At 43.1% G+C, this 288,358-nt stretch overlaps 9 protein-coding genes and 2 pseudogenes across 16 annotated transcripts; 5 read left to right on the forward strand and 6 right to left on the reverse strand.

Moving 5' to 3' along the window:
* Window positions 1-2,655, reverse strand: part of LOC139563782 (nucleolar protein 10-like) — a 17,974-nt pseudogene extending 15,319 nt beyond the window's left edge.
* Window positions 2,656-26,306: 23,651 nt separating this feature from the next.
* LOC139563650 (voltage-gated potassium channel regulatory subunit KCNF1-like) lies at window positions 26,307-33,317 on the forward strand. Its single transcript, XM_071382495.1, has one exon. It carries the CDS (start codon window positions 26,526-26,528, stop codon window positions 27,981-27,983), a length of 1,458 nt encoding a protein of 485 aa, XP_071238596.1. The 5' UTR covers window positions 26,307-26,525; the 3' UTR covers window positions 27,984-33,317.
* Window positions 33,318-48,486: 15,169 nt separating this feature from the next.
* On the reverse strand, window positions 48,487-54,216 carry LOC139563643 (uncharacterized). Its single transcript, XM_071382486.1, has 2 exons — window positions 53,983-54,216; window positions 48,487-53,554 (listed from the first exon to the last, which is right to left on the reverse strand). Exon 2 carries the CDS (start codon window positions 53,332-53,334, stop codon window positions 49,366-49,368), a length of 3,969 nt encoding a protein of 1,322 aa, XP_071238587.1. The 5' UTR covers window positions 53,335-53,554; window positions 53,983-54,216; the 3' UTR covers window positions 48,487-49,365.
* A 29,937-nt stretch (window positions 54,217-84,153) lies between these two features.
* On the forward strand, window positions 84,154-87,366 carry slc66a3 (solute carrier family 66 member 3). Of its 2 annotated transcripts, none has more exons than XM_071382747.1 (7): window positions 84,154-84,460; window positions 85,488-85,570; window positions 85,903-85,972; window positions 86,084-86,141; window positions 86,378-86,498; window positions 86,682-86,723; window positions 86,854-87,366. In XM_071382747.1, the coding sequence occupies exons 1-7, from the start codon at window positions 84,315-84,317 to the stop codon at window positions 86,955-86,957; spliced, it is 624 nt and encodes a 207-aa protein (XP_071238848.1). In that variant the 5' UTR covers window positions 84,154-84,314; the 3' UTR covers window positions 86,958-87,366. The 2 variants fall into 2 exon arrangements, with proteins under 2 accessions (XP_071238848.1, XP_071238850.1); XM_071382749.1 differs by lacking the exon at window positions 84,154-84,460 and adding an exon at window positions 85,071-85,114.
* Window positions 87,367-87,510: 144 nt separating this feature from the next.
* Window positions 87,511-139,429, reverse strand: LOC139563821 (rho-associated protein kinase 2-like). Of its 2 annotated transcripts, none has more exons than XM_071382746.1 (32): window positions 138,348-139,429; window positions 109,842-109,923; window positions 109,671-109,771; window positions 109,404-109,541; window positions 102,263-102,523; window positions 101,922-102,066; window positions 101,551-101,689; window positions 101,285-101,376; window positions 100,962-101,121; window positions 100,717-100,780; window positions 100,435-100,446; window positions 100,186-100,274; window positions 100,047-100,095; window positions 99,783-99,918; window positions 99,621-99,712; window positions 99,224-99,470; window positions 99,016-99,122; window positions 98,769-98,925; window positions 98,296-98,641; window positions 98,093-98,162; window positions 97,842-97,945; window positions 97,465-97,651; window positions 94,943-95,036; window positions 94,740-94,834; window positions 94,413-94,604; window positions 94,027-94,195; window positions 92,376-92,446; window positions 92,197-92,285; window positions 92,001-92,079; window positions 91,612-91,876; window positions 89,766-89,979; window positions 87,511-88,853 (listed from the first exon to the last, which is right to left on the reverse strand). In XM_071382746.1, the coding sequence occupies exons 1-32, from the start codon at window positions 138,444-138,446 to the stop codon at window positions 88,850-88,852; spliced, it is 4,149 nt and encodes a 1,382-aa protein (XP_071238847.1). In that variant the 5' UTR covers window positions 138,447-139,429; the 3' UTR covers window positions 87,511-88,849. The 2 variants fall into 2 exon arrangements, with proteins under 2 accessions (XP_071238847.1, XP_071238846.1); XM_071382745.1 differs by lacking the exon at window positions 87,511-88,853 and adding an exon at window positions 88,971-89,162.
* A 1,022-nt stretch (window positions 139,430-140,451) lies between these two features.
* Window positions 140,452-211,814, reverse strand: LOC139563849 (sine oculis-binding protein homolog A-like). 6 transcript variants are annotated; one of them, XM_071382794.1, is made up of 9 exons: window positions 211,725-211,814; window positions 160,668-160,739; window positions 159,576-159,708; window positions 158,051-158,263; window positions 155,781-155,932; window positions 155,245-155,268; window positions 151,693-151,788; window positions 145,049-147,095; window positions 140,452-144,478 (listed from the first exon to the last, which is right to left on the reverse strand). In XM_071382794.1, exons 1-8 carry the CDS (start codon window positions 211,797-211,799, stop codon window positions 145,059-145,061), a joined length of 2,802 nt encoding a protein of 933 aa, XP_071238895.1. In that variant the 5' UTR covers window positions 211,800-211,814; the 3' UTR covers window positions 140,452-144,478; window positions 145,049-145,058. The 6 variants fall into 6 exon arrangements, with proteins under 6 accessions (XP_071238895.1, XP_071238899.1, XP_071238894.1 ...); XM_071382798.1 differs by lacking the exon at window positions 211,725-211,814 and adding an exon at window positions 166,270-166,608 and having other exon boundaries at window positions 145,334-147,095; XM_071382793.1 differs by lacking the exon at window positions 211,725-211,814 and adding an exon at window positions 166,270-166,608.
* LOC139563470 (all trans-polyprenyl-diphosphate synthase PDSS2-like) lies at window positions 176,129-201,217 on the forward strand. Its single transcript, XM_071382172.1, has 8 exons — window positions 176,129-176,875; window positions 182,686-182,823; window positions 195,201-195,399; window positions 198,035-198,109; window positions 199,200-199,373; window positions 199,585-199,716; window positions 199,833-199,868; window positions 200,865-201,217. The coding sequence occupies exons 1-8, from the start codon at window positions 176,631-176,633 to the stop codon at window positions 201,018-201,020; spliced, it is 1,155 nt and encodes a 384-aa protein (XP_071238273.1). The 5' UTR covers window positions 176,129-176,630; the 3' UTR covers window positions 201,021-201,217.
* On the forward strand, window positions 210,695-215,750 carry LOC139563851 (BEN domain-containing protein 3-like). The gene is made up of 4 exons (XM_071382799.1): window positions 210,695-211,188; window positions 212,411-212,465; window positions 212,605-212,801; window positions 212,980-215,750. The coding sequence occupies exons 2-4, from the start codon at window positions 212,414-212,416 to the stop codon at window positions 215,206-215,208; spliced, it is 2,478 nt and encodes an 825-aa protein (XP_071238900.1). The 5' UTR covers window positions 210,695-211,188; window positions 212,411-212,413; the 3' UTR covers window positions 215,209-215,750.
* Window positions 215,751-219,390: 3,640 nt separating this feature from the next.
* LOC139563634 (transmembrane protein 151B-like) lies at window positions 219,391-223,194 on the reverse strand. The gene is made up of 2 exons (XM_071382472.1): window positions 222,744-223,194; window positions 219,391-222,277 (listed from the first exon to the last, which is right to left on the reverse strand). The coding sequence occupies exons 1-2, from the start codon at window positions 222,819-222,821 to the stop codon at window positions 220,853-220,855; spliced, it is 1,503 nt and encodes a 500-aa protein (XP_071238573.1). The 5' UTR covers window positions 222,822-223,194; the 3' UTR covers window positions 219,391-220,852.
* A 3,959-nt stretch (window positions 223,195-227,153) lies between these two features.
* Window positions 227,154-235,952, forward strand: LOC139563635 (growth/differentiation factor 6-A-like). Its single transcript, XM_071382474.1, has 2 exons — window positions 227,154-227,557; window positions 230,425-235,952. Exons 1-2 carry the CDS (start codon window positions 227,230-227,232, stop codon window positions 231,429-231,431), a joined length of 1,335 nt encoding a protein of 444 aa, XP_071238575.1. The 5' UTR covers window positions 227,154-227,229; the 3' UTR covers window positions 231,432-235,952.
* Window positions 235,953-259,154: 23,202 nt separating this feature from the next.
* On the reverse strand, window positions 259,155-285,856 carry LOC139563742 (lipid droplet-associated hydrolase-like; annotated as a pseudogene).
* Between the last annotated feature and the right edge of the window lie 2,502 nt (window positions 285,857-288,358).

Raw genomic sequence — 288,358 nt, forward strand, 5'->3', positions numbered from 1 at the left:
TAAGGACTTGTTGATGAGGTCAATGGGCACCATCTAGTGGTAGTTGAGCATACTGGTAAATGACTACCCAAGAAAATAACAAGAGTGTCTGTTGGCCAACCCTCAGAGATAAACTTGGTACAGAAGCAATGTTTGATGTATCTAGCTCATTGCTAATAGAATGTATCTGGTGATCTCACCAGAATCAGGGTAGATGCACACATCATTGATGTTAGTCTGGGGCTCAATGGAGGAGAACACTTTCCCCTAGGGTGAAACAGACCAGAGGTATGGTTAGAATATCAATTCTAGCACTGTGATAGTTGATGAAGGACAGACCACTAATTAACTAAGTGTCCAATGACAAACACATTTTTACTATCAAAAATGCAAAGCTATTTCCCCAATATTACCACAACATTTATTGTAAATACTTAAAGCTGAATGTAACACTTTTTGGGCAACCTGACCAAATTCACATAGAAATTTGAGTTATAGATCCTTCTAAGAAAGTCTAAGAAGCAGTAGATCTGTTTTATGTGCGCCATTTTTACGTTTATTTTTGTGCCTTTTATTTTCGGTTTTGTACACCAGTTTCAAACATCAGAAAATAAAAAATGTTTGGTTATGGAAAATATATATCACAACGGTTTAGACTGTACAATGATTCTCTACACTATACATTTCTTGTTTGTCACAAACTGAAATTAGGCGACCATTAGAATTTTAGCAGGAAATGCAGGTGGGATTTCTGCATATTGCACATTTAATTCAAAGTGAGTTTGGAATAGCGCAGTTGGCAATACTTTCTAAACCAGCATAAATCATCTTTGCTGTTTTTGGAACATCCAAACAATAAAAACACTTAGGTTTTCAAATGTCCAATATGTCAAAATGTCTAGTTTAAAAAAAACAATCACATATTTTTTGCAACATTCATAAACATTTACCGTGTCTTTGTTCCAGATCTTGATGATCTTGGAGTCTGTGGTCAGAACCAGGTCTAGGTGGTCCTGAAAGTTGACAGACTTGATAGGAAGGCCGTAGTAATGGTATTTAACCAGCAGGGGGTGACTGGCGCGCAGGTCGTAGAGGAGGACCTACAGTACCCGGCAGACCGATCTTCAATAGGGAAACTTGTGGGGAGGACTACAGTTAGGCAATAAGTCAAATTCAACATCTATTCCAGAGTTTTCCGCAATATCCCCGCTATTACGACACCATCATTGTAAAAGTTCATACCTGACCAGTGCTGGTTCCCACAGCCATGGTGAGAGAGCCGTTAAACTTGAGTGCGCTGACCGACGGCAAGCCCTCCACTCTAAAGACAAACACATTCACATCATGGATTAGAACAATGGTGTTTTTCTAGATGCATCTAACTGTTCATGTTCTAATGGTGTACTTACTTTGTTCCCTCTGTGACACTGCTCAGGGCACAGTCTAGCATCCCCACCCGACTTCGTACACGAGGGTCCCAGCATTCCACTTTCCTTAACCACCGACAACACAGGGAACACAATTAGACACACACAGGCACACACACTCAAAATGTTCAATCCATTAACTCTTTGCGGCACATAGGAACCGCGGAGGTGGGTGGAGCCTGAGGCCAACACTTGATGGACAGGGTTGATGTCACACACATTGTGCTCCCTGTCAGTCATAGAAAGGGCAAAACGAGACATGATCACACTACATGCATACTGCCGAGTCTTGTAATGACTGTGTTTACAGTATTGTATTTTAATGTACAGCTGCATTCACAAATAAAGTATTGTACATGTATACTTACACAGCATCTGTCTAAAGGGAGTTGAGGAACCTGCCTTGCTCCAGATTGAGTCTGAATATCTCTGAGCTGAGAGACACGAAAAAGGTCTGTCTTACTGTAGTGTCAACAGTAACACAACTCCAACTTGTCAAGTTGAAGCCAAGTCTAATGATACATAGGAAATCAAGAAAGTGAATGATCCAGCTTCTTTTGGCTTTTAACCCTTACCTTGCCCCCAACAAAGTACAGGTCGCAGGAGGGGTAGTGGTAAGCAAAGTCTCTACCAAACTTGGGAATACGCGTCTTGTAGTAGTGTCCATGCTGCGAGTGGAACTCCACGTACCGGTTACAGTGGAGAAACACCAGCTACACACACAATATCAGGTCACATTTATTTATTGAAAAAATAAAAGTTAAGGTAACCCACACTGCAGGAAACAACCAAGGAAATCTGTCTTACCTTCGAGTAGTTGTCAGACAGAATATCAAAGGCCACAACTGTGAAGGGGAAAAAAACACTTTGAGAACTAGCTACAAGAAAAAAATAACATCTACAACATCGGCAAAGACTGTTGCACAATGCAAAAGCTGTATTTATTGGTGTCCATCACAGCATGGCAATTGTTGGGTGTGTGTTTACTGAGAATATGTGCCTGACTGTACCCTAGTTAAATATTAAATGTGAGACACCATCACTGAGATAGCTGGATCCTCTTCTTATGGACCAGCCACTCACTTCACAACAAAAGGAGGGACGGATACTTGCAGCGATTCCCATAGCACATCGAAGTTCCAGAGGACCATAAAAGCAAAATCGTTTTTTTTTTTAAATGCAACTAGTGGGTCTATCACTTACCGTCTGAATCCAGACAGCGCTCAAACTTCAAGGACAACTGATACATGTCATAGCATCGGATTCTGGGTTTTGTATGTGCCTGAAAGGATGTTAAAAGAAGTTGACAAATCCATACATAACAGTAATTACTTATAATACTGTCCACTCTAGTGATATATGCCAAATTTAATCTGAACGTGACAGCAAGCCAAATGCTCACCTGCTGCTAGAATGAACTGCCCATCCCTTGACACTTTGATAGAGGGGCACACTGTGGGCATTTCAAAGTCCTGGATGAGCTCGATCCTGCGTTGGATGTCTTAGAAAAAGCAGTTAGGGAGGTGAGGCGTGAAATAATAGCCTGGCCACTTTGCCAGCACACAAACACCTGTAAGCCATTAGTTAGTAAAGGAATACTCACCAACATCTTTATTTTGCAAGGCCCGTTTCTTGAAAGCCACTGGGAAACAAATATTGAGACGTGTGCTATCACATACTGTGGTTATTAGAAGCTACTGCATACTTTGTGACCTCAAACACAATTTTACAGCAATATATAAACTTGCTTGATGACCTGGATGCAGCGTTAACCAGCTGCCTGACTGGCTAGTTGCTTGCGCAATAACTAATGAAAGTGCGCAATAACTAATGAAAAAAGGACCTAACTACAAAATGTAATTGGTTCTCAATTGGTGATAAAATAATATTAGCAGTAGCTAACTTGCTTGCTTTTTATTGTAAGTTAGCTTGCTAAACTAGGTAGCTAACATTAGCTATTCATGCAACCGTGTTATAAATCAAGTTATAAATCTTCACATCATTCACACTGGATATCTGCATTGTCGAGGCTGTCAAAGACACTTTCCACTCATAACACCAATGTACAATATTTGTAAATTCTGAATATTAGTAAATATTCATGCCCCACGTTGCTACAAACAACAGGACGCGTTGGTCTGTACTTTTAGGTCCGCCTAGTATATAGGTCCTGGATGGCAGGAAGCTTGGCCCCAGTGATGTACTGGGCTGTACGCACTACCCTCTGTAGTTCCTTACGGTCAGATGCCGAGCAGTTGCCATACCAGGCGGTGATGCAACAAGTCAGGATGCTCTCGATGGTGCACCTGTAGAACTTTTTGAGGATCTGGGAACCAATGTCAAATCTTTTCAGTCTCCTGAGGGGGAAAAGGCGTTGTCGTGCCTTCTTCACAACTTTCTTGGTGTGTTTGGACCATGATAGTTTGTTGGTGATGTGGACACCAATGAACTTGAAACTCTCGACCTGCTCCACTACAGCCCTGACGATGTGAATGGGGGTGTGTTCGGCCCTCCTTTTCCTGTAGTCCACAATCATCTCCACGATCATGACCATGTACAACCTTGTGTTACAGTACAGTATGTTGATTAGGTGAATGTGTTAAGGGTCTAGCCTCATTGTCTACAGCTGGACAGCCATTCTCACCGATGTACCATAGCAGGAAAGTCCTCATTGAAAGTCCACTACACAACAGAAGGTTAGGTAATACCATGAGGGTCTAGCCTCCAAAGAATATTACAAACTAAAACAGCAATGTTTTGCTGTTTTCTTTCTTCACAATTTACAAATCACAATAAAGACTACCATAATGACAGTCACTTCATCCAAGTGTGTAGCTCACAACATGATGTATAAACAGTCATCAACCAGGGGAAGATAACATACAATTGAAGTCGGAAGTTTACATACACCTTAGCCAAATACATTTAAACTCAGTTTTTCACAATACCTGACATTTATTCCTAGTAAAACAATCCCTGTTTTAGGTCAGTTAGGATCACCACTTTTTTTTAAGAATGTTAAATGTCAGAATAATAGTAGAAAGAATGATTTATTTCAGCTTTTATTTCTTTCATCACATTCCCAGTGGGTCAGAAGTTTACATACACTCAATTAGTATTTGGTAGCATTGCCTTTAAATTGTTTAACTTGGGTCAAACGTTTTGGGTAGCCTTCCACAAGCTCCCCACAATAAGTTGGGTGAATTTTGGCCCATTCCTCCTGACAGAGATGGTGTAACTGAGTCAGGTTTGTAGGCCTCCTTGCTCGCACAAACTTTTTCAGTTCTGCTCACAAATTTTCTATAGGATTGAGATCAGGGCTTTTTGATGGACACTCCAATACCTTGACTTTGTTGTCCTTAAGCCATTTTGCCACAACTTTGGAAGTATGCTTGGGGTCTTTGTCCATTTGGAAGACCCATTTGCGGCCAAGCTTTAACTTCCTGACTGATGTCTTGAGGATGTTGCTTCAATATATCCACATAATTTTCCTACCTCATGGTGCCATCTATTTTGTGAAGTGCACCAGTCCCTCCTGCAGCAAAGCACTCCCACAACATGATGTTGCCACTCCCTTGCTTCAAGGTTGGGATGGTGTTCTTTCTTCGGCTTGCAAGCCTCCACCTTTTTCCTCCAACAGTTCTATTTTTGTTTCATCAGACCAGAGGACATTTCTCCAAAAAGTACAATCTTTGTCCCCATGTGCAGTTGAAAACCGTAGTTTGGCTTTTTTATGGCGGTTTTGGAGCAGTGGCTTCTTCCTTGCTGAGCGGCCTTTCAGGTTATGTCAATATAGGACTCATTTTACTGTGGATATAGATACTTTGGTACCTGTTTCCTCCATCATCTTCACAAAGTCCTCTGCTGTTGTTCTGGGATTGAGTTGCACTTTTCGCACCAAAGTAGGTTCATCTCTAGGAGACAGAACGCGTCTCCTTCCTGAGCGGTATGACGGCTGCGTGGTCCCATGGTGTTTATACTTGCATATTATTGTTTGTACAGATGAACGTGGTACCTTCAGGTGTTCGGAAATTGCTCCCAAGGATGAACCAGACTTGTGGAGGTCAACAATTGTTTTTCAAGCAGAGGCACTGAGTTTGAAGGTAGACCTTGAAATACATCCACAGCTACACCTCCAATTGACTCAAATGATGTCAATTAGCCTATCAGAAGCTTCTAAAGCCATGACATAATTTTCTGGAATTTTCCAAGCTGTTTAAAGGCACAGTCAACTTAGTGTATGTAAACGTCTGACCCACTGGAGTTGTGATACAGTGAATTATAAGAATTATACAGTGAATTATAAGGGAAATAATCTGTCTGTAAACAGTTGTTGAAAAAATTACTTGTGTCATGCACAAAGTAGATGTTCTAACCGACTTGCCAAAACTATAGTTTGTTAACAAGAAATTTGTGGAGTGGTTGAAAAACAAGTTTTAATGACTCCAACCTAAGTGTATGTATACTTCCGACTTGACCAGCTGGTGTGAGGAAGTAGTCCTTGAGGTTGTTGCGCTTGTCTATAGCAACTCTGGTTGCCCTGTATGTTGAGCTGTTTCTTGGGTCCAGGAAGCTGATGTTCCCTTGTACCAGCTGTCTCCACTCTCCAGTACGCAGGTCCCCAGTGGGTGTGAAGCTTTCAATAAACGTGAGATGGATGTATTGTGTTGATGACTGTGTGGTCAGTGTCTGTAGTGCAAAGGTAATTGTGGAGAGCCACATAGGCCTTCACAATGGTCTCAGCTTTCTCTGGGGCAACCTCAAGGGCTAATCCCAGGATCCTCCATCTTGCAGAAAGGATCTCAAAGCAGTTCTCTGAAATTCTTCTGGCTATTGAGTGGTGGTAGTTGTAGATCTTGTTGGAGTCATCAAGGCCAGAAGAACCATTGAATAAAATAAGTGTTTCCAGGCTCCTGAATTGCACAGCGGTCTAAGGCACTGCATCTCAGTGCTAGAGGCGTCACTACAGACCCTGGTTTGATCCCGGGCTGTATCACAACCGGCCCTGATCGGGAGTCCCATAGGGCGGCGCACAATTGACCCAGCGACGTCCGGGTTAGCGGAGGGTTTGGCCGGGGTAGGCCGTCATTGTAAAATAAGAATTTGTTCTTAACTGACTTGCCTAGTTAAATAAAGGTATAAAAACAGGAACATGAAGGCTATCAAATGTGTACTGTAACAACTGTGTAGCCCCGGGTTTCCCAAACTTGGAACCCATGGGGTGCACATTTTGTTTTTCCCCCCTAGCACTACAAAGCTGATTCAAATAAACAACTAATCATCAAGCTTTGATCATTTGAATCAGCTGTGAAGTGTTAGGGTAAAAACCAAAACGTGCACCCCTTAGGGTCCTGAGGACCAAGTTTGGGAAACGCTGGTGTAGCCTATGTTTCGGACATAGAGTCCATCTTACTGGGATGTCAGATCCCTTTTATGTGAGGCATATAATTACAACGTCTATATTGGTATAATTTTCACATCATATGTATAATCAAATGTATTTAGTATATCTTACATGGATATGGTCGCATCAGGTTTACCATCAGCGGGAATGCCTCGTCTCCCACAAAGACAAAAGAGCTCGTGTTTGGGTCCCCCGACAAGCACTCTGGCCTTGGTAGCAGCAGCTGGCCTGCAATGAGTTGGGAGCCGAAGTTGCTCCTGACTACGATCCCACTTCGATCATGGTGTAACGCAACGAAAAGAGTCAGCTACCCCCCAAAACCGACTCCACCTATGAACATGCAAACACGTAGATCTACGCACGTAAACTGTGTAGCCGCCTTAACTCCTAACCCTAACATCTAGCTGAGCTAATGTTAGCCAGCTAGCTAACGTTAGCCACCTAGCCACCTTTTGCATATTTGTAACATATAATACGAATTTTCATTTGTAACATACTGTATATAGGCCTAAGGCCGAGACAATAAAAAGACAGAGTGGAAGAATAAATTCAACCACACATCTGTTTTATTATAAAACCGGAGATCAACATCTGTCTGGTGAAGTCCACAAAACATATTGCACATAACAAACAGTTACATGACCCAAAGCATGTTCAAGCTAGGTAAGTCCAAATCCTTATCTCCATCGATGGCTAATTTAGGAAAGGGACGATTTTAGCTAGCTAGCTAGCCACTGGAGGATAACAACACAACGAGATGCAACAATTCAAGTTTTTTTCTGTCAATAATGACGTTTGGCTTGTGATGTGATTGGTCTGAAACCAAATCCAAACTGGCTTCCCATGTTTTTTTGTTTTTTTGTTGGTAATTTTTTGGGGGAAGCCTGGATTCCCTTGTCAGCCATAAATACACGCCACTGCATACAGAATAATACGAAATGCTCTGAGACCAGGTTGTTAAAATAAGTCAGTGCATAGATATGGGAAACTTGAGAGGATGCCTCTGAATAAGCAATGAGTCACTGGCTGTAGGTAAATGTTTGCGCATTTCCTGTTCGTTCTCAATAATGTAACAATGCTCATTTTAGCAGATGGCTGTCCTGTCTTCGCCCAGAGGTTCGGCGCGGGAAGCTGTGAAATTCTCTCTTCCCACGCCACCAATTTCTGATCACTGTGAGCGTACAGTAGCTCGGAATAGGGGATGGGCTCTCATAACTAACGATAAACTGATTTATATTTTTACAGTAGCCTTAGCTGTCAAATGTGTTTATTTTGACATGTCAATTATTCGTTTTTGTCAAACTATTAAAGTGCTCTTCATTACGGCGATGGACTCAATGATAACAATATAGGGAAGAAATCAGATTTTATTTTTCACGTAAAATCCACTAGCCTGTTAGATTAAGGTGTATGGTTCCTCATTATTTTATTAATGGCCATGATGACAAAACCATGTCCAGTAGCTACATGTTCTAAATTATTTAATAAATTGCAGTATTCTATGCTGTGTTATAAAGCTGCATTGTCCTATATAGCCTATTTTATATGGAATGGGGTCCACATAATAAATTACTATTTCATTTTCTATGTTTTTGGAGATTAGGGGGCGCCACATGGAAGGCAGAGAGAGGTGGCACCAGGGTGCACAAGTCATGACAGGCTTCTGGAGAAACTCAAGCACTCTGTAGCGAAAACCAAACTTGCCACCAGCTTCAAGTTCTCCATCCCAGAATTGAAGGTTAGGATTTGTGTCTCATAGCTACCAAGAGGCTCAAATAGACAAACAAAGTCACTTGGCTTGGAGCGTACCTCCTTCATCGACCTCCCAAGCATGACATAACATTAGCATTTTCTATGTACAGTAGCAACTCACATCTGACAACACAGCAGCTCTATGGTAATGAATGACAACACTGCAATCCACTAGAAATGAAGGTTTAACGAGACCACAGTTGGACAAGTATTTCCACCTCACAGTCAATATTCCACGCAATACATCTGCGATGACTGATGGTGTTCAGGTCAGCAGTGGTCAGACTCAAGAGTATTATATATTTACAGGACAAAGGTGTTCAGTTGCTTTCTCTGGTGAAGTGGTGGGCTTAGATTTCACTCTTCAAGTGGTGGTTTAGAGTCTTTCAGAAGGTTTTCCATTTGACCCATTTCACTCAACTTGATCGATAAGGTCTACTAGCTTGTCCTACGTTTCAATTGGGGGGAAAAGCTAACTGAAACGGGCTCCTTGTTTTGAGGCTAAGTGGAATGTTACAATGTAAACACCTGTTATACGTTTACACTTCAAGTGTTATGATTGTAATGTTTACACTTCTAATCTCCCAGGTTGGTACATTGGACGTCCTCCTGGGTGTGTCAGATGACCTCTCCAGACTGGACACTCACTCAAACTGAGAGGTAAAAGCCCTTTTCAGGGTCATGTTGGCGTATTTTGTGCTTGTGTGTTTCCTCACTATGTTATAGGCTAGTAGTAATTTACTCTACTAACTCAATACCTCTTTAAGTTCTTCTTTCATGATTCATTTATGCTAGGAGGATGCTGACCGTGGATTGACGGCAGCATTCGCGTGAAACTGAAAGCGCGAACCACTGCTTTTAACCAGGGCAAGGTGACCGGAAGCATGACCGAATACAAACAGTGTAGCTATTCTCTCCGCAAGGCAATCAAACAGGCTAAGTCCCAGTACAGAGACAAAATCGAGTCGCAATTCAACAGCTCAGACACAAGAGGTATGTGGCAGGGTCTACAGTCAATCACGGATTACAAAAAGAAAACCAGCCCCGTCGCGGACCAGGATGTCTTGCTCCCAGACAGGCTAAACAACTTTTTTGCCCGCTTTGAGGACAATACAGTGCCACTGACACGGCCCCCTACCAAAACCTGCGGGCTCTCCTTCACTGCAGCCGAGGTGAGTAAAACATTTAAACGTGTTAACCCTCGCAAGGCTGCAGGCCCAGACGGCATTCCCAGCCGCGTCCTCAGAGCATGCGCAGACCAGCTGGCTGGTGTGTTTACGGACATATTCAATCAATCCTTATCCCAGTCTGCTGTTCCCACATGCTTCAAGAGGGCCACCATTGTTCCTGTTCCCAAGAAAGCTAAGGTAACTGAGCTAAACGACTACCGCCCCGTAGCACTCACTTCCGTCATCATGAAGTGCTTTGAGAGACTAGTCAAGGACCATATCACCTCCACCCTACCGGACACCCTAGACCCACTCCAATTTGCTTACCGACCCAATAGGTCCACAGACGACGCAATCGCAACCACACTGCACACTGCCCTAACCCATCTGGACAAGAGGAATACCCATGTGAGAATGCTGTTCATCGATTACAGCTCAGCATTTAACACCATAGTACCCTCCAAACTCGTCATCAAGCTCGAGACCCTGGGTCTCGACCCCGCCCTGTGCAACTGGGTCCTGGACTTCCTGACGGGCCGCCCCCAGGTGGTGAGGGTAGGTAACAACATCTCCACCCCGCTGATCCTCAACACTGGGGCCCCACAAGGGTGCGTTCTGAGCCCTCTCCTGTACTCCCTGTTCACCCACGACTGCGTGGCCATGCACGCCTCCAACTCAATCATCAAGTTTGCGGATGACACTACAGTGGTAGGCTTGATTACCAACAACGACGAGACGGCCTACAGGGAGGAGGTGAGGGCCCTCGGAGTGTGGTGTCAGGAAAATAACCTCACACTCAACGTCAACAAAACAAAGGAGATGATTGTGGACTTCAGGAAACAGCAGAGGGAGCACCCCCCTATCCACATCGACGGGTCAGTAGTGGAGAAGGTGGAAAGTTTTAAGTTCCTCGGTGTACACATCACGGACAAACTGAATTGGTCCACCCACACAGACAGCGTTGTGAAGAAGGCGCAGCAGCGCCTCTTCAACCTCAGGAGGCTGAAGAAATTCGGCTTGTCACCAAAAGCACTCACAAACTTCTACAGATGCACAATCGAGAGCATCCTGTCGGGCTGTATCACCGCCTGGTACGGCAACTGCTCCGCCCACAACCGTAAGGCTCTCCAGAGGGTAGTGAGGTCTGCAGAACGCATCACCGGGGGCAAACTACCTGCCCTCCAGGACACCTACACCACCCGATGTCACAGGAAGGCCATAAAGATCATCAAGGACAACAACCACCCAAGCCACTGCCTGTTCACCCCGCTATCATCCAGAAGGCGAGGTCAGTACAGGTGCATCAAAGCAGGGACCGAGAGACTGAAAAACAGCTTCTATCTCAAGGCCATCAGACTGTTAAACAGCCACCACTAACATTTAGCGGCCGCTGCCAACATACTGACTCAACTCCAGCCACTTTAAAAATGGGAATTGATGGAAATTATGTAAAAATGTACCACTAGCCACTTTAAACAATGCCACTTAATATAATGTTACATACCCTACATTACCCATCTCATATGTATATACTGTACTCTATATCATCTACTGCATCTTGCCATCTTTATGTAATACATGTACCACTAGCCACTTTAAACTATGCCACTTTATGTTTACATACCCTACAGTACTCATCTCATATGTATATACCGTACTCTATACCATCTACTGCATCTTGCCACGCCGTTCTGTACCACCACTCATTCATATATCTTTATGTACATATTCTTTATCCCTTTACACTTGTGTGTGTGTATAAGGTAGTAGTTGTGGAATTGTTAGGTTAGATTACTTGTTGGTTATTACTGCATTGTCGGAACTAGAAGCACAAGCATTTCGCTACACTCGCATTAACATCTGCTAACCATGTGTATGTGACTAATAAAATTTGATTTGATTTGATTTGATTTGACATTTTGTTTCCTGCTTTTCCATTGGCTTGAATTAGATTTTGTCCACCAGATGGCAGCAGTGTGTGTATGCAAAGTTCACGACTAATCCAGTGAAGAATTACATTACTACACAATATGTTGTATCAAGTCTCCTCCCTGGCTACCCAGACTATATGCATAGTCACTTTAATAACTCTACCTACATGTACATATTACCTCAATTAACTCGACACCGGTGCCCCTGCACATTGACTCTGTACCGATATCCCCTGTATATAGCCCCGTTATTGTTATTTTACTGCCGCTCTTTAATTATTTGTTATCTTTATATAATACTTTTTTTTAGGTATTTTCTTAAAACTGCATTGATGGTTAAGGGCTTGTAAGTAAGCATTTCAGTGTAAGGTCTACACCTATTGTATTCGGCGCATGTGACAAATAACATTTTATTTAATTTAATCATAAAGTCTCCCAGTCACCCTCGAAAGCCTACTTCAAGGGCTTGCTGGGTATTTTGGCTTGTTTTGGGGATTTTATCTTCTTTGTTTGCAGGATTGTAATGGTGATGCAGAGTTTAGTTGGTTTGATGGATGTGTTTTGGATAGTTTTCTTAATTTAGTCTTTACTCTCATGCACATGTATACTGAACAAAAATATAAACGCAACATGCAACAATTTCAAAGAGTTACAGTTCTTATGAAGAAATCAGTCAATTTAAATAAATTAATTCAGCCCTAATCTATGGATTTCACATGACTGGGAATACGGATATGCATCTGTTGGTCACAGATACCTTAAAATAAAAGGGCCTCACAATGGACCTCAGCTTCTCATCACGGTATCTCTGTGCATTGAAATTGCCATCAATAAAATGCAATTGTGTTTGTTGTCTGTAGCTTAAGCCTGCCCATACCATAACCCCACCAACATCATGGGGCACTCTGTTTACAGCATTGACATCAGCAAACCGCTCGCCCACACAACGCCATGCACGCTGTCTGCCATCTGCCCGGTACAGTTGAAACCGGGATTCATCTGTGAAGAGCACATTTCTCCAGCGTGCCAGTGGCATTCGAAGATGAGCATTTGCCCACTGAAGTCAGTTACGACACCAAACTGCAGTCAGGTCAAAACCCTGGTGAGGTTGACGAGCACGCAGATGAGCTTCCATGATACGGTTTTTGACAGTTTGTGCAGAAATTATTCAGTTGTGCAAACCCACAGTTTCATCAGCTGTCCGGGTGGCTGGTCTCAGATGATCCCGCAGGTGAAGAAGCCAGATGTGGAGGTCCTGGGCTGGCGTGATTACATGCGGTCTGCGGTTGTGAAGCCGGTTGGACGTACAGTACTGCCAAATTCTCTAAAACAACGTTGGAGGTGGCTTTTGGTAGAGAAATTAACATAAAATTCTCTGGCAACAGCTCTGGTGGACATTCCTGATGTCAGCATGCCAATTGCATGCTCCCTCAAAACTTGCCATTGTGTTGTGTGACAAAACTGCACATTTTGGAGTGGCCATTTTATTTTCCCCAGCACAAGGTATAATTAATGATCATGCTCTTTAATCATCTCTTGATATTCCACACCTGTCAGGTGGATGGATTATCTTGTCAAAGGAGAAAGTCTCACTAACAGGGATGTAAACAAATTTGTGCACATTTTTTGTTGGTGCGTATGGAAGATTTCTGGGATCTTTTATTTCAGCTCATGAAACATGAGACCAACACTTTACATGTTGCGTTTATATTTTTGTTAAGTGTTAGTAGATTGTCCCTCCTATCACTGCGGAACACTGTTGAGATATTATGCTCTCTGTCTCCCTCTGTCTGCCAGGTGGCCCTTGAAATGACAGGATTGAGCGCTGTGTTTCCGCAGGACTACTACTCCTACATCTGTGTCCAGATCAGTGTCACGCTTCTGGATCATAGCTAGTAGCCAATGAGGAGTGAGCCCCAATCCCAAATTAAGTTCCCTGTTAACTTCAAAAGCCTAAATAAGTCTTAACAATATTGTGGGCCTCTACCTTGCCACCAGAGGGTTAAGATTGAGAGATGGTCTTATTGTTAATACATATCTAGTCCTTTCAGTTGGATGAAGGGAAGTCAAAAAGGCTCTAAGGTTAGGAAGGAGGGATTGGTTTGGGATTGGGTTGTCAATGCATCCTGAACTCCCCATGGACTAGAATAAACCCTGTAAAAATACCAAAACCCTTTAAATAAGTGGTTGATCTTAGCAAAGATTTTTTAAAGATTTAGATATTATTAATATCAAGATAGCCAGGAATTCAAATTTCAGTCGCCACTTTTTCAGCTTTGATGATTTTCAATGACTACAAGCAAGCAACCTTTTTCAGATGTTGATTCCAAGAACACAGGATGAGATGTTACTATCCTTTGTGCAAGCACTTCCAAGAGTTCATGAACAGTGAGCCTGGTGAAATTTGGGGAGCGCATCGTCAGTAGTGTACCTTTGGTTCCTAGGGTGTTTCGGCCTTTCACACTATACACCCTCCCCAAAGGCGGCCAGCGACAGGGTGATCAATCCTACGCTTGCGTCCCATTCCCAATTAGTCATAGGAGTTGCCTTGTTGTTGATAGCCAACATCCCATGGGACTATGCATGGCAGGGGTGTACTCCTCCCTGAGTCAAGCTTTGTTGACCGCATACCTCCTGGCCCTCTCACTTCGGGGCCCAGCTGGGGTCTTTCCTCTTCATCCAGAGCCATTGACTGCTGCCTTCTGCCGCCTCTGATACAGCTTTGATTGCCGAACGCTGGCTCTGGCCCTTAATTCCCAGGTCTCTAAGCAGTCTGGTTGTAGATGTTGCCACAAAACCTCTGCAGCCCACCTCCGCTGGTCGGACTTCTGTGTTCCAGCCATGATGCCGTGCTTCGGCAGCTAGATCGGCATAGCGCAGATGTTTTCGCTCATAAGCCTCATCTGAAGACCTTCTTGAGCGAACGGGACCAGAGCACCATGTCAGGTCTTAGGGTGGTGGATGCGATCTCCGGAGGAAACACAAGTTGCCGGCCAATGTCAGCTAGCATTTTCCAGTCGCGGGCCAAGCGCAGCTGGTCTCGCTCTAATGGTGTAGAGCCGCTCTTCGGTGGTTTAGCCCCTTCGCGGACAAAGGTCGTCCGTAAGGGGTGTGATGCTGCTGGGGGTGGTAGGGAGTTGGTGGCAGCTCGCTTGTCCTCCAGGGCGGACGCAAGGTTTTTAAGGACTTGGTTGTGACGCCAAGTGTAGCGTCCTTGGGTGAGGCTTGTTTTACACCCTGTGAGAATGTGCCTGAGGTTGGCTGGCATGGAACAGAGGGCACAGTCCGGATCTTCACCATACCATTGGTGAAGATTAACTGGTGTTGGAAGGACGTCATATGTTGCTCTGATGGAAAAGCTCAACCGCCTCGCTTCCATGGCCCACAGATCCTTCCAGCTGATCTTCCTCTTCTCCACACTGTCCCATCGAGTCCACTGTCCCTGTTTGGCAAGAGAGACTGCCTTGGCCCACCTTGCAGCCTCCTCCTGATGGCGTACTTCCTGCACTACCATCTTCCGCCGCTCTGGTGCAGTGGCCTTACTCCAAGCAGCACGGCTAGTTAGCCCAAGGCCTCCTCTCCCTTGCTGAACATGACCCACAATGTCAGCATGTCTGAGGGCTGCTGTTGCCTCCTGGACTGCTTTTCCTGGCCTCCATTTGCGCCCAGTTGCCAAGGTCGGCGTGTTGTTGCTCACCACTGGGTCTCGAGATTCATTCAGTGTCATCTGGAGCCTGGTTTTTGCACACTTGAATTCCTCTGTTAGACTGGTGAGGGGCAGCTTGAGGACACCATCTCCATAGAGGCCTATGGTGGTAAGGCATCGTGGAACTCCGAGCCACTTCTTTAAGTAGCCTGTGACTCCTCTTTCCATCTTCTCCACTGTTGAGATTGGAACCCCAATCCTGGGGTAGGAGACCAAACTGCAGACACCAGGCCTTTAACTTTCCAGGTAGCTGGGTGTTGTCGATGGACTGTAGGCTACTACTGATGTCTTTGCGCAGCTGTTGCACCTGGTCTTTGTCCTTCGGGCTTGCATCATACCACCTTCCAAGGCTTTTTACCGGCTGCTCAGACACTGTTGGGATTTGGTCATCTCCGATGAAGAATTTCAGGTCAGAGAGTACTCCCTTCACAATCGAGATGCTGCGTGACTTGGATGGTTTAATCTTCATACGGGCCCAGCTGATGTTCTCCTCGAGTTTTCTGAGCAGTCTCCTGGTGCATGGGACAGTGGTGGTCAATGTTGTAATGTCGTCCATGTAGGCTCTGAGTGGAGGGAGGCGGAAACCAGAGTCGACTCGCTGTCCACCAGCAACCCATTTTGAGGATCTGATGATAACCTCCATTGCCATTATGAATGCCAACGGAGAAATGGTACATCCCGCCATTATACCTACATTCAGGCACTGCCATGAGGTGGTGAACTCTGAGGTGGTGAAGCAGAACTGCAGATCCTGGAAGTACGACTTCACCAGGGTTGTGATGGTGTCCGGTATGTGGAAAAATCTGAAGGCAGACCACAGGAGTTCATGGGGCACAGAGCCAAATGCATTGGCAAGGTCGAGGAAGACTACATGGAGGTCCCTTTTCTCCACCTTGGCCATTTGGATCTGGTGCCAGATCATGCTGGAATGTTCCAAGCAGCCAGAGAACCCTGATATTCCTGCCTTCTGTACAGATGTATCGACGTACGCGTTCCTTTGCAGGTACTCGGCCATCCTCTGGGCAATGACCCTAAAGAAGATTTTACCCTCGACATTCAGTAAGGAGATTGGGCGGAATTGGCTGATGTTCACTGCATCCTTCTCCTTAGGGATCAGGACCCCGCCTGCCCTACGCCACACTTTGGGTATTATCTTCTTTTGCCAAGCTGTTCTCATAAGCCTCCAGAGGACCCTCAGGACGTCTGGTGCGTTCTTATACACTTTGTACGGGACTCCATTTGGCCCCGGGGCTGATGCTGTTCTTGCCCGTCGACCTGTGTTTTCCACCTCTTTCCATGTCGGAGGGCTGGTCTCAATATGATGTTCCGGGGGTTCAATGGGTGGGATATCTGATGGGATGGCCAGATGTTCATGTCGCTTTGAGTCAAAGTTTGTTGTTATCAGGTGCTCCTCTAGGTCTTTCTTTGTTGTTTTTAGAGCTCCACTTTTTTCCTTCGTGAAGAGACTTTTAAGGAACTTGAAGGGATCTTTATAGAATCGAGTTCTAGTTTGTTCTTTCTTCCTTCTGCGTTTCCGTAGGTTCTCTGCTCTACGGAGGGATGCCAACCGGGTTTTAATGTCAGCCTGAAGTACCTCTATGCCCTCCTTTTCCACTTCCGAGGCCTTCTTCCACTGTTTCTTAAGCTGTCTCCTTTCTTGAACGAGGCGCTTGATTTCTTGTTGCCTCCTGGAAACTGGTGGGGTTGGAACCTTTCTCCCGCCTTTTGCCTCTTGCACTCCAAAGCTTTCTGCCCCGTACTCATAGATGATGTCCCCCATCCTCTCCAACTTCTTCTCCACTGTGCCTCGAAGTTTCTCGAGGGTCAAGGTAAGGTCAGTATTCACTGCTTCCCACAACTTCTTGTCACTGGCGCCAGGCCACTTCACATATGGTCTGTGCCCTGGTAGTCTCCTCTCGACTGCAGGTCTGGGAGGCTGGGTGAGTTCCACTCCTGTTGTTGGTTCCACCTCAGTTGTTACTTCGGTGCTTGAGTTTACATCCTCCATGACAGTGGTACTGATGCACTGCAAACTATGGTTTGCGTCCAGTTGCTGTGCTTCATTCGACTGATTTGATCGCTTTCGCAGAAAGCGATCAATGCGAGGCCTCTGTCTCTCTTTACCCAAACACCCCTTCTTCCCCTGGTGGATTCTCAACCCATGGTGTGATGTAACTTTCCTCCAACCACAGACACATACCTGCATCTGTTTGTGGCCCGCTGTTGCAGCGGAACTTGTGACAGTTGCTGTGGTGTTCTCTTGTGCTGTGCTCTCATTACTCGTAGTCGTTTCCGGTCCAGTCGTTACCATGTTGTCAGCCGATGAGTCATCTTCCGCCCCCGCTCTCGCAGACTCTAGGGGTATTCTCGTATGTTGACTTTCTGTAGCTAAAGCGGGTGTTTCCAACATACTGCGAAGCATGGGAAACTACAGAAATGGGAAGCTACCCCATGACTGTCCCAGAGAGAATCCATTTCTAGATATGATCTACAGACCAAAGAAAATATATGTACTGCTGATCCTTGATTTGGCCCCACTTGGCCTACATGGTATTATGTGACCATATGAATGTATACAAAATCTATTGCAGGTCGGGACCAATGATATGCAACAGAAAATACATCCATGTTGTGCCTACAGAATTCACCCTAAAAGTGTGGACTAAACCACTAAGTCAACAGCAACAGTTCTATTTCTTGCGCCCAATCCGAAATCCACCCAGTTCTGGACTCGATCTGAGAGGATTGGTATGAAGCTAAATCCTCATGACACCAACTATCTTGTGTGTATATGTAACGATTGTTCTCCTCCACGTCTGAGGAGGAGCAGGGATCGGACCAAAACGCAGCTTGTGTGGAATACATGATGAATTTATTTAAACAAGACGAACACGAAGCACACTTGATAAATTACAAAATAACAAAACGACGTAGACCGACCTGAACATGAGAACTACAAAACACGAAGAACGCACGAACAGGAACAGACTAAACAAACGAAACAGTCCCGTGTGGTACATACACTGACACGGAAGACAATCACCCACAAACAAACGGTGTGAACAGCCTACATCCGGCGCCGAAAAGAGATGGCCGCCTCGCTTCGCGTTCCTTGGAAAATATGCAGTATTTTGTTTTTTTATGTGTTATTTCTTACATCGGTACCCCAGGTAATCTTAGGTTTCATTACATACAGTCGGGAGGAACTACTGAATATACGATTAACGTCAACTCATCATCGTTCCTACCAGGAATATGACTTTCCCGAAACGGATCCAGTGTTTTGCCTTCCACCCAATACAATGGATCTGATCCCAGCCGGCGACCCTGTGCGACGCCGTAAAAGGGGCAAACGAGGCGGTCTCCTGGTCAGGCTTCGGAGACGGGCACATCGCGCTCCACTCCCTAGCATACTACTCGCCAATGTCCAGTCTCTTGACAATAAGGTTGATGAAATCCGAGCACGGGTAGCATTCCAGAGAGACATCAGGAATTGCAACGTGCTCTGCTTCACGGAAACATGGCTAACTCAAGAGACGCTAACGGAGTCGGTGCAGCCAGCTGGTTTCTTCATGCATCGCGCCGACAGAAACAAACATCTTTCTGGTAAGAAGAGGGGCGGGGGGGTATGCCTTATGATTAACGAGACGTGGTGTGATCATCATAACAACACACAGGAACTCAAGTCATTCTGTTCACCTGATCTAGAACTCCTCACAATCAAATGTCGACCGCATTATCTACCAAGGGAATTCTCCTCGATCATAATCACAGCCGTATATATTCCCCCCCAAGCAGACACATCGATGGCCCTGAACGAACTTTATCTGACTCTTTGTAAACTGGAAACCACACACCCTGAGGCTGCATTCATCGTAGCTGGGGATTTTAACAAGGCTAATCTAAAAACAAAACTCCCTAAATTCTATCAGCATATCGATTGTGCTACCAGGGCTGGAAAAACCCTAGATCATTGTTATACTAATTTCCGCGACGCATATAAGGCCCTCCCCCGCCCCCCTTTCGGAAAAGCTGACCACGACTCCATTTTGTTGATTCCAGCCTACAAACAGAAACTAAAACAAGCTCCCGCGCTCAGGTCTGTTCAACGCTGGTCCGACCAATCTGATTCCACGCTTCAAGACTGCTTCGATCACGCGGATTGGAATATGTTCCGCATTGCGTCCAACAACAATATTGACGAATATGCTGATTCGGTGAGCGAGTTCATTAGGAAGTGCATTGACGATGTCGTACCCACAGCAACGATTAAAACATTCCCAAACCAGAAACCGTGGATTGACGGCAGCATTCGCGTGAAACTGAAAGCGCGAACCACTGCTTTTAACCAGGGCAAGGTGACCGGAAGCATGACCGAATACAAACAGTGTAGCTATTCTCTCCGCAAGGCAATCAAACAGGCTAAGTCCCAGTACAGAGACAAAATCGAGTCGCAATTCAACAGCTCAGACACAAGAGGTATGTGGCAGGGTCTACAGTCAATCACGGATTACAAAAAGAAAACCAGCCCCGTCGCGGACCAGGATGTCTTGCTCCCAGACAGGCTAAACAACTTTTTTGCCCGCTTTGAGGACAATACAGTGCCACTGACACGGCCCCCTACCAAAACCTGCGGGCTCTCCTTCACTGCAGCCGAGGTGAGTAAAACATTTAAACGTGTTAACCCTCGCAAGGCTGCAGGCCCAGACGGCATTCCCAGCCGCGTCCTCAGAGCATGCGCAGACCAGCTGGCTGGTGTGTTTACGGACATATTCAATCAATCCTTATCCCAGTCTGCTGTTCCCACATGCTTCAAGAGGGCCACCATTGTTCCTGTTCCCAAGAAAGCTAAGGTAACTGAGCTAAACGACTACCGCCCCGTAGCACTCACTTCCGTCATCATGAAGTGCTTTGAGAGACTAGTCAAGGACCATATCACCTCCACCCTACCGGACACCCTAGACCCACTCCAATTTGCTTACCGACCCAATAGGTCCACAGACGACGCAATCGCAACCACACTGCACACTGCCCTAACCCATCTGGACAAGAGGAATACCCATGTGAGAATGCTGTTCATCGATTACAGCTCAGCATTTAACACCATAGTACCCTCCAAACTCGTCATCAAGCTCGAGACCCTGGGTCTCGACCCCGCCCTGTGCAACTGGGTCCTGGACTTCCTGACGGGCCGCCCCCAGGTGGTGAGGGTAGGTAACAACATCTCCACCCCGCTGATCCTCAACACTGGGGCCCCACAAGGGTGCGTTCTGAGCCCTCTCCTGTACTCCCTGTTCACCCACGACTGCGTGGCCATGCACGCCTCCAACTCAATCATCAAGTTTGCGGATGACACTACAGTGGTAGGCTTGATTACCAACAACGACGAGACGGCCTACAGGGAGGAGGTGAGGGCCCTCGGAGTGTGGTGTCAGGAAAATAACCTCACACTCAACGTCAACAAAACAAAGGAGATGATTGTGGACTTCAGGAAACAGCAGAGGGAGCACCCCCCTATCCACATCGACGGGTCAGTAGTGGAGAAGGTGGAAAGTTTTAAGTTCCTCGGTGTACACATCACGGACAAACTGAATTGGTCCACCCACACAGACAGCGTTGTGAAGAAGGCGCAGCAGCGCCTCTTCAACCTCAGGAGGCTGAAGAAATTCGGCTTGTCACCAAAAGCACTCACAAACTTCTACAGATGCACAATCGAGAGCATCCTGTCGGGCTGTATCACCGCCTGGTACGGCAACTGCTCCGCCCACAACCGTAAGGCTCTCCAGAGGGTAGTGAGGTCTGCAGAACGCATCACCGGGGGCAAACTACCTGCCCTCCAGGACACCTACACCACCCGATGTCACAGGAAGGCCATAAAGATCATCAAGGACAACAACCACCCAAGCCACTGCCTGTTCACCCCGCTATCATCCAGAAGGCGAGGTCAGTACAGGTGCATCAAAGCAGGGACCGAGAGACTGAAAAACAGCTTCTATCTCAAGGCCATCAGACTGTTAAACAGCCACCACTAACATTTAGCGGCCGCTGCCAACATACTGACTCAACTCCAGCCACTTTAAAAATGGGAATTGATGGAAATTATGTAAAAATGTACCACTAGCCACTTTAAACAATGCCACTTAATATAATGTTTACATACCCTACATTACCCATCTCATATGTATATACTGTACTCTATATCATCTACTGCATCTTGCCATCTTTATGTAATACATGTACCACTAGCCACTTTAAACTATGCCACTTTATGTTTACATACCCTACAGTACTCATCTCATATGTATATACCGTACTCTATACCATCTACTGCATCTTGCCTATGCCGTTCTGTACCACCACTCATTCATATATCTTTATGTACATATTCTTTATCCCTTTACACTTGTGTGTGTATAAGGTAGTAGTTGTGGAATTGTTAGGTTAGATTACTTGTTGGTTATTACTGCATTGTCGGAACTAGAAGCACAAGCATTTCGCTACACTCGCATTAACATCTGCTAACCATGTGTATGTGACTAATAAAATTTGATTTGATTTGATTTGACCTTAATATGGTTCTCAATCAGAGGAAACGTCAAACACCTGCCCCTGATTGAGAACCATATAAGGCTAATTAACCAATGAACCTAAACAAGAAACAAATAACATAGACTGCCCACCCAGCTCACGTCCTGACCAACTAAACAAAGCTAAACAAAGGAAAAACAGGTCAGGAACGTGACAGTATATCAATTAGGGATGTGATTCTGAGGTATTGCTGATACATGACTGTGGATCTGTGATGTTGTGATACTGATCTTTTTGCCTCACAAAAACCATAACAGAAATGTCACATGTTTTTATACTTTGTGACTGCAATAGAGGTTTTTGTATGGTAAATGTGATGTCCTTGTGTTATCTATAATTGTTCATGCTGAACATGTACAGGTAACTAACAAAATAATGGAAACATGAGTAGGCCTAAATGAGGGACACAAAGTATATTGAAAGCAGGTGCTTCCACACAGCTGTGGTTCGAGTTAATTAAGCAGCTAAAATCCCATCATGCTTAGGGTCATGAATAAAAATTCTGGGCAGGCCATTTTTTGCCATTATTTTGGCTACAATGGCTATGGTAGGCAAAATGCCCCCATAGGATGACAATGCCCCCATCCACATAGCACAAATGAATGGTTTGATGAGCATGATGCCATGGCCGTCTCAGTCACCAGATCTCGGCTAAATTGACCACTTATGGGAGATTCTGGAGCAGCACCATCACCAACACACCATCAACCAAACACCATTTGTGGAAGAATGATGTCACATCCCTCCAATAGAGTTCCAGACACTTGTAGAATCTATGCCAAGGAGCGTTGAAGCTGTTCTGGCTCGCGGTGGCCCAATGCCCTATTAAGACACTTTATGTTGGTATATAGGAAAAGGCCCTTTGTCAGTTGTGGAAAGATGAGATAGGTTTAGCACCTGAGCACGAGATATCACTGTACATTTAATCTGACCCACTGGACTGGAATCTTACAGTATGTCAGAGCGTCTCAAATTCTGCAATTGTATCTGTTGTTAGCAGAGAGCGCCCTAACTCAGTTTTCTGGAGACGTGTGTAATTCCACAGCTGTCACGTTATCAAAAGTTATCAAAAGGGCAACAGCAGATAGTGATGTAATTTAGTGGTTACGCTTTGACATTACCTCTGACCATTACCATTACCCTTCGTATTAATTTCCCAGACTACGTTTTTTTATCTTCCTATGTGGTTCAAGACAGATATGTATTGTAGTGTGCCATGCACTCACCAACAAGTTCTGCATCAATTCCCACTCACACAGCGACGATTTTAGCATATAAATCTTGGTGGGGCAAAAAATAATAATAATAATATGCATGCCAGCAAAGCCACTACACAACACTAAACAATACATGAATTGTAACATAACGGTGACAAACGGTGCCCACAAACTGTTAGGGTCTACATAAAGCTGTCCCAACAGCAGTCCCAACACATTACCACTGCTACACCTGGCTATCAGCGGAGCCTCTTGCAGCGAAACAGTTCATTCAGCCTCATTTTCTGTCTTTAAAAAAAACATAGCTGGTATGGCTGACTTGCTTAAACAAATGTGGTTTCTACTGACAATTGAGATGTGGTGATTAATTTCTTTACCATCAAATGCAGAGAGACAAACTTATTACACAAGTCAGAGTTATACTAAACCTACATTTTTATTCACTTATTAATAAGGGTGCAGGTCAATACAACACACACAAATAAAGTGAATCGATTGAGTGCTCTACGATAATGAAGGCTGGTCGAAGAATCACCCTCAGATGATTCGTTGAGAGCCCCGAAACAAAAGTATTGTAATGAAACTGGCAAGAAGCAGGTCTCGAACCCTCGACCTTCTAGCCTGAAGTCCAGCGCGCTATCGACTGTGCCGCAAAAGCATGCTCGTGCGGCAGAGTAGATATCCACGCTTATAAACCCAGGGTCGTTACACTACTCCCTCCTTTCAAAGAGCGCGTCCTCGCGCTAGCTTGTAACGCAACGTCTTATAGGAACGCGCTCACCGGCCAAGCACACGCACTGTCGTGGATGCAAGGTCCGATCACTTCTGACACCAATGTAATGAAACAGGTAAGGAGCAGGTCTCGACCTTCTAGCCCAAAGTCCAGCACGCTATCGACTGGGCCGCAAAAGCATGCTCGTGCGGCAGAGTAGATTTCCGCGCTTATAAACCCAGGGTCGTTACAGTATAAAGGTATTTTATAGCCAAGATACACCGCTTTCAGTCTACATGACGAACAACAGATCCATGTATTGGGTGACAAGGTTACGATTTGTATGAAAGATACTAATAATTCTCAGCAGACAGTATCTGCTGTAAAAACAGTTATCTTTGTGTAGAGACCAAGGTCTGGCCCTGGGGTCATCTCTCCCGGGTACCCTATAGAACAGAAACATTAACTCATGCTCTGGAATGCGGCCTCTTTAGGTTTTATCACCCAAAAGACATCGTAAATCTCCTGTCAGTGTTATCTCACTTTCACTTTCAGTTCACACTGACACAAGCGTTATAAGAACCCTCTATTCTGTTGCATAAAACAACCACTTGATGCAATAAAAGTATTATAACATAATCTTGTAATTTCCACCATAATGTACAAACTACGGCATAAGGGGCGACGAGCGGATAAGAGGCAATCCGTAATTTCGATTAAGGCATTCATGAGCGAGCTAGGATGGACATAGTCAATATAACTATTTGTTCAGTACTTTTGAAATGTACAGCTACAGAATTCAGAACATGGGCCGTTCTTACAGTATTCTCTCTGTACACCAAGTCAGAATTGTAGGATAAATAAAGGGGGCATATAAGCAGATAATGAAAGCTCATACAATATTTGATTATGACATTTCTCTAAAACAGGCTATATGTGCACCACCAAGTCAGAACAGTAGGATAAGTTATGAGGGGAAAAGGGACCAAATTATTAGGGTGAGGCACATGGGCTACAAACAGCTTACTTCACAACAAACACTTAGTATTACTTTCTTAGCAATGGTGTACATATCTCCCTGGTATATTACATAATTTATGCAGCAGCATACAAGACATTTTTGGACTCACCTTGTTGTGCTGTGCTCACTTGAACAGGAAGGTGGCGCGGTGGTCCTTCATGGAAAACTTTGTCATCAAAGTCTGGCATTCTCTGGATTTATGTTGCTTTCAAGACAAATGGGAACTCAGAAAAAACAAGGTTGAATCATGATGTCAGTGATCTTCAGGTCGCAGCTCTAGAAAGAGGCCCGGGTTCCCGACTTGGAATTCTGAGTTGGATGTCCGTTCAAAACTTATTTCCCAGTTCTGAGTTTCCAGTTGTTTTGAAGGCGGCAAAAGTCATGCTGGATTGACAGCATGGCTAAATGTTGAATGTTTATCCTTTTAAGCTTGAAAAATAGACCCTTAAACCCAGACTTTGACCACACACCCACTCCAATGAATAGCAGGCTAGTGATTGCTTTACAATGCTTGCAGTTAGCTACTGATTCCTTCCAAACCACTCAATGTTGAATTTGGGATTTCCAACTTGTGTTATGTTTATGTTCAATGCACCGATATGTTTTATCTCTAATTTCTCTTCATAATTTCTCTTCATATAACAACGATTGAAAAGGATTTGTCAGTAGATTGTCGACTTGATTCGTGATGATGACTGCTAGCTTGCTAGCTAAGATTTTGAAAGTATGATTTTGACATGACCAGTCCATTCAAAGCTATGGTAGATATAACGTGATTTGACGTAATTTTATCTGTGGCCAATGACCTTGAGCCTTCTTGGATGGGCACTTCTAATGTAACTATATGGCAGCACCCATGGGGCTTGAATTTTCGAGCTCTCCCCGTAGATTTTGCGATGACATAGTGTCCCCATGAGTGACAGAACACTGAGCCAATCACGGCGCAACTAGCGAACATTACTAACCCCTATGTTCCGTATTTTCCGCTGGTTGCACCACCCCCACAGAAAGCACTGACCTAGGCTGAAACACCTGCATTTTCGAGCTGCCTTACTCCAGAAAACAAAGAGACCATGTTTGTATGTGGCTTTATTAACTAAATTATAATAAAAAAAATTACATTGTTTGCGAACTGATATGTGACACGTATTAATGTCAAAATAGCATGCAAAACAGGTAGCCCCAACTGCCCTGAATGACGGGTCGCCACTGTACTCACATCATATCACCTCACTACAACCATACGGAATAATTGTGTTAATTGCACATGCCGGTTTGGTAAATTCAAAACTTCAAGCAGAGTAATATCGCCCACAGAGGATATCCGCCCACAGAGCTCAGAGGCGCAGCAGCAGTGTGTGTCAGTGTGAGTGTGTGTGTGAGAGAGAGAAAGAGCGAGAGAGAGGAGAAAGGAGAGACAGAGAGAGAGATAACTTAATTGCTGCTTTGGTAATGGGAGAACACGTAGCGGTGTTTTGCGCAATGGCTTTCCTCCTTTTTAAAATTAGTATAATTTATAGGCTACCTGCACTTTAAACTGTTCATGCACATGAAACACAAGTCTGTTTATTGAATTTCGACATTTTCGACGCCAAAAATAGCCCACGACAGCAGGAAAGATGTGGACTATACCCAAACCCCGATATAAGAACTGCAACAGCTTGGACACGAGGGATGAAGCCGAGATAGCCGTGAACATTGGCGGGGTGAAGCTCGTTTTATACGGGGATGTACTTAACCGCTACCCGGAGAGTCGACTTGCAGAACTTATCAACTGCTCAACTCTGAGTTACGACATTATTTACTCACTTTGTGATGACTACGACCCCGGTAAAAGGGAGTTTTATTTTGACCGGGATCCTGACGCTTTCAGATGTATCATTGACGTGTATTACTTCGGTGAGATTCACATCAAACGAGGTATCTGTCCCATTTGTTTTATTAAAGAGATGGAATTCTGGAAAATTGACCAAAGCTATTTGGACGAGTGCTGTAAAAGTGACTTGACTGAAAAAGAGGAAGAGCTGGCTGAGATTGCCAACAAAGTGAAGCTTATCTTGGATGATCTAGATGTGGTCCCTTCTTTCAACCGCTCAGCGCGGTACCAAAAGTCCCTTTGGAAACTCATGGAGAAACCGGAGTCCTCATTGCCTGCGCGCATTATCGCCATTGCATCTTTCCTCTTCGTCCTTGTGTCATCCTTGGTGATGTGCGTGGGTACCATTCCAGAAGTCCAAATGGAGGACGACGAGGGGGACCTTGTGGAACACCCAACGCTGGAGGCCATCGAGACAGCCTGCATAGGCTGGTTCACCGTAGAATATCTGCTGCGTTTTATGTCCTCCCCAAACAAACTGCACTTTTTCCTATCCTTTATGAACATAATAGACTTCATGGCTATCATGCCCTTTTACGTGGTGCTGACCCTAACTTACCAGGGTACGGCCATGATGGATCTGGCCAAGGTCCAGCAAGCGGTCCAGGCGCTTCGCATCATGCGTATTGCCCGCATCTTCAAACTGGCGCGTCACTCCTCCGGGCTACAGACTCTCACCTATGCGCTGAAGAGGAGTTTCAAAGAGCTGGGGCTGCTCCTTATGTACATGGGCATAGGGATATTCGTGTTCTCAGCACTGGGCTACACCCTGGAGCAAAGCCACCCGGAGACCCTCTTCAGTAGCATCCCACAGTCCTTCTGGTGGGCTATTATCACCATGACGACCATAGGCTATGGAGACATTTACCCCAAAACCACGCTCGGAAAGTGCAACGCAGCCATCAGCTTCCTGTGTGGGGTGATAGCCATCGCGTTGCCCATTCACCCCATTATCAACAATTTCGTTATTTTTTACAACAAGCAGAGATTGCTCGAGACTGCGGCCAAGCACGAGCTGGAGCTCATGGAGTTGCAGTCTAGCGAGGACTCAATGGTGAAGGCCACGCGCAAGTCTGGCGCATTGGGTGCATTGGAGAGCTCTATGCGCACCTCTCGTAGTGATAATTCTATACCACTTATTGAGGAATCAACCAGGACTTTTAAGTCGAAAAAGTATTGCTCCGAAACAGAATCGTTTTAACTTGACATAGACATAGGCCTATTGTAGAGTAACGTGTTTCAGTTCGATGAGGTATTTCCTCCTGTAGCTTCTACACAGTAAATCAAGGATAGTTGAAATCAGTGTTAAAATCATTTGGGTTAAATTGACTCTACTGGGAGTTATTTTAACCCTCAAGAGAGTGATATGCTCTGTGGAGTTAGTGTTGATAACTGGAGTTGATTGGTACAGAGTGCTTTTAACTCCCTTAAGAGAAACCAGAGACAAGGAATTAAATATATGGAGTTGTCTACGATGTGGGAGGAGCATCATTGGCATATTTCCCAGCTTGCTCTGTTGAAGCTTGATTTTTGAAATTGTTTGTTTCAATATCTGTGTTTTTGCATGCACATTGGTTGTTTTTGATCTTATGCTACACAAAGATAAGAAACTTCGATTTTTCTAAACTAATCCAATCGGTAAATGGTTGGATTTCTAGCAACCAGTAGTGAGATAGTTGTTCCAGTTTACATGGTGTAGTTGGTAGTCCTGATGTACTGTGTATTTTCTTCCCTACTATGACAGGTATTCTATAAGCAAATTGTGGGGATGTAAAATTGTTGGATACCTTCCTGCAAGTTGGATTCCAGTAGAGATGTCATTTCACATTACAAACCACCATAATGTGAAACATTAAGAAATATTCATATATGTTCTTAACACCCTTATAACGTAAAGGAAGTTGTCACGCCCTGGCCTTAGTATTCTTTGTTTTCTTAATTATTTTAGTTAGGTCAGGGTGTGACATGGGGAATGTATGTGTTTTTTGTAGTGTCTAGGGTGGTTGTAAGGTTTAGGGGGTTTATTAGAGTAGTTGGGTTTATGTTTAGTATAGTAGTCTAGCTGTGTCTATGGTTGAGTGTAGGTATCTAGGAAAGTCTATGGTTGCCTGAATTGGGTCTCAATTAGAGACAGCTGGTTATTGTTGTCTCTGATTGGGAGCCATATTTAAGGCAACCATAGGCTTTAGCTGTTTGTGGGGAATTGTCTATGTTGAACGTAAGTAGCTTGTGTGTGCACTTTCGTTTGTAGCTTCACGGTCGTTTGTTGTTTGTATAAGTGTTTCGTGTTCATCTTCGTCGTTCAAATAAAAAGAAGATGGCTTATTTTCCACATGCTGCGTTTTGGTCCGTCTCTCCTCCACATGATCGTGACAGAATTCCCCACCAACCATGGATCAAGCAGCATGAGCGGAACCAACAACAGCGGCAAAGTAACCAGGACTCGTGGACATGGTAGGAAATATTGGACGGAAAAGGACCCTGGGCTCAACCAGGAGAATATCGCCGTCCCAAAGCTGAGCTGGAGGCAGCGAAAGAGGAGAGGCGGCGATATGAGGAGGCAGCAAGGAAACAAGGCTGGAAGCCCGTAAGTCAAACCCAAAAATTTCTTGGGGGGGGGCTCTCGGGTAGTTTAGTTGGGTCAGTCGGGAGACGTGAGCCAACTCCTGCTTACCGTAAGGAGCCGGTGAGGGTGGATTTGGAGGTGAGTGACGCAGAGACAGTAAAGGAGTTAATGGAGAAATTGGAGGAGAGAGTTATGAGGGATGTACTGGTTTGGTGCATGAGGCACGGCATTCGTCCGAATGAACGTGTTGGTGAGTTAATGTCACCGGGAACAGCTCTCCATACTCGTCCTGAGGAGCGTGCTAGCCGTCTGGTTAAGACAGTGCCTACAGCACGCACAAAGCCTCCTGTGCGTCTCCAGAGTCCTGTGCGTCCTGTTATTGTTCCCCGCACTAGCCTGAAGGTGCGTGTCCTTAGCCCGGTACCTCCAGTTCCGGCACCACGCACCAGGCCTACAGTGCGTCTCAGCCGGCCAGAGTCTGCCGTCTGCCCAACGGCGCCTGAACTGCCCGTCTGCCAAGCGGCGCCTGAACTGCCCGTCTGCCAAGCGGCGCCTGAACTGCCCGTCTGCCAAGCGGCGCCTGAACTGCCCGTCTGCCAAGCGGCGCCTGAACTGCCCGTCTGCCAAGCGGCGCCTGAACTGCCCGTCTGCCCAACGGCGCCTGAACTGCCCGTCTGCCCAACGCCGTCTGAACTGTCCGTCTGCCAAGCGCCGCATGAACTGCCCATCTGTATTGAGCCTTCAAAGCCGCCCGTCTGCCATGAGCCTGCAAAGCCGCCCGTCTGCCATGAGCCTACAGAGCCTTCCGCCAGACCGGATCAGCCAGAGCCTTCCGCCAGACCGGATCAGCCAGAGCCTTCCGCCAGACCGGATCAGCCAGAGCCTTCCGCCAGACCGGATCAGCCAGAGCCTTCCGCCAGACCGGATCCGCCAGAGCCGTCATCCAGACCGGATCCGCCAGAGCCGTCATCCAGCCAGGATCCGCCAGAGCCGTCATCCAGCCAGGATCCGCCAGAGCCGTCATCCAGCCAGGATCCGCCAGAGCCGTCATCCAGCCAGGATCCGCCAGAGCCGTCATCCAGCCAGGATCCGCCAGAGCCGTCATCCAGCCAGGATCCGCCAGAGCCGTCATCCAGCCAGGATCCGCCAGAGCCGTCATCCAGCCAGGATCCGCCAGCCAGCCAGGATCCGCCAGCCAGCCAGGATCCGCCAGCCAGCCAGGATCCGCCAGCCAGCCAGGATCCGCCCCTTATCCTGGTGCTGCCCCTTATCCTGGTGCTGCCCCTTATCCTGGTGCTGCCCCTTATCCTGGTGCTGCCCCTTATCCCGGTGCTGCCCATTAGTCCGGTGCTGCCCCTTAGTCCGGTGGGGTTAATTTGGAGGGTGGCCATTTGGAGGAGGCTACGTAAGCGGGTAGTGACTATGGTGGGGTGGGGACCACGACCAGTGCCGGAGCCGCCGCCGTGGATGGACGCCCACCCAGACCCTCCCCTAGACTATGTGCTGGTGCGCCCGGAGTTCGCACCTTAAGGGGGGGGGTTATGTCACGCCCTGGCCTTAGTATTCTTTGTTTTCTTAATTATTTTAGTTAGGTCAGGGTGTGACATGGGGAATGTATGTGTTTTTTGTAGTGTCTAGGGTGGTTGTAAGGTTTAGGGGGTTTATTAGAGTAGTTGGGTTTATGTTTAGTATAGTAGTCTAGCTGTGTCTATGGTTGAGTGTAGGTATCTAGGAAAGTCTATGGTTGCCTGAATTGGGTCTCAATTAGAGACAGCTGGTTATTGTTGTCTCTGATTGGGAGCCATATTTAAGGCAACCATAGGCTTTAGCTGTTTGTGGGGAATTGTCTATGTTGAACGTAAGTAGCTTGTGTGTGCACTTTCGTTTGTAGCTTCACGGTCGTTTGTTGTTTTGTATAGTTTGTATAAGTGTTTCGTGTTCATCTTCGTCTTCGTCGTTCAAATAAAAAGAAGATGGCTTATTTTCCACATGCTGCGTTTTGGTCCGTCTCTCCTCCACATGATCGTGACAGAAGTAAACTGAAAGAGAAATGTACTCTGCTGGAGGTGATTGTTAATTCAAAACAACACTGAAAATAGTAAAATGTCAATTGGTGTTAAATTTAAGCAACTCTCTGAGAGTTGGACATTTACTCCATTTTGTGCTGTTTTAAATCCCAAAATATCAACACCATGATCAGAGTAGTTTTAACACAAAATTGGGGTGGGACCATATAAACCCCCAAATAGTGTTACATTTCACTCCATAGGAGTTGAATTAACTCTTGTGATTTTACCATGTACATGTGGGTCTAGTGACTCTAGTCAGTCTACAGCAAACATCAAGAATGGAGTTTTTCGGGGAGAATTGTAATTGTATTTATTCAATTAGCATCGAATAAAGCGTTTGCATGAGAAACATTGAAATGGACCTGAGTATCCAAATCTGGAGACATAGGCGTACTAATGTGGAGCTTAACCACCCCATTCCCATTTCTTCTGAGGAAAGTTATTTTGAAATACAGTGCTCACTCCTATGTCTTTGATGTTTGTACAGGGGGATGCCTGTAATTATTATACCGGTGCACAGACCTTTTATGCACAGATAGCCTAATGGGTATTTTTTTAATCCTCAATGCAACTTAAACATTTTATACATTGGCTTGTCTTCTGGACCTGCAGGGGAAAGAATGGCATTTCGTTTTTTATCTGAGGTACATAAAATATTAGCCTCGTAATTACCAAACTGATTAACATTCATATAAGCTTGCAAGATCAGGCAGCTTGCGAGGCTAATGAATATATAGTGAACAAAAATATAAATGCAACGTGCAACAATTTCAAAGATTTTACTGAGTTACAGTTCATATAAGGAAATCAGTCAATTGAAATAGATTCATTAGGCCCTAATCTATGGATTTCACATGAATGAGAATACAGATATGCATATGTTGGTCAGAGATACCCCCCAAAAAGGTAGGGGAGTGGAAAAGAAAACCAGTTAGTTTCTGGTGGGACCACCATTTGCCTCATGCAGCACGACACATGTCCTTCGCACAAAGTTGATCAGGCTGTTGATTGTGGCCTGTGGAATGTTGTCCCATTCCTCTTCAAAGGCTGTGCGAAGTTCCTGGATATTGGCGGGAACTGGAACACGCTGTTGTATACGTTCATCGCCCACATGACGCCATACACATGGTCTGCAGTTGTGAGGCCGGTTGTAAGTACTGCCAAATTCTCTAAAACAAGATTGGAGGTGCCATATTACCATTAGTCATTACCATTGGTCGTCTACAAGACCCTGCTAGGTAAAGTCCCCCCTTATCTCAGCTCGCTGGTCACCATAGCAGCACCCATCTGTAGCACGCGCTCCAGCAGGTATATCTCTCTGGTCACACCCAAAACCAATTCCTCCTTTGGCCGCCTCTCCTTCCAGTTCTCTGCTGCCAATGACTGGAACAAACTACAAAAATCTCTGAAACTGGAAACACTTATCTCCCTCACTAGCTTTAAGCACCAGCTGTCAGAGCAGCTCACAGATTACTGCACCTGTACATAGCCCATCTATAATTTAGCCCAAACAACTACCTCTTCCCCGACTGTATTTATTTATTTATTTATTTTGCTCCTTTGCACCCCATTATTTCAATTTCTACTTTGCACATTCTTCCACTGCAAATCTACCATTCCAGTGTTTTACTTGCTATATTGTATTTACTTCGCCACCATGGCCTTTTTTGCCTTTACCTCCCTTATCTCACCTCATTTGCTCACATTGTATATAGACTTATTTTTCTACTGAATTACTGACTGTATGTTTGTTTTACTCCATGTGTAACTGTGTTGTTGTATGTGTCGAACTGCTTTGCTTTATCTTGGCCAGGTCGCAATTGTAAATGAGAACTTGTTCTCAACTTGCCTACCTGGTTAAATAAAGGTGAAATAAATAAAATAAAAAATTATAAATGAACATTCAATTGTCTGGCAACAGCTCTGGTGGACATTCCTGCAGGCAGCATGCCAATTGAACAGTCTCTTAAAACTTAAGACATCTGTGGCATTGTGTTGTGTGGCAAAACTGCACATTTTAGAGTGGCCTTTTATTGTCCCCAGCACAAGGTACACCTGTGTAATGATCATGCTGTTTAATCAGCTTCTTGATATGTCACACTTGTCAGGTGGATGGATTATCTTGGCAAAGGAGAAATGCTCACTAACAGGGATGTAAACAAATTTGTGCACAAAATCTGAGAGAAGTAAGCTTTTTGTGCGTATGGAACATTTCTGGGATCTTTTATTTCATGAGACATGGGACCAACACTTTACATGTTGCATTTATGTTTTTGTTCAGTGTGTTTACCAAGGACACAACGACCCTTCAACGACATCTAAGCGCCACTGAATTGACATGTGAATAAAACTATACATTTGGTTTTATAGGCCAATAATAACAATCATTATAGTCTCAATTACCCAACTTCTAATCACAAAATCATGACATTGATGTTTATATAACTGTTCTCTCTGATTTTCTGTCATGCAAGCTCCATATACTGCCACCTCCTCCTCAGCGCATCTGTTAGTGTCTGTCTGACTCTAACTGAAGCTCACTAATAAATGCCTCTACACATTCCCTTTCACAACACACTTTCCTAATCCCTGTTCCCATTTCTGTAAACAAAATGGCTGTACAGTGCCTTCAAAAAGTATTCACACCCCTTGACTTTTTCAACATTTTGTTGTTTCAACCTAAATTAATTTTTATTACATTGAGATGTTGTGTCACTGGCCTAAACACAATACCTCATAATGTCAAAGAGGAGTTATGTTTTCGAAATGTCTTGAGTCAATAAGTATTCAACCCTTTTGTTATGGCAAGCCTAAATAAGTTCAGGGGCTTGCTTAACAAGCCACACAATAAGTTGCATGGACTCACTCTGTGTGCAATAATAATACCTAATATGATTTTTGAGTGACTACCTCATTTCTGTGCCCCACAGATACAATTATCTGTAAGGTCCCTCAGTCGAGCAGTGAATTTCAAACACAGATTCAACCACGAAGACCAGGAAGGTTGTCCAATGCCTCGCAAAAAAGGGCACCTATTGGTAGATGGGTAAAAAAAAGAAAAAAAAAAGACATTGATTATCCCTTTGAGCATGGTGCAAACACCAACACAGTTAACCAATCTAGCAACGAACTAAGCTTGCCAGCAGAGTTCAGGGTGGACAATTTCAGTTGAAACTGGTCAGGGAGAGATTTGGGTTCTCTTCAAAATTACATTTATTGACTGCTAAATCATAACTTGTACGATAATTTGTATACATCTGCTGTTGTGCTAGTCTCTGTTCTGTCAACCCTGATTCGCGGGTTGAGCAGCGGAGCACTGAAAGCTGTGTTGACATGACAACTGGGTCAGAATTCCGAACCTTCGAATAGATAATGTGGCAAAAGTGTTTGTTTTGATTGGCTCTTTCTTGCAACTATCAACACAGTTGAAGCGTTTCAACTGGATGCAACCAAGTTGCAGATGAGTTGCTTAATAGTTGCATGGGGTGTTTCACAAAGCAATCAAGAAGCAACTCTGTTGCAAGCAACTAAAATTGTGTGCAAGTTGCATCGTGTAACGGCAGCCTAACATGTATTGACTCAGGGGATTGAATACTTATCTAATCAAAACATATGAGTGTTTATTTTTTGTGATTTTTTAAACAAATTTTGACATTAAAGAGTATTTTGTGTAGATCCTTGACAAAAAATGACAATTCAATCTATTCGAATCACACTTTGTAACACAACAAAATGTGTAAAAAGTAAAAAGGTGTGAATACTTTCTGAAGGCGCTATACATCACACTGACAAGACATTACTACATCTGTCAACCACATTGATTAGATGTTTTGATTAACTGAAAGGTTAACTACTGATATGCCAATTCTAAACTACCGCAAAGGTTACATTCACTGCTTTTGGTTCCATGTGTGAAGTTCTCCAACAATTGTCCCGTGTCAAACAATATTAGAATAATTTAAAACAGGCCTCCCGTGTGGCACAGTGTTCTAAGGCAGTGGTCCCCAACCTTTTTTTCACCACAGACCGGTCACGACATGACCGGAATATCGATTAGGCCTATAAATAAAATTTAGGTTTGAATGCAGCCAATTCATTTGCCAATTTAAAGACAGTCGTCATTCTCCTCTGAAGTGACAGATTGAGTTCGTTGAGCGGGTTGAATATGTCGCACAGGTAAACGAGTTTTGCGACCCATTCCTCGTCATTGAAATGTGCTGCCAGTGGTGACTTTTTTTCTAAAAGAAATCGCTGCAGCGGCTCTCGTAACTCAAACACTGGCAGGCGATCTCCCCCTGGATAGCCATCTTACTTCTGTGTATAAGAGAAGGTGTTTGTGCTCTGTGTCCATTTCCTCACAAAGCTGCCCAAACAGACGCGAGTTAAGGGCGTGTGCTTTGATGTGATTGCTAACTTGAATAACATCATTCAATACGACGTTAAATTCAGGTGAATTTTTTAAAAATCTCCTAAGAGTTCACGCAAATGTCCTTAGCAGCAGGTAGAATCAACTACTTGCCAATAGTGAAAGGCTTCTTGGCCTTAGCAATACTGCTAGCAACTAAGTATGACGCTCTCAGTGCAGCCACATTTGTTGATGCGTTGGCTTTCAAGACTTGCTTCTGTCCTTCTTGTTCACGTTTTCTTCGCTCAAAGAATTCAACAGGTTTGTCTTTAAGTGCAGGGTGCTTGGATTTGATGTGCCGAAGCAGTTTTGAGGGCTTCATTGCCTCGTTAGATAGCCTATCTCCACATACCACGCACAGGGGCATGCAAGTCACCTGTCGCGATAAAGCCATATTTTAGGTAGGACTCATCATATATTTTAGGTAGACTCATTCGGTAGGACTCATTATATTTTCACATTTTTGCAGTCTCGGGCTCTGCTGTCTCTGCATTATCGGCATTGTCATTGGGCCTTTAATCTCCCTTACCCCTTCCGAAGAAGCTCTCCAGCGACGTTTGTTTGTTTTTATTTATGTCAGCCAACGTAGCTAGCTAGTACAAAGTTGGTGGGCAACACAGCTCACGCAGACCGCGATGAACTCGCAGCGTTACTCAAGTTCAAAATCTGTAAACTGTTGTGGGCATGACAGAGATATTAGAGTGGTGAGAAAAGGACCAACAGACTGCACCAGGTTCAATGTAATTACTGCACAAATAGCCTATAATTGTATATAATTATTTTATTTTACAGATAAAAAGAAAATATATATTTATCCTTTCCGTGCGGCCCGGTAGCGAAATACTTATTTTCCACCATAATTTGCAAATAAATTCATAAACAATCCTACAATGTGATTTTCTGGATTTTTTTTCTCATTTTGTCTGTCATAGTTGAAGTGTACCTATGATGAAAATTACAGGTCTCTCTCATCTTTTTAAGTGGGAGAACTTGCACAATTGGTGGCTGACTAAATACTTTTTTACCCCACTGTAAATATCAGATCGAGCAATGTCGGAGTGGCATTGATTTGCCGAAGGGAGGGTGGGGAAGGGCCTTGTAGGCATTTCAAAAAATTGAGTAGCAGTGGTTCAGTGTTTTCCCAGCGTGAGTACTACAGTCAATGTGTTGTTATAACTTTGGTAGCGTTTTCCTCAGATTTGCTTTGTTAAAATCCCCAGCTACAATAAATGCGGTCTCAGGATATGTGGTTTCCAGTTTGAATAAAGTCCAGTGTAGTTCTTTAAGGGCTGTCTTGGTATCGGCTTGAGGGGGAATATACATGGCTGTGACTATAACCGAAGAAAATTCTCTTGGGAGGTAATACGGTCGGCATTTGATTGTGAGGTATTCTAGGTCTGGTGAACAAAAGGACTTGAGTTTCTGTATGTTATCACAATCACACCATGAGTAGTTAATCACGAAACATACACCCCGCTTTTCTTCTTCCCGGAGAGTTCTTTATTCCTGTCTGCGCGATGTACTGAGAACCCAGCAGGCTATATGGAAGAGGACAGTATATCCTAAGAGAGCCATGTTTCCATGAAACAGAGCATATTACAATCCCTGATGTCTCTCTGGAAGGAGATCCTCGTCCTGAGCTCGTCTACTTTATTACCCAGAGACCGAACATTAGCGAGTAATATACTCGGAAGCGGTGGATGGTGTGCACGCCTCCTGAGTCGGACTAGAAGTCGACTGCAAATACCTCTTCTCCGCCAGCGGTGTTTTGGAGCAGCCTTTGGAATAAGTTAAATTGCCGGCTGTATTTAATAACACAACCAATTTTCTGGGCCAATAATGTAGAACTAACACACAAAAAAACTAAATTGTGTAAAGTTTCTTAGGAGCTAGAAGCAGAGCTGCCATATCTGTCGGCGCCATCTCCTTGTGGCACCCAGCCCACCACAAGGAGTTTCTAGAGTGTGATGACCCAAGTAAAGCCCCCCCAGCCAAACCCTCCCCCTAGCTGGACGATGCTGGGCCAATTGTGTGCCGCCTGATGGGAGTCCCGAACACGACCCGTGGTGAAACAGCCTGGGATCGAACCCGGGTCTGTAGTGACGCCTCTAGCACTACGATACAGTGCCTTATACCGCTGCGCCACTCGGGAGGCCCCCAACTAATTAGTTCTAAAGGGAAATAAATACATAAATAAAAGTTGATATACACTGAGTGTACAAAACATTAGGAACACCTGCTCTTTCCATGACATAGACTGACCAGGTGAATCCAGGTGAAAGCTACTGTATGATCCCTTACTGATGTCACCTGTTAAATCCACTTAATCATTGGAGATGAAGGGGAGGAGATAAAGAAGGATGTTTAAGCCTTGAGACAATTGAGATATGGATTGTGTATGTGTACCATTCAGAGGGTGAATGGGCAAGACAAAGATTTAAGTGCTTTTGAATGGGGTACAGTAGAAGGTGCCAGGCGCACCGGTTTGAGTGTGTCACGAACTGCAACGCTGCTGGGTTTTTCACACTCAATAGTTTCCTGTGTGTATCAAGAATGGTCCACCACTCAAAGGACATCAAGCCAACTTGAAATAACTGTGGGAAGCAATGGAGTCAACATGGGCCAGCATCCCTGTGGAATGTTTTTGACACCTTGTAGAGTCCATCGCACAATGAGTTGAGGCTGAACTCAAGGGCAAAAGGGGGTGCAACTCAATATTACGAAGGTTTTCCTAATGTTTTGTACATTCAGTGTATATACAATGCATTCGGAAAGTATTCAGACTCCTTAAATTTTTCCAGATTTTGTTACGTTACAGCCTTATTTTAAAATGCATTAGAATTGTTTTTTTCACCTCATCAATCTACACACAATACCCCATAATGGCAAAGTAAAAACAGGTTTATAGAAATAAAAGAAACTGAAATATCACATTTAAATAAGTTTTCAGACCCTTTACTCAGTGCTTTGTTGAAGCACCGTTGTCAGCGATTACAGCCTTGAGTGTTCTTGGGTACGATGCTACAAGCTTGGTACAACTGTATTTGAGGAGTTTCTCTCCAGAGATGTTCGGTCTCTCCAGAGATGTTCGATTGGGTTCAAGTCCGGGTTCTGGCAGGGCCACTCAGTGACATTCGGAGACTGTATTGTCTTGGTTGTGTGCGTATGGTTGTTGTCCTGTTGGAAGTTGAACCTTCTCCCCAGTCAGAGGTCCTGAGCTCTTTAGAGCAGGTTTTCATCAAGTATCTCTCTGTACTTTGCTACGTTCATCTTTCCCGCGATCCTGACTAGTCTCTCAGTTCCTGCCACTGAAAAACATCCCCACAGCATGATACTGCCACCACCATGCTTCACCGAAGGGATGGTATTGTCAAGGTGATGAGCGGTGCCTGGTTTTCTCCAGACGTGACGCTTGGCATTCAGGCCAAAGAGTTCAATCTTGGTTTCATCAGACCAGAGAATCTTGTTTATCATGGTCAGAGAGTCCTTTAGGTGCCTTTTGGTAAACTCCAAGCGGGCTGTCAGGTGCCTTTTACTGAGGAGTGGCTTCCGTCTGGCCACTCTTCCATAATGTCCTGATTGGTGGAGTGCTGCAGAAATGGTTGTCCTTCTGGAAGGTTCTCCCATCTCCACAGAGGAACTCTAGAGCTCTGTCAGAGTGACCATGGGGTTCTTGGTCACCTCCCTGACCAAGGCCCTTCTCCCCCGATTGCTCAGTTTGGCCGGGTGGCAAGCTCTACGACGAGAGGTTCCAAACTTCTTCCATATAAGGATGATGGAAGCCACTGTGTTCTTGGGGACCTCCAATACTGCAGAAATGTTTTGGTACACTTCCCCAGATCTGTGCCTCGACACAATCCTGTTTTGGAGCTCTACGGACAATTCCTTCAACCTCATGGCTTGCTTTTTCCTCTGACATGCATTGTCAACTGGGGGACGTTATATAGACAGGTGTGTGCCTTTCCAAATAATGTCCAATCAATTGAATTTAGCAAAGGTTGACTAATCAAGTTGTAGAAACATCTCAAGGCCGATCAATGGAAACAGGATGCACCTGAGCTCAATTTAGAATCTCTCAGCAAAGGGTCTGAATACTTATGTAAATAAGGTATCTGTTTTTATTTTTAATACATTAGCAAAAATGTCTAAAAACCTGTTTTTGCTTTGTCATTATGGGGTATTGTGTGTAGATTGATGAGGAAAAGGCTGTAACAAAATGTGAAAAGCGTGAAGGGGTCTGAATACTTTCTGAATGCACTATATATGCAATTACCAGCCATGGTAAAGGGCACATCCACTTACAAAAATAAGAAATGTGCCAGTAACACGTCAAAGTGATACAAAGGCTTTGTTTACACAGGCAGCCCAATTCTAATCCTTTGCCCAATTATTAGTTGCTTGTGTAAATGCAGCCTAAGAACTTTTACAGATAACTTTTCTCTGATCCAATAATTTTGTTCTGAAGTTTTTGAATTTCAATTTCTGTAAATTATACAGCTACAACCAAGTCTCTGGAATGTCAAATGAGCTTCCTTTATCTGGACAGAGAAAGAGAAAGGAGTTGTGGAGCAGACAGTCCAAACTGAAGAAAGACAGATTGCTGCAGTCCAAGGTTTTAATTGGTTAATTACTTGGACCAGAGATGGCTACCATATTTCTCCCTATTGATTAATTAATAATTAATTAGCCTCCAAAGGACACTGTTACATATAATAACAGTGATATCAATATCACATAATTAAAGAGAAAGAGAAATGATCATGGTTTTATATTTTTATTTTCTACCTATGCTGTGTTTACACAGCCACCCTGAGAACCTACATTCATTTTTTACTGTCCAACCTGTTTTATATGTGACACATATCAGATTTGCCCATTCACTTTGACAGTGTTTACGTAGGCAGTCCAATTATGATATTTTGCCCAATTATTGGCAAAAGAGCTGATTCGATTGATGAAAAGATCAATTAATATCTGGAAAAAACTGAATTGGGCTGCAAGTCTAAATGCAGCCACTGATGTAGCCGCTGAAGTAGCACACACATACAATGCTCATTTTCTGTCACTGATCCTTTACCTTTTGGGTTAGTTGTCGGGGTAATGACAGATCATGTAATAAAATAGATTTAATTTATATTGCGCTTTTCATTATACAGATCATCTCAAAGACACAAAGAAATGTGTTTTTTGTGCTGGAAAATGGTCTACTACTTCAGAGCAAAAGAAAAACTGATCTGAGCGTCCAGACTGAGGTAACATGATATGGAGCATCTGAATAGTATCAGGAGGGAGATCCACATATGAATGTGGTATAAATCTGAAATCAAAAGATTTGATTCCATGTGATTTTTCAAAACTGTTTACACATTAGGGAAAAGATCAGATATGCCAAACAATTGGCAAAATATATGTAGTAGTCTTTTACTGTGAATTTCAGCTGTGTGTGAATTGAGCCCTGTGTCACATACTACTTGCATTCGTACAATACCACTATATTTGCGTACACACTCGAATAATTGCCATGTGTACACACTCTCCACCACACAATTGAGCCAGCAATAACTCATAAGGAGGAAAGACACGAGTAGAGAACTACCTCTTTACACAGACATTTTGTTATGGATTTACAGTACCATTCAAAGTTTGGACACACCTACTCATTCAAAGGGTTTTCTTTATTTTGACTATTTTCTACATTGTAGAATAATAGTGAAAACATCAAAACTATGAAATAACACATATGGAATTATGTAGCAACCAAAAAAAGTGTTAAACAAAACAAAAAAATATTAGATATTTGACATTCTTCAAAGTAGCCACCCTTTGCCTTGATGACAGCTTTGTACACTCTTGGCATTCTCTCAACCAGCTTCATGAGGTAGTCACCCTGAATGCATTTCAATTAACAGGTGTGCATTGTTAAAAGTTCATTTATGGAATTTCTTTCCTTCTTAATGCGTTTGAGCCAATCAGTTGTGTTGTGACAAGGTATGGGTGGTATACAGAAGATGGCCCTATTTGGTAAAAGACCAAGTCCATATTATGGCAAGAACAGCTCAAATAATCAAAGAGAAATGACAGTCCATCATTACCTTAAGAGATGAAAGTCAGTCAATACGAAAAATGTCAAGAACTTAATTCAAGTAACTGTAACGGCAGTCTAGCTCTTCCTCGGACGAGGAGAGGCGAGAAGGATCGGAGGACCAATGTGCAGCGTGGTAAGTTTCCATGATTTAATAACAAGAAAACTAGACAAGAATACAAAACAACAAACGTACTAACCGTCACAGTCCCGTGTGGCACAAACACTGACACAGGAGACAACCACCCACAAATCCCCAACACAAAACAAGCCACCTATATATGATTCTCAATCAGGGACAACGATTGACAGCTGCCTCTGATTGAGAACCATATTAGGCTGAACACAGAAACAGACACACTAGACACACAACATAGAATGCCCACCCAGCTCACGTCCTGACCAACACCAAAACAAGCAAAACACATAAGCACCATGGTCAGGACGTGACAGTAACAGACACATCTCAACATCAGCTGTTCAGAGGAGACTGCGTGAATCAGGCCTTCATGGTCAAATTGCTGAAAAGAAACAACTACTAAAGGACACCAATAAGAAGAAGAGACTTGCTTGGGCCAAGAAACATGCGCATTGGACATTAGTCTGGTGGAAATCTGTCCTTTGGTCTGATGAGTTCAAATTTGAGATTTTTGCTTCCAACCGCTGTGTCTTTGTGAGACGCAGAGTAGGTGAACGGATAATCTCTGCATGTGTGGTTCCCACCGTGAAGTATGGAGGAGGAGGTGTGATGGTGTGGGGGTGCTTTGCTGGTGACACTGTCTGTGATTTATTTAGAATTCAAGGCACACTTAACCAGCATGGCAACCACAGCATTCTGCAGCGATACGCCATCCCATCTGGTTTGCGCTTAGTGGTTCTATTATTTGTTTTTCAACAGGACAATGACCCAACACACCTCCAGGCTGTGTAAGGGCTATTTGACCAAGCCAAGAAGGAGTGCTGCATCAGATGACCTGGCATCCACAATCCCCCGACCTCAACCCAATTGAGATGGTTTGGGATGAGTTGGACTGTAGAGAGAAAGAAAAGCAGCAAACAAGTGCTCAGCATATGTGGGAACTCCTTCAAGACTGTTGGAAAAGCATTACAGGTGAAGCTGGTTGAGAGAATGCCAAGAGTCTGCAAAACTGTCATCAAGGCATCATTTGTTTAACACTTTTTTGGTTACTACATGATTCCATATGTGTTATTTGTTGTTTTGATGTCTTCACTATTACTCTACAATGTAGAAAATAGTAAAAAATAAAGAAAAACCCTTGAATGAGTAGATGTGTCCAAACTTTTGACTGTATGTCTCTTTAACCTGCAACCTTTACTGCTCTATTCACCTACCTTACCTTTATGTCAAGGACTAGGGCATATTTGAACACAGAGTATTTTCACTGATGTCCTTCAAAAAGCAAAGCACAGGTTATTTGTCCATTTCCTAGTGTTCCTAATCCATAATGTATTGAATTAGTGGACATTGTCTGCCACATAGCTAAGAGAGAATGGCCAAGACAGTCAATATGGAGTGAGGTCGGTGTAAGCTGGGTGTAAACAGAAACAATGGCTTGAATATGCAAGTGCACATCTTTCTGCACAGCATATGGAATGAGGTTATTTCTGTTTCAATGGAGAATGTACTCTGTCTCTGCAAGGAAAACAGCCTTTTGGTTATACTGAAAATCAATCAAATATAATCATGATGACCTTCTTATTAAAGGATGTAAGCCCAGGGGCTTAATTTATTAAATATTCTTAAACACAGATCAGATTGTAAGTACTTTGAAACCACGCCAATATAAACATTGAACTTGGTTATCCTGCAGCAACAATAAATGTGAGTTATTATGTGGATTATAATTAATGGACATTTTTGCAGGGGTTGATATATTTTTCATAAGGGGAAATCAAGTCATAAATCTCAAAGTGGAAATTGAAAACTTCTGAAGCCTACTAGCTCACTGACTCGTTGGGGTCTGTTTCTAGCTACAGCTTCAAATACACTACAAAGTTTGAAGTACAGAATCGTCTAGAATGTCATTGTATGCTGTAGCGTTAAGATTTCCATTCACTGGAACTAAGGGGCCTAGTCCGAACAATGAAAAACAGCCCCAGACCATTACTCCTCCTCCACCAAACTTTACAGTTGGCACTATGCATTGCGGCAGGTAGCGTTCTCCTGGTATCCGCCAAACCCAGATTCGTCTGTCAGACTACCATATGGTGAAGCGTGATTCATCACACCAGAGAACATGTTTCCACTGCTCCAGAGTCCAATGGCAGCGAGCTTTACACCACTCCAGCCGACGCTTGGCATTGCGCATGGTGATCTTAGGCTTGTGTGCGGCTGCTCGGCCATGGAAACTAATTTCATGAAGCTCCCGACGAACAGTTGTTGCACTGACATTGCTTCCAGAGGCAGTCTGGAACTCGGTAGTGAGTGTTGCAACCAAGGACAAAGGATTTTTACGCGGTCCAATTCTGTGAGCTTGTGTGGCCTACCACTTCACGGCCGTTGTTGCTCCTAGACCTTTCCCCTTTACAATAACAGCACTTACAGTTGACCGGGGCAGCTCTAGCAGGGCAGAAATTTGACAAACTGACCTGTTGGAAAGTTGGCATCCTATGATGGTGCCACGTTGAAAGTCACTGAGCTCTTCAGTAAGGCCATTCTACTGCCAATATTTGTATATGGAGATTGCATGGCTGTGTGCTCGATTTTACACACCTGTCAGCAACGGGTGTGGCTGTCATAGCCGAATCCACTAATTTGAAGGGGTATCCACATACTTTTGTAATTATAGTGTATTTGTTTACTGCGGCAGTTCGTTTGGAGAGAAAAGAAATGCAGTCTTAAAAACAAAAAGCCGCAAGTCAGTTATCCTTTTAGTTATTGTATTGGTGTTAAGATATTTACTCTACATATATGGATTGGAATAACATTTATGACAATCGTTTCAAGTGTTATAATCTATGTATGTAATTATGTTGCTGGAATTGATATGTGAGAGTATTTGAGTTGAGAAGGGGTCTTCTTATCACAGACACAAGTTTTACTCACGTAGTTCACTTAACTTCCAGTTGTGAAAAAATACTGCAAAGTGTGCAACCACTGCAGTCTAACACTATTTATTATTTTTATGCGGTGCACAGCAACTCTTCAACTGTTGAACTTTGAAGAAATATCAAATCATTGCCAAAAATGATATACAGAGTGACACACTGGCATACAAACTCACACACCAACACACATTCTCTCACTCTCTCTGCCAGGTGCCACATGGGGCCATCTCTCCCGTGAAGCATTAAGGGACGGACCAAGAAAGAGAAAAGTAATATAGAGGGAGGGAGCAAGAGAGAGTGTAAGAGGGAGCGAGAGAGGCAGAAAAGGGAAATTAATAGAGATGAGAGGGAGAGCGACCATCAGCTAACATACCGAAACTCTATTTAGCTGTGACATTAAACATGGTTTTAATTAGAGCAAACAAGCCTGTGGCTGCATTTACACTGCGTTTATTTTTGACCAATCACATCATATTTTTTCACATCAGATCTTTTTCAGAGCTGATCTGATTGGTCAAAATATAAATTAGTGAAAAAGAGATCAGAATTTTGCTGCCTGTGTGGGTCCAGAACATGTATTAATAGCCCAGAGGCCTGAGCTGTGCAGCGAAGGGGATGATGTGTGTAATTATCAGGGATGAGTATAGGATCTAAGCGAACTTCCTGCACATTAGACAGTGGCAGTCAATGTTTCATGCCCTTACTCCATCTTTTAAATAAAATACCCTTCTGAAATATTTAAGGGGAGGATTTACTGTAGGAGCAATCTCTTCATAGTACGGAGGTTAGTGATGTCTTAACATGTCGCCAAGGACAGGAAGAAGTGGAAGGTAGCCTTATGTCCCAAAGTGGATGAGGAGGATTAAATAAAGCAGTAACAAAGGTGATGTGTCATTTAATGTGAGGTGATGTGTGATCCATATAATTTAATGTTCCTTCTACCCATTTGCTACTGTACGTTTTGTAGAATGTTAGTTCTTGACCCAATTGCCATAACATTATTTGTAACTTGTGGTGTATTGAATACGTTAATATACTGCTGGAATCCCTTGCATTGCACAGAGATTTCAGTCATGCTTAAGGAAATATTGCAACTCTGGCACAACACAGCCATTGGGTCACAAAGTTACAGTAGCAACTTTAGTGTGGTTCCCCCAAATTGTAAATATTTATTGTAAAATCTTGAAAGTGAACACACAGTACGATTGCTTCACTTTGTCACTCACATGCCTGCATGCACAATGATGCACCCTACACATCAATATGAAAGCACACAGGTAAAATGCATGTGTTGCAATTGTATAAGCTTACGTAAGGCCTCTGCAGTTTGTGAACCCTAATGCCAAAGTGTGTAATCATGTCAGATTCTTTGCTGTTTGATCCATGGTTTCAGCTGAGGAAGCTGTGGACCTTTGCTCTGTGCAGTAAGCGTTGTCTAACATTTCCTAAAGATGTTTTATTTTGTAAATGCCACATACATAAGAGAATTAACAATAGTATGGCCAGGTCAGTCAGCCTTTTAATAATTTAGATGATAATGGGAGCTAAAACCTCTGGAAGGCAGATGGGAGAAACTCCATGAAGTCAATAGACAGGCCCCAAAAGGCTCAGGCAGTAAATGTTCAAGACTTTGATATCTTCAGGCACACTATTTGAACTCCATGGTAACATTACTTCATTCAATTGTGTTGTGTTTGTGTATGTCAGTCTAAATCTGTCAGTGTTAGTAGTTGAAAGAACCCAGAAATGGTCTAAAATGTGACAGGGGGAAATGCTAGTCTTGTCTCTCAACTGTTCCAGCTGTGATCTTCTCTTTTCTGGTAGGATGTGGAAGCAGATGCACAATATGTATTGGTGTGTTAAAGAATTACCCTAACATCACACTTACAGAACATGTGTTGAATAGCGTGGCTGTCATAGAGAGCTGAAGTACTCCCATCAAAAGGACTCAGTGCAGAGGGAGGCAGACTGATCAAGATATGATGGCCATCTGAGTCTCATGAGATACTGTTCTGTACTGAACTTGAACACACACAAAAAACTGGCCAAAAACTGAAAGCTAATGTAGCTTGTTAAACATTGTAAACAGTTTAGCCCACAAATCCAAGGTTGTATTATTGCGGTGTGAAGAGAATAATATGTTTTTATTCATCCCCAAAAATGGGTCACAGTGATTGAACAGGCCCCTCTCAACTGTTCCAGCTGTGATCTGTTTCAGAAAAAAAGAGGCAAAAGTTTGTTTTTACCAACTGAATCTACATTAGTCACTTGATTATAATAAGCGTGCTCCCTCTCACTGTTCAGCATTTGTCATTGTTAAACTCAGCTAAAAGATGAGAGAGATAGTTCATAGGAAACACTGAGTGCTAGTTCTAAGACAGAATATGACCCTAGCCTGATCATAACTGCACCATGCTGCATACTGATGAATTCTGTGACCTCATGGGACTAGTCCCTATAGTCCTTACTTGCAAGAAATCATATAGCAAAAGCGCCCATATTTAATCAGTGGATACTCTGCATTGACATTAACAGTCTACTCCTCCCCCTACATTTTAGAAAGTTGGATCTGATGGTGAATGTCTTGGGGGGGGGGGGGGGGGCAGTACGTGTTTCGTACAGAGGAATGGCTAATGTTGCATTGCAGCCAAGGTGTGTGTGAAACAGATGCTCCCTTCTCTGTTGTCATGGTTATTAAAACACAGACTGACAGGCACACATTTGCATCCACAATTAAGCATACACTTATGTAACGGTACTGTTCTCTCTCAGTGTGTGAATGCCAGAAGCAAATCATCATACTTTCCTTTATTCTGGGATTTTAAACGTTCTAAAAAGAAAAGTATCCTTGCCTACAGTTTCTTTTGCACACTCCCAGACATAATCTCTCTAATTCTCCCTCTTCCTCTCACTCCTTCTAGACTCTCTTCCAGCAACCAGAAGCAGTGGTCTGTTGTCATGACTTCAGTCTTTAAATAAGATTCTCCCCCTCATTATTTCACCTCATTAGAGCCCTTCTTTTGGAGATTGGTTCTTTTGGTTCCTATGATGATGAAAGCACTTCCTGTACTGTTCATGGTCAGAAAACAAAGAGCAGTTGCTTTTCCCTAACATACTCTGTGAGATTTTTTTATCACACTTTTGTTGCTGAGAATTGCAAACTTCTAGTCTATTTGAGTAAAAAGGCAGCTGAAGTTTGTAATTCCCACTTTGAAATGTGATTTGCCCTAATGAAAAATGTCTCAACCCCTACAGAAATGTTCATGAATTATAATCCACATTTCCTGTTTCTGCAGGAATGTTTAAAAAAGCTTTCATAGATTGGAAAAACCTTTTGAGATTGGGAATGGAGAGTGATAAAATAAACCTATTTATACATACAGAAATTACATTTCAAACATCTGTTGCGCACAATGAACCTTTTTCTACTCTCCTTCTTAAGCCGTTTTCATGTACATCTCCAAGAAAAAGTATCTACCCCACTGTAGAATTGTCAAGTTGGGTGACCACTATTCTGCCCTTGAGTTGCGTTCCCATGCAAAACTAGACAGATAGCTAACAACTAAATCTTCAATAAAACTCCCAAGGCGTGACTTTTCTTGAATGAATATATTGAAAACGTTTATGTTGTAAAACTGCAAAACACAGAAAAGAATATACTTTAGTATTCAATTCACACCAACATACTGTAGCTGTACATTATACATTTGAAGTTGCATGAATACAAAGCACGTGCTACGGTACCATGCATCTGGCATGATGCCAAACCATATAGCTAATTGCTTTCTCATATGGTAATTGACTAACTCCTTTCATTACTCTAATAATGTACAACCATCTATGTAGAATAACAAGGTATATTACACTAGAAACAGTAACAAAAATACAGTATTGTATATTTTACAATTCGTTTGCATGACGCACGAGCAAAGTAATACAGCTAACATCATACATGAAAGGCATTGCAATTTGTGAGTAAATGCAACCAACCAACATTGATATGTAAGAAACTCTATCAATAACAAGATTATCATCATTAGCTAAATGCTTGAATCGAACTTACAAACAAATATTTTCCAAGGCTGAAGCGTGACAAGAAATAACTACACTGAAAGACCTGCACCGTAGCGTTGTTTTTAGCTGCTTCTAAGCGTGCAGAACGAATTCTCTACTTCCTGTTTGCGTACAGTCTAAGTACCAGAAAGCTCCACTAGGGGGCAAATAACACCATGGAACACAATGAAAATCCATTTTAACTATTGTAATAAAATAATCTGTTACCTTCTAACAGGATGGCAGCACACTCCCCGCCTGGTATAATGAAATTGTGCCACTATGAAATAAAACATATCAAGAAACAAATAATGTCCTTTCTATTTTTATCTTTTGTCTCTAGGATGCTTCAGAAAGAAGAACAACAATCTCTGAGATTGGTCTCAGAAACACCTTAGCAGCTCCTTGCTTGACAATTTTTAGTTCTACTTTCCTAACCTTTTTGTCAGTACTGGGAAAGGTTTTGACCACAATCCCAACTGGCCAGTCATTTCTGTGTGCCTGACTGTCTTTCAATAAGACAACGTCTCCCACTTTTACATTTGGCTTTTCTGCTGTCCATTTTCTACGTCTCTGCAGCGTTGTCAGGTACTCCTGTCTCCACCTTTTCCAAAAGGTGTCAGCGAGACACTGGACTTGCTTCCACTGTTTTCCATGAAGGTCGTTCATGCTGAAGTATCCAGAAGGGGCTGAGGTAGCGCTGGTCTTTTGTGTCAGTAACATTGAGGGTGTGAGAATGGCAGGCATGTCAGGGTCGGTTGACACTGACACTAGGGGTCTCGCATTGATTATTGGAGCCACGAACCCAAGGGGGTCATAAAGACTATTCACTGTGGACAGGATGCCTCTCCGCGTAAAAGGCTTCTCATTGTGGGACACCTGGAATGAGAAGCTGTCTGTTTCCAGGTTCCAGGAAAGTCCCAGACTCCGTTGAAAGGGGAGAGGATCCACTCCTAGGTCCAGATCTTTTAAGTCTTTTGCACGGTCCTCCATAGGGAAGGCTTCCATAACTGTTTTGCTATTGGATGCAATCTTGTGTAGTTTCATGTTGGACTCCGCCAACATTGCTTGTGTTTTTCTTAGAATGTTGATAGCTTCTTCTGTAGTAGCTACTGATGTCAGCCCATCATCGACGTAGAAGTTCCTCACTACATATTGCTTGGGTTCTGATCCGTGTTCCTTCTCACCCTGTAGCGCTGCTCGTCTCATGCAGTAGATGGCTACGGCTGGTGAAGGGCTGTTCCCAAATACATGGACTTTCATCCTGTACTCAGTTATGTTTCTATCTGGATTGTTGTCTTCATACCAGAGAAACCTTAAGTAATCTCTGTGATCCTCACGTACACCAAAACAGTAAAACATTTGTTGCACATCTGCTGTTAGTGCAATGCAATCCTTGCGGAAGCGCATTAGGACACCCAAGAGTGTGTTGTTTAAGTCTGGACCACTGAGCAGAACATTGTTAAGTGACACGCCTTGACACTTAGCACTGGAGTCAAATACTACTCTTATTTGTTCAGGCTTTTGTGGATGGTAAACACCAAATATGGGTAGATACCAACATTCTTTGTCTCCCTCTAGTGGCGGTGAAGGTTCGGCTTGGTCGTTATCCAGCATCTTTTGCATGAAGTCAATAAAATGACGCTTCATGTCAGGCTTTTTGTCTAAAGTCCTGCGAAGTGATGTGAGACGGTTTATGGCCTGCTCCCTGTTATTAGGAAGGCGACGTCGAGTGGGGCGAAAGGGTAGTGGAGCCACCCAGTTGTTTCCATCATCCTGGAAAACCTGTTTGTCCATAATGTCCAAAAAGGCTTTGTCCTCCACTGATGGTGCTGGTTTATCATCGTCTTGTGTTTTGTCGAACACGGAACATCCCAGGTTGTCTGTGTTCACAGTTGTGCTTGGATCTCTCGAGTGCACTGTAGAGGGAGAGATGTGTTTCTGAGCTACGCTGTTGTAGTTCTCTTTTACCTGGATGATGTCAGGGCAAGGGCTCAGATAGGATGTGCGACCATTTTGAAGTATGTTTGTCCTGAACACGTTAACATTGGCTGGTCGGTGAGCCGTTCCCAGACAGACCTCACCCACGATGACCCACCCGAGGTCGAGTCGCTGTGCATAAGGAGTGTCGTGGGGCCCATTGATTTGCTCTCGTACCTTGTGTACCCTTAAGATGTCTCGTCCTAAGAGCAGGAGGATGGGAGCGTCTGGGTCCACAGCTGGAATTTTGTCCATAACTGGTTGCAGATGGGGATGATGATACGCAATGTCGGGGGAGGGAATCTCCGTCCTATCGTCTGGCATCATATCACAGTCTATCAGAGTAGGGAGAGATAGCTGCATGTGTCCGTCTATAGACTCCACCATGAAGTTGACGGCTCTCCTGCCTGAAGTCTCTGTTACCCCAGAACAGGTCTTCATGGTGTATGGAGCAGAGTTGTCATTGATGTTGAAGAGATTGAAAAACTCTGTCTTGGCCAGAGATTTGTTACTCTGTTCATCGAGCACTACATACATTTTGACAGCTTTCTCTCTTTTCCCAGCCGGATAAGCTTTAACTAGGCATATTTTTGAACATGATCTTGGATTAACTGCCTCACCACAGATCTCCGTACACTTTGAGGTGACAGATAGAAGAGCATCGTCACCTTGCTCCCCGCCATGCTCTTTCTCTGCTGTAGCAGTGTCTGTATTTGAAGGGGCTGGGCCTGGATGCAGAGCAGCAAGATGTCTGTCGCTGTCGCACTCAGAGCACTTGATTGACACCTTACAGTCTTTAGCTCTGTGCTGAGTTGACCCACAACATCGGAAACAAATTCCATTCTCTTTGAGATATGATTTGCGCTCATCTAGAGTTTTGTATCTAAACCCACAACACTTTTTAAGAGGATGAGGTTTGTTATGTATCGGGCAGTGATGGTCAGGGTTTTCTATCTTTGTCTTACTGGGTTTGGTTTGGTGGTCTGAGGGCTCAGATGACACATCGGTTTTGTATACAGTCACAGGTGTCTTGCTGCTGTACCTGGCAGGTTTCTCACTTTTCATAGACACCTGGTTAGTTGAGGTGTAGAGGGTGAAACTGGGGTCGTTTCTAGTTTTCGCCTGGTTCCTGATGAATCTCGAGAAGAACGAGAATGGTGGGAATGCTACCCGATAGTCCTCCTTGTATTTGGATCCCTGTGCAATCCATTTTTCTTGTAAACTGAATGGAAGTTTCTCTATAATAGGGTTTACCCCCCGAGATGTGTCCAGATAAGCGAGGCCTGGAAGGTACCCTTCTACTTTAGCACACTCCAGTTCGAGAAGAATGTCACCTAGTTCTCTTAGTTTGTGATTGTCTTTGTTAGCCAGTTTTGGAAAATCATCAATTTTCTTCAACAGTGCATTCTCGATCACTTCAGGTGTACCATAGCACTCTTCTAGTCGTTGCCAGACCATGTTAAGCCCTGCTGTTGCGTTGAAAATATGGACAGATCTAATTCTGTTTGCTTGCTCAGACGACTCTGCCCCTAGCCACTTGGTAATTAGATCTAACTCTTCCCTGGCTGATAAATTCAAGTCTCTAGTCGCATTGAGAAAGGATGCTTTCCATGCCCAATAATTTTCAGGGCGATCATCAAACTTCAGGAGTCCGGAACTCACCATCTCACGGCGTAGGAGGTACTTGATGAGGTCTGGTGCCACTTGTGACTCAGGGACGCTTTGTGTGTGTGACTGGAAGTGGGCTTGTTTTCCATTTACACCATGCTGCTGTTCATTTCTTTTGAACGGAGAGTCTCTGCTCATGTTCTGTTGTTTGCTACTTTCTGGATTATGGTATGTAGCTGGGTCAACACTAAGCTCTTGTTTCTCCACTTCAAATGGAAGTTCAGCAAAGTAGGGCCTAGCATGTTGTTGCACATACTCACAGGTACGCTGGACTGGACTTAAGGGCTGTGTCCCTGTGTCTAGCTCTTTGTAAAGTTCTCTGCGTTCTGATCCTACAGCTTCTTCAAAGGCTGCAGCTTCAGCCAATGCAGCAGCAGCTGTTCTCTCAAATTGGAGAACATATAAACTTGCCTCGAGGTCAGCTTTTTTCTTCATCACAGAAGCTTCCTTCTCAGCATAGGAGACTTGTGCACGCGCTGCGTCTGCCTTGGCGCGTGCTTTGATGGCTGCAGAACTCGCCGTTGAGGATCTGCTTGACTGTTTTGATGACCTTGATCTTGTAGATTGAGACTTGGTCCCAATGTGCTGAAGAGGCTCCTCCATCTCTCTCTGTCGAACTCTTGGCTCTGGTTGTTGTACCGTAGACTGCTGGTCTTCCATAGGAACAGAGGCTTTGTTGGCTGATGAATGTAGAAACAAACCACCGTGTGTGGTTATTCTTGAGCTTGAGCCCGCCGTGATGATGTTTTTTTTACTATTCTGCCCTTGAGTTGCGTTCCCATGCAAAACTAGACAGATAGCTAACAACTAAATCTTCAATAAAACTCCCAAGGCGTGACTTTTCTTGAATGAATATATTGAAAACGTTTATGTTGTAAAACTGCAAAACACAGAAAAGAATATACTTTAGTATTCAATTCACACCAACATACTGTAGCTGTACATTATACATTTGAAGTTGCATGAATACAAAGCACGTGCTACGGTACCATGCATCTGGCATGATGCCAAACCATATAGCTAATTGCTTTCTCATATGGTAATTGACTAACTCCTTTCATTACTCTAATAATGTACAACCATCTATGTAGAATAACAAGGTATATTACACTAGAAACAGTAACAAAAATACAGTATTGTATATTTTACAATTCGTTTGCATGACGCACGAGCAAAGTAATACAGCTAGCATCATACATGAAAGGCATTGCAATTTGTGAGTAAATGCAACCAACCAACATTGATATGTAAGAAACTCTATCAATAACAAGATTATCATCATTAGCTAAATGCTTGAATCGAACTTACAAACAAATATTTTCCAAGGCTGAAGCGTGACAAGAAATAACTACACTGAAAGACCTGCACCGTAGCGTTGTTTTTAGCTGCTTCTAAGCGTGCAGAACGAATTCTCTACTTCCTGTTTGCGTACAGTCTAAGTACCAGAAAGCTCCACTAGGGGGCAAATAACACCATGGAACACAATGAAAATCCATTTTAACTATTGTAATAAAATAATCTGTTACCTTCTAACAGGATGGCAGCACAACCACTATCAAGTTCAAGTAAGCTCTCATCTTGGCAGTGGATTGACAAGAGCAGATGCTGCATGGAAATTCAGTTGGTGCTTGGCTTTTGAGAATTTATTTAGAAGCCCAGTATATGAGAGAGGAGGGAAGAGAGCCAGAGAGGAGAGCTGTGGGCATCATTTCATGACCATCTGACTCCCCTCATACGATCCTCTAATTTATTAATGCAGCGTCTGTGAAGCAATGACTCAAGGGGAGCAGAGAAGATATGGTGAGTCTGCCTGGGGAAGATATAAAGATGCCATGGTGATGGTGTCTTCTGACATGTTGATTGTCTATGTGCATGTGTCACATAAGAAGCAATTGCTTCACATCACAGGATAATAAATGGAACTGTTTACGTAAGGCCAGCTCTACATTGTGTTTGTCTGTGGGTGGAGGTAACCAGGAAATAGATACTGGATGAGATCAAAGTTGCTTCTTTGTTGGTTTATTGACCTCAGGCTTACCCCAAAGGGACAGGTAGTAGGAGGAGGCCAAGTGTATGAACATAGACACACTATTCTATACAGTCCAGGGGAGAGTATACTATACATACACAAAGACTAATTCTAACCAGTGGTGGAAAAAGTACTCAATTGTCATACTTCAGGAAAAGTAAAGATTCCTTAATAGAAAATGACTCAAGTAAAAGTCACCCAGTAAAATACTACTTGAGTAAAAGTCTTAAAGTTTTTGATTTTAAATATACTTAAGTATCAAAAGTAAATGGAATTGCTATGTACTTAAGTATCAAAAGTAAAAGTATAAACTATTTCTAATTACTTAAATTAAGCAAAGGAGACGGCACCATTTTCTTGTTTTTTATTATTAACGGATAGCCAGGGGCACACTCCAACACTCAGACATAATTTGCAAACAAAGCATTTGTGTTTAGTGAGTCCGCCAGATCAGAGGCAGTAGAGATGACCAGGGAAGTTCTCTTGATAAGTGTGTGAATTGGACCATTTTCCTGTCAAAATGTAACAAGTACTTTTGGTTGTCAAAGAAAATGTATGAAGTAAAAAGTACATTATTTTCTTTAGGAATGTAGTGAAGTAAAAGTAAAAGGTGGGGTGGCAGGTAGCCTAGTGGTTAGGGTGTTGGGCCAGTAACTGAAAGGTTGCTGGATCAAATCCCCGAGCTGACAAGGCAGTTAACCTACTGTTCCCCAGTAGGCCATCATTGTAAATAAGAATTTGTTCTTAACTGACTTGCCTAGTTAAATAAAAGGTTAAAAAATTATTAAATAAATAAATATAATATGAATAGTAAAGTACAGATGCCCCCAAAAAATGACTTAAGTAAATATATTTTAAAGTACAACTTAAGTACTTTACACCATTTTATATGCGTAAATCTGTTGCACATTTTCTGAGATGAGCACAGCCCTGTGAAAATGTGAAACATGTTAATGAAAATGTGAAAACATGTTAATGCATTTAAAATTAACTAATTCACTTGTGGTACTTCATTCCCTTAAAACTAGTGACAAAAAACACAGAAATCACTTTGCAGTAGTCACTGGGGAGCGCTGCGTTAGAAGCGTTTCCAAAGCCTCACAGGAGATATCAGATATCAGATATATCACCACTGAGGAGACTCAACCATCCTCAAGGATATTTTTGGCATTGAGTCCAAATCTGGAAGGAGTGATAGTTATGCATGTAGGCTACTGAAAGCAAATGTTTTTTGTATACCGGTATACATTTCTTTCTACCTAGCCAGGTTTCCATTCATTTAGTGACAGTGTAATTTGAATATGCTAAAATCTGCATAAAGAAAATATTTGCATTTTCCCACCAGTTATGTTTCTGCAAAAATCAGTGTGTGGTGACAGTGCACACAAAATTTACTTTTTATCTAAATCTAAAGTTTAATGTGTTTCCATTGCATTTTCACACCTACCGTTTTGTCACAAAGATTATTGCATTAAAGTTGAAATATTTTACTTTTTGGGCGACCCAACAAAATTCACTTAGAAATGTGAGTATAGATCTGTAATTCTTATTAAAATCAAGTCTAAGAAGCTGTAGATCTGTTGTATGTGCACTATTTGTATGCTTCCCAATTTTAAGTTTAGTTTTTGCATCTTATATTTTAGGTTTTGTACACCAGCTTCAAATAGCGGAAAATACAATATTTTTGGTTATGGAAAATATATTTTACAGCGGTTTAGATGGTACAATGATGATCTACACTATCCTTGCTTGTTTTGTCACAAACTGAAATTAGGCAAACTATTCGAGTTTTAGCAGCCAGGAAATGGCGGAGCGATTTCTGTACAGTGCATCTTTAAATAGCAAATGTGCCAATTTTGGTCTTGGCACATGCGCTCTAGCCAACAGCTTGCAGATAATGTATGGGTAGGCTGTGCAGGTAGGCTAGTCTACATGATGAGATTATGGATAAGAGCAAGAATATTTGTATTTGTCAAAAGGCAGTCAAGCATTGATCATCATGTCACCAGAATAACACCCTCGATATCTATTGGAAAGGAGCATCAAGCTCATCACCGTGCACTTTAACCACCCTGTGAAATGTATTTCATCTGTAGCCTAACAAACTGCATGGTTTTGTAGTGGGAGGACCACACACACACACAATATCATCGGGTTGATTCCTAGTTTACTTCGATATGATAGTTAATACTGTATGTCAACATTTGTGCATAAAGGTGTTTCTACCACCATTTATGCATGATGCATTTTAACAACACAAAAAGATCCCACCATGTTGAACGAACAAATTATCTGTTGGCATTTATAAAATTGCACTGAAATTTCCTGTTTCCATCACAGCTGTCATATTTTTTGATATGCCTATGGTATGACTTTACTTGCATAAAAACTGGATGGAAACGTGGTTAAAGCTGTATAATGAAAAAAGCACCAGACAAAATACGTTTGAGTAATTTGGTAATGAAACTGTTGGTCAATATATTATTTTAAAAAAAATTGTATTCCATATTTTGTTAAACATTGAGAGATATAGTCGGACCAGAAAGCTATCACTCAGGTATTTCTGAATATATCAGCAGGTGGAAATGTGTGGGGTCAAATAACAGAGCCAGTAGCGGTGCGTGGGTAAAATCACTGTGGAAGCCAAGCTAGCAACCCCTGTCCAGTGAAGTCCATTAAGCATATTGCATGTACAGTTACAGACAGTTACATGACCTACAGCATGGTCAAGCAAGTTAATGTTTCTGACCTTTTCGGACCACTAAACAACTATTGATTTAGAACCATAGAGATTTACCGCAAGTCGCAAAGAAACAGGAGCTCCCTCCACTTTTCCAGCACCATTTCAACATCACCAAATCACCTCTGCTTAGTCTAATACAGTGACAACTAAAAGATAACAAAAACAATTTAGTCCAATCAACGTAAGCTAAATATGATGTGGCTGTCCATGGTTCTGATTTATGTGTATGTGTGTGTGTGTGTGTGCGCGCGTTCGTGCAAGTAGAAAAACATGTTGACTCGTCCTACTTCTAGAGAAACGCCAATGCCATTCTCCTCTCTTTCATGTTGACGACATGGTCTATCACTCCGTCATACAGTACACACTTTTCTTTGTTGTCCTAAGCTACCTGGCTAAAATGCTTGATCGCTAGCATAACTTCCATTCATGGGCAACGCTAGCAAGTTAACATTAGCCTTCTACATCTAGCTACATATTGAACTTCCATCCTTTCAGGCCAGGGGCACAATAATGAATGAATTAATGGTTGGATCAGAATTGCCGTTATAATCATTGGCCAGTACAGAGAATTAAGTAAAATCACAAGTCCAAATCCCTATCTCCATCCATGGCTAATTTTGGAAAGGGGCAATTTTAGAAAGTTAGCTAGTCAGTGCAGGACATCAACACAACGAGATGCAACAATTAAAGTTTTTCTGTCAATGACGTACGCTTTCAATGGGATTTGATAGGAGTGACGCCAAAATCCAAGCTGGCTTCCCATGACACTTTTTTTGGTTCGCCAGGAGCATTCATAGTTGAGCTCGCACAGTTTAGCTCAACACTGATTGGCTAATTTGTATACTTTTTTTGTCAAGGGAGGCCAAATTCTCGCTGGTTTCCCTTGCCTTCAATGCTACGGGCGGCAATAATGTCATACTCATTTGGACCAGACAGCATCAGATAGACAACTGACTAGCAGTGAGACAGAGGGGAGCTGTTTCGCTCACTTGGATTCTTTCTCCTGTGATATTCAGTGCACTCTTAAAGTATTCAGACCCCTCGACTTTTTCCAAATTTTGTTAAGTTATAGCCTTATTCTAAAATTGATTAAATCGTTTTCCCCCCTCATCAATCTAAACACAATACACCATAATGAAAAAGCAAAAACTCTTTTTTTTTTTTTTTTTTAAATGTTATCAAATGTATTAAATATAAAAAATGGAAATATCACATTTACTTAAGTATTCAGACCCTTTACTCAGTACTTTGTTGAAGCACCTTTGGCAGCAATTACAACCTTGAGTCTTCTTTGGTATGATGCCACAAGCTTGGCACACCTGTATTTGGGGAGTTTCTCCCATTCTTCTCTGCAGATTCTCTCAAGCTCTGTCAGGTTGGATGGGGAGCATCGCTGCACAGCTATTTCTAGGTCTCTCCAGAGATGTTCGATCGGGTTCAAGTCCGGGCTCTGGCTGGGCCATTCAAGGACATTCAGAGACTTGTCTTGAAGCTACTTCTGCATTGTCTTGTCTGTGTGTTTAGGGTTGTTGTCCTGTTGGAAGGTGCACCTTCATCCCAGTCAGAGGTCCTGAGCGCTCTGGAGCAAGTTTTCATCAAGGATCTCACTGTACTTTGCGCCATTCATATTACCCTCAATCCTTACTAGTCTCCCAGTTCCTGTCGCTGAAAAACATCCTCACAGAATGATGCTGCCACCACCATGCTTCACCATAGGGATGGTGCCAGGTTTCCTCCAGCTGTGACAATTGGCATTCACGCCAAAGAGTTCAATATTGGTTTCATCAGACCAGAGAATCTTGTTTCTCACATGGTCTGAGAGTCCTTTAGGTGAATTTTGGCAAGCTCCAAGCGTGCTGTCATGTGCCTTTTACTGAGGAGTGGCTTCAGTCTGGCCACTCTACCATAAAGGCCTGATTGGTGGAGTGCTGCAGAGATGGTTGTCCTTCTGCAATGTTCTCCCATCTCCACAGAAGAACTCTAGAGCTCTGTCAGAGTTACCATCCCCCGATTGCTCAGTTTGACCTGGCGACCAGCTCTAGGAAGAGTCTTGGTGGTTCCAAACTTCTTCCATTTAAGAATGATGGAGGCCACTGTGTTCTTGGGGACCTTCAATGCTGCAGAATTTTTTTGGTACCCTGCACCAGATCTGTGCCTCGACACAATCCTGTCTCGGAGCTCTATGGACAAGTCCTTCGACCTCATGGCTTGGATTTTGCTCTAACATGCACTGTCAACTGTGGGATGTTATATAGACAGGTGTTTGCCTTTCTAAATCATGTCCAATCAATTGAATTTACCACAGGTGGACTCCAATCAAGTTGTAGAAACATCTCAAGGATGATCAATGGAAACAGGATGCATCTGAGCTCAATTTCGAGTCTCATAGCAAAGGGTCTGAATACTTTTGTAAATAAGGTATCTGTTTATTATTTTTAATACATTTGCAAAAATGTCCAAAAATCTGTTTTAACTTTGTTATTAGTGTTATTGTGTGCAGATTGATGAGGAAAAACATTTAATCAATTTTTAGAAAAAGGCTGTAACGTAACAAAATGTGCAAAAAGGGGTCTGAATACTTTCCAAATTCACTATACATTCAGCCTATTGTACATTGAAGGGAAATTATGAAACACAGAGAGACACAATTGTTTAATTTTTGGGGTAAACTTGGCTTCCCTTGGCATCCATGAATACACGCCACTGCAAAAATCCAATAGTTGCAGTCTATCAGGCTAGACTCCTATTGTAAAATGAGCTTTTGAGAATCCTTTCTTGGGTTCGGGGACTTTCAGAAAGCACTCAACCTTGCAGTTGCATGAATGGATTTTCTTTCGCTCTTTCTTTATTGCGCCCACTCCCTCACAGTTGATCACCTCGTCTATTGGCATTTCAGATGGCCCTGCTGCGCTTTTCAGGTTGGAAGCACTTCGGAAAATGTATTTTTTGACGGGGAGATGTAAGTTTCATTTTGTTTCATATTTTTGGGAGGAGAAAGAGCTTTATAATCAATAATACATGTGTTGTGAAAAGGGCGCCTGCCAGTTGGAGATGTTACAGGTTGCTGACTTGAAACACGGACTGAAACACCACATTTCCATCCACAGTTTTTATGTGAGAAAAGTCATACCATTTAAAAAAAATCAAGACAGCTGTGATGGAAACAGGAAGTTTCGGTACAATTTTATACATGCCAACATGGGATCTTTTTGTGTTGGTAACATTAATTATGTGAGAAATGGCGGTGAAAAAGCCTTTATTCGCAAATATTGATATAATAACCATCATACCTAAGTAAACTTTGAGTCACGAGATGCTATGGTGTGTGTTCCTCCCATTATGATTCGGTAAACCATGCAGTTTATTAGGCTACAGATGAAATAACTTATGAACTTCACAGGGTGGTGAAATTGTACGCTGATCTTGATGCTCCTTTCCAATAAATATCGAGGGTGCCTTTTTCTAGTGACATGATGATCTATGCTTGACTTTTATTTGACAAATACACTCACTCTTATCCATAATAATCTCATCATGTATAATAGTGAACAGAAATATAAACCCAACATGTAAAATGCTGGTCTCATGTTTCATGATCTAATAGAAAAGATCACAAGCGTTTCATATGCACACAAAACGTATTTCTCTCAAATTATGTGCACACATTTGTTTAGACCCTTGTTAGTGGGCATTTATGCACAGATAATCCATTCACCTGACAGGTGTCGCATATTAAGAATTATCATCACACCTTGTGCTGGGGACAATAAAAGGCAACTCTAAAATGTGCAGTTTTGTCACAAAACACAATGCCACAAGTTTTGAGGGGGTGTGCAATTGGCATGCTGACTGCAGGAATGTCCACCAAAGCTGTTGCCAAATAATTTAATTTAATTTTGATTTCTCTATCATAAGTGGCCTCTAACGTTGTTTTAGAAAATTTGGCAGTACGTCCAACCAGCCTCTCAACCGCAGACCATATGTAACCACGCCATCCCAGGACCTCCACGTCCTGCTTCTTCACCTGCAGGATTGTCTGAGACCAGCCACCTGGACTGCTGAGGAAACTATGGGTTTGCACAACAGAAGAATTTCTGTACAAACTCTCAGAATCCGTCTCACGGAAGCTCATCTGCGGGCTCGTCATCCTAACCAGGGTCTTGACCTGACTGCATTTTGGCGTTGTAACTGACTTCAGTGGGCAAATGCTCACCTTCGATGGCCACTGGCACGCTGGAGAAGTGTGCTCTTCACAGATCAATCCCGGTTTCAACTTTACCGGGCAGATGGCAGACAGCGTGTATGGCGTCGTGTTGGAGAACGGTTTGCTGATTTCAACGTTGTGGCCAGAGTGCCCCATGGTGGTGGTGGGGTTACGGTATGGGCAGGCATAGGCTACAGACAATGAACACAATTGCATTTTGTTGATGGCAATTTGAATGCACAGTGATACCGTGATGAGATCCTGAAGTCCATTGTCGTGCCATTCATCCACTGCCATTGACGGCATTATAATGCACAGCCCCATGTTGCAAGGATCTGAAAACAATTCCTGGAAGATGAAAATGTCCCAGTTCTTCCATGGCATGCATACTCATCAAACATGTCACCCATTGAGCACGTTTGGGATACTCTGGATTGATGTGTATGACAGCGTGCTCCAGTTCCCACCAATATCAAGCAACTTCGCACACCCATTGAACAGGAGTGGGACAACATTCCACAGGCCACAATCAACAACCTGATCAACTCTATGTGATGGAGAGGTGTCGCGCTGCATGAGGCAAAAGGGGGTCACACCAGATACTGACTGGTTTTCTGATCCACACCCCTACCATTTTTGAAGGTATCTGTGACCAACAGATGCGTATCTGTGTTCCCAGTCATGTAAAATGCATAGATTAGGGCCTAATAAATGGATTTCAATCGACTGATTTCCTTATATGAACTGTAACGCTTTGAAATTGTTGCATGTTGCATTTATATTTTTGTTCAGTGTATTAACTAGCCTACCTGCACAACCTAACCCACACTGTATATGTGAGCTGTTGGCTAGAGCACACGTGCCAAGACCAGAGTAGGCACATTTTTTTTTCTATTTATCTAAAAAGTGTTTCTGACAAAACTATCGGTAGAGTTGAAAATGTGATGGAAACACATTGAACTTTTGATTTTTAACAGTACAGGGAAAAGGCTAGTAACATCATCCGGGAGATCAGGCAATAGGTTGATAACAGGAAATCCGATAGGCTAAAATACAGGCAGGGAATAGGCAAAAGGCGTCATTAGAGAGGTAGACCAGGATTAAATTACGGGAAAAACAGAACTCCGACTAGAAGTGTGTCACAAAACAAACAATACGTCACAATGATGGGGTGCAAAGAACTGAACAAAATACTGTGCGATAATGACATACAGGTGCGTGAACAGAGTGAGCTGCGTTCAGGGGATCTATGCGTTTGAGAGTGTGAGTTGGAAGCAGATGTTACACTACCTGGCATATTACATCATTTATACAACAGTATACAATACATTTTTGGACTCACCTTGTTGTGCTGTGCTCACTTGATCAGGAAGGTGGTGTGGGTAAATTTTGTCATAAAACTTTGTCATTAAAGTCTGGCATTATCTGGATTTATGGTGCTTTCAAGACAACTGGGAAAAAAACACGGTTGAATCATGACATCAGTGATCTTCAGGTCGGAGCTATGGAAATAGGCTCGAGTTCTCGACTTGGAATTCTGAGTTGGATGACCGTTCAAACATATTTTTTCAGAGTTCCCAGTTGTCTTGAACTAACTTAAGTCTGAGATTTCCCAGTTCCGAGTTTCCAGTTGTTTTGAACACAGCAGAAGTCATGCTGGATTGACAGCATGGCCAATGTTGAATGTTTATCCTTTTAAGCTTGGAAAATAGACCCTTAAACCCAGACTTGGACCACACACCCACTCCACTGAATAGCAGGCTAGTGATTGCTTTGTAATGCTTGCAGTTAGCTACTGATTCCTTACAAACCACTCATTGTTGAATTTACGATTTCCAACTTGTTCTGTAATGTTTATGTCCAATGGCCAATGAGAACCGATCCGTTTTATCTATAAATTCTCTTCCTATGTCAAGGATTGAAAAGGACTTGCCAGTAGATTGTCGACTTGATTCATGATGATGACTGCTAGCTTGCTATCTAATATTTTGAAAGTATGAAAGTATCAGTCCAATCAAAGCTACGGTAGACATACGGTACGTACTTTTATCTGTTGCCAATGACCTAGAGACTTCTTAATGCCAAAGTAGCATGCAAAACTGGCACAGGCTATGCCCCACCTCACCACTGTCATCAAGCACGGATATCAACAACAAGTCCATTTGGTGCAAACACACCACTGATGGGAAAAGGTGCATATTTTCTCTATGCGGATTTTTTAAAATCTGTCGCAAATTGGATGGAAACCTAGCTACTGTCTCTAACCAAGTTTCCATCAAACTTTTTTTATGCAAGTACAGTAGGCTACATGTCAAATAAAAACATGTCAAGACAAGCCTGATATAAACAGCAAATGTGTCTGTAAACTTTCCAAATGTCAACAAAACAAAATATGCTAGACAAGGTGAGGTGGGATCTTTTTATGTTGGTAAAATTAATTATGTGAGAAATGGCGGTGGAAACGCCTTTATGTGCAAATATTGATATAATAACCATCATATCGAAGTAAATTTGGAGTCATGGATGATATGTTGTGTGGTCCTCCTACTATGACTCGGGAAAGCATGCAGTTTATTAGGCTACAGTTGTGGACCACCCATCATAGTGGTGAAGGTGCACGGTGATGAGCTTGATGCTCCTTTTCAATAAATATCAAATGTCTTATTCTGGTGACTGTCACGATCGTCGTCTGGAGAAGGAGAGGAGGACCAAGGTGCAGCGTGGTAAGTGTTCATTATTTTAATTAAAATATGAAACACTTGACAAAAAACAATAAACGAACAGTCCTGTAAGGTGAACACACAAAACAGAAAACAACCATCCACAAACACAGGTGGGAACAGGCTACCTAAGTATGATTCTCAATCAGAGACAACGATAGACAGCTGCCTCTGATTGAGAACCATACCAGGCCAAACACATAGAAATACAAAACAAGGACAACATAGAACACCAGACATAGAGTGCCCACCCAAACTCACACCCTGACCAACCGAAAAGAGACATAAAAAGGATCTCTACGGTCAGGGCGTGACAGTGACATGATGATTGATGCTTGGCTGCCTTTTGACAAGTAAAAATAATCTCTCTTTTGTTCATATTAATCTCATAATGTATGCTATACCTACACTGTATCTGCAAGCCAAGACCAGAGTGAGCACATAACCTATAATGCACAATTTATTGTGACAAAACTGTTAATAGAGTTGATAATGGGATGGAAAGCCATTTAACTTGTATTTTCTATTCAGGAATTTAACCACAAAAGGTATTTTTATGTGCATTTTTATGTCATCACACACAGCCTTTTATCAACAACAAGTGAATTTGATGGAAACACATCTCAGGTGAAAAACGTCACATTTTTTTATGCAGATTTTAGAATATTCACACGAAAATCAGTCCTGAATATAATTTTTTTAACAAAATAAAACAACTCTTGCCATGTTTTAACAATTACACATTCAATGGTGTTAGAATAATGTGCATATTCTATGTGAATTGCCCACAAATATTTACCTGGTTCTTTCCTGAAGTTTCTGCAATCATAGGGCTCCATTCAAACCTGTATTGCAGCATTTATGCTGTTTTCTGTGGTCAAATAAAATCATAGACAAGTGCAAAAGTACCAAGAGCAGTCTCCTCACAGATGCTTCTGTTCTTAGAATAAATAATAAAATACTTGTATTGTACAGGCATAGTGTCTTGCGCCCTGACTCTAGTACGGGCAGGTTGTGTAAAGTAAAGATACTGCATAAACATTGCTAAGGCAGATGTGACTGAATCTGCCACCTAGTCTCCATGGGTACTAACTCAAAAAAAGCCACTTTAACAAGTAGCAGAAGAATCCGAATAAAATCCTATTCCTATCTCATTTTCATCATGTCTAGATGGTAATTACCACAAACCAGGAGGTGATCACTCTTATGTGGACATGACCTTTCGATTACTCAGCAAATACCCGTGCGGTAACAAATTAGTAGGCTACTGTGGCCTAATCAATGGCAATTGCCTGTTAAACAAAGTCTTACATTCTTGTGCTTCTTGCTTTCACAACAGCACTGCCCAACTTTGTACCATTTCATTGGGCAAAAACTTGTTGAATCAACGTTGTTTCCAAGTCATTTCATATATTTATTTAATGTGATGACATTGAATCAACTTGTTTTGTATTTGCTAAAATTGTATTTGCTAAAAGTCATAAATGTAAGGGAATGTAGTCTTTTTTCACCCAACTTTTCACCTAAATCCAATGACATGATACATGTTTTTGTTGATTTTATATTGAATTGACATTAATTGACAACTCAAAATGTAAATTCAAAATAGACGTGCCCAGTGGGATGTGTTGTGTGGAGGAAATGGGAAGACAGTGATACAACAGTAGCATGTGTGAGCTCCATTTTCCCGTTCCATTTCTCACAGACAGTCTAACTCCTCTTTAATGTCACTGACTGCAGAACTGTTTCCTCCATACCAACTGCTTGAGGGTAAGAGGAGGGAGAGAAGAGAAGTGCTTGGCCATGCTCATAATGCATTGAATGAGTATTCAGCAGCACAGGTATTATTCGAGACATGTTATGTGAATGTGGAGTTAATATGGCCATCCGTGAGGCTTGACATTTGCAGCCATTTCTTTATCGAATGTTCAGCAGTCTAATAATGAATGACGAGGACAGATATAAATTATTCACATCCCCACTACAGTACCTTTTCATTAATCTATGAGGACTCTTCCAGCACTTCACCTTCATCCTAGCTATTAATAGCTCCTTACAAGAAACGGGGTGGTGGTACAAAGGTCATGAAGAGAATGTATTTTATAGGTGAGGTTTTGGTTTCACTGAGTCTGTGGAGACTGTTCAACCTAGATAAGAGACTTCTGTTGAGAGTCCATTTGATTTGCACAACAGCATACCACAGAGGGATGGAGCTGACGCTTGACTTAGGTAGTCCTGATGTGACCCATTCTTCAGTATCGTTACACTTACTCCTGAAGTTTGGAAGTGCTTCCTCACTATCAAAGGTATAACTGAAAGCATACCTTTACACAAAGCAATCTGTTCCCCAGCAAGGTCTAGTCATTGTCTGTTTCTCTGTTCTTAGTGGACAGATGTTCCAGGGCCATTCAGCCTTTAGGAGGAAAGCTGGCCCACTTATTACGACATAGCAGTTCTATTTCAAAGATTGTAAATGGCTTCAGTTGCTTTACAAAAGGCAAATGGACTTCTTGTAATTAGGCATAAAATGTGCTTTATTAAAATAAGCAAATATTTGCGATTGAAGCATTAAATGTTTTTAACATGTCCCTTATTAGCATAATTGGTCATTTGTTACTAACACCAGAATGACAATGAAGAACCAAAATATAAAAAACACAAACTAATGCATCACACTATGTGCAGTTTGGTGATTACTTATGCAAATTAGACTTCAGTGAACTGGGCAAACAGGCATAGCAAATGATGCTTGTGAACTGTGGGTAGACTAGATACAGTCCCTTAAATACTGTCCCTTACTGATGTGATATGGAATGTTTACAGCTGAACAATGAATGAATCATGGTACTGCCAGGAACCCAGGTACTTAGACCTCTGTATTTGGCGCTGGTGACGAGGTGATGCTGGAGTGGAAGGAGGGACATGCTTGACAACAGCAGCGCTGTTTTTGCATGTTACCGCTGAAGTTTGTTCAAGTCAGTTATAATTAATGTTCTGTCAACACATCATTTAAAAAGGCCCGAGGCCCCCTCTCCTGTAAGATATATCATTTGAGGTTTAGGCTGGATTACTTTGCTGCTCTGCTTCTTTCATAACCACGCATTTCTTTGTTCTTTCGTTTCCTGAGCTGGCCAGAGCTCCCTCTTGGTTCGGGAGCTCTTCTCTAGGTTGACACTGTCCCTGGTGAAGGAGTGATAACACCATAATGATTAACTTCAGAGAAACACGAGAAGAGAATGGAGTGAGAACACATTCTCATTTACAGCAACAACCTGGGGAATAGTTACAGGGGAGAGAAGGGGGGATGAATGAGCCAATTGGAAGCTGTGGATGATTAGGTGGCCATGATGGTATGAGGGCCAGATTGGGAATTTAAACAGGACACCATGGTTAACAACCCGACTCTTACGATAAGTGCCATCGAATCTTTAGTGACCACAGAGAGTCAGGACATCCGTTTAACATCCCATCCGAAAGACGGCACCCTAGACATGGCAATTTCCACAATCACTGCCCTCGGACATTGAGATACACAGTGCCTTCGGAAAGTATTCAGACCCCTTGACTTTTTCCATATTTTGTTATGTTACAGCCTTATTCTAAAATTGATCAAATAAAAAGATTTCCTCACCAAACTACACACAATACCAGATTATGACAAAGTGAAAACAGGTTTTTAGAAATGTTTGCAAATTTAAAAATGAGAAATACGTTATATACATAAGTATTCAAACCCTTTGCTATGAGACTCTAAATTTGAGATGATGTGCATCCTGTTTCCATTTATCATCCTTGAGATGTTTCTACAACTTGATTGGAGTCCATCTGTGGTAAATTCAATTGATTGGACATGATTTGGCACACACATGTCAAATTTGTTTTTTTTTACCTTTATTTAACTAGGCAAGTCAGTAAAGAACAAATTCTTATTTATAATGACGGCTTACCCCGGCCAAACCTGGACGACGCTGGGCCAATTGTGCGCCGTCCTATGGGACTCCCAATCACGGCCGATTGTCATACAGCCTGAATTCAAACCAGGGACTGTAGTGACGCCTCTTGCATTGAGATGCAGTGCCTTAGACTGCTGCGCCACTCGGGAGCCTAAAACACCCGAGGTCCCACAGTTGACAGTGTATGTCAGAGCAAAAAGCAAGCCATGAGGTCGAAGGAATTGTCCGTAGAGCTCCGAGACAGGACTGTGTCGAGGCACAGATCTGGTGCAGGGTACCAAAAAATGTCTGCAGCATTGAAGGTTTCAAGAACACAGTGGCCTCCATCATTTTTAAATGGAACCACCAAGACTCTTCCTAGAGCTGGCTGCCCAGCCAAACTGAGCAAATCGGGGGAGAAGGGCCTTGGTCAGGGAGGTGACCAAGAACCCGATGGTCACTCTGACAGAGCTCTAGAGTTCCTCTGTGGAGATGGGAGAACCTTCCAGAAGGACAACCATCTCTGCAACACTCCATCAATCAGGCCTTTATGGTAGAGAGGCCAGATGGAAGCCACTCCTCAGGAAAAAGGCACATGACAGCCCGCTTGGAATTTGCCATACCGAATCTCATACCATAAGAAACAAGATTCTCTGGTGTGATGAAACTAATATTGAACTCTGAAGAATGGTGGTGGCAGCATCATGCTGTAGGGATGTTTTTCAGCAGCAGGAACTGAGAGACTAGTCAGCATCAAGGCAAAGATTAACAGAGCAAAGTACGGAGAGATCCTTGATGAAAACCTGCTACAGAGAGCTGAGGACCTCAGACTGGGGTGAAGGTTCAACTTCCTACAGGACAACGACCCCAAGCACACAGCGAAGACAACGCAGGAGTGGCTTCGGGACAAGTCTCTGAATGTGCTTAAGTGGCCCATCCAGAGCCCGGAATTGGATCCGATCGAACATCTCTGGAGAGTCCTGAAAATAGCTGTGCAGCGACGCTCTCCATCCAACCTGACAGAGGATCTTCAGAGAAGAATGGGAGAAACTCCACAAATACAGGTGTGCCAAGCTTGTAGGGTCATACCCAAGAAGAATCGAGGCTGTAATCGCTGCCAAAGGTGCTTCAAAAAAGAAAAGTACTGAGTAAAGGGTTTGAATACTTGTGTAAATGTGATATTTCAACAATCTATTGTGTGTAGATTGATGAGGAAAAAAACGATTTAATCAATTTTAGAATAAGTCTAACGTAACAAAATGTGGAAAAAGTCAAGGGGTCTGAATACATTCCGAATGCACTGTATATATATATATATACAGTGGGGAGAACAAGTATTTGATACACTGCCGATTTTGCAGGTTTTCTTAAAAATCATACAATGTGATTTTCTGGATTTTTGTTTTAGATTCCGTGTCTCACAGTTGAAGTGTACCTATGATAAAAATTACAGACCTCTACATGCTTTGTAAGTAGGAAAACCTGCAAAATCGGCAGTGAATCAAATACTTGTTCTCCCCACTGTATATATATATTTTTTTTTGACCACAGGAAAGAGTGCCTCCTACTGGGCCTCCAACACCACTTCCAGCAGCATCTGGTCTCCCACAATCAAGTTTACATGAAAATAGCTAAAAAGCAACACATTTGAAGTTTTGGAATGGCTAAGTGAAAGTCCAGATCTAATCCCAATTGAGATGTTGTGGCAGGACTTGAAACGAGCAGTTCACGCTTGAAAACCCACAAATGTCGCTGAGTTCCCATGGAATAGTGGGACAAAATTCCTCCACAGTGAAGTGAGAGGCTGATCAACAACTACAGGAAGCGTTTGGTTGGAGTCGTTGCAGCTAAAGGTGGCACAACCAGTTATGGAGTGTATGGGGGAAATTCATTTTTCACACAGAGGCATTGGGTGTTGCCTAACTTTGTTTATGAAATAAATGAAGTATGTCATAGTTGTATTATTTGTTCACTCAGGTTCCATTTATCTAATATTAGGTCCATAAAAATAACAAGACGTGGGTACAAAACCCGTCGCGCACCAGTCAACACGTGCACAAGCACTTACAATAAACAATCTCACACAAAGACATGGGGGGAACAGAGGGTTAAATACACAACAAGTAATTGAGGGATTTGAAACCAGGTGTGAGGAAAAACACGACAAAACACATAGAAAATGAAAAGTGGATCGATGATGGCTAGAAGACCGGCGACGCCGACCGCTGAGCACCGCCCGAACAAGGAGAGGACCCGACTTCGGCGGAAGTCGTGACAGTACCCCTCCCCCCCTTGACACACGGCTCCAGCAGCGCGACGACGCCCGGCCTCGGGGACGACCTGGGGGGCGGGGCGCAGGGCGTTTCGGACGGAGACGGTGGAACTCCCACAGCATTGAAGGGTCCAACACGTCCTCCACCGGGACCCAGCACCTCTCCTCCGGACCGTACCCCTCCCACTCCACGAGGTACTGAAGGCCCCTCGCCCAACGTCTCGAATCCAGTATAGAACGAACGGAGTACGCTGGGGCCACCTCGATGTCCAGAGGGGGCGGAGGAACCTCCCGCACCTCAGACTCCTGGAGCGGGCCAACCACCACCGGCCTGAGGAGAGACACATGGAACGAGGGGTTAATGTGATAATCAGGGGGGATTTGTAACCTATAACAAACCTCGTTCACTCTCCTCAGGACTTTAAATGGCCCCACAAACCGCGGACCCAGCTTCCGGCAGGGCAGGCGGAGGGGCAGGCGGAGGGTCGAGAGCCAGACCCGGTCCCTCGGTGCGAACACCAGGGCCTCACTGCGGTGAAGGTCTGCGCTGGTTTTCTGGCGCAGCACGGCCCGCTGGAACATGGGCGGCGTCCCATGTCTCCTCCGCGCGCCTGAACCAGTCGTCCACCGCAGGAGCCTCTGTCTGACTCTGATGCCAAGGCGCCAGAACCGGCTGGTACCCCAGTACGCACTGGAAGGGGGAGAGGTTAGTGGAGGAGTGGCGGAGCGAGTTCTGAGCCATCTTGGCCCAGGGCACGAATGCTGCCCACTCCCCCGGCCGATCCTGGCAATACGACCGCAAAAACCTGCCCACATCCTGGTTCACTCTCTCCACCTGCCCATTACTCTCGGGATGAAACCCCGAGGTAAGGCTGATCGAGACCCCCAGACGTTCCATGAACGCCTTCCAGACCCTCGAAGTGTACTGGGGACCTCGATCAGACACTATATCCTCAGGCACCCCATTGTGCCGGAAGACGTGCGTAAACAAGGCCTCCGCAGTCTTTTTTAGAGAATACTGGGTTCTGAGGACCAAAGGGGGAAAGTGATCCTGAATAGCCTGCCATATGAGGTAACAATGTCAAGACAGTCAGGGCTTTAAATACCTCTCTTCAATCGCTGTGTCATGGAAGGATAATTACCATCATCATCCCCACCATTTAAGAGGAGAAGAACAGACAAGGAAAAATACTGATTACATAAGTCTGCTGTTAACTGCGGCCATATTGATATAGCACGCAGTGAAAGGTATGCTGCTTGTAAGTAGGCAGACATTTGTGACATAAATTTTCATATAAATGATTCTCCATAATGTGTCATCTCCTCCAGCTTGGCTAGCACAATTAATTGTCCTATTTAGGACAGAGATGAGGAGGCATGAGCCATCACAGACATCTACATCAGCCTGTCAGTCAAAAGGAGATTTCCCTAAATGAATATAATTAAAGGTCCAATGCAGCCATTTTATCTCAATATCATATACTGTCTGGGTAACAATTGAGTACCTAAATGTGATTGTTTTCAATTAAAATGGTAAAAAAAAAATAGTAGAGCAAGCAATAATTTGTCTAGTACTGTATGGGTGTGATCTGAGTGGGGAGGAGAAAACTGAAAACTAGCTGTTATTGTCAGAGAGGTTTGGAACTCTCATTCTTATTGGGTCTATTAACTCATTTACAGCATGATCACCAAAACAGGCTGAAATTTCAAGCGGTCTTTTCAAACAGCTCTTACACTAAAAGGGCATTATCATAATGTTCACAATTTCACAGTATTATTCCAACCTTATGGTGTGGAAATATATACAAAAGACATGAAAATCATGTTTTTGACTGCCCTGGGCCTAGTCCCTTAGCACATACAACTGTCAACGGGGCTGCAACTGGTTTCTGGTTCGAATCCCTGAGCCAGCAAGGTGGAAAAATCTGCCGTTCTGCACTAGAGCAACAACAACTGCTCCCTGGGCGCCGTGGATGTCAATTAAGGCATTCCTCCACACCTCTCTGCGGAAGACACATTTCGGTTGAATACATTCAGTTGTGCAACTGACTAGGTGTCCCCTTCCCTCAATATGTAAAATGTATGCTCTTTAAATGTGTCTTTATATGATAGTATTTCTGAGTATCATATTTAGCAGTGCACAATTGTTACAATTCTCCAGCTTTCGGATGTAATATTTCCGTTTTCACTGAATAGTCTATTTTGATTTCTCCCTGTCTGCATGTCTGTGCTGTGTTATCCAATAGGACACATGCTGTGTCATGGGGTTACACAGCAGTCAGATATTATACCACAGTGTGATTCATCAACCTGACCTAGGAGTGTGAGATAGGCCCTAAGGGCACCTTAGCCATACTAAGCTCAGTGCAGTGAGCACATCTGTCTCTAAGCAACTCTGCTCTGTATTATGCAATGGTTTCTCTCTCTCTCACACACACACACACAGAAGTTTTCTGTTAACTGTTGTCTCCAGACCTGAACAACCTGTCCATCAAAAATGCTTAACTTAGAACCAGAGATGACAATATAGGGCTGATCCACAGCCAGTTCAAATGCCCACACAAGTGACCTAAAGTTACACTATGGTGCCATCTGGTGGATGTATTTTCCAATGCTCAATTCTCACATGGACAGTTATACAGGCCTTTTTGGCCCTGTATGGAGTGGCTGTGGATCCAACTTCTCTGGAACCCACTTCCTGACAGCAAAGGTACAAAGCTTCTGCACATGTGTGGGATGCTCTACTGTTCACACAGAGAGAATCTCAATTGCATACTTCTCACGTCCTTGCTCCTCGCCTTCTTCCCAAAACCAATTGGAGGAGAAGGCCAAAGGAGAGGGATCTGTGGCTTTCTCATCCAATGGGTTTTGAGAAGAAGGCGTGGAGAGAGGAGTATGCAATTGAGATTCTCCCACAGTCTCTGCTCTAGCCAACTGTTGGGCTGCCAAGAGAACAGGCTATTCTGACAAATGTTGCTTGTTTAATAAAGTTAGATCAAAGCTGAATCAATGTCAATGATAGTCTCCTACATACTGTAACAGAGCCTCGGCCTAAGGTCTGTACACGTGTCAGCAATTTCCTTATCCTGCAATCCTGGCTGATATCCTATTGAGGTGAATGGATATTTTGTAGGAATTTTTATCCTGTGTTAACGTTCTCAAAATCTACAGACCTACTACCTACTATGCAAATCTTGTGTTGGCAGATTTACTGTATCTTCCCAGTACACAACACAGGCCTAAATTGTTGCATTGACAGCATGGATTGATTATTGCTGTGCAAATACATTAATTATTTTCTTTATCTCGGAAAATCAGGTTTGAATAGGCATCTGTAGGTACTAAGCATTGTCTTCTGTCCAGTAGAGACTGCTCTGGTACAGTTGTGGAAAGCATGCAACCTGGACTCAGGGGTAGACTTAACATAGTTAACAAAAATCCAGGACATTCAAATTAGTATTATATGTTACATTTGGTATGGTATGTATTCATTTTGGGATGTCCATCATCCATTTCATATGATACACTATATATACAAACGTATGTGGACCCCCCTTCGAATTAGTGGATTCGGCTTTTTCAGCCATACCCGTTGCTCCAGCCATGCAATCTCCATAGTCAAACAGTGGCAGTAGAATGGCCTTACTGAAGAGCTTAGTGACTTTCAACATGGCACCATCATAGGATGCCACCTTTCCAACAAGTCAGTTTGCCAAATTTCTGCCGTGCTAGAGCTGCCCTGGTCAACTGTAAGTGTTGTTTTTGTGAAGTGCAAATGTCTAGGAGCAACAACAGCTCAGCCACAAAGTGGTAGGCAACACAAGCTCACAAAACGGGACCGCCGAGTGCTGAAGAGTGTAGCGCGTAAAAATCGTTTGTCCTTGGTTGCGACACTCACTGCCAAGTTCCAAACTGCCTCTGGAAGCAACGTCAGCACAAGAACTGTTCATTGGGAGCTTCAAGAAATGGGTTTCCATGGCCGAGCAGCTGCACACAAGCCTAAGATCACTATGCGCAATGCCAAGCATCGGCCGGAGTGGTGTATAGCTCGCCACCATTGGACCCTGGAGCAGTGGAAGCGCGTTCTCTGGAGTGATGACTCACCCTTCACCATCTGGCAGTCTGACGGACAAAGCTGGATTTGGCAGATGCCAGGAGAAAGCTACCTGCCCGAATGCATAGTGCCAACTGTAAAGTTTGGTGGAGGAGTAATAATGGTCTGGGGCTGTTTTTCATGGTTTTGGCTAGGTCCCTTAGTTCCAATGAAGGAAATCTTAACGCTACAGCATACAATTATATTATTGATAACTCTGTGCTTCTAACTTTGTGGCAAGTTTGAGGAAGGCCCTTTCCTGTTTTAGCATGACAATGCCCCCGTGCACAAAGCGAGGTCCATACAGAAATGGTTTGTCGAGTTCGGTGTGGAAGAACTTGACTGGCCTGCACAGAGCCCTGACCTCAACCCCATCGAACACCTTTGGGATAAATTGGAACCCCGACTGTGAGCCAGGCCTAATCACCCAACATCAGTGCCCGACCTCGCTAATGCTCTTGTGGCTGAATGGGAGCAAGTCCACGCAGCAATGTTCCAACACTCTAGTGGACTGCATTCCCAGAAGAGTGGAGGCTGTTATAGCAGCAAAGGGGGAATCAACTCCATATTAATGCCAATAATTGTGGAATGAGATGTTCGACAAGCGGTTGTCCACATACTTTAGGTCATGTATTGTATGTTACGAATTGCAATTCATACAATATGTTACGAATTTGTAATATGTTGGATATTTCTTGTGGCTAATGTTAACTAGCTGGCTTGGTGGCTAACGCTAATGTTAGCTAGGTGGCTAACATTAGTTAGACTAGGGGTTAAGGTTTGGGTTCAAGTTGGGTAAAGGTTAGTGGAAAAGTTAGCTAGCATGTTAAGTAGTTATAAAGTAGCTCAAAAGTAGTAAGTAGTTGCTAATTAGCTAAAATGCTAAAGTTGTCCGTGATGAGATTTAAACACACAATCTTTGGGTTGCTACCTGTTTGTGTTATACACAGTCCTTCCATTTTTGCCTTAAGTAACCTTCTGTCTTATATAACCATACCACTTCACTGTTGTTTAATGGGCATTTAATTTCTATTCATGATACTGCCCATCTTTTATATTTATTCTTCTGGAATGAAACACATGAATGCTAAGTCGCAGAGAAAGCTATTTGCTACTCATGCTACAACTGCATTTTATGAGTAAGCCTAGACAACCATAGGCCTATAAGCCTACAATCATCATTGTGTTTTGATCCACAGGCAGAAGAATTTGAGTATTCTCAAGAACTATGATCATCAGCTGGTAAATTATTAGCCAATTTGTTATCTCTTAAATAGTCAACTGTTTTATTTTAACACAATCTCTTATTGATATCAATGCTGCATTATTTCATGATGTGACCCTAGCACTTTGTGCCCACTTGTCCTCACAGGGTAACCTCAGGGCAGATAGCCCTTTCCCAACCTATGTGCCAGTGTTCTCTGACCATCTCCCCAATACCACCAACCAAATGTTTGGTTCTGGGCAGGGAGCTGTTGAGAATGGATTAGCTCTTAACTAGCAGCTATGTTAAGTGCAAGCAGGGTACAGATAAGCAGCCTTGCTACCATCAGCAGGACATAAGACTTTCCCAATATACTATCAGCCACACCTTCCTAAAGAGTGCATATCAGATGGCTATGTTCCTTGAATTGAGGTTTTACTCATATTCTTTGGATCCTTGCTTGACAGTAGGAGCACAACTTTTATTAATTTCTTCAATAAATCAATTCTAACTGATAAATGTGTTTCACCAGTGAATAGTTTGCAAATTGCCAATATATTTATTATAGACTCTATGTTGCTCAGAAAAGTATGCAATTTTTGTAACATTTCTGTTATATTCCTAAATAGATCAACCAGCCATATGCTTCAACCTGAAGATAATGTATAGGCAATATTTGTAATGAAATTAGATGGTGCTATTTTCCACATTCATTTGTGGACGCCGCAGCCCGTCTGGTGTTCAACTTTCCCAAGTTCTCTCACGTCACCCCGCTCCTCCGCTCTCTCCACTGGCTTCCAGTTGAAGCTCGCATCCGCTACAAGACCATGGTGCTTGCCTACGGAGCTGTGAGGGGAACGGCACCTCCGTACCTTCAGGCTCTGATCAGGCCCTACACCCAAACAAGGGCACTGCGTTCATCCACCTCTGGCCTGCTCGCCTCCCTACCTCTGAGGAAGTACAGTTCCCGCTCAGCCCAGTCAAAACTGTTCGCTGCTCTGGCACCCCAATGGTGGAACAAACTCCCTCACGACGCCAGGTCAGCGGAGTCAATCACCACCTTCCGGAGACACCTGAAACCCCACCTCTTTAAGGAATACCTAGGATAGGATAAAGTAATCCTTCTAACCCCCCCCCTTAAAAGAGTTAGATGCACTATTGTAAAGTGGTTGTTCCACTGGATATCATAAGGTGAATGCACCAATTTGTAAGTCGCTCTGGATAAGAGCGTCTGCTAAATGACTTAAATGTAAATGTAAATTTGGGATTGAGGCATACCTGGAGCTACACAACAGATGATGAACTGAATTATCAATGGGCTTGTAAATGATGAACACATCAAAGCTATGTGAACATGATGAACTATCTTGAGCAGCCATCTTCAGATACAGTAGAACATACGTCGTAGACTCATCTGACACTGCCTGGAGATAGCGGTCTGCAACTCAATAAACTGCCCCTGCATGTTGTTCAGCTGCCCCTGCATGTGGGTCATCGACTGGTTTAAAATGTTCAGCAGGACCTGAATCTCCGGCATAGATGAAATCAGGTGGCTCAACAGATTTAGATGAAGACAGAGGCTTAATGCCCATTTGACCATCTTTGGGATTCTTTCTCACTTTCTCACCAATCAATAATCTGGTGCCTCTGGCTGGTCCCAAATTTAAAAGTGGAACATGAATTGCATAATTCAAGTCAGGAGTGTGTCCCGAAGTTGATGGGTTTATTGAGCCCATCGCCACTCTCCGGAAGTCACCCTAGGAGTTTCGTTAGCAACATGTGAGAATGTTGGGCTCTCTGGGTTAGTTGGTAGGGGCAAGGAGGTGGTTTCGGATTCACCCAAGGGGCCAGGGTCAGTGTTGCCAACTAATTTTCAGGGTAAGTTGCTAGAGGCAGGTTGATTTGTTGCTAAAAGTTGCTAAATGACGTTGTGACGTCATTGCGTGATAACTTAAACTGCGTCATTACGTAGAATACACAATAACGTTACTCAAATTGACTGGCCATCTCAGCGAAAAATATGATCTGACATTTGTTCAGGTACAGACTCCCACTCTTTTCTGTACAATTTTGATTCAGCCATGTTGATTGATGTTGTAAGTTCTGTTCAAGATCAAACATTCGTGATCAACTATATTCATTGGGTTTGGCTCGTCGAACAGTACTGCTGCTGCAGTCAGCCAACAATGATTTGCAATTTGCTGAAATTGCTGCTGGCCTGCTGCTGCCTGTGCACGAGCTGAGCGCCTGCTGCTGACGTCACTCACAATGCACTTTTGCAGCATGGCACGTGTGTTGTGACTGAGTGTGACGGAGAAAATCGTTTTTTTTTTTATTTTTTTATTTTTTTATTTAACCTTTATTTAACCAGGTAGGCAAATTGAGAACACGTTCTCATTTACAATTGCGACCTGGCCAAGATAAAGCAAAGCAGTTCGACACATACAACAACACATAGTTACACATGGAGTAAAACAAACATATAGTCAATAATACAGTGAAAAAAAAATAAAAAAATAAAAAATAAGTCTATATACAATGTGAGCAAGTGAGGTGAGATAAGGGAGGTGAAGGCAAACAAATATATGTATAAATAAATAAAATAAATAAATAAAAATATAAAAGGCCATGGAGGTGAAGTGAATACAACACAGCAAGTAAAATAAAACTAAAAAAAAACCCTGGAATGGTTGGTTTGCAGCGGAAGAAAGTGCAAAGTAGAGACAGAAAATAATGGGGTGCAAAGGAGCAAAATAAATTAATAAAATAAATACAGTAGGTAAAGAGGTAGTCGTTTGGGCTAAATTGTAGATGGGTTATGTACAGGTGCAGTAATCTATGAGCTGCTCTGACAGCTGGTGCTTAAAGCTAGTGAGGGAGATAGGTGTTTCCAATTTCAGAGATTTTTGTAGTTCGTTCCAGTCATTGGCAGCAGAGAACTGGAAGGAGAGGCGTCCAAAGGAAGAATTGGTTTTGGGGGTGACTAGAGAGATATACCTGCTGGAGCGCGTGCTACAGATAGGTTTTTGTGTCATTTAGAAGGAAAATGTGTGCATTTTAGCGTTTGAGTCACTTTTCAAAAGTTGCTAAAAGTTCAAAATCCATTTTTAAAAGTAGCTAAATTTGTTGCTAGGTGCTGTTTGAAAAGAAAGTTGCCAGGGTAGTCTGAAAGCATCACTGGCCAGGTTTCAGTACTGGAAGCACGGTTCGGACTGCTCCTACAGTTTTGCTTCAGTACTGCATTTTAACTGACGCCAGGCCCAGAAAGACAATTTCCATAGACGGCCACATAGAGAAGTCAGATTAGAAAATTCCAAATAAGAATCTTTAGTCAACAGTTTTATGCACAAAACATTCATTGAATTATTAAAATAATCATCGCTGAGGCCGATTTTACTCCATCACACACCCGAAGATATTAATATTTTATATTCACCCAATGTCTGACATGTTTTTGGATGACGTGATGATGTAATTTCTGCTAGCGCTGCTGCCTGTGTGCACTGAGTGCTAGTGCGCATGTGATGTTGGTCCATATAAACCGGATGCAACCCGGATATGAATCAGTGTATGCGAACATGAGTAGATTACTTTCAAAACAACGGTCGGACATCTTGGACCCAGTCTCCACCCAGTCTCCAGTTCTTATCATATTGTACCTCAGGGGATTCACCGCTTGAGTACTCACAGGAAAGGTATCCATGATTCCATGATGTTCAGTCAATGAGCATTATGGGTAATGTAGTCAGATTAATGGAGTGACTGGCAAATGCTGATTTTGGACTGAGACCCAGCCAGGATTTATGCCAGGATGAGCCAAATAGATTATGCATAAACGCATTTCATCAATCAGTGTCTGTGTAAATATCTATCTCCGTGGTGGGAGACCAGTCAGGCCACCTATCCAGGTCGGAATATAACGTTGCAATTATGGTAAACTCAAGTTCACTGAATTGATTAATTACAGAGTTCGTTTTTTGACTGAGTGTTCCGAACTAAAAGCAAAAGTAGGCAATGGTTTGTCTTGACAAATCCCACTGGGCACAGACATCAGTTCAACTTCTAGTTTTGATTTACATTTGGTTGAGTTGTCAAATAACGTGAATTCAACGTGAAAGCAACAAAAAATGTCACCATGTCAATGGATTTAGGTTAAAAGTTGGGTGAAAAAAAGACAAAATACTATGTTGATTACTTTTTTGCAAATCCAATCAGTTCTCCATGTTGATTCAACGTCCTCACATAGTTTTTCTTGGTTGAAATGGCGTGGAAACAACAATGATTCAACCAGATTTTGCCCAGTGGAATGCTTACCTTGCCAACTCGCAGTGTTGGAAAAATCACTCAAGTGTCATCTTGATTAAAAGGAAAGATACCTTAATAGAAAATTACTCAAGTAAAAGTGAAATACTACTTGAGTAAAAGTTTAAAAAAGTTTTAAATGTAATTAAGTACAGGGGTGGAAAATCACAAAATTGGCATACTTAATTTTTTGGTCTTTTACCCCCTATTTTGTGATATTCAATTACGATCTTGTCTCATCGCTGTAACTCCCCAATGTGCTCTGGAGAGGCAAAAGTCGAGTCATGCGTCCTCCGAAACATAACCCGCCAAACTGCGCTTATGAACACCCGCCCGCATAACTAGCTGCACCAATGTGCCGGAGGAAACACCGTTCAACTGACGACCAAGGTCAGCCTGCAGGCGCCCAGGCCACCACAAGGAGTCGCTAGAGCGTGATGAGCCTTGTAAAGCCACCCCAGCCAAACCAACCCCTAACGACACAGCCTGGGATTGAACCCTGGTCTGTAGTGACGCCTCAAGCACTGCCTTAGACCGCTGCGCCACTAGGGAGGCCTCTAAATTGTCATACTTGAGTAAAAATTTTATGTAAAAGTAAATACTATACATCAAATTCCTTGCATTAACCAAACCAGATGACATTCCAACAGTCAGAGAAAATTTACAAACGCATTATTTGTGTTTAGTGAGTCCGCCAGATCAGAGGCAGTAGGGATGACAATGCATTAAATTGATAGGTGCATAAATTGGACCATATTGCTGTGTTGCCTGAGAATTCAAAATTTTAAAAGTACTTTTGGGTGCCAGGGAAAAAGTATGGGGGGAAAAGTACATATTTTGTTTAGAAATGTAGTGGAGTAAAAGTTGTCTAAAATATAAATAGTAAAGTACAGATAACCAAAAAAACTACCGAAGTAGAGCTTCAAAGTATTTTTACTTAGTTACTTTACACCACTGCTGACGCGTATTCACACCCCTTTACTTTTTTCAAATGTTGTTGTGTCACTGGCCTACACACAAAGAGATGAGGAATAGAGCTAACACAGGCAAAATCCTAGAGGAAAACCTGGTTCAGTCTGCTTTCCAACATACACTTGGAGACAAATTCACCTTTCAGCAGGACAATAAACTAAAACACAGGCCAAATATACACTGGAGTTGCTTACCAAGAAAACATTGAATGTTCCTGAATGGCGTAGTTAGTTTTGACTTAAATTGTCTTGAAAATATATGTCAAGAGTTGAAAATGGCTGTGTAGCAATGATCAACAACCAACTTTACAGAGTTTAAAGAATTTAAAAAATAACAATATGTTGTACAATCCCAGCTCTTAAGGCTTGTTCACATTGAAATTTTGCAATTAGCACAATTAGATTTATGAGGTAAAATTGTTTTTCTTTATCCTTATTATAGTTAAGGAAAACGAGCAGCACATTCTCCCCCCAAAAAACAAAAGTCATCAAGAATATTAACAATAATAAAACTATGAATATCTTTCCATAATTTCTTTACATGTAGACAATGCCAAAATAAACGCAATACTGTTTCTGGATGCTCAACACAAAAAGTACAGTTAACGTTAATGTCTTTTTTGAGTTTCTTCAGGTAATGATTCGCAGGGTAATACTTTTGGATCATTCTGAAAGAGAGCTCTATGAACTTGTTAACAAGCATGTATTTGTGTGGTAAAAAGAGGGTGGTGTCATCTGCAAGCTGACTTATGATAATATCTCTGTCAGCAATAGAGATCCCTTTTATATCGTTGGATTTAACAAAACTTGTAAGAAGTTGGTTTGCAAGCAGGAAGAGGTAAGGTGAAATTGGGCAACCTTGCCTAATTTCTCTTATCAAATCAAATCTAGGAGAAGTGCCATGCTTTAATTTTAATGGAACTGTTCCCATTCATATAAAGAGTTTTAATAGTACTACAAAATAATTAGCCAAAACCACATTTCTCAAGGGAAAGAAATATAAACTCATGTTCCACTGTATCAAAGGCTTTATAAAAGTCTAAGAAAACAATTAAACTCTTCGGAGATTAGATCAGAATAGTCAATAATGTCTTACACCACTCGGATATTATTAGATATACACTACCGTTCATAAGTTTGGGGTCACTTAGAAATGTCCTTGTATTTGAAAGAAAAGCACATTTTTTGTCCATTAAAATAACATCAAATTGATCAGAAATACAGTGTAGACATTGTTAATGTTGTAAAAGACTGTTGTAGCTGGAAACAGCATTTTTTAAAGAAATGTTAAAGATCTGTCATTCTCATTGAAAGCAAGTCTAAGAAGGATAGATCTGTTCTATGTTCGCTATTTATATGCTTCCCGTTCTTGAATTTAATTTTTGTGTCTTTTACTTTTGGTTTTGTACACCAGCTTCAAACAGCTGAAAATACAATATTTTTGGTTATTGAAAATATATTTCATAGATGGTTCAATGATGCTTGTTTTGTGACAAAAACTGAAATTAGGCAAACTATTAGAATTTTTGCAACCAGGAAATGGCAGGGCGATTTTTGCTTATTGCACCTTTAATTTGTGGATGTCCATCATCCATTGTGTATGATATGTTGCGAATTACAATTCGCATGATATGTTACGAATTGCAATTCCTACAATATGTTACGAATTTGCAAAACGTATGATATATTACCAATTCCAATTTGTTGTGGCTAACGTTAGCTAGGTGGCTAACACTAACGTAAGCTAGGTGGCTAACGTTAGGTAGGCTAGGGGTTAGGGTTGGTTAAGGTTAGGAGTTAGGTTAAAGGGTTAAGGTTAGAGTTAGGTGTTAGCTAACATGTAGTTGTCTGAAGAGGTTACAGAAGACATAAATGCAAAAACTGTCCCACTTTTTCTGAATTCACTCAAATAACACTACTAATGACAGTATTACAAGAAAAAAATTAACAGGATATAGTACTACAAGATCCAGAGCCCTGACTAACCTAAGTACAGGGGGTCCCTTATGTAAACTGGATCTCTTTCCTTCATTGGAAAAGCCTATAAAATTGTCCCACTTTATCTACTCCATGCTGTCCTACTTTAGCTAGCTAAGGTTGGTAAAGTGGGACAACAAAAAATGACAATTACTAAATATAAACATAATATTGGCAACTTGTTTATGTATTTTGATGCACCAGTACACAGTATGTACATTTACATCACAATTTGGGACAGTGCATTATTTATGACAGTTTTATAATCTTAACATCAAAACAGAAAAAAAGCTATGTCACTGATCTTACTGTGAGCTTCCTGAAGTGATGTGGCTTGAACATGCGGTTTCTCTGCAAAGGCTTAGTAACAATAGTTTTGATTTGTCAGACCAAAAAACAAATGGGTCAAGATTAAGCTGTCACTGTTTATATGATGTCCCACTCTTTTTGAATTCATCCTAGAGGTTTGATTGATGTGTGGTTGTGTTCAACTCCCCACTCTGAAATCCATAAAAAGGCTTAAAGCCCATCACGTTCCACATCAAATTGAATTGAGATTACATGTACTACACCACTAAAACTACTGTATGTAGCCTACATTATCCTATGAGGATCATATTTCCAATACCAGAATCATGGCAATGGAAAACACAATAAAACACTGAGTGTACAGTAGACTTTGAAATCCACTGTAACACAATACAATGACTAATTAAAATGTATTGAATAAACCCCCTACATTAGGCTACAAATAAAAGTTTTTTTCTGAAAGAGTGTAATTAAATTATAATTGTCTGTTTGAACGATGCTGAGTGAATGACGTTTCAAGCGTCTCTGCCTCACACTAGAAAACAATTAGGATATTCTGATTGAAAAATGTGTATACATTTTGCGCAAAGTTCATAATATTGGAGAGAGAGAAAATACTCTCCAAAATATCGATTTAAAGCCACCGTCTAAAATATTCCTATAAATTAAAATGATAGGTACCGGTAATTATAATAACTTTCAATTTCAAAATTTGTTTTACTACGGATGGGATTTGGGGTAAAAAAACAACAACATAGGGGTGGGGTAATGTGTGCGGAAGTGAAATCAAAACTCCGTGCAAGCCACCTCGATCCTGTGATAGTTAGTAGTCGTTAGTGATCTGTGAGCCAAAGGTCGATAGATCTTCATATAATTGTGAAATCATGGAATCAGACAAGGTACTACATGCCGCTAACTTTAGCACACTGTTTGTGTGCATGGTGCTAAAGTTTCCGCAAATATTTGTTTTGATGCGCGCGAAATCGACAACGGGTGTCAGCCTCAACAGTCTTCTGCTGGAGCTAACCGGGTATGTTTTACAAAGCAGCGCATGGTTATATTATACTCCGTCCTAATATCTGCCTTTTTAGGTTCTATTAATGTGTAATTGGTTGTTTCTTGATGTTTGCATGGTGGTTTAATTGTAGACTAGAAATCTAATTATATGTGATAATACATAATTGGAACGCTTGCGGATACAGTGTAGCCGACAACATCATGCATAAATTAAGTTGCATTGTATCGAGTAAACCCATGATATGCAATAAACTTCCTGCGTGCTATGGTTGACTCATGTAAGATGAAAGTAAATAGACATTCAGAAAAATTACAACAAACCATACATTAAATCATGATGACTGTACAGACCATGTTGCAGTGTTGCTCTGAATTGAAATATCCTTGTTGCGGGCAAGTATTTATCAGATTTGGTTCAGCATCAGATTAAAGATGGCCCAGGGAATTTGACCTCATCCACCCAGATGGCAGTCTGCCTATTTTGTGATAAAAAATCAGTGTGTTTGCTTGTTCTAATGGACATGGAGAAGCTCTATCTTTGTGAGACAGTAAATATATAAATGTGAAGAATATCAGTTATCATCCTCCACAGCTCACTGGATCCTGACACTCTGCCAGAATTACACTGGCTCTCAGGCATGGAAGGAGTGGTAGGCCTTCAGCATGGGTATTTTACAGTCTGCCTGCTACTTTACATGACTCATCATGGTTTGTTGACGTTGCAGTCCCTAATCTCTCCTTTAAGCAACACATCATCCTTTCACTTCTCTCATATCCCGCTTGCTCGAAGCTCATTGCACCATATCACGATACACACCTAACTTTGTTATTGTTCTAAGGAACATTCTCTAATTTGGATCCTGAAGCATTATCGTATGAAAATGCCCTTAAATACAGCGCATGGTTGGGTCAGGTGTGAATATTCCATCATCAGGTTGCTCCCTTGCAGATCCACGGCTTGCTTGTTCACTTTGTGTTCCCTGTTGTACCTACACGTAATTCTTTATCTTCCATAAACTTAATAACACATCTTGTTTTAGGTTCATTGTGTTTGTCACCTACCAGATGTACTATGACTACCCACCCCCAACCTACTTGGAGTACCCCATCCTCATTGCTCAAGGTGGGCCATCTTTCTACCCTTTGGTAAAGGTGAAATTTCCTGTTCATTCATTTAATGAAATAGTCCTGTTTCCCTGTTAACAATACTCTCCAGAAAATAATCCAACCACATTGTTAGCTGCTGACTTATCTTGCATCCCTTCAGGGTTGTTGCTAACCACAAATGGTAAAAAATTAAGATAATCTATTGTGGTTGTAACTCCGGGTATTCGTCCCCCAAACCTACAGTGGGTGACAATGCACTAGCCTTGCATACCTGATCTCTGTATAAGTGTGTTACAGTGAGTTACAGCATGTTCTTTTAATCCTGTTGTGTGCCATTATTTGTCCCAGATGTCATCCTCCTGCTCTTGATTCTACATTACAATGGCAGCCTGAAGCAGAGTCTGATCTATGCAGTTGTGTATCCTTCCCTGCTCATGCAGCAAAACAAAACACACACACACACACTCCTGATTTACATAATGCTAACATTTTGGAAATTGGTAGCAGATCCTTGACATGGCTTGATCAGGTTTATGGGGGGCTGGCAACTACTCACTGTGCAGAAGTGGATAATTGATTTGGCCATGGTAAGTAGAAGACTGAGGAGAGATGTGAAAAAGAGCAGTAGGTTATTCAGACAGTCAATTTCCACAATGCCAGAAAGTATATTGAAAGTATATTGTATTATGAAGAACAGCTTGATCAAATTGTTTCCATAGCCAAATATAGATATAGCACCAGTCAATGATGAAATAACATTGAAAGATCTTTTGACATGATGCAAGTTATCTTAATCAATTGCTTACCTTTCCATCTCTCTCAGAGCCTGTGTACATTCATCAGTGCTGGCAGTAAGTTTGCCCAGCTCCAATGCCTGTGGCAGTCCAAGGACTCAGGCCAGGTTAGCGCCCTCTCCTGGGGTATGGCTACCTACACATGTTTTGGTGAGTGAACCATTCTAAACCACACACACACATAGGCCGTAGCCCTTACAGATCTGTAAGGATATAAGTATGAGCGATACAGCAGCAAATTGGAGCTATGACCAAGTGCCTGCCTAGGTGATCTCGCAACCACCGTGATGAAGATAGTCATGGAATGTAATAATGTCAACTGTCTTGTTTCAGCAAGGATTTACACCACCAGTGTGACAACTGGAGACATGCAGGGTAAGTCAGTCCTGCCACTGCAATTATCAGGTGTTGGCTGGAGAATGAAAATGTATGTTATTACTCGTCATTACATTAGTGTGCAGCAGCATGTGTTTCTAACATCTGTTTTGTCTTCCGCTGTCCACAGTTCTGGTGCGATTTATTGTCATGGCACTGCTGAATTCATGGGTGCTAGCTACAGTCTTGTACTACAGGAAAAGGTCTGGGGAAGTACAGAAGAAGCAGGATTAAGTCTCCTGTCACAAACAGTTATTACCTCCAATGTCTAAAACTGGACAATTTGTCTGCACTCCCTCTTTCAATGTATAATTTCACCCAGACATGAAGCTGAAGACTGTGTGTGACAAATGGACAGGTGGCAACCCAACCATTTTGATATCAAAAGGGTTCTCTTTTCTAAAAAGTTTGGTACCATTCTTTTTAACATTAATGCTGGTTATAAGACCGGCAATTAAACATTCAATTTGGCTGTATTCTCAGTTTGACAACAGGTCAAGTTAGTGCAAAATAAAAAAAAGTGTTGAGCGTGTTAATCCTTTCTTTTGAGATGCAGATGTTTCTCAGGATAAAACATTAAACAGCTGTAACTTTCAACTTATTTTCTAAAGATTTTAATCAATAAACCATACCACCTTTGAAATAGTGGCCTTCTGTTATTAGCGAATATCGGAAAGCATACATTTTCACCATATCTATAAAACTATTTGACTGGTATATGCAGATATCACACAGGACAGTGGTTAATAACTTATTTTTGGTATAGAAAAGACAACATACACCTCAATGACCTAAACCAGAAGGCACATACATTTCTTTATTGTAGCAATATCAAACATGCATTCTGGATGAAGCGCCTTTAAATACAAAGTGGACAAGGCAGTATAAATAATACAATGTGCACTGTATGTCATGTAAAATATTGTATATTAATATGTATAAAACGTGCTTTTCAGAAGCTTGAATAAAGGAGAGCACACCATCACTCTCCACCTGAAATATGAGCCAGATGCACACCACGTGCCAAGAGGAATTCTTTACAAAAATATCAGAAACATTCAAAAAGCTTCCATTACATGTTACTGTTCAATACTTTCAGCTTGTGAATGAATACATTTGTAGAGACTTTTTCCATCTTTATTTAAACAAAGATAAGTAAACTTGATGTTCCCCTCTTCCATGGAGAAAAATAAAAGTCTTACTCCGGGTGGACTTCCCAAAAGGCATGTAGGCAACAGCACAGAGACGATTTTGAAGATGGTAGGGGCGCCCTCCAAGTAGATTTTGAATAGAAAATAAACTGCATAATTTCTAAGTCATACAATACTCGTGCTTCATCTCTGGTTTGCTCAGATGTACATCCAAACAATGAAGGAGTCAAGCTACGGTATTAATGCTGCATTCAGCTGGTGTATTAAACATTTCCCTCTTATAAATTGTCATGCTGCAAGTACATTAAGGCAATGCCAGGGTGAAGTGCTATTAGGTAAATGTTAGCATCTGAACTTCAGCTCTATCCACCTACCAGTTTACAGTATAGTTCTCCTTGTGGGCGTAGTGTTCTGCACTAGATACTTACGATGGCTTGTAATCATCAACTGTATTATTGAAAGAATTGTCTTTGCCACGAACATTCAGGTTGGCAGATCACCTCAAACCTCATCTCTTGATCTCTGCTTTTTCCAATGTGGATTTCTTAAGTGTTGTCAAGGTAAGTGCTTCAGCCCTCTGCTCTCACATGCCGTTTAGCTTAATTGAGGCTGCTGTTCTGTGTTGAGTGAAAATCGGGATACAAAGTCCAAAGCCAAACAAACCCCTTTCCATGGCCTCGACATCCCCTGGCCTCACCCCCTCCTTAAGGAATCTGGAGAGAAGTTGCTCTTCGTATGCACACAGACGACAAGTAGTTGTGTTGGCACATTGTTCTCGGGAGACTAGCAGTTGAAGTGACTGGCAAAAAAGACAAGGCGGAAGTGGAATAGATAGAGAAGTCTTCTGGAAGAGTGAAGTGCAATCAAAGTTGTGCATGGAGGAAATGCCAAGTGGAACATTGTTATCAGCCTTTTGATTGTGTGTTAGGAGGAAACACCCACCACCTCGAACCAGCACCACATTCCCAAGTAGGGTTAACTGGAGAAAGAGAAAGAGGGGAAAAGTATTAGTTTCTCTAAAACCAACCCACAGCTCAGCAACATTGCCTGCATCAGCATGCAGCTGTCACACATACAACCACCCATAGTCGCAGAATGGATCTTTTGATTGCATGTTTTATTGCAAAACGTCAGTCATCGTAAATAAACATACAAACCATCATATTATAACACTCTTCTACATTAAAAAGACTAGTCAATCTGAAACACAGAGAATATGTAAGTCATGTCTCAATGGCCACTTTTGGAGTCTTCTCGTTGCATCCTGGGGGCGTCGGCTCTAGGGGGACTGAGGTCAAAGGGAAAAGGTCACACAGGGTTCAGTAGGAGGCTGATATAAGAAATGGGATATCCAGAAAGGAAAGAGTTTTAAGGGTCCAATCATAGGAATCAGATCCAGTAGTGTGGTAGGGTTCCTGGAAACCTAAGTGTTTGTAATATTTCCTGACATATTCAACTATGAAGACCAGAGAACACATGCACATTTAATTACTTAAATTCAGGTACACAAACCTCTTCAAGAACACCAGGCAATAGATTAGAGAAATATAAGAATAAACAATATTCAGCTGAGAATATCCGAGTTCTATTCCAATACAACCAAACTCACTGCACAACATGCCTTTCTGGGGATTTACCTAGGCTTTTACCCTATCTGCTCATCAGAAATCAAAAGCATCATCATCATCATCGATATCATCTAACTCCCAATGCCAGTCCTGTAGGCCAAAGTCGAGCAATCTGAAAGAGGAAAGTGGTGTTGAGCATGGCCCCTAACCACAGAGCACTAGTCACATCCTTCTCACATAAGTATTTAAAAGGTGTAAGGTTACCCCTTTTTCTGTCCACCAGAGCCCTAGCTTTACGGTTTATGTCTGGCCTTTGCTTTTACCTGTTCTTGCTTGGGGGCAGCTGTCTGCTGGGCCGCCTCATGGACTGGCTGGGCTGGACCTTCATGGAGACACGGGGCGAGGAGCGGGCAAAGTGCTCGGGGGCCGGCGGCTTCTTTGGGATCTTCTTGACCAGTCGTCCCACCCACTCTTGCTGCTCCTCCTGCGACACAGCCAGCAGCAGCAAGTTCTTGGCCATGGACACATCATAGTTCACTGCAGGGGGACAAAAAGGGTTTATATTGTGTTTAAGACAAAGAACTGTGCAAACAAACTTACGAAACAGCGCTGCACACCTCAACCCCCTAACCATCCCTATATATGCCCCCGACAATGTATTTTTATATGATTATACAGTACCTTCAGAAAGTATTGATACCCCTTGACTTATTCCACATTTTGTTGTGTTACAGGCTGAATTAAATATTTCTCTCACCCATCTCCACACACAATTTGCAAATTTTTTCAAAATAAAATACAGAAAGCTCATTTACATAAGTATTCACAACCCTTTGCTATGACACTCCAAATTGAGCTCAGGTGCATCCAAATTCCTTTGATCATCCTTGAGATGTCACTGCAACTTCAATGGAGTCCACCTGTGGCCAATTAAATTATTTTGAGAGAAACACCTGTCTATATAAGGGCCTACAGTTGACAGTGCATGTCAGAGCAGAAACTATATCATGAAGTCCAAGGAACTGTCCATAGATCTCCGAGATAGAATTGTGATAAAGTGTAAATCTTGGGAAGGGTATAAAACTATTTGTAGAGTGTTGAAAGTTTCCAAGAGCACAGTGGTCTCCATCATTGGTAAATGGGAAAAATATGGAACCACCCAAACTCTGACCTATTGCTGGCCGTCCGACGAAACTGAGGAACTAGGTAAGAAGGACCTTGGTCATTGGGCAAGAACCCAATGACCACTGTGAGAGAACTACAGAGTTCCTTGGCTGAGATGGGAGATCCTGCCAGAAGGACAACAGTCTCTTCACCAATATGAGATTTATGGGACAGTGGCCAGACGGAAGCCACTCCTGAGAAAAAGGCACATGACAGCACGGTTGGAGTTGGCAAAAAGGCATGTGAAAGACTGAGACCATAAGAGATTCTGTGGTCTAATGAGACACATGTAACTCTTTGGCCTGAATGCAAAGCGCAATGTCTGGAGAAAAACAGGCACAGCGCATCCTCCGTCTAACACCATCCCTACTTTGAAGCATGGTGGTGGCAGCATCATGCTATGGGGATGCTTTTCAGCAGCAGGAAGACAGGTAAGGATCAATGGGGAACAATAAATGGAGCCAAATACAGGCAAATCCTTAATAAGTGCAAACAAACTTAGACTGGGAAGAAGATTTATGTTCCAACATGACAATGACCCCAAGCATACAGGCAACGCAACACTGGAATGGCTTCAGAACAAGAATGTGAAAGTCCTTGAGTGACCCAGACAAAGCCCAGACTTGATTCCCATTGAAAATCTGTGGAAAGAGTTGAAGATTGCTGTTCACTGCCGTTCCCCAGCTAATTTAACAGAGCTTACAAGGAAGAATGGGAGAAGAAAACCCAACTCCAGATGCTTCTACAAAGTATTGACCCAGGGGTGTGTATACTTATGTAAATGAGATATTTCTGCATTTCATTTTCAATAAATTAGCAAAAGATTATAAAAACATGTTTTCACTGTCATTATGGGGTAGTGTGTGTAGATGGGTGAGATTAAAAAATACAATTTTGAATTCAGGCTAACAAAACGTAGAATAAGTCAAGGGGTATGAATACTTTCTGAAGGCACTGTATGTAAACCTGCTCTGCAATAAGTAACGACACCACCCTCACCCCTACCTTTGCAGGGCGCGATGATCTCCTCCTTCTTGTCCATGTGGTCCTTGTGACACTTGATGTGGCAGCGCCTGCACTCCAGGGCAGGAGGAGGCTTAAACATGTGCCACAGGGGCTTGGTGCACGCCTCACAGTTGGTGGGGAAGTGGTAGAGTGTAGGGATGAACTCATGGCCCTTGTGGCAGATGTAGCTGGACTTCTCTCCACTTGCCAGCTCCACTGGGAACTCAGGCTCCTTCTTACACTCTCCCTCGTTGGCATACAGAATCTGAGAAGAGAAGGAAGAGACCATCATGGTCGATGTCAATCTTTACCATCAACAGTATGAACTAGCCCCATCACATGAATCGTTAAATAAATGCATGAACAAAGAGCCATAAGAAGCAAGGGACCTGGAATATCCTGGGGATCTCTTTGGCGTCAGCACGGTAAACATCTGTTTGAGTGACAGGTCGCACGTGGAAGAGTTTACTGAAAAGGGAATAGAACAAAACGTTAAGGCAAAATATTTTTGGGGACTACAGTTATCTGCATTAGCATGATCATTTAAATGTAAATAAAAGGAGCAGGTAGATAGTCGTTACTCACTCGATATCCAGCACCATGTAGGGGTTGGATAGCTCTTTGTCCTGTTCGCTGTTATAGAACAGAATCTTCTTGCTGCTCACAACCACATACTAGAGACAATAAAACATTTTTAACTGTAGAACATCAACAATATAAAACTACAATGTTTGATCAGTAAGCCAGGTTGAAAATCTTTGCACCTTTCTCTCCCATCCAAACTTCTTTGTGTTGTTCCTCACCGGCAGTGAAAGCCATCCCTCTAGTCTCATTTCTGAGAGTGAAAGAGGGGGAAACATTAAAACAGCAGGGCAATGTTGTGATAGATCTACACGCTTCAGTTTGTACATATTCCCAGGAAACATAGCTTTTTCTATTTCAGTCCACAAAAATTATGTAAACAGCAGATGCAGAAAATGTCCACAGCAACTCTGCACACATTATGGATGGACTCAACTGCAAAACATGCAGGTTTAATAGCTGGTGTTTCAGCTCAGAGAAGTTTTCCTTCATAAATGGACAAAATATCAGTCAACCAGTCAAATAAATAAATCAATGTATCAATCACGCAAATCATCTGAGTCATTAGTAGCCTATTAAAGTGATCCTGTATACATACTGGCAACTGGACAACACAAGTCAAAAACAATCACATGCCAAAGACAATAGGAAAGATAGCTGGCACTACAGGACAAGAGAGCAAGTCACCTCATTTCCCCCCCATTTGTTTTTGGCCATGTTCAATAGAATAAAGGCGCAATCTTTCTTGTACTTAAAAAAGGGTGGTTACAGAAGGACTCTGAAGACAGCAGATAGGAAGGCCAAACCAGACTCCAAGTACTAAAACTGTCCAGAGAGATGGGGGAAAAGGGAAAGAAAGGATAAACGAAGACAATAGAAAATGCAAGAGGTATAGAAACATTACTGTAAAAGGTAAGTGTAAAAATCATTGAGTGAATAAACTGTGAAGACAGAAGCTCAAGTGGTCTTAGTTCTTTATTAAGCAATAAGGCCCAAGGGGGTGTGGTATATGGCCAATATACCATGGCTATGGGCTGTTAGGTGCTCTAAGGTAGCCCAATTATTGTTTTCACTAATTGGTCTTTCGATCAATCAGATCAGCTCTGAAAAATATTTGATGTGATTGGTCAAAAGACCAATTAGTGGAAAAAAAGATGATTTAAACACAGCCTGTTTGCCTACATACTTCAGTCAGACTGTCAACATTGAAGTTGCTTGTGGTGAATAGCAAATGACGGGTGTTGTACAAAACAAAGTCATCAGCGATTGTATCATCTCTTACCAATCAGAGAATCAAAGCAAATGGCGAGTTTTCAAAACACTGCATACCCACGTGTGTTCTGGCATTGGCCCAACCCATTGGTTTTTGGGAACAATCAGAACGGTTCGAATGTGTTTGCGTTCTAGAAATCGTTGGGGAAGTACTCAGATCCAGCCTGGCGTAGCTTTTGGCAGGAGCAAGGAGTCTGGGTAGCCAGGCAACTGTCCCTAGGCACCACGCAACGCGGACTGCCTGGATACAGCTCTTAGCCGTGGTATATTGGCCATAAACCACAAACTCCTGAGGTACCTTATTGCTATTATAAACAGGTTACCAATGTAATTAGAACAGTAAACAAGTAGTTGTGTCATACCCGTGGTATATTGTCTCATACCACGGCTTTCAGCCAATCAGCATCCAGGGCTCGAACGACAGTTTATAATTAGGCTTAGCGTTAAGAAAATAACCAAAAGTAAATTTAAACATACATGTGAGGTACAAGGCTATTTGAACAGGACTGCTTGTACATTGGGTTTTGCACACACATACAGTATAAAATGGGTACTCCTTACCTGTGTAGGCGTCGTCCGCATCAAAGTCTGGTCCACTGTTGATACTGGCTGATTCCAGGGAGGAAACGTTGGCGGAGCTGAGGAGGTTACGTAGCTGCTCTATGTCACTATCCTTACTGTCCAGGGCCATCTGCAGCTCAATGCGTACCTGACTCTCATCCGCTATTTGCTATTTGACACAAACAGGGAGAAAGGAAACATACATATGAAATGTCTGTATATTGTATATTTTGAGGCCCCTGTTAGCTTAGTTGATCTCTCTTGGTGTGACTGACCACCTGCATGTCATTGAGCTCTCTCTGGTAATTAATGATGGTGCTATACAGGTGGTTGTGTAATAGATATATGTGACAGTTAGTATAAGGTTGTGTTGCGCTTGGACTGACCGCCTGCATGTCGTTGATCTCTCTCTGGTACTTGATGATGGAAGAGTTGAGTTTCTCCTTCTCCGATCTCAGCTCCAGCTGCAGCTTCCTATTCTCCTTCTCCTTCCTGCGTACGTCAGTGTCGTTGCCACGCCGACTGCCTGCCGCACGTACCTCCTTCCTGTTCATGATCTCCGCCAGCTTGTTCACAGCCTGATGCACACAAGATAAATCAATAGTCATGATGAAAATTAAAACAATAGACAATAAAGACAAGTGTTTTCAACACGATTTCCTTGCTGTGCAACATTGTAAAACTTTGAAGAAATGACATTAAATCTGCCTTACCTGGGTCTTCAGTGTTCTCTCTGACTGGAGCTGCTTCTCAAACGTGAGCTTCACCTGGCTCATCTGCTGTTCGTCATCCTTGGACGTCTGCAGCTCTGAACACATGGCAAATAGAATAGAACATTATCTGATGTTGAATGGAAATATAGTTTACGCTTTTTAACCAACCACATGCACACCCGCCCACACATGCAGAAACTCACCTTCAAGCGTCTCCCTGAGTTTGTTGTTGAGCTCCTCCTTCTCATTGGCTAGGTTAGCCACGTCGCTGGTGAGGGTTCGGTTGGCCTCCTCCAGCTGGGCAGGAAAGAACAGACAAAAAGTGAGACCAATCCAATAGTATTTAGTTGCAGAAAGCATCCTCACGGCCCAGCAGGTGTCCCCTCAGTCAGACTCACAGATCTATTGGTCACAATGCTCAATTACGTTGTTGTTTACTCCTGGCCCTGGCTATAGTCCCAGCCCAATACTACAGTAGCACACAAGCAAACCCGATTAAGCTTATCAAGTTCTTGATGATTATTCAATCAGTTGAATTCTGTGTTTTCTAAAGCACTAAGCAGGGACAAAAGCCCAATCCCACTGCAGCGCTCCAGGAACAGGACACCAGGCAGGGTTCGTACAGACAGTGGCAAGTCAAATTCAAGGACTTTCAAGTACTTTTTCAAACGCTAATATTTATTTTCAAGGACCATCAATTTGTAATAGTTTCTATTGTGCAATTGTTTTTAGTCACCAACAGATGGCAGTATATCTCCACAACCTCATGAAGAAAAAAAACTGATGATGTTGATTGATTTCCTAATATGAACTGTAACTGAGTAACATCTTTGAAATTGTTGCATGTTTCGTATATTTTTTTGTTCAGTGTATATAATATTAAATTGACTTCATATTTAAATTGTCTTTATACTGTATTTCACTACATCTTAGGTCCCACAGGCTGTCCCAACACATAATGGCATGAAAGTGAATTCTGACAGTGTAAAAGGACCTCAGATTACCCTAAAATGTTGTATTCTATACCCATTTGAAGAGAAACGAGTTATTAACGTGTTTGATTTAAAACTCTCAGGGGACGCTATTTACATTTTAGGGGACCCCACATGGGTACCAGATCCCAAGTTTGGCAACCACTGTACTACTAACCTCTCTCCCTGCTTGCTTCAATGCTTCCTCTCTCTGTGTATCTCCTTTGCCTCATTCATTGCAGCCTGACTCAGCACTGTCTGTCTCACTACTCTCTATAAAGGAAAGGTATTTTGTTAGGGTACTATAAGTTCTCATATCTTGATTATAGCTAGCTTAATTTCAGTCAACTGCTCTTGCTGAGTCAGGCTCCGTTCAACGTTAGCTTCTAACTTTATCCTTCTAGCCAGCTAGTTATAGCTAGCTACCTGGCTAATAGCCAGAGCTCTTGAGCTACCTTGCTAGCTAGACATCTGACTGACATATCAGCAACCAGTTGTAGCGGTATTTATTAGAGAGGGGTAAAGAAAGATTTTGTTCGGGCGCCAGGCAGTTATTAACCATGCCGAAAGGAAAAGAGTAGAATAGAGAGTACCACTACCAGACCCACACACATCAGCAGAAGAGACTGCCTAGAGTGTAGCCTGTTTACCAGATAGCCAGTGGAGAGAAAAGAGAATACACACATCACAGCACAGGGGTAACCCACCAAGAATACCTCATACAATAACAATAATAATAATAATAGCAGAGCATTGAACAGCAACTTCATACAAGAAAGAACCCAGTCATCAACGGAGGATTTGCAATAATCTGTATTATCTTCCAGTGGAGGAGTGCAGAGGGTATGAATGTGGGAGGTGTTCATAGACACAACAAAGGCCTTAAAAATGTCCACAATCTTCTCGGCCACATGTCATTAGTACACCCCACCTCAATACAGTTCAAATAACAATACACAACTTACAAACAACCTCCCTTTTTAACTAAAATGTCCACCCAAATACTTCTGGCAGGGCAATAATAGTCCAGCTCCAATGAACTTCAATGGGAAGTGCATTTGAAAAATAGAGAGTCTGATTGCAGGGTAAAGCACTGGAACGATAGAAGGAAGAGAAAGAGAGAAAGAGAACAGTCTTAGCTGTGGTCTTCAGGCGTGCCGGTGTACTGTATGACGCAATTAGAACTCGGATCAAGATGCCTTATGAGCGTTTATCAACGCTGGGAACGCAATAAGTGGGTAAACAATAATTAACAAAATAAAAAAGGTGAATAAACGCTATTTCATAAATAAATAAAATCCCTGGTTGGTCTGGCAAAACCCATTCATAAACATCAATATCCTGCCAGGCAGCATCGAATCTACATTTGCCTGCCATTTTACCTATGGATGTGACGTATGGATGTGACGTTCGGCGGCGCCTAATCAGTCACTTCTGTACCTGCCTGGCTAAGTAGCAGTGTGGGTGGAATGAGCGAGCTCACCTGGCAATCAGAGAGCGAAACACGTGAGGAAATAAAACTTGGAGGTCTGCCTGGAAATTAATTCGCAAGACCAATACATTTTTCTAATATTTTTCATATTGACATAGTGGATCATTTTCCGTTCTCCTCCTCCTTTTCAAGTACCAACTTGAGAAAATGTCTGACTTTCAAGGTATTCCAGTATATGAATTTCAGAGTGCCAAATTCAAGTACTTTATTAAGTACCTTGTGCAAACCCTGATCAGAGTAACATGGACCACTGCCGACTCACCGAGCCGATGGTGATGTCCTTCTCGCCCAGCTCCTGCTTGTGTCGTGCCATCATCTCCTTGAGCTCCAGCTCCTTCATGATCTTCTCCTTCTCCAGGTCTGAGTACTGCTCCTCAGCGATGGAGCGAGCCAGCTGCTCCGAGTCTGCTTTGGTCAGCGTGATCTCCAGCTGCGCCGCCAGGGAGTCCCTGGGGGGGGGGTCAAATATAACAATATTCATTTCAAGAACTCCGTAAAGAGGAAGAAGGCTTAAACCAGGCCCTAGAGAAGCACATCCTCTTCTGGATATCTGGTCAGATGTTTATAAGTTCAGCAGGACTTGAGTTGTAGACTAATGTCAGTAAACAGTGTAGGGCAACACTACTTCCTTGTACTCACCTCTCCTCTTGTAACTCCTGAAGTGACTGCTGTATGTCCTTGTAGAGCTTGCTCTTCTCTTCGCATTCCTCCTTCAACTCCCGCACCTGGGTCTTATACAGCGTCTGGGCAACACAAAGAGATGAGCGTCTTCAAAACACAAATTCACACTTCAAGTGTGCAAGAATGCATACAAAGGGTGCAAGTTATCTCAAGTTAGGATTACACTGTCAAAAACCAACCATTAAGTGTTATAGCTGCAGCAGACCTACCGAAAAATACTGCTCAGCCTCTAGCTGGTCCTGAAGTTCCTTCATTTGGCCATCTGAGTCCTGCCTTTCTCTGTGGTCACAAACACAAATGAATCCTTCGAGATTATTTTATTGTTATGCCATTTTCTGTCTGCATTATTATTTGCAAAAAAAGTAAAACATTAAAAAAAGGGAGCGAAAAGAAAGTCAGAATGTTGACTGACTTGCGTAGCTCCTGGTTCTGTTTCTCCAGGCTGCGTTTGATTTCCAGCAGGTGGTTGGCCTCCTGTTTCAGCTGCTTCTCAGAGGTCTTCAGGGCATTTAGCTGCTGGTTCTGGGCCTTCAGGTCGTTCTGGGTAAGACTGCGCTTCTGGGTCTCCTGCTCGATCTTCAGGGTCAGGTTCTTCACCTCCTCGGTGAGCCTCTCCTTGTGCCTGCGAAGCTCGTCTAGTTTCTGCAGGGACTGCTTGTAGTCACAGTCCAGCATGCTGCTATGTTTCTCCAGCTCCAACATCCTGTTCTCCACACGCAGCTTGGAAGACCTCTCCTCCTGCAGCTTCTGCTCCATATCTGGGGGAAGAGAGCAAGAGAAGTGATTTATTTAATTAGATTTGACCCTGCTAACCAGAGTCTAGTTTCTTTACCGAAGACTGATTCCTGTCCTTTGTCATACCTGAGAACTCAGGAATGGTCTTACCCTTCATGGCCTCAGACTTGGCGCCTTCGATCGACTCAATCTTGCTCTTGTCCGCGAGCCGTGCCTTGGTGGCTTTGTGTGATGCCTCCTCCTGCTCCAGCCCCTGTTGCAACACCTTCAGCTTGTACGTCATGTCTATCTCCTTGTTGTTCTTCTCCTACAGGAGTGAATATGAAAGAGGGTTAAAAAAGTAATAAAAAGTATGGAAATGATAGATGAAGTGATATGAATCAGTGTGGATGTTTACCTTCTCCAGATCAGTGAGTTTCTCCTGTAGTTGTCTCTTCTCGGTCTCTGCCTTGGAAAGGGCCTGTCTCACCTGCCAAACCTCATCCTCCAGCCCCGAGATTCGCCCTACAGAGAGAAAAATGTCACCAAAGGCCAAATCATGCTCCGAGAGATGTACATGTGAATAGATGCACAGTCTCTCCCACACAAACAAAATCCCCACTCACCCTGCATGTCTGTGATGGTCTCAGAGCCCTGGCTGTGTTCTCTCCTCTCAGCCTCCAGTGCTGCCTGCAGCCCGATGAACTCCTTCTCCAGCGTGAGCTTGGAGCGCTCCAGCAGGCAGCACTTGTCCTGCAGCTCTCTGCCCCCGGCCTCCAGAGCTTGCAGCTGCTTGCCTGTTTCCGTCTGGGCCTTCCTCAGCCTTGTGGCCACCTCCTGCTCCGCACGCAACAGAGCATTGGCCTCGTCCAGCTGAAATATTATGGAGAACACGTCAGTTAGTTACACATTCACATAAACACTCAGTATACATACGTGGACATATGCACATTACCATATACAAACAGACAAGCACTTAAACACACACATAAAGCCATTTTATCCTAAAGCAGAAACACACACCTGTCTTTGTAAGTGAATGTTCCTCTCGTTGGATATGTGCGAGTTCTGATTTCTCTTCTTCATTTCATCCAGCTGGTCTCGTAGGCTGTTGACTGCAGACCACATCACAAGTTAGATATGAAAGTATACAGTGTGTGTGTGTTTTCAGCCAGCGATCCTCACCCTCGTTCTCCAGGCAGCGTTTCCTGTCTGCCTCGCTCTCTGCCTTGCGATGGCTCTCCACAGTCTTGTGCTGCAGTAGAGCCTTCTCTCTCTCCAGCTGCCTCAGACTCGACTCCAGAGCCTTCCTGCTACTCATCTGTCAACGTACCACCACAAAGGAAAGTGTTGGAATGGAACAACTCGTATTCTTTCTTGGTTGCCATTTTTCTCAGTTGTGTGCTATAGTTGTATGCTATATTGCTATTGTAGCTCCAAAGTTCTCACTTCTTCATCAAGATCTTTGGAGGTTTTCTCTAGACGACTAGTGGCAGTTCTGCAGGAAGAGAGAGCATGTCAACTTCCTCATCTCCCACGATCATACATGTAACGCTAATGGTTTTTAGTAAGTGTGTATAATGCTTACCTGCACTTGTGCTCCAGCTCATCTTTGGTCTGCATCTCATTATTGAGCTGCTCTTCCAGCTGGTGGAGTTTCTTCTGCAGCTTGGCTGACTGAGCAAGGAGGAAGATGAGGACGGAAGAGAAAGCACAACCGTTACGATACACTTCACCTGGACTCTGCTCTGACACTATAGCGTATAATTTTACCACAATTTGTTCAAAGCCAATTGATTTCAAAACAGAGATTTGAGTCAAGAAAGAGAATACTTACCATCACAATATCCTGCAGCAGATGAGAAATTAATTAAGTTAGTTCGGCAAAACAATTTCAGTCAGCATAGAAGTCAATGACTTCTACAACAGCCTTTCCAGGATTAGCTTGTTGTTTAGCTTCTGGAGGAAATCTCCTTAAAATGTTTCAGCATCGCTAAGAACCTGATAGATTGTGTACAACTCCTCAGCTCAACTACAGGAATTATACTATTATGACCAGTTATGACATTGTTTTTATAGCTTTGCATTAGATTAATACGCACAAAATAGAAATACCCACCTCTCCTTTCAAGGCTGTTGAGTTCACAGTCACAACTGTTGAGTTATTCACACCGCTTAGTAACCTGGAGGAAACACATTGGTCTTTGATGAGGAACTAACAGCTCATACACACTTTCATACTCCTTAACACAATCAAAGCTTGGTGAAACTTAGTAACTCATGTGTAGTGGATGGCTGAGGTCAAAATATTGTCCATGATGAGGACGGGGGTGTGATAGGGAGACATGCATTTTCAAGTCTTACTGGTCCTCCTTGAAGTATGTGAAGCCGACGAAGGGAAGCTGGTTGCCCACAAAGGCCTTAGGAGTAGGGAAGGTCTCCACGTCACCCTTGTCATCTTCTATCTCATCAAAGTTACTGGTGTCAATGTCACTGCTCAATTCTGGAACCACAGGAGCGGCCGCTGAACAGTAGCAAGACGGGAGATGGGAGAGAAGAAAAAAATATATATTGTTTGTGTTATTCATGTAATTTCTAAGTATCCATATGTAATATATTGTGTATTGTACCAGGATGATAACATTTGTATGATAAAATAATTACATTGACTTGACAGAGACACCTACTGTTTCTAATGCTGTCAAAGTTCCATTGGTCATTCTTGAAAAAGGGGTGTCGTTTGATCTCCTCCACCCCGTTGCGGCCCAGTCGAACCTCCCTAAACGCCAAATAAAGGGCCATGGACTTCTGTTATGAGAGCTGGGACAGTTCCGTCTGAATACAGTCTGGATATTGGTCGGTTTATTAGGACTACTACAAAATTATTTTTGCGAACTGTAACTTAAAGTTTTTGTAACTGTGGTTACTTGATCATTTTTTAAATCATTGCTACCTGTCTGTCAAGAAGGCACAGATTAAGTTTTTGGCATCTTTGGAGATCTCTACGTCATCTGGAAAGTTGAGGGAATTCTTGTGGTCCATGATCTTACTGTAGGTTCCAACAAGGGAGTCGGCGTAGAACGGTGTGTCACCTAATAGGAACAAACACAGAAATGAGGTGCAAAATAATGACGACATGTTCTAAGCAATTTGCTTAGAAGTTCTCTAATATATCTTTATAGGCAGACTTTAAATATTTTAGTTCCAGATAAACCATCCATTAAAAGACTTCAGTTAGTGGAAATGAAGATTGAGTCATTATTTTTGAGGCATAAACAAAGAGCGGAAACATACACACCAAGAAGTTAGACAACACCAACTCACCGACTAGCATCTCGAAGATGAAGACCCCTACAGACCACCAGTCACACTCCCGTCCATAGTAACCATCTCCACCCTGTGACTTCAGAACCTCAGGAGAGATGTAGTCTGGAGTGCCAACCGCTGTGTCACAGTGCACCATCCCGGTCTGTAACCAGTCAATCCCTCAGTTAGATACACTATCTCAAGCAAACCAGGTCTGAATCATCAAGTATATACAGTTAAGATATAAGTGTTAACTAAAAGCACAGCGAGACACTAGAGATATTCCACTGGAAGTATTGTGAGTAATGCTCTCTTTAGCACATTGCACAACTGGAACAAGAGGAAAATATTGCCCTTACCGAGTCCATCTTCATGCAGGTTCCGAAGTCGGCCAGTTTGAGGTGTCCGTGGCGGTCCAGGAGCATGTTGTCAGGCTTGACGTCGCGGTGGATGAAGCCCAGGGAGTGGATGGCATCCAGTGCCATGACCACCTCGGCCGTATAGAACCGGGCCCATTTCTCAGGCACATCGTAGGTACTGGTGAGGTTCACCAGGTCCCCTCCAGGCATGTACTCCATCACCATGTAGAGGTAACGGTCGTCTTGGAAGGCACAGCACAACTAGATACAGACCGGAAAGCAAAAACAATATAAGTTAAAGGGTTCTCTTACATCACACTTTTCTGGTTCGATTTGGTTTGTGCAGATCGTTTTGAGACATTTTTGTCTTATGTGATATATTATATAGTCTGTGTGTGTGTGTGTGTCGTGTCTAGGGCTGTGGCGGTCACAACATTTCATCAGCCGGTGATTGTCAAGCAAAAAACTGCCAGTCTCACGGTAATTAACAAACACATGTTAAGTACTGATCTGACTATACCATATGGCTGTGGGCTACATTAGCTCATTTAGCAGACAAGATTTGCTTAGAATTCCGTGGCATTATTTATAGTATGAAGAATACAATTGAATAAAATAGGATATTTTCTCCAAACAATTTAAGAGAGTGTGCGCATGCAGCTATTTTTTGTTGAGCGGTTAACAAAGAAACAGGTACTTCTATATGCTTCATTTAGAGATATTAATTTAACTTTAGGTTGTTCTACAAACATTGGGCTATACATTTAGATTTGTAATACATTGTAAGGCTGCATGATACGACTATCATGATGATTGAAAAAAAGTTGCTTGAAAAGCTTGAGCTCCGCTTTGTTTTTTTGCGCAGGCTGTACACACGTCATCAGTCTCTCATTCACAATGTGACAAGCACTTGAAATTGCCTAGAATTTCCCAGCAGCATCCCCTTTGTGGACTACAGAAAAAGGAGGACCGAGCACGCCCCCCATTCTCATCGAAGGGGCTGTAGTGGAGCGGGTTGAGAGCTTCAAGTTCCTTGGTGTCCACATCACCAACAAACTATCATGGTCCAAACACACCAAGAGAGTCGTGAAAAAGTCACAACAAAGCCTATTCCCCCTTAAGAGACTGAAAATATTTGGCATGGGTCCTCAGATCGTCAAGAAGTTCGACAGCTGCACCATCGAGAGCATCCTGACTGATTGCATCACTGCCTGGTATGACAACTGCTCCGCCTCCGACCGCAAGGCACTACAGAGGGTAGTGCGTATGGCCCAGTACATCACTGGGGCCAAGCTTCCTGCCATCCAGGACCTCTATACCAGGCAGTGTCAGAGGAAGGTCCTAAAAATTGCCAAAGACTCCAGCCACCCTAGTCATAGACTGTTCTGCTACCACACAGCACCGGAGCGCCAAGTCTTGGTCCAAAAGGCTTCTTAACAGCTTCTACCCCCAAGCCATAAGACCCCTGAACAGCTAATCAAATGGCTACCCAGACTATTTGCATTGCCCCCCCTCTTTTTTACGCTGCTGCTACTCTGTTTATTATGTATGCATAGTCACTTTAACTCTACATACATGTACAGATTACCTCAATTACCTCAACTAACCTGTGCCCCCGCACACCGTAGCCCCTGTATATAGCCTTGCTACTGTTATTTTACTGCTGCTCTTTAATTAGTTATCTATTTTTTTACTTAACACTTCTTTTTCTTAAAACTGCATTGTTAGTTAAGGGCTTGTCAGTAAGCATTTCACTGTAAGGTTTACAGCGGTTGTATTCGGAGCATGTGACAAATACAATTTGATTTGTGTGGCCGTAATCCCCCCTAAAAAAAATCCATGACTTTTGCGGCCAGTGGCCGTTGTGCCCTTAGGTTGAATATAATCATTATAATTCCCCTCTCCCTGCATGCTCCGAAGCACTGCGCTCTCACATGGCTCTCCGTCACATGATTGGGTCTTTCTCACAGGCGTGAAACAGACACATCGGGGACTTAACTGCGTGCACCCGTATCCAATTCTGAGGAGCATATTAAAGATATTGGAAGAACTGTCCATTTTTACTTTGTCAGCCAACAAGATGAATAGGCCTAACAAACAGCAAAAGGATTAGCATATGTCAATCTACTATCCCCCATATTACAAGAGTTGAAATATTCCAAACAGTTGAGTTGTGGGATGCGATAGATCCCAAATTAATACAACCACCCTCATCAAAAAAACTGTTTTAAGCAATGAGCCTGATGCAACAGTTGAGAACGTTTAGCATAAAATGTTGATAAACTATTAAGCCATTTTTTTGGGATTATAATCGCAGTAATGCGCTCATGGCAGTAGGCTATATGCACAAATGTTCCATTATCAACATTGTCAAGTGACAGTAAATGTGATTACTCTTGTAATACTTTTATTATAAAAGGTGCATTTTTTAATGGAGAAAATGAACTTCTCCAAACTTCAAATTCACACTCTGCGTATGTATGCCAGTTAGGCTCTACACCCGTTGTAAAGTGGATTAATGTGCTTCCTTTTAAGAAGTTATTTGGCCACTTTAGTTGTGATACAAACCTTATCAAAACATAAAGACCTATTGGCTAGCTATGTGGTGTGCGACTATGATTTGAGAAATAAAAAAGGTATGCAATCTTTCTTGCCTCACGCTGGGCATCATTCACAAGTGATAGGCTAATTTTGTCACCCATCAGACGATTCTTGATTTAATCTTGTCTACACATACAGTGGGGAGATTTGTATTTGATACACTGCCGATTTTGCAGGTTTTCCTACTTACAAAGCATGTAGAGGTCTGTCATTTTTATCATAGGTACACTTCAACTGTGAGCGACGGAATCTAAAACAAAAATCCAGAAAATCACATTGTATGATTTTTAAGTAATTAATTTGCATTTTATTGCATGACATAAGTATTTGATACATCAGAAAAGCAGAACTTAATATTTGGTACAGAAACCTTTGTTTGCAATTACAGAGATCATACATGGAGGTCTCCTCCATTTCCTCTCCTTCAGACTCCTCCTGTTGCTGGTGCTCTGTGTCTGTCTACTCCGGCTCCTCTGACAGCCCTGGTGTTGCTCCTGTCACATCGGCCTCAACAGTTGCCTTCCTCAGCCTCTCCCAGTTGGCGTCACTCACCGGCCTCCCTTTAAATCTGGGGTCCATTGCTGTGGCCTCATGCAGGAAGGCTTGAATGTCCTCATCCTGATTGCGCTCAGAGGTTCTCCCACACCTTCTCTTTGATGGTTGCCACAAACGTATCTTCATGCTTCACAGTGAAGTGCTCTTCCAGTTTTTGAGGATGGGTTTGATCTGTCCACAGGTGGCATTCTTTTCACATGACACACAGTGTGAACGTATGGAGGATTCTCATGAGCTGGACAAACTCCTCAGCCTTATGGAAGTCCTCGTCCTTCAGACGGTCCAGGTTGTCCTTGGACATTGATTTTCGCAATTGTGGGTTCAACGCTGCTGCTTGGATCGCTGGATACTGCTCCATGAATGTCTCTATCATTCGATAGAGCGAGTTCCATCTGATCAAGGATGAGTGAGTATTGCAGAAGGCCTGAAACAACAAAAAACATACATTTAATTCCCGCATACTTCAATATTGAATTAAATAGTTAAGTGGGAATTTCAAAATAATACTTTAATAGATTGAACTGGCTTCTTACCAAGGAGCTGATGCTTTTCCCTCAAGACTGTTTTGGACATCGAGGATCTCTTGAACCACACAACCACTGCTCTGATTCGGGCTGCCCATTTATCAATTGAAATCATTTTGTAGATTTTCTGTGCTGCCAGATTCAGTGTGTGTGCAAAGCATCCTATTTTTAGGATGTGTAGCCTCTTGATGGCAACATCCATATTGCCAGCATTATCAACAGTCACAGCTACAATCTTGCTCGGCTCTGTCTCAAACTCTTCCAGAATGTCTGAGATGTCGTCTGCCACTACTTGTACACTGCCCTGGTGTGGAGGACCTTCTGTTTTATACTGCCCTGGCTTGTGTAGTGCACTTTAACAGTGAGATAGTGGTCCTCACAGAGGCTGGGCCACCTGTCGGATGTGATAGCCAGCTTCGGCATGTCCTTCAGCTCAGCGATCACATTGGCCTTTTCTACACCCTACCAGGTAGGAATTAATGTGTCACTGAGGTAACTCCTGGAGGGAGGGGTATACAGTTGAAGTTGGAAGTTTACATACACCTCAGCCAAATACATGTAAACTCAGTTTCACAATTCCTGACATTTAATCCTAGTAAAAATGCCCCATCTTAGGTCAGTTAGGTTCACCACTATTTTAAGAATGTGACAATTCAGAATAATAGTAGAGAGAATTATTTATTTCAGCTTTTATTTCTATCATCACATTCCCAGTGGGTCAGAAGTTTACATACACTCAATTAGTATTTGGCAGCATTGCCTTTAAATTGTATAACTTGGGTCAAACGTTTCGGTTAGCCTTCCACAAGCTTCCCACAATAAGTTGGGTGAATTATGGCCCATTTGTCCTGACAGAGCTGATGTAACGGAGTCAGGTTTGTAGGCCTCCTTGAACATTTTCTATAGGATTGAGGTCAGGGCTTTGTGATGGCCACTCCAATATATTGACTTTGTTGTCCTTAAGCCATTTTGCTACAACTTTGGAAGTATGCTTGGGGTCATTGTCCATTTGGAAGACCCATTTGCGACCAAGCTTTTTCCTCTAAACATAACGATGGTCATTATGGCCAATTTGTAAGTCGCTCTGGATAAGAGCGTCTGCTAAATGACTTAAATGTAATGGCCAAACCGTTCTATTTTTGTTTCATCAGACCAGAGGACATTTCTCCAAAAAGTATGATCTTTGTCTCCATGTGCAGTTGCAAACCATAGTCTGGCTTTTTTTTTTATGTCGGTTTTGGAGCAGTGGCTTCTTCCTTGCTGAGCGGCCTTTCAGGTTATGTTGATATAGGACTCGTTTTACTGTGGATATAGATACTTTTGTACCGGTTTCCTCCAGCATCTTCACAAGGTCCTTTTGCTGTTGTTCTAGGATTGATTTGCACTTTTCGCACCAAAGTACGTTCATCTCTAGGAGACAGAAAACGTCTCCTTCCTGAGCGGTATTGTGGCTGCGTGGTCCCATGGTGTTTATACTTGGTGTTTGTCCCATGGTGTTTATCCCATGGTGCATACTATTGCTTGCACAGATGAATGTGGTACCTTCAGGCGTTTGGAAATTGCAGGTGTAGATGAACCAGACTTGTTGAGGCTTACAATTGTTTTCTGATGTCTTGGCTGATTTCTTTTGATTTTCCCATGATGTCAAGCAAAGAGGCACTGGGTTTGAAGGTAGGCCTTGAAACACATACACAGGTACACCTCCAATTGACTCAAATGATGTCAATTAGCCTATCAGAAGCTATGACATCATTTTCTGGAATTTTCCAAGCTGTTTAAAGGCCCAGTCAACTTAGTGTATGTAAACTTCTGACCCACTGGAATTGTGATACAGTGAATTATAAGTGAAATAATCTGTCTGTAAACAATTGTTGGAAAAATTACTTGTGGCATGCACAAAGTAGATGTCCTAACCGACTTGCCAAAACTATTGTTTGTTAACAAGAAATTTGTGCAGTGGTTGAAAAATGAAAATTAATGACTCCAACCTAAGTGTATGTAAACTTCCGACTTCATCTGTATTTGGGGTTGAGTGCCTTGCTCATCTCCCTACAGTAAAAAAAAATATTTTTATGTGTTGAACTAACATGGGACTAACATACAACCCTTTTATACTACTATATCCTAAAAATGAATACAACTCAATATATACTGACAGACTGTTACTTAAAGCCCTTGGACTCCACTGTTGCAAAGTGGTGTAGGCCTTTCACTATGAACTTGGTCACGGCTAGGTGGCACTCATTCACCCTCTCCTCAGTCATCCTCCAACTAGCTGCCAGCGTTAAGGGGCTTTGGGCTTGTCTTTGGCTTGGACCAGCGGTATTACAGGCAGAAGTGGGTTGGTTCATTGTAGCTGCAACTTTAACAAAAAAGTAGCAAATTAATTTCTGAATGCACCCATAGCTAAACAATCAGCTGGCTAATGGTTACTTTTGATCAGGAACCCATGTTCGCATAATTTAGTTAACTCCGTGTGTGGGCTCTAGGCTGCTAGCATACATACCTAATGTAGATCAGGCAACGAGAGATGAACTACGAGCTAAGCAATCTAAAACTGTATTTCTCTGCCTGTACATGATGCACTTTCCATAGATGTTTGGACAGGTTGCTCGTGTTTCCACCCTTACAAGCAAAAGTCTTTTTGCACTTGTGGCAACGAGCTTTGTCAGCATCGACTCTGGTGAAGTGTAACCACACTTTTGAATGTTTAGTTCTCTCAGCCATGGTCACTAATTAAGAGCAGGGTGCTGTGTGTGCTGTAGCGCCAGAGAGATCTCTTCTAGATTGGGAATAGCAAAAATGCATCATAGACAAATGTCTTAATCTCATTGCAAATTAGAAACGGTTGGCGAGATAAAACGTGCAAGATAACATTCATGTAGCAATAATATATAGGAAATCTATTTTCTTAATTTCTCCAGTACCGAAAGCAGAACCGATAACGTCAGAGCTTAACCATACTACAGTCTTTCATAATTTAGCCCCGGGCCCCGTTTAATACCAGGTTTCGGTACCCATCCCTATCGATCTATGTACTTAAATAGCAAATGGAGGTCGCTTTCCTGTGGCTCATTTTCATGCCAGCCAGGTAGGCTGTACTCCTGTTGTAAAGAGAAGCAATGTGCTTAATATTAGGAAAGTTGATAAATATAGTAGGTGATGGGATCCTCCTCTTTTTAATAGAGGTCATCACTCTGTTTTCTCACACAATTGCATAGCCTATAGAAATGTTTGATTCGATTTGCATTGATGTTAGAGTGATTAGAGAGACAATAGAGTGCTGAATACCAGACTTTTAGCAAGTTTGGTAGGCTACTAATGACCATCAGCAGCATCGGAGCTTGGAGAAGCCTAATTATCATGACTAAACGGTCACGTGGAATTTGACTGCTTTCATGACTCGTGAAAGCCAGTGCAGCGGTAACATGGTCACCGTAACAGCCCTAGTCATGCCTTACTTGTACGACCCAGGGACTGTTGGCGAAGGCCATAATATCCCTCTCCTCCCAGAAGAAGGCAGAGTCAGATCGTTTGATCATCTCAAACTTGCTCAGCAACTTCATGGCATACACTTTCTGAGATGCTTTGTGTCGAACCTGGGGAAAACAAAGGAATTAAAGTGTCAGAAAGAGAGGCGGGAAGACAAAGACATAGGGGTAGAGTCAAAACTAAGTGGTGTAGTGAATACGCAGGTCCTTAACATCTATGAAATACAAAAATCTCACCAGCTGAACCTCACCAAACGCCCCTCTGCCGATCACCTTCACCCTGTCAAAGTCCTCAGACCTCATCTGAAACTCCCGTATGTGCCCCATCACCTTCTCATCTGCATGGAGAAGAGGAGTCAGTCATCCATTACACACATTCACATGAACTATTATCAAACGTATACTTACATCTGTTTAAAAAGGTTTCTATGTTTTTGTTTTTCCGTAGAGCAGGGTAGTCCAGATCTAGAACGAAGGCATTGATAGAATCCTGAAAGAGAGAATGAAAACAAATTCATTGGAAAAGAGAAACCAACATAAGACATGCGATCAAGCAAATATAAAATGACAGCGTTATTTTTAGGGTGCAATTAGATTTTGTCCCCAAAACAATTAGGACACTGAAGTGCCACATTGGATAACATGTTTGTCCATTTCAATAAATGTCATTCAGGAATTGGGCATATAATATGATCAAATAAAGAATTCCAGAACTTTGATTTGGTGAAGTGAAATTTACATAACTCATAACAGGCTTAAAACACAGAATGCAGGGCAATGGATTTGTCACCTGTCATTCTCTAAAACACCAACAGAGCTGTGTCAACCTCTGTTGAGGTTTGTAGTTTGTTCCAAGAATAACATTACAACAAACCTTACTATAACCTCTCTGATCCTATGTGTGTCTGTTCCTCCCCCTCTACTCTGCAGAAGTCAGTGTACACTGTACAGCTTGCTGCCAGCGGTTTCATCATCTCTACTCCACTTCCCAATAAAGGACGTACCTCACACAGAACTACTATTTAAGGAGAAAAAGCACATGCAGACATGCTCACACCCACAGACACACGCGTGCGTACACACACAATCTCCCTTAGAGCACAGCAATTCAGGACATGGTCCACCCCGCCCAGTACTCTGAAGATAATGTCATTGTGTCATGAAGCCAGTCCCTCAGTGTGCAATTCATTTCCTCTTTAGAGAGAGACAACTCTACGTAGCCCGGCTATGGGCCGTGAGAAAAAAAGAAGTTAGGCTACACTTTTTAAATAGCGGACTGTAGAAGTTGTATTAGTTGGCATTTATTTAGAAACATCACGGTAAAATGGCCGATTGTGGTAATGACCAATCACTTCATTTTGGGTTAATTGAAAAATGTAAAGGTGCAATTACACAAAGCACCTGCATGACAATGAAGTAGTCTACAGGTACCAGGAAGAGCTGCATTTACTTCATAGACATCAACATAAGATTCCATTATTACCACATGTCCTATGAAACACCAGTTAAAACAGGACTGTAAACACTAAGTATCGACCTTTCTGGGGGGAAAAAGCGACCTACTTCTCAGAGCATCTTCTCAGGTGCAAAGCAGCATCCTGACTGCTCACTCAACATGTCAATCATACATAACTGGACAGGCATTGGACAAGAGCCATCCATGCCCCTTCCCCATTGCAGAAACTAGAAATACTTTGAGTGTGAATGTCCATTCCATGCGTGTTTGTGGGCAACACCTGGGGAGATTCAGAACCCTTCTTTCAGACTACAGTGTGTGTTCAGTGTGCCCGTGTGTGTGTGTGTGTGTGTGTGTGAGTCCAGAGGTTATTGGGGGCTGGGAGGACTGAAACCTTAGAGCATAAAAAAAGGGCCATGACCCAAACATTAAAAACCACAGAGAAATGGGGTAGAAACAAAAATAGGACCCAAACAGAAACACCTAGTACTTTGTATTTCTTCATTTCCACACATCTTTATAACTCCTAGAGATAGTGTATTAAACTATAGACACAAATTGATTGCCTCTCAGGAATAGGTCAATGTTATTATGAATAGGTATGAACTCTTCAGACAGTGCTGCTAAGGCAGGGACACTGACTGACTCACTGCTGCTATCTTATCAGTTCTTTCTTATCGGTCTGAACCAGATCTGAACTACAGTGAAAAAACACTGCTGCTTGGGAGCACACTGCAAACCTGCCAACGTATTGGGTTGCATGGCAACATCTTAGAAACATGATTCAGTGGGTGACGCAGTGAGAACAAAGTTGGTGACAAGCGACAAGTCAATATCTACTAAAATACAACACAATTATCAATCCTACCATCTAACAAAATGTATGCACACCAGCTTGTAGAAGAATACAATGCGCATGTCAAACTTGAACACTGGAAGGAGGAGCTGAGAGAAAAGGATGAAAAGTAAGAATAAAAGGAACAACAGTTTGTTGGTAGCAACTGCACACCAGTTAGCAATAGCCTACTGTATTTCCAAGTTTTAATTTTATTAGTGGTTGATTTCCCTGGGACTTTCCTGTTTGGCAACACAAAAATAAAACATTGAAGGGGAGAATGAAAAAAAAAAAATCGGATACATTTTCATTCAACTACATGGCCTACTCCCAAACAATGCCGTCGGGGGTACGCCAAATAAAAATGTGATTCACATTTTCAAATGGGGCTATACATTTGGGTAATGTTTTTTTCCTTGCGGGAGTAGCCTCGTTTGACTGCCAAAAATAAGATTAACCTATATAGTGTTCAACGAAATAACAACAAAGTCAAATACAGGTAGCCTAATCAAATAATTAACATCCAATTACATTAACCATTACTCTCTCACGCGAACTCCACTAACAGTTCGTATGTAGCCAAACATAGCTGCTGCTCATTCCGTTTGCTCGAAAATTGATAAATGTTTAAAAGAAAGTAAGGCCCGTGTCCATAGACACATACCAGCTCTACTGGTAGTACTGCTACTACCAGCAGTACAACACCTACACAAGTTGTTCTGCTTCCACGAGCACATCCAATGCTAGCATCAGTAATTCTACATTTGTTGCTAGCCCAGGTAGCATGGACACTGACAGTTGTGAATCTGTTGCAGCCGAAGAGCTACTGCCCCCTTAGCCGGGAAAGCACCGAACAGACAGGGACGTTGAACCATCGAAGAGGCGTAAATATGATGAGAACTACATTGATTTCGGGTTCACTTATATTGGGAGTAGTGCCTTTCCTCAGCCACAGTGTGTTATGTGCAAAAGTACTCACAACTATGAAATCTTCACTTTTCTGCAGACATTTAGAAACATGCCAATTTGAAAAATAAACCACATTAGTTTGAGCGAGAATTAAGAGAACTTTCGAGTAGTAAGACATGTATAAAAGCAACAGATACCATTAATAAGAAGGGCTAGAATAATCTTATATGGTGAGCTATAGAATGGCTAGGACAGACGAGCTCCATACTATGTGACTTAATTCTTCCTGCTGCCGCAGATATGTCTGGGAAAAGGCCCCCCAAAAAACTACAAAGACAATGCCTTCATCAAACAACAGTTTCAAGACGCATCAGTGACATGCCAGGAGATGTTTTGAAACAATAACTGCTTCGCATACAAGCCAGTGAATTATATGCGTTACAGATGGATGAGTCAACAGACGTACCAGGAGCTGTGTCAGACCCACCACATGTCTGTTACATTTATGGGGGGTCAATTAAGGAAGACATCCTTTTCTGCAAACCACTGGAAACCAGGAAAGGATATTTTTTAAGTACTGGACAGCTTTGTGACATCAAATGGACTTGGGGTCAAGATGTGTTAGTATCTGTACTGATGGTGCAAAAGCCATGACAGGGAGACATAGTGGAGTGGTAACGCACGTGCAAGCAGTTTCTCCTGACACCACTTGGGTACACTGCAGCATCCACCGAGAGGCTCTTGCTGCCAAGGGAATGCCTGACAGCTTGAAAGATGTCTTGGACACTACAGTGAAAATGGCTAACTTTGTTAAATCAAGGCCCCTGAACTCTCGTGTATTTTCTGCATTATGCAAAGATATGGCAGCGACCATGTAACGCTTTTACAACATACAGAAGCGCGCTGGTTATCAAGGGGGAAAGTATTGATACTTTTTTAATATTGAGAGACGAGCTTAAAGTTCTCTTTACTGACCCTAATTATGACTTGTCTGACCTCTTGTATGATGAGTTTCTCAAACGACTGGCCTATCTGGGTGATGTTTTTTCTCGCCTGAATGATTGGAGTCTTGGATTACAAGGACTCCACGCAACTCAACAAAAAAATAAACAGCAACTGCGTTTATTTTCAGCAAACTTAACATGTGTAAATATTTGTATGAACATCACAAGATTCAACAACTGAGACAAACTGAACCAGTTCCACAGACACGTGACTAACAAATGGAATAATGTGTCCCTGAACAAAGGGGGGTCAAAATCAAAAGTAACAGTCAGTATCTGGTGTGGCCACCAGCTGCATTAAGTACTGCAGTGCATCTCCTCATAGACTGCACCAGATTTGCCAGTTCTTGCTGTGAGATGTTACCCCACTCTTCCACCAAGGCACCTGCAAGTTCCCAGACATTTCTGGGGGGGTGGAAATGGCCCTAGCCCTCAGATCCAACAGATCCCAGATGTGCTCAATGGGATTGAGATCCGGGCTCTTCCCTGGCCAAGGCAGAACACTGACATTCCTGTCTTGCAGGAAATCACGCACAGAACGAGCAGTATGGCTGGTGGCATTGTCATGCTGGAGGGTCATGTCAGGGTGAGCCTGCAGGAAGGGTACCACATGAGGGAGGAGGATGTCTTCCCTGTAACGCACAGCGTTGAGATTGCCTGCAATGACAACAAGCTCAGTCCGATGATGCTGTGACACACCGCCCCAGACCATGACGGACCCTCCACATCAATCCCGCTCCAGAGTACAGGCCTCGGTGTGACGCTCATTCCTTCGACGATAAACGCGAATCCGACCATCACCCATGGTGAGACAAAACCACAACTCGTCAGTGAAGAGCACTTTTTGCCAGTCCCGTCTGGTCCAGCGACGGTGGGTTTGTGCCCATAGGCGACGTTGTTGCCGGTGATGTATCGCAGAATCTCACCAGACAACAGCCCTAAGTCCTGCCTCTCAGCCCATTGCGGACAGTCTGAGCACTGATGGAGGGATTGTGCGTTCTTGGTGTAACTCGGGCCGTTGTTGTTGCCACCCTGTACCTGTCCCGCAGGTGTGATGTTCGGATGTACCAATCCTGTGCAGGTGTTACATGTGGTCTGCCACTGCGAGGACGGTCAGCTCACCGCCCTGTCTCCCTGTAGTGCTGTCTTAGGCGTCTCACAGCACGGACATTGCAATTTATTGCCCTGGCCACATCTGCAGTCCTCATGCCTCCTTGCAGCATGCCTAAGGCACGTTCACGCAGATGAGCAGGGACCCTGGGCATCTTTCTTTTGGTGTTTTTCAGAGTTAGTGTCCTAAGTTTTCATAACTGTGACCCTAATTGTCTACCGTCTGTCAGCTCTTAGTGTCTTAACGACCGTTCCACAGGTGCATGTTCATTAAAAATTGTTTATGGTTCATTGAACAAGCGCGGGAAACAGTGTTTAAACCCTTTACAATGAAGATCTGTGAAGTTATTTGGATTTTTACAAATTATCTTTTAAAGACAGGGTCATGAAAAAGGGACGTTTATTTTTTTGTTGAGTTCATATTCGATGTGCGGGACAAAATTGAGGCTAAGTTGGAGCTCCTCTGTCTGCATTAACAAAGACAACACACAGGTCTTTCCATCATTGTATGATTTTTTGTGTGCAAATGAACTCAAGCTTACGGACAATGTAAAATAGCGAATCACCTGAGTTAGCTGGGTGCGCAATTATGTAGGTACTGTCCCGAAACAGACACAAACTGGGTTCGTTATCCCTTTCATGCCCTGCCTCCAGTCCACTTACCGATATCTGAACAAGAGACCCTCATCGAAATATCAACAAGAGTTTCTGTGAAAATTTAATTTAAAACCAGAAGGCACTGCCAGATCTCTGGATAGGGCTGCGCTCAGAGTATCCTGCCTAGGCAAATCAGCTGTTAAGACACTGATGCCCTTTGCAATCCAGGCACAGACTGTGGAAAATAATATAAGACCGACTCTCTCCAATACAACATTGCAGAGTTATGTGCATCCTTTCAAGTACACCATTCTCATTAACCTGTGGTGCATAACAAATAACGTTTTATATATAAGATGGCCAAGAGCAAAATTATTGATTATTATATTATTTGTGCCCTGGTCCTATAAGAGCTCTTGTCACGTCCCACAAGACGGGGTTGTGACAAACTCACACTCATTCTTATGTTTAATAAATGCATTGTGTAGTGTGTGTGTGGCAGGCATACAACATTTGAGAGTGCGCTGACCCTGGTGCTAGAGGGGGTATTCAGCGGAAGGTTGAATGAAGGGGTACAGGACTAGAAAAAGTTTGGGAACCACATCAACACACCTAAGACATGGAGTAATGCAGTTTATTATTATGATCTGTTTCATTTGAAACCTTTTCTTCATCGGGGATGTTAATTATAACCAATTCTCGTTAGTTAAAGCAATAGATCTGACAGGGACCATCCCCTCCATCTCCCAAACCCTCCTGTCCGATCCCATCTCCAGGCATGTGGAACAGAAAACAGCCTCTGGACTTTAAAAAGGCTTGAGTAGAAAGCAAATGTTTTTTTCAAATTCCAGATGTTTAAAAATAGTTGTTGGGAGAAGCAGAGCCGGAGCCTAGGCGGAGTGAGGGGTATGCCAGGCAGAGCACATAACTCTGGAGTACTGGAACAGCCAGAGCCATAGTCTCATAAATAGCAAGGCCCCATGTCATACTGTGACACATGGAGGGAAACAGACGAGCACCACGTCTGTATTTTTTCTAACTGCTGATGGATGTCATGCCTGATATGTTTTGTTATTTAAAACAGATATGTTGGACATCAGAGAAATTAAACAGATACGTTGTCGACTTACTATTCATGAAGTATATTATATACACTGAACTAAAATATAAAAACGCAACAATTTCAAAGATATTACTGTTACAGTTCATATAAGGAAATCAGTCAATTGAAATAAATTCATTTGGGCCCTAATCTATGGATTTCACATGACTGGAAACACATGCATCTGTTGGTCACCGATACCTTATAAAAAAAAAGGTAGGGGCATGGATCAGAAAACCAGTCAGTGTCTGGTGTGACCACCATTTGCCTCATGCAGCCCAACATCTCCTTTGCATAGAGTTGATCAGGCTGTTGACTGTGGAATGTTGTCCCACTCCTCTTCAATGGCTGTGCGAAGTTGCTGGATATTGGCGGGAACTGGAACACACTATCGGCTACGTCGATCCAAAGCATTTTAAACTTGCCCAATTTGCTCACATGTCTGGTGAGTATGCAGGCCATGGAAGAACGGGGACATTTTCAGCTTCCAGGAATTGTGTACAGATCCTTGCGACATGGAGACGCACATTATCATGCAGAAACATGGTGATGGCGGCGGATGAATGGCACAACAATGGGCCTCAGGATCAAATCACGGTATCACTGTGCATTCAAATTGCCATCGATAAAATGCAATTGTGTTCGTTGTCCGTAGCTTATGCCTGCCCATACCATAACCCCACCACAACCATGGGGCACTCTGTTCACAACGTTGACATCAGCAAACCGTTCGCCCACATGACGATATACTGCCATACAGATCGCTGTCTGCCATCTGCCCGGTACAGTCGAAACCGGGATTCAGCCGTGAAGATCACACTTCTCCAGCATGCCAGTGGCCATCGAAGGTGTGCATTTTCCCACTGAAGTTGGTTACAACGACGAACTGCAGTCAGATCAAAACCCTGGTGAGGACGACGAGCACACCAATGAGCTTCCCTGAGACAGTTTCTGACCATTTGTGCAGAAATTCTTCAGTTGTGCAAACCCACAGTTTCATTAGCTGTCTGGGCTCAGACAATCCCGCAGTTGAAGAAGCTGGATGTAGAGGTCCTGGACTGGCGTGGTTAGACGTGGTCTGTGAGGCCGGTTAAACGTCCTGCCAAATTATCCAAAATGACGCTTATGGTAGAGAAAGGAACATTCCATTTTCTGGCAACAGCTCTGGTGGACATTCCTACAGCCCCTCAACTTGAGACATCTGTGGCATTGTGTTGCACATTTTAGAGTGGCCTTTTATTGTCCCCAACACAAGGTGCACCTGTGTAATAATGCTGTTTAATCAGCTTCTTGATATGTCACACCTGTCAGGTGGATGGTTTATCTTGGCAAAGGAGAAATGCTCACTAACAGGGATGTAAACAAATTAGTGCACACAACGGGAGAAGCTTTTTGTGCATATGGTACATTTCTGGGATCTTTTATTTCAGCTCATGAAACATGAGACCAACACTTTGTGTTGCGTTTATATTTTTGTTCAGTATATTTTTCCATAGGTGATTTGGCTCACTACTTTAGAAAGGAGTGTGCATGTGAGCGTGTGCGTGCACAGCGTTTGTGTGTCTATATGGGAAGCTTTCTTTTCCCAGGAAGTGGTCGTGAAGTTGTGATGCTGAAGGCAGATTAATAGAATGGTACACGAGTAGGCGGAACGCTTCGCCAAAGTCCTTTCTCCTCCCATCCCTGACATGTCTTCATGCCTAAAAATAAAGTCTGACTCTCCCCCCCACAAGATTCAGTGCTTGTAGTCGCAATATATTTTCCCTTCTTCTCCCTCAGATGCCACAAGCCGTGCTCATGCCCCCTATAAGGGCTACACCAAACAAGGCAAAAAATACATCTAAGACTAACTACCTTCAGTCGTTAGGCTTAGCCCCTTGACCAACTATTCCAGCATACACTGCACTACATTTGCATGACCAGCAGTGCAAACTAGCTAACAACTTTCTCACAATGATAGAACTGCATTCTGCACAGGAGCTGGGACTTCCGCAGCTAACGGAGAATGGAGGAGGAGGAATAGGGGAGGAGAATGAGAGGCTGTCTCAAGAGAGGAGGTGTGCATGCTTGTTTTGCTAAACTTGGCCCTGGCCACCATCACACCACCATATATGGAGTGTTTCTCCCCACTGGTACAAAGCAGCCAATGCAGCTAGAGAGCGGTCACACTTAGAGACAAATTTAACAGAAATTCAGCCTCTGAGGAGTCAGAGCAGAGCAGCAGTTCCATGTAACACTGGATTTCCCCCACGACTGGAAACAGGAGGAGCGAGAGAGGGAGAACGAGAGTCAAAAGATAAATGAATGTGGAAACAAATGCAATTGGTTTTTTATTTTACACTACTTATAGGCAAGTACAACTTCTGTGCTTCGCAACAGCTTCACTGTGTTTGTCTGCCCTGGATAACACACTACCATTCATCTTGGACAAAGTACAAACTTGAACAGATCAATTCAAACAATGTCTCCTATCCACAGAAACATCCTAATGATCAAATCAGTCAAGTCCTCTTGTTAGCACTAGAATGACTCCATACGAAACCAGGACAAAACAAATACCATGATTGTGGGGATTTTCACAAAATTGAATCCATAGATAGAATGGTCCTTCGGGGGAAAGGATTGTTGACATACTGTACACAACACATGAACACCTGCTCTTTCCATGACATAGATTGACCAGGTGAATCCTAGTGAAATGATCGCCTATTGATGCCACTTGTTAAATCCACTTCAAATCAGTGTAGATGAAGGGAAGGGGACAGGTTAAAGAAGGATTTTTAAGCCTCGAGTAAAAGTAAATACATTTATGAATATTGGAAAAACACCATTTTGGATATGGCAAAATGTTTAATATATTGTTGAACATAATACCCTCTACGGGCATATGAAAGGTCCAGGGTGGGATCTCAGCTACTTTAGGACTTATGATCCAATTTGTAAGCATTACCAACAGAGTGAATGTGAAAATGGATTCAAAATGGTCACCCCCTGCTGGTAATTTGCAGGATGTGGAATGATACACGTAAAAGGCTGGCTGTGATTGGCAACATCGCCTACCATTAGGGACATAGAACGTTCAGGCTGCTGCACAGACATGATGGTGGCTCATCTAGAGCGTTCAGTTAAATTGTGTTTGAGCGCATTTTAAAACTCTAAAATGGTTAAAGGAGTGAGAAATAGGTGTAATTGTTGCATTAGCTTGTGAGTGGGCAACATATACTATTATCCTAAATTGACATTACTTATTTTTCCACATTAAATTATTGGCTGTTGCTGCAAATACTGAGTTGTTGCTCGTGGTCAAACCCCTCCTGCCCCTCCGGAAACCTCTTTCTCAAAGCTAAGGATCCGGAACATGTTCTGCACATGTTATTTTACACACACACTACATAGCTGCTGCTCACACTCCCGTTCCCTTTAGGTTTCTCTCTTTACTCACCCTATTCTGCACCATGATGATGCAGACTCTGTCTGCCTCATATTTCTTTAACAGCTCAAATAAAAAACCCTGTGGCGATCTGAACAAACAATCCCAGAAATATTTATTGAAGGCTATTGAAGGCTTCTGTCTGTTGTAATGGATATTGCATTTGCACATGCAGGACGTAGTCCCTTCACATTGCATTTGGAGCAAAAACAATCAGCGTTGTGTGTGATGTAGGCTAATCTTTATAGTTGCTGCCATATAGCGCGCACCATTATTCCTAACGTCGTTTGTCAAGTACTGCCTACTATTTGTGATGATAATCTTCATAGTTATGCTCATATCGTAATGAGTGTGTTATGTGTTAATAACATTTAGACTACGTTACCCAGCAGGCTATGCGGGCGCAGGAGATGGTAAAAGAATGCCTTGCATGGCTAAACATGGAGTTTTCTAGCTGAAGTATATGTTCATTAAAAGTAGTTAAACCTACGCCCCGGTTTGTCATTATAAGGAACAAACATAACAATGAGTTGCTGAAAAAAGAACTAGCCAATGTTTGCAATCATAATTCATCGCTATTTTGACTGTATGTGTCTTGCTTTGTTTGATATGCTTGCTTAAATATACACAAATGCGCAGAAATCTCCGTATCAATAGCCATGGCAGGTCGAGTTCGAACCGCAGCTACTACGTAAATAATTGTATATTGCACAAATTTCCCTAATGTGGACAGTTTGTGTTACTACCTTACACAAGCTTGTATTTTCACCACATAAATTAAGTGGAATTACAAATCCTTTTCACCTTAAAATAAAAGTTTGTAGTCATAAAGATGATACTAAATCGATTGCTTTAAAACAGATAAATAGCTTTGGTACCGTTGATTTTATCATATGTGCCTGTCCATAGCATTTTCAATCTCAAATGGAAAGGACAAAATCGGGGAGGTGTCTTCAGAAAAGTCACTGTCCACAAACAAATACACAGATTTGCCAGTCAAGCTATCACTCAAATGAAAGCCAACGAGTCACTATGTAGAACTATATCTGTGAGGTGATTATTCATTCAAATTATCCAGTCAAAGTGTTGCGTTAACTTTTTTGTATTGGCCATCTACCATAAACATTGTGGCACTACAGGTTCTCATCTATCGATAGGTACAGTATATTCAAGTTCGTTGTGGTTAGTCTTTTAGAAGAGCACAAACTACATGTCCCCGCGGTTATTGTCCCAGTTCCATTGATTCCTATACAATATCGATGTGAGTGATTCATTTGTGCACGCTATTGAAAACAGTAGAACAAGCTAATCAAACCCAGTTTAGAGTGGCCGCTTGGTAAATGTTTGTGTGTGCAGTTTATAAGGTAGCTACTAATTTAGGAAAATATAAGTAATCTAAACACATGTGTGACACATTTATGTGTAGCAGAGGAGGATGTGCTCATTGTAATGGCTGGAATGGAGTCAAACGTGTAGTTTCCTTAATGCTTGATACCATTCCATGAATTCCATTTCAGCAATAACAATGACCTATCCTACTATAGCTCCTCCCACCAGCCTCTTCTGATGTGTAGGGATTCTTTTTTGGTCTTCAAAATATTACAACCAATTTAAGCATATTGATTATGAATTTGAACATTTAAAACTGGTGTTTTAAGACTGGGCTATAAAACAAAAACCCATGACAACAGGAAGTAGCAAAAGTATAACTTTAAAAAAAAACTTGTTTTAGGAATATAAATGATACTTCTAACATTAAGTCAAATTAATCACATAGGAACTACTGAATAAGCCAAATAACATGCTATGATTTATTGAAATCGTGAAAATGTGTTTGTCAATGCCAGTTTCTCTGTATAAAATGGGCCATAACTTTAAACCTAGCAGAGATCCGACTCTGGAACTTTGATATACCCATAGAGTATATTATGTTTTTTATATATTTTTTTATTTAACTAAGCAAGTCAGTTAAGAACAAATTCTTATTTACAATGACAGCCTAGGAACAGTGGGTTAACTACCTTGTTCAGGGGCAGAACGACAGAACGACTTTGTCAGCTCAGGGATTCGATCTAGCAACCTCTCGGTTACTGGACCAACGCTCTAACCACCAGGCTACCTGCCGCCCCAAATGTGTTAAACAACATATTGACAAATTTCCAACATATATATATATATATATATATATATATATATATACACACACACATACACACGTTTATATTTTTCGACATTAATGAATTAAATGGGGGAAAAAAGTTTAAAATCGAAATATTACTCATATTACAGAGCAAGCAGTAACACGGAACCCAAACCGGCTGCACGCGTGCACAATCGTGCATACATTTATTTAGTCCCCCCACACCAAACGCGATCACGACACGCAGGTTACAATATCAAAACAAACTCTGAACCAATTATATTAATTTGGGGTCAAATCGAAAAGCATTAAACATTTATGGCAATTCAGCTAGTTAGCTTGCACTTGCTAGCTAATTTGTCCTGGCATATAAACATTGAGTTGTTATTTTACCTGAAATGCACAAGGTCCTCTACTCCGCCAATTAATCCACACATAAAATGGTCAACCGAATCGTTTCTAGTCATCTCTCTTCCTTCCAGGCTTTTTCTTCGCTTGACTTTATATTGCGATTGGCAACATTCATAAATTAGGTGCAATACCACCACCGACGTCATTCGTCTTTCAATCACCCACGTGGGTATAACCAATGAGGAGATGGCACGTGGGTACCTGCTTCTATAAACCAATGGGGAGATGGGAGAGGCAGGACTTGCGGCGTGATCTGCGTCAGAAATGGAACTGATTTCTATTTTAGCCCTTGGCAACGCAGACGCTCGTTGGCGCGTGCGAGCAGTGTGGGTGCAATAATTGAATAACAGATTTCTAAATGTATTTTGCAACACTCACGCACGCGAGCGGTGTGGTCAGCCTATAAAGCTTCATGTGACACCAATTGTTTTTTTGTAGCACCTACAGATGGAGGCCTGGGTAAGGCTAAAATGTAATAAATATGCCTACTTTGGTCAATTATTTCTCAATTTTGCTTTTAGATACAAATGTCAAATACATGTCAACAATCTTTCCTCCTAAGCACCAATCTATGGATTACATTGTGAAAATCCCCAAAATCATGGTATTTTTATGTCCTGATTTCATATGGAATCTCTCACTACCAATAACATGGCTCAACATCAGAAGGGAGAATGGCAGTCTGCTACTAAACATACACACAAATTTATTCTCAATACCCAAACAAAGCTCATTGAAGATAATACTAGCCTCCAGATGGCACCGCCTATCCCAGCATATGCCAAGCTCACACCATACCAGACCCAGAAATCAACACCGCCATTCTCACGGGTGTGTGGTTCCATTCAAATTAACCCACAGAGATAATCAAAACAAGCAGGCAACTAATACTAAACACAGAGGTAGTGGCACTAGCTGAGTTAGTGAATACATAGAAACAGTATATGGACTTTCTGGGGCATCAGCATGATTTGACAAGAACTAGATGAAACCTCCAACGGAAATTTAAAGTGCCAATCAGACTCACAGCACCAGAGAGAAGCTTGATAGACTAGAGCAGGGCTCTCCATGCCTGTTCCTAGAGAGCTACCTTCCTGTAGGGTCACTCCAACCAGATTTGTAACGTGATTCAGCTCATCAATCAGCTAATTATTAAATTCAGGTGCGCTAGATTAGGGTTGGCATGAAAGCCTACAGGACCATAGCTCTCCAGGAACAGGGTTGAGAGTGCTGGACTAGAGTAACCAATACACCAATATTCTCTCGCTAGACTCCGCAAGCGACACAGAGACTGAGGAGACTAATCATTTATACAATTCCATAATTTGAATGTTGTCACTCACAGTGGAAGTTGAAACTTGAAGCTAGGTGCCGAGTCCGGCTATCACATTTGAGACTTGTGAGCATAAAAAAAATAACAATAGTTCCATGTCTATTGTGGATGCGATCATGTCCCAAAGGTTAAGTAACAGTTATGTGTAAGTGCATGTGGGCAATTCCATGCAAACATAGTGATGCTGAGACTAAGATATTTCATTTTAAAACGTATGTCAAACCAAAAATCAATGATTCTAAGTTAAACAAAAACCATACAACTCTATGCACAAGGACTACTTAACAATTTCCACTGAACATTTTACAAAAACACATTTACTTGAACAGTGCAGATGCAAAGTTTGTGCTGTTTGTGTCATAATTTTGTTACCAAACTAACTGAACTTCAAGTAAGTGTTTTAAAATGTTCAGTGGAAATTGTTAAAAGTAGTCATTGTGCATAGAGTTGTATATATGTTTTGTTAAACTTTGCAATAATTGTTGGGGGTTTGATATACATTTTAAAAGGTCATCATTTTTAATTAAAAAAAAAAATAATAGTCTCAGCATCACTCGGTTACAGTGGAATTGCCCATATCTCCAGCAACACACAAATTAAACAAACATTGAGAAGAATGAAACTCTGCAGTCAGATCTAAGTCACTGGTTTAACTTTGAAAATCAAATATTCCATTTGAACCGGTGAGAGAGAGATTGAAGGGAAGCAGTTAAATCAAGAGAAAAGTGAAAGGGGAAAGAGCAGCAATTCAGAGGGACTTTCAGCCCCATATATAGCTCCAACTATTTACTCAATGAGGTCATTTCCTTGAGGACAGCAAAAAGGCTGCTCATGCAACTGAATCAAGTAGTTAGGCCTACCTAGAGAAATGCCATCTCTTTAATGCTGCTATCCCAGAGGGGCTGTTTTGGAGTCAGTATAACTTCTGCCTGACGCTGGAGACTGAAAAAAAGTACCCAGTCAGCAATGGTGCTCTGCCAACTAAATGGGATCAGTGGGGCTGGGGCCTGGGGGAAAATACTGCCATCATTGATGTTTTGCTTCAAGCTTCTATGATACAGTATGTCTGATGTGCCCAAGCTGAGCACTACTGAAATTTAAAAGGGTGTGCTCTGGGATGTTATTAACATTATACAGTGCATTCGGAAAGTATTCAGACCCCTACACTTTTCCCACATTGTTACGTTACAGCCTTATTCTAATAAAGGATTCAATTGTGTGTTTTCAGACCCTTTGCTCAGAGCTTTGTTGAAGCACCTTTGGCAGCAATTACAGCCGTTAGTCTTCTTGGGTATGATGCTACAACCTTGGCACACCTGTATTTGGGGAGTTTCTCCCATTCTTCTCTGCAGATCCTCTCAAGCTCTGTCAGGTTGGATGGGGAGTGTCACTGCACAGCTATTTTCAGGTCTCTCCAGAGATGTTCGATCAGGTTCAAGTCCAGGCTCTGGATAGGCCACTCAAGAACATTGAGACTTGCCCCCGAAGCCACTCCTGTTTTGTCTTGGCTGTGTGCCAAGGGTTGTTGTCCTGTTGGAAGCTAAACTTTTTCCCCAGTCTGAGGTCCTGAGCGCTCTAGAGAAGGTTTTCATCAAGGATCTCTCTGTACTTTGCCCCGTTCATCTTTCCCTCGATCTTGATTAGTCTCCCAGTCCCTGCCACTGAAAAACATCCCCACAGCGTGATGCTGCCACCATCATGCTTCACCGTAGGGATGGTGCCAGTTTTCCTCTTTGATGTGACGCTTGGCATTCAGGCCAAAGAGTTCAATCTTGGTTTCATCAGACCAGAGAATCTTGTTTATCACGGTCAGAGAGTCCTTTAGGTGCCTTTTGGCAAACTCCAAGCGGGCTGTCATGTGCCTTTAACTGAGGAGTGGCTTTCATCTGGCCACTCTACCATAAAGGCCTGATTGGTAGAGTGCTGCAGAGATGGTTGTCCTTCTGGAAGGTTCTCCCATCTCCACAGAGGAACTCTAGAGCTCTGTCAGAGTGACCATCGGGTTCTTGGTCACCTCCCTGACCAAGGCCCTTCTCCCCGATTGCTCAGTTTGACCTGGCGACCAGCTCTAGGAAGAGTCTTGGTGGTTCCAAACTTCTTCCATTTAAGAATGATGAAGGCCACTGTGTTCTTGGGGACCTTCAATGCTGCAGAAATGTTTTACTACCATTCCCCAGATCTGTGCATTGACACAATCCTGTCTTGGCGCTCTACGGACAATTCCTTCAACCTCATGGTTTGGTTTTTGCTCTGACATGCACTGTCAACTGTGGGACCTTATATAGACAGGTGTGCCTTTCCAAAGCATGTCCAATCAATTGAATTTACCACAAGTGGACTCCCAAGTTGTACAAATATCTCAAGGACGATTAATAGAAAGAGGATGCACCGGAGCTTAATTTTGAGTCTCATAGCAAAACAGTCTGAACACTTATGCAAATAAGGAATTTTTGTTTTTTACTTAATACATTTGCTAAAACTAATCCATTGTTGTAACAAAAATGTGGAAAAAGGGAAGGAGTCTGAATACTTTCCGAATGCACTGTATAGGCCTATTAGAGAGAATCAACAAACTCATACACGCACACCCTCGTGTACGTGTGACGCTGGGCCAATTGTGCGCCACCCTATGGGACTCCCAATCACAGCCGGTTGTGATACAGCCTGGAATCGAACCAGGGTCTGTAGTGACGCCTCTAGCACTGAGATACAGTGCCTTAGACCACAGTGCCTTGGGCTCCCGAGTGGTGCAGTGGTCTGAGTGGCCTGGGGAGGCCAGCATTGTAAATAAGAATTTGTTCTTAAATAAAAAGTACCCATCAATCCAAGCCACCAGCGTATGTCAGACACAAGCGCAAATATTTATCCTCTCCTTAAAATGTATTTAAAAAAACCTAGGCCTACCTTAGGCTTTCCTGAATGTAGGCTATAATATAATGAAAGTATTAAGGGGACAGCTTTGCCATAGTATGAAGATGAAATTGACAATCATTAAAATAGAAACAAAAAAATATAACATGTCCATAGCCTATTTATCAGCGACCCTGATCGAGGGGTAGAGTTTGGGAAAGATTTTTAATTAGAATAGACGTAAAACACATTTTTAAAAGTCACACACTTCTTTGACAGTGTGAGGTGAACTAAAAAAGGACTGAGAAGCCCAGATGGGCACTTTCCTACATTTGACATTTGTGAGAAGCAGGCCAGGTACTTCAATGCGTGTGTGCTCTATCAACATTAACAGGACAGAGAAACCACACTCAATTACTCACGAAGCATGTAAATGGTATGAAATAAACCAAAACTTGTTTCTCACAAGTGTAGGTTTTAAACTCTGGCATATCGGCCAGGACCAGGCCTGATCAGCGTTGATTAGACTATAAAATTAAAAAAAAAATCTGCATCAAATTCTACCATGCCAGGTTGGGGAGGATTAGCGCATTGTCCATTTGACACAACATTAGCGCATTATAGGCCTCAGAGTCAGAACAACCATGTTTCTTGCTGTTGAATAATTAATGAATAGTCAGACACATTCAGCCTTTTTTAAAAGACAGATTTATATATTTACTAGCAAGCAATAAACACGTGCATTATATAAAAAAGTCCACATTATTATATATTTTTTTTTACAGAAGTGCCAAAGCTTATTGCGCTCTACACCCCCCTCTAGCGGATAGCTGCTTGAGCATCAAAGGAAAGTTGGATAGAGATGTAAAGTTTTTTTTATAGAGACTAAGTTAACCAACCAATTGCTTAATCATTAGTAAAACACTCCCGCTATTAGGTAGAGTTTATTTACATTAAAATAAAGTTAATAATAATTTACAAAAATCTAAATTAATGTAGGCCTATTTAAACCGGTTTTGGCGGTTATTTTATTTACATATCCGTCTTCATCCATAACCGTCAGTTACACGGTTATTCAATTACCATCACAGCCCTATCCCTGACCCAGTCTGTAATATCTATACGTTTAAAGCAGACCATAGAGTCCCTGTGCCCAAGAACACCAAGGCAACCTGTCTAAATGACAATCGCCCTGTAGCACTCACATCTGTAACAATGAAATGATTTTAAATGCTGGCTCACAGCCACACCATTGTCCCAGACACCCTGGACCCATTCCAATTTGCATGCTGCCCCAACAGATCCACAGACAATGGCGCCGGAGGTGATGGCTGCCGTTTCACGGGCTCCTATCCAACGGTGCAATTTTGTGTTTTTTCGCATTGTGTGAAACGTATTTTGTACATAATGTTGCTGCTACCGTCACTTATGTCAGAAAAGAGCTCCTGGGTATCAGAACAGCGATTACTCACATCGAACTGGATGAAGATTTTTTCTTTAGTGAGTTCGACGCAAAGGATATACTCTTTTCCCGAGACAAGGACCAAATCCCAGCCATTCGCGTGAAGACAGATGTACAGGGGGCGGAGATCGGGGTGGCTTGTGAGAATTCGTTGGCAAGTGTGTAACCCGCCTCAACCATCTGTTCTATTGGTCAACATGCAATCACTGGAGAATAAACTGGATAAGCTCCGTTTGCAACTATCCCAGCAACGGGACATTAAAAACTGTAATATCTTACGGTTCACCAAGTCGTGGCTGAACGACAACACGGATAATATACATTGGCAGGACAGAACAGCTATGCCCGGCAAGACAAGGGGTGGTTGTGTATGCATTTGTCAATAAGAGCTGGAGCGTGATGTCTAATATTAAGGAAGTCTCGAGGTATTGCTCGCCTGAGGTAAGGTACCTCATAAGCTGTAGACCACACTATCTATATCTTTTGTAACCGTCTATTTATCACTAAGACCGCACTCAACGAGCTGTATAAGGTCATAATCAAACAAGAACATGTTCATCCGGAAGCAGCGCTCCTAGTGGTCGGGGACTTTAATGCAGAAAACTTCAATCTGTTTTACCAGCATGTCGCGTGCAACCAGAGGAAGTAAAACTCTAGAAAACTTTTGCTCCACACAGAGACACATACAAAGCTCTCCCTCGCCCTGCATTTGGCAAATCTGACCATAATTATATCCCCCTGATTCCTGCTTACAAGCAAAAACTAAAGCAGGAAGTACCAGTGACTCACTCAATACGGAAGTGGTCAGATGACCCGGATGCTACGCTACAGGACTGTTTTGCTAGCAGACGGGAATATGTTCCAGGATTCATCTAATGGCATTAAAGAGTGTACCACCTCAGTCACCGGCTTCATCAATAAGTGCATTGACCCCCCAGTGACCGTACGTACATATCACAACCAGAAGCCATGGATTACAGGCAACATCCGCACCGAGCTAAAGCTACAACTTTCAAGGAGCGGGACACTAATCCGGATGCTTATAAGAAATCCTGCTAAGCCCTCAGACGAACCATCCAACAGGCTTAGACACAATACAGGACTAAGATTGAATCCTACTACACCGGCTCGGACGCTAGTTGGATGTAGCAGGGCTTGCAAACTATTACGGACTACAAAGGGAAACTCAGCCACGAGCTGCCCAGTGTCACGAGCCTACCAGATGGGCTAAATGCCTTTTATGCTTGCTTCGAGGCAAGCAATACTGAAGCATGCATGAGAGCACCAGCTGTTCTGGACAACTGTGTGATCACACTCTCCGTAGCCGATGTGAGCAAGACCTTTAAACAGGTCAACATTCACAAGGCCGCGGGGCCAGACGGATTACCAGGACGTGTACTCAAAGCATGCGCGGACCAACTGGCAAGTGTCTTGACACAGATTTTCAACCTCTCCCTGACCGAGACTGTAATACGCATGTTTCAAGCAGACCACCATAGTCCCTGTGACCAAGAAAGTGAACGGAACCTGCCTAAATGACTACCGCCCTGTAGCACTCACCTTGCTAGCATGAAGTGCTTTGAAAGGATGGTCATGGCTCATAACATCATCCCGGAATCCCCATTCCAATTAGCATACCACCCCAACAGATCCATAGATGACGCAATCTCAATCCACACTGCCCTTCCCAACCTGGACAAAAGGAACACCTATGTGACAATGCTGTTCATTGACTACAGCTCAGTGTTCAACACCATAGTGCCCACAAAGCTCATTACTAAGCTAACAACCCTGGGTCTAAACACCTCCCTTTGCAACTGGATCCAGGCTTCCTGACGGGCCGCCCCCAGGTGGTGAGGGTAGGCCACAACACATCTGCCACGCTGACTCTCAAGACGGGGGCCCCTCAGGGGTGTGTGCTTTGTCCCCTCCTGTGGTCACACATGACTCCAACACCATCATTTAGTTTGCTGATTACACAACGGTGGTTGGCCTGATCTCCGACAACAATGAGAGTCTAGAGGGAGGAGGTCAGAGGAGGTCAGAGGTGTAGTGCCAGGACAACAACCTCTGCCTGGCACTACAAGGGGGTCTATCATGGTCCAAGCACACCAACAGTCGTGAAGAGGGGACGACAACGGCTTTGGCATGGGCCATCAGATTCTCAAAACGTTCAATAGCTGCACCATCAAGAACACTGACTGGCTGCATCACCACTTTGTATGGCAACTACTTGGCATTCCACTGCAAGGTGCCTCAGAGGGTAGTGCGTAAGGCCCAGTAATTTACTGGGCCGGGCTCCCTGCCATCCGGAACCTTTATACCAGGCAGTGTCAGAGGAAGGCACAAAATATTATCAAAGACTACAGCCACCCAAACCACAGACTTATTTCTGCTACCACATGGCAAGCGGAACCAATGCAGCAAGTCTGGAACCTGAACAGCTTCTACACCCAAGCCATCATACTTCTAAACAATACTGCTAAATAGCTAATCAAATGGCTACCCGGACTACCTGCATTGACTGTTTTTTCCACCAACTCCTGCACACACACACTGGACTCTACCCACACACACACACAAAAGTATGTGGACACACATTCAAATTAGTGGACTCTATTAGCTATTTCATGCACACTTGTTGACAGGTCTATAAAATCAAGCACAAAGCCATGCAATCGCTATAGACAAACATTGGCAGCGAATGCCCTTACTATTTAACAGCACATGGGGATCTCTCTCTTGATATTGTTGTAACAGTTAAGTTTTTTATGGCTGTGTGCAATGATCATGAAGTGTGCAACAAGTCGGCTACTTGCAGAGGATATCATATAGCTTCAAGTTGGGCCTAATAGAATATTTGATATTGGATTTAACATCTGGTCTCCCAGCAGCCCCATCACACTTCTGACACTAGCGTAGCGATTTGGGGGGCTAGCTCAACTGGGAATTGAACCTGTGACCATCAAGCCAACACCTTGTTACAACAATACGTTTCAACCTCTTGATGGGTTGCCACATCATTTTCCACCACTATGCTAGAAAGGCTAATGCTTCCTGATGTTTCGCCCTGTGGTCAGCCAGGGGTAAAAAGACTGCTGCAACCTGATTGGCTGAACGCAGGGCGCACCATCAGGAAGTAGCATTCCTAGGCTTTAGCCACTCTGGCATGATGGTGGAAAATGGTGTATCATAAAGAAAGTACGCATATTTTCCCGTTTTTTCCCCAGCCGTCATTAAATCTAGTTAAGGAGGGGAGGACGGCTCATAATTTCTGGAATGGAGCTAATGAAAAACCATGGTGTTTGATACCATTCTACTAATTCCGCTCCAGCCATTACCACAAACCCATCCTCCCCAATTAAAGTGCCATCAACCTCCTGTGGTGGAGAGCCATAAAGTCCATTAGCAGCTGCTCAGGCTAGAGGTAGACATACTGTATGGCTTTCCTTCGATGTTGATATTGCTCCCAGTAATTATCAGCTATTGGTGGTGTTGTTTTGGTGCATTGTGTTTATGCCAATGCATGTAGCTGTGCAGGCCGATGTGAAACCCACATAGTTTGCTACACAAGGGGCATTACTGGGAAGGGGGACCCCTACTGGTGGGCTATTAAAGTGGGTAGTAGTTCACTGTGGGATAAGAGCCATAGTGTGGCGCTATAGACCCGCAGACGGCACCTACGGTAGACCTACATACACTAGATATACAAAAGTATGTGGACACCCCTTCAAATTACTGGATTCAGCTATTTAAGCCACACCCGTTTCTGACAGGTGTATAAAATCAAGCACACAGCCATGCAACCTCCATTGACAAACATTGGCAGTAGAATGGCCTTACTGAAGAGCTCAGTGACATTCAATGTGGCACCATCATAGGATACCACCTTTCCAACAAGTCAGTTCGTTACATTTCTGCCCTGCTAGAGCAGCCCCGATCAACTATAAGTGCTCTTATTGTGAAGTAGAAATGTCTAGGAGCAACAATGGCTCAGCCGCGAAGTTCCAAGTTCCAAACTGCCTCTGGAAGCAAAGTCAGCACAATAACGGTTTGTCGGGAGCTTCATGAAACAGGTTTCCCTGGCCAAACAGCCGCGCACACAAGCCTAAGATCACCATGCACAATGCCAAGCGTTGGCTGGAGTGGTGTAAAGCTCACAGCCATTGTGGGGCCGCACAGCCCTCCATGTGCTCACCAGAGGTAGCCTGACTGCCATTAGGTACCGAGATGAGATCCTCAGACCCCTTGTGAGACCATATGCTCACATTTGTGGCCTGCTGGAGGTCATTTTGCAGGGCTCTGGCAGTGCTCCTCCTTGCACAAAGGCGGAGGTAGCGGTCCTGCTGCTGGGTTGTTGCCCTCCTACGGCCTCCTCCACGTCTCCTGATGTACTGGCCTGTCTCCTGGTAGCGCCTCCATGCTCTGGACACTACGCTGACAGACACAGCAAACCTTCTTGCCACAGCTCGCATTGATGTGCCATTCTGGATGAGCTGCACTACCTGAGCCACTTGTGTGGGTTGTAGACTCCGTCTCATGCTACCACTAGAGTGAAAGCACCGCCAGCATTCAAAAGTGACCAAAACATCAGCCAGGAAGCATAGGAACTGAGAAGTGGTCTGTGGTCACCACCTGCAGAACCACTCCTTTATTGGGGGTGTCTTGCTAATTGCCTATAATTTCCACCTTTTGTCTATTCCATTTGCACAACAGCATGTGAAATTTATTGTCAATCAGTGTTGCTTCCTAAGTGGACAGTTTGATTTCACAGAAGTGTGATTGACTTGGAGTTACATTGTGTTGTTTAAGTGTTCCCTTTATTTTTTTGAGCAGTGTATATACAGTGGGGAGAACAAGTATTTGATACACTGGCGATTTTGCAGGTTTTCCTACTTACAAAGCATGTAGAGGTCTGTAATTCTTATCATAGGTACACTTCAACTGTGAGAGACGGAATCTAAAACAAAAATCCAGAAAATCATATTGTATGATTTTTAAATAATTAATTTGCATTTTATTGCATGACATAAGTATTTGATCACCTACCAACCAGTAAGAATTCCGGCTCTCACAGACCTGTTAGTTTTTCTTTAAGAAGCCCTCCTGTTCTCCACTCATTACCTGTATTAACTGCACCTGTTTGAACTCGTTACCTGTATAAAAGACACCTGTCCACACACAATCAAACAGATTCCAACCTCTCCACAATGGCCAAGACCAGAGAGCTGTGTAAGGACATCAGGGATAAAATTGTAGACCTGCACAAGGCTGGGATGGGCTACAGGACAATAGGCAAGCAGCTTGGTGAGAAGGAAACAACTGTTGGCGCAATTATTAGAAAATGGAAGAAGTTCAAGATGACGGTCAATCACCCTCGGTCTGGGGCTCCATGCAAGATTTCACCTCGTGGGGCATCAATGATCATGAGGAAGGTGAGGGATCAGCCCAGAACTACACGGCAGGACCTGGTCAATGACCTGAAGAGAGCTGGGACCACAGTCTCAAAGAAAACCATTAGTAACACACTACGCCGTCATGGATTAAAATCCTGCAGCGCACGCAAGGTCCCCCTGCTTAAGCCAGTGCATGTCCAGGCCTGTCTGAAGTTTGCCAATGACCATCTGGATGATCCAGAGGAGGAATGGGAGAAGGTCATGTGGTCTGATGAGACAAAAATAGAGCTTTTTGGTCTAACTCCACTCGCCGTGTTTGGAGGAAGAAGTATGAGTACAACCCCAAGAACACCATCCCAACCGTGAAGCATGGAGGTGGAAACATCATTCTTTGGGGATGCTTTTCTGCAAAGGGGACAGGACGACTGCACCGTATTGAGGGGAGGATGGATGGGGCCATGTATCGCGAGATCTTGGCCAACAACCTCCTTCCCTCAGTAAGAGCATTGAAGATGGGTCGTGGCTGGGTCTTCCAGCATGACAACGACACGAAGCACACAGCCATGGCAACTAAGGAGTGGCTCCGTAAGAAGCATCTCAAGGTCCTGGAGTGGCCTAGCCAGTCTCCAGACCTGAACCCAATAGAAAATCTTTGGAGGGAGCTGAAAGTCCGTATTGCCCAGCGACAGCCCCGAAACCTGAAGGATCTGGAGAAGATCTGTAGGGAGGAGTGGGCCAAAATCCCTGCTGCAGTGTGTGCAAACCTAGTCAAGAACTACAGGAAACGTATGATCTCTGTAATTGCAAACAAAGGTTTCTGTACCAAATATTAAGTTCTGCTTTTCTGATGTATCAAATACTTATGTCATGCAATAAAATGCAAATTAATTACTTAAAAATCATACAATGTGATTTTCTGGATTTTTGTTTTAGATTCCGTCTCTCATAGTTGAAGTGTACCTATGATAATAATTACAGACCTCTACATGCTTTGTAAGTAGGAAAACCTGCAAAATCGGCAGTGTATCAAATACTTGTTCTCCCCACTGTATATATATTTGTTTATTTTTATTTTTTAATAAATCGGCATCGGCTTTTTTTGTCCTCCAATAATCGGTATCGAAAAATCATAATCGGTCGACCTCTAGTCTCAAGGCTTCAAAATCCTTTAAACCAGTCTCCTCCCTTTTATCTACACTGATTGAAGTGGATATAACATCATTAAGGGATGATGGATTGACCAGGTGAACCCAGGTGAAAGCTGTGTCATGGAAAGAGCAGGTGTTCCTAATGTTTTGTGCACTCAGTATATAGCAATGTAATTCTTACTCTTTTTTTTTTTTGTTATTCAGTGTATTTATTTCCCGTGTCACTATTTCAATTGATCTTCTCTTTAACTCTGCATTGTTGAAAAATGACCCTTAAGCATTTCACGGTTAGTCTATGAAGCATGAGACAAATAAAAACATTATTTGAACACCAAATTATGAAATTTCTCATGGAAGAATGGTGCCATATCCCTCCAAAAGAATTCCAGACAATTGTAAAATATATGCCAAGATACATTGAAGTTGTTCTGGCCAAACGCCCTATTAAGACACTTTATGTTGGCGTTTCCTTTATTTTGGCAGTTACCTGTACATAGAGTGCAAAGCAAGAAGAGTACAGGATGAAAAACGTTTACAGTAAACGAGGACATAAAATGGTCCAGGCATTGTTCTGCTGAGGCAATTAGTCTTATCCAGGATAATTACAGTACATTCAGAAAGTATTCAGACTCCTTCCCCTTTTGTTATGTTCAAGCCTTATTCTAAAATGGATGAATATATATCCCTCAATTTACACAACACCCAATAATGACAAAGCAAAAACAGGTTTAGACCTTAATTATTTTTTATTTTTTTATGTATTGAAAATAAAAAACAAATACCTTATTTACATAAGTATTCAGACCCTTTAATATGAGACTCGAGCTCAGGTGCATCCTGTTTCCAATGATCATCCTTGAGATGTTTCTACAACTTGATTGCAGTCCACCTGTGGCAAATTCAATTGATTGGACATGATTTGGAAAGGCACACCTGTCTAGATAAGGTCCTGCAGTTGACAGTGCATGTCAGAGCAAAAACCAAGCCATGAGATGGAAGGAATTGTCCGTAGAGCTCAGAGACAGGATTGTGTCGAGGCACAGATCTGGGGAAGGGTACCAAAAAATGATGCTGCATTGAAGGTCCAACACAGTGGCCTTCATCATTATTAAATGGACGAAGTTTGGAACCACCAAGACTCTTCCTAGAGCTGGCCGCCTGGCCAAACTGAGCAATGGGGGGAGAAGGGCCTTGGTCGGGGAGGTGACCAAGAACCCGATGGCCACTCTGAAAGACCTCCAGAGAACCTCTGTGGAGATGGGAAAACTTTCCACAAGGACAACCATCTCTGCAGCACTCTACCAATCAGGCATTTATGGTAGAGTGGTCAGATGGAAGCCACTCCTCAGTAAAAAGCACATGACAGCCCGCTTGGAGTTTGCCAAAAGGCACCTAAAGGACTCTCCGACCATGAGAAACAAGATTCTCTGGTCTGATGAAACCAAATTTGAACTCTTTGGCCTGAATACCAAGCGTCACGTCTGGAGGAACCCAGGTTCTCAGACTGGGGTCAAGGTTCACCTTCCAACAGGACAACGATCCTAAGCACACAGCTCAGACAACGCAGGAGTGGCCCCGGGACAAGTCTCTGAATGTCCTTGAGTGGACCAGCTAGAGCCCGGACTTGAACCCGATCGAACATCTCTGAGACCTGCAAATAGCTGTGCAGCGACACTTCCCATCCAACCTGACAGCGCTTGAGGATCTGCAGAGAAGAATGGGAGAAACTCCCCAAATACAGGTGTGCCAAACTAGCGTCATACCCAAGAAGACTCGCTGCCAAAGGTGCTTCAACAAAGTACTGAGTAAAGGTTCTAAATACTTATGTAAATGTGATATCAGTTTATTTTTAATACATTTGCAAAAATTGCTAAAAACTTGTTTTTGCTTTTCATTATGGGGTATTGTGTGTAGATTGATGAGAGAAAAAACAATTGAATCAATTTTAGAATAAGGCTAATGTAACAAAATATCAAAAGTGAAGGGGTCTGAATACTTTTAGAATGCACTGTATATGTAAGAAGCTTTTATAGGTGTTAATGGATGTCGATTACTGTGTTCATAATTCACCATTAGGCAAAGTTTTAAAAAAAGAAGGGGGTCTGAATGTGTGCTGCTGGTCAGAACATGTAGAAACAGGTCTGAATATGTGCTGCTGGTCAGAGCATGTAGAAACAGGTCTGAATATGTGCTGCTGGTCAGAGCATGTAGAAACAGGTCTGAATATGTGCTGCTGGTCAGAGCATGTAGAAACAGGTCTGAATATGTGCTGCTGGTCAGAGCATGTAGAAACAGGTCTGAATATGTGCTGCTGGTCAGAGCATGTAGAAACAGTCTGACTGCATCAATGCAATGCCTGATGCTTGTCCTCTCTGCCTTCTTCATAGCATGCGATAACAGAGAGCGAGGCACTAAAAATGGCTTGGGAGGCGAGAGGGCTAGAGGATCCAGCCTGTTCAAACCCACGCACTCTTCCCACTCAACTTCAGTCTAGAACAGTCATCTAGCTTTGATATCCACCTCCTACTCATTCCCAGGAAATAAACAGCTGATGATTCAGTCACTGCATATAAACTATATTCATTCTGCACTTTTAAACAGATTTTAACTGGCACTGTAGAAGTTTAATTCAGGTTCAGAAACTGCTTGACATAGCATCTATGGTAACTGCAGGAAAATCCACTGCTAGGCCTTCAATTCAGTTCTGAAAAATGTCTGAGGGAGATTTAGATGGAAATACTTACATTTGTAAATGATGAGTGTTTAGGATGTAGGTGTGGCTATTTCGGTCTGGAACAACTATTATCACAATAAGTTTATGCGGAATGTTTTCAGGCCTATTAATTAACAGATGACAGTCCTCTCGACATTCCACAGCAGTGAGTATGCCTGTCTGGGTAAATGCTCCTCAATCGTTTACTTGTTATTATCCTCTTAAACAGTTGGCTGAGGTCTACAACCCAGTCCTCTCTTTGGCAGCTACTACAACGCATCTGTCTGTATAAGAGACAAGCGCGCATGTGGCATGCCGTTGGTAGTGGTACCCGTCTGGTGCATATCCCATATAGTGGGCCAATCCCTTGCCAAGTGGAAGATCGCTCAAGGATTTGAACGGAATAAATGTTTCCATAGAAGTAACCTACAACGATATACACATTTTCCACTATTCCCCATAATCTTCAAACAGACAGTTAAAGGCTACGGCTATAGTTAAAGTATGTTGTCTGCTGCATCAAATGCTCTCATATGTCACTAGAAAACTAAGGGCGCAATTATTTTCTATGACTGTCCTTATACCCTTACATAGGCTTATGTAGCAACTATTATCGTAACTTTACCGGGAGCAATTCATTATAGGCCTCGTCTGCATGTTATCTTAATAGCCGGGCAATTACTATTAGCATATTGGCTCGGCTACACATTGTCATAGAAGGATACACATGGTGCGGTTATCGGTGCTAAAATGTAGGCTAGCGATAATGTGCAAATACAGTTTGTTAATCTAAAAGATATAGTGCAATAGGCCTATAATTTCTCAAGTGAATGTTGTTGACCTGCATCAAAGGCGTTGTGGAAATTCGGTTACAATGTATTATCCGAACATCAAAATGTATACATATCTTGGTTAAAGGCGTAAGAAGTCTCCTTATTGCTATGTATTTTGTCGGTTGCTTCAAAATGCGAAAACATGGGACCTATTAATAATTAATAAAATATTTAAGCAGACTTACCAGTAAACTTTCTAAGTTTATCGCAGATCTTGGATCTTTGATCATGGCCTCCAGCTTTTTCAACCGGTTTTCCATCCTTCTCTCTGCACCAAGCGACATCTTTGCGATTGATTAATGCCCGTTTCGTTTACATATAAGACGAGCCTTATGAGAATTCTTAAGAGTTTACATGAGAAAAAATATTTTTGTTCTTGAGCAATCGCGGTGGGCCTAGCAGCCTCCGACTCACCGCCCTCTGAAATCGCTTCGGAATTACAGTGTCCACAATGAAGGGGAAAACATAATCCACCGTGAAGGGAGAAGCGCCGCTTCTCAAACTTGCCAATTAGTTAGGAGATGTCGTTAAACGCAAATGAAGGTAAAAACTTATGGTAACATATTCAATATAAATGTTCTCTACGGTCCACACGGCGATTAAGTTAACATTTTTAGAAGATTCAGCAACAGGGCGTTTTCTTTGACCCCCCTCCCCTTCTCTTTTTGGGCGCTCCGAAATGGTTTGCTTCAATTTCAAAAATATGTTTCTAAAACAGTCCGCAGTGTTTAAAATCCAACCTTAGAAACTCTCAAATGACATGGATTTTGTGACTGCCTCACAGTCATAGGCAAATGTACAGGGTAAGAATGGCGTTCTCCAAAATAGCTTGCGTGATGAATCGTTACACTTTCTATGATCAGTTCTTCTCCCATGCACTACATGGGTATTTATCCCTGCATGCCCAAAAACAAAGGTTTGTCGGAATGGCTAACTGCAGTTAGCCACCGTGGATTCCTCGTACACTACATACTCCACTTCCAGAGCTAGAACTCTCTCCTCCCTCTTCTGATATCAACATGCAAACACCGCCGCCTCATTTACCCATAAGTCTCCTCTTGTCTATATAGCCTGCTGTTCAACGTGGGAAGCTGCATGATGAACCATAGGAAGGCCAATGTGATGAAAGCTCTCCTAAAGTTTTACAAATACGTTCTTCACACTGAGTAATGATTCATCTGATTGATACATTATTTCCACTATTTAACAGCACATAGGTATCTATCTCTTGATATTGTTGGGACTTGAACCTGCGACCCTACAACTGTCCATGTGACTATCACGCTAACACCTTGTTTCAACAATAGGTTTGAACCTCTTGATGGGTTGCCACATCGTTTCCCACCACTATGCTAGAATGGGTATTGCCTAGGAATGCTATACTTCCTGTGTTTCGCCCCGTGTTCAGCCAGGGGTAAACAACAGGCTGCTGCAACCTGATTGGCTGAACGCAGGGCGCAACATCAGGAAGTAGCATTCGTAGGCTTTATCCACTCTAGCCTGGTAGTGGAAAATTGTGTGTTCATTAAGAAAGTATGCATATTTTCCCCGTTTTTTTTCAGCCTTCTCTCATTAAATCTAGTTAAAGAGGAAATCGAAGCCTTTGCAGCCTGAATGGAGAATGTTTTATGTACGAACCGGTCGCCGGGGGACTCCAGTGTATTACCAGCGGTGCACATCAAGCCCAGACCATAGTGGAGATCACAGGAGGCTGCTGAGAGGAGGACGGCTCATAATAATATCTGGAAAGGAGTTAGTGGAATGGCATCAAACACCTGGAAACCATGTGTTTGATGTATTTGATACCATTCTACAAATTCCGCTCCAGCCATTACCACAAACCCATCCTCCCCAATTAAGGTGCCACCAACCTCCTGTGGTGGAGATCCATAAAGTCTATTAGCAGCTGCCCAGGCTAGAGGTAGACATACTGTATGGCTGTCCTTCGATGTCGATGATGATATTGCTCCCAGTAATTATAAGCCATTTGTGGTGTTGTTTTGATGTATTGGTACCTACAGTAGAACTACATACTGTACCTTCAGTAGAGTATCAGTATGTCACTCTGTGGTTGCACCAGTCTCTCCTTTGTTCATTATGCTGTAACGGATGGTGCAGACTTTTTGCTAATTGCCACCCCAAGTGTTCTGTGATGCGCAGTGAAGAATAAGACACAATGTGTCCAAATAATATTTGAGTATTTTGCGCCATGGTAAGAGAAGGGGAAATAACGTGTGTGAGCACGTGTCTGCAGTTTACATGAACGGATATTGACAAAGATGAAACAAGTTGGTGTGTGCCTCTATTTATTAGTCTCCATAAGCAATTCACTGAATAAAGCAAATACTGTTACAGCACAACATTATTATTTTCAAAGCAATCTTGGCAACAAGTTATAGCAACAACTTCATAATAAAAAGACAAGGGTTATTTCCATTTCTTGCAATTTTTTTCCACTTTAATTATAAAAGAAACAATTGACTCTTCACCAAGCATTGACATTTAAATAAAATGCCCAGTCCAAATAATGTAATTTTGTCAATAATAAATAATACTATAAAATGTACACAAAAAGGTTGAGAATTCACCATAAGATCAAATATAGAAGGGGTAGGGGGATGCTTGGGACAAGTAGGAGTTGTTGGTGCTGTAGGAAGAAGGGTCTTTTAGCTAAATGTGAGGGTTGGGTTTACAAGTCACAAAAATAGCTGATCAGCTATACATCAACACAACAAAGTTGTTTTTTTGTCTATTTTCTTTTGTACAAAGTGGGGAGTCTTACTAGCGAGCATCATCGTATGCACTGTGGAGTAGTACACAAGCGAGAGTTAAGGCAGCTTTTCTGTTCACGTTTGAAAAGTGACATGAAAAATGTCATGTTTTTTTTGTGTATTTCTACTCTGTCATAAAGATTTTGAATATGAAGTTGTCATTGCATATCTTAGGCTGTTGACCTAGCCTATATAATTTCATTAGATGGGTGCTGAATGTTTTCTTTTATTCTTAATCTCTCCACCATAACATATGCAGATGACTTTAACCAAATACAATTTGCTTTCCACTTCATTCCTGTAAGCATTAGCAAGACTGATGATGCTGACACTGGAGGGTTGAATTGTCTTTTCGGTCACAACGATGAAGGTGATATTAAGGTGTGTGTGTTTTGCCGTTGTGTTCGGGTGAGTAGGTCTATGCGTCAGGGCCACTCAAAGGTATGTGGAAGTGTTAGAAGGGGGCTCTGCTAAAAATAAAAAAATAAATCATAGTTGTATTTTCAGGCCCACACCTGAAACCCCACCTCTTTAAGGAACACCTAGGAGAGGAGAAAGTAATCCTTCTAACCCCCCCCCCCCCCCCCTTAAAAGAGTTAGATGCACTATTGTAAAGTGGTTGTTCCACTGGATATCATAAGGTGAATGCACCAATTTGTAAGTCGCTCTGGATAAGAGCGTCTGCTAAATGACTTAAATGTAAATGTGTTGGCAGCAAAGAATATCTACCCTGACACCTAGTGGCAATTCTAAGCATTACACATGGTTATTTTTCACTGAGATGCACCCAGATAATGACAGCAATGGTCAGATGATATCAATTCAACACGTGCATGCACACAAACCGGCACACACATTTCTGCAGTCAGACAGAAACCCGAACTGTTTCATTGTCTCAGTTTCAACTGTCTCCCACATCTGTCAAGAACCGTAGACACTACACGTGTCCAGTTTCAAGGCTATATTTGTCCAAGTATCTCTGGTTCACATTACATATGGTGGTGAAAGTGAATGAAGAAAAAGTGAATGAAGAAATGGAAATGATTCCTCAGAATTTATGTTTCTTATGTGATCTCTGATTTTGGTTGGAATCATTGAGAATTAGTCTGTACAAAATTGAATTGTTTGAAAATTAATTGCTACTCTTGGAGTGTGCACTATAATGACTGCAAAGGCTAGGTGGCCGAGTCTGGAAATATCAGACACATTCAAAAATATATATAAATAAATAATAATAAGCGAGAGACTGAAATTCAAGGCAATGATTACTGTGACACAGAATCTCAGTCTTGGCACGGGACAGGCAAAGCCTAAATGGCTGACTATCAACACGTGTCAGATTGTGTTGCAGTGCATATATTCAGAGTCAACAGACTCCAATATGAACATGGGCAAACACTACTGTCATCAGGAAGGGAGTCAAGAGAGAGGAGTTAGAACAATACATGGATGGAGAGAGAATGAATATCTAAACTTCATTTTAGTTAGTGTATGTGCGTGTGAAAGAGAGAGTACATCATAGACCTGACACCTCTGTGTGTGTGTAAATGCACACGTGTTTGTGTGTAACTCTCCCATTTTTGTAACAAAACATGCAACCCATAGCTCTGGAGGGTGTGTGACATGACATTTCCCATTGGTGTTCAGTGGAAGAGAAAAAAGGTTCAGACTCAAAGGGAAATGGAGAGATGGAAAAAGAAGTTGGCAAGAAGGTGGAGATTTTGGCAGGAAAAATTGCACATGAAAATCGAAAAAGCTAATTTGATGTTGAAAGAAGTCTATGGGGGAGAAATCGTTTAATCTTTGCACCAAAAGATTTGAAGACATACTAGATATACAAGATAATTGAGCAAACAATTCCTCTATGAAGCCATAGCAAACGTAATGACACCAAAACATAGTAAATAAATAGATGGCAAAAATGTTAGTGTCTACTGGCAGTATAAACTCTGATGAAGCAAAATAAACACTGACAAAATGTTATAATCCAGACAGATTAACACTGGAAAATGACAAAATGTAGAACAGGATGAAGGACAGGGAAGTGAGATGATTCCTCATATCGTAATAAAAGTCCAGGCTGCATCACATCCGGCCGTGATTGGGAGTCCCATAGGGCGCACAATTGGCCCAACGTCGTCCAGGTTTTGCAAGGGTAGGCCGTCATTGTAAATAAGAATTTGTTCTTAACTGACTTGCCTAGTTAAATAAAAGATTAAATAACTGTTTAAAAAAATAGAATGTAAATATGATTATCTATGACAACATGTGTGACTGATTAAAGAATTGTTACATTTATTTCAGTAGTTTGGCTTGACAAATAGTTTGGACCATTGTTTCCAGACAATTATCCAAGAATGACAAGCAAATTTGATTGTAAGAGAGAGTCGGCATCACTTGTCAATGGTAAATCCTAGTGCAGCATTACGACCCTGAACACTAGTGATGAAACAATGCTAATGGGTGTCGTCTCAACTCCTGATTGACACAATCCCTTAGCGGTGTGATGAGCAGCAGTCCTGTTTTTGCTTCCATGATGGAAGTCACTCCATTACCATAACCTTACTGTACACATCAGAGATGTGGCTGAAGATACAGTACATCATTATCATCAATAGCATTAGGATGTGAAAAATGTAAATATATAAATTATGATAAGAATTAGAATTACACATCTGATTCGGTCTGACCAGGGGCTTGCAGAGATGCAAAATGGCCTCCACGATGGCAGAGATTGCACATAGTCCAAAGTTGCCCACCATCCTTTGCTGGTGAGATCGCTACCCTGTTGTCCACAAATCAGTGAGTGAGGATATACTTGAAAATCCTTGTCTTTTATGACCATGAAACTCACTGAAGAGGAGCAGATCAATAGTGCCAAGGTCTCCTTTTATTGTGGAGATATCCCCATTGCTCTATCTACTAGAGAAAGGCTCTGTGGTGGCAGGGGGCCCCTGATATCTTCAGGGATGGAGTGCTACAGTCAGAACACAAGGATTTCACCGCTCCTCTTTTTCCTTCTTATTCCTGAACCCATGAGGCTCAGAAAATGTCTCCTTCTTATTGTTACCTTCCATCATGAGATGTCTCTTTTTGGTTACCAGTTAAAAACAAAAGTCCTGTTACTGTCAATGGTGGGATGGGGGTTGGATGTTAGCATTTTGTACTGCTTGTGATCATGCAAAGGAGGGGGGGGGGTGACTTTAGCCTGAATTTCTTGCCACAAGAAAACTCCCCCTTTCACTGTGGAACAGACTGGCTAAAAATGCTACCTTAGGACTCTTCCAGCGAACATAAAACTGCTGTTAATCCTATTGGGTTAGCATTGTGGCTTCTCCGGTCGGATAGCAGAGATCTGACAGAGCATTTGCTTTGGAAGGGAGACGGGCAGTGTGGGTGGTCTGAGGGTCAAGATTAGGGTTACATGGCTGGTTGGCTGGGAGAGAGGTTTGTGGAGTGGAGGAGCGGATGGTTGAAGGCTAGTGTTGTCAACAGCTTCAAAAGCGTCCCTCATTCTGTTGGGGAAATACTGCCACCTGTCTGAGCTGAAATGTGGAACAAGAAAGAGGATCCAGAATTAGACATATTAGATCAGACAAAGGGAATCCCCATTCTACAGGTCTATTTTTCAACCAAACACATCTCTCGCTCAGATCCAGTTGATTTACTGCTGCATGCTTGACTAAAATAGCATTAGCTTTTTATCAACCCTAACTTCAGAGTATATCTTCCCTGATGCTGGTATATTTCTGTCAGCACCCCTCTCAGATCAGGTCGAAAGCTACAGCAAGGGCAGTAGTGAGAGGGAAACATTGCAATACATCTATGCAGACAAAAAAGGTCAGTTTATGCTTGATGAGGAAGCTTTTCTATATATTTAATCAATATGATCAAACATCAGTGCAATTATATACATCAACATATGCTGCAAAGCAGCACAAACACCCTCCACAGAATTAAATCAGACATCTTAATGTTATGAAGGCCTTTTTGTGTGACATTTACACAAAAAAAGCTGTCATTTCCACACCACCTGTAGTAGGGACAGGTACAGGGCAGAGATTATGAGAGGGGGACCTCTTTGGATCCTCAGTAGGGGGCTCCATGAGACCAACCTTTTCTGCCTCATTTGTTCTGATTGCGTATTCGCAGGCACCTCCTCTTTAACGGCGGCTCCAGCTCTGGGCTCCCTGACGCCAGAGGAGCGCTGATGCTATAGGACACAATGGCTGTCTTGTCGCTGGGCTTTGGCCCGGGCTGGATGACACAGTCAGCCTTGGGCAGCAGCAGTGCATAGGCGTGGTCGTCATCATCGTCCAGATCCATAAGGTCGCTGAAAGCTTCTAGCTTGCCTTCATCAGTCCCCCCCTGTGCTGCCTCGTCACTCGGGCCTCTCTTACCTGGTTCCCACTCCGCCACTGTGCAGCTGTTCTCCTTCAGGGCATCCCGCTCCAGCTCGCAGTTGGCCGGTTCGCCACCTCCTCCTCTCCGACCAGGGTCAGACTGAGGTGTGGGTAGCGTGCTCCTGCCGGGACTGTCTGTGGATTGACTGCTGCCGTTTACTATGACATTAAAGGGGGCAGCGAGGTTGCAGAGCTGGGTCTGTGGGGTGCCAGGGTGGTTTGTGAGCTGGGTGGGGTAGGAGTTTTGGTTTGGCTGGGGGGATGGTGATGTGGCCTGGCAACAAGATAGGGAGTTTGGCTTCAGAGAGACACTAATGGCCTCCCTGACCTCCTGGCTCATGTCCTCTAGGCTGCTGTCCCCCTTCCCAGAGACATCAAGAGAGGATGGTCCAGAGGGTGGGGGGCTGGATGAGTCCCCTTCCGGTTCCACCTTCACCTGGACACTGGGCACCACCCGCTGGATGACTTGCTGCAGCCGCGACCGCTGGCCCAGAGTCAGGTCGATCACTCCCTCGGGGAGAGAGGCTGCGGGGCCACCAGAGAGCGAGAGTCCCAGGGTGGTGGCACTCTCCGGACTCTCAGTCTTCATGGTCAGGTCCACCACGTCAATCCTACTTCTCTCAGAGCCAAAGCGGTCCAGAGTGTAGCCAGGAAAGCCCAAGGAGTGCACCCCACAACTGGAGTTCCCCAACTTCAGTTCCCCTCTGGAGGAACCAGGGTAGAAAGGCTTGGGCTCCATCGGATCAGTGTTCTCCCCCGACGCACTTGGAATGGGGTCGTTGTTGTTGCTGGGGTTGTCCTTGGAGGTCTTGGGGTTGAAGGGGAAGGGTATGGGTATAGGGATGGGCACCGGCAGGGGCACGATGACAGGGTAAGGGACCAGCAGGGTTGGTGGGGGCACCAGGGGGGCGAGGGAAGGTATACTGAAGTTCATCATGTGCGGCATATGCATGGGCCCGTTTGGCATCATGTTGGAGGTGAAAGGAAAACCAGGTATGTGTAGGCCTGGATAGGGTGGCATCATCCCTGGAGGGTTCCCTCCAAGGTTGGGGTTGTTGGAGGGGTGGTGGTGGGGTGAGAACTGGGGCCTGTGCATAGGGCTGGATGGCGGAGCCAGGGTTCTGGGTGGTGGGGGTGGTGGTCCGATGCCAGGGATCATTGGGTTGGACAGAGGGCTGTTGGGGTCTGGGCGGTGGGGAGGTGGGCGGAGGAACGACGGGCGCATCTGCTGCATCATCTGATGCTCCATGAAGAAGGGCAGGGGCACAGGCCCCCGGGGCGTCATCACCATGGGGGGGCTGCCCGAGGGGACTCCCATGGGAGGGTGCAGAGAGGGGTGTGGGGGAGGGGGTAAGGTGGGATTCTCGTGGGGTCTGGGTGTGGAGTTTTTGGTGGACGAGGAAGAAGGAGAGCAGACAGTGCCTGTCTCAGAGGGAGAGGCAGCGGTGGAGCTGGAGGAGCCTGGCACAGAGGTGTTTGCCCCAGGAGAAGGGGCTTTGCGACGTAAGTCACCCAAAGGTGTGCCCCAGGAATCGGGGGTTAAAAGCTGCAACCCAGTGCTGCTCTCTGACTTGCCCTCCACAGGGCCGTGTCCTGGGTTACACAGGCCCCCTGGCAGCGCTGCCTGAGTCTCTTTGTAGAAGATGTCCATCTTGTACTGGTTCAGGCATTTGGCACTGCAGAACTGCAGCCTCCGTTCACCGGCACCAAAGTCCAGGTACTCCTTGGTGTGGCGGATGTGTTTGCACCAGTCACACACCTGTAACACAAAAAAACAAAAACACAAGACCAAAGACATCATCAGGTACAATGCACTACAGACACCACACATAAGCAGTTCAAAAGTCAGAAACATTATACACTGAGTGTACAAAACATTAGGAACACCTGCTCTTTCCATGACAGACTGACCAGGTGACTCTAGGTGAAAGCTATGATCTGTTATTGATGTCACCTGTTAAATCCACTTCAATCAGTGTAGATGATGGGAAGGAGAAAGGTTAACGAAGGATTTTTTAAGCCTTGAGACAATTGAGACATGCATTGCATATTTGTGCCATTCAGATGGTGAATGGGCAGGACAAAAGATTTAAGTGCCTTTGAACGGGGTATGGTAATTTCTCCAGGCGCACCAGTTTGAGTGTGTCAAGAGCTGCAACGCTGCTGGGTTTTCATGCTCAACAGTTTCCTGTGTGTACTGTATCAAGAATGGACCACCACCCAATTGACATTCCGCCAAATTGACGCAACTGTGGGACGCATTGGAGTCAACATGGGCCAGCATCCCTGTGGAACACTTTCGACACCTTGTACTGTAGAGTCCAGCCCCGACTAATTGAGGCTGTTCTGAGGGAAAAGGGGGGTGGAGCTCAATAGTAGAAAGGTGTTTGCCCTTTTGCCATGTTGTTACTCTATAACAGGGATGGGCAACTGGTGGCCAGTGGTGGCCAGTGGGCTCATGCCCCCTTTTGTAGACTTAAAATTCAATACAAAATTGGGGGGGGGCATTGATCATCAGTTATCATATTAAAAATGGCAAACATTTGCCTCCACCCTATGGCAAAATGTGTAGATTTGCTTTTTTTTTTAAAGTTTTAAATCTTCGCTGTCATGAGGGGGGACCAATTAAATGTTTTGCTCGTTAGGTGGGGGGGGAATGGATACGCAGAGTTCAGTTTTGGATCATAATGAAATTACTTGGTCAAATTCTGTTTCGTTACACCAAGTAAATAAAAGTCCATCTGCACTGCACCTGTGCATGTTTGTATCCTCGTTAGGAAAACCCATCTGTATCTTTGTGCAAACCCATCTGTATTTTTGTGCAAACCCATCTGTATTTTTGTGCAAACCCATCTGTATTTTTCTTCCACTGCATAACGCTGCATACTCTACCCAAAATATGATCGAGTGTGTGTGAGTGAGACAGAGATTTTCATAGCAACTTCATACTGCTATGACCCTTGCGGTGCAAATACTGTCCTACACATGGTAACACCTTGATAAATACAATCTGAGGAAAATCCAGCTTTAGACTGGCTTAAGTGAGTGCAAATCTGGATGGGTGTACATAAAGCTTTTAAAAGGACAACACTTTCTCCAGACATGTAATTCCCATTTACACTTGCCATGGGGTTGTCACCTCTTAAACCTCCTCCATAAGGAGGAACCATTCAGATACACATTTAGCCACTGAGCCACGTGTGACAGTGGCCACAGGCACAGCACATAACAGCCTCAAGTAAAAGGCTTTCCCCAAGGTATGATCATGAGTGGGGGTACGTGATTGTGGTGGGTGGGTGAGATGGACAGACTGAGACAATGAACAAGCTGCCAGTAGGGGGCACAGAAGAGAGACTGACAGCTGGGCGGAGTTCTACATGTTCAGTTGGCTGCTGAGCACCACCTAGGAGGGTGCTATAATGCGTCGCTATTCACTACGGATGTGCAACTTTAGTATGAGTGTTTGGGATATTTTCATTACATAAAAAAGCCTCTTTGATTCATGAACTGACAGCATTAAAATATAATTGACAGCATTAAAATGGAATGGGATCATCCAACCCTACCGCGGGGCCATTACACACATTGGGCAGGGCAGGGGAGCAACCTAGCACAACTTTTCAATACTCTGTGGGAATTCAGGATATTTTCTATTGGCTACAAACATTTCCAAAATGCTCAAAAACACTGAACGTCCAATCGTCACGTGGCCGTTCTCATTAGAGTACCTGAAATAATGAACGTGACCCTAGTGAGTGGAAGGCAATGGATGGGCCAGGGAGATGGGGCACACAACTCACTCTGCCAGCACAGAGGGACGTGGCAGCGACTCACTCTGCCAGCACAGAGGGACGTGGCAGCCACTCACTCTGCCAGCTCAGAGGGACGTGGCAGCCACTCACTCTGCCAGCTCAGAGGGACGTGGCAGCCACTCACTCTGCCAGCTCAGAGGGACGTGGCAGCGACTCACTCTGCCAGCTCAGAGGGACGTGGCAGCGACTCACTCTGCCAGCTCAGAGGGACGTGGCAGCGACTCACTCTGCCAGCTCAGAGGGACCTGGCAGCCACTCACTCTGCCAGCTCAGAGGGACCTGGCAGCCACTCACTCTGCCAGCTCAGAGGGACCTGGCAGCCACTCACTCTGCCAGCTCAGAGGGACCTGGCAGCCACTCACTCTGCCAGCTCAGAGGGACCTGGCAGCCACTCACTCTGCCAGCTCAGAGGGACCTGGCAGCCACTCACTCTGCCAGCTCAGAGGGACCTGGCAGCGACTCACTCGAGATAATTAAGGCATTAATCAGCTGTCAGACCCCTCAACGACGTCCATCTATCACACACACCCTAATCCCCTTTGCTGAATGCTAATACGTTGTGGGATGCTACTGGAAGACGACTATGATCCTACGCATTCAATCTTTCAGAGATTCACATATATGCCTGCTGCACTTGAGTCACATGTTGATTAGAACACGCACACAAGCACGCAGACACACACGCACGCCATGACAACTTCAGATTTGGAATGGTCATGAAATCTTCCCAAAATCAACATCAGCTTTGGGAACCCCCATCATTTGGCTTTCACAGTAACGTGGCACTCGTGTGTCATCCTCCTCTGAACCCTGGCCTGTTTCATTGATTTGTTCTTCATTTGTCACTCTAGTAGTTTAAGACCTACTGAAGTATCTACTCAGATCTCTGTTGATAGGCCGCCCTGATTCATTCACTCTCCCCTTTAATCTCTCTTTTCCTTCTCTTCCCCCTGTCTGTCAATTGACAGGTCACGTATGTCAAAGCGATGGACAAATCAGTCAATAACAATCTTGTCCATAATGGAATTTTAATGTTAAACAGAGATCTCCTCCATCAGCAGATGTCAGTCAAACGGCCACTGTGGGAGAGGCTGTCATGATGTAGACATGACAATCAGACCATCTCTGCAATGTTCTGTTATAGTAGCCAGCATTACAGGGTTAGTGTTTCATGTACTGTGTTGGTACTGTTACAGGTGAGTGATCCATAGTCACCTTTCAGCGATCGTTGATATCTGTAGTCTTCTTTTTAAAACTGTCTATTCGATCCCGTGGAACGCAATGAGCCATAGCTAAAAAAAAGGCTGGAAAGTGCTCTGAGAGTTGGGTTCAATGATTGTAAGCCCGGATATTTTAAATTATAAGTGTTGAAATTTTCCTGGGCTAAAAAAGAAGACAGATGGAGAGCACTTAACGAGTTTCTGCACCATGAGTGAAATTTCACTGTGCATTACCCTAATGGAGTTATTTCTCTCTCTCTCTAGTCTCTCCCTCTCCCGCACACAGATGTTTGCAGTTGAATATAATTATGGTCATTTATTTCAACCGTGGCCATCGTAATAGCGGTCGCTCCAGCTCCGTTTAACCATTTGCATTGCTGTAGGTATTTACCTAGCTACCTACCAAGTACACACGGACATCATGGGGCCATTTATTCCTTGATTATCTTTCAAGGACCTGTTACACGATTTCACAGTCTTGTTTCTAGTGCTCTTGAACTGGAATTTACAATTCATAATAATATGGTATGATTAATTAAAGAGTAATTAATAGATCATTATTATGTTGTAACCACTTTGACATGACATTGTTTAAAGTACTTGTAATACTGATTTCTCATTTGTCTAATGAATTTAGTTTTGAAAATCCATCCATCTCGCTAACCGTCTGGTTAAACACTAAGCAAACTGATCAGCAAGGGAACAGAGTATGATACTGTGTGTGATAGTACGCATTGGAGGAACAATATCTGATGGGGAGGACAGTATTATTCTGGACAGTATTATATGGGGACCAGTTTCTGATGGGGGAACAATTTTGATCATGATGAGTTTATGAAGCCTGCAAAAAAAGCATGAGTCTATTCCATCACAAATCACTTAAATTAATGAATTGAACCAGATACAATTCAAATATAAAATGGCCATTATTGTAGAGCTAATATTTACATGCGAATCGTATGTCCAATTCAGTTACTGGATTGAAATGTATTGATGTCACCAAGCCCAAAATGGTAATGATCAAATTAGCAGAAAATTTCCAAAAATTTTCTATGGAGTGAACATAATATCTGAATCTAACACAGTGCAGAATGTAAATGAGAAAATAAAACAATTTGAATGAAAAAAAGTATGTTATTCGCATTAAATCAATAATTTAAAAAAATGCTTTAAAATAATTGACTAACAGCACATTCTCTAAAAACAAACATCTTTACATTATTCAACACATCAAACAGTCATGAATATCAAAATATGCCATTACATTTCTACAGTTAGCCATCAAAAACTTAAACTATCTTAAGTTAAATGTTTTAGTCCTTACAAGCACATCGCTGTTTGTTTTGAAGACAAGCCTGGGCGTATCCTTAGAATAGCTGTGCTGGGGTAATTTCTCACCATGGCCGTCTTCGTCTCTCGCCTGAGGGGAGAAATAACGGCCTCTTTTTATGAACTGACAAAATAAACAGGTGGACAGAAAAGAAAGGAAAACAACATCAAACGTATGAATGGAAAGACACCGACAAAGGTGAAAGGGTGAGCATGCTTTGGGTTGCGGAATCATAAGCAAGTTCTCATTATCATAAATGAAAGCCATGTGGAAAAGTGTGTGTGTGTGTGTGTGTGTGTGTGTGTGTGTGTGTGTGTGTGTAACTATGGTTAAATGTTTACATTGACAGCTGAAGAGATGTTATATTGGCCTTATCATTATGAACTGTGAAAGAGGGGAATTCTAATCTCATTTAACCAGGGAGGCTGGTTAAAATGCTACATTAATCAGATTTAAAGACTTCCATGGAGAAACAATTATTTAACAGTGTCACAAAAATCAAGGTTAAAGGAAACAGGATAAGGGATTTAAAATCCACCAGCACTACTTCGGCACCAGACACCGTGTAGATACACATTGATAATAATTTGAATGTACCCCCCCCCCCCTACACACACACACACACACACACACACACACACACACACACACACACACACACACACACACACACAAACAATTGTGTCATTACCCAGTCTCCATTTTGTGCTGTGACCCTCTGGCCCTGTGCCAATTCATTTACATATAGTGCTAATGAGGTACTGGCACAGTGGATGAGGCATGAGGGGCACACACACACAAACAGAGAGAGTGAGACAGCGAGGGAGAGAGAGAGAGACAGCGAGGGAGAGAGAGTGAGAGACAGAGAGGGAGAGAGAAATTACCCAGCATGAAAGTTCAGTCATACAATGGGGACACCATGTCTTTTACTGTGAATCAGGCCCACCACTGTTGTATGAAGAGACTGAGAGCATGAAGGAAAACAGACTACCTGGAGACAAACTCAGACACAGGCTAAGAAAGTATCTACCCGCCATGGGTTAAAAATTAGTCCTCCAGAGATCTCAAATCACCTTTTGAAACAACTTCCCATCCAAAAATCATTGGTCATCATTTTCTAACCATCAGTTGCTGTTGCAGTGATTATGGGAGATGTCCCACTCTCCACTTTCAAAAGTTACTCTTCCTCAAATTACTTCCTGGCTATTTGACATTTACTTTACGTAAATATTACCACAGTTGGTTCCCCTGAAATATTCAGTAACATGTCTTATTGATGGCCACACCATGTCAGCTAAATACAGTCGCAGTCCGGCTAAAGGGTCCGGTGTAAACATGGCATCACAGTTCCACGCCACTGGTATGTGTGCTCACTGGTGACTCCAATGCCCAGAGGGAGTGGTACAACAGCTGTCACTGTGAAAAGCTCCATCTGGGCATCTGTGCCTGCCCAGGTGTGTGTGCGTTTCACCTGCCAAGAGGTGTTTTACAAAGGATACTGACGGGTATACCCTCACAATTGTACACACACATACCCACAACAAGAAACAGACATTCACGGAGATGTCCCATTGCACAAATCCTCACACACATCTAAGACAAATGCAGCATTTTTCACCCACCTGGGACAACACACATCTTTGCGCCAGCCCCCTCCTTCTGTCCTCTCATTAGATTACCCAGCTAACAGGAAATGTTCCTTGAACATTCTCTTCTTGTTCCCATTTGGTTGTGGGATAACAAGCTTGTTTACGATAGTCAAGTAACTTATGTACTGTAATGCCATTCTAAAAGTGGTCTTCATATCATAGTACAATGTTCCTCGGAAGTCAGTGTTTATTAAGCTGGCTAACAGATAAATAATGAAAATTGCTGATTGTTCCATCCAAGCCGCGATTTGTAAGGATCATCCACCTTTACTCTAGCTGGGCTAGTTAGACTTTCAGAAGGAGAAAGAGCATGATATGACCATCTCAGTGTAATGCAAGTTCAAGCTCCAGTTTCTTTCCTCAAACTCCTCTCAAAGTCACCCTTTCCCTTTTTTTGTATTAAATTGCTGTCAGCTATGAAATAATCACCTCCCTCACTAGGCTCTCCTGCTGCGACAAGGGGGCCTAGACTGAGTCACAATGCTGACAGTTTACACACACACCTCTATTATTCAGTGTGTCTTCTTTGACACTGGATCCAGAAGCTAAAATAAATTGCAGTGTGTCAGAGCAGTGCAGGCAACCGCTAGCCGGTGTGTAAAGATTTGTGTCTGTTTGAAGTGATGTGACAATACTGTGGTGACGTAAAGAAGCACTCTGCCCCCTCTTGCCTGGAGGGACCTCAGAGACAAAGACACAAAGTCTCTTGAGGTGTATGGAAAGATTCCTGAGCCATGAAAAAAAGAGGCGTATTGCAGCGGAAATGAGATGTAAAATACAAGCTAGGGTCTCTTCACTTGGACTTTACCCTCCCTCTCTAGTGCTTTTACATGATGTGAGAGTGTGTGTGTGTGTGTGTGTGTGTGTGTGTGTGTGTGTGTGTGTGTGTGTGTGTGTGTGTGTGTGTGTGTGTGTGTGTGTGTGTGTGTGTGTGTGTGTGTAAAACATTTTTCACAACATCAGTTTTATTATTCTGTATTTCTTGAACGTCTATGTGAAATAAACCAGACTAGTCATTAGCTGAACTCAAAACTGGATCAAAACTCTTCTACCCCAAGCCACCCTATCATATGTCTAAATGTTGGTATTATTCCTGGTGCACTGGATGGATGGTGTTGTGCAGTGGCAATGGTAGAAACTGAATCCTCCCCACCCTCTCGCCATAAGAGGAGATTGGGTTACGCGGACGAGGCATCTGTAGATATTTAGCGAAACTCAATGCGTCTCCACTGCCCACCCCTTTGCCATCCTACTCGCTATGTCCTAGCTCCCCTTTCAGACACACACAGACACAAGACACATTTTCAGCCATGCAATTTTTTGTTGTTGGAAAAACTGGAGGGTTTGTTGTTGTGGCCAACCTTGTGGGTGCATGAAAAAAGAAACGTGGATATCACTTACACAAATGGCCTGCATGAATGTGAGAGTGTGAGAAATAATATAGAATCTGCACCTCCTCAGCAGACAAGGACTTTCTGTGCTCTAGCCATGTCTGTTTTCCTAATGTGGGAATTCTTGTCCCTGGATAACACTTCACTTTGTTCCTTACTCACTGAAATACAATATCTCTTCTGTTGTGCTTTTGTTTATATATACATACATAAAGCAATTATAGTGAGTAAGGAACTTAGATTTTAGAGTGAACTATCACTTTAAGACTAGCAATGCTTAGCAAACGTGTGAAGAAGCACAGCAGGCACAAGGCAACTCATGCTGTGAAAATAGATAGTTTGAACCGGGAAAAAATGGGTTCGCGTATCTTGAAAAAATTAACATACATATGTGTACTTCCATTTCAACAGCTAGTAGCATACAGAGCTATGCTAAGTGATTATGCTTGGGTGAGACATGTCCTTTAGACAAACAAGGGAAAAGAATAAAGACATATCATACTTACCCTGTAATTCCTTAAATATCCAAGCTTAGGTAGGTATAAGAAAGAAAGCAGAATGTTTAACTTCAGGAATCAGGACAAACACTATTTAACTTAATGACTGTCTGCATTGGAACCAATGCATGTTTGAAAGTAAACTGATCTGCATAGGCCATGAGGGTTTAAATTACTGAAACTGTGTTTCTGGATATCCAATGATGAAACCACAGGCCAAGGCTGGATATTGGTTTCATGTTAATCTACTACAATGGGTACTCAGAAGCGAAAGGTCAAAACTCAGGAGTGAAATATCCAAAGAACCTAAACTTGTGGGCACCTTACCCAGCCAACTAGTGGAAATACTGTACAAAGCTGAAAGTTGGTCACTACAATTCCTAAGGTTTGACAAGTGTCTTACAGCGTCTTAATCTGAGATATCAGGAAGAGTGGATGTAGGGAGGAAGTGATGTATGTAAGTACACATGTATTTATCACATGGTCTTGTGTGCACTTTCATAATTGGTTAAGTAATAAGGCAGGAGTGTTGAGAAGGAGCTTACCTTGTTTCTCTTGAAGTATGCTCTGCGGCAGGCGGCAAAGCACTTCTCACTGCAGAAGCTCTTTAGCTCAGTGCCCATGTTGAGGGAGTAGCGTTTGACGCCAACCTTCTGACACCATGCGCACATGATCTGGACGTTAGACACATCCTCGTCTGGGGGACCACAAACACATGATATGGACGTTAGACACATCCTCGTTTGGGGAACCACAAACACATGATCTGGACGTTAGACACATCCTCGTCCGGGGAACCACAAACACATGATCTTGACGTTAGACACATCCTCGTCCGGGGGACCACACACACATGATCTGGACGTTAGACACATCCTCATCTGGGGGACCACAAACACATGATCTGGACATTAGACACATCCTCATCTGGGGGACCACAAACACATGATCTGGACATTAGACACATCCTCATCTGGGGGACCACAAACACATGATCTGGACATTAGACACATCCTCATCTGGGGGACCACAAACACATGATCTGGACATTAGACACATCCTCATCTGGGGGACCACAAACACATGATCTGGACATTAGACACATCCTCATCTGGGGGACCACAAACACATGATCTGGACGTTAGACACATCCTCGTCTGGGGGACCACAAACACATGATCTGGAACACCCCAGACAAATTTGCTGGAACTGGGACAAAGCATAATGATAGTCCAACCGTTGGCCCCTACCCCATCAACTCCGCCTCCTCCCCCCTTCCCCAACAATCTGACAGTCACCTGTCAAATCTCATCATGTGAATGATCCCACCAACAATGCATCCTGACCGTATTCCCCTTCCAGGCAAAATAGGACAGTGCTTCCTACTCCAAGTTTTTTTTGCTGCAGTCATGAAGGCAGTACGAGACATTCTAACCAGACAGAGATACCCGAAGGAATGTCTGTGGACAGAAATTGGTTTGCCGATTTTACGAAAATGTTTTAGCTGAAGTTTACCTAATTAAATTGCAGAGGGCTTCATTGGAAATTCATTAGAAAATGGAAACTAAACACTATTCAACCCTCCATGACATCAAATGGGTCTGTCATCTTAACAACGGCTGCTGGGTAATTGCCATTGGTTTTTAGCCGCTTAGTGTAGTACTATGTGGAGAGAGTTCTTCCTGTGAGACTTCCAATAACTTACAATTACCACATTATGACTATGTGTGTGCAAAGGTGAAAAACAATGTGGCCATTAGTGTTTCACCTTCGCTCACCCTTTTATCACACCGTGGTGGGTACTGGAAAGGCTTTTTCCCTCTTGTTAAGCTTAATGGATCTATAGTGCAAATCCTTTTCAAAGTAAAGACTAATTATCAATTAAGGGGAATAGCTCCCAGGAGGCCCAAAGTTAGCACCATGGCCACAGCATGCATATTATATGCTCCTTTATGCATGGTTAATCTTTTCCAGTGAAAAAGATAGATTCCTGGGGAAGATCATTTATGTTAAATCTATGTTAAAAAGTCCCATGGCAACCTTGCAGTATTTAAATAAAATGTACGGCATCAACACACAAGTTGAAGTGTTCATTTGGAAGTATCTCATTATTTCATACAAAAAGGTCACTTGAGGTGGTTTGTTTGCATTCAGATTTTTCTGGCCTTCTTCTCATCTCTCGTTATGCGTTCTCTCAAACAGCTCACGTCTGCTGGGAGAGAGCCTGGTACTGTAATTATGCAGCGCCCATATTAAATACCTCCATCATCCAGTGTACCTGCACCTCAAAGGACCCTCTGTTGCTCTAGCAGGGCATATGAATAATTCAAAAGGGGTACAAGTCGGGTGTTGAGCTGTTAGAAAGGGACTATACCATCTGTTTTTCCCGCTGTGCATTGCGAGGTTGTGCGAAGCTGTGGGTACTCCTCTAGAGTGATGCCAAGTCACTCTCCTCTCCCTATGCAGGCTGATGAGCCTCTGGAGTCTCATGGCACACTTGTGGTTCAATGAAGACCTCTGTCTGGCCAGCAGGCCATGTACATTTCCACTGAGAGTTGACTGGGTGATACTGACACTTAAACAGCTGGAGGGGAAGCAGGTTTGTTTGTGCAAGTCTTTATGGAATGTGGGCCCTCATCAAGTGATTGTAAAACTGACCATGGATTTGAGCACGGAAATGGAAGTGATTTGTTAAATTTGTATAACACCGTTTTGTATATTTTGTACCAGATTGTTGGACACATTCAATTGGTCCTTAAAGTGCAAGCTTAAACACATGTCTTATTTTTAGGTGTGCGTGTGAGAGGTGTTTTACCTGCTGGTGGCTTGATCATGGAGGGTGGGATCAGTGGGACTATGATCGGCATGTTCCCATGCTCCCTGGTGCTTGGTGTGGAGGTGGATGGGGTGGTGGAGGACTCTGTCACTCCGTTCCTCGATGTTGATGTAGAGTGGGAGCTATTGACTTGGTTATGGGAGACATCGCTGTTCTCCCCCGATCCTCCTGGGATTTTTGGCAAAGAGTTTTCTGAGGGAGACAAAAGTCAGTGCGTTGGTCTTTCTTGACTTATTGTATGTAAAGCAATGGAAAAGGACATCATTGTTCACTGCAGCAGTACAGCTCTGGAAGATCTGCAGAATAGTTTGTTTCAAACTATAAACATTGTTTTGGTGTGTACATGAATCCAAACAAATATGCTTTTAACGCAAGATGGGTATCCTTTTTGTTACCCTGGAAACCAGGTTAGCAGCTTTGATTGGATAAGGCCCTATGTTTGTTCAATTACTGTCACGCCCTGCCCTTAGTTATCTTTGTTTTTCTTTATTATTTTAGTTAGGTCAGGGTGTGACATGGGGGATGTTTGTGTGTTTTTGTCTGGTATAGGGTGTTTGTATTGTCTAGGGGGTGTTTGTAGAGTTCATGGGGTTGTGTTCAGTGTAGGTGTTTATGTAAGTCGATGGTTGCCTAGATTGGTTCTCAATTAGAGACAGCTGTCTATCGTTGTCTCTGATTGGGAGCCATATTTAGGCAGCCATAGTCATTAGGTAGGTTGTGGGTAATTGTCTATGTGTAAGTTGCCAGTGTCTGCACTTATTTGTTTGTATAGCTTCTCGGTTTGTTGTTTAGTTTGTTTTAGTGTTATTCGTCTTTCTTAAATAAATACATGATGTATTTATATCACGCTGCGCCTTGGTCCTCTCTTTCACCCGAAGACGATCGTGACAATTACTGACGTGAATCTCTCAAATTTTATCCAGCATTACAATCAGGAGTCACCATGTAGAGATTCCAGAAACACCTGTCTAATCATCAATAGAAAAGCAAAGTGCAGTTTCCTGCTGAAAACAACTACACCATAATGACTGGATGAAACATCTAGAACAGGTTTTAATCTGGATAGCCTGACTGAATTGCCTCATCAATCCTGGTGAACTACTGCCAACCCACTGGAACAAACTGGTTGAATCAATGTTGTTTCCATGTCATTTCAACCCCCCCAAAAGTATGTGATGACATTGAATCAACGTGGAAAGCTTGGATTTGGAAAAAGTAATCTGCGTAAGGGAATTTTGTATTTTTTTTTCACCCAACTTTCACCTAAATCCAATGACATTTCACATTGAATTCACGTTAGTTGACAACTCAACCAAATGTAAATCAAAACTAGACCTTGAAAATATATCTTTAACCAGTGGGAAGTTGCAGCAGTATCTTCCTCAGCCTTTTCATCACAACATCACTTGTATTACCACTTGTGAAACTTTCATTTTTTTGCCTCTTCAAAGAAACAACTGCAATGTCCAGATAATAAAATATTTATCTCCATGGTTATGCTCACCTTTCAGGACAGAGATGTGTTGTACCTCTCCATCTGGGTAGTTCCGTATGTCGATGTTGTCCTGGTCTCTCAGGTCTACCTTGTCATAGCCGTACCAGCCCAGCAGCTCGTTCATAGTGTTCTCTGCAAAACTCTGCAAGACAAGAGACACCATATTGGCCATTAGGATTAACAAGCATGAACCCTGTTTCACTATTACGTCACAGTGTTATGAGGGGGGCAATAAGGGATAAAAGGGTTTGGTAGCATATGATTATATGAAAATGGCTTTCCCCCCCAAAACACACAATAAAGGAAATGCAGTATTATATGTTTGCTATATGAAACCAAGCTGCATGTTTTTTTTAAATGGGTCTGCCCCATTTCCTGAACCATAATGCAATAATGTATAATATGTTCACAGCAGCAAATATTCACTAGTGGCAGAACCCTTACCAGAGATATGTGCACACGTATCAGGACAACTTGACAGTTGACTTATCCCAGACTGGTTTGATCAAGGCCTCAATTAATTATGTTTTTACCAGCACATAATCTAAGTTTTCTTTCATAGCTTCTTACAGTTGATTTCCAAAAGCACAAATAGTCTATACTGATCACATTACAAAAATTCCACATTGTCTTATACAGAATTCCCAACCCATCAAACCACGAGAACTACCACAGATGTATTTTTACTGGACTTCCACTGCAAATCAACACAAGCAGTAACATCCAACCAACCCCACCTCACCTCCTCACATGTAAGGAGCACAATAATGTTCTTCTAATGAGAAAAAACTATCAGCCTATCATTCAGTAAACCTGAAAATCTCAGTAGCAGCAGAATCGTATGTAGAGAGAGTTTGGTCATCTTTAGAGGTGCTACTGTATGTTCATGTTGTAATTCTAACAGTTCAATTAGCTATCTGTGTTTAAAATTCACAAGATTATATGCTATTAGTGAATGTTAGGCAGTAAAGGAAACATTAACATGGCTGCCATAGAATTATGTGATGTTATGTAAATGGAATAAATACAGATGTTTGGCTGAAATCTCTCTATATATGGCTCAGAGTAGCACTATTGTCTCGCACGGACAAAGGGGCTCACCATGGAGTAGGGTGGGTTGCCATGGAGATCACCCGCCTTGCCTGCCCATGGGCGGGCCCGCTCAGCCCGAACCTGATGAGACATTAGTCATTTCATTACATTCTGGCATTGAACTGTCAATCAAATAGTACTCAATCAATCATTTAATTGTCAATTACGGGCTGCCCTGTCAATACCATTGTATCGGGGAAGTCATTTCATTACATGAAAGCATAATCAACATTAGTTATAACATCAGCTCTGAATCAAAAACTGCATGAGATACAAGTACAATTCAGAAACAGAAAAGGCAATGTTTAAGAAACACAAACACTGATATACTTCTATCTTAAACCAAGAACAGACTGAAACAATACTAGGCTACCTGTTACACTGCTGTTCATGTACTGTATACATAATTTATACAACGTTTAGAGTCACAACTATTGTCTAGGGTGGATTCTGCCGCACTGCTTCATTCAACAACTGCTGGGGTTTTGACATGTTACAGAAGAGCATTGACTCAGTCAGTAAGTGCTTGCTTGACTCAGATGTGACTGCATCACATTACTAAAACAAAATGAAAAGGTGTGAAGCCAGCAACAGTCATCTGTCTCTCTCTATCTTCAAGAACGTTTGCCCTCGTCTTTGCTCCCTGTTCCCTCTGTCACCCTGCCACTTCCAGAAAGAGGGAGTGGTAAAGAGAGTGGAACCTAATCTGTATGGCAGGTCATGAAAGCAGCACACAGGCTTGACTCAGGGTGAGGTGGGAGGCAGTGCTATGGTGCAGTCTGGGAGCAGAGTGTCAACTGTCCACTGCAGATGTGCAAACTCTCTGGACTGGACTCAATCTCCTCTATGGCTAACCAATTTATAATTGATAGACCCACAGTGTGTGTAGGCTTTTGTTTCAGCCCAAGACTTTTACACCCGATTCAACGAATCATCAACAGAGATCAAAAGTGACCAATGTATGAGCAAACTCTATTGATACAAAATACCACCATTCAAACCTAATATCAGCTCTGCAAAACACCAACTTGCTGCCACTGTTCAACCCTGGAACAGTCTAAACTTTAGCAGTTTAGAATAATTATATTATTTTGATAGATTAAATCAAAAGCAGTAGTTCCCTTATTTCCTTCAGTTAGCAAGAGGTGCTGCTGGTAAGGGTGAGCAGTGGGAATCCGATACCTTGTGTGCAGAAACCAGAGTAGGTCACAGTACACCATGATAAAATTCCCTAATCCGCATGCCAAGTTTCCTTGAGTGGGCCCTCCTTCAGACTCTCCTGGCCCACACTTTCCATTCCCTTGTTCACGCTCTCCTCTCTATCCCACTGCTCCGCTTCCATTTCCTCTACCTTCCTTGACATCTGATCCTGTGCAGACGCTCAGGTTTCAGTTTTTACAGCTTAGGCAGCCAATTGCTGTATACATTCCTTTCTCCCCTGCTCCACTATCCTCTATCCCACCAAGTACAGCCCCCCTCTCCTCGATTACTTACTGTGGCTTATTTTACCATGGTGCACATTAAAGCGGCACAAGATGAAGGAAACACTGTCAGACTGTTTGGTTTTTCTGAGGTATGATCTCTCACAAGGGCACATTGTGTGGTGGGTTTTTGACTGCTTTTTAGACAGACAAGAGAGAAGGGAGAAAATAAATAAATAAAAGTATCAAACGGTTTAAAGTAGCAAACAGGCCTTCAGTCTCTGGTTTAGGGAGAGCGTTATACTGTAGCATGTTTGGCAGAGAATGTTGAAGATAGTGATTTTTGAGATAAATACTGTATCTTAATCTGAACATTAAACTAGGGCTACTTGGTCATCTGTATCCGCTAGGCTTATTGGTCTTTGTTCAAGAAGTAACAATTTTGTCATACTGACATAAATGGCATACCTACATAATAAATCAGTGTTCATCAAATCCATGAACACATTCAGGGACAGATTTGATTTAGTACCAGGTGCAGAGTTTGAACCTTGTTTTTCTAGGGGGAAATTACTGCATCTCAGACAAATAAAGTCAATTGTAATTGTGTGCCCATATGAGTCTTGTTTTAGAACAGTTTGTTGACACTACAGCACATTCTATGGCTACAACCTGTTTATGAACGCTACTAGTCTCTAATACTATTACCGGCCTCCTTCATAATCACTTATCTGGATAGGCTGACATAGAACTTGAACTCACAGAAGTCATTGAAAGATATACATTGTGTTTAATGTAGAAGAAAGCACCTGTATGCCTGGGTGTATACAGTTGAAGTCGGAAGTTTACATACACTTAGGATGGAGTCATTAAAACTCATTTTTCAACCGCTTCACAAATTTCTTGTTAACAAACTATAATTTTGGCAAGTCGGTTAGGACATCTACTTTGTGCATGCCACAAGTCATTTTTCCAACAATTGTTTGCAGACAGATTATTTCACTTAAAATGCACTGTATCACAATTTCAGTGGGTCAAAAGTTTACGTTGACTGTGCCTTTAAACAGCTTGGAAAATTCCAGAAAATGATGTCATGGCTTTAGAAGCTTCATTTAAGTCAATTAGAGGTTTACCTGTGGATGTATTTCAAGGCATACCTTCAAACTCAGTGCCTCTTTGCTTGATATCATGGGAAAATCAAAAGAAATCAGCCAAGACCTCAGAAAAAAAATGGTAGACCTCCACAAGTCTGGTTCATCCTCGGGAGCAATTTCCAAACGCCTGAAGGTACCACGTTCATCTGTACAAACAATAGTAAGCAAGTATAAACACCATGGAACCACGCAGCCGTCATACCGCTCAGGAAGGAGATGCGTTCTGTCTCCTAGAGATGAACCTACTTTCTTAGAGATGAACCTACTTTGGTGCGAAAAGGGCAAATCAATCCCAGAAAAAGAGCAAAGGACCATGTGAAGATGCTGGAGGAAACCGGTACAAAAGTATCTATATCCACAGTAAAACGAGTCCTATATCAACATAACCTGAAAGGCCGCTCAGCAAGGAAAAAGCCACCGCTCCAAAACTGCCAGAAAAAATCCAGACTACAGTTTGCAACTGCACATGGAGACAAAGAGTGTACTTTTTGGAGAAATGTCCTCTGGTCTGATGAAAAAATATATATATGTTTGGCTGAAATGACCATCGTTATGTTTGGAGGAAAAAGGGGGAGGCTTGCAAGCCAAAGAACACCATACCAACCGTGAAGCACGGGGGTGGCAGCATCATGTTGTGGTGATGCTTTGCTGCAGGAGGGACAGGTGCACTTCACAAAATAGATCATCATGAGGAAGGAAAATTATGTGGATATATTGAAGCAACATCTCAAGACATCAGTCAGGAAGTTAAAGCTTGGTCGCAAATGGGTCTTCCAAATGGCAATGACTCCAAGCATACTTCCAAAGTTGTGGCAAAATAGCTTAAGGACAACAAAGTCAAGGTATTGGAGTGGCCATCACAAAGCCCTGACCTCAATCCTATAGAAAATTTGTGGGCAGAACTGAAAAAGCATGTGTGAGCAAGGAGGCCTAAACACCTGACTCCGTTACACCACCTCTGTCAGGAGGAATGGTCCAAAATTCACCCAACTTATTATGGGAAGCTTGTGGAAGGCTACCTGAAATGTTTGACCCAAGTTATACAATTTAAAGGCAATGCAACCAAATACTAATTGAGTGTATGTAAATTTCTGACTCACCTGGAATGTGATGAAAGAAATGAAAGCTGAAATAAATCTCTACTATTATTTCACATTCTTAAAATAAAGTGGTGATCCTAACTGACCTAAGACAGGGAATCTTTACTCGGATTAAATGTCAGGAATTGTGAAAAACTGAGTTTAAATGTATTTGGCTAAGGTGTATGTAAACTTCCGACTTCAACTGTAGCAGCACCTCTGACTTTTGCTGTGTCTGGCTGCCAACAGATCTAAAGCTGTGTTCTTCAATGTTGAAGATGAATCATATTGGTTGTACAGGAGACATCCAGGATGCTCTACATATGGTGATAATTATAGATGTGTAACCTTCCACATTTTAAACTAAGCTCATTAACAAGGAGATGGAGCAGAAGATTTGGCAGCTTCAGAGAATGAAAATAACGATTGAGTCATTTTCCCAACAGTGCAGAAAACTTTTGTCTGTCTGTCTGACACATAATTTGATTGATGGAGACAACGAAACAAAATTACATACACAGAATACCATTATGTGCTAGTCAAAATAATTCCCAATTCAAATGCTTTTTTGTCCATAGTATAGCCTGTGTTCTTTCAATTTTAAATAACTGCTGTTTATCTTTATTTTGCACATGCAACTGCCTACAGATATGCCACTCATTTTTAACAAATGCAAATAAACCAATAAATAAATGGCATGCATTAGGGCCGAATGTAGCACACACGAGACCAATGTCCCGAAGGTGCAATATCTGTCCCCTTTATGGGTCCCAATGCAATGATTAATAAAACGTAAAAATGCAAATATTTAGCATTCCTCAAGAGAAAATTTTTTTTTCTTTGAAACCCAAAGCCAGTACACACACCTCTTGGACGAGAAGAGACATGATGCACACGGTGTTAGGCTTTCCTGACTATATTTGTTCATAATTCCTCTGAATGAATACATCAAAATAAAAACCAAGCTCTAATAACAGGACCATATCTGACTTTGCTCGGGTAATTATTCTGTATTGGGAATTATTTTTCTCAACTCAGGCATATAATGTGTACAAACAGTGAACATATGATGAAACCCCGAGACAAAGCAACGATATCGTTATGTTCCCTGCATGTCATACCCTCTTTTCTCCACAATTTATTCCAACACAGCTGGAAAATCTATTTCTCTCTGCAAAGTATTTATATTAATACATGACATGCATGGTTGTACCATCGGGTACGCCGTTACGCTTATACAGAACAGCATAACGCACGATAAACAATGGGCTCTTATCCGGGACATGTAGACACATCTGGAGTACACGTGTCGGGTCGTCCACAGGAGGACCATACACATCGTTTGGCTTACGTTAAGAATTTGAATTAAGTTTATTTCCTTTCATATATCTAAATAGTCTCCCACGCGTTTTTATTTTAATTGCGTCGCCTACGGTCAGTGTTGTTTCAGTGGGAGCAGAGGTAGTAATAGTAATAGTGGCACTGTTGACGCCTTGACTGATGCACTGGATTTTCCATTTAGCTTACTCCAATGAAATCATCTAAAGAAAACTCCACAAATGACAATAAATGGGGTCCTAATTATCGATAATATGTTTCCCCATTCATTGACAAAAAGTACATGTAGCCTACTGGTATGTGGAACAACAAAGACGGTAGTAGCCTATAGGCTATAAGGTTTAACGCATGGCAAGAAAATCGACCCTATCGATTTGTATTCAAAATGCGGTGGACATGGGACTAGGTTATGAGTGGGTTTAAATCATTGACAAAAAATGAATATGACAATTGAATTTGTTGGCTATTCATCCAACAAATTGCAGTTCAATGAATCCAATCTTCTCTAAATTTTGAAAGAGGATGCGCGCTTTACGCATCCACAGAAAATCACGCGCTTTAATGAGCGTTCTGTTTCCATACGTAATCCTAGGCAAGTGGTCCAATATCGCTCACTTACCTTCATTTCTTCGTTGATTTCCCTTTTCACGGGGTGAGCCGGTTTTCTGCTTCTTTTATTTTCGGGGGGTCTGCCCTCTTTTTCCATCTCTGCCATTATTTATAATAGTTCTGTCAATATTTGCGGTGGTGGATGGCTGGATAATGCGGTGCTGATTTAAAGTTGCCCAACGGCGAATGTCAAGCTTGGGAACAGCCCGGGTGATGTTGATGATGCTGTTGAGGGCTCGCGATGCCCGGTAAAGTCAGCCATCTTCTGCCCCTATTTTTCCACGGTCTGTGCGCAAGTTGGTGTGTGACTGCCTCTGAGTCAAATGAGAGGTTGAGTGAGAAAAAAAAATCTACAGGGGGGAGGAACGTCCACTGTACATAATATGACGTTGCTGATCAGAGGCGGGCTATTGCCATGTTCACGTGCTAGTCGGAATTAGGAAACTCGGCAATGTCCGACTTGCTAATAGGTTGTAGTTCAACCTGGTCTCAGAGCATTTCGTATTATTCTGTATGTAAATTCGAGACAATCCATTTAGTATAATATGTTACCTTTCGTATGGTAGCCTATGTATTCATTTGTGGATGACCATCATCCATTTCGTATGATATGTTACTAATTACAATTCACATGATATGTCATGAATTTGCTAAATGTACAATATGTTATCAATTTGCTAAATTGATGATATGTTATGAATTCTAATTTGTTGTGGCTAACATTAGCTAGGTGGCTAAGGCTTACAAAAGCTAGCTGGCTAACGTTAGCTAGGCTAGGGGTTGGGGTTAAGGTTAGGAGTTAGGTTAACGGGTTAATGTTAGGGGAAGGAGAAGGGTTAGCTAACATGCTAAGTAGTTGCAAAGTACCTGAAAAGTAGTAAGTAGTTGATAAGTTGCTAATTAGCTAAAATGCTAAAGTTGTCCGTGATGAGATTCAAACACACAGCGTTTGGGTTGCTAGATGTTCATGTCATACACCCATCCAACCAAATCAAACAACCAACCACCCTCCTTTCCTTTTCCGTCTGTCTTATGTAACCATATCAAATGTAACATATGGTATTAATTTGAGTGTCCTGGATTTACATTTACTATGTAACCTCTAGTGTATGAGACCAGGCTGTGTAGTTTTACACATGCTGCACTCAACCTACAAAGTCAGAAGTTTCAGAGTTTCCTAGTTCTGACTAGCACGTGAATGCATAATATTTCCTCTCGATTTTCCACAACATTTTCACTTTGGGCCCTCCTCACCTCACCTCTGGTGTTGAACGCTGAGCTGTATTCAATGAAGAGCATTCTCACACAGGTGTCTAGGTGGGAGAGGGCAGTGTGGAGTGCAATAGAGATTGCATTGTCTGTGGATCTGTTGGGGCGGTATGCAAATTGGAGTGGGTCCAGGGTGTCTGGGATGATGGTGTTGATGTGAGCCATGACCAGCCTTTAAAAGCAATTCATGGCTAGAGAGTGCTAGTCATTTAGACATGTTACTATGGTGGTTTGCTTGAAACAGGTCGGTATTACAGACTGGGTCAGGGAGAGGTTAAAAATGTCAATGAAGACACTTGCCCCCTGGTCAATGCATGCTCTTTGTACGCTTCCTGGTAATCCATCTGGCCCGGGGCTTTGTAAATGTTAACCTATTTAAAGGTCTTACTCACATCGGTGAGAGAGAGCGAGATCACAGTCGTCCGGAACAGCTGGTGCTTTCATTCATGGTTCAGTGTTGCTTGCCTCGAAGTGAGCATAGAAGGCATTTAGCTCATTTTGCAGGCTCGCGTCACTCGGCAGCTCGCAGCTGGGTTTCCCTTTGTAATTTGTGATAGTTTGCAAGCCCTGCCACATCCGACAATCCACTTCATGGAGGTATTTGTGCCCCATTCTGTCTGCCACTGCTGGACAGGTGTTTCTTATCTGTTGCCATTACAGATTTACAATATAAATTGTGCACGCCTCTGACAGGTGAGGTGGTCCCAGTCAAGTTATTGAGCTCTTCAGTATGATAGAATCAAGGAGTTTGGGTAGAACTCAGTTACAGCACTGGCAAAGTCCTAACACACTTGCATGCTCACCATGATCTTTCTATGGTAAGACGAGGCCAATGCCCTCCTATTTCACATATTAGCTACATGACTTTCCACTTGGTGTATCTACTGTAAGGTGGCTGACTTCTCCTCCAGTAGGCTAGAATTTATTTTACTATCCTCAATGCAGATGAAGAAAAGGAGAAGCATCATCATCAATCCACAGAGGAGTCCCAAAAAGGGGAGCTCCTTGTTCTAAATAAATTTTCTTGAAATAATCTCTCTCTCTCACACACACACACACACACACACACACACACACACACACACACACACACACACACACACACACACACACACACACACACACACACACACACACACACACACACACACACACACACACACACACACACACACACAGCTGGCAGTTCAATATTGTTCCTTTGTAACATGTTACCTTAACTGAAATAAAATCATTTTAAACTTGTTTTTACTGTAGAATAGTCTAAACAAAATGTTATGTAGCACAGCTCTTTCCACTCCACCAGATCCTCCAGATATCTGCAATTGGTTATACCACAATGTTAGTGTAATTACACAGCTATACGAGCAACTTTTGATCCATGGCACAAAGCCTCCAGTGATGATCCATGGCACAAAGCCTCCAGTGATGATCCATGGCACAAAGCCTCCAGTGATGATCCCTGGCAAGAAGCCTCCAGTGATAATCCATGGTAAGAAGCCTCCAGTGATGATCCATTGCACGAAGCCTCCAGTGATGATCCATGGCACGAAGCCTCCAGTGATGATCCATGGCAAGAAGCCTCCAGTGATGATCCATGGCACGAAGCCTCCAGTGATGATCCATGGCACGAAGCCTCCAGTGATGATCCATGGCACGAAGCCTCCAGTGATGATCCATGGCACGAAGCCTCCAGTGATGATCCATGGCAAGAAGCCTCCAGTGATGATCCATGGCACGAAGCCTCCAGTGATAATCCATGGTAAGAAGCCTCCAGTGATGATCCATGGCACGAAGCCTCCTGTGATGATCCATGGCACGAAGCCTCCAGTGATGATCTATGGCAAGAAGCCTCCAGTGATGATCCATGGCACGAAAACTCCAGTGATGATCCATGGCAAGAAGCCTCCAGTGATGATCCATGGCACGACGCCTCCAGTGATAATCCATGGTAAGAAGCCTCCAGTGATGATCCATGGCACAAAGCCTCCAGTGATGATCCATGGCACGAAGCCTCCAGTGATGATCCATGGCACGAAGCCTCCAGTGATGATCCATGGCAAGAAGCCTCCAGTGATGATCCATGGCACGAAGCCTCCAGTGATAATCCATGGTAAGAAGCCTCCAGTGATGATCCATGGCACGAAGCCTCCTGTGATGATCCATGGCACAAAGCCTCCAGTGATGATCCATGGCAAGAAGCCTCCAGTGATGATCCATGGCACAAAGCCTCCAGTGATGATCCATGGCACAAAGCCTCCAGTGATGATCCATGGCACGAAGCCTCCAGTGATGATCCATGGTACGAAGCCTCCAGTGATGATCCATGGCAAGAAGCCTCCAGTGATGATCCATGGCACGAAGCCTCCTGTGTGTCTCTCCACTCCAGTGACGCCCTTCAGTCCGGAGCCTCCAGCGACGATCCCCAGTCCAGAGCTGCCAGAGCCTCCTTCCTGCCCGGAGCTGCCAGAGTCTCCCTCCTGCCCGGAGTTGCCAGAGTCTCCCTCCTGCCCGGAGCTGCCAGAGTCTCCCTCCTGCCCGGAGCTGCCAGAGTCTCCCTCCTGCCCGGAGCTGCCAGAGTCTCCCTCCTGCTCGGAGCTGCCAGAGTCTCCCTCCTGCCCGGAGCTGCCAGAGTCTCCCTCCTGCCCGGAGCTGCCAGAGTCTCCCTCCTGCCCGGGGCCCACTACGAGGGTCCCCAGTCCGGGGTCGGCGCCACCTAAGTAGGCCGAGCCAGAGGTGGAGCGGGGTCTACGTCCCTCGCCAGAGCCGCCACCGCGGAGAAATGCCCACCCAGACCCACCCCGCTCACCCTCCCCTATAGGTTCAGGTTTTGCGGCCGGAGTCCGCACCTTTGGGGGGGGGGGGGGGTACTGTCACGCCCTGACCGTAGAGAGCGTTCTTTTGTCTCTATTTTGGTTTGGTCAGGGTGTGATTTGGGTGGGCAGTCTATGTTCTATGATTTTCTATTTCTATGTGTTTGGCCGGGTGTGGTTCTCAATCAGAGGCAGCTGTCTATCATTGTCTCTGATTGAGAACCATACTTAGGTTGCCTTTTCCCACCTGTCTGTGTGGGTAGTTGTCCTTGTTTAGTTGCCTGTGAGCACTACGTTGGCTTCACGTTTTGTTGTTTGTTAAGTGTTCTTCGTTTAATAAATAGAAGAATGGATTCTAATCACGCTGCGCCTTGGTCTACTCCTTTAAACGGCCGTGACACCTCTTCACTCTCACAGGTGAGGGAAATGATACAATGTATCGACTTTGCACCGCTGATTCAAATGTAACAGCCCGAATTTGATTGCAAGGTTTTTGAATTTGTAATGCACAAATTGAATCATTGAATTCATAAATGTAACTTGTATTTATTTAAAGATTTGAAACTAAATTGAATGAATATTGCATTCAGTTTAAAAATTAAATGTACCTTTAATTGAATATTCAAATTCAATATGTATATTCCGTTTTAATATAGTAGATATTGCATTCATTGTCTGTGAATCAAGTTAATAAACTATAATTTCCAGCTAATTAAAGTTTAAAAAATTCAACTTATTAAAGTTTTAAATATTCATAACGGATGGAAAGGCTATCCTTTGAAGGGCTATGACAGGGCTATATAACTATATTCTTATGGGGGGCAAATTGCAGTTTTTATCACACTCTTGACTTGTCCTGTGTGGCATGTGAATATCATAGAGGGGAATAGAAGGGACGTCCATGTTCCAGAGTCTTAGCTTTTAGGAATGGGGTCATAATAGCTTATAGCCCAAACGGTTCAAATGCTAGAGCCAAATTCATAGGAAGAAAATACATTCAACATACCACATTGGCTTCAGAAACTGCCAGAAGCTTGTTTACCACAGAGAGCGTTTGATTGTATCTGTATCCTCAACCTTTCCTGGCTGGAAAAGTACCAGGATGTTGTCTCTGGTTAAGAACCTCAATTTGGAGAACTGAATTTGAAAACTGAATCTGAATGCATCTGAGAAGTTGAATATTTGAAACTTGGATAAACTTGAAATTATAGTTTGTAAAATTGATTTACAGACAATGAATGCAATATCTACCATATTGAAACTGAATATTTAAATATAGAATTTTAATATTTAATTACATTTTAATTGTATTTTAAAACTGAATGCAATATTCTGTCACATTCGTTGGAATAAATATCGGACCAAGCTGCAGCGTCATATGGTTTTCACATATTATTTAATTGAAAACGCATAAAAACAACAAAGAATAAATGAAACAAACAACAAACCGTAACAGAGGTGCAACATGCACTAACTCAAAACAATATCCCATAAAACACAGGTGGAAAAAATACTACTTAAATATGATCTCCAATTAGAGACAACGATAGCCAGCTGCCTCTAATTGGGAGTCATACCAAACACCAACATAGAAAAACTAAACTAGAACCCCACATAGAAAATAATAACTAGAAAACCCCCCAGTCACGCCCTGACCTACTCTACCATAGAAAATAAGGGCTCTCTATGGTCAGGACGTGACATATTCTTTGAATTTTGTTTCAAATAATTAAATACAAGTTAAATTTATGAATTCAATGATTCAATTTGTGCATTGCAATTTCAAAAGTATTACATTTAAATTCAATATCCTAATACAAATTCTAAATTATGGAATATGTGACACTGATAATTTCTCAGAACTGATGGTTTCTACAGTTGTGGATAGATGGAATACTGACTTGGCAGGTTACGACAATTAACGTAGTGTGTTAGGATAATTCAAGTAGCAAGTTAGGAGAATTAACATAGCTGGTTAGGAGAATTAGGTTAGGAAAAGAGTTAGGGCTCCTAAGTGGCGCAGCGGTCTAAGGCACTGCATCTCAGTGCAAGAGGTGTCACTACAGTCTCTGGTTTGAATCCAGGTTGTGTCACATCTGGCCGTGATTGGGAGTCCCATTGGGTGGCGCACAATTGGCCCAGCGTTGTCCGGGTTAGGCCGTCATTGTAAAAAATAATTTGTTATTTAAAATAAATTCATAATAATTGAATTATTGAAAATTTGAAACATACAATATACTTGCAGTGAAGCCACTCAACAACTACATCATACCAGTCATCCAACAGATTCCCATTCAGAGCGACACACAGAAGCATCCAGTGTCAATGCTCTGCTCAAGGGCACGTTGACCGATCTACCACCAGGCCAAAAAACGTGAACCCGAACCCTCCAAGATCCCCCCACAGTTCCCCAATAGCTGTCCCTCAACTATTCAAGACCCCTCCCCAAGAAGTAAAATAAAAAATACAATTAATTCCATTCCCCACCCCCAAGAACCCCCCAATGCACCAACAACCAAGAGAATTAACTAAAGAGAAAAAAGGAAAAAACAGAAGAAAACAGCAAACAACAATGCAAAAAAAATAAAAATACTAAAAAATACATTTACAACAAAGGACATCAAGGACAACTAAAATCATAACAGCAATGTCAACTGTATATGTTTGTGTGCATGTCTGGCACTATTACATGTATATGTGTGTTCTTGTATGTGTTTATTTGAATGAGAGTGTGTGTATATGCATGTGTACAAACACCTGCATGGCATCAGCCTCAGGCAAACCGGCATTAGTTGTAAAAACACTGCCCCTCAGTGTCATTCAAATGTACTTTTTATTATGTTTTATTTTGACTTGAAAAAAAATCTATTTTTTAAAACTTATCTTTGACCATTATTCTATCTCCCACACAGCAAGAATTTGTTCTTCACTGACTTGCCTAGTTAAATAAAAAAAAGTAAATAAAAAAAGCTAAAATGCTTTACACCATCTAGCCACAACTGTAGAAGCCATCAGTTCAGAGAAATCATCAGTTTCACCACACCTGCTACAAAACACAAATGTAACAACTTTGCTCCAAACTACACAAATTCTAGCTTACATGGTGGCACCATGTCAACTTTGATAAGCCTACTGTACATGACTTCTCAAAAATCACATCACTAAGACCACACTCAGTCAGCTGTATAAGGAAATAAGCAAACAGGAACCCACTCACCCAGAGGTGGCGGTCCTAGTGGCCAGAGACTTTAATGCAGGGAAACAAATCAGTTCTACCAAATTTCCATCAACATGTTAAATGTGCAACCAGAGGGACTCTAACCCGGAAGCTTACAAGAAATCCTGCTATGCCCTGCGACGAACCATCAAACAGGCAAAGCGTCAATACAGGGCTAAGATTGAATCATACTACACCGGCTCCGACGTTCATCTTATGTGGCAGGGCTTGCAAACTATTACAAACTACAAAGGGAAGCACAGCTGCGAGCTGCCCAGTGACACGAGCCTACCAGACGAGCTAAATCACTTCTATGCTCGCTTCGAGGCAAGCAACATTGAGGCATGCATGAGAGCATAGTGCTGTTCCGGACGAGAGTGTGATCACGCTCTCCGTAGCCGACGTGAGTCAGACCTTTAAACAGGTCAACATACACAAGGCTGTGGGGCCAGACAGATTACCAGGATGTGTGCTCCGGGCATGTGCTGACCAACTGGCAGGTGTCTTCACTGACATTTTCAATATGTCCCTGATTGAGTCTGTAATACCAACATGTTTCAAGCAGACCACCATAGTCCCTGTGCCCAAGAACAAAAAGGCAACCTGCCTAAATGACTACAGACCCGTAGCACTCACATCCGTAGACATGAAGTGCCTTGAAAGGTTGGTAATGGCTCACATCAACACCATTATCCCAGAAACCCGAGACCCACTCCAATTTGCATACCGCCCAAACAGATCCACAGATGATGCAATCTCTATTGCACTCCACACTGCCCTTTCCCACCTGGACAAAAGGAACACTTATGTGAGAATGCTATTCATTGACTACAGCTCAGCGTTCAACACCATAGAACCCTCAAAGCTCATCACTAAGCTAAGGATCCTTGGACTAAACACCTCCCTCTGCAACTGGATCCTGGACTTCCTGACGAGCCACCCCCAGGTGGTGAGGGTAGGTAACAACACATCTGCCACGCTGATCCTCAACACTGGAGCTCCCCAGGGGTGCGTGCACAGTCCCCTCCTGTACTCCCTGTTCACCCACGACTGCATGGCCAGGCACGACTCCAACACCATCATTAAGTTTGCAGACGACACAACAGTGTAGGTCTGATCACCGACAACGACGAGACAGCCTATAGGGAGGAGGTCAGAGACCTGGCCGGGTGGTGCCAGGACAACAACATCTCCCTCAACGTAACCAAGACTAAGGAGATGATTGTGGACTACAGGAAAAAGAGGACCGAGCACGCCCCATTCTCATCCACGGGGCTGTAGTGGAGCAGGTAGAGAGCTTCAAGTTCCTTGGTGTCTACATCAACAACTAACTAGAATGGTCCAAGCACACCAAGACAGTCGTGAAGAGGCCACGACAAAGTCTATTCCTCCTCAGGAAACTAAAGAGATTTGGCATGTGTCCTGAGATCCTCAAAAGGTTCTACAGCTGCAACATCGAGAGCATCCTGACTGGTTGCATCACTGCCTGGTACGGCAATTGCTCGGCCTCTGACCGCAAGGCACTACAGAGGGTAGTGCGTACTGCCCAGTACATCACTGGGGCTAAGCTGCCTGCCATCCAGGATCTCTACACCAGGCGGTGTCAAAGGAAGGCCCTAAAAATTGTCAAAGACCCCAGCCACCCCAGTCATAGACTGTTCTCTCTACTACCACATGGCAAGCGGTACCGGAGTGCCAAGTCTAGGACAAAAAGGCTTCTCAACAGTTTTTACCCCCAAGCCATAAGACTCCTGAACAGGTAATCAAATGGCTACCCAGACTATTTGCATTGTATGCCACCCCCCAACCCCTCTTTTTTTACGCTACTGCAACTCTCTTTATCATATATGCATAGTCACATTAACTATACATTCATGTACATACTACCTCAATTGGGCCGACCAACCAGTGCTCCTGCACATTGGCTAACTGGGCTATCTGCATTGTGTCCCACCCACCACTCGCCAACCCCTCTTTTACGCTACTGCTACTCTCTGTTCATCATATATGCATAGTCACGTTAACCATATCTACATGTACATACTACCTCAATCAGCCTGACTAACTGGTGTTTGTATGTAGCCTCGCTACTTTTATAGCCTCGCTACTGTATATAGCCTGTCTTTTTACAGTTTTTTATTTCTTTACATTTTTTGCACTATTGGTTAGAGCCTGTAAGTAAGCATTTCACTGTAAGGTCTACTACACCTGTTTTATTCGGCGCACGTGACAAATAAACTTTGATTTGATGTCAATGACGCTACTTGAGAAGAACAATTCAATCCTAAATCGACCGAAAATACAAAAATGCATGTTTTTCTTTTCTTTTTTGTCATTATTTCGCTATTAATTTTGAATCCTTCACAGTTCATCAAAATTAAACAATGTTTTGTCCATTTTAAATCCACAGGCAACCCAAATATTTATAGAGTGGACTTCATAACTAATTTTATAAGATACATGCACATCTAATCTTTTTGGTGATACTAACCACAAGACAGCGTTCACTTGTAGCCTATTTGAAAACTGATTCCAAATGCTGATAAATGGGGCACAACCATGGAAATAGAATCCATGGATTCTATTTCTATGGGCATAAGGTACTGTTGTAAACGTTTTGCGACATACCGTAGGGCGTTTCGTCAAGATGGCGGCCTCCTGTGTCAATGCTTAACTTTTTAGGTCGTGTGTTGCGGAATATTTACAATACTTTATAGGATATCTCAAAGGGAATAAGTATCAAATTAAGTAGGATGATAACCCAGCATTATACTCAGGACATACGTGGCGCCGTAATGTAAAGTACTTAATTTAATATGACATTGTCGCCAGCGAGGATGACACGCATCATAACGTTACAGGTGTTGCTAACATGATATATTGTAAATATGGACAGCTAGCTAGCTAGCTAGCTAGATATCTAATTTAGTAAGTTAATTTAATTGCCTGCCATCGTTTAGTTTATTTGTTTAATCGATTTATTCTAGCTTGTGCTAAGCTTTGATCGAAAACTCAAGGGTTTGCTTTACCCTTGTTTCAACTTGAATTAGTTAAAAACCTTCAGCTGTAAAGATGACAGTAATTTGGTTTCGACTCTCGTGCATCGGTTTGTTAAACCGTGGACAGAGGAACATAAGTATTTTCTCCAACGCAACGCCTTCTAATTTGAATAAAGTGGTCTCGGATGCAGAGAAAATCGTGGGTTATCCGACCTCCTTCATGAGCCTGCGCTGCTTGCTGAGTGATGAACTTAGTAATGTAGCAATGCACGTGAGGAAACTGGTTGGAACAAAACACCCGTTACTCAGCACTGCAAGGTATGGTTTACACACAAACATATAGTATTGCAAATGATATTACATCATGTTTGTAATGCAAGTATTTACATTCACAATTTCATCATACACAAACAATGTAACTATGTTGGCTATCTGTGGTTTTAGAAGACTTGATTCTGTCAGTTATGACTGTGATGTCAATGACCATCTTCCCAACCATAACTTCTGATCAAGCTGATCCAACCAACTTCTGCCTCCTCGACTGACCAGGTCACCCCCACAACAACGTCCCAAAATATAGGAACAGTAAAGGGCTTGTTTTCTTTTCACATAGGCTTATAGCAGCTGGCACCATATGCCATCAGGCCAGTTCAGTTCCCTTTAAGTGACTCAAGCCATGCTGCAGTTAACCAGGGTATCAGTCTGTTTGTGCCATCATGACACTCCTTGCCATGGGAGTTGACATGATTGCACAAACAGATCTGGTACCAGGCTATGCCTCAGTTTGGAATGTGAGAAGAAAATAGACCCATCCACATTGGGTGCACCTACTGTAGGTCAAATTAGGTTGTATTTAGAGTGCACAATCCTATTAATTGATTTACTGAGGAAAACCCTGGGTTTCTGGCCCCTCAGTACAGGCTACACTATAGGCTATGTGCAAGGGTTAAAGTTCTCCGTCATGGATTCTGGAGAGGTCATTTTTAAGATCAGTGTAGAGGGGGGCTGGCTTGAAGATGACAGCCTTATACAGTTACAAATACATTTATTCTCAAATATTTATTTTCTCTTTTACGCTGTGTGCACAGAACTGAGGTGCATGATTGTTGATGACACTCTGTTGTTCAGATGAAGGAAATTAAATAGTCTATAATGCATACCACAGTAGCGCTCAGCCCAGACAGTGGTGTGTAGGCTACTGTAGCTGTTGGCAAAGTCATTCAAAGCCTATAATTTATCACTCAGGATGATACTTTCCAGTGCTACAATATTTGCCATGGAATGTTGTTATTAAAACAGCCCCATAGTAGAGTAGTGTACCTATTTACCTAGTCGGCTTGTTGTTGTTGTGTGTTCTATGTGAGATAAATATTCCTCTCCAGGCACATACAAGTTCCGAGAGCCATAGGAGGGAAACGTATTCTGACAAGCAGTCAATGCACAACAATTCTTAAAGCGCGACTGCCTTTAAAAAGCAACGAATCCCTTTGAAAATGGCCTATGTGGCATCGATATGAGTCAGAAACAGTTATTCTAGTGTCACAATCTACTACGAAGTGTAAATAGGATCATGTTGGTCATAAAGTCAGTCTCGTATAAAAGGGTTTGGAATATCCGTGCGTCACAACAGGTAAATGAAGGTTGGGTTTTGATTTGACGATATACATTAGCCCACTAACATGGGGTGAACAGCTGCGGTAATTGCTCTCTATCCAATAGACCATGAGACCGACCTGCCCAGTAGACTTTGTTTACATAAGACATGTCACACATTCTTTTACTTGAGAAATACTGCACTAAACACCTTAGTTAAATGTAAAATTGCCAAACTAAACATCCATGGCAAAAACTTAACTCATGAAACCTGTAATAAATGTTTATCGTAGATTCATGCTGGAGATTTTGTGAAGTGAAATAGGATTCCGCATCAACAGTGTTTCATGGGGGACAAACATCATTAACCAAACTCGGAATCGGTCAGGAAACACACCTCCAAGACTGAAATCTAGTTTTTCTAATGTACAACAGAAAAACAAACGTGCCAATTGGAGTGTTCAGTGGCTCTTTAATGCAATTGCAGGAAAATACATTTAGGCAAATATACTTAGGCAAATATACTTTGAAAGCAGTTTGGACCTTTGTTTTAAAAAAGAGCGGGATCCTGGTTTTATTTTGTTACCATGTTTTTCTCTACTCCTTCAATTGTGTGGAATCATTTTACAAATGCAGTTTTACAACCTGAATTTCAAGCAGGGTTTAGGAGCAGCTGCGCAACAGTTTGTCGTGGGATTTTTTTGTTGTTGCTTTAACCGCTGGTGTGTCAAAGATGCTGTTATTGAGAGCAAGTGTGATGACTGGATGGTTGTCACAGCTTAAGCCCCATAATTAACCGTCCTTATGTCTCAGACAAGTTTTAATTTGTTGTTATTTTGTAAGCTGTTTCATGATTTGTACCGCTCCCTGAGAAAGATGCTGGTGTCTTCTCTTGTGTTTTTTTTTAGCTGTAGAGGACTGAGCTGGGTAGAGTGTCTACCCTCTTGTGGCTTGTATTGGCAATTCAATTGTCTCCTCTCCTTGATCAGTGCCTACTGGTATTGTCAACAAAGTTATGTGTAGACGAGTGACCTCAGACAAATAGTCATCCAGTAAATGTAAGCAAAAGAAAAGCCTGGAAAAAAACTGCCTACACTAAATCAAATGGAGGATTGACATAAGAAAATAAGAGATTGTTTCAGATGATGCAATGGAAACCAAAATAATACAATTAGTGTGATTTTCCTTCAGAGAGTTCTAGCCTACTAAAGGGTGAAGCAAAAGAAACACACTCAAAATGTGTCTAATTTCAATGATAAGTTCCATGGAATCTGTGCTGTGTAGATTATGTTAGGGCCAAGTGCTGTCAAAAACTTGATTTTCCTGTGTTTGATACAATGAGTGTGAATCCAGGTGAAAGCTATGATCCCTTATTGATGTCACCTGTTAAATCCACTTCAATTAGTGTACATGAAGTGGAGAAGACAGGTTAAAGAAGGATTTTTAAGCCATTTCATTGAGATATGAATTGTGTGTGTACCATTTAGAGGGTGAATGGGAAGACAAAAGGTTTAAGTGCCTTTGAATGGGGTATGGTAGTAGGTGCCAGGCGCACCGGTTTGAGTGTGTCAAGAACTTCAACGCTGCTGGGTTTTTCCACACTCAACATTTTCCTGTGTGTATCAAGAATGGTCCACTACCCAAAGGACATCCAGCCAACTTGACACAACTGTGGGAAGCATTGGAGCCAACATGGGCCAGCATCCCTGTGGAACACTTTCGACACCTTGTAGAGTCCAGCCCCGACAAATTAAGGCTGTTCTGAGGGGTAAAGGGGGTGCAGCTCAATATTAGAAAGGTGTTTCTAAAGTTTTGTATACTCTGTGTATATATTTCCAAACTGAGGTTGGAGTAATACTGTGAAAATTATGATAATGCCCTTTGTAAGAGCTTTTTGAAAAGACAGGTGGCAAATCACCAGGGGGTAAATTTGTTATTAGACCAATAAGAAAGACTTCCAAACCACTCTGCCAATAACAGATCGTTTTCGGTTTTCCCGTCCCCACTCAGACCACTCCCAGACAGTCCTAGCAAAATTCTTGCTTGAGAGATTTCTCTTTGCTAAGAAGCCATTTTTGTTTATCTTTTTAATTGAAAACAATCAACGGTATTTAATTGTTACCCAGAAATTATTTGATATTGAGATAAAAAACAGCTGCTTTGTTCATTTAAATGCTCAACCCCAAATGAGTGTGTAACATGAGTAGGCAGCGTGACATGAACTCATCTAAACATTTGACCTTGGTGTTCCCTTTTCCTTTCTTAAACAATTCAGTTCAGCTAAGTCTGGAGTTACAGAGTGTGGCAATGCAGAACAGAGGAACTTTCACTTTGTTGCAGGGAAAGACCTTGACCCAGTTTGACTTTTCTCTGCAAGTGGCTTCCATTGTTTTCAACTGCGTTTTTGTCGTCACATGTAGGAGTTCAGGAAATATTTAGAGGTAGATGCCAAATCTTATTTTGTACACTAAGGAGTTCATCCAATTGCTACCCTCAAGTGATTCTGTTCTCAATTAAGAAAATGGTTATTGATGCTTTGCTCCAAAAATGGTCTAACTACATGTGATACATTTTAAGAGCTGTGCAGTACTAGGTCTATGTACTTGACCAACAGATAAGATTCAGAGAGCGCAGTAGTAGTGCTACCCATTAAAATGACATTGACCCATCTCTCTTTCTCTCTCCCTCTTTCCCAGCACTCATCCCGGCCCCACCCCTTTGCAGGAAGGTGGTTATGATTGATTGATGTGCCATGGTGTGGCGACTGGCATAAATATTAATCAACTGCCATCTTCAGGCTGCAGACTTGGCCAGTCTCGCCACAGGCAGAGAACATTTTTAGTGTGGTTGCTGTTCTTTCAATTGAAAGCTATAGGAATTTCTGTGTAATTTCACGCCTCATAATGTCAGTTTTTACCTCTCAATAAATATTTTTGGGTTTGATGTAGGAGAAATTTTAGAAACCTGGCAAAAGTGTACTGAATTTTGTTGAGGTTAACCTAGGCTACATGCTGTTATTTTTGTGACAATTATGAACACAGGAAAGTATCAGATGACAACTTGTTTCATGTGATGGTTTTCCTTAGGTTCCACTGAGATAGGGATTTAACAGATAAAATTAGACCTGTCAGTTTCCGTACTTATCTATTGCACTTACCATATCTCCCATCTTCCCTTTTTATATCTCTCTATTCCCCTCTCCCTGCCCATCTCTCCCTCTCTCCCCATCCTTTTCTCTTGTTCTGTTCCTCTGCCTCTCTTTCTCCTACTCTTTCTTCCTCTGCCTCTCGCACTTTCCCTTCATTCTCTGTCTGTCTCTTTCGTCCTCTCCTTTGCCTCTTTCTATTGGTGTCTGGGCGCAGGCGGAGTGGGTGGTGCTCGGTGTCTACTCAGGGCTCTAACGAGAGTGTGATTCATGGCACGGGGGGCTCCCTGGGGACAGGATTAGATGTTCTCTGTCTAACCGCTCCCTCGGGACCACAGTTATTTTATCTTCACAGTGGCCAGCCCACCACTAGAGCCTTGCAGCTCTGCTTGAAATGTGTGTGGGGCCCCGTTCTGCTGGCAAACAATGTGTTGTGCCACAGCTGATCAATATGGTTCGGTCTTTAATTAATCATTAGTCTCTTGTCTAAGCTTGCTTGTTTAAAGCTACACTCTGAGATGTATTTATTATTTTACTACAAAAGGGTGGGTTCCACCAACAAAAATACAAGCAATGGAGAAATATTCCAAGGTGCATTCCATGACATGAATTTTCACAAACAGAACATTTTTTGTTTTTCCCTCACCTCCCTTCATAGCTGTGCTCTCAGGTTGACACTTTCCCCTAGCAATTAAAAAAAAGGTTGTCTGGCAATTCAGCTACTGAAAATGTTTATCAAACTCTAAACTCTTGAGTTGATATCTTGAAGGTATGCTCATTGAATATAAAGCCCTCCACCACTTCTTTGACAATGCAGTTGAATTAATTATGATTTTGAAAGGCAGTTGTCTCTATGAGTGTGTTGACCTTTCTCTATGTGTCACCCCCATGAAGCAGCAATTAGCCATTTTCTTTGCTTAGCATTGATGCGAGGGAATAAAGGGATTTTTGGGGCGCCCCTGGAGAGAGGCGTTGAAAGCTACACACAACCTCATTAATATAGTGTCACACCACCTCTCATTTCCATACAATTACTGGGAATTTTCTTTGTCATTGTTAAGAGGCTGCTTACTTAGCCCGCAATTGCACGCCAATTCCCTGCTTGTCATAATGGATTTTGGGATGATGAAAATACGTATTATTATTTATTTTTTTACTCCTGAAGGACATTTTATTTAAATGTGTGGGAAAGATGAAATATCATACATGAAATGGAACATTTTGGCAAGTTCAAGATGTGGCCCAAGGCATGCCTGCATGCCTCTCACCTACAATTCATTTTTCTGTCTTCTTTCAAATGTATTTTCTGTGTATGAAAAGAGCATATCTCCACATGTATAAACCCTTACCCAGCAACAAATGTCTGATTGATGCCTAGCCCTCTTCTCAGGGGCTTCATCTATGACAGCAGAAACAACCTTCAGATGAGGGGCCTGGTGGTCCTGTTGATGTCCAAGGCAGCTGGTCCCAGCCAGCACACAGCCTCAGACCTCCTGCCCCAGGACATGGTCAGCGGCATCTACCCCAGGTAAACACGCCTCATGTTCCTCCATAGCTTTCTTTCCTTGTCTCCTTTCCTTCATTACCACTGACTTGATGAAAAGACGGGAAAATACTTTTCATTGCTCCTGATCTGACAGCGCCCACACACACCAGCTCCAATTTGTCATTTTTTCCGATGACAACATTCACTTACTCACACGCAAGCACACCGCACACATACAGAATGTTGCCCAGAACATGGAATTTTGTGTGGAGATTAGTCTACAACCATGCCAAGTGGTTACCAGAAGTCGCTGTTGTGTTTGGCAGGTGATATACTGGGTGTCTGAATGGCCTTTTTCTTGCTCCTAGCTGGCAAGCAGTACTGCCTCAACTATAGCTTCAGTGGAGAAGTCTGTCAAGCAGGGTGGGAGGGGGGCTAGTGTGGAGTGGCTGTAATGAATATGCTTACAGTCTGACTTATCAAGTTGTCGACCATCCATACGATTAGGGCTCCAGCTATTGAAATGACCAACAATTCAAAGTAAACAAAAGCAATACATCAGCTACTTCAGGATCCCCATACTGCAAAATGTTGCATCCAGTTTCATGAGGATTGTGTCTTCTACTCAAATCACATTTTATTTGTCACATGCGCCGAATACAACAAGTGTAGACTTTACTGTGAAATGCTTACTTACGAGCCCTTCCCCAACAATGCAGAGTTAAAAAGTATGAAAAATTAAAATGGTAACACAATAAAATAATAGTAACGAGACTATATATTATTATACTATATTTAGCCAGCAGCATACCACCCTGCATACCACTGCTGGCTTGCTTCTGAAGCTAAGCAGGGTTGGTCCTGGTCAGTCCCTGGATGGGAGACTAGATGCTGCTGGAAGTGGTGTTGGAGGACCAGTAGGAGGCACTCTTTCCTCTGTTCTAAAAAAAATTATCCCAATGCCCCAGGGCAGTGATTGGGACACTGCCCTGTGTAGGGTGCCGTCTTTCGGATGGGACGTTAAACGAGTGTCCTGCCTCTCTGAGGTCATTAAAGATCCCATGGCACTTATCTTAAGAGTAGGGGTGTTAACCCCGGTGTCCTGGCTAAATTCCCAATCTGGCCCTCAAACCATCACGGTCACCTAATAATCCCCAGTTTACAATTGGCTCTTTCATCCCCCTCCTCTCCCCTGTAACTATTCCCCAGGTCGTTGCTGCAAATGAGAATGTGTTCTCAGTCAACTTAACTGAATATAAAAAATAAATATACAAGGAGTCCCAGTACCGAGTCAATGTGCAGGGGTACGAGGTAATTGAGGTCATATGTACATGTAGGTAGGGGTAAAAGTGACTAGGCAATCAGGATAGATAATAAACAGAGTATCAGCAACGTATGTGAAGAGTGTGTGTGTGTTTTGCGTCAAAATGCATGTGTGTGTGTGAGCGTATGTAGTCTGTTGGAATGTCAGTGTAGAATGTGTGAGTGGGGGGGGTAAAGTCCAGTGAGTGTGCATAGAGCCGGTGCAACAGAGTCAGTGATGTGTCATGATGATTAACTATATTACATCATACTCCCTGTCCTTTGTATTTCTGTCTGACCCTCTCTCTCTCTGACACTTTCTCTCACCCTTCTCCTTTCTCTCTTCCCCCTGCCCCTCTCTGCCCCTCTTGCTCTCACTTTGTTTCGCCCCCTCTCCTCTGTTGAAGGAATGTGGGCTCATTAGCACCTGGGCCAGAGCACTGATGGGGGGATTGATTTATACCTCCAGGGGAATTTTCTCCTCCCTCCTGACAGACAGAATTTGTAAAATGTCTACCACTCCAGTGCCCAGTACTGATGGCTCACCAGGGAACTCAGCATAGAGAGAGGGCCAGAGCTGTATGGAATCAGAGAGATGGAGACAGAAGGAGAGATGGAGACAGAAGGAGAGATGGAGACAGAAGGAGAGATGGAGACAGAAGGAGAGACGGACATAAACAGACAGACACAGAAGACAAAACAGACAGATACCCAGAGACAAAACAGACAGATACACAGCTGTATTGCAGGGTATTGCGGACCCTGTAGAGGGAGGAAAATTGAACAGAACACTCAGGACAAGGGGCGTGTTAGGGGCGGGAACGCCTCAGCAAGATGGCATGAGTTGCTATGCAACCGGCTGCCGAAGCTATTTATACACAAGTCCCCTTCTCCCCTTTTTCCTCCCCTGGCTCCAACACTACTTATCATGAGTTGTAGACCTGAGGCAGAGACTGCGAGGCTTCTTTAGGGGTCCTAGTGTGGGGTGGGAAGGGTGTCTGTTGGAGGAGTGGTGGTGGTGGGAAGGGTGTCTGTTGGATTAGTGGTGGTGGTGGGAAGGGTGTCTGTTGGAAGAGTGGTGGTGGGAAGGGTATCTGTTGGAGTGGTGGTGGTGGGAAGGGTGTCTGTTGGAGGAGGAATGGTGGGGGTGAGAAGGGTGTCTGGAGGAGGAGTGGTGGGGGTGAGAAGGGTGTCTGGAGGAGGAGTGGTGGGGTGGGAAGGGTGTCTGTTGGAGGAGTGGTGGGGTGGGAAGGGTGTCTGGTGGAGGAGGAGTGGTGGTGGGAAGGGTGTCTGGAGGAGGAGTGGTGGGGTGGGAAGGGTGTCTGTTGGAGGAGTGGTGGGGTGGGAAGGGTGTCTGGTGGAGGAGGAGTGGTGGTGGGAAGGGTGTCTGGCGGAGGAGTGGTGGGGGTGTGAAGGGTGTCTGTTGGAGGAGTGGTGGAAGGGTGTCTGTTGGAGGAGTGGTGGTGGAAGGGTGTCTGTTGGAGGAGTGGTGGTGGTGGGAAGGGTGTCTGTTGGAGGGGTGGGAAGGGTGTCTGTTGGAGGAGTGGTGGTGGTGGGAAGGGTGTCTGTTGGAGGAGTGGTGGTGGTGGGAAGGGTGTCTGTCGGAATAGCTACCAGTGCCAACATTATTATTATTGTTTAGCTGCATTTGTACAGGATGTACTCAATACCCTGCTTTATACTTTTGCTGCAGTAGCAATACGCTCAGTATTTGTCTAAGATTTGTACCCAGGTTAAGATTTGATGTAAGTAGTGTGACCAGATAAATTAATCAACTGCATTGAATGTTGAATCAAATGTTAAATTAGCCTAAATGTTGAGAACAATTTATCTATGTAATTTTCATCCCTAACTTGTAGTCTGTTAAAACATATTAATCCTGTGTGTTAATAACATCAATGCAGTGGCAGGGATTGAAATGAAAGACATTGTCAAAGAGAGGCCAAATGTACTACTCTTCACAGAAGGGGGACAATGGGTATGATTGAGCAGAGAAATAAATTACATTATAGTATTTTAATAACAACTCTCTGAGCAACTGTAGAACATGCAATTACCTGCTGCCAGACAAGGCATGCATGTGTACGGTGTATTATGGGCAGGAACAACTAGAATTGACAGATGACTGGATTTGAAATGTCTAATCAGGACTGTTTCACACCATCTGAAAGATGGCCCTAAAGTGTCCATCAGTGCACCCATCCCTGGCTCCCTCCACAGACTGATCCCCCCGGTCGGTATGTCTGTCTTGCCCTGGCAGGCTCAGCCCATATGGAGGGGGGGGGGATCTAATTATCCCCCAGCAAAGACTGAATCAGCGTTTGATTATAGCCTCCCTCAGACCACGTTCAAAGGCTCCATTCAAAAACAATTTGCATGTCTTTTCTCTGGTAATCAAAAATAGCTGTTATTTCTAATGACTTATTTATTTTTCCTCAATAATGGAAAACTTTTTATTTTTAAAATGTATTTTAAAGATGCGTTCAGGAAGATTGAAAATGACCTTGTTTTTTTAAACCTACTGTTTTGGACTTGATGCGTCAATGCATGGCTCATACATGCATAATGAACCATCTGCAGTCCAATCCCAGCGGTTGAAAGGCACCAAATCCTTACATTCTTATTACCTGGCATTATTTAGTGCACGAGATACGCGCAAGTTCATGTCCTGTAGTGAGCGTGCGCTCTGCAGCGAGATTACCTGGATACGTGACTTTAGCATTAGTTATTTAGATAACAACGAAAATACATACAGTGGGGAGAACAAGTATTTGATACACTGCCGATTTTGCAGGTTTTCCTACTTACAAAGCATGTAGAGGTCTGTCATTTTTATCATAGGTACACTTCAACTGTGAGAGACGGAATCTAAAACAAAAATCCAGAAAATCACATTGTATGATTTTTAAGTAATGAATTTGCATTTTATTGCATGACATAAGTATTTGATACATCAGAAAAGCAGAACTTAATATTTGGTACAGAAACCTTTGTTTGCAATTACAGAGATCATACGTTTCCTGTAGTTCTTGACCAGGTTTGCACACACTGCAGCAGGGATTTTGGCCCACTCCTCCATACAGACCTTCTCCAGATCCTTCAGGTTTCGGGGCTGTCACTGGGCAATACGGACTTTCAGCTCCCTCCAAAGATTTTCTATTGAGTTCAGGTCTGGAGACTGGCTAGGCCACTCCAGGACCTTGAGATGCTTCTTACGGAGCCACTCTTTAGTTGCCCTGGCTGTGTGTTTCGGGTCGTTGTCATGCTGGAAGACCCAGCCACGACCCATCTTCAATGCTCTTACTGAGGGAAGGAGGTTGTTGGCCAAGATCTCACGATACATGGCCCCATCCATCCTCCCCTCAATACGGTGCAGTCGTCCTGTCCCCTTTTCAGAAAAGCATGCCCAAAGAATGATGTTTCCACCGCCATGCTTCACGGTTGGGATGGTGTTCTTGGGGTTGTACTCATCCTTCTTCTTCCTCCAAACATGGCGAGTGGAGTTTAGACCAAAAAGCTCTATTTTTGTCTCATCAGACCACATGACCATCTCCCATTCCTCCTCTGGATCATCCAGATGGTCATTGGCAAACTTCAGACGGGCCTGGACATGTGCTGGCTTGAGCAGGGGGACCTTGCGTGCGCTGCAGGATTTTAATCCATGACGGCGTAGTGTGTTACTAATGGTTTTCTTTGAGACTGTGGTCCCAGCTCTCTTCAGGTCATGTCATTGACCAGGTCCTGCCGTGTAGTTCTGGGCTGATCCCTCACCTTCCTCATGATCATTGATGCCCCACGAGGTGAGATCTTGCATGGAGCCCCAGACCGAGGGTGATTGACCGTCATCTTGAACTTCTTCCATTTTCTAATAATTGCGCCAACAGTTGTTGCCTTCTCACCAAGCTGCTTGCCTATTGTCCTGTAGCCCATCCCAGCCTTGTGCAGGTCTACAATTTTATCCCTGATGTCCTTACACAGCTCTCTGGTGTTGGCCATTGTGGAGAGGTTGGAGTCTGTTTGATTGAGTGTGTGGACGGGTGTCTTTTATACAGGTAACGAGTTCAAACAGGTGCAGTTAAAACAGGTAATGAGTGGAGAACAGGAGGGCTTCTTAAAGAAAAACTAACAGGTCTGTGAGAGCCGGAATTCTTACTGGTTGGTAGGTGATCAAATACTTATGTCATGCAATAAAATGCAAATTAATTACTTAAAAATCATACAATGTGATTTTCTAGATTTTTGTTTTATATTCCGTCTTTCACAGTTGAAGTGTACCTATGATAAAAATTACAGACCTCTACATGCTTTGTAAGTAGGAAAACCTGCAAAATCGGCAATGATCAAATACTTGTTCTCCCCACTGTATACGTATATCGATCAACTCCATGCAACCTAAGTTTGAAAATTTGAAGTTAGATCTGTTAAACCTCGGTTGTAGTTTCATTTCTCTCTTTCAATAGACTACATTTCTCTGGAATAGTGTTGAGCGATATACGAATTGAATGTGTTTTTTCGGTTATTAAACAACTAATTGACCGACTTTGAATTCCATTTAGTTTGTTTTAGTGAGCCCAACGCACCGTTTCTCTAGAGATAAATCAAATCATTGCAGTTGATTGCCAGCGATCATCATTAATCAGGTAGACACTAGGGCTATATATTATCACTACATGACTTTGAAGGAGTAAGTCATTCGAAGCAAACATATTGTAAGCAGGTTATAACTTTTCCATTGTATAAATTACATTATCACAATAGATTGCTTACCATACTAGTCTGTACAGCAATGGGAATTAGCCACAACCATGCAAGGGCGGGTTTGGGTAGGTTACTTTCTAAATGTAATCCGTTAGTTATTAGTTACCTGTTCAAAATTCTAATCAGTATTGTAACTTTTGGATTATCCAAACTCAGTAATGTAATCGGATCACATTCAGTTACTTTTAGATTACTTTCCCCTTAAGAGGCATTAGAATAAGACAAATGTATTTTACCAATTGAACAACATCTATTGCAGGATAAATCAATGTAAAAGTTTACATAGCTGGCATATGGATGTTACATTTTACTTTATGCGTTGGTTATGTAGGTGTCTTCTAACCTATCGCTTTCTACTACATATAATAATTATATTTTTACATTAAAAACCAAAGTCTATCAGAATTCCAGTCATTCCAATAAATGTTATACCCCTTGATCTTCAAGAATAGGACTTGGAAACATGGAAGTATAGATTAGCCAAATTGTTTTACCTGAGCATAACCCCAAAACTAAGGAATTATTAGCCAGCACTACTCTGTTTATGATTTTGTTGTCATGGAGGACTGATTGGGCTCATTGATTCGAGTTGAAAAAGAAATGCTGCGCTCATGGAATGGCATGCTTTGAGCACGACTGAAAAGTGCTTTTTACATGTGAAAAATGAATGCCATATACTGCATTTTCTATAGGCCTATTGTTTACCTTTTTGTTGGTGACACTTTGATATCATGATAATATGCAGCTGTTTAACTTCTTTGGGACGGGGGCAGTATTGAGTAGCTTGGATAAAAAGGTGCCCAGAGTAAACGGCCTGCTACTCAGTCGTAAAAGCTAGAATATGCATATAATTAGTATATTTGGATAGAAAACACTCTGAAGTTTCTAAAACTGTTTGAATGATGTCTGTGAGTATAACAGAACTCATATGGCAGGCAAAAACCTGAGAAAAAATCCAACCAGGAAATGGGAAATCTTAGGTTTGTAGTTTGTCAAGTCATTGCCTATCGAATATACAGTGTAAATTTGGTCCGATTGCACTTCCTAAGGCTTCCACTAGATGTCAACAGTCTTTAGAACCTTGTTTGATGCTTCTACTTTGAAGGAGGGGGGAATGGGAGCTGAATGAGTCAGGTGTCTGGCATGAGCTGATTACGCGTGCTCACGTGAGTTAGCTGCGTTCCATCGCATTTCTACAGACAAAGGAATTCTCCGGTTGAAACATTATTGAAGATTTATGTTAAAAATATCCTAAAGATTGATTCTATACTTCGTTTGACATGTTTCTACGAACTGTAATATGACTTTTTGCCTGAACTTTCGGCTGGACTTGCCCGCGCCTCGTGAGTTTGGATGGTGTACTAAACGCGCAAACAAAAAGGAGGTATTTGGACATAAATTATGGACTTTATCGAACAAATCAAACATTTATTGTGGAACTGGGATTCCTGGGAGTGCATTCTGATGAAGATCATCAAAGGTAAGTGAATATTTATAATGCTATTTCTGACTTCTGTTGACTCCACAACATGGCGGATGTCTGTATGGCTTGTTTTGTTGTCTGGGCGCTGTACTCAGATTATTGCATGGTGTGCTTTTTCGGTAAAGCTTTTTTGGAATCTGACACAGCGGTTGCATTAAGGAGAAGTGGATCTAAAATTCCATGCATAACACTTGTATCTTTTAGTAATGTTTATTATGAGTATTTCTGTAAATCAATGTGGCTCTCTGCAAAATCACCGGATGTTTTGGAACTACTGAACATAACGCGCCAATGTAAACTGAGATTTTTGGATATAAATATGAACTTTACCGAACAAAACATGCATGTATTGTGTAACATGAAGTCCTATGAGTGTCATCTGTTGATCATCAAAGGTTAGTGATTAATGTTATCTCTATTTCTGCTTTTTGTGACTCCTCTCTTTGGCTGGAAAAATGGCTGTGTTTTTCTGTGACTAGGTACTGACCTAACATAATCGTTTGGTGTGCTTTCGTTGTAAAGCCTTTTTGAAATCGGACACTGTGGCTGGATTTACAACAAGTTTATCTTTAAAATGGTGTAAAATACTTGTATGTTTGAGGAATTTTTTATTATGGGATTTCTGTTGGCGCCCTGAAATTTCACTGGCTGTTGTTGAGGTGGGACGCTAGCGTCCCGAATATCCCAGAGAGGTTAAAGGGCAAATCCACAGCTGAGAGATGGGCCTGGAGAAATTTAACAACTCTCAGATTAATAGACAGAGCTATGGATGCAAGGACTGACCATCCACAATATCAAAATTGTTTTAACCATGTTATGAAGCTATGAAGTGTTTGCTTACATTTACAATGTTTACAAACATTGGAGAAAAACAAGCTTATATTTTGGCACGTTGTGTTAGCCTTTTAAAATTATCAACTTGGATTAGTTAATTGATCATTAGAAAACCCTTTTGCAATTATGTTAGCACAGCTTAAAACTGTTGTTCTGATTAAAGAAGCAATACAACTGTCCATCTTTAGACTAGTTGAGTATCTGTAGCGTCAGCATTTGTGGGTTCGATTACAGGCTCAAAATGGCCAGAAACAAATAACTTTCTTCTGAAACTCGTCAGTCTATTCTTGCTCTGAGAAATGAAGGCTTATTCCATGCGAGAATTGCCAATAAACTGAAGATCTCGTACAACGCTGTGTACTACTCCCTTCAGAGAACAGAGCAAACTGGCCCTAACCAGAATAGAAAGAGAAGTGGGAGGCCCCAGGGCACAACTGAGCAAGTACATTAGAGTGTCTAGTTTGAGAAACAGACGCCTCACAAGTCCTCAACTGGGCAGATTAAAAAATAATACCCGCAAAACACCAGTCTCAACGTCAACAGTGAAGAGGCGACTCTGGGATGCTGGCCTTCTACGCAGAATTCCTCTGTCCAGTGTCTATGTTCTTTTGCCCGTCTTAATAAAAAAAATGTTGGCCAGTCTGAGATATATGGCTTTTTCTTTGCAACTCTGCCTAGAAGGTTAGCATCCCGGAGACGCCTTTTCACTGTTACCATTGAGACTGGTGTTTTGTGGATACTGTTTAATGACGCTGCCAGTTGAACAAATGAAAATATATTTGACATTCTTCAAAGTAGCCACCCTTTGCCTTGATGACAGCTTTGCACACTTTTGGTGTTCTCTCAACCAGCTTCATGAAGTAGTCACATGGAATGCATTTCAATTATTCAATCAACAGCCTTGTTAAAAGTTAATTTGTAGAATTTCTTTCCTTCTCAATGCGTTTGAGCCAATCCGTTGTATTGTGACATGGTAGGGGTAAACAGAAACAGAAGATAGCCCTATTTGGTAAAAGACCAAGTTCATCTTATGTTAAGAACAGCTCAAATAAGCAAAGAGAAATGACAGTCCATCATTACTTTAAGACCTGAAGGTCAGTCAATCTGGAAAATTTCAAGGACTTTTAAAGTGTCTTCAAGTGCAGTCGCAAAAACCATCAAGCGCTATGATGAAACTAGCTCTCATGAGGACATCCACAGGAAAGGAAGACCCAGAGTTACCTCTGCTGCAGAGCATAAGTTCATTAGAGTTACCATCCTCGGAAATTGCACATTTCAAAATCAACTGTTCAGAGGAGACTGTGTGAATCAGGCCTTCATGGTTGAATTGCTGCAAAGAAACAACTACTAAAGGACACCAATAAGAAGAACAGACTTGCTTGGGCCAAGAAACACGAGCAATGGACATTAGACTGATGGAAATATGTCCTTTAATCTGATGAGTCCAAATGTGAGATTTTGGGTTCCAATCGCTATGTCTTTGTGAGAAGCAGAGTAGGGGAACAGATAATCTCTGCATGTGTGGCTCCCACCGTGAAGCATGGAGGAGGAGGTGTGATGGTGTGGGGTGCTTTGCTGGTGACACTGTCAATGATATACATTGCCCAAAAAAATAAAGGGAACACTAAAATAACACATCCTAGATCTGAATGAATGAAATATTCTTATTAAATACTGTTTTCTTTACATAGTTGAATGTGCTGACAACAAAATCACACAAAAATTATCAATGGAAATCAAATTTATCAACCCATGGAGGTCTGGATTTGGAGTCACACTCAAAATTAAAGTGGAAAACCACACTACAGGCTGATCCAACTTTGATGTAATGTCCTTAAAACAAGTCAAAATGAGGCTCAGTAGTGTGTGTGGCCTCCACGTGCCTGTATGACCTCCCTACAACGCCTGGGCATGCTCCTGATGAGGTGGCGGATGGTCTCCTGAGGGATCTCCTCCCAGACCTGGACTAAAGCATCCGCCAACTCCTGGACAGTCTGTGGTGCAACGTGGCGTTGGTGGATGGAGCGAGACATGATGTCCCAGATGTGCTCAATTGGATTCAGGTCTGGGGAACGGGCGGGCCAGTCCATAGCATCAATGCCTTCCTCTTGCAGGAACTGCTGACACACTCCAGCCACATGAGGTCTAGCATTGTCTTGCATTAGGAGGAACCCAGGGCCAACCGCACCAGCATATGGTCTCACAAGGGGTCTGAGGATCTCATCTCGGTACCTAATGGCAGTCAGGCTACCTCTGGCGAGCACACGGAGGGCTGTGCGGCCCCCCAAAGAAATGCCACCCCACACCATGACTGACCCACCGCAAAACCGGTCATGCTGGAGGATGTTGCAGGCAGCAGAACGTTCTCCACGGCGTCTCCAGACTCTGTCACGTCTGTCACATGTGCTCAGTGTGAACCTGCTTTCATCTGTGAAGAGCACAGGGCGCCAGTGGCGAATTTGCCAATCTTGGTGTTCTCTGGCAAATGCCAAACGTCCTGCACGGTGTTGGGCTGTAAGCACAACCCCCACCTGTGGACGTCGGGCCCTCATACCACCCTCATGGAGTCTGTTTCTGACCGTTTGAGCAGACACATGCACATTTGTGGCCTGCTGGAGGTCATTTTGCAGGGCTCTGGCAGTGCTCCACCTGCTCCTCCTTGCACAAAGGCGGAGGTAGCGGTCCTGCTGCTGGGTTGTTGCCCTCCTACGGCCTCCTCCACGTCTCCTGATGTACTGGCCTGTCTCCTGGTAGCGCCTCCATGCTCTGGACACTACGCTGACAGACACAGCAAACCTTCTTGCCACAGCTCACATTGATGTGACATCCTGGATGAGCTGCACTACCTGAGCCACTTGTGTGGGTTGTAGACTCCGTCTCATGCTACCACTAGAGTGAGAGCACCGCCAGCATTCAAAAGTGACCAAAACATCAGCCAGGAAGCATAGGAACTGAGAAGTGGTCTGTGGTCACCACCTGCAGAACCACTCCTTTATTGGGGGTGTCTTGCTAATTGCCTATAATTTCCACCTGTTGTCTATTCCATTTGCACAACAGCATGTGAAATTTATTGTCAATCACTGTTGCTTCCTAAGTGGACAGTTTGATTTCACAAAAGTGTGATTGACTTGGAGTTACATTGTGTTGTTTAAAAGTGTTCCCTTTATTTTTTTGAGCAGTGTATTTTAGAATTCAAGGCACACTTTACCAGCAGGGCTACCACAGCATTCTGCAGCGATACACAGCCAGCAAGTGCAGCATATGTGGGAACTCCTTCAAGACTGTTGGAAAAGCATTCCAGGTGAAGCTGTATGAGAGAATGCCAAGAGTGTGCAAAGCTGTCATCAAGGCAAAGCATGGCTACTTTGAAAAATGTAAAATATATTTTGATTTAGCACTTTTCTTTGTTGGTTACAACATGAGTGCATATGTGTTATTTCATAGTTTTGATGTCTTCACTATTATTCTACAATGTAGAAAATAGTAAAAATAAAACCCTTGAATGAGTAGGTGTGTCCAAACCTTTGAAAAAATGGATGTAGCAACTACAGATTGCCCCTGTCAGTCTATCAAAAGTGTGCGAGTTTGAGCATGTGTCCATTAGGCCAATGGATGCACTATGCAGCATTTGCAAGAGCGCATTTTTCACTGGCTGTCCACTGGTTTCAAAAACAATGATTGATAGGCAGCTTAAACTTCTTGAATTCAACCATTATTGGGTTCAAATACACATTTAAATTTGTGAACAGCCATCCACAACAACTCAATCCGCAAAGCACAAATGGCTAAATGAGAGAGCAGCAGTGTGATTCACATCAATGCGCTATGTAGATATCAATAACAAGTGATATTTATCTGCCGCAATCACCTCATGTTTCAGCATAATCCATAGATTTGGCCCTAATGAATTTATTTCAATTGACTGATTTCCTTATGAACTAATAACTCAATAAAATCTTTGGAATTGTTGCATTTTATATTTTTGTTCAGTGTATGCTTTACTGATGACAATTCGACAATGTATACATTTCCTCCTCTGTAGCCAGAGGAACCTGGCTGAAATCACAGAGCTCATCCACACGGCCTTCCTGGTGCATCGTGGGATCGTCAACCTAAAGGAGTGGACCAACTCTGACGGTCCCCTGAAGGACATGCAGTTTGGAAACAAGATGGCCGTTCTCAGTGGGGACTTCTTGCTTGCCAATGCTTGCACTGGACTGGCCCAGCTAAACAATACTAAGGTATGAAATAGTCATCATATAACATTCTGTTGGAGATGGACACATTTCTTGCCCTGTAGCTTTTTCGTTCTGCTTTTAAATGTCTTCCAAAATGCAATCTGATTTCAGCCTTTTACCTGTGAGGTTTCAATAGATTGTCAGTGAGATGAAGAGGATACTTGACAATGTTGAGATGACTGCAGTACAGATAAGGATATTGATGAGAATACAAACAGTATAAGCAGAGGAGTTTAAACACCACAAGTTTTCCTGGCCGTTGTGGATTGATCGAATCAACAAATCTATTCCCTCACTTAGGCCACTGGCAGGCAGACTGATACTCACACACACACACAAAATATGCTTGGGTGGGAATAATGCACCCCCATTTACACAGGTTACATTCTCTTATGTTCTTCTACTCATTCTTACTAAGCACTTCTGCAGATTGTGTTTCTGTGTGTGTGAGCATGGGGGTCACAGATCACTTCCAGTGCATACACTGGCAATCCTTTGCTGACAGAATGTATCACCAACCTCAACTGTCAGAATGTGTCACCAACCTCAACTGTCAGAATGTGTCACCAACCTCAACTGTCAGAATGTGTCACCAACCTCAACTGTCAGAATGTGTCACCAACCTCAACTGTCAGAATGTGTCACCAACCTCAACTGTCAGAATGTGTCACCAACCTCAACTGTCAGAATGTGGCTGCACAAGAGGATCATAATAACCTATTTTCTCTCTGCTTCGCAATCTTCCAAATTCTCCCCTCAGCTCAGATTGTTCATGCTCAGACAGACAAACAGGCATTTTTAAAATGCCACCTAAAGACACTGTTATCATGACAATTCTGATAACAGAAGTACCACTGTTTCTTTAAATTTGTGCATTGTCAAAGTGATATACATAGGCATTTTTAACACCTTACATGAACATCATGACACTCATTTGTTTTGCAGTATAATTCATATTGTCGTCTTTTCAATAATGTAATGACTTTCTAGAGCTCCCCCTGTTGGACATACATGTGCCCCCCACTCTCCCCCTAACAGTAAAATGATCACAAGAGTTGGAAAACATAGCCTACTTGAAATTAGTACTCACATGTGTGTCTAAACTATGGTCATGACACTGTCTCTTTAACAAATAGACAATGACAAATAGAGACCCCTATTCAATACTTGATAGAGAATAAAATGTTCACACTCACCAATTTCTTGATATTTTACATTTTTCAAGGATTGTTGTGTGTTACCAAGACAGACATGACTGTAGTAGCAGTCATAGCATAAGCGCTTGGAGGTGTATAAGCATTTCACATAAACCAGATAATTTTTTAGGGGAGCAATTGATCTGGATTATGTGTTCCGGCCTTGAGAGGAATCCTAGGCCGGTATAAATGGTAAAGTGATCTCGGAGCCCAGCTCCGGTTTCTCTCCCTCACAGACCTGTCGGCAAAACACGATCTGCCTGGATTTGGGAGTAGAGTAAGGGGGAGGCCGTGGCTTATCTGATACTTTCCAAAAAAAGACTCCCCCTCACTTCATTTTCCTCATTCCCAGCCTAGCAAAGACAGCACATCTGGGAACACTGTAGGGGTATTGTCCTTTTGGGCCTTTTGTGAGGCTTGAGTTTCTTTAATATTTCCTAAAGGATCTGGTTACCCCGAGCGCACTATGAAGACTCTGATAGAGACACGCTCTCAAATCATGAAAAAACCTCTTGACTGTAAGAGAGTACAGCATATGGATTGTCTTTCTTATCATCAACCTAGAACTGTAAATCTTTGTGCCCATACGCTGTTCTTTAGGAGCAATTGATTGTGAAAGAAGAAAAAGCTGATAAACATCGTGTTTGTGATTATTTAAACTCAGTCACTGATTTGGACAATCATATAAAATAAGGTGCCTGACTGAATTTACTTTGTAGGATTAGTATCATGCGTGAGAGTGCAATTTAAAAAGTAGTCATGGATTCCCACTGCAAGAGGGTCTGGGCAACTGCAGACAGATGACACAATATGACCTCTGAGGTTTTTTTGCATTCATTCCACTACATGCCCACACACTTGGACCTAGTAGACTTGTGAGAATTCCTCAAAGGTGCGGGAGGGAGCTAGTGTAAAACATAACAATAAAAATTATGAATATACAATACCGCCCAGCCACACCCTGTTGAGCAGAGTGAAGTTATATCTAAAACAAGAAGGTATCAAATTGATAATCAATTCTGAGTCAGGTTAGAGATGATAAAGAGCACCAGATGTCAGACCACTGCTCCAGAGCCTAATCAACCCCTCAGCCCTCATGACATTTCCTGATTTCTGCCTTGCCATCTGCCTTTCAGCTTCTCAGACTGGATACCTGATAAAGCCTCATAATACAGTTTATACTGGGGGTCGCTATAAATAGGATTCAAATTGATAAAGCTCAGTCTGGGTGTGCTTAATGAAAACAGCAGGCAGTCCTCAGTCAGTCCACACTTTGTCTGATAATGAGCTGGCAATGTGAGGAGTTAGAGCTGGTTAATTTACAACCCAGACACCCTCTTAGTCTAAACCCCATCCCCATCTCTCTTTAGAGCAATTTCAATACTACGTAAAGTACTTTCAATGGTGGTTAAGCAAAGCTTTTTTTATTTTGCGTTTGACAGGTTGTGGAGTTGATATCGAGTGCAATTGGTGACTTGGTGCAGGGAATCTACCATGAGATCCCCAACCGTTTGGAGGTAAGACAATTTCTATACCACTACCAGGGTCACCCTAGCCAGCTAATGTTTACAGGTAACTGCCAAAATAAAGGAAACGCCAACATAGTGTCTTAATAGGGCATTGGGCACCAGAACAACCTCAATGCACCTTGGCACAGATTCTACAGGTGTCTGGAACTCCACAGGAGGGATGTGACACCCTTCCATAAAATATTCAGTCGATTTGGTGTTTTGTTGATGGTGCTAGAAAACACTGTCTCAGACGCCGCTCCAGATTCTCCCATAAGTGTTCAATTGGGTTGAGATCTGGTGACTGAGACACACACACCCTTTAAACCACCTGTGCTCCTTTTGAGACCCCCCTTTCAAATTCACTGAGATCTCTTCTAGCCATGGTAGCCAAAATAATGGGCAACTAGGCATTGTTGTATACATGACCCGAAGCATGATGGGATGTTAATTGCTTAAATAACTCAGAAAACCACACCTGTGTGGAAGCACCTGCTTTCAAAATATTTTTTTATCCCTTATTTACTCAAGTGTTTCCTTTATTTTGGCAGTTACAGGACACCATACAAACTGAGAACATTCCTAAAAACAAATCTGTCAAGGCATCCCCTACTACAGTTATGGTCATAATAACTAAAAAATGTACGTTTTTTTACAAAAAACTAAAACATGTATTTTACTAAATTATTAATTTGGACAAACTTTTTAGTGGGCTTAAATGAATAACACTGTTCTATCAGGTATCTGCTATTATTACATACTGGATGCTACTGGACGTACCTGATTATTTGTGACAGGGGTAGAGAGAGACGGTTTACACCTCACCCTTTGAAGAAGAGCTTTCCCAGCAGAACTCAGTGTTGTGTTCTACCTCAGAGGAGGTTCCAGTTTCAACCTGGGCTCTTCTCTCCTTGGAGCTTTATACTGTGTTTTATAAATCACAATTTTTAACAAAATTAATTGTTTTAGTCTACAGTTTATATTTTCTATGGTTGGAGCTGTTATTCGAAATGTAGATATTTGGATAAAAATGTACTTCTACATAATGGAAACAGTCATAACTGAATACATAACATTTTATGTAAACTGCTCTTCTCAGGACAATAGCCTGACTGATGAAATCAACATGGTCACGTGGGAGGAGCAGACGTTCTTGTCCCATGGTGCCTTGCTGGCAAAAAGCTGTCAGGCAGCGATGGAGCTTGCCAAACATGACAAAGATGCCCAAGGACTGGCTTACAAATATGGCAAGCATCTATCATTGGGCCACAAGGCAAGTATTGCAGGAAACCTGAAAGATTGGCTTTGCTGAAAAGTATAGATTCATGCTGCTTCCTTTGTCTTTCCTAAAAATGTGAAAATGCGAGTGAAAAGGACACAGCGGGTATTTGCAATATACTGAGAGGTGGTGAAATGTAACATGTAAGGATCATGATTAGGCTGTCATGATTATAGACTAATGCTGTCATTTCCCCCCTCTTTAGTTGAATTCTGACCTGCAGCTATTTGTAAAGAGCAGCTCAGCAGACCCAGTAACCTTCAGTTTTAACTCGGCCCCTGTGGTTTTCCACCGTCAGATTGTGGGGCAGGAGAGATGGTGTCATCAGCTGCAACAGGTATTGAACCACTTATCCTGTGCTATTACTTTTTCTGACATTTTAATTGTTTATATAGCTACAAGGTAAATATGAATACTTCTTGAATTTTATTTCCCATCTTTCTCTGTAAACAGGCAAAAACTATTGGAAGACAAATGGACTATACAAAGGTCAGCAGGGTGAATGTACATACAGTGGATGTTTTTTATTGTGGTATGGTAGCAAGGTGGATTGCAAGACTGTCAAAGATGCTTAGATAGTGTTGATATCCACTGTAACCAATCTCAAGTTTGACATTTCCTTCCCAAAGTCAGTTAGAGAGGAAAGGAGGGGACAGATGGGGGTGCAGGAAGAGACAACAGGGGGGGGAATCTCTGGTCACGTCTGAAACCAGATCGTGGGGGATTAGGTACCCAAGACTATTTGTGGAGGAGACAGAGAGACTGAGACAGTTGCATTGTCAGAGAATCTCCTTCATGGGGACACGAGGGGGGATATGGGGAGAATGTTTCCTCCTAACTGCACCACAGTTATTGTAGCTACGATCATTTTCATATAGATTAGTATTTACAATATAATAAATGTGTCCTGCTTGCCTGGGCTTTTACGCTGAAATACATATTGTGTCAAACACTAGGTGTGCCCTGTGCGCTGCTCCTGTTAGTCTTAAATGTAATGCAGTCTGAACAACCATGGAAATGGTCTGTCAGACCATATTTTGGATATCTCGGCCACCTGTTGTTCAACATAGGAAGAGAAAGTGATGGACAGGACTTTCTGGGGACTAATGGAGTGTGGAGGAGACTTGGAGTTTGCTGTGTCCCCGTTTCCAAACTGAGGAGCGTGCACCCACATTAGTGCAGTGGAGCAATGCTCCCTGCCTGCTGTTTTTTAAGCGAAAGCCCACAGGGTCTTTTCAGTCCCAGAATTCATTAGGTAGAACGCCCTAAGCAAAAAGATCTCCTGACTGAGCCAAAGCAGAAGAGGGGAAAGACACCCAAGACTATTCAGTGTGTCTGGGGGGAGGGGGAGTCTCATGACCAATGTAGTTTTGTATAGACCACTGCACATTCCCATCCTCAGTGTTCACAATAGGATGCTCATTTCAACATTTGCTTACATAAAAAAATGCTGAAGTCATGTCCTATGGTCTCTTCCTGTAACAGCTGCGGTCCACGATCAAGTTGGAGAAAGGTGTCACCTCGACAATAGATCTGTGTCGTTACCACGGCAACAAAGCTCTGGAGTCCATCCAGTGTTTCCCTTCCTCTGAGGCACGCTCAGCCTTGGAGAACATCGCTCGCGCTGTCACAATGTTCTGACCCCCCTACTCTCCTGTGGCCTCAGGACACAATCAATTGATGCTAGAAAAACAATCTTGGTTCCATTTAAGCCAATCAGTGAGCAGAATACTCACAACCCCCTAAGTCCTACCGGCGTTTACCGGAAATGAAACTACAGACCACACCTTTAAAACTCCATTTAACTGTTTGCTATTAAAACAATTCACATCCAGTCATCTGTTGTTGAGTTATTTTATTGTGTTTACTACTTTACTGCTATTATGACTTTGCTCAGTCACCGTGCAACAGAAAACAAAAATCTAGGATGGGAAAATGTCAACTTTCGTTGGCCGTGCCACGAGGAGCACACTTGAAGCTCCGCCAGCAGTAATTATTAATGAGTCCCATTCCCGTGACCTGCAGCAAATGGACAGGAAATGCAAGGGTATTGATTGGGCCGATGTGCACTGTGGGTTGGCGCCAGGGTGGTGGCCTGTGGTTTCCCTGGCACTCTCGGCAGGGGATAGCCATGGTGTGAAACTGGGTAGAGAACAATGTTCCCTCTAAGCATGAGATTGAACTTCACTCAACTTTCTAGAGTTTTCCCCGTTAGTTAACACTATCAACATTTCCCTTTACTGTGGGAATTGTGATCGAATCAACACAATATTAGCCACTTTCAATGCAACATACTGAAACAAAACAAACTATGCAAGACTTCGTATGCAACACTAACTATGCAAGAGATTTTGTTGTAGGCAGAATGGATTGGAGTATGATTCTATTGCATTAACAGGCATGACTCAGGCCTGTACTCTACACAGACCGGTGAGCCTTAACCAATCAGCTGCAGTATTGCAAAGCAGACCATTTGCCATATGGATTTGTGCCATTCACTTTGAAGTGGAGTGTTTTACAGCATGAGCGGTCAGGATTATTATGCACTTGTTTTGTGATCAAAGCAAGAGCTGCATGTAGCCACGTGTGCACATTTGTTCATATTCTTTGCTAGTTAGTGAGTTATTGGCCCAGTTATACTTAATTTGTAGTCAGCAATGTGGTAGTGATTGCATCCTACAAGAGCACAAAACCTGTACATTTCTAACCATCTTTGAAAAGCAAGTCCGGTAAAGAGCTTTTTTTTGTCCTAAAGGGGCAGTATTGTATTTTGAGACAGACTTGAATAAGCGAAGTAGCCAAGAGGAAGGGGAAAAGACAATGACTGCGAGGCTGATCCAGTAATGCAGAGGGCATTTAAATAAAAATTTGCATCTGTCGATGGGATGTGGGTAGTAGTTTGAGTCCACTCCTATGTTTTTGGCTCTGTTAGGTTAGCTGCAGTGTTGCCTCCATTTAGTAGGAACATTGTGTACAAGAGCAAGCCTCTGGCCATTGATGTAATATTAATCCATGCCGTGAGCAGACAGGAGGAAAGAAACATGGGAAGTTAAAGGGACCAAACATAAAGAGGAGACTAGGGGAAAAGCGCTTTGGGTCTTCAAATATCTAAAACAAAAGTTTCTCTTAACTGGGATTTTTTCCCCCTGAGAAGATTTACCTGTCTTTCTTGAGATCCTTGCTACAGGCCCAGAATTACAGGTGTGGATCTCTAGTTAGAATTAGGTCCTTACACTTCAAGGCAGGGAGGGAGGAAGGAAGGTTGCAGTTTAGAAGTCTCCATACAGAGTGACTGCTCCGTGTACAGTATCATACATACACATCATCATATCATGGTTTGCTATCCATTGCACCCAGACTGCTAGGTTGACAAGATGGCTGAGTTTACACAAATAACGTTGTGGAGGGCGCAGCAGGCAGCAGCTACCCCCTGTGAGTGGGTGTCTGTGTGGTGTAATTACAGATGGGGTGCAGTGGAGAGCCAGCCAGCACAGCAAAACAGATTCCATTACAACAGCCCCACATCATGCTCTTACAGACAGAGGACAATGCCACTTCAAAGTCCACAAAACAGAGACTTCAGACTTCAACGAGTGTCTTCAAGGGGCGGCAGGTAGCCTTGTGGTTAGAGCACTGGGCCTGTAACCCAAAGGTTGCTAGATCGAATCCCCGAGCTGACAAGGTAAAAATCTGTCGTTCAGGGGCAGGCCGTCATTGTAAATAAGAATTTGTTCGTAACTGACTTGCCTAGTTAAAGATAAAACATTTTTTTTAAAGAGGGCATAATCTCTACATGACACTCAAAAGATGTGAGTACTCTGTGGTCTAGTCCATTAACGTAACAACGTAACTGACAGGAGTGTCCCAAAATGGACACATCAATCCATTGGTTTGCCTGCATTCTACATCTAATTTTAATTGAAGATCTACCCCTTTAACTGGCATTCAGTATTCTATACTAAACATTAATATAATCTATAAATGCAACATGCAACAATTTAAAATATTTTACTGAGTTACAGTTCATATAAGGAATCAGTCAATTTAAATAAATCTATGGATTTCACATGACTGGGAATACAGATATGCATCTGTTGGTCACAGATACCTTAAAAAAGGTAGGGGCGTGGTCTGCGATATATACATGGTCTGCGGTTGCAAGGGGCGGTTGGACATACTGCCAAATTCTCTCAAATGACATTGGAGGCGGCTTATGGTAGAGAAATGAACATTTACATTTTCTGGGAACAGCTCTGGTGGACATTCCTGCAGTCATCGTGCCAATTGCGCGCTCCCTCAACTTGAGACATTCTTGTCATTGTGTTGTGTGACAAAACGGCGCATTGTAGAGTGGCCTTTTATTGTCCCCCAGCACAAGGTGCACCTGTGTAATTATTATGCTGTTTAATCAGCTTCTTGATATGCCACACCTGTCAGGTGGATGGATTATCTTGGCAAAGGAGAAATGCTCACAGGGATGTAAACAAATGTGTGCACAACATTTGAGAGAAATAAGCTTTTTGTGCGTATGGAACATTTCTGGGATATTTTATTTCATCTCATGAAACATGGGACCAACACTTTACATATTATTGTTTAGTGTATTTTGTGTAAATTTGAAAGATCTCTAATCAATAATAGTGCCATGATAGACTTTCAATTAGTCTTTTCAGAAATTACCTTTCTGTGAACACCTGTTAATACAATCACATGGCTGACTGTGATGGATGAAACCACTCAGTGCATTAGGAACAATTCTCTCTTCAACAGAAACGAGCATATTGTCCAAAAATTACATTTTAACGAGCACTTCAAAGTGTTAAGTGCTGAATCCCAGCCCCTTTGGTGCAAGCCTTTGCTTCAGTGACCTCCGACTTTCCAGCACAGGTCTCGCACTTCATTGGCTGACAGATCAGACTGCCACGCCACACACTGCCACTGAGACAGCTCATTACACAAATAATGACTGTCGCACCATCTCAGCTGCAGCGCATTGTCTTGTTATATCAGCCCAACATCGACACATTTGTGACCAGTCAGTGCTAGAACATTGGGTACTAACTGGTGTGCGTGGATGTTAGATATGATACAGTATGTCCTCGACAGAACAAGGTCAAGTTGTGCTCCCTACATTGTGATGGCACTGAAATATCTTTGTTAATTTGCAGAATCCGTTTGTAATGCCATGGAATTTGGGTCTGGGATTTGGAACCTGTCCAATATGGTAATTTATGGACAATTATTCCTGTTTATTTAGGGGACCCCTTTTGGCAAAAGAACAACCCAGGAGCCAAAGGTTATTATATCCTCCTTTTGTATAGCCTTTTTAATGGCAGTTCATGGGTCTCCAACCAATTCGGTGCCTTTATGATTTCACATAATTAAACAATTCTGTCATAATATGTTTTCCCATCTCATGAGGTCATTTTTGTTTTACTATAGTAAGTGTCTATTTAAGGCCCAGTGCAGTCAAAAACGTAATTTCCTGTGTTATATTTATTTCCACAATATGAGGTTGAAATAATACTGTGACATTGTGAAAATTACGATAATGCCCTTTTAGTGTAAGAGCTGTTTGAAAAGACAGCCTGAAATTTCAACCTGTTTTAGTGGGATGGAGTTTTGGCCTTCCATGTGACAATTATACCGAACAAGAATATAAATGCAACATGTAAAGTGCCATGTTTCATGAGCTAAAATAAAAGATCCCAGAAATGTTCCATACGCACAAAAATATGATTTCTCTCAATTTTTGTGCACATCCCTTTTAGTGAGCATTTGTCCTTTGCCAAGATAATCCATCCACCTGACAGGTGTTGCATATCAAGAAGCTGATTAAACAGCATGATCATTAATTACATAGGTGCACCTTGTGCTAGGGTCAATGAAAGGCCACTCTAAAATGTGCAGTTTTGTGACAACACAATGCCACAGATGTTTAAAGTTTTGAGGGAGTGTGCAATTGTAACGCTGACTGCAGAAATGTCCACCAGAGCAGTTGCCAGAAAATTTAATGTTTTAGAGAATTTGGCATTACGTCCAACCGGACTAAAAACCGCAGACCACGTGTAACCACGCCAGCCCAGGACCTCCACATCCGGCTTCTTCACCTGCGGGGATCGTCTGAGACCAGCCACGCAGACAGCTGATGAAACTGAGGAGTATTTCTGTCTGTAATAAAGCCCTTCTGTGGGAAAAACTCACTCTGTGTAAACGATTGGTCACTAAATCCGTCTGGAATGACCACGTAAAAACGGTTGACTGGTATGCCCTCACCCGTCTGAGCGGTCGGCTATGAATGCCCTCACCCGCTACATACTTATAACTGATTGGTTTGGTTCTGTCCTCTATAGTACTTGTGCGGTTAGAACATGATGTTGAGGCCCATACTGAACACTTGGTCACCACCACATGCACACGCAGACACAGCTGTTTCCATTTGAAGATGTTTATATGATTTTGGTCATCTGAATGACTTGGAATCTTCAAATGGAAACAGCTGTGTGTGTGTTGTGGTCACCGGAGTGTCTGCCTCAACTATCAGGGGATCAATCAATGACATTTATTTATGAATCCCTTTTTACATCAGCCGATGTCAGAAAGTGCTATACAGAAACCCAGGCTAAAACCACGAACAGTAAGCAATGCAGATGTAGAAGCACGGATCCCCATTGGGTGGAGAGGACGACTCCGCAACCAGAACAGGCCCCATGGCAGCGGCTGGCTGTGGCTCCACGACTGGAGCAAGAGTCTCCTTTACTGTGGCTGGTCGAGGAGCTGGCTGAGGAGGGTGCAGACCTTGGTGTCATGGACTGTGCACTCTGGAGTTGTCTTCATCTGCTTGGGAGCTAGGCCAGTTCTGACGCTCCCGTGCCTCTGGCTGGGGGGGCCAAGAGGGACATCGGTTGGGACAGCAGCTGGAGGCGCTCCTGACGATCTGGCAAATACGACCAATGGTCCCATGGAGGTGGAGAACACTCAGGCCGGGAGGGCCTGGAGTAGTGTCTCTCAGGGGAGTAGCCAGGCCGACTCGGGGAGGACCTTCAGTGATGGCGCTCCCGTGGCAGGGGTGATGATGGCTCTAGCCGGGGAGACCTAGAGCGGTGGTGGTCAGGAGAGTAGCGGCGGTGCTGGTGCTCCCGCGGCGGTGACTCAGGCCGGGAGAGCCTAGAGTATGCCCTCCTGCCCTCTTGCTGCTCGTGATGCAGGTACTCGCATTCTCTCATCAGCTCCCAAATGGTGAGGGTGTGGTCACTCCCTGACCACTGAGGAGGCCTGTAGCAGGGCTGGTAGTCTCTTAGATGAGAGAGGTGTAAAGGGCCTCGCAACTCATCTTCCTTAGGAACATGGGTCTTCTCCCTTCGGATGACGATAACACTCTGACCTGAATGGGTGGGTGCAGTGTCCAGATGTGCATTGCCTAGCTCTCTGATTCGTTGGGAATGGCAGAGCTATGATGGGTGAGGGATAACTTACAGCTTAAGTCGGAAGTTTACATACACTTAGGTTGGAGTCATTAAACTCGTTTTTCAACCACTCCACAAATTTCTTGTTAACAAACTATAGTTTTGGCAAGTCGGTTAGGACATCTACTTTGTGCATGACACAAGTAATTTTTCCAACAATTGTTTACAGACAGATTATTTTACTTATAATTCACTGTATCACAATTTCAGTGGGTCAGAAGTTAACATACACTAAGTTGACAGTGCCTTTAAACAGCTTGGAAAATTCCAGAAAATTATGTCATGGTTTTAGAAGCTTCTGATAGGCTAATTGACATCATTTGAGTCAATTGGAGGTATACCTGTGGATGTATTTCAAGGCATACCTTCAAACTCAGTGCCTCTTTGCTTGACATCATGGGAAAATCAAAAGAAATCAGCCAAGACCTCAGAAAAAAATCGTAGACCTCCACAGGTCTGGTTCATCCTTAGGAGCAATTTCCAAATGCCTGAAGGTACCACATTCATCTGTATAAACAATAGTATGCAAGTATAAACACCATGGGACCACGCAGCCGTCATACCGCTCAGGAAGGAGACGCGTTCTGTCTCCTAGAGATGAACGTACTTTGGTGCGAAAAGGGCAAATCAATCCCAGAACAACAGCAAAGGACCTTGTGAAGATGCTGGAGGAAACAGGTACAAAAGTATCTATATCCACAGTAAAACGAGTCCTATATCGACATAACCTGAAAGGCCGCTCAGCAAGGAAGAAGCCACTGCTCCAAAACCGCCATAAAAAAAGCCAGACTACGGTTTGCAACTGCACACTTCCCAAAATAGATGGCATCATGAGGAAGGAAAATTATGTGGATATATTGAAGCAACATCTCAAGACATTAGTCCGGAAGTTATAGCTTAGTTACAAATGGGTCTTCCAAATGGACAATGACTCCAAGCATACTTCCAAAGTTGGCAAAATGGCTTAAGGACAACAAAGTGAAGGTATTGTAGTGGCCATCACAAAGCCCTGACCTCAATCCTATAGAAAATGTGTGGGCAGAACTGAAAAAGTGTGTGTGTAACAGTTTAACTTTAGTCCGTCCCGGGCGCGAACCAGGGACCTTCTGCACACATCAACAACAGTCACCCACCGCTCCACAAAGGCCGCGGCCCTTGAAGAGCAAGGGGAACCACTACTTCAAGGTCTCAGAGCAAGTGACGTAACCGATTGAAAGGCTATTAGCGCGCACCACCGCTAACTAGCTAGCCATTTCACATCCGTTACATGTGCGAGCAAGGAAGCCTACAAACGTGACTCAGTTACACCAGCTCTGTCAGGAGGAATGGGCCAAAATTCACCCAACTTATTGTGGGAAGCTTGTGGAAGGCTACCTGAAACGTTTGACCCAAGTTAAACTTTTTAAAGGCAATGCTACCAAAAGCTCTCTACTATTATTCTGACATTTCACATTCTTAAAATAAAGTGGTGATCGTAACTGACCTAAGACAGGGATTTTTACTAGGATTAAACGTCAGGAATTGTGAAAAACTGAGTTAATGTATTTGGCTAAGGTGTATGTAAATTTCGGACTTCAACTGTAGGTAGCCTGAGCAGCCAAACTAACGGGAATTAAGGGAAACTGAAGGGACTGTGAGGGGAAGTTAGGTAACGAGGAGAGGAGCAGGACAGCCTTTTTTACACTCTGATTGGCCTGGCTCTGCAATGGGTGGGTCTGGCTCCCAAGTGGGTGGGCCGATGCCCACCCATGGCTGCGCCCCTGTCCAGTCATATGAAATCCATAGATTAGAGACTAATGAATTTATTTCAATTAACTGATTTCCTTACATGAACTGTAACTCAGTAAAATCTTGAAATTGTTGCATGTTTCGTTTATATTTTTGTTCAGTTTAGTTAATAGACCAATAAGCAAGAGAGTTCCAAACCTCTCTGCCAATAACAGCAAATTCTACATTTTTCCCTCCTGACTCAGACCACTCCAGACAGTTCTAGCAAAATTCTTGCTTGAGAAATTGTCCTTTGCTAAGAATACTTTTTATCATTTTAATTTAACATTTTAAAAGGTACTTAATTGTTACATAGAAATGATTTGATATTGAGATAACAGCTGATGGACCTACCCACAAGTACATTGTAATATTGTTGTTTGGTGGTATTATACATTTTGTATTGTAGATATGTAGTGATGTTTTATGTGTGATGTAAGTGCCTTAATGTGTTTGGACTCCAGGAAGAGTAGCTTCTGCCTTGGCAGCGGCTAATGGGGATCACTAATAAATACAAATAAAGTAGCAGGGTTGACCAAAACAGGGTTGACGATTTCATCTTAAATCAGCCATAAATCCTCTTGTGACAGGGGGAATGGAAGCTTGGTGTATGAAACAGGGAGGGGCAATTGAATGCAAGCCTCACAAAACAAATGCAATTGTTAAAACATTTCTAGCCTGTCTATCTATGGGTTGACAGGGTTGATGTATAATGCTAGACCCTCTGTTTTCCACCACAACACCAGAAAAGAGTAGGACCAGCTCTCCTGCTTTACATTATGATTTGACTGATTTGACTGTTTCTTTTGAAAAAAATATTTAAAAAGTAATAGTTTCACCATATTCAGTTCAGTCCACGTAACAGGGTTGACCTTAAAATTAGGGACATATGTAAATGACTCACTAATCACATTAAAAAATTTGTATTCTTCAGAAATGACTGTCAAAGCAACCAAATACCTAGCACTTTACAATGACGGTAAAAACTTGGGAGAAATGTTGGGGTTAAGTGGGTTAAAGTCTTCCTAGAAGTTGTAGAGGGTGCACAGAGGGACTTGGCAAATTGCTGAATTTTGGCACTTTAGCAAGTCTTTATTCATATAAAAAATATGATTAATTGAATTCTGCATATAATCATTTAAAAGGGTAGAATAGCAGCTACCTTTGTCTACATAAAATCTTAGAAAGCCTCTAATCCTCACACATGCATTTATTTATTCTTTGGATCAAATGCAGTGGTGTAAACTACTTTAAAGTACTACTTAAGTCGTTTTTGGTGTATCTGTACTTTACTATTTACATTTTTGCCAACTTTTACTTTATTCCTGAAGAAAATAATGTACTTTTTACTCCATACATTTTCCCTGACACCCAAAGGTACTCGTTACATTTTGACAGGAAAATGGTCCAATTCACACACTTATCAAGAGAACATCCCTGATCATCCCTACTGCCTCTGATCTGGCAGACTCATTAAACACAAATGCTTTGTTTGTAAATTATGTGTGATTGTTTAGAGTGTGCTTTTGATACTTAAGTATATTTAAACCAAATACTTTTAGACTTTTACTCAAGTAGTATTTTACTGGGTGACACTTTTACTTGTCATTTTCTATTAAGGTATTACTTTTACTCAAATATGACAATTGAGTACTTTTTCCACCCCTGATAAAATGGGATGATGTTGGATTTAAGGCGTTTTAGGTGTGAGAAACACGATTTACTTACATTTTTATCTGGGAATCTGACTTGGACCAACAGTAGTGGGCCCAAGTGCTATTTATTCACCGCCACCCTCTGTGGTAAATGCAATTCCATTTGAAAACACAGGAGGGAGACATATACCATAGTAATGTTACTTTTTATGTTCAAGTTGCAAGTGCAGCTAAAAAGGGTTGTCGATTGATTGAAATGTGTATTAAAGGACGGGGTTAATAAATCACTTTGATCGATGTTTTCATTGTCATTGAATACATTGTTTATAAAGTCTTCTATCACAAATGTTTAGGTAGGCTATGTAATATCATGGAATGTAAGTGAACACTAGAATTCACTTTGTGCAGGTGAAAATGACACTGGATGCATTTTCTCCATGGTTTACTATTCGTTCGTGGCCCACTCTGCGAAGGTACTGCACATCTTCAGAGAGCGCTATAATTGCAGCTACCTGTTGAAATGTAGAGAAAATCTGCTGTTGGGCCGTATTCTGCCTGTAGGCCAGCTCACGTGAAATAGCCTGCAAGGCTATCAAGCCTCATATGGGGATTCGCAAATTAGCCACAAATAATGTAGCTAATTTACCTTTCGATTCATTGCATTTTCGCGCAATTTGGGTCATCGTTTATCTCTGTTGTCATCATGCACAAGGCCCACGGCCACACAAAACACATCCACAGCTGTGCGGAAATGACACAGCAGGCGCGCGCCCAATCACGTCACGCGAGACGGCACAGAGAAGGAAAAAAAGAGGAGAAACACGAACAACAGTTATCCGTGTGTGAAATTCCCACGACATTCTCGGCAAATATGTTAACCCAACCTTCAATTACTGCAAAGGACTCCATGAAATCGTAAAGGTGAGCTCGAGCATCTGCGTTTTTGAGACAATTCCACGAAGACGAGTGGGAAAAACTCGTCCGAGGATATACACTGCCTCGTCACTAAAGAAGAATCCCTAAAAACAATGATTAGCTAGCTTTAATGCGAAGTAGAAATATCAATTTGCTGTGTTTTTAAATAAATCTCATTGCATTTTTAATTGCCACGAAAGACTCAAGTTGACAGCGTGAAAAGTATGACACAGCTGTGTGTGTAGTCCAAAGAGTATCTATTATATTGGCAAGATAGCCGAGTGACCGCTCTAACAATGGAAAAACATGTCCTTAATGATTGAAGGCAAGGGAGATCAGGTGGGTCCATTCTAGCCAGTGTGAGGGCAGATATGCGTGTGTACGTCAGGCACAACTAAGTGCGTTTTCTCAAAGTTGTCGAATGCCACGTGCATCCACTTATATCATTGTATTTGTAACAGCCTAAACATTATATTCGATTAAATAAGCCTCACGTTATTAAACACTCAAAAGACCGAAGTATAAAAAGGGGCTTATCTCACGTGGACAGATCTTGGGCGGAGTACATCCTCTCGTTTCGCCTCTTCCTCTCTCTGTGTACTCATGTTTTGGTTCATGGGGCTTCTAGTGGAAGAATGAGGAAGTGGATGGGACAGAAACAAGTAAAAGGGGGCGAGTGAGAAGTCATAAAGCCTCTAGTTACAGACGTTGAGTCCTCTCTTGCATCACTACTAGAACACAACTCACCCACTGTTAGCAGTTAAACAGCAGAGCAACAAGTGTATTATATTTATTAGTAAAATGAATGTAGCTTGAATGTAGTCCAATATTTTCGATTAGTAAACATGTGCCCAAGCAGCTGATCAGGGTTCAGTATGACATCATGTAGGCCTAGTTGCCTATGAACATGTTCAAGCAGGTGAAGTAGACAAAGTGAACTTGCAAGTGAACAAGGGCCTGTTTGATTACGACAATAATAACATCATAGGCTTTACTTTCTATGGAACAACACTCAGTTATGTTGTTGAATATAGAATGGGACTTTTAGTCATTTTGAAATATCTTATGAAAGATTAAGTCTAACAATATAGCACAATTTGGACAATGGAATTAATATAATGTGTCTATTTGGTCAAGGTTACTTAACAGTGCAGTGACATTTTAATTCTTAAACGAATAAACAGATGTTACAGGTTTGATTTATTTTTATTCTATTTTTTCACTATAGGATATGAATTCCTCTGACCATGGGGAAAACTCGGATGGAGAAAAGCTCGAGAGAGGTAAGTCTATAATTTTTTTAAATTACACTTATAATGCAACTATCCACTTTGAAACGGTTTGGATTGATCAACACCTAAAGTGGGAAAATCAAATTAACTTGTAAATAACATAACATTGATTTTAAATGTTTTTCTGCAGAGAGAGAACCCATTCAAGACATCAAGTTGGAGACGGATGACTGTGCTATTAGTGAGACAACTGATGGACCACGAAGATGGTCTCTTGGAACTAGTGAGGCCACCAGCAAACGTACTGTTATGGACATGGGCTGTGACGCTCACAATTCTGAATTGGACCAGTCTACCAGCAGCAAGAGAGTCAGGGTCTCTAGTGAGGTAAATTAATGAAATGGCATAATCTATACCTCATGCCTAACTGAACTTGCTAAATAGGCCTGTCTATGTGATGACATTTGTCCATCTATTTATTTAGCATGCTTATTCTAGTTCTTATATGACTTAGAAAATACATCTGAGATAAGAAATGGATATTGTTTTTGTTGTCTCTGTGTAGGCCGGGCGACGCTTACTGAGGAGATTGTCTGAAGAGTCCACGAGGCCTCAACCCCTTTGCTTGACATCTGCTGACCAGGAGAAGACTATAGCCTCTTACAGGAAGCCTCTCTACAGCATCTCTCACAGAATCACAGAGAAGAAGCTCACATCAAGCCTTGACCAGCATGAGGGAGGAGTGCGGCTAAGCTATAGCAGCCTCTTATCTCCTCAACTGGTCAAAACAGGGGAGCACAGCCGAAGTGAACCCCTCTCTACCCTGGGGGCAGCAGGGTCCATGTCTTCAACAGACTCTAATCTATACTCCCTCATTGAGAAGATGTTTTTCATCCTCAATACGCTCAACTCAAGCATGACCCAACTGCACAGCAAGGTTGATCTACTTTCCCTAGAGGTCACTCGCATCAAGAAACAGATCAAACCCTCTGAGCTGGCGACTGAGTTCCATCCTCCGCCAGAATACCTGTTGACAAGTGAGGAACTGAGTCAGCTGATGGAACAGACATCAAATGCTGGCGAGTTGGGTTGTCGATTGCTGGTACACCTCTTCCCAGAACTTCTTAAAGCCAAGGAGTGCACTCGTGGTTGCATCGCCAACAAGAGAGCGTTGGATTCCTTACATCTGCAGCTAATACGCAACTATGTGGAGGTGTGTTATCCTCTGGTTAAGAACAACAACATTTGGCAGGATGAATGCCTATTACAGATGAATGACTTCTTTAACCGCTTCTGGGCCCAGAAGGATATGGAGAGTGGGCAACAGTCATGTGGAAAACAGATTATTACAAGCTTTGGTTTCAAAGCTGAGCAGAACCAGCCCTGCCATTTTATAAATGAGGAGGGACAAGAAGTGTACCTTGACTTAGATTCCAATGGTGACCACACCAACAACAACAAAGTAGTGCCAGACCTTGTGTTTGACACTCAGGAGGTCCGAGAGGATTTTGATGAGCTTTCTTCCCCTGAAGACTTTATGTTTCTTGTAAACCGACTTTTCCCTGAGGTTTTTGAGGAGGGGAGATTTCCAGAAGGTAGTGTGGGAAAGATGATCCTGGACTCTGACAGGATAGAAATTATCCGTAAATACATGGAAGCAAATTTTCCTGATGTCCCAGAGGATAGTTGGCTGCAGGTGTGTGTGCAGCGCATAGAAGACGCAATAGAGGGTTCTCACAGTAATGGCAATGGCAGCGATCCTGAGAACATGAACGATGAAAGCTATGACTCCACAAGCCTCCCTGACGATGTCTCTATCATCAAGATCAGTGACTTGTGTGACTACGAGAGACCAGGTCGTAGGTCAAAAAAGTCCTTGCTTGTGCCAGTCGATTTTGAACAACTTGAGATGCCCCTACCAGATTTCAGTGTGCCTCAAGAGTATCTGCTCTCCAGGGAGCAGCTGAGGAACAACTATGACTGTAGCTTGTCAATTGGGAACTTCGCCTCTCGCCTGTTGGTACTTATGTTCCCTGAGCTCTTCACCTACGACAACGCACGGAAGCATTACAACTGTAGTGGCTCTCTCGGGAAGAAACAGCTTGATCCTGTGCGGGTTGACCTTATTCGCCACTACGTACAGCTCCTATATCCACGAGCCAAGAATGACAGAGTGTGGACCCTGGAATTTGTGGGTAAATTGGACGAGCGGTGCAGGCGACGAGACACGGAACAACGGCGGTCGTACCAGCAGCAACGCAAAGTCTATGCTCCTGAGTTGGAGCAAGAGCCTGTGGACTTTGTGGCTGCTTGCCAAGTGAACCAGCTCAACACAGAGCGCTTGAAGGACTTTGAGATTCCTCCACTACCACCTGAAAAAAGTAGCAAAGACTTCTGCAAGATCCCCCTGGAGAACTTGACGGTGTCAATCCCGGACTTCCCAGTGCCTTCGGTCTACTGGCTCTCCGACGCTGAAGTGCGAGAGATTGTCCAGCAGAGCCTTTCTGTTGGAAACTTTTCTGCCCGTCTACTGGTGCGCCTCTTCCCTGAGCTCTTCACTCAGGAGAACCTGCGACTGCAGTATAATCACTCGGGCGCCTGCAATAAGAAGCAGCTGGATCCTGTGCGTCTCAGACTCATCCGCCACTATGTAGAGGCCGTGTACCCAGTTGAGAAGATGGAGGAGGTCTGGCATTACGAATGCGTGCCAAGCATAGATGAGCGATGCCGGCGGCCCAACCGTAAGAAGTGTGACATACTGAAGAAGGCCAAGAGATCAAATACTGTGTCCTAGTCAAAGCAACACTTAATTTTTTAATTCTAAATATTTACACAAGTTCATAAGCTGAATAGCATAGTGAAGCCTTTGCACACGGTCCTGTGTAGGATAAGGCCAACTCTTAAAGGCTTTTCATTAGTACTTAATGGATGTATTTGTAATATTGAACTACAGCATTAGTCGTTTTTCATAGACGATATCATGAGATGATAGACTGTTTCCATGTACAAAAACAATACTGTAATAGCTAATCTAACTTACCCTGTAGATAAGCTGTTGTAGCCTTAAAAACAATAAACATGTATATAATACAAAGACAGTAGATCAGTCAAATATGGATAGAAATTATGATATTATTTTGTTCCATCGCACATGTTGTAGCAGTATGGCACCACTGGTCTTTTATAAAATGTTATGTTATACCTTCTTATAGAAGTTTGTACTATAAATCTGTATTAAACTATAGCAACAGGTCATGTTAACCCATTTGTAAGAAAATCTGTCAAATTTAGCATTTCACTTTATTAGCATTTAGCTAATTAAATACTTATCCCACACATTTTCTTTGCATCTGATTCAAGCCATGACTATCCATTACTTAATTATGTAGAATGACTTGGAGAATTTAAGTCTGTTATTAACATCTGTTCATTCAAAATAGTGTCAAGGTCATTTGAAACCAGATAAGCCATTGATGAAGTTTACATACACTTAGGTTGGAGTCATTAAAACTCGTCATGGGAAAATCAAAAGAGTATCTATATCCACAGTAAAACGAGTCCTATATCGACATAACCTGAAAGGCCGCTGCTCCAAAACCGCCATAAAAAAAGTCAGACTACGGTTTGCAACTGCACATGGGAACAAAGATCGTACTTTTTGGAGAAATGTCCTCTGGTCTGATGAAACAAAAATAGAACTGTTTGGCCATAATGACCATTGTTATGTTTGGCGGAAAAAGGGAGGCTTGCAAGCCGAAGAACACCATCCCAACCGTGAAGCACGGGGGTGGCAGCATCATGTTGTGGGGGTGCTTTGCTGCAGGAGGGACTGGTGCACTTCACAAAATAGATGGTATCATGAGGAGGGAAAATTATGTGGATATATTGAAGCAACATCTCAAGACAGCAGTCAGGAAGTGAAGCCATTTTGCCACAACTTTGGAAGTATCCTTGTGGTCATTGTCCATTTGGAAGACCCATTTTCAACTAAGCTTTAAGGACAAAAAGGTCAAGGTATTGGAGTGGGCATCACAAAGCCCTGACCTCAATCCTATAGAAAATGTGTGGGCAGAACTGAAAAAGCGTGTGTGAGCAAGGCCTACAAACCTGACTCACCAGCTCTGTCAGGAGGAATGGGCCAAAATTCACCCAACTTATTGTGGGAAGCTTGTGGAAGGCTACCTGAAACGTTTGACCCAAGTTAAACAATTTTAAAGGCAATGCTACCAAATACTAATTGAGTATGTAAACTTCTGATCCACTGGGAATGTGATAAAATAAATAAAAGCTGAATTAAATGTCAGGAATTGTGAAAAACTGAGTTTAAATGCATTTGGCTAAGGTGTATGTAAACTTCCAACTTCAACTGTACCAAGAGGACTACTGTAAAACCTGAACCATTCCCTTTGATGTAACATCATGCAAAATGTAGATATTACAATTCCCTTGTCAATGGCGAGAAGTATAGTCAGTATTGTCCGCTGAAAACTCATTATTTGAAGGCATTCTGCTTTGGAAGTTCCAAGTTTTTCCAGCGCCTCAGAACAACGTTGTACTGGTCTCCATCCTTGGATTTGCCCAATTCCTTCTTAATGATGACTCTCAAAAGTGTGACAGTGTCTGTTTCTTTCTCTGACAATACCAGGTCCAAGGTGTCTACAACTTTAACCTGAAGAGAGAACCAAAGCTCAGTACAGTGAAGGAAACTTAAGACTTGTGCCAGAGCAGGGTGGGGTATTGATTGGACTGCTCTACCACTTCAGTGCACGGGGGATGGGTTTGGGTCCTTACAGTCTTGTAAGATGTTGAAGGTTGGCAGAAATATGTCTATTATATAAGTCATTACTAGGCACAAAAGTAACTCCCCAATTTACTTTTCTTGATGAGTTTCTGTCCATTTAGCCGAAGCTTGTTGCCATATAATGCATCCTCCACTTTGCAGAAATAAAGACAAAACAATCAGTTAGCCACTGCAGGTAGGCCTGGAGCCTTTTAAATAGTAGGGCAATTCCATTCCATATCAATCAATTCATTTGACCTCATTTCTTCATTCACCCGTGAGAGAAATTGTATAAATGTGATTTCTGGACCTGAATGACCAAGCTTTAAGGAGAGGTGCTCAAAGTCGACCCATATGGATCCCCTCAAATTGTTGCAGATATTGATGCCAAATACTAATGATACCATTACACATTTTTTTTCTCCTTATTTGCATTCAGTTGAAAATCTAAAGGCATAACTCTGTAACCACTCACTTGCGTGCTATATCAAGGCCAACTTTCATGATACCATAATGAAACGACTGCACATATTTCTCCATGTCTTTGTAGTCTTTGGGTACACTGGGGAGTCATCCTCAGGTTCATCCTCATAGTCACTGTGCTCAGGATCCTTTTCATCATCTTCCTCATCCTGTACTGCCTTGGCGCCTCCTTTTTGCTGCTTTTGAACCTCACTTGATGAAGACCTGACCAGGTGTTAGCTGAACTCCAGCGTGTAGGGAGCTTGTGTGTCCCAATGGTCATGGAGGAACAACACAGCTGGCGAGTGTGTAGTGTCCAGTAAGGTCCGTGTCCAGGGTTCAGCAGCTTGTGGGTACTCCACCTTAGCAACTGTCTCAGGGCAAGTGCCTGTACAAACAATCCCTGCATGCTGTAGCTCCTCGAAAAAGTAGACATTTACAACACAATAAAGTTACAAAGGGCAGTCGATTGTGATTTTTTGGTAGAACAAGCTTTTAGGAAATCAAGAACTATATACATGTAATGTCATAGATGGGAAACATTGTTAACAGTTATGTTGGTGGTCCACTATGGCAATGCTAATGGTATGCTCACATTACAGTGAGGGTGTGGCCATGAGAGCACGTTAACTGGCTAATGAATGGCCCCACCCAGCAGTCTGTCGACCAATCGTGTTGTCATGCTGCGTCACGCTGTTGCTGAACTAATCGTCACCAAAGATTATGGATATACTGACAAGATACATGTCTCTCCGCCCTAGAAATAGGAGTCATTGTCCACAAAGCGTCATGACTGGCTGTCTAGCTCCCCCCTATCTTTTTTTTTTTTTTTAGATTGGTGGATACATCTCATTATTGTAATCCTTTTTGAATATTCTATGAGGGTTGTTGACGGCAACCACATGTATTCAATGGAGAGAGGGAGAGGCTATCCTACTATCCAATAGTGTTTTTTGACGACATTTCACATATCCTACTTATATCAGAACACTCCAGACAACTTAAGCATTACGAAACATATATTCGATCATATAAACCTCACGTAGCAAATAAGCTATTATTTTTTGTTGTTGACCAAATTCGATACATTGACCTCCATACAAAAACTTGGTGGGCAAAACAACGAAAAAACGCCACCAGCTGGAGGGAGACAGATTTCCCGCTGAGTTGGGCCTCGCTCTTCATCAGCCATTACGCAATCCTTTCTCAAAGTCAGGGTATGGGTCGAGAAACCTGCCTATTTTCCTCGAAAGTACGTAATGTGTCTATTTCAAAGCTATACGATATTACAGTGAACAAGTTAATTATCTCACATATCTGAAGATATTCTTGTTCACGATATCATGCTAATGTCCGTTTTTGAGCTAGCACTCAATTGTCTCCCATTCACTCCTTAAAGAGAGTTTTCCTTGTCCAGTATAGCCCAGCCCAGAATGCACCGTGCCCATTGACCACGCATGGGCAACATTGACAATGGTCGTTTTCAATGGAGTTTGCCAATTTCCTCAAAAGTATCTCTGACTTGACCCGTGTGAAGCCTGCAACAGTCAAATCACTTCCGCGTCAAGTTTGATGATCCTTCAAATTAAAAGTCTGACATGTAAACGGTGAAAATTAATGTGAAGGCAAAAAATATGGAAAATGTGCACCATTATCATCATATCTTACCAATAATTTAGCACATACATTTCTAAGAGACATCATAGAGGAAAATACAATATGCACAAGCAAAAGTATAAGTATGTTGCTTTTTATTGGAAAGACAGTGTAAGTGTAGCCTAGTACAGGTGTATTTACACCTCATGAAAACCACACCAATAAATCACAGGCGTTTGGGCGACATTCTTGTTTTTTCCATAACATTTAAAATTATATTTTCCAATATTTCAATCAAAAACTTTAATCAGTATTTGTTCATGCGCTTTTTAAAATATATATATATTTTTACCTAAATGTTGGTTTGTGATCAGTACCCCACTGGGCACACACTGGTTGAATCAACATTGTTTCCAAGTCATCTCAATGAAATGACGTTGAACCAATGTGGAATAGACATTGAATTGATGTCTGTGCCCAGTGGGAGGTTTATTTTTTCAATCATTCAAAGGATACAATGTGCCTCACAAACTGGTGACAGTGTATTTATTATTTGTGATTATTTTGTTGCAATATCTTATTTGCATTGCACAATACTATGGAATTACTTTCCCCATGTCATATTTTATGTATTTTCCAGACATGTTAATATACATATTTGTCAATTTAAACACATACTTGCTACAAAGTTTGAGAATAAATATACATTAACATTCATATACAATTCAACATTTACAGCTACAATTCATCATGTCTAGTGTGACCTTAAGTGATTATTAACAAATATTTGTCAGTTGTTGGAAAGAATTTGAGCCAACTCTTATTTGAAAATATGTCTCATGTGCTTCATATTATTAAACCAATGGGAAAACCAAAACCCATCTGAAAAGTTTAGTTGTATAACTTGCAGGTGCCTTTGTTAAAAAAGTGTTGGGGCACCACTTGCAGATTAAGTAAGCAATGTTACATTTCAATAGCCTATGTGACTATCATATAGTGTTCAAATAGAACTGATACAAACAAAAGGAAGTCATAGAAACTGTGCCTTTGATGTTTGTTTTCATTTGGCAGTTATCTCGACATGTTGGTTCCAATTATGAGAGAATGGTGAAGTCATAGTTATTGCTGTTGATTTTTTCCCAGATTACTTTTATTTGAAAAACTTCTCTCTCAATGTGTTGAATAAATGTGTATTGTTATTTCATAATTAAGAGGAAGACTTTATGAAAGTATTTATGAAATGAATGCAAATACAATTATACTCAATACACTTATTAATGCATATAGAACATAGACTCCAGCATTCATCCCCACCGGCCTTGGCTTATGCCTAAAGTTTACAAAAAAATTACTTGACTGCATTGAATGTGTACATTTCTTTTTTGGTAACATCTCCATATTTTAGTGTTGTCACTGCCTAAATGTAACCCCTAGTGATCACTAGTTAAAAGGTATTGAGGGAATATGCACCTAAGATTTACATCTATCCAATCCCATTAACAATCTTATGCCATGAGGTTTTCTGTAGTTGTTAGTGTCACACGGGGCAAACATCTTTGTTCACACACAAAGTCATGCTATCTGTGAATACATTGCATTGTCATAGAGAGGTCTCCACACAGGAGCCATTCCTATGAAAGGACCTGTGATTGTGGCAGTTCTCACTACAGTGAAAAATTAGCACTGGGAAGCAGAGAGCATCTTGGTAATCTGGGGGGTCCTCGTCGTCAGTGGTTAGGCGCCCAGAAAGGCAGCGGGTGTTCTCACTGGGACTCAATTGCTCATCCAAACTGCTTCTACTCCTCCAGAAACAGCTGCGTCGCGATCCGTAGCGCCGGCCCAAGGAGAAGCGGCTGCCACTGTAGGGCACCCGGCCGACCCGCGGGCTACTGCCGGTACATATGCTGAGGGCACTCCTGGAGAAAACAGAGGAGCTGCTCATTGCCCGGTGACAGCGCTCACAGTTCTGTCTGAAACCGCCAAAGCCACCAGAGGAGCACTGGGCCAGTTCCATGAGACCGGCCTCAGAGTAGCTAGGCACTAACTGCTGGTTAGAACGGATGTGCCACTCCAGCTCTGTGCTGTCGATGGTGTTGACCCGGGGGATCCGGTGGCTGTAAGGGCGTTCATCGAGAGGCGTCATAGGGACGTAATCCGCCCCGAAGAGTTTCTCCACACGGTAATGGACGTAGGCAGTGCAGTACTCTGTGAAAACCCTCAGGGGCCACGATAAGGTGAGGAAGGATGCTGCCCAGAACACATGATGAGACACATACCATGGGTGGTGGTCAGGTTCAGAAAACACAATCACACACTCCTTTAAGTTAATGTCCTTCAGGTGCATCCCCTCCCGTGCCTCCATATAGTCATCAAGCCCCTCGTTGTCAGTGAAGAACCTTGCTCTTTGGGTGAGGTAGGAGTTCTCAGACTCCACATTAGCAAAACTAAAGCACTTGGTGAACCTCAGTTTGGTGAGTGGGGCCTTCTCCAGACCAAGCAGTTGTTTTGAGATGTCCTTCATCCCACAGTGACCATAGTCATAATCAGCCTCAGCCACATGGGTGTTGACCCGTTCGTGGTAGACCTGTGTGCTGGTGTAGGCGTCCCCATTACGATAGCGTGTGACCTGCCGAGTCCGTCTAACATAATGGTAGCTAATGGCCTTCCACCAGATGCAGGGTTTCGCTTGCTGCATCCTTTGGATACGTTCATAAATGCCCTCTACATCCATTTTATGCTGCAGCTCACTCTTGGCATTGCAGTGCCAGCACTCCACCAAGTAGACCAGGTAGAGCATGAGCAGGAAGGCCAGAGGGATGTAGATGTATCCGTCAGAACAGGGGCTGTCATGGTACATCATGGACTTGCCTTTGAAGGCACTGTCAAAGGTGAGGCGAGTCACCTTGGTGACATGACACCACACCATGGCTCCCATGCAGCCGTACATGAGCATGGAGAGCAGTAGGCATTTCCAGAAGCTCTCTCTACACAGTGACTTGCTCAGGGATTGCTTCAAGGGCCTCTGCTGTTGATTCAAAGCATGCAAAAAAGAGAGGATACAGTGTTGGTAAATGTAAACGGACACACCATTACAAAATTCTAACCATTCAACATTTGATTCCTTTGAGGACTTCCTTCTTCGATGAAGCTCCTATTTGATGCACAGCAAGGTAGCTCAGCTCTTACATTAATCAGTCTAAACCTATAGGCAATTGCAACATATAGCCTACCAACTCTTAATAGGAAAATACTTGGTAAATAGCTATTTATCTTGCAAATACTATTAACCAACATCAAATGATCAAAATAATTGTCATACCCCCTGATCGATTGTCATGAATATCCAATAATGTAGGCTATGCAACATCTGTGACGTTCAACCAAAAACATGGAAGGGGTTGGGTGCTTTATGCCTGAGGTTATGAACATGTTTTATTATAGCAAGGCTTCTGGCAATTTTATGGCAGCATAATATGATATGAGAGTGGTACCTCTTCTCTGGTGTCTTCCTCGAAAACGGTGGTTGTACTGCTCTCACTCGCTGCCGCAGCGGAGGCTGGAGGGGACATTGTGGTACCGATTAGCAGTAGGGCGTGGAGTTGCGAATTGCGCTTCAATTGCTTGCTCCGACGTTGAGATAGTCGCTTGTATTTATCCAGTGTCCTTTGTTAATTTGCACACAAATAGCTTGATCTATTTGCTAATTATAGCCTTTATACCCCTTCAAGGCAGCAGCCGAGAGATCTGCTGGCAAACATTTCATCGGATAAAACATGCAGGTAACAGACCAATAAATGACCCATTCTGAGCTGTGATAAAAATGTCGCAATCAAGAAAACATTTATGACAGCGGCAACTTGCAAGAGAATCAGTCTATTTAGAATAGTGTTTGAATTCTCCCTCACTCAGATTGAGGAACGTGACCTTGTCGGTATGCTGAAGTTATACTGTCCACTGAGCATTTTGTAGTCAACCTGAACATATAGGGTCGGCTCATACACCTGTTATAATGCCTTTGTATAATATGAATAACAACCTAACAATAATAGCCCAATAATAATAATAATATTAGCATTACTAATACAAGCCTATAACAATACTACTAATTCTAATTACGCCTACTAATACTAGACTACTAATAATACTATGTAGGCCTACTATAGCCTAATTTAATGTATACTCAATACATAACATACATAAACACAACAAAACACAGCAAAAAATTGTAAGAAAACAAAAAGGGAAAAGCAAATAGCTACTTATATGGGCAAGACATGGTGAAATTGTTATGTTGGCTATGTTTAAAAAGAGATGTCTTGAGTGCAAGTTTAACTATTGTTCTGAAATGCAAACCCTAAATGAAACAGCAGATGGCATCGTATGCACATGTACAGTGCATTCGGAAAGTATTCAGACCACTTCACTTTTTCCACATATTGATATGTTGCAGCCTTATTCTACAACTGATTAAATAGTTTTCCCCCCTCATCAATCTACACACAATACCCCATAATGACAAGGCAAAAACAGGTTTATTGAATTTTTTGCAAATGTATAAAAAAAAAAGAAGGAAATATCACATTTACATAAGTATTCAGACCCTTTACTCAGTACTTTGTTGAAGCACCGTCAAGTCCGGGCTCTGGCTGGGCCACTCAAGGACATTCAGAGACTTGTCCCAAAGCCACTCCTGCGTTGTCTTGGCTGTGTGCTTAGGGTCGTTGTCCTGTTGGAAGGTGAACCATCGCCCCAGTCTGAGGTCCTGAGCGCTCCGGAGCAGGTTTTCATCAAGGATCTCTCTGTACTTTGCTCCGCTCATCTTTCCCTCAATCCTTTTTATTATTTTATTATTTAACCTTTATTTAACCAGGTAGGCCAGTTGAGAACAAGTTCTCATTTACAACTGTGACCTGGCCAAGATAAAGCAAAGCAGTGCGACAAAAACAACAACACAGAGTTACACATGGGACAAACAAATGTAGTCAATAACACAATAGAAAAATCTGTATACAGTGTGTGCAAATGAAGTAAGGAGGTAAGGCAATAAATAGGCCAATAGTGGCAAAGTAATTACAATTTAGCAATTTACACTGGAGTGATATATGTGCAGATGAGAATGTGCAAGTAGAAATACTGGTTTGCAAAAGAGCAGAAAAACAAAAACAAATATGGGGTGAGGTAGGTAGTTGGTTGGATGGGCTATTTACAGATGGGCTGTGTACAGCTGCAGCGATTGGTAAGCTGCTCTGACAGCTGACGCTTAAAGTTAGTGAGGGAGATATAAGTCTCAGTGAAGATATAAGTCTCAACTTCAGTGATTTTTGCAATTCGTTCCAGTCATTGGCAGCAGAGAACTGGAAGGAAAGGTGGCCAAAGTAGGTGTTGGCTTTAGGGATGACCAGTGAAATATACCTGCTGGAGCGCGTGCTACGGGTCGGTGTTGCTATGGTGACCAGTGAGCTGAGAAAAGGCGGAGCTATACCTAGCAACGACTTATAGATGAATCCTGACTGGTCTCCCAGTCTCTGCCGCTGAAAAACATCCCCACAGCATGATGCTGCCACCACCATGCTTCACCGTAGGGATGGTGCCAGGTTTCCTCCAGACTTGACGCTTGGCATTCAGGCCAAAGAGTTCAATCTTGTTTCTCATGGCCTGAGAGTCCTTTAGGGGTATTTTGCCAAACTCCAAGTCATGTCATGTGCATTTTACTGAGGAGTGGCTTTCGTCTGGCCACTCTACCATTAAGGCCTGAATGGTGGAGTGCTGTAGAGATGGTTGTCCTTCTGAAAGGTTCTCCCATCTCCACAGAGGAACTCTAGAGCTCTGTCAGAGTGACCATCGGGTTCTTGGTCACCTCCCTGACCAAGGCCCTTCTCCCCCGATTGCTCAGTTTTGAAAATGGTGCAATTCACGCATGTTTCTGAGCAATCGGGGGAGAAGGGCCTTGGTCAGGGAGGTGACCAAGAACCTGATGGTCACTCTGTGGCAATGGGAGAACCTTCCAGAAAGACAACCATCTCTGCCTCACACTACCAATCAGGCCTTTATGGTAGAGTGGCCAGATGGAAGCCACTCCTCAGCTCTAGGAAGATTCTTGGTGGTTCCAAATGTCTTTCATTTAAGAATGATGGAGGTCACTGTGTTCTTGGGGACCTTCAAAGCTGAATAATTTTTTTGGTACTCTTCCCCAGATCTGTACCTCGACACAATCCTGTCTCGGAGCTCTATGGACAATTCCTTCGACCTCATGGCTTGGTTTTTGCTCTGACATGCACTGTTGACTGTGGGACCTTATATAGACAGGTGTATGCCTTTACAAATCATGTCCAATCAATTGAATTTACCACAGGTGGACTGCAATCAAGTTGTAGAAACAGCTCAAGGATGATCAATGGCAACAGGATGCACCTGAGCTCAATTTCGAATCTCATAGCAAAGGGTCTGAATACTTATGTAAATAAGGTATTTCTGTTTTTATTTTTAATACATTTGCAAACATTTCTAAAAACCTGTTTCTGGGGTATTGTGTGTAGATTAATGAAGAACAAAATTTATTTAATAAATGTTTTAATAAGGCTGTAATATAACAAAATATGGAAAAAGGGAAGGAGTCTGAATACTTTCCAGAATGCACTGTATGTGGAAAAACGAAGGCAGTAACAAGGCCTACAAAGTTGTTATATTGTTGTGTATGTTAACTGCGGCTGTTTCTATTAACAGGCCTACTGAATTTCGCGCAAAATAGATCAGAATATTTATGGGTAATTTTCCTCTCCAATACATATGCCAGCATTTATAAATAACTGAAAATTGGTAACTATTTACATTGAAATTAGGCTTATGTAAAATAGTTTCAGTATAGGCCCATAGACCTAACAATTATTAGTTAAGTCTATATATTTATACATCTATAAATAAACGAATACATGTTCATTAGCTGCGTGCACTGGAAATAATAACAGGTTATTAATCAATAGGCTACAGTGCATTCATAAGCTCACTATTTGGCAGTGGAGGAAAAAGTACCCAATTATCATACTTGAGTAAAAGTAAAGATACCTTAATAAAAAACGACTCAAGTAAAAGGGAAAGTCACCCAGTAAAATACTAAGTAAAAGTCTAAAAGTATTTGGTTTTAAATATACTTAAGTATCAAAAGTAAATGTAATTGCTAAAATATACTTATGTATCAAAAGTATAAATCGTTTCAAATTCCTTATATTAAGCAAATCTATTTAATTTAGGGATAGCCAGAGGCACACTCAAACACTCAGACATAATTTACAAATTAAACATTTGTGTTGCATGAGTCCGCCAGATCAGAGGCAGTAGGGATGACCAGGTATGTTCTCTTGATTACTGCGTGGATTCCAGTCCTGCTATGCATTAAAAATGTAAGGGGGACTTTTGGGTGTCAGGGAAAATGTATGGAGTAAGAAGTACATGATTGTCTTCAGGCATGTAGTGAAGTAAAAGTACTCAAAAACATAAATAGTAAAGAAAAGTACAGATACCAAAAAATAAATACTTAAGCAGTACTTTAAAGTATTTTTACTTAAGTACTTTAACACTAGGCTACTGCTATTTGGCAACAACAACAAAAATCTACCAATGTATCTTACAGGTTCATAAACTATTAATAAACCCAATATACACGATTTATTAACAGTTTATAGATTCAATATATCCTAGACCTACCTACCTTATTAATATAAAGTGTTACCAAATATGAGTAGCTCATCACTTTGTCTGGGGAAAGAACAGGGGAGACACAAGCATCTTGATTTAAAAGGTAGCTTACAATTGCTGCTCCTCGCTAGGGGCGCTGGTTGAACACAGTACAACAGAGAAGACAATGTAGCCACTCAGTGTCAGCCAAATCCATGATATTAACACAATCTAAAGAGCAAAGGGGAGTTTCCAAAGTAATCAAACCCGTCCAACTTTCTCATTTACAGCTATAGACCACTGAAAATGGATCCTATTAGGGCTGCTGCTCCTTTGCTATGGTTTTCCCTGTGCTTTGGGAATATTATGGAGGCAGCGGTACTTGGATCATTGCAGTACCCCTCTAGCGCAGATGATAACGGGCTTGTTTCACATCTGGATGAGCAGAGTCGGAGAAAGCCGACCGCGGTGTCCAGGAAAGACCCTCCGATAAATGATACTATCGTCCCCCATGACTATATGGTATCACTATACAGGACACTCTCTGAAATAGAGAGAAGAGGTCTTAACAGCAGTGTTCCTCGCTCCGCAAGACACGCCAACACGGTGACCAGTTTCGTGGATCAAGGAAAAGGTGGGTGAAAGTGATATCAGTAGCCTAGGCTTATTATTATTACTCGAGGTAGACTGTTAACCATGGTGGTTGTCATTTATTCTGGGTATGAAGAATATTCATGTAGCTGTTTATACTGCATTTAATAAGTTATTTGTGATTAATTGGTTAACCTACAATCAATCAGTTATCCAAATATCTACAGTGCCATTTGCTGTATTATAGCTCAGCCTATGTGGACTAGCCCATGTTGGAAAAGGATATGGTAAATACGAGACTGCAAAGGCAACATGCAACAAGTGCTTTGGGTATATTTACAAAAATGTCATAGGATTAACTTTTTTTCTCCATATAGTAATTAATTTATTAATTCATTAAAATCGCAACTCATCATTCAAAAAACATAAATGGCAATATCTTTAAAAAACCCTAACAGCGAATTGCTTGACAATTTCCTTCTTCAGCATCCATTATTTATGAATGCATTAATTTCAAATGCGCTCCTATAGGCCTACACATTCCGACAACAATGACTTATTGAAAAGTCGAAAGTAATGTAGGCTACGAATGAAACATTATTTGGGACGGTATAGTACATTTGTTTCACATTTATTTGGGAAATACTCGAAATACTTCCAACTAAATATGTAGGCAAATGTCTCCGATTTCCAACATCTGCGATGTATAAACCTCACTGGCACCTTGAGCTAAACACTTGGAAAAGGCCTGCTTTCCCCCAGTCCAGGTGTTGCTGATAAAAAAGATACATGTAATTTAAAACTGGTGTTCAAAGATTGTCACAGAATATTTGTTTTAATAAATATACTGTTTCAGTAGGCCTATTCCATAACATTTTATTGCAAGAACAAGTCACTAAACTAGCTATGTCCAAAACACACGTATCCCTTAACTACAGTATATCCCAAACTATTGTTTTCTATTGGGCTATTGTGCATTTTTGTTAGTCAGGACTCGGAATACATTTGTATGTAATATAAATAACAATGTTTAAGGATAATTTAAACCTATAAATGACAACAACAACAACAATAATGAAAACTATAATTATAACAACAACAACGATTATTAGAATTTTTGTTTGTAGGGACCTGTGGAAAATAATTATTTCTCTACTCCCTCTCTAAACATGTTATACTGTGTGTTAAGTAATGTGTTATTCTTTTCAAAGGAGTTCAGTCATTTACATTGTCTTTTTGAGGATTCCAAACTTGTTTTAATTATCAAACAAAATTAGGAGGTAAAAGTGCAGGTAGATTCCATAAAAGGCATGAATATCTTTTCTGTCTTGACGCAATATAATTTAAATGCATCAATGATACAATAATTATAATTTTATATCCCTGAAGAGTCATTTCTTGTATTTTGGTTTCAGAGTCAGCGATTGGTATTACAACAATATTATAGTTTTTTTATTGATATCATTTAGTTCCATCTATTTTTTGGGGGTGTGGGGGGGGTCAATGTGCACCTGCATGTGATTTTGAATGTATTGCAATGATTTTCCTATTCACTTGACCCAATAAAACTCTGAGAGCAAGTTCACCTCAGGTACATGTAAACACAGAAGGGATGAAAAGAATCCAGGTTCATCTTTTATAAACTGAGACTACAGCATTGTCTGGGTTATGTCATTGTTTTGTCTAGCAAGCGGATATTTGCTAGGATAGTCCTGCTCCCTTCACCTTTCATTGTCTGGGTATTTCACTTAAGCCTGCCTGGCTGGTCTTTCTCACAGGGGGACAACGGTTACAGATCCTCTGCATTCACCAAAGACTTGTGTGTTCTTTTCCAGCAGGAGCCTCACTGTACACAATTATGTTTTATTTTGAGGTCCCTTCAATAATGCATCGATGACATGATGCCACAATCTGGCCTTGGATACTTATGGTACTCATCTGTATTGGAGAAGAAAGTCCCTTCATGTTTTACCATGGAACTGTGGTTTTGTCCTCAGGTTGCACTGTATCTCAGGACCTCATGCTTGGGCTGGATGTCAACATCAAAACTTTTGAAACAGTCTGTTCCCTCTTAGCAAGCTTTCCCCACTGCCACATCTCATGGTTGCAACTGTGGTATGGCTGATATACTGTGAATAGCTGTTACGTGCCTATTTAAATTATCAGCGGAGAGGAGGACGTGGACTTGACTAACACATTAGAGATGCATAGAAATGATTTAAAGATTCTACTGTCTTTCCTTTTCATGTATGTGATACCTCATCAGGAGGTGAGTGCCAGGTCGCTATCTGTTTGTGGATTACAGCTGTATGTGCACCCAGAACGTTATGAAATCCGAACATTACACTAAACTTACATTACATTCCCATCACTTTGGTGTGTTAAAATCTCGAAAGCCACCACTCTGAAATGTATAACTATGGACAGAGGAAGAGAGGGAGTTGAGGCCACTTCAGTTTAAATTTCTCCAGTGTCTCGCCAAGCCCTCCGCTCACTCAATCAGTGTAATTAGTGCATTCTGCCAAGGGCTTGGGCCTGACTAGAGGTCAGCCAAGTGCTTTCCTCCTGGCCTGCTCCTGCGGCTTTCGTCAGCTCTGTTGCTTGCATGTGGACTCAGGCGATTCAGGCCCAAACAGTATTCCCACCAAGGGGGACACACACAGACAGCACTTCATGGCCGCATGCTTTCTGTCCACCTTAGAAAGCCACTGCAATTGACCAAAGGGGCGTTTCTGCCAAACGTTGAATACTTGTTTACATATGGTCACAGACACTCAAAGAGATTTAAGTCGGCTGACGTCCAGTGCTTGATTTCGTTTACCACCCTCTTTTTGAGTAACTGTGTTTTAATAACTGTGTATGTGTTGGTGTGAGATTCAAATGACTAGCCTGTGTTTTCTTCCCCTACAGATCCCTTCTCCTGGGGAAGTGGCCAGCGCTATCTCTTCGACCTCTCCAGCCTGTCCAGGACAGATGAGATCGTGGAGGCAGAACTGAGGATCCTGAGAAAGCCACCGCTGGATCGCCTCCCTATGCTGACATGGGGCAGGAACCTTTATCGCCTCCTCCTCTACACATGTTCCTCTAAGGGGAACTCTGGGAGACGGCTGCTGGACTCCAGGACAGTCGACGTTCTGGACCGCGAGCCTCCGAAATGGGATATCTTTGACGTGTGGGCCAGCGTGAAAGCTCGGTGGAGGAGCCACAGGACAGCAGCGGGCAATGACCTCCTCGTGGCCTGCTTTGACCTGCTGGTTGTTTCGGAGTTGACCAAAGAGGCAGCCAACCCTCTTACAGTAGGGCTGGGACGCCGGTCTCGGCAGCCCCAGGAGAGGGCCTTGCTGGTGGCTTTTTCTCGCACCCGCAGGAAAGAGAACCTGTTCAAGGAGATCAGGGAGCAGATGAAGGCAGTGCGAAGAGACTTGGGTTTTCTGGACCCTTCGGACCTCTCTGGTGACGTGATTGGTCACCTACCCAGGCGACGCCAACGCCGGACTGCCCTCACCGGCCGATCTATAGGCGGAGCTGGTGGGGGAGGAGGGGGAGGTGGTGTTGGAGGAGGAGGAGGAGGAAGGGGCGGTGGAGGCGGGGGGCGCAGGAAGACTCGCTGCAGCCGTAGGCCGCTCCATGTCAACTTCAAGGAGTTGGGCTGGGACGACTGGATCATCGCACCGCTGGATTATGAGGCGCACCACTGTGAGGGCGTGTGCGACTTTCCGCTGCGCTCACACCTGGAGCCTACGAATCATGCCATCATTCAGACACTTATGAATTCTATGGACCCTGAATCCAGCCCGCCCAGCTGCTGTGTCCCCTCCAAACTCAGCCCCATCAGCATCCTCTACATTGACTCTGGCAACAATGTGGTCTACAAGCAGTATGAGGACATGGTGGTGGAGAGCTGTGGCTGCAGGTAGCATGGCAACAGATAGGGGTGGTGGTGCAAGTCTTGCGTGGCGCTAGTCTCGTCATTCTGGAATTTTGGACTGGTGCTTGCAAAGAGCGGAGTCTGATTGTTTTGTGGGAAAATACGTTGGTGGTTTAAAGCGCTTCTTAACACTCGCCTCCCCCTATCTCTTCCCCCTAAACCAGCTGTATTTTGTGATTTGTTGAAAAAAGTACAGACAAGTATGCTCATTACTGATCTGCCTCTGCTTAAGGGGAACATAATCTTATTTGCTGCTTAATTTATGAAAAACGTGTCATTGAGCTGCCATTTTATTTCTTGAGCTCTTTAGCATTTTTTTTTACTCATAACATGCTCTGGCTCTCTCTAGTCTCTCTCTCTCTGTCCCCATGGCTCTGCATGTTGTTCGATGCTGTCAACTTCAGTAAATGTCTGCTATGCTTCTGACTTTGGTTCTAGAACACTGCTTTAGTAGTGTATAAAACATCAGCCCTAGCTTTGAATTTACTGAGCAGCAGACAGAATTTGTTGGGATGAATAACAAGCCCAGATTTATAGCGTTATGATAACAGTGTTAGAGTACATTTGTGTGCCTATATGGAAAACTCAAAATAACATTAAGTAAATTATAACATCTCACAAGACATCTGTCCAATAAACTGCTCCCATTGTGCTTGCTCTTACCAAAAAAACAAAATTTCAAATGTATGGGAGGACACAATCAAAAAGGACTTTTGTATATTGCAGTTTGCAATTGCAGCACATAGCCTACACACTTCTTACTTAAGACACTACCGTCATCTCTTGGACATGGTTAAAATATAGTTTTTTAGATAAATGCTGCGCTTGGTGTTGTGAGCAACCTGGATATTATTATTAATCTTTTCAGCAGGACAGAGAACGTCACCCATTTTCTGGAGTTATCAAATCAAATCAAATGTATTTATATAGCCCTTCTTACATCAGCTGATATCTCAAAGTGCTGTACAGAAACCCAGCCTAAGACCACAAACAGCAAGCAATGCAGGTATAGAAGCACAGTGGCTAGGAAAAACTCCCAAAAGCCAAAACCTAGGAAGAAACCTAGAGAGGAACCAGGCTATGAGGGGTGGCCAGTCCTCTTCTGGCTGTGCCGGGTGGAGATTATAACAGAACATGGCCAAGATGTTCAAATGTTCATAAATGACCAGCATGGTCAAATAATAATCACAGCAGTTGTCGAGGGTGCAACAGGTCAGCACCTCAGGAGTAAATGTCAGTTGGCTTTTCATAGCCGATCATTGAGAGTATCTCTACCGCTCCTGCTGTCTCTAGAGAGTTGAAACAGCTAACAGATAAGCTAACAGTTATCTGCTGTAGAAAACCTCTGTCTATCAGCCGAAGGAACAGTGATCTTTAGTTAGGGGTATGGTAAGGGTCCCATTTACACAGCTAACTTCCATCAGTAGCTGTGTGTCACCATGCATTTGCTTATATGCACTCTATGTCATTACATAGATCATTACTATGCAAAGATCCAAGGTATATGATATGGAATATTTAACAGGCGACATGGAGAATTTGAAATGTATTTTTATGGCACGAAGACTGATTTATTATTTCTTGCAACTGAGAAAAGTTAGATTTTGTCAGGGTAGGCTATGTACTACAGCTGGTAATGTATATGACTTAAACAAGCAGATCCCATGATCACTTGAGATTGAAATGGCGATTCAACTCCCTGTAAACAGCACAGACAAAATAGGCTATAATGTCCATAGGAATTCCTTGTTAGTCAGTGAAATGGAATATTGAAATTCACTTTTTAGCACTTCAGGTACTGAATTATAAGAGCACATGATTTTGCAAAATAATATTGATCAAACAGATACGTGTGTTGGTCTTTGGATGTCATTTTCACTTATTGAGTTTTATTTTTCAGTTCACTCTACTTGCATATTAGCCTGGTGGTCCAGATATGTTTGTGCTTTAGCCAACTCTTCGATGCCGTGTTTGTTCATTGTCATTCCAAACGTAGGTATCACGGCAAGACGTAAGTTAACACCTGCTTAAACTCCCCACTGTATATTATTTCACAAATCCCAGATGAATCACATTAACACAAGGTAAATAAATATGCACATTCAAGACATAGGAAACAAAACTACTTGCAATGAGTAAACTAGGCACAGGTCATATGTGATGTCCCCAAGAGAGAATTCTTGCGCAGATGTTTCATAGTATTGGTAAAAGCCTTTTGCTTTAAACTCTCTCGTGAACGCTTTGGTTGCTACGCTGTTTGTGGTAACGTCATATCACTGAGTCTCAGTTTAAATTGAATTATATTTCCTGTCATTCCAAGTTAAACTCAATTTCTTGAATTTAATTTGAGATTAGCGAACCCTTCTGCATGACCCTAGCCTGGTGTATTGAGATCTATAGATTATTTTCTTGAAGTAGATATATTTCCATCTTTTTGCACAAACGGCAAAATAGGTGATACTTTGACTGAAGACTGCATTTCTATGTATGGGGAGTATTTGTACTGATATACAATATGTGAGTCAAACGTAATGTACTAATATCATATTTGAGCGTTTGCTGCTTTTGTTTGAAATTATGTTTGTCAAAATATTTCATTTACTTTCTAACCAAAATCCAAAGCAGCTTTCTTGCATTTTGTTCTACATTTTTTCATCCAAACCAGAGATTGTTTATTTTTTACGGTTTTCTTTCACGATTATGTTCAACCGATTTGGTTCTTTATGAATTAAACAAATCCATCTAAAATGACTATATTGGCATTTTGAACTAAGGACTATGCTCAAAAACAAACCGACCGCAAGAAAATCTCTGCTTGTGGTTTATTTTCAAACAGCAGAGGAAATTCAGTGGCACAATCTCCAGGAGGCAGATAATACAGCTCCCCCAACATAATTGATATCACCTAACAGACATTGAACAATAGCAAAGTTTCCATCAATTTGCCATAATTTCTATAAATGTTTAATACAATTCAAACATTAGTCAAATAAAAAGGGGGCGTAATGATATAACTTCCTGTAAACTCCCCTATTGTACACATTTTCTAAGAAAAGTGGTTACTATTTTCGCTGATAGTCACAGTTCGCATTTTCAAAAAAGAGTTACTCTCCTTTTTGAAGATAGTTTCAACTGCAGTGACATTCTGCTCAGTGGAAAACAGTTACCATAGAAGCTTCTTGATTAGCGTGTATACACTTGATCTAAATTACATAAATATGGCAAAGGATAATTAAACAAAAGTGTCAGGCAGAAAATAAATCCCAAAAGCTAATGTGGTCCAGAGAGTAGCTCCTCTGGTATGCTGTGCCTTGATATCAGAAACATTTCTATGTGTCTGCTTTGCTTGTATCCATGTCCTATTACAACTACTTTGTACAATTGCTTTTTTCTGTTTCTTTGTGAATCATCATGCCAAACACATTTTCATAAAAATGTCAGGACAAGGCAGTGATTGGATTGTTCCATACTTCATTGCATGTTTACTTCAGCAAGCTTGTCTTAGCACGTCCACTGTCTTGAAATAGTATTCACACCCTGCACAGTTGTCACATATAGTTGCACATTTTGTGACTGTGACTAAACTTAAATCTGCTTGAAAATCTGTGGCTGTAAATCAATGATCACCATTCAACTTGACAAAGATTGAGCAATTTTGCCAAGAACAATTGACACATGTTGGGATGTGCTTTGAGTGTGTGGAGTGTTGTGGAAATCTTTGGGGAAAAATGCCTCAAAATCACAGACTCTAAGCCTAAGGCAAAAAAAGGTGAAAGCTGTGCAATGGTTAGGATGGATGTTGTTTCGAGACTACAACGTGTTGCTGTGAATGTATGACTGCATTCTGTCTCGAGATCTGCATGCTTAATTCTAATTTAACCATATTATCAGTTGCAGCTTGATCTAGCAATGTTAAAGTTAGTATCTGTTAACACTGACATCTTTTTTTTGTAAGCACATTTATTCATTATTGAAGTGAGATTCTGATATGAAATGCCCAGTACTTAACATCTATGCAACGTGTATTTCCCCATCATTTTGCTCCTACCTATTCAAATATGCAGTCTTCCCCATTCTTTGAAAGGGAAATTCGGAAAAAGGTAGCCTTTCCCTTTCTTTCCCCTCCTTTTTTGAACAAGAGAGCATTTGCTTTCTGGCAAAAACCCATATGAAGTTCACAAACACAAATTGTATGAAAGACATGTAGGAGGATTATAGTACAAGTAAAAGCTATTTTGTTGAGAAGGGAAATGTTTGAGATTTAACCGTTAGACGGCCATTAGTTCTACATGTGTTCATGTAAAGTGCACTGTGTGTATGTATGTATTCTATGGGTTATAAAGGTCTGTAAATAATGTCATTGTAAATTAACTGTAAACAGCTCTTTTCTCTTTTGGAAATATCTTATAGTAGTATATATTTGAAAAATAATATGTAAGCACACTTTATCTTCATTTTCTGTTCACCTGTTTTTTTGTACAGATTATTTTATTAAATATTGTATTGATGATAATAATATGTATAATCTTCCTGTCCTCCTGACTGTAAGTGCCATTGAGAGCCTTCGTAATACAGGTAAGAGCAAAACTGTGATAACCACAGTCTTCCCTGTATGGCACTAGCTAGATTTGAAACATAGACATCAATAGAGACAGGAGCTTTTGACCTTGGGACAAAAATAACCAATAGTTGATGTTGTGGGATTTGGATATGTCATGATGTAATTTTGTTATAACAATTTGAGGGAGGCTGAAAATAAGCTATCTTAATATCATAACAAAACATAACAAAGGAAAACAATACAGGGACTTGGTAAAATTATGATTTGTTGCAGACGATGGTGGAACAGGAAAGAACCAGAAAGAGACCTGCCCCACTAAACATTAAACAGTAATACTTGTTTGATTTGCCACAATTCAATCCACCAGTGCAAGATTACTACATTTCCCCCCACAAAATACCATTGTCTCATGGTTTAAATCAAGTATAAGCAAATTAAGGGTTTTTGTCATTCCCTTTAAATGGGGGCCAAAGATGGAGATTAAAGTAGGCTTGGTTTACACAGGGATTCTTTCCTTCAATATCTCCACAATGCAGCTGGTGATGGTTCTCTACAGACATGTTTCCCTCTGTTTCCCATAAGTAAAAACTAGCTTGGGGTACGGGGTACGGTAAGATATATTTACCTGAAGCAGATCTTTGAGCATGCACAGGTGCCTCGGCTGTCAGTCCATGGCCAATACCAAGTTCCTTGACAGAATCTTTTTTATTATGACCACGAAGCATGTAACAGTGTGCAGACAATGCTTAAACCAAGATTTAGTCCTCAGAATAACAATGTTGCAGGCATTGTATAACTAACGTCAGTTTCTCCTTCCACTGGCCAAAAAATGATATACTTGGGATACTGCATTTCCCCAGTGGCAGTCTTGGAATCCATATTTTCACTCAGCTCGTTTGAAATGTAGGCCCGCTAGGTGAAATGTGAATCCAATACCTGTTTGAAGACTTGGTGGTTAAGACTTAAATTCAATGTTTAGTTTAATCCACTGGTGTCATTCCTGAGCTTGAGTTTATTTCATTCAAGCAAAAACCAAATGGGAACTTGTTGAAAAACATTTTTGATCTTAGATGACTTTGCCCAAAGGCAATTCAAGAACCTTATCCGTTTACTGTCCTAGAATTTGCAATCCTTCAGTTGCCAGCAAGCCCAACACATCCTTCCAGACACAAAAAGGGCTGACAACTTAAAGTTATAAATGCTTTCTCTGACAAAAGCAAACTCTTACTTCCAAGATTATATATTTTTTTGCTCAAATAATAGTCTTGGTTATTGCATTCAAAACACAGAGATCACCTTCACTTAAGCGGTCAAGAAATGGTTCAATTCCAATAATTTACCAGATTCTGAAATGACATTAATTAAAGTACTGCTATTCTGGCAACTTGACATTTATACACTAGCAGAAATAATTGCAAAGTATTTTGGCTCATATTTTGACTAAAATGAGTAGGAGTGCTGATCTAGGATCTGCCCCCCCCCTGTCCATATAATCAAAACTGATCCAAGATGAGAACTCCCACTCAGACTCTTTATGAATATGGGCCCTGGAGTCTGTTTTAGGTCCCTGCCTCGGTTCAACCCAACTGAGGGAAATGCCACTACATCTTTAGAATGGGGATAAATGTTCTGAATCAGTTCTTGTGTGTTTTGGCTGTACATTTCTGTCTCTATTGGCATTTAGTTGTACTTTTATGGAAGAAATTGACTATTTAATCCCTCCTAAAGAGGCGGGAAGTAGTCACATGATTTTCTGAATTGTGGGCAATTTGATAAAGGGACCATGCCATTGCTTTAAATGGATACGCGCAAATGAGAGAAAATATTAACTCAGACACCACTACATTGTTTTTCTTTGTGGGAAATAGAATTTAAAAACCCAATAGTTTGTCATCAATGATACATTTATTTGTCACACAAAATCTTTCTTAGGAGTGATCCCCATTTTGGGGCAGTTAAGAGAAATGTGAAAGAAGTAGGGGACTGCAATCACAAAGCAAGTCAATGGATGTGAAAGAACATACACCGAGTGTACAAAACATGAGGAACACCTTCCTAATATTGAATTGCACCCCACCCTTTTGCCCTCAGAACAGCCTCAATTCGTTGGGGCATGGACTCTACAAGGTGTCGAAAGAGTTCCACAGGGATGCTGAACCATGTTGACGCCAATGCTTCCCACAGTTGTGTCAAGTTGGCTGGATGTCCTTTGGGTGGTGGACAATTCTTGATACACACGGGAAACTGTCGAGTGTGAAAATCCCAGCAGCGGTATAGTTCTTGACACAAACCGGTGCGCCTGGCCCCTACTACCATACCCCGTTCAAAAGGGACTTACATGTTTTGTCTTGCCCATTCACCCTCTGAATGGCACACATACACAATCCATGTCTCAAGGCTTAAAAATCCTTCTTTAACCTTTCTCCTCTCCTTCATCTACACTGATTGAAATGGATTTAACACAATTGAAGAGGATTCAATAAGTGACCATTGTCCGGGTGGGCATCAACTTCGTCGGGGGCGGCTCCGGTGCGGGGCGAAGTACCCACTCCGCTTGTGGATACGTCATTGGAGGAACCGGACCGTGGATCGTTGCCGGAGGCTCCGGACCGTGGATCTTCGCCGGAGGAACCGGACCGTAGATCGTCGCCGGGGACTCCGGACCGTGGATCTTCGCCGGAGGCTCCGGACCGTGGCTCGTCGCCGGGGACTCCGGACCATAGATAGTTGACCGTGGTTCGTCGCCGGGGTCTCCGGACCTTAGATCGTCGCCGGGGGACTCCGAACCGTAGATAGTCGCCCGGGGGACTCCGAACCGTAGATAGTCGCCCGGGGGACTCCGGACCGCCGACCGTCGCAGGGGGCTCCGTACCGCCGACCGTCGCTGGATGCTCCGTACCGCCGACCGTCGCTGGATGGCTCCGTACCGCCGACCGTCGCTGGATGGCTCCGTACCACCGACCGTCGCTGGATGGCTCCGGACCGCCGACCGTCGCTGGAGGGCTCCGGACCGCCGACCGTCGCTGGATGGCTCCGGACCGCCGACCGTCGCTGGATGGCTCCGGACCGCCGACCGTCGCTGGATGGCTCCGGACCGCCGACCGTCGCTGGGGGGCTCCGGACCGCCGACGGAGCTCTCCGGACCACCGACGGAGCTCTCCGGACCACCGACGGAGCTCTACCACCGACGGAGCTCTCCGGACCGCCGACCGTCGCTGGTGGGCTCCGGACCGCGGATCGTCTCAGGTGGTTCCGGACCGTGGACCGTCTCAGGAGGTTCCGGACTGTGAAACGTCGCCGGAAGCTCTGGACTGGGAACTGTCGCCGGAAGCTCTGGACTGGGAACTGTCGCTGGAAGCTCTGGACTGGGAACTGTCGCCGGAAGCTTAGTGCATGAGACCGGCACTGGTGGTACCGGGCTGGTGACACGCACCTCAGGACGAGCGCGAGGAGCAGGCACAGGATGTACTATACTGTGGAGGCGCACTGGAGGCCTGATGCGTGGGACCGGTACAGGTGGCACCGGGCTGATGACACGCACCTCACGGCGAGTGCGGGGAGGCGGCACAGGACGTACTGGACTGTGTAGGCGCACTTGAGGCCTGATGCGTGGGACCGGTACATGTGGCACCGGGCTGATGACACGAACCTCAGGGCGAGTGCGGGGAGGAGGCACAGTGGACTGTGGAGGCGCACTGGAGGTCTAGAGCATAGAGCTGGCACAACCCGTCCTGGCTGGATGCTCACTTTAGCCCGGCAAGTGCGGGAAGCTGGCACAGGACGCACTGGGCTGTGAAGGCGCACTGGCGACACAGTGCGTAGAGCCGGCGCAGGATATCCTGGACCGAGGAGGCGTACTGGAGACCAGGAGCGCTGAGCCGGCACAACCCGTCCTGGCTGGATGCTCACTTTCGCACGGCAAGTGCGAGGAGCTGGCACAGAACGCACCGGGCTGTGGATGCGCACTGGAGACACATTGCGTATCTCCGCAAAACATGGTGCCTGACTGGTCCCACGCTCCTCGCGGCGACTGTCTTGCTCCAGACACCAAACCATCCATTCTACCTCATCACTCCCCTCAACTATCCCACAATACTCCTCGCTCAGTCTCTCCCAATATTCCTCTTCGTCCTCAGATTCGCCCCTCGGCTTCGCCGACTAACCCGTGTGTCCCCCCTATTTTCTTTTGGAGCTGCCTCTCGGGCTTCAGTTGTGGTCGTGAACTTCGGAGTTGCCGTTGATCCTCCTTTCTCTCCCGGGCCCAGGATGTCTGCTCCTCCTGGCCACGCTGCTTGGTCCTTTGGTGGTGGGATCTTCCGTCACGTTCGTTTAGAGATGGATTGGACCAAGGTGCAGCGTGGTAGGCATACATCTTTCTTTTATTTAAATGACACCAAAAAAACACCAAAATACAAAACGAACGTAAAGCTACATGCAGTGCACAAAGCAACCACACACAAACATAGTCAAGATCCCACAAATACAATGGGGAAATGGCTACCTAAATATGATCCCCAATCAGAGACAACGATAAACAGCTGCCTCTGATTGGGAACCATTTCAGGCCAACATAGATATTTAATTCCCCTAGATAACCCACCCTTAATCACACCCCGACCTAACCAACATAGAGAATAAACAGCTCTCTATGGTCAGGGCGTGACACACCTGGATTCACCTGATCAGTCTCTGTCATGGGAAGAGTTCCTAATGTTTTGTACACTCATTGTACATGCCCCAGGTAAATACTTTTCCTACATGTATTTCAATTGGAGATATTTAAGTTGAACAAAAGTCCCTTTCGTGTTTAATATATATATATATTTTTAACAAAATATTTAATATAGAGTAGAGTACAGCATTAGTCATTTCACCCCTTGCAAAGTCAAACTCAGCAAAAAAAGAAACATCCCTTTTTCAGGACCCAGTCTTTCAAAGATAATTCGTAAAAATCCCAATAACTTCACAGATCTTCACTGTAAAGGGTTTAAACACTGTTTCCCATGCTTGTTCAATGAACCATAAACAATTAATGAACATGCACCTGTGGAACGGTCGTTAAGACAATTAATGTCACAGTTATGAAAACTTATGACACTAAAGAGGCCTTTCTACTGAATCTGAAAAACACCAAAAGAAAGATGCCCAGGGTCCCTGCTCATCTGCGTGAACGTGCCTTAGGCATGCTGCAAGGAGGCATGAGGACTGCAGATGTGGCCAGGGCAATAAATTGCAATGTCCGTACTATGAGACGCCTAAGACAGCGCTACAGGGAGACAGGACGGACAGCCAATTGTCCTCGCAGTGGCAGACCATGTGTAACAACACCTGCACAGGATCGGTACATCCGAACATCACACCTGCGGGACAGGTACAGGATTGCAACAACTGCCCGAGTTACATCAGGAATGCACAATCCCTCCATCAGTGCCCAGACTGTCCGCAATAGGCTGAGAGGCGCTGGACTGAGGGCTTGTAGGCCTGTTGTAAGGCAGGTCCTCACCAGACATCACCGGCAACAACGTCGCCTATGGGCACAAACCCACCGTCGCTGGACCAGACAGGACTGGCAAAAAGTGCTCTTCACTGACGAGTCGCGGTTTTGTCTCACCAGGGGTGATGGTCGGATTTGTGTTTATCGTCGAAGGAATGAGAGTTACACCGAGGCCTGTACTCTGGAGCGGGATCGATGTGGAGGTGGAGGGTCCGTCATGGTCTGGGGCGGTGTGTCACAGCATCATCGGACTGAGCTTGTTGTCATTCCAGGCAATCTCAATGCTGTGCGTTACAGGGAAGACATCCTCCTCCCTCATTTGGTACCCTTCCTGCAGGCTCATCCTGACATGACCCTCCAGCATGACAATGCCACCAGCCATACTGCTCGTCTGGGAGTGATTTCCTGCAAGACAGGAATGTCAGTGTTCTGCCATGGCCAGTGAAGAGCATGGATCTCAGTCCCATTGAGCTAGGGCCATTCCCCCCAGAAATGTCCGGGAACTTGCAGGTGCCTTAGTGGAAGAATGGGGTAACATCTCACAGCAACTGGAAAATCTGGTGCAGTCCATGAGGAAGAGATGCACTGCAGTACTTAATGCAGCTGGTGGTCACACCAGATATTGACTGTTACTTTTGATTTTGACCCCCCCCCTTTGTTCAGGGACATGTTATTCCATTTCTGTTAATCACACGTCTGTGGAACTTGTTCAGCTTATGTCTCAGTTGTTGAATCTTATGTTCATACACATTTTTACACATGTTAAGTTTGCTGAAAATAAACACAGTTGACAGTGAGAGGACGTTTTTATAATCAAAAGTCATGTAAAACTAAATTGACACGAGCACAACTCGCAAACATATGTTCAGTAGAGGATTAACAGTATAATAAACACACAACTTTACTGCACCACCAATTGATTTTATGTAATGAATTTCAAATTTAGTCTCTGTTTCTGAAATCTAATTTAGTCTGTTTCTAAGTTAGTCTCTGTTTCTGAAATGACAAGGATGAACGAAACCCCATCTAGCCTGTAACTCTCTCACCCTCTCAGCTCAGATCTCATCCATCACAATGGTATAAACACATTCATCTCAGTGTGTATTCAACAGGAGCCTAATCTTCAGATAACACTAAGCCTTCCATATTCATTTGCAGTTCAACATGGCAGATATCGAATATATCCAGCCAACTAATAAACCAAGGTTTAGAGACTCCCTGTCAAACACACATACCAAGGAAGGCTTTTTGAAGAGAGCTTTCCTGTAAATGGTTACATCACCAGTGGCTGGTGGCCAACAGTGGAAGGAGTACTCTGCCAGAGGTTGAAGGTCAAAGATGAACACCAAGTCTGCAGATTCCTGTCAGAAATAGAGTTTCTCAGATTTCCATAATATAGGAAATCCAACTTTAGATGGAGTTAACCTTTTGGAATGATGAGCATGCCTTGTCGTTGTTTCATCACAGATTTAGGGCTGAATTCAATAAAATATGCACTGCTGTAAAAACACATTGTTCTGGCACTACACCTTAGGGCAGGAAATGGAAACAAGCTATCTGTATCAGACTGTGTTGACAGAACACAGAAAAGTCTAAATAAAATAAAACAACAGTTGATGCGCCAACACATTTTGCCATGTGCAATCAAACATGTTCTACAAGAGTCTGGGATAATTCAGAAACAACATTTTTCTTTCCACGCAGCAGGAAAGCAAGTTTGAGTTAATATGCCTTTGAGGTTGTTTGACACTAACGTGCATTTTTCCAGGACAAAAAGGATGTTGTTTTTGATCTGTTTTGTTTTTATAGTGACATATGTTACATTAAAGTGTAATTAAGAACGCCTGAACTAATCAAATGTATCAATAGTTTCCAGCTGATTTTGCTTGGTCCTCTTCAGCAAACAAACACATACCATTACTTTACAAAGTGCAGTATCACAATTTCCTGCCAACCCAAAAAAACATTTGGCACCAACAAATACATATTTACATGATTGGTGGTACACAAATAAATAAAATTAGATTAATAATCTTATCAAAGTTTTGGTCATTTTACTTCACTTCGCTATATATTAAAATACAAACAAATCTTAAAATAGAAATGGGAAATAAATCCAATGTCCAAATAAAAGCTTGGTTGTTGAGGCCTATCTGATATCTCTGTAACTATAAAGGCAGTGATTGTACTGTGGTGGTTATAATCACGTTACAGGAAACTAGTTTAGTTTGGTGAGTACTAAAGAGCTTTGACAATGATTTGCACAAATATCATAATGCTTTAATTTCACAACCAGATGTATTCACTCCTTAAAGGTTTTAAATTAATTTAGGTAACATAAACCTATAATATCATTATCCAATTGAGATTTCGATTATAATTTCACTACATCACAGTCGCACAGTCATGCCACTTGGCTAGAGTGTATTTGAAACTAGCTCCATGTTTGCAAATCGCCGTGGATCCATTCGACGATCATATCAGCCACTTCCTTTCCTGTGTCCAGGACTAAGGCGTGACGAATCCTTCGACTACACAGTCTGATGTCTCCATTTGGAAAGTCCCTCTTGATCTCCTGATGATACTGCACATGGTACCAGTGGTCACTGGCTCCGTAGTAAAACACAAGCTGAACATAGGAATGACAAAACATCCATAACTAACATAGCATTTCTTCTGTGAATATACTTCGCACTACAATGTCCCTGTCACTGCAAGATTTAAAGGTTTTCATTCACTTATTCAAATTCCTCTATGCATAGTACAGTTTGTACTATCACCTTATTTACAGACAAAAGATGAAGTCCAAAGACAGTCAACCAGTGCAGATCCCTCGCCACTGCCGATCTGGTTCATCACAGAGAGGGAGAGAGTACACATACACTCATGCACTGAGAGGCAGACACATTCTTCTCATTATTCTTGATGACAAAATGGATAAGGATAACGTGGGGAAGAGGAAGAGGGAGAGAATGTGTGAGAATGTTATAGCTACAGTGTAATCCATAGCATCTTCACATCTGCCGACAAGGAAACGTTAAAACGTGAGGGTATTTGAACAGCAGAATTATGAGGCTAATAAAATGGATCAACTGAGACATCTCTTAACTGCATTTTTTAAGTGTTCCACTGCATTGGTCCAAGAGCCCTCAGGAGCTCTACACCTCTCCATAGGTAACTGGATGGTGTGTAGGAGGATATGTTGCAGGTCCTCCATTAGTTTAAATGGGTCAGAGAGGGACAAACACTTTAAAGAACTGGCACTTGGGAGAACTTCTGTCACCGTGTTTCAAACAACAACTTGTGTTTCAAACAACAACAACAATATGTCAGTCCATCTCTCTATTTGTCCACCATAGACTGTTTGTTTTATGGTCTATAATCACCCTGTAACATTTCAAGCCCATAATGGAGACTGAGTTATATTCCAACAAGGTCACACTGAGCATTAAGTACATTTGTAGTATCACACAGGCGTGTGTAGCATCATTGTTTTAACATTTAAAGGAAATTCAAAGGAAAGAGTACAATGACTAAGAAATTAGATATTCAATGCACCCCCCCCCCCCTCCCCCCAATTATCCATCTCAGTCGTCTTATACAGCTGGAAAATATAATGGGGGGACATGGATGGCTTATTGGATACCAGAAATGATAACGCAAAAAATGTGAGTGAAAGAGGGGGAAACCCCTCCCCAGAGAGCAGCGTAACCCAATGCCTTTGATTCTACGTTCCATTACATTTCCCTTTCAGCAGCATGTACTTTTTATTAAAAACATTAGTTGAGGGACATTTTTTTTTTCAAGCTGCACTAATATTGCTGCTATTTCAGATGTTTGAGAGTCCGTCCATAACTCATACACGCAAGCTGCATACACACACACACACACACACACACACACACACACACACACACACACACACACACACACACACACACACACACACACACACACACACACACACACACACACACACACACACACACACACACACACACAGTAAAAGTAAAGATACCTTTACAGAAAATGACTCAGGTAAAAGCGAAAGTCACCCAGTAAAATAGTACTTTTTAAAAGTCTAAAAGTATTGGGTTTAAAATATTAAAATATACACTAGATATACAAAAGTATGTGGACACCCCTTCAAATGAGTGGGTTCTGCTATTTCAGCCACACCTGTTGCTGACAGGTGTATAAAATCGAGCACACAGCCATGCAATCTCCATAGACAAACATTGACAGTAGAATGGACTTACTGAAGAACTCTGTGACTTTCAACATGGCACCGTCATAGGATGTCAGTTCATCAAATTTCTCCCCTGCTAGAGCTGCCCCGGTCAACGTAAGCGCTGTTATTGTGAAGTGGAAACATCTAGGAGCAACAACGGCTCAGCCGTGAAGTAGTAGGCCACACAAGCTCACAGGACAGCAGTGCTGAGTTCCAAACTGCCTCTGGAAGCAACGTCAGCACAATAACTGTTCGTCGAGAGCTTCAGGAAATGGGTTTCCATGGCCGAGCAGCTGCACACAAGCCTAAGATCACCATGCACAATGCCAAGCATCGGCTGGAGTGGTGTAAAGCTAGCTGCCATTGGACTCTGGAGCAGTGGAAATGCGTTCTCTGTAGTGATGAATCACGCTTCACCATCTGGCAGTCCGACGGACAAATCTGGGTTTGGCGGATGCCAGGAAAACGCTACCTGCCCCAATGTATAGTGCCAACTGTAAAGTTTGGTGGAGGAGGAATAATGGTCTGGGGCTGTTTTTCATGGTCCGAGATGGGTCCCTTAGATCCAGTGAAGGAAATCTTAATGCTACAGCATACAATAACATTCTAGACAATTCTGTGCTTCCAACCTGTGGCAGCAGTTTGGGGAAGGCCCTTACCAGTTTCAGCATGACAATGCCCCTGTGCACAAAGCGAGGTCCATACAGAAATGGTTTGTCGAGATCAGTGTGGTAAAACTTGACTGGCCTGCACAGATCCCTGACCTCAACCCCATCGACCACCTTTGGGATGAATTGGAACGCCGACTGCGAGCCAGGCCTAACCGCCCAACATCAGTGTCCGACCTCACTAATGCTCTTTTGGCTGAATGGAAGCAAGTCCCCGCAGCAATGTTCCAACATCTAGTGTAAAGCCTTCCCAGAAGAGTGGAGGCTGTTAAAGCAGAAAAGGGGAACCAACCAAATATTAACGAACATGATTTTGTAATGAGATGTTTGACTAGTAGGTGTCCACATACTTTTGGTCATGTAGTGTACTTAAGTATCAAAAGTAAATAGAATTGCTAAAATATACTTAAGTATCAAAAGTAAAAGTATAAATAAATTAACTCACACACACACACACACACACACACACACACACACACACACACACACACACACACACACACACACACACACACACACACACACACACACACACACACACACACACACACACACCTCAATAACTCATTTCAGCTCAACACAATGATTCAAGGAAATGTTCAGTGAGAGTAATCTGTAACTAGGCTGTACTCAGTGGGTGGATAGGGAGGAATATATGAAGGAGAAAACTGTTAATATCCTGTACAAATATCCTCCTATCCAAGTTCTCTCTGAGTGATCACTCACGCCTATCTCCTCACTGCCACGGTCCTTTTCTGGATGAGGTGTTGGCAGTGGGGGGTTTGTGTGTGTGTCTGTGTGTTTGAGTGTGCATGCATGCGTGCGCGCGTGTGTGTGTGTGGGGTGGGATTCAGGTCCCCTTATCTAGCTCCTAATTTTTCTATCTTTTGCTGTTCCGAGGAGAAGGAAGCGATGGTCTGTTTGCACATCCGCAACGTGCGTATATTAATCATAATCTGTGAGCGGTATCGCCTTGTATTCGGAGTGTTTTCACACACTTTGTACCTGGCACAGGGCAGGAGAGAAAGAATGCTTTTCCTATTTCCACCCAAAAGCCAAGGGTAAGGGGCAGAGAGAGTGAAACACCAAAAGGTTCAAGTCAGTAAAGAGGATGTGATTCTATCATATATCACTGGGTTGTTTAGTCTTTGAGGTAATTTCCTACATTTGGAGGATTTAGTTCAGGGTTGTAAGGCAGATTGTACATCTCCCAGAGATCCCGGTAAGTTTCAACAGCGTCACGTCAACAAGAGGGTCACATTTAGCTCTCTGATTTATGCTGCAGAGGAATGGCTGACAGGAGAGAATGGCCTTGTGAATGCAGGCATTGTGCGAGTGTGTTTATGTGTGTCTAAATTTGTGGGAAAACTGTGCGACACCCTACAACCTGAAGGATCTCAAAAGATGTGCTGCACACACAATTCAGTGGCCAATTTCTTAGGTAAACTGTACCAGGTCGGACCCCCAGAACAGCATGAATTCTTTGGGGCATCAATTCTACAGGGTGTCAGAAACGTTCCACATGGATGTTGGTCCATGCTGATGTGATGGCGTCACGCAGTTGCTGCAGATTGGACGGTGGTACATTCATGCTGCCAACAGCCGTTCAATCTCATCTCATAGATGGGTTTGGTCAGCAACAATGTTCAAATGCGCCGTGGCATTCAAACGCTGCTCAATTGGTATGAAGTCACCTAGCGTGTGCCAGGAGAACATTCCCCACACCATCGCCACCAGCCTGAACCGTTGGCACCAGGCAGGATGGGTCCATGGACTCATGCTACTAACACCAAATCCTGAATCTGTCATCAGCATGACGCAACAGGAACACTGGGATTCATTGGACCAGGCGATGTTTTCCACTCTTCAATTGTCCAGTGTTGGTGATCGCATTCCCACTGGAGCCGCTTCTTCTTGTTTTTAGCTGATAGGAGTGGTACCCGATGTGGTCGTCTGCTGCAATAGCCCATCTGTGACAAGGACCGACGAGTTGTGTTCTGAGATGCCGTTCTTCACACCACTGTTATACTATGCCGTTATTTGTCTGTTTGTGTTCCGCCTGTTACCTTGCATGATTCTTGCCATTCTCATTTGACCTCTCTCATCAACGAGCTGTTTTAGCCCACAGGACTGCCGCTGACTGGTGCGACAAACAAAAAGCATCCATTCTCTGTAAACCCTAGACACTATCGTGTGTGAAAAGCCCAGGAGGGCAGCAGTTTCTGAGATACTAGATCTGACATGCCTGGGACCGATGATCATACCACGCTCAAAGTCGCTTAGGTCACTCGTTTTTCCCATTCTAACGTTTAACCAAACAGTAACTGAATGCCTCGATGCCGGTCTGCCTGCTTTATATAGCAAGTCACCGCCACGTGTCTCACTGTCTGTAGGAGCGATCAATTTTCGTGAACGGGGTGGTCTACCTAATAAACTGGCCACAGCGTTTATTAGTTCCTAAAATATACTGTAGACGGTCTTGAAAATGAAATTAAAATGTGATATTATATTACGAAAGACAAATGCATATCTGTTTATCTTCTGGATATTGAATAAGCAACTCAATTGTACATCTAAGATGAGTGCTTCATAGCTTTCAGAGACTCTTGAGTCCCATGGTCGTGACTTGAAAGACGGAGGGAGGGGGGTAATATTATAGATTGAATGATAGGAAACATTTAAACCTCACCGTAACCCTGTCTAAATCAACATATAGCTGTCTAGAATAACTAAACCAGTAACTCCTGTTTGTGAGCCCATCTTCAGGTGCTGAGCCGGATCTTTATGGGCTACTTCCTACATTCCACACACATTTTTTACTCTCTCCGTAAATCTTCACTATGTAAAATCCAGCTTTTTCCGAGTGTGTAAATAACTTCATAAAAGCATCCCATTGGTTCCAAAGGCATTGTCAAGCTGAACACTTTCTCTTCACACTATTGTGCAACCACTCAGAACTGGTTAATCTAGTTCCATTTAGTTACACAGCCTTACTTTTGCCTATGGAGCAATACAGTGTCAAAATAAAGATACTCCTCTTTATGGTATGCACATCTGATAGTGTGGCTTTATGTAAAACATGGTTTGAGTGTCACACCAAGGAGGTTCACCGCAACCAACTACGCATGTGTTCACTCCGATATTAGCAATATTATGTTTAAAATTTTCTGTTTACCCCAACCACTCACATGTCCAGTTTGAACATAGTAGCTGCTAGGCTAAGTTCCTGGTCTTTCTGTAACACACGGTTGAGGACTGCGGGCAGAATCCAAACTTGAGGAAGTCAAGGTAAACCATGCATCAATATCAATGGAAGACTTGTGATGCAGCTTGAGTTACATGTAAGTAAAAGGTGAATTAGAGTAGAGTAAGGAAAACAGATGGGATGACAAAGAGCAATAGGAAGGCACACAGACAGATGTGAAGAAATGCAAGTAAGGAACTCAGAGGGGGGGATTGAGTGAGTGAGAGAGAGAAAGAGAGGGGGGAAGAGAGATGAGAGCGAAGGAGAGGGAAAATCTAACCTGCATATCTGCAGAAGGGATCTGCTGGGGGAGACATCCCCAGCTGTTGCTAGCTCCCTTATCTCTAGCAGTGGAGTTGGGGGGTGGATAGGGGGTACAGCACGGCATTCCAGCCCAATTTACAGATCCTCACACATGTGGCTCGTTAGCGACTGGCTGAGGAGAGAAGGCTGGAAAGGATCAGCAGCACAGATCAGACTGAAACCACTGTCTCACTGCTGCTACAAGCACTAATAGGTAGCTATAGCGGCCTTACAATAGCGCCACACTACCACCTGAAACAGGCTATAATTTAGCTGTTTTTGTGAGGTGTAAATCCACCTGTAGCATGAGATTTATAATGTAGAAAATCTCATGCAGTCAGCAAAGACCAGTGCGATGACGAAGTTGGTATTTCCAGTCACCTTTACCCTATGTTCAGGTATTGACGGTAAAACATTAACGTTACACTTATCAAAGAAAGTTAGTGCAAGAGTTAGTGCTCTTCCCAGTATGGAGTATGTGGAGAGGATATATTGTGCACTGCACTACTTGGACTTCCTTTAAGAAGAAACAGGTGTCAGAAACAAGGCCAGTCTCCCTCCAGCTGAGTGATGACATTGCTCTACCTGGTGCAAGGTTGCCTGCTTAGGAGTTTAATCCCCTTCCTGCTGTACTCCTGATGTATGTGCAGTTTTCTCTGTTCCACTTGGCCACGGAGTCTGAAGAGACAGGCTGTGGAGTCAGGCTCTGACTAGATTGCCAACTCACCAGCAAACCGAGGAGGAATACCAGCAACAAGAAAAGGCATGCAGGAATGAGAGAACAATGAGATGTGTACAAATAAACTGAAGACAAAACCATTTTTGTATTCCAAGAGACAGATGGGTGGGATGGAGTGTCGGTGACAAAGTACAGTTAATAAGTAACATTATCAAAACAGTAAGGGAAATGGTTACAAATGCCAGAGCCCATGTGTGTCTGCGAACAGGAGTTGTGACAGAGCGAGTCTTCACTTTTGCGAAGATATGGGATATACATTCTAAAATTAAAATACAAATATATAATTTCTTTAATGATGGAACAGTGCCAACCCTATATCCTAGACATCGACCTGAGCAATCCACCCTCTAAGGAGAAGTCCTTATCAGTTTTATAGGCCTATTGCAAGTAGCCTACGCAGCCATTACAGAAAGGTGAACTAAAGCAGCCCACTAAATCAGCACCGCACTCTCGAGAGTCAGAGCCTGCCTGGCAGGATTGGTCCAAAAGCCAAAGCCCCCAAATGGGTGAGCATAATACACAAGGATTTTCTCAAAGCTGTTAATGAGACCCTTGACGACCTCGTACCTAGCCGGTAGGAATTTCGGTAGAGTACCTCACCCATGTAGTGGCAGTGCTAACGATACTCGCTGCAATAACCCATGGGGAGTGAGTCACACTCAGACAATCAGAGAGGGTGCATATTATTGTGGCCCTGGCGGCACAGAATAATCAAACGGTCTGACTGCACAGAGGTGCTTGGAAAGATGGGTCATAACTGGGACCAGCATGTGTGGATGTTGGGGGTATGGGATGTATACGAGCTCCATCAGCTAGGACTAGATGTTGGTTAATCAAATCATCCCATTCCTGCTCAATTATCATGGTAATTCTTAATGGTAAGTTAACAAACATATATTATGGTGTTGAGACAGTTTACACAAACTCATTTTCCTCTGAGCCTACGTCATCAGACTGCACAGCTGAACACTGTATGGTGGAAACACTCGGTTTGTTATTTTTGACTAAAACAACCAATATTCGTTAATTATAAATACCAAACTTGTTTTTGCGTGAATTCGGCGTCGCAGTTAGCTTTTAACAGCTAGGACCGCTATTTCTTGTCCCGGAATCCCGCTTAACAGATTAACAGACAGGTTGAAGCCTGATTGACAGAGCCGGTAAGCTGCTAGCCATCAAGCTAACGAAGTTAGTCCCTGATGAGTTTTGCAATGGAGCCCTCTTTGTCTGGAGAAATAATGAACGGTTCCAGCGCTGTAGGAGTATCTACTACGCTGTGTTTCTGGACAAACCGGATCACTCATGAATTCCAATGCGGCAATTGTTTGCTTGCTGAGGATTATAGGCTTGGGGGGGTTTCCTTGATAATGCAGGTTGCCAGCCTACGTAAGAAACTGGGGAAAACGTAGAGTGGAATGTTCACCTTTTCTATGCCGGTGGCTGGATGGCGTTCGCGCTTGTTGGATGCCTTGTCGTTTGTCGTTATCCGACTGGCCGGTGTTGCCAGGAGCTTCCCCAACTGACAGCGGAGTCCAAGGAGCACAGCAAGAGGAGCATGGCAATCAACCATGGTCGCATGTCACGACCCGTGGAAGCCGAAGACAGTGACCTCCTGCAAAGCAGTCTACACTCTCAATGAGAGGCCCAGAGAGGATACAAACAATGAATAGTTTGGCAGTCCTGGAGCCTGATCTTCCTGCACCTTAGTCATTGGGGGTGCCTGTGTCTGCGGCCGCTGTGCCTACTCCTACGATTTCGAAGTCGACAACCTTCCGTCCCTGCTCTGAATCGAGCGGGGCTTCTCCATCTGTCGAAGGCCTGCACCAGGCGCCGGGAGCAACAGGCTCAAGTTATCCTGCCTCTCGCCTGTCCATAAAGTGTACTCCGAATCCTGTGAAGCGTGGGAGTGGGCGGATTTCCCCGTCCTTCTTGCCAGCCGTGATTTTGGGCAGCTCCATAGTAAGAAATGTGACTGTTCCTGGTGCAAAAACCATGTCCTATCCCAGAGCTTGAGTAAATGACATTCCTAAGCTGCTTCCGGATGTACTATGTCAGGACATGGAAATCAATTCTATCGTAGTCCATGTAGGTTTTAATGACATTATGAAGGGCAGCTCTGAACTGTATTTTAAAGAGCTGATTGAGTCTCTGCTAGACACTAATACAATACCCATCATATCTGGCCCTGTGCCCTCTGAATCGTGGCATTGAATTCTTTAGCAGGATTCTTTCTCTTCACAATTGTCTATGTGATTATTGCAGTTCAATAGGTGTAATTTCTGTTGACAATTTCGAAAACAAAACATAAGGAGGATGCGATCCACCCAAATCATTTGGGTTCCTGGATCCTTTCATTGCATTATAAGGCTGCGTTGAGACAATGACTTATCAATGACCCTAGCCCAGCTCAGTTAATCCCTACCATTGTCACAGTGAGTTGTCATAATTCTTCAGCAAATGTACATTATACCAGGGGCGTTGGTAAAAAAAACAATGTAAGGAAGCGAATTTATGTCTCTCTAACTGCCCTGAATGCCTCTGCTGATCCTACAGCTATGAACCAGATTTATACTGTTAGCACTGAGGCGGTGCGCCCTAGTAGGAACATGAGCATTTCTACTTCTGCGAAGCATCCCAGTAAAGCAATAAAAACAAGTAAAGATCCCAAGAGAAAAGTGCTCAAAATAGCCCACGTTAACATACAGTTGAAGTCAGAAGTTTACATACACCTTAGCCAAATACATTTAAACTCAGTTTTTCACAATTCCTGACATTTAAGCCTTGTAAAAATTCCCTGTCTTAGGTCAGTTAGGATCACCACTTTATTTTAAGAATGTGAAATGTCAGAATAATAGTAGAGAGAGTGATTTATTTCAGCTTTTATTTCTTTCATCACATTCCCAGTGGGTCAGAAGTTTACATACACTCAATTAGTATTTGGAAGCATTGCCTTTAAATTGTTTAACTTGGGTCAAACGTTTCAGGTAGCCTTCCACAAGCTTCCCACAGTAAATTGGGTGAATTTTGGCCCATTCCTCCTGACAGAGCTGGTGTAACTGAGTCAGGTTTGTAGGCCTCCTTGCTCGCACACGCTTTTCAGTTCTGCCCACATATTTTCAATAGGAATGAGGTCAGGGCTTTGTGATGGCCACTTCAATACCTTGACTTTGTTGTCCTTAAGTCATTTTGCCACAACTTTGGAAGTATGCTTGGGGTCATTGCCCATTTGGAAGAAACATTTGCGACCAAGCTTTAACTTCTTGAGATGTTGCTTCAATATATCCACATAATTTTCCTTCCTCATGAAGCCATCTATTTTGTGAAGTGCGCCAGTCCCTCCTGCAGCAAAGCACCCCCACAACATGATGCTGCCACCCCCGTGCTTCACGGTTGGGATGGTGTTTTCCTCGGCTTGCAAGCTGCCTCCTTTTTCCTCCAAACATAACGATGGTCATTATGACCAAACAGTTCTATTTTTGTTTCATCCGACCAGAGGACATTTCTCCAAAAAGTACAATCTTTGTCCCCATGTGCAGTTGCAAACCGTAGTCTGGCTTTTTTATGGCGGTTTTGGAGCAGTGGCCTCTTCCTTGCTGAGCGGCCTTTCAGGTTATGTCGATATAGGACTTGTTTTACTGTGGATATAGATACTTTTGTACCCGTTTCCTCCAGCATCTTCACAAGGTCCTTTGCTGTTGTTCTGGGATTGATTTTCACTTTTCGCACCAATGTACGTTAATCTCTAGGAGACAGAACGTGTCTCCTTCCTGAGCGGTATGACGGCTGTGTGGTCCCATGGTGTTTATACTTGCGTACTATTGTTTGAAGAGATGAACGTGGTACCTTCAGGCATTTGGAAATTGCTCCCAAGGATGAACCAGACTTGCGGAGGTCTACGATTTTTTTCAGAGGTCTTGGCTGATTTCTTTTGATTTTCCCACGATGTCAAGCAAAGAGGCACTGAGTTTGAAGGTATGCCTTGAAATACATCCACAGGTACACCTCCAATTGACTCAAATTATGTCAATTAGCCTATCAGAAGCTTCTAAAGCCATGACATCCATTTCTGGAATTTTCCAAGCTGTTTTAAGGCACAGTCAACTTAGTGTATGTAAACTTCTGACCCACTGGAATTGTGATACAGTGAATTATAAGTGAAATAATCTGTCTGGAAACAATTGTTGGGAAAATTACTTGTGTCATGCACAAAGTAGATGTCCTAACCGACTTGCCAAAACTATAGTTTGTTAACAAGAAATTTGTGGAGTAGTCGAAAAACTAGTTTTAATGACTCCACCCTAAGTGTATGTAAATTTCCGACTTCAACTGTACATGTAGGTAGAGGTAATGTGACTATGCATAGATAATAACAGAGAGTAGCAGCAGCGTAAATTGAGAGGTCTGGGTAGCCCTTTGATTAGCTGTTCAGCAGTCTTATGGCTTGGGGGTAGAAGCTGTTAAGAAGCCTTTTGGACTTAGACTTGGCGCTCCGGTACTGTTTGCTGTGTGGTACCAGCGAGAACTGTCTATGCCTAGGGTGGCTGGAGTTTTAGGGCTTTCCTCTGACACCGGCCGGTATAGAAGGTCTGAATGGCAGGAAGCTTGGCCCCAGTGATGTACTGGGCTGTACGCACTACCCTCTGTAGTGCCTTGCGGTCGGAGACAGTTGCCATTCCAGGCAGTGATGCAACCAGTCAGAATGCTCTCGATGGTGCAGCTGTAGAACGTTTTGAGGATCTGAGGACACATGCCAAATCTTTTCAGTCTCTTAACGGGGAATAGGCTTTGTCGTACCCTCTTCACGACTGTCTTGGTGTGATTGGACCATGATAATTTGTTGGAGATGTGGACACCAAGGAACTTCAAGATCTCAACCTGCTCCACTGCAGCCCCGTCGATGAGAATGAGGTCCTCATTGGACTTGGTCCTCATCGTGCTTGGTCCTCCTTTTCGTGTAGTCCACAATCATCTCCTTTGTCTTGATCACATTGAGGAAGAGGTTGTTATCCTGGCACCACACAGCCAGGTCTCTGACCTCCTCCCTATAGGCTGTCTCATCGCTGTCAGTGATCAGCCCTACCACTGTTGTGTCATCGGCAAACTTATGGTGATGGAGTCGTTTCTGGCCATGCAGTCATGAGTGAAGAGGGAGAACCGGAGGAGACTGAGCACGCACCCCTGAGGGGCCCCGTGTTAAGGATCAGCGTGGCAGATGTGTTGTTACCTACCCTTACCACCTGGGGGCAGCCAGTCAGGAAGTCCAGGATCCAGTTGCAGAGGGAGGTGTTTAGTCCCAGGGTTCTTAGCTTAGTGATGAGTTGAGGGCACTATGATGTTGAATGCTGAGCTGTAGTCAATGAATAGCATTCTCACATAGGTGTTCCTTTTGTCCAGGTGGGAAAGGGCAGTGTGGCGTGCAACAGAGATTGCATCATATGTGGCTCTGTTGGGCGCTATGCAAATTGCAGTGGGTCTAGGGTTTCTGGAATAATGGTGTTGATGTGAGCCATGACCAGCCTTTCAAAGCACTTCATGGCTACAGATGTGAGTGCTACGGGTCGGTAGTCATTTAGGCAGGTGACCTTAGTGTTCTTCGGCACAGGGACTATGCTGGTATGCTTGAAACATGTTGGTATTACAGACTCAGCCAGGGACAGGTTGAAAATGTCAGTGAAGACACTTGTCAGTTGGTCAGCGGAGTACACGTCCTGGTAATCCGTCTGGCCCTGCGGCCTGGTGAATGTTGGCCTGTTTAAAGGTCTTACTCACATCGGCTACAGAGCAGCTGATGCTCTCATGCATGTTTCAGTGTTACTTGCCTCGAAGCGAGCATAGAAGTAATGGTAGGCTCGTGTCACTGGGTAGCTCGCGGCTGTGCTTCCCTTTGTAGTCTGTGATAGTTTGTAAGCCCTGGCACATCAGACGAGCGTCGCAGCCGGTGTAGTACAATTCAATCTTAGTCCTGTATTGATGCTTTGCCTGTTTGATGGTTCGTCTGAGGTCATAGGGGGATTTCTTATAAGCTTCCGGGTTAGAGTCCCGCTCCTTGAAAGCGGCAGCTCTACCCTTTAGCTCAGTGCGGATGTTGCCTGTAATCCATAGCTTCTGGTTGGGGAATGTATGTACAGTCACTGTCGGGATGACGTGATCGATGCACTTATTGATGAAGGCAGTGAATGCCATCGGAAGAATCCCGGGAACATATTCCAGTCTGCTAGCAAAACAGTCCTGTAGCTTAGCAACTGCTTCATCTGAACACTTTTTTATTGACCGAGTCACTGGTGCTTCCTGCTGTTGTAGTTTTTGCTTGTAAGCAGGAATCAGGAGGAGAATTATGGTCAGATTTGCCAAATGGAGGGCGAGGGAGAGCTTTGTACACGTCTCTGTGTGTGGAGTAAAGGTTGTCTAGAGTTTTTTTCCCCTCTGGTTGCACATTTAACATGTTGGTAGACATTAGGTAAAAGGAATTTAAGTTTCCCTGTTTAAAATCCCCGGAACTAGGAGCGCAGCCTCGGGATGAACGTTTTCCTGTTTGCTTATGGGGGTATACAGCTCATTGAGTGCGGCCAGCATCGGTTTGTGGTGGTAAATAGACAGCTACAAAGAATATAGATGAAAACTCTTGGTAAATAGTGTGGTCTAACACTTTCTCTTGAGATACTCTACCTCAGGCAAGCAAAACCTCGAGACTTCGTGCACCAGCTGTTGTTTACAAATATACTTAGATCTTGTCTTACCAGAGGCGGCTGTTCTATCCTGATGAAAAAGCATAAAACGTGCCAGCTGTATGTTATTCATGTCGTCGATCAGCCACGACTCAGTGAAACATAAGATATTACAGTTTTTAATGTTCCGTTGGTACAGTAGGATATTCGTGCTCGTAGTTAGTCTATTTTATTATCCAATGATTGTACGTTGGCTAATAGGACCAATGGAAAAGGCAGATTACCTACTCGTTGTCGGATCCTTACAAGGCACCCAGACCTACGTCCCCAATATCTCCGTCTCTTTCTCCTGAGAATGACAGGGACGAGGGCCTTGTCGGGTGTCTGGAGTAAATCCTTTGCGTCCGACTTGTTAAAGAAAAATCTTCTCATCTTCTAACAAGTGCTCAGCATATGTGGGAACTCCAAGACTGTCGGAAAAGCATTCCAGGTGAAGCTGGTTGAGAGAATGCCAAGAGTGCAAAGCTGTCATCAAAAACTACATCAAAACAGGAAATCTACTGTTATAAATAATATTAATATTTCAAAGAAAATGTGAATAACATTCAATATATTTCTTATTGTATAATAATTAGCATTAGGATACACTTCATGATCGACTCAATTGTCTAGAGCAGTACAAGCTTGGAAATGGAGCTCAGGCTATTGCTATCCCTTCAAAGTCGTATAAGAATGGTGGCGGTCTGCGACTGCCTGCTACTGGGCACCCAGAACCCTCCTTCAGCATCAACACATCAACGTGTTCCCCTTCCTTGCAAGGGATTTCAGGAAAAATAAACGCTGAAATGTACGCAGGAAGTTCCATCTAATCGCAACATGTTTTGTTAATTAGGCCTGTCAACTGGCCATTTATTATGTATGTCACACATGACAGAGAAACACTACAGCATTCCATTATAGAAAGGGGCCAATGTTCAATAGTGCAAAACCAATAAGGAACAACTATTCCAACTTGCCTTTAGAAATCAAGTAACTTTTTTATTTTAGAAAAAAGGTATACAACTAATAAGAATTGAGGATGTTTAACGTCTTCTTTAACTAGTCAGAGTATAATTAATTGAGCAGGAAAACGCACAAAAAAAAGGACCATGAGGGAATAAAAAATTCCAAAAGCTAATTAAAGGGAAGTGCTAATGATTAAAAACATGCTCAGCAGTGACAAGAAAAATAAGATGCTTTCTGACCTCACAGAAGAGACTGAGGGAGAAAGAAGGAAGAAGCTTCTGAGGCTGAGACACAGCATGGCTACTTGGCTAGAGAGAGCTTTTTTTGGCACAGGCCCTCGGGCCGCCACAACATCAATCTCTCGCCTCCCAGGACAGACTGAGGAGGAAAACATAGCACACTTCAAACCCGACAGAAAGAGCGAGTGAGCCAGGCTTTGCTTTCCTCCGCTCTATGCAGGAAGGAGGGATGGCCGGCTCTTCTCCTTCTCCTAGAAGCTGTCTTAATTACTTCCACTCGTACCCAAATCCCCAGCCATCATCTGGCAAATTAAGAGGGGATATATTCTAGAAGTTGTAATAAATAATATTATAATAATAATAAAATATGCCATCCTCCTCTTGGTAGCCACTCCCGGCTGGGATTAGCTTTGCTTTATGTAAACCTAATTGCAAACATTGTATTTCCTGATGCTACAGTAATGTAGGGCTTCCTTTGTCAAAACAGATATATATTATTTCTTCTTTCAAAAGACTGGATAAATTATGACGTGTATCAACTGATTCAGTGCCGCGACACAACATGAGATTCAGATGCAGTTTTATTGGGGAAGTGACTACTGGACAGAAGAGAATACTTTAGGCAGCAGAGAGAGGAGGAAGACGGGCAGGTAAACTACATAGCCGCAGGTGGCACAGCACCGGGGTCAACAGCCTGCCCTGAGGGGTCACCGCCATGCGCTCAATGGTGGGGAACCGCATCACGGATTTCACCACCTGCACAAGAACATGTAGAAGAAAGGATGTTAGTCATACCCAACTTAAACCTCCTTCTTGGGACATTCTCCTATGCATTCATTTAGTCTGTGTGTCTTACAATAAATCTAGAAGCATAGATGTTCCATGACATTTATAGACCTGTAACGGCTTCCGTCGGTAGAAAGAGAGGAGGACCAAAGCGCAACGTGGTATGTATCCATATTTATTAGAATACTTCTTCAATACGAACAAAACAATAAACAAACGAAAACCAACGAAGCTACAGTCCTGAACTAGAGAACATAGAACACATGAACACACGAACAGGAACAATCACCCACAAACAAACAGTGAAAACAGGCTACCTTAATATGGTTCCCAATCAGAGACAACGTAAAACACCTGCCTCTGATTGAGAACCATATCAGGCCAAATGACAACCTAAACATAGAAACACATAACATAGACTACACCCACCCAGCTCACGTCCTGACCAACTAAACAAAGACTAAACAAAGGAAATAAGGTCAGGAACGTGACAGGACCATTATCTGTCTTCAGCTTTTTAATGACTTCAGTTTAAAGATGCACTATTGGACTTTTAGGGCATCATGTTTTAATAAATACAATGAATTTGGTTTTAGATCTTTTCCCAAACTTGTTGACAATGTGCAGGCACTGTATCTATTATTCCAACATTCAGTCTAGAGTTTAAAGTTGTGTGGAGCTCTTATGTTATGCTACACTAGTGCTGCCAGGGGGCACTATGTGAAGAAGGAGTTGCTTGAGTGACGGAGCAAAGGCATTAAAGACAAAACAGTTGGAAAGAGAGACAGATAGAAATATACTGTTGGTGAGAGCATGCGTGTGAAAGTGGTAAAAGCGATGAGATGTCCAGGAAAAGAGAAGGCGTGACATGGGCAATGCATGTGATTACATGAGATGGAGAACAAATAAAAGGAGAGAGAAAAAGAGAGAGCGAGAGAAAATACATGTGTCAGAACACCAGTATTAGGAAACAGGAAACACCTGCCCCTGTTTGGCCAGCAGCAGGCTGAAAGAGTGATAAACCTCTACCTAACAGCCAGTCTATGACCCAGAGAGAGCAAGCCCCACAGATTGGATGTGGACTTACTATGCATCCTTTGTGGTTGTTGGAATTGTATTTTTCTTACCAGTTCAAAGCAGGGATTGATTAACTAGCTCCAGAGATCCTTATGGGAACCCAGAGGTTTAACACCTTTTCAAGGAGTACATCGGGGACATAGGGAATGGATGGGGGAGAGGTGGAGGAGGGATATGTCTAGATTTAGGGGTAAAAGGGGCCAAGAGAGAGAGTGAGAGCGTTACAGAGAGGAAGAGAGAAATGCCGTCCTCCAACGTGAGTGAAACAAACTCACTAAAATACTTAGGTATCCCCTTGACGACAGGGCAGTAGGAAGAAAGGCTGCTGTTTTGACATGGGGAGGGGGACGGGGGAAGCAACCACATGTTGTACTTCAGAGATAACATAATAGCGTGCTTTAACAGTGATCTACTGCTGTGAAACCTGTGGCATTCATTAGAGGCTCTCCCTGTCATTGAAAAACAATTAACATTAATATTCAATTTTCATGGCCCGCTTCGGCAATACTTTAATGTAAAGTCCCCTGTTTAAGGGACATGCATGGTTCTGGTACCGCTTCCAACTGTGATTTTCACTTATAAATCAATCTATGGACACCGTAGATCAAAATAGCTTGCATTGAGTGGTAGCCTTCGTTCTCATGGACACAGTAGTATGTCTCTTTTGCCTGTGTGAAGTAGGATGTGAAATCTAACACCACTTGAAGCTTAGATGTCCCTCCTATTTCATTCGCTCTTCTGACGGACCATCAACTCCTGGCTGAACTCCACGTCACAGCCACTGTCATGTGCCCACAATCCTTACATCATAGCCCAGCAGGCGAGATTGGTTCCGTCACTCTAGCATGTTCAAAGATAGATTTATAACTAACTTTATCAAAGTAATCTAAAATAATTCATAGATTTTAAACAAAAAACACTTTTAGTTTGTCATAGACGAACAAGATTAATATGAGACGAAAGGCATGTTCCTAACGAGTTCACGGAGCCAAGCTAGAGCTCTGTCCAACGTTTACAGCAGTGGGGTCAGATGTTTTGATCAAGAGACCTTCTGAAAATATGCACTTTTTTTCAAACACCAAACATCCAAATATGTATTTTACAATTATAAGGAAAGTAAAATGGTATAGTTAGTTGTTTTATTATTTGATTATACTATATTTAGAAAGCATATAAGTCATTTCAAGCCTTATTCATACCGCTTTGTTGAATAGGAAATTAATCATAAAAATCTTCATATTTTTTATCATATTTGTATTGTGTCCTCAAAAGTGACGACACCTCAGCAATTTATAACTATCTTAACCAGAAAGGTGAGATTTGAAACTTTCTTAGAATATGCAGCATGAATAGTTATTGTTTATGGCCCTACCATGATAAATAATTACTTTAGGGGCTCCCGAGTGACGCAGCGTTCTAAGGCACTGCATCGCAGTGCTAGAGGCGTCATTACAAACCCTGGTTCAATTCCAAGCTGTATCACAACCGGCCGTGATTGGGAGTCCCATAGGGCGGCGCACAATTGGCTCAGCGTCGTTCAGGTTAGGACGTCATTGTAAAGAAGAATTTGTTCTTAACTGACTTGCCTAGTTAAAGAACGATTAAATAAAAATCACATGTAGTTACAGTTAACTGATTAAAACGTATTACCTACCAATGTAGCCTTGTAGCTATAGATTAATGAAGCTGTTGAAAGATACCAATATGTGGTAGTGTGAGTCTGAGTGTGACAGAAAATGAAGTATGTGTGAGCGTGAAACAGAGACAGAGAGAAAGAGGTGCACAGAGGGACACAGGTGAGCTTTGATGTGTAAAGAGGTAGTTTTGATGGGAAGCAGCTCCTCTTCCAGAGGAACAGAGGAATGTTCTAAAGAATGCGGAAGGAAGAGGCTGGTCGTTAAACACAGAAAAAATACTAACTAACATAACCACTAATAACACACGCAAACACACCTAGACAACCACATGCATGCACAGACACACACATTTGACTCTTCATCTATCTCTAACACACCTACACAAGTTTTTATTTATAGATTTGTTTTTAAAGACGGGCTGGTTGTTTAGTAACCAAACCGATACGTGCTCAACTATGAGGCAAAATAGGATTGGCTTAGATTGTTATCTATATAAAGGTGAAATAAATACGAATATTTTGTCTCCAATGTCTATTGAAAACAAATACATTTCCACAATGAGCACTTGTTGTCTCTCAAATACATTGTTACAGTTGTTGGTTAGCTAACGTGACTCATTCAAAACACCTCCAAACAAGACATGGTATCAAGAACAAGATGGAACTAGCTGAAACGAGCCGCATACGATCCCCCACATGGCAGCTTCTTAGAACAGTTGCTAGCTCTCTGGCCATCCAGAATCACAACAACACACACACACACACACACACACACACACACACACACACACACACACACACACACACACACACACACACACACACACACACACACACACACACACACACACACACACACACACACACACACACACACACACACACACACACACACACACACACACACACACACACACACACACACTTCTGCCCCATTGAAGCGTACATCATTTTCGTGACGTTGTCAGCTAACCCATCTGTTGTCACATACATCGGATAGGTGCAGTGAAATGTGTTGTTTTACACTTTTCTTAGGAATTGTTTGCTTAGGACACACACGACCGGCCCCTGCGGACAGGTCAGGACAGTCCTTGAACCTGCAGCATCTGGCTCTGCTTTGCTGTGATGGACAGAGAGGATGGACGGACGGAGTGGACTTAAGATGTCACAGTGAAAGGGGCTGATTTCTAAACACCTGAGCGCCAAATGTGACAGAGCAGGAAGGTTAATGTTTTACATGTTCTGCACCAGAGATGGAACCAACATGACACGTACACTTCACTTGTGAATGAATGTTCAGTCTGTTCTGTGTAAGAAAACACGCACGCATGCATACGCACACACACATGTTTACTGAAGTCAACTCCTGAAGTCAAACTCCTGACACAGTGAAACATTTGGTAAAGAACACACAAGCTCAGATGACCAGCTTTACCCTGGAACTAAGGAAACCAAATGGTTTTCCGAAACAGGAACAATTTGTCAACGACTAAACCTTCCAGCCTTAGTCGTTTTATAGATATTACCTTCCTTTTTTATTGTTCTGGAGGTGAGAAATGAAAGGAGTAGGAAAGAGAGAAGGGAGGTTCACAGAAGGTTCTGGGAACGGCATGGAACTTGGTCAGTGGCGTCCAGCCCGCCCTAACACCCTCTTTAACAAGGTCCAATGGGCTGACATGCCACACGGTGCCAGGCCAGACCCAGTGCACTGTTAGAAAGCAGGTGTTCCCCCGGTCGTAAAACGTTGGTGTGCAAGCCACCTGGCCACGGAGCGCGTGGAGAGCCTTGTGCAGCCCTGCCGCGGTTGTTAAGTGACAGTGTGGGTTAAGAGCTGCACTAAAGCTCTCCTCACGTACTTCTCTTGCACCTCATAAGACAGCAATAGCCTGGGGACTCCTCAGGATCCATTCATACTGTATGCCCACACTCCCTGCTATACGCCTGCTCTGTCGGTTTTCTGACTAGGAAAGAGGAGGGGGCTGGAGATAGGGAAGGATGGAGCCTTCCTAGGGCTCACTCTCCAGTCTCCATGGCATATGGTGTCATGTCTACGTGCGTCAGCTGTCTCGGCTGGTAAGTGACATCAGGTGGAAAGTACAGTTATGGAAAGCTGGACCAGCTGAACTCATGTGGGGATGACAGGTAGATTGGTGACAGCACACTTATGGTGAAATTCACCATTTAATATATAATCCTGAAGACAGAGAAAGGTAATGAGAGGTTTTTATTGCTTTATAGAAACACCATCATCATCTAGATGAACAACAAAGCATATGAAAATGTCTCAATGTATTTATTTATTCATTTGTAAATGTAATATTCCCATCAGGCAGATGAAAACGATCCAGATAGAAAATTTGCCAGAGCCCACCCAAGCAGTCAACAAGCCATCAATATTCTCCATTACACTATGGGTATGCATTGTATTGAGGACCTCTAGAGCAGGGGTCAAACATGAGGCTCAGAGGACATTTTAGGCCCCCGCTTGTATAAACCGCTTGCTAATGCAGTCAATGCAATTGCCAGATTATTGGGTTAAGTAAGTCAGTGGAGGCTGGTGACTTGAATGGAGGATGGGAGACCCACGGAGCGGACCGCACTGAGACGACAACGCGTGTTTTCACAAATCTTCAAATACTAATTATTCAAAGCATTTAATAAATACATTTATAGTACAACATTATGGGGAAGGGGAATGAGAGGGCTACTTACAAAGTGTTGGGAAGGGATCACAGCATTGATTGAATGAGGCATGAGTTGAGGTGTTCAGAGGCTTCAGTGCAGGACAGGCTCATCTTGGATGGATGTGTTGGAGAACAGCTCAACTCTTCTACTGAAGGCAGGACAAGATTTGACTGGGAAGACAAAAAACAATAACACAACACACTACACAGTTAGACAAAAGACATAAGAATGAGTTAGTCCAAGCAAGGAGTAAAATCATTGATGTGTAATAATGTGTTTGTGTATGTGTTTGACTTGACAGGTCTACTCAGTGCTTGGAGAGGAAACATTCAATGTGCTAGTGGATGAGAGAGCACATGAGACGCGGCTTTAGTTCATGTCAGGAGAGAGTTGACACTGGTAGTTGAGTGGAGATCACCACTTAAATCAGGAACCAGAAGAGGACTTAGTTGTAAATACAAATAGCAGATACATTCCATTACAGCAGTGCCATCATAGGTTTGGGCAACAAGTTTCTCAATGAAGTTAAACTCAGACATCTCAGAATTCACAAAGTCAAACGCACTGCGCATCTCACCCACTTGCTCCTGAGTGGAGCAGCTGTCTAAGACACTGCATCTCAGTGCTAGAGGAGTTACTACAGACCAGGTTCGATCCCAGGCTGTATCACAACCGACCTTGATCGGGAGTTCGATAGGGCGGTGCACAATTGGCCCAGCATCGTTCGGGTTAGCGGAGGGTTTGACTGGGGTAGGCCGTCATTGCAAATAAGAATTTATTCTTAACTGACTTGCCTAGTTAAATAAAGGTTAAATAAAAAATACAAATATCAAAGTAGCTCAAGAAACGTTCCTGAATAAAGCCCTGATCATCCACATACCTGACAATAACTGGCAAATGCGAGCAGACCGGTGGCAGGAACCATACATTGACCCCCACTTTGTTTTTACACTGCTGCTACTCGCTGTTTATTGTCTATGCATAGTTGGGCCTCCCGAGTGGCGCAGTGGTCTAAATCAGTGCTAGCTGTGCTACCAGAGATCCTGGTTTGAGTCCAGGCTCTGTCGCAGCTGGCCGCGACCGGGAGACCCATGGGGCGGCGCACAATTGGCCCAGCGTTGTCCGGGTTAGGGGAGGGTTTGGCCGGCTGACACGGTCGCCAGGTGTACGGTGTTTCTTCCGACACATTAGTGCGGCTGGCTTTTGTGTCAAGAAGCAGTGCAGCTTGGCTGGGTTGTGTTTCGGAGGAGGCGCGGCTCCTAACCTTCGCCTCTCCCAAGTTCCGTACGGGAGTTGCAGCGATATATAGGCTACATAAACATTTAACAATGTTTTTCCATCACCAATATGCAGTCCTAACATTTGACTTTGACACTCCTGCTGTAAGGCACTGAACAGATACAGAGCTGCATTAATGATACACATATCCATTAAAAGGCATTAGAAACCTTTCTATCCATGTCCAACCCATGTCGCCAGTCACTCAACGTTTGAGGCGGGGTACAAACACGTTACCCTCTTAGTTTCAGCATCCACCCAAAAAATGGTGACTAAGACTTAGTAGGGATACTATGGTACTGATAACTCAGTCCCATAGGAAAACCCATTTCCATTTGTAACTACCGCCTCATCTTTTCATGTGACATATGTTCTGAGCCTAGTGAAGATGTAGAGCCTGGCTTTAAAGAAGTCAAACCGTGAATAATGAGTGTGATAAAATGTTGCCATACAACAGAGAAAAACACCTGGGGCAGTTTGAGCACCTAGGAAAAAAATTATGTTAAGGGCATCCCAAACCAGACGTCTTTCCAGGCGGCTTGTGTTGAGGCCTTGCCACCATTTGTCATCACACCATAGTTTAAGAGAAATTCAAAGATGCATTATACTTGTGAATTACTATTAATCACCACATGAGATTTATCATAACTGCTTAGGCTATCATAGGGATTCTCAACCTTTTTCAAATCAAGTAATTTTACTGCCATTTGAGAGTGGCACGAACTACAGTAGGCACATTCATGGTAAGGTATAGGCTACTGGCTGTTATAATATTTATGATATTAGTGGTTAGCGAATTGGTCGTGGTTGAATTCTATGCAGACATGGTTGGGTTGCGATAGCAGTCTCTCCTTACGGCGGGTTGCGCTGCGGTCACAATATTTTAGTGCCGCCTGTGGGTCGGATGCAGGTTATGTACTGTATACCCCCCATCACCTTCTCCTCACTATTGGCTTAATGCCTCCCTTACACTAAAATGTTGTTAATAAACAATGTGGCTATTAACACCATTATAGGCACATTTAAGGGCTGTAAAATATTAAAAGTCTCTTTAACAGGAAACTCTACAGTTAGAAACGTTGATTACACGCTGGATTTCCTTTATTTCCCTCTTTCATGCCGTCGTTCAAAGCAGGGTGCTAAAAGAGAGTGAATGTGGACAGCAGACCAGCGTGATCATTGCCTCAGGTCAGGGGTCAGCACTGAAGAGAAAAGGATGTGGCATTGTGTGGACCGGAGTATCAACTTCCTCGTAACTGGAGCCTCACTACACCAGAACTTGGGAATTTTGCCAGTTTTCTGGAAATGCATTACTTTAGTATTCTGATTAAAGTAATCAGCAAAGGTATTATTAAAAGAGGGGGGCAGCAGATTCCTTCTGATTAGAAAACGTTCCAATTTCCAAGTTCCGAAGGATACAGAAGACGAAACTGAAGGCTGTTGGGCCAGTTACCCTGCTTGACAACACATAGCCTATAAGCTAGATGTCATACATCTTCTTCCTCTGCAGACATACAAAATTAGGTCCAGAGATCCAATAATCCCCCCCCCCCCCAGATAAACATATCTTTCCTCGCACTTGTCTGTTTATTTAGATGAAAAGTGCTTTTCCACTGTGTCCATCTTTATTTCTCTGCCAATCTGCTTCTGTCTGCCTGGCCTGATAATGGACCCCTGGAGATGAACATAAAGTCAGTGGGGGGCACCAGTGAAATCACTGTTTTGGCATATCATATCCAAGGGTTCTTCCAAACAGTGCTAAATCACAAATAACAACGTAGCCTATTAAAAACACAGTTCAGTGTAAACAGAATTTAGAATGTACATACTGTAAGCACAAAATCTCACACAGGGGTTAAAGCAAAAATAAATCCCATGACTGAAACTTAAGTCGACCTCAGATCGATTGTCTGGGGCCAAATTAACCTCCCTTTTCATGTAAGAAAGTCACGACTATCAAACTTTTAGGGAAAGAGTATCATTCTGTACATGTTTTGAACTGCGAGCTTGGCCAATTCCAGTCCCCTTGCTTAGTCCTCCCGGGAAAAAATGTATATACACTAAACACTATAAATAAAGAGAGTGGCACTCTATATACAAGTTCACAGTAAATGTATTGGGTGTGCGCCAGCTCTTGCTTTTTATTATATGCTGAACAAAAATATAAATACAACATGTAAAGTGTTGAAATAAAAGATCCCAGAAATGTTCCATAAGCACAAAAAGCTTATTTTGCTAAAATGTTGTGCACAAATTTGTTTACATCCCTGTGAGCATTTCTCCTTTGCCAAGATAATCCATCCACTTGACAGGTGTGGCATATCAAGAAGCCTTTTAAACAGCATGACCATTAATTACACAGGTGCACCTTGTGCTGGGGGCACACAAAAAAGGCTACTCTAAAATGTGCAGTTGTCACATGCCACAGATGTCTCAAGTTTTGAGGGAGCGTGCAATTGGCATGCTGACTGCAGGAATGTCCACCAGAGCTGTTGCTAGAGAATTGGATAGTAATTTCTATACCATAAGCTATTATGTCAGGTCATGAAATGTGAGTTCAAATACATTTGTACCTAACCAAATTATTAGATGGCCTGCAAAAAAAAGACTAAATTTAACGCACTGAATTCTTTTTGCGTGGACTAGAATGAGGCTCTCTCCTCACTATATTGTTCCTGCACTGAGGAATTACCATCTTCAGAAAATGTTTTTATAACTTATCTGCAACTAATCGATGTCTGGAGCTCAAAAAGCAATAGTAAAAGTATGCAAATCAGGGAGGCAAAAAAAAATAAAAAGGTCTGTTCAAAAAGGGTCGTTCGCAAACGAACCATCACTGCTATTGCGCAGCTGCTTCTAAACCGTGGTTGAAACTCCGGTTGTAACTGCGTTTGTAAAACGATGCCAATCACGCAATTGAAGGAGTAAAGAATTGAAGCAGTAAAGAATTGAAGGAGTAAAGAAAAAAGTGGTAGCAATGGAAAACTGGGACCACCCTCTTTTTAACAAAGGCCAAAAATGCATTCAAAAGTGCTTTCCCGGGATTGAATTATGGACGAGGAAGTTTAACCCCTGGACACAGAACACACAGTATTGATCTATTGCAGGTAATAACCCACATAAATGTAGACTAAAATATACACTCTAGTCCACTGATATGGCCCCTGAACTACTTGTGACCACTGTTTTCACAGCTTCTAGCACCCCCTGTTGCAGTGGGTTGCAAGGCTACATTCCTGTGGCATATTTCCCCTGACCCCTCAGGCTTTCAGCTCTTCATGCCTGCACTCCAGCAGTGTTCCAGCTATTCCCTGCTACTGCACCCCACTGTCTGCTTCTGAAGCTTGGGCAACCAAAACCCCAGTAGTACTTGCACAGTAGCATAAACCTTCGACATGGAGGCAGGCAGTAAACAAATGCATAAATACTTAACAGTCCGGTTTGAATCTGGCCTTCCCTGCCATTCAAAGATGCCGTCTCTTGGCAGCTGTGCTCTTAGTCTTGGCCTTGGACAACGATCTCGGGGGAGACCGATGTCAAAGTACAGTATAGATCATTGTCTTCTGACAGGTGGCATCATTCTAACGTGAATTACTGCTTTTACTCCAGTGAGGGGCAGCCAGAAAGAGCCAGCGTAAGCCTCACTCAAGCCACACTCTATTGAACCAATGTGCCACTGTGGAAACAGTGTGAGGTTTGCCACTTCAAACAAGACAGGCTTGGCTCATTGTAACCTGCTGTGCTGTGCCCAGTGTCAGGATAAAACCCTCTCCATTTCTGCCATTTAAAGTCAATGTTATGACTACAACAACCCTTGTGGTCAAAGGTGGTAGGAAGAGAGAGCTGCCATGCTAAACACATTTTGAGGCAGCTGGTTTCTTTAGAGTCATATTGTATGTATACAACATGATCTGATGGCTTTCTCGAGTCAACAGGGTCTAACCTGTCTTTCACATCAATGGGATTCCAGTTAGAGCTGCCAGCCCCAAAGCTGAAAATGATTTAGATTAAGAATGCTCCTCTGACTCGAGAATCACCAGAGACTCCTTACCTACATACTTACTGTATAAGCAATACGGAAAGCCATCTGTTGTCGAGTCAATGTGAGATGGTGCATGTGTCTAAATGACAGGTACAGAGATTGGAAAGAAATAGGGTTAAGTGAGTTGGCTTCTAAAGTGCTTTGTTTGTGACTCAGTTCTCTGTGCCTGTAAGGAGAACCGGATGGTGCTGCCAGGAAGATCAGACTGAGTGTTTCCATGACAGACTGACCAGGTGAATAGAGGTGAAAGCTACGATCTCTAAACCTTGGTTTATTAGTTGGCTGGATATATTCGATATCTGCCATGTTGAACTGCAAATGAATATGGAAGGCTTAGTGTTATCTGAAGATTAGGCTCCTGTTGAATACACACTGAGATTAATGTGTTTATACCATTGTGATGGATGAGATCTGAGCTGAGAGGGTGAGAGAGTTACAGGCTAGATGGGGTTTCGTTCATCCTTGTCATGACTAATGCAATTGAAAGGATTTCAGAAACAGAGACTAAATTAGAAATTCATTACACAAACCAATTGGTGGGGCAGTAAAGTTGTGTGTTTATTATACTGTTACGGTAATCCTCTACTGAACATATGTTTGCGAGTTGTGCTCATGTGTCAATTTGGTTTTACATGATTTCCGATTATATTACTTTGCAAGGGGTGAAATTACTAATAATTATGTACCCTACTCTGTATTTACGAAACATTTAGTAACTTTGTCATAATTTTTTTTTTTTAACGAAAGTGACTTTTGCCCAAATTAAATATTTCAAATTGAAATAAATGTTGGAAAATTATTTACCTGGGGCATGTACATTGAGTGTACAAAACATTATGAACACCTACACTTTCAATGACAGACTAACCAGGTGAAAGCTATGATCCTCATTGAATACATTTTAATCTTGTTAAATCCACTTCAAATCAGTGTAGATGAAGGTGAGAAGACAGGTTAAAGAATATTTTTAAGCCTTGAGACAATTGAGACATGGATTGTGTATGTGTGCCATTCAGAGGGTGAATGGGCAAGACAAAAGATTGAAGTGCCTTTGAATGTGGTATGGTAGTAGGTAACAGGCACACCAGTTTGTGTGTATCAAGAACTGCTGGGTTTTTCACACTCTACAGTTTCCCATGTGTATCAAGAATGGTCCATCACCCAAAGGACATACAGATATAGTCAGAAGTTTACATACACTTAGGTTGTAGTCATTAAAACTTGTTTTTCAACCACTCCACAAATTTCTTGTTAACAAACTGTAGTTTTGGCAAGTCGGTTAGGAAATCAACTTTGTGCATGACACAAGGAATATTTACAACAATTGTTTACAGACAGATTATTTCACTTGTAATTCACAGGTATCACAATTCTGGTGGGTCAGAAGTTTATATACACTAAGCTGACTGTGCCTTTAAACAGCTTGGAAAATTCCAGAAAATGATGTCATGGCTTTAGACGCTTCTGATAAATGATGTCAATTAGCCTGAGTCAATCGGAGGTGTATCTGTGGATGTATTTCAAGGCCTACCTTCAAACTCAGTGCCTCTTTGCTTGACATCATGGGAAAATCAAAAGAAATCAGCAAAGACCTCAGTGAAAAACATTTGTAGACCTCCACAAGTCTGGTTCATCCTTGGGAGCAATTTCCAAATGCCTGAAGTTACCACGTTCATCTGTACAAACAATACTATGCAAATATAAACACCATGGGACCACGTAGCCATCATACCGCTCAGGAAGGAGACGCGTTCTGTCTCCTAGAGATGAACGTACTTTGGTGCGAAAAATGCAAATCAATCCCAGAACAACAGCAAAGGACCTTGGGAACAGGTGCAAAAGTATCTATAGCCACAGTAAAACGAGTCCTATATCAACATAACCTGAAAGGCCGCTCTGCAAGGAAGAAGCCACTGCTCCAAAACCACCATAAAAAAGCCAGACTACAGTTTGCAACTGCACATGGGAACAAAGATCGTACTTTTTGGAGAAATGTCCTCTGGTCTGATGAAACAAAAATAGAACTGTTTGGCCATAATGACCATCGTTATGCTTGGAGGAAAAAGGGGGAGGCTTGCAAGCCAAAGAACACCATCCCAATCATGAAGCACGGGGGTGGCAGCATCATGTTGTGGGGGTGCTTTGCTGCAGGAGGGTCTGGTGCACTTCACAAAATAGATGGCATCATGAGGTCAGAAAATATGTGGATATATTGAAGCAACATCAGTCAGGAAGTTAAAGCTTGGTTGCAAATGGGCCTTCCAAATGGACAATGACCCCAAGCATACTTCCAAAGTTGTGGCAAAATGGCTTAAGGACAACAAAGTCAAGGTATTGGAGTGACCATCACAAAGCCTTGACCTCAATCCTATTGAAAATTTGTGGGCAGAACTAAAAAAGCGTGTGCGAGCAAGGAGGCCTACAAACCTGACTCAGTTACACCAGCTCTGTCAGGAGGAATGGCCAAAATTCATCCAACTTATTGTGGGAAGCTTGTGGAAGGCTACCCGAAACGTTTGACCCAAGTTAAAAATTTAAAAGCAATGCTACCAAATACTAATTGAGTGTATGTCATCTTCTGACCCACTGGGAATGTGATGAAAGAAATAAAAGCTGAAATAAATCTGTCACGTTCCTGACCTTATTTCCTTTGTTTAGCCTTGTTTAGTTGGTCAGGACGTGAGCTGGGTGGGCATTCTATGTTATGTGTTTCTATGTTAGGTTCATTGTATTGGCCTGATATGGTTCTCAATCAGAGGCAGGTGTTTGTCATTTTCTCTGATTGAGAACCATATTAAGGTAGACTGTTTCTCACTGTTTGTTTGTGGGTGATTGTTGCTGTGTCTGTGTTTGTTCGCCACACGGTACTGTTTCGTTTCGTTCGTGTGTTCCTTCCTGTTCGTGCGTTCATGTTTTATGTTCTCAAGTTCAGGTCTGTTCACGTCGTTTTGTTATTTTGTATTTTGTCAGTGTTCTGTTTTGTTGGATATCATTAAAATTCCACATCATGAACATTCACCACGCTGCGCCTTGGTCCTCCTCTCTTTCACCAAACGACGATCGTTACAGAATCACCCACCACACTCGGACCAAGCAGCGTGGTAAGCGGCAGCAGCAGCAGGAGCAGCGATGTCAGGAGGAATGGACTTGGGAGGATGTGTTGGATGGAAAAGGTTGCTACACATGGGAGGATATCCTGGTTGGAGAAGGGATCGCCTTCCATGGGAACAGGTGGAGGCAGCTAGTAGAGCGGAGGCAGCTGCGAAAGGGAACCGGCGTTATGAAGGTACGCGGCTAGCACGGAAGCCTGAGAGTCAAGCCCAAAACTTTCTTGGGGGGGGGGCTACAAGGGCGTGTGTGCGAAGTCAGGTAGGAGACCTGCGCCAACTCCCCGAGCTTACCGTGGAGAGCGAAAGTACGGGCAGACACCGTGTTATGCGGTAAAGCGCACGGTGTCTCCTGTACGTGTGCTTAGCCCGGTGCGGTACATTCCAGCTCCTCGTATCGGCCGGGCTAGATTGAGCATTGAGCCAGGTGTCATGAAGCCGGCTCAACGCGTCTGTTCTCCAGTGCGTCTCCTCGGGCCGGCATACATGGCACCAGCCTTACGCATGGTGTCCCCGGTTCGCCAACACAGCCCAGTGCGGGTTATTCCACCTCCCCGCACTGGTCGGGCTACGGGGAGCATTCAACCAGGTAAGGTTGGGCAGGCTCGGTGCTCAAGGGAGCCAGTACGCCTGCACGGTCCGGTATATCCGGCGCCACCTCCCCGCCCCAGCCCAGTACCACCAGTGCCTACATCACGCACCAGGCTTCCAGTGCGTCTCCAGAGCCCTGTTCCTCCTCCACGCACTCGCCCTGTGGTGCGTGTCTCCAGCCCGGTACCACCAGTTCCGGCACCACGCACCAAGCCTCCTGTGCGTCTCCAGAGCCCTGTGCGCCCTGTTGCCGCTCCCCGCACTAGCCTTAAGGTGCGTGTCCTTAGCCCGGTACCACCAGTTCCGGCACCACGCACTAGGCCTACTGTGCGCCTCAGCCGGCCAGAGTCTGCCGTCTGCCCAGCGCCGTCTGCACTGCCCGTCTGCTCAGCGCCATCTGAGATGTCCGTCTGCCCAGCACCGTCTGAGCCGCCCGTCTGTCCTGAGCCTTCAGAGCCGTCCGTCAGTCAGGAGCCGCTAGAGCCGTCCGTCAGTCAGGAGCCGCTAGAGCCGTCCGTCAGTCAGGAGCCGCCAGAGCCGTCCGTCAGTCAGGAGCCGCCAGAGCCGCCCGCCAGACAGGAGCCGCCAGAGCCGCCTGCCAGACAGGAGCCGCCAGAGCCGCCCGCCAGACAGGAGCCGCCAGAGCCGCCCGCCAGACAGGAGCCGCCAGAGCCGTCAATCAGCCAGGACCGGTCAGAGCCGCCAATCAGCCAGGAGCTGCCAGAGCCGCCAGCCAGCCAGGAGCTGCCAGAGCCGCCAGCCAGCCAGGAGTTGCCAGAGCCGCCAGCCAGCCAGGAGCTGCCAGAACCGCCAGCCAGCCAGGAGCTGCCAGAACCGTCAGCCAGCCATGACCTGCCAGAGCCGTCAGCCAGCCATGACCTGCCAGAGCCGTCAGCCAGCCATGACCTTCCAGAGCCGTCACTCAGTCCGGAGCTGCCCCTCGGTCCGGAGCTGCCCCTCGGTCCGGAGCTGCCCCTCGGTCCGGAGCTGCCCCTCGGTCCCGTGCTGCCCCTCGGTCCGGTGCTGCCCCTCGGTCCGGTGGGGTTGATATGGAGGGTCGCCATTAAAAGGAGGCCACGGAAGCGGGGATTAACTATGGTGGGGTGGGGGCCACGTCCAGAGCCAGAGCCGCCACCGTGGACAGATGCCCACCCAGACCCTCCCCTATAGGTTCAGGTTTTGCGGCCGGAGTCCGCACCTTGTGGGGGGGGTGGGTACTGTCACGTTCCTGACCTTATTTCCTTTGTTTAGCCTTGTTTAGTTGGTCAGGACGTGAGCTGGGTGGGCATTCTATGTTATGTGTTTCTATGTTGGGTTCATTGTATTGGCCTGATATGGTTCTCAATCAGAGGCAGGTGTTTGTCATTGTCTCTGATTGAGAACCATATTAAGGTAGACTGTTTCTCACTGTTTGTTTGTGGGTGATTGTTGCTGTGTCTGTGTTTGTTCGCCACACGGTACTGTTTCGTTTCGTTCGTGTGTTCCTTCCTGTTCGTGCGTTCATGTTTTATGTTCTCAAGTTCAGGTCTGTTCACATCGTTTTGTTATTTTGTATTTTGTCAGTGTTCTGTTTTGTTGGATATCATTAAAATTCCACATCATGAACATTCACCACGCTGCGCCTTGGTCCTCCTCTCTTTCACCAAACGACGATCGTTACAGAATCACCCACCACACTCGGACCAAGCAGCGTGGTAAGCGGCAGCAGCAGCAGGAGCAGCGATGTCAGGAGGAATGGACTTGGGAGGATGTGTTGGATGGAAAAGGTTGCTACACATGGGAGGATATCCTGGTTGGAGAAGGGATCTCCTTCCATGGGAACAGGTGGAGGCAGCTAGTAGAGCGGAGGCAGCTGCGAAAGGGAACCGGCGTTATGAAGGTACGCGGCTAGCACGGAAGCCTGAGAGTCAAGCCCAAAACTTTCTTGGGGGGGGGCTACAAGGGCGTGTGGCGAAGTCAGGTAGGAGACCTGCGCCAACTCCCCGAGCTTACCGTGGAGAGCGAAAGTACGGGCAGACACCGTGTTATGCGGTAAAGCGCACGGTGTCTCCTGTACGTGTGCTTAGCCCGGTGCGGTACATTCCAGCTCCTCGTATCGGCCGGGCTAGATTGAGCATTGAGCCAGGTGCCATGAAGCCGGCTCAACGCGTCTGTTCTCCAGTGCGTCTCCTCGGGCCGGCATACATGGCACCAGCCTTACGCATGGTGTCCCCGGTTCGCCAACACAGCCCAGTGCGGGTTATTCCACCTCCCCGCACTGGTCGGGCTACGGGGAGCATTCAACCAGGTAAGGTTGGGCAGGCTCGGTGCTCAAGGGAGCCAGTACGCCTGCACGGTCCGGTATATCCGGCGCCACCTCCCCGCCCCAGCCCAGTACCACCAGTGCCTACATCACGCACCAGGCTTCCAGTGCGTCTCCAGAGCCCTGTTCCTCCTCCACGCACTCGCCCTGTGGTGCGTGTCTCCAGCCCGGTACCACCAGTTCCGGCACCACGCACCAAGCCTCCTGTGCGTCTCCAGAGCCCTGTGCGCCCTGTTGCCGCTCCCCGCACTAGCCTTAAGGTGCGTGTCCTTAGCCCGGTACCACCAGTTCCGGCACCACGCACTAGGCCTACTGTGCGCCTCAGCCGGCCAGAGTCTGCCGTCTGCCCAGCGCCGTCTGCACTGCCCGTCTGCTCAGCGCCATCTGAGATGTCCGTCTGCCCAGCACCGTCTGAGCCGCCCGTCTGTCCTGAGCCTTCAGAGCCGTCCGTCAGTCAGGAGCCGCTAGAGCCGTCCGTCAGTCAGGAGCCGCTAGAGCCGTCCGTCAGTCAGGAGCCGCCAGAGCCGTCCGTCAGTCAGGAGCCGCCAGAGCCGCCCGCCAGACAGGAGCCGCCAGAGCCGCCTGCCAGACAGGAGCCGCCAGAGCCGTCAATCAGCCAGGACCGGTCAGAGCCGCCAATCAGCCAGGAGCTGCCAGAGCCGCCAGCCAGCCAGGAGCTGCCAGAGCCGCCAGCCAGCCAGGAGCTGCCAGAGCCGCCAGCCAGCCAGGAGCTGCCAGAGCCGCCAGCCAGCCAGGAGCTGCCAGAACCGCCAGCCAGCCAGGAGCTGCCAGAACCGTCAGCCAGCCATGACCTGCCAGAGCCGTCAGCCAGCCATGACCTGCCAGAGCCGTCAGCCAGCCATGACCTTCCAGAGCCGTCACTCAGTCCGGAGCTGCCCCTCGGTCCGGAGCTGCCCCTCGGTCCGGAGCTGCCCCTCGGTCCGGAGCTGCCCCTCGGTCCGGAGCTGCCCCTCGGTCCTGTGCTGCCCCTCGGTCCGGTGGGGTTGATATGGAGGGTCGCCATTAAAAGGAGGCCACGGAAGCGGGGATTAACTATGGTGGGGTGGGGGCCACGTCCAGAGCCAGAGCCGCCACCGTGGACAGATGCCCACCCAGACCCTCCCCTATAGGTTCAGGTTTTGCGGCCGGAGTCCGCACCTTGGGGGGGGGGGGGTGGGTACTGTCACGTTCCTGACCTTATTTCCTTTGTTTAGCCTTGTTTAGTTGGTCAGGACGTGAGCTGGGTGGGCATTCTATGTTATGTGTTTCTATGTTGGGTTCATTGTATTGGCCTGATATGGTTCTCAATCAGAGGCAGGTGTTTGTCATTGTCTCTGATTGAGAACCATATTAAGGTAGACTGTTTCTCACTGTTTGTTTGTGGGTGATTGTTGCTGTGTCTGTGTTTGTTCGCCACACGGTACTGTTTCGTTTCGTTCGTGTGTTCCTTCCTGTTCGTGCGTTCATGTTTTATGTTCTCAAGTTCAGGTCTGTTCACATCGTTTTGTTATTTTGTATTTTGTCAGTGTTCTGTTTTGTTGGATATCATTAAAATTCGACATCATGAACATTCACCACGCTGCGCCTTGGTCCTCCTCTCTTCCACCTAAAGACGAGCGTTACAAAATCACTCTATTATTCTGACATTTCACTTTCTTAAAATAAAGTGGTGATCCTAACTGACCTAAAACAGGGACTTTTTACTAGGATTAAATGTCAGGAATTGTGAAAAACTGAGTTTAAATGTAGTTGGATAAGGTGTGTAACCTTCCAACTTCAACTGTACAGTCAACTTGACACAACTGTAGGAAGCATTGGAGTCAACATGGGCCAGCATCCCTGTGGAACGCTTACGACACCCTGTAGTGTCAATGCCCCGATGAATTAAGGCTGAAGACATAATGGGGGGTGAAACTCAATATTAGGAAGGTGTTTCTAATGTGTTGTACACTCAGTGTGTATATGACACATTATATTAGCACACAAACAGTATTTATACTTCATATTGTGTCAGATGCCAAACAAAGCCTCTATGAACATGACGTTAAAAACACCAGGCCAAACCTATAGCCTAGTGCACCTGGAGAGAACCCAGGGAAAAACATAGACAGTCTCATCAGCCCTTACACCCAATGTCCTTTTCAGGGAAAGCAGCGTGCCAGATGCTGTGCTGTGGAAGTACGCAAACTCACCCTAGACTGGTCCCTGCTACAAGCTCAACTCAGCCTCCTTTTCCGTTGATAAGTAGTAAGTACACTAAAAACTCCGCCACCGCTTACCTAGGCCTTGCCGGTGCCCCAACCCATATGGCAAGCCATTATTCCAACACAAATACCTGAGGCACAAAGGAACAGGAGTTTCTGATTATCACACATCATACGTTACAGGACATAATCGCTTGTGTTTGCTTCTTGGCAGCCTGCAATCTTCAGTGGGAAAGGAAGTATTTTTCTGCTCATTCTTTTTTTGCAGAAAAGAATATGGCAGAGCCGGCTGGACCACAGAATGGGCTGAGGAGATACAGATGTAAAATCTTAATTTGATCACTCTTTTATTTCTGAGAAATGCAAACTTGTAGAGTATTTGAGTTTTAAAAAGGCTTATAAAGTTTGTAATTTCCAGACTTGATTTGACCGAATGAAAAATATATCAAACCCAACAAAAATGTCAATGAACTATAATCCACATAATAATGAACATTTCCTGTTGCTGCAGAATTATTTTCCTGCTATAGCAAACTGGCTCAAATTAATATCCTACATCTGTACCAGCTCAAGGAGAGATGGAAAGGGAGATTAATGCAGCTCAAAGTTGATGCATAAATATGTAGCCTATTTGGGTAACATGAGATCCAATAAATTAATCTGATAGAATTAGCTTTTTATGTATTGAATGTGTTCAGACGGAGCACTTTGACAGCAAATAAGTGATCATTCCTTGACTATTACAGATCTACTGTAGGCCTACATATCATTAAGCTCTATTTCCATGAGGAAATGTTAAAGATAGCAATTAAGATTAGACAGAGCGGTTGCCGATGCTTCTATATTTTGATCTCTACACGTAGAACAGAGGAAGGAACCCCACAGAGGAGGAATTGCCAACAAGAAGAGAAACAACACAGAAAAACCCCAGTGAAAAGGCCATATTATAAAATAAGAGCTGGAAAATAAAAATGATGAAAAGCTTGTCTGAGTGAGAGAGGAAATGCCTCCCAGAAAAAAACGACGAGTTCTCTTGTTATTCAATCCGTTAACCTTTAACGTGGCGTCCGAAATGGGAGGGTTACAAGGGTCCCATCTCGGCCTAGGATGTTTTCACATGCCTTCTCTCGTTCAAATATTTTTTATTGAACACACCCAAGAATGGTGTATAGGTATAAAAGACAGGTATACAATTCTTATCTAAACATAAAAGAGCAGACAGAAACAACAAGACCCAGAGTTCTGGGTACAAAACAAATATTACAAAACAAGACATACAGAACAAGGACAGGTAGAAAGAAAGAGGGTAGATGTCACCCCCCCACTTATTTCCCCCCTTTATCCCTCCCCCACTTATTCCCCCCCTTTATCCCTCCCCTGTTATTCCCCTCCCGACTGCTCGGGTGGCGGGGCCAGCACATGCTGCCCAAAGGTAGATTAAAATATTACAATTGAGAGTGCGTTAAAAAGTACAAATTCACAGCGCCGAATGGTCCAAGTAAGAGAGGAAAGGCTGCCAGATTTGATCAAATGTTGATAATTTATTGTTCAGAATATATCTAATTCTTTCTAAGTGTACAGTGTTTGCCAATTCGCTGAGCCATAATTTGGTAGAGGGCGCTTCCCTCCTTTTCCAAAACAACAAGATTAGTTTTTTTGCCGAAATTAGACTGTAAGAGATGAGTTGTTTTGGGGGGTTGGTTAATCCATTTAGGGAATCAAACACTCCCAGGATTATCAGAAGCGGGTCTGTGTCAATTGAAGTTTCCAGAACTTCAGAGAGGATCCTAAAAATTCCACACCAATAACCATACAAGCTAGAGCATAGGGCAAAGCAGTGGAGTAGTGTACCCTGCGCAGCCTGACATTTATCACACATAGGGGATGTATCAGGAAATATCCTATGCAGTTTGGTTTTGGAATAGTGTAATCTGTGTAATACCTTGAATTGTATGAGACAATGTCTGGAGTTAATGGAGCAGGTGTGGATATACTCCAAGCTATCTTCCCAGTCTGCCACCGAAATGTCAGTCCCTAGTTCTTCCTCCCATTTTGCCTTAATTGGCATCTGTAGAAGGTGTGCTAACAGATTGAAAAGCATCATATAGACGAGATATCAGTTTGTCTGAGGTGGGGGATATTTTTATGCATCCGTCAAATATGGAAGGTTTAGCGTTCCCAAATGTTGGGAGGTGTTTTCTAACATAGTCTCTGATTTTAAGGTATCTGAAAAAGTTACTTCTGGGAAGATTATAAATTTCCCTCAGCAACTCAAAGGAAGCAAAGGTCCCTTCTATATATAAATCCCCTATGGTACTTATCCCCAACTCTCCCCATTGCTCAAAGGTGTTATCAAGGTTAGAGGGGGAAAAGGAGGGATTCCTGGCAACAGGGAGTATGATTGACATTGGTCTAAGCTCAAAGTGGACTTTAATTTGCTTCCAGATTCAGACTGTGCTATGTATAATAGGATTGTTACGATAAAGTGACATCTCCAGATTGACAGGCGACAAAATCACAGGACCAATAGAGAAGGGGTGACACTCCTCATGCTCCGTACTAAGCCAGCTGGATGACGGACGTGCGTCATCCAGCAAAAACATAACAGCGCGGAGGTTAGCGGCCCAGTAATAAAATATAAAATTTGGGAGAGACAATCCTCCTTCCATCTTGGATTTGCAGAGGTGTTTTTTACCTATCCTGTGTGTTTTATAATCCCAGATGAAAGGATTGATAATTGAGTCGTTGTTTATGAAAGGATTTAGGTATGAATACTGGGATGTTCTGGTATAGGTAGAGCAGTTGTGGGAGGAAGACCATTTTAATGGCATTAATTCTTCCGAGCAGAGAAATTGGGAGAGTTCTCCAAAATTGTATGTTTGTCTTCAGTTTTTGCATCAGAGAGGGGAAATTCTCTTTAAATAGTAAGGAGTATTGTTTGGTAACTACAATTCCTAGATAAGTTATCTTCAGAAAAATGTACCTAACTGGAAGATGTTCTAGCCAGGAGGTGTTTTGCAACCGTATGGGCATTAGTTCACTCTTGTTCCAATTTATTCTGTGTCCCGAGAAGGTATCAAACAAATTAATCACATCAAGAATAGCTGGAATACTAGCTTGGGGTTCTGTTACATAGAGGAGAATGTCATCTGCATATAGGGAAATCTTATTTAGAGTATCTTTAGTATTATAGCCGTGTATTGCTGCATGAGATCTAATCGCCTGAGCGAGAGGTTCAATGATTAGGGCGAAGAGCATAGGCGACAGCGCACAACCCTGCCTTGTCCCTCTGTAAAGGTTAAATCGAGGCGACAATGATTGGTTAGTGAGTATCCTCGCACAGGTGTTCCTATATAAAAGCTGGATCCAATTTATGAACCCATCTCCAATATAACATTTCTGGAGGACCTTGAATAGATAGGACCACTCAACTTGGTCAAAGGCCTTTTCGGCGTCAAGAGATATAACGGCAAGGTCCACGTTGGGTAACCTCTGAGAATACATAATGTTGAAGAGGCGCCTGAGATTGAAGAATGAGTTTCTGTTAGGGATAAAGCCGGTCTGGTCCGAATGGACCAATTTGCCAATTAAAGTGCTAAGCCTGTTAGCCAGAGTTTTTGCTAGAATCTTTTGGTCTGTATTAAGGAGGGATATTGGTCTGTATGACCCTACCTCTTCCTGATCTTTACCCTTCTTATGTATAACTGTAATGAATGGGAGAGCTGGGAGATGGGAGAGCTCCATCTTCATTGGCCTGAACCAACATTTTGTGCAGGTAGGGAGAGAGCATGTTGCTGAATGTTTTATAGAATTCACCAGGGTATCCATATGGGCCCGGGGTCTTGCCACTCTTTAGAGATTTAATTGTTTCTCGAATTTCTTCAAGAGATATTTCCTTATTCAGGAAGTTAGAATCGTCCTGGTTCAGGGCCGGAAGATTACAGTCCTCCAAAAAGATTTGCATAATTAAGGGGTTAGGATCCACTTTAGATGTATATAGAGTCTCATAAAACTGACGGAATCTGTCATTGATGTCTTTGGGGGAAGAGAGTAATTCCCCAGATGCAGATTTAACTTTGTGAATCATTCAGTCACTCACATTTTTCGAAGTTGTCTGGCGAGTAATTTGTGTGGTTTGTCACCAAACTCAAAATATTTTTGCTTGGCATAGAGAAAAGATTTAGCAATTTTAAAGAGGTAATTTTTTTATGTTTCTCCATAGATGGATGGCTAGCATTCTCCCTATCCAGTAAGTGAATTTGTCCCTCCAGTTCTACCTGTCACTTTCGTCGTCCTCCTCATCTGACACACATACATATATATATACATATATATACATACATACATACACACACACACACATACACACACACATACCCCCTCAAAAATACATATAAAAATATAGATTTTTAAAAATATATACACACACACACACACACACACACACACATATATACACATACATACATATGCATATATACACATACATACCTACATCTACATACACAAACATTCATACCCCAGAATAATAATCTACACTAATTTAAAATATACACATACATAATACTAAAATGCTAAGAGAAAATAATAATAAAGTACAAATAATAATTATATGTACGGACACCTACACAGACACAAGCACTACAGAGGGCTGGTGGGGATCTAATCGGGAGAGCGGCCCTCGGCTATGACAAAGGCAGAACGGCACAAAACATCAACTTGCTATCCAGGTGTCTGTGTCTGCCCCTTTCCAACCATCACCCCCAGTCCCCTGCAAGCAATAAATAAATGGTATGGTAATAACAATAATGTAAGAATAGAAAAATAAATAACGAAACAAAACAAAAATGGGGGAATATAAGTATATCCATCCGAAAGTGTCAATGATCAAACCTGGAAGGCATCCCAAATAGGCATCGCACTGAACACAGCCAGAATGAAAGTGAATTTAACTTTAAATGAGAGCTCTGACCGCCCTCCACAGCGTCTTACATGTTCTGTAGCCCTTGCTGAGACCGTTTAATACGGTTTCACCCGTTATGGTATAGTATGGATTCGAGTCCATGAGCAGACCCTAACACACAATGACAAGGCACTCTAACCTGTACGGGGGATTGGCGTATGTTCCCAGATAAACTTCTCTGCGTCCAAAACCGAGGAGAGCCAAATCTTCTCACCAGAAGGAGGGGTAATTCTGAGTCTTGCAGGGAAGAGCAAGGCTGGGCGAAGATGGAGTTTGTAGAGTTTGGTCATGACATCTCTGTAGCCGGCGCGGTGCTTTGCCACATCGGGCGCATAATCCTCATAGACACGGAAGGGGTGCCCTTTATGTAACAGGTTGCCCCTCATTCGAGCCTCGCGCAGGATAAGATCCTTGGTCTTGAAACTGTGACAGCAGATGATTACTGGGCGAGGACGTTGGCCCGGTCCAGGCACTGGGACAAGAGCGCGATGTGCACGATCCAGCTGGGGATCCGAAGCCAAAACATCCGATCCCATTGCATCCTTCAATAGCTTGGCGAAGAAGTCGGGGGGGCGAGAGCCCGCCTCCACCCCCTCTGCCAGACCAACAACGCAAAGGTTATTACGTCTGGATCGGCCCTCCAGGTCGACCACTTTCACAGAAAGCCTCTGCACACTATCCTGCAGTGACATAGCATAGCATAGCTTCTCTAACTCGTCGATCCTACCAGCGTTGAAGCTTTCTCAAGGTCCACAATACTCTGGCCTTGCGAAGCGACCGTTTGAATGGTGCTCTCGATTTTGGTGTCCAGTTCAGCAATAGTAGCCATAAGATCCTCAGCTAAAGCAACACGTAGTTCTCCCAAAGCCCGGGTAAGTTCTGTAAGTGTCACGTTGTTACCTGTGCCTTCCGCCATGACTGTCTCCGCCATGACCAACGAGACAACTGTCTCGGTGTGGAGTAGGCCTCCGATGTGGATTTATTGTCCTTTGGTCGCTTATTACTCGTCATTTTTACATAGAAAGTTACAATATTGTATTAGAAAGAAACGTTTGTTGTAAAAAGTGTCATAAAGTAGGTTAAGTTAGATTATTTCGCAAAAAAGTTGCAGGAGCCTCTCACACACAGCCGTTCACTCCAACATGCTAGCTCCGCCCCCTTCACATGCCTTCTCTAACATGCACCTCTCCCATGCTGAGGCAGTGTTCTCACTGCACTTTGTAACGTGCCAAGCTACCACCCTGGGACCAGCCTATCCCCTCACGGGACAGTAGGGTGCCATAGAGCAGAGGCAACTAGATGGAAATCAATGCTCAGAGGGCCCATATACACCAAACATAATTTCCCCCCCTCATTAATCTACCCACAATACCCAATAATGACAAAGCAAAAACAGGTTTTAGGATTTTTTTGGGCAATTGTATTTCAAATAAAAAAACTGAAATATCACATTTACATAAGTATTCAGACCATTTACTCAGTACTTTGTTCAGACATCTTTGGCAGCGATTTACAGCCTTGAGTCTTCTTGGGTATGATGCTACAAGCTTGGCACACCTGTATTTGGGGAGTTTCTCCCATTTTCCTCTGCCGATCCTCTCAAGCTCTGTCAGGTTGGATGGGGAGCGTCGCTGCACAGCTATTTTCAGGTCTCTCCAGAGATGTTCGGTCGGGTTCAAGCTCTGGCTGGGCCACACAAGGACATTCAGAGACTTGTCCTGAAGCCACTCCTGCGTTGTCTTGGCTGTGTGCTTAGGGTCGTTGTCCTGTTGGAAGGTGAACTTTCGCCCCAGTCTGAGGTCCTGAGTGCTCTGGAGCAAGTTGTCACCAAGGATCTCTCTGTACTTTGCTCCGTTCATCTTTCCCCCAACCCTAACTAGTCTCCCAGTCCCTGCCGCTGAAAAACCTCCCCACAGCATGATGCTGCCACCACCATGCTTCACCGTAGGGATAGTGCCAGGTTTCCTCCAGATGTGACGCTTGGCATTCAGGCCAAAGAGTTCAACCTTGGTTTCATCAGACCAGAGAATCTTGTTCCTCATGGTCAGAGAGTCCTTTAGGTTCCTTTTGGTAAACTCCAAGCGTGCTGTCATGTGTCTTTTACTGAGGAGTGGCTTACGTCTGGCCTGATTGGTAGAGTGCTGCAGAGATAGTTGTCCTTCTGGAAGGTTCTCCCATCTCCACATAGGAACTCTGTAACTCTGTCAGAGTGACCAAGGCCCTTCTCCCCCGATTGCGCCGTTTTAGGGAAAAGGTAGTTAGATTTGTTGTTGTTTCAACTGCTGATTGCCGCTTTAAAGCCTGACAAATCTCGATATGATAGACGTTACACTACAATTTCACTTCTACCATAGTACTTAATCCAAAGTGGGGTCTCACCTGCAGCTCAGGATCCCACATCATCATCTCAAGGATGATGTAGCAGCCGATGGAGTGGCCCACTAGGACCAGGCAAGTGTCCCTGGGAACGTGCTCCCTGAGGAAGACCAGCTTGTGCTTCATCTGTCCATTCAGTCTGCAAAGATCAAGGTTCATCATTAGTACTTAGTATTACATCAGTATGACATCTATTTCACCATCACCCTGATCAAGGACATGAGAGCAGCATTGTTCATCAATGTCTCTGTACACATGTACATTCGTCAGCACCAGCACATGGATCACCCCAACATATGTAGGGACAACATGTTATGGTAATATTCACCGTTTCATTTTGCTGATATCCTCAAATTAGCAGTACTCAGGACTCTTTGAAAACAAAATTAAAACAAGACCATCCAAAGGGAAATCGAAGTTGGGAAGTATTCCAAAAACATCTTGATCTCATTTCTGTAATCTTTTTGGAAAGCTATTTAACTCTACTTTATTGAAATAATCCTGTAAATCTAGCCGCAGAACAAAGTTTCAAAGAAAGCGGTTAACATTTCACTACTTGCGCCGAGCAGTCAAATACAATAACCTTTTACGATTAAAGAGAGGGTATGAGCGAGGAGATGGCGAGATGATGAGAGGGCAAGAAAGAGCTGAAGTAAGTGTAGAATGTGTCTACCTATGGTGATGGTGGTCGCGATTTAGCGGGAGGGAAAATACAAATTCCAATTCATTTAAGAATGAACAAATTAATCCCCATAGAATTTCACCTATTTGATGAGGGATTGACGTTTTATTCTTTCAGAGCGGACTTTGGCGAAGACGTTCTGTGCAGACAGCATAGGGATAGGGTGGGGAAGGTTGTGGGGGTTGGGGATATGTTTAAATATAATGGAAAAAAAGTAAATGAGTACAAATTGTGATTAATGGGTCAGTAAAGAATAACATATGGAAAAAATAAATTCCCCCACACAACATAATGATCCTCTTGGCAAGAGAAAAGCAGGAGGCTGGGGCGGCCCGTTAAGCGATTAAAGCCTTTGCACAAATGTGCAATAAATGTGTGGTGCATTTTTCCTCCATGGGAAAGGTAACTGATTTCCTATGTGTCAAAAGAACCTCACTTGTGGTGTTACTGATTGCAACATGGGAGGTGGAGGCTCTTTTTTTAAAACTCTCTCTATATTTGGGTGTGGTTACATTTGCAAAACTTGAGGACCTCTGAATAATGTGACAAATGCCAACAACGGCACTGTTGTGGACACGGTATGAACACATCTCAGTGTAGTTTTGAGAGAAAGAGATGAGCAACAGCCTCTGTCCTGTACTGCGCATACTTCCTCTCAGCTCACAAACTTCCTCCTCAAAAAGTGTTTGTGAAGCTGGTTCAACATCTGTACCACAGTGGTAGCCAACAGTTGTCGACCTTGCATATAAAAACGAGGGATCAAGTAACAAGATAAAGTGAACGTTGTCTTGAAGTTATTTGATCAGATTGAGAAGCTGGGCATCAGACCAAAATGTCACAAAGTGGTAGTAAACAAAAAAGTTGAATTCCTGACATTCATTAAGTCATTACTGAAATTTCTACTGCTTCGTGCCATTTGTCTCCTTTGCACAAATCATGCGAATCTGTAGACGTGACCAACGATAGTGGAGGGAGCGTAATTGGAATCAGACGCACCATAAAAACCTCTCGTTAAAATCCATAACCATGATATTAGACCTTAGCTGTTCCCAAAAATGTAGAGGGAAATTATATTTTCTGAATGAATAGTTTAGTACTCTGGACACTAACAGTGTATAACTTAGTCATATCAAAAGAAGGAAAGCTGCTGGTGAAAAGTAGCATTGCAAACTCATTCTGACAAAATGAATGAGATCTGGGGCTCCTGGAGGATCCCATGACCCAGGGATGGCTTATTGATGTTGGCACAGGGAGAATGTTCCCTGTGCTTGCATTAACAGATATTTTTAGAGGAGGCCCAATCAATACTATTTCTCTGTATCGGCGAGGCCTTTCCCTGGACGTCCCAGAGGTTTCAGAGGCTGCTGCTCTACGATGCCACCCTGACCCTCAGCAAATGTAATGCTCTGACGAGGTGTAAATCAATGGCATTCAAGGGTTGACCAGGGTGGTCCGTCACCAAAGGCTTGGTTTGAAACCGCAGAAGAGGGGTGGAAAGGTAGCCGATATGTCAGACGTGTTTGTGTTTCTGTGTTGGATGTGGGTAAGAGTCGAGTGGATGTGGAAAGTGTCATCCAAACACCTTGTAAGTAATACTAGCCATACTGCATGACCACATGAGCGTCCAGGTCTAGCCTGGCAAATATTTTTTTTAATTTTTTTAAAGAACAAAAGTTTTTTTGGTACAGCTTTTTTACTACATATACATACATTTTACCTACACATGTTACATACATGGTACTTTTATATATAACAACAATACATTACCAAACAAACTCTTTAATCCCAACCCTCAGCCACACTCAGTCCATCCCACCTATCACCATAGACCACCCTTGTTTGTTTCCTATGTGCCATATATTTTTCAATTGTACTGTGATGTTTTACAAAATGTTTTAATCTTTATTATCCACAGATTCTGAGCTAAAGATGAAAACCTTTCCTACGAGTATTATTATATTATTTATTGATTGGCTATGGCTTTCCAGATCGGCAAATAGTATTAACAGTAAGCAGATTTCCCTGGATAAGGGCATCT

This window comes from Salvelinus alpinus, chromosome 34 (genome assembly GCF_045679555.1).
Source record: "Salvelinus alpinus chromosome 34, SLU_Salpinus.1, whole genome shotgun sequence".
In the NCBI taxonomy this organism is placed as follows: domain Eukaryota; kingdom Metazoa; phylum Chordata; class Actinopteri; order Salmoniformes; family Salmonidae; genus Salvelinus; species Salvelinus alpinus.

What these genes read in the sequence shown, in the direction of transcription:
- slc66a3 (XM_071382747.1), top strand. Translation starts at nt 84,315, where the DNA reads ATGGAATCAGACAAGGTACTACATGCCGCTAACTTTAGCACACTGTTT. An exon ending in CTTCTGCTGGAGCTAACCGG is followed by an intron (nt 84,461 to 85,487) that starts GTATGTTTTACA and finishes ATCTTGTTTTAG; the next exon opens with GTTCATTGTGTTTGTCACCT. An exon ending in GACAACTGGAGACATGCAGG is followed by an intron (nt 86,724 to 86,853) that starts GTAAGTCAGTCC and finishes CGCTGTCCACAG; the next exon opens with TTCTGGTGCGATTTATTGTC.
- LOC139563851 (XM_071382799.1), top strand. Translation starts at nt 212,414, where the DNA reads ATGAATTCCTCTGACCATGGGGAAAACTCGGATGGAGAAAAGCTCGAG. An exon ending in TGGAGAAAAGCTCGAGAGAG is followed by an intron (nt 212,466 to 212,604) that starts GTAAGTCTATAA and finishes GTTTTTCTGCAG; the next exon opens with AGAGAGAACCCATTCAAGAC. An exon ending in GAGTCAGGGTCTCTAGTGAG is followed by an intron (nt 212,802 to 212,979) that starts GTAAATTAATGA and finishes GTCTCTGTGTAG; the next exon opens with GCCGGGCGACGCTTACTGAG.
- LOC139563643 (XM_071382486.1), bottom strand. Translation starts at nt 53,334, where the DNA reads ATGGAAGACCAGCAGTCTACGGTACAACAACCAGAGCCAAGAGTTCGA.
- LOC139563634 (XM_071382472.1), bottom strand. Translation starts at nt 222,821, where the DNA reads ATGTCCCCTCCAGCCTCCGCTGCGGCAGCGAGTGAGAGCAGTACAACC. An exon ending in AGGAAGACACCAGAGAAGAG is followed by an intron (nt 222,278 to 222,743) that starts GTACCACTCTCA and finishes TTGAATCAACAG; the next exon opens with CAGAGGCCCTTGAAGCAATC.
- LOC139563849 (XM_071382793.1), bottom strand. Translation starts at nt 166,365, where the DNA reads ATGGCAGAGATGGAAAAAGAGGGCAGACCCCCCGAAAATAAAAGAAGC. An exon ending in CATGATCAAGCCACCAGCAG is followed by an intron (nt 155,933 to 158,050) that starts GTAAAACACCTC and finishes GTGGTCCCCCAG; the next exon opens with ACGAGGATGTGTCTAACGTC. An exon ending in AAACAAACAGCGATGTGCTT is followed by an intron (nt 147,096 to 151,692) that starts GTAAGGACTAAA and finishes TTTGTGTTACAG; the next exon opens with GTGTGTGACTGGTGCAAACA.
- LOC139563821 (XM_071382745.1), bottom strand. Translation starts at nt 138,446, where the DNA reads ATGTCGCTTGGTGCAGAGAGAAGGATGGAAAACCGGTTGAAAAAGCTG. An exon ending in ACATACTTCAAGGAGGACCA is followed by an intron (nt 100,781 to 100,961) that starts GTAAGACTTGAA and finishes TGTTTCCTCCAG; the next exon opens with GTTACTAAGCGGTGTGAATA. An exon ending in TACATGGTGCTGGATATCGA is followed by an intron (nt 92,080 to 92,196) that starts GTGAGTAACGAC and finishes TTCCCTTTTCAG; the next exon opens with TAAACTCTTCCACGTGCGAC.
- LOC139563470 (XM_071382172.1), top strand. Translation starts at nt 176,631, where the DNA reads ATGACAGTAATTTGGTTTCGACTCTCGTGCATCGGTTTGTTAAACCGT. An exon ending in ATCTATCATTGGGCCACAAG is followed by an intron (nt 199,374 to 199,584) that starts GCAAGTATTGCA and finishes CCCCCTCTTTAG; the next exon opens with TTGAATTCTGACCTGCAGCT. An exon ending in GACAAATGGACTATACAAAG is followed by an intron (nt 199,869 to 200,864) that starts GTCAGCAGGGTG and finishes TTCCTGTAACAG; the next exon opens with CTGCGGTCCACGATCAAGTT.
- LOC139563650 (XM_071382495.1), top strand. Translation starts at nt 26,526, where the DNA reads ATGTGGACTATACCCAAACCCCGATATAAGAACTGCAACAGCTTGGAC.
- LOC139563635 (XM_071382474.1), top strand. Translation starts at nt 227,230, where the DNA reads ATGGATCCTATTAGGGCTGCTGCTCCTTTGCTATGGTTTTCCCTGTGC. An exon ending in TTTCGTGGATCAAGGAAAAG is followed by an intron (nt 227,558 to 230,424) that starts GTGGGTGAAAGT and finishes CTTCCCCTACAG; the next exon opens with ATCCCTTCTCCTGGGGAAGT.